Source organism: Chlorocebus sabaeus, chromosome 9, assembly GCF_047675955.1.
Source record: "Chlorocebus sabaeus isolate Y175 chromosome 9, mChlSab1.0.hap1, whole genome shotgun sequence".
Classification (NCBI taxonomy): domain Eukaryota; kingdom Metazoa; phylum Chordata; class Mammalia; order Primates; family Cercopithecidae; genus Chlorocebus; species Chlorocebus sabaeus.
In genome coordinates, this window is record NC_132912.1 from 100,557,589 (window position 1) to 100,845,946 (window position 288,358).

Here is a 288,358-nt window from a genome sequence, read left to right on the forward strand (position 1 = left end):
TTGGGGACACAAACTGCACTTGAAGCCAGCTTGAGTGATTCTTTATTTTTATTTTTTTTGAGATGGAGTCTCCCTCCATCATTCAGGCTGGAGTGCGATGGCGCAATCTCCGCTCACTGCAACCTCCGCCTCCCAGGTTCAAGCGATTCTCCTGCCTCACCCTCCTGAGTAGCTGGGACTACAGGCGTAGTCTGTAGTCTGTAGACCATGCCTGGCTAATTTTTTTTGTATTTTTGGTAGAGATGGGGTTTCACAATGTTGACCAGGCTGGTCTCGAACTCCTGACTTCAGGTGATCTGCTCGCTTCAGCCTCCCATAGTGCTGGGATTACAGGTGTGAGCCACCGTGCCCGGCCCAGCTTGAATGATTCTAAACTGTTAGGAACTTACCCTAGAAATACACAGGTGGGAAACAAGCAAGGGGCACTTCAAAAAGTAAATGGTAAATTGTGGTGCATCCATGCAATGGAATGTTACTCAGTGAGCAAAAGAGATAAGATGCGCCGTCAAGCTATGAAAATGCGTAGTAATAAGGGGAAAAGCCCATCTGAAAAGGCCACATGCTGTGTGGTTCCAACTACAGTGCATGACATTCTGGAAAAGGCAAAACTATGGAGACAGCACAAAGATCAGTGGTTTCCAGGGGCTGGGGGAGGGAGGGATGAATAGGTGGATGGCAGAGGATTTTTAGGACAGTGAAACTATTCTGTGTGGTACTATAGTGATGAGTAATGTCATTACATGGTCAAAATCTGTAGAATGTACAAAGCTTTTGCTGGTCATTAGTGAACTCTAATGTAAACTATGAATTTTCATTAACAACAATGTATCAGTATTGGTTCACCAGTTGTAACACATGTACCACTGTAGTGTAAGATGTCAATATTAAGGGAAACTACCCGTACTCAATTTTTCTATAAACCTAAAACCTCTCTAAAAATGAAGTTTACTAATTAAAAATATATCACAAGCATAGCTAAGTCAGTGTGTGTCTAAGGCTGCCCGAATAACCGAGAGCTTTCTAAATTAACTGTCATGTAGAATATGATGCTTGTGAAAGAATAAATCATGAAAATGTGTTAATTGGAAGTTAACACATATGGAAGCCCAGCAGTATAACCATGGCACTTGTTTAGGACTTAGATCAATGCAGGATTTTTTAGGGAAGGGTATTTTATCACTGATATACCTTAAAGGAATTGCTTGGTGAGGATAGCATGTCGATGGCCCCTTGGTTTGTTTTACTGATGTTTCCAATTCTCTCCCAGCACACTCCCACAGTGCCTGCACCTGGGAGGGTCCCCACTCCCACCGCCCTGCTCTCGGCGCCCCCTGCCAGCAATCCAGGTGTTCTTTCCACAGGCAGTGCATCCCTGGGTGCTGTATCCCATCTCACAGGACCTTGTTAACGGGCAGAAGAGAACTGTTTCTTTCCTCATGTCTTAAAAAAAATTTTTTTTTAAGTAGACTTAATTTTTTTTAGAGCAGTTTTCGTTTCACAGCAACATTGAGAGGAAGGTAGAGAGATTCCCCGTATACTCGCTGCCCTCCCACCGTGCACAGCCTCCCCCACTATCCATATCCCCCACCAGAGTGGCACACGTGTTACAACTGATGAGCTTACACGGGCACACCATCGTCTCCCAAAGTCCATGCTTTTCATGATGGTTTGCTCTTGGTGTTGTACGTTCTATGGGTTTGGATAAATGTCTAATGACGTGTATCCACCATTATAGTATCATACAGAATAGTTTCATTGTCTTAAAAATCCTCTGTGCTCCACCTATTCACCCCTCTCTCTCCACTAACCCCTGACAACACTGATCTTTTTACTGTCTTCACCATTTTTCCTTTTCCAGAATGTCATATAGTACATAGCCTTTTCAGACTGACTTCTTTTACTTAGTAATATGCATTTAAGCTTCCTCCGTGTCTTTTCATGACTTGGTAGCTCATTTTTTTTTTCTTGTTGAATAACATTCCATTGCATGGATTGGCCACAGTTTACTTATCTTCTATGTCTTTTTCTAAGAGCAAGAAAGCATTTCCTAGAAGTCTCCCCAGCTGACTTCCTGTCATGTCTCATCGGACAGAATCAAGTCACATGTTCCTTCCTAAGCCAGTTGCTGGCAAGGGGAAAGACGTTACCATGAGTGACCAAGTATCAGTCCTGGGACAAGGGAGAGTCCAGCTTTCTCTGAAGGTCTGACAACCTAATACATGAAAAACTTCTTGCAGGGACTATTTAGTGAGGATAGAGTCAGGAAATGGCTGCTGGGTGGGTAACCAATAATGTTTGCTTCAGCAATCACTTTTTAAATTTTTTTCAAATTTTTATTTATTTATTTATTTTTTGAGACAGGATCTTATTCTGTTGCCCAGGCTGGAGTGTGGTGGTTTGACATAGCTCACTGCAACCTTGAACTCCTGGGCTCAAGTAATCCCCCTACCTCAGCCTCCCAAATAGCTGGAACTACAGGCACACACCACCACGCCCAGATAATTTATGTATTTACTTTTGTGGAGACAGAGTCTCACTGTGTTGTCCAGGCTGGTCTTAAACTCCTGACCTCAGGCGATCCTCCTGCCTTGGCCTCCCAAAGTGCCATGCTCAGCTTACATCTTTTAAAAAAAAAAATTTAATTTTTCTGCTTATAAAATACATTTTAGAAAATCTGAAAACTACGCAAAGTAAAAGAAACAAAACTCACCTATAATCCGAACTTCTGGTGATTATTATTGTTAGCACCGTGCAGAATCCATCTCTTTCTCAATTTTTTTCTCTATTTACTTGCAGTGACACATAGAATGAGATATTAAGTCAGGACTCTTTCTCTTCCAGTATTGACTGGGGCAAGAAGACAGAGGTACCACATGCAGAAGGAGCTGTGAGCAGCACACTGTGGTTGAGAACTGGGGAGATGGCAAAATGGGGTCAGGAGCTTGAGATTTGGGAGAAATTTGAGAGAATTTCTTTGTAGGAGGCTATGCTATGAGTCCCAGCCCCTTGGTGCCAACCCCTGAGGGAGGGAGGTTGCCCCTCCCCTCAAGCCTGGTAAGATGATCTACGAGGAAACCCCTTAGAGGAACCTGGGATGTGTCTCCTGGAGTTTGGGAGGCTCAAGGATCTTGATATGAACCCAAGGAGTCTAATGTGAAGGGCCTTGGCTTTCAGCCTGAAAAGGTGTAGCAAAGAGAGCAAGTGAAAAAAGACCTGTGTTGGGAGCCAGCTCCTCTTCTATGGATGGTGAAGCTAAGGAGGTGTGCATGTTCTCTGTGGACCAGATGAGGCCATGCATGAGGGAGATGCAGTCTAGAGCTGCTTTAGTTTCATTCCAATGGGACCACCTGGAAGGGTAGTGGGATTCCAGCTGAGGGTCAGGGTGACTAGGCCACTGGAAATCAGACACTCTGGGGAGAAACAGTTAAGTGCACTTGAAACCTTCAGAGGCTCTTAGGATCTCTCTCAGATCTGAATTCTGTTCCCCAGGCTTCCTCAGACCCCTCCTGCAGATACCTCTTCACACTTTCCACATCTGGTTTCCTACCCTGGTCCTTGCATATACTCCTCTCTACTGTGCAAAGTAACAGAGTCCCAATCCTCATGCTCCTTCCTGTGTCTTGCAAAACTCTGCCATCTCAGTCTTCAGCCAGATGCTAATGAGGTCTTCCTCTGCCCAGGCTTTTTCAGGTTGAAAATTAGGAGAGGGATTTGACAAAGAAGAAAAAGTTTAGGCTTTCTCTACCAGGGCTGTGACCATCGTTCTACTTAAGGGCAAAAACACCTCATTATCATCAAAGAACTCACAGGATAGAGTCACTTAAGGAATGCTCTGCCGCATGCTTTTTCTTCTCTCCTGAGACTTCTCTTAAAAGTGTGCCAAGTCTTCTCACTCTGTCTTCTAGGTCTCTTACATTTGCATCTATATTTTTCATCCTTAATCTCTCTGTGCTGCTTTCTGGATAGTTTCTTAAGACCTAACTTCTGATTCACTAATTCTCTTTTTGACTGTATCTAAACTGCTGTTAACCCCATTCTTTGAGATCCTAATTGTTTTTTCAGAGCGAGAATTTCTATTTGGTTCTTTTTTAGACTTGCTATGTCACTTTTTATAGTTACTTATTCCCTGCCAAAATTTGAAAACTTAGACTTAAGAAAAACCCAGACATGTGAGAGAAGACTTTTATTTCTTTGAATACAGTAAGCATAGTTGGTTTTAGTTTCTGCCTGATAATAACCATATTTTATGTACTTTGGGATCTATTTCTGTTGTCCGTTGTTTCTTTTATTCTTAGAAAAATAACTCTACCACCAGCTCAGCGTTACCCAGACTGTGACCAGGCTGTGATCAATTCTAGCTCTGAAAAAAAAATTAGAATCTCAAAGAATGGTGTTAACAGCAGTTTAGATACAGCTGAAAAGAGAATTAGTGAACTAGAAGTTAGGTCTTAAGAAACTATCTGGAATGCAGCACAGAGATTAATGATGAAAAATATAGATGCAAATGTAAGACACATAGAAGATGGAGTGAGAAGACTTATCATACTTTTAAAAGAAGTCTCAGGAGAGAAGAAAAAGCATGTGGCAGAGCATCTCTTAAGTGACTCATCCTATGGGTTCTTTGATGATAATGAGGTGTTTTTGCCCTTAAGTAAGTAGAACACTGGTCATAGCCCTGGTAGAGAAAGTCTACAAAGCAGCTTTGTAGCTGAGCTTAAGCAGCTTTGTAGCTGGGCTTATCTCTTGGGGTGGAGTTTTTGTCATGGAGTTTGGTATAATATCTTGAAGCCTAGGATTCAAAATCCAGAGAGTATTATTATTTGCTTCAGCCAAATGCTTGGGGATGTTATCATTTTGGGACCACCACAATTCAATTTCAAGGCTTGATATTTCCTGATAAGAAACCAGGGTGCAAGTCTGTGTGAAGGCTGGTTCACTTCAGGTTCCCTCCCTGCCTGTTGTTGCACCTATCCTGGGTATATAGTCTCAGTTCTGTGCAGGGCATGGGTTTTCAGCATTCCCACCCTTGACAATCCCTGGGTTTTCACCTCTTTCCCTCCATCCCTGGGAGGGATACCCAGAGCACAGCCCTGCACCAGCAACTGTTTCTCCCAGGCAAGCAAATGCCTTTTGAACAAAAGCCACTTTGTGACTGGGCTTATCTCTCTGGGTTCTTGTTTACTCCCAGATACTAGCCCAGCAGTTTCTCAGGGGTTTGTAATCTTTGGTGTTTTCAAGAAGATATTTTTCTAATTTTTTGGATCACCTTCCTTTCATTGTCCTCAGTGAAAACTGGCCTGCATTACCTTGTTGTAGCAACCAAGAGTTTAAATGAAGAATAAGTGGTAGTGACCTTACTCTTAGACAAATAGCAACCCTGGATTTGTTCTCCAAAGGAGCTTTGGTTGCCTTCCTGGGATTGTTTTCGTCACAAAGTGCCCCCATGTTGACCAAAAGCACATCTCCCTTGGTCACGCAGGATGGGTAGTGCCATCCTCATATAGTTACGTTCTTGGCCCCAATTTTTCTCTTGCAACAAGCAGAAGCAGCAATAGTCAAGGAGTTGGAGATTTGCGTCAGTGCTGGCTTTGCCACTTACTCCTTCCTTATCCTGGAAAAGGGGGTTACTTCCCTTTTAGACCTCTTTTTTAAAAATAGCTTATCTGCAACATGGAATTAAGAACCAGTTCTCCTAAAATAATGTCTGCGAACATCCCCAACATGCTGCTTGACACATTTTGACACTCAGAAAATGTTTGAATAATATTAATCTGAACCAGTTACATGCTGGATCAATTTAGCTGCAAATACCAGAAACTCTCTTTCAACAGAGAGTTTGTTTCTCATTGTCATGTAACTGACATCTGAAGATATGTAGTCCAGGGCTGGGGCAGTGACTCCACTTTATGGGGACTGCTAACGCCAGCCACCTTGCTGCTCCTTCATCCTTAGTGCAGGGCCTTGTGGCCCAAGGCGCTACTCAAGCTGCACCTGCATTTTAGGCGTGGGAGGAGAAGGGCTGGAGAAAGGCACACCTTTCCAGTTAGGGAGGCTTCTCGGCAGTCCAGCAGAATAAACCTCCTTGATCTCATGGACTGGACCTTGTGTACCACTCACATGGAGCTGCAGGGAAGTTGGGAAATGGAACCTCTGAGCTGGGTAGCACTGGGCTGGTTGTGGGGTTCTTTTTCTAAGGAAGACAAGAAAAAGGGAAACTGGAAGGCAACTGGAAGTTTCTGTCACTGTAACTTTGACTGGATCACTTTTCCTCATTGAATTTCATTTCTTCATCTATAACTGGGGAGAAAGCACTGTTGGCAGTGCCTTCTGTGTTGGGTGCTACTGTGTTAGGTGGCACAATTCTTCACTGTGCAGAACTGTCCTCTGCCATGTAGGACATTTAGCACTCCCTGGCCATGTCTGTTAAATGTCAGTAGCATACCTAGGCTCTGTTACCACCACAACAGCCCTGCTCTTCACTACCTGCTTCTAGGGGACAGTGCTGCTCCCTGTTGTGAACCCCTGGGCAACATGGTTCTAAAATCCTCCTAACAGTGGCGTTCTGTGGGGGCCTGTCGTTCTATGATTCTTGGGTCTCAGTAACTTCATCTGTCAAATGGGCAAAGGAAGTAGAGAGGAGGGGAATGCAAATCTGCTTCTTTAGTTCTCCTTGGCTTTAGAGGGAGAAGGGAATCATGCAGCTAGAGTCAGGGTCATAGGTCTCCAAGGTCAGTGGTCGGAGAGGGAGAAAGGACAGAGGGAAGGGAAGGAAGGGGCCAGGACAGAACTTTCTAAGGAATGGGAGAGGTGGAGGCAGGAACCCAGAACACCTAGTCCCAGCAGGGGCCTGCTGCCCCTCCCCAGGCCTTCACTGTGCCCCTGGTGTGAGCATCATCTCCTGAGAAGTTGGCACACTGGCCTTCATCTGTCATGATGCCCTTATTAGTGTCTCCCACGTCCATTGGCGGGACCTCATAAGCGGGGCCTGCCTGACCTTTGGAGCAGCAGATGCTACATCTGGCAGGGCTGATCAAAGAACCCCGGGACCAGGAGGCCTTGGGACTGGGCCGGTGCCCAGGGGCTCTGCCTCCTCTCCTGCAGGCTCTCAGTCTCTGGTCCCTGCTGGGGGTGTGGGAGGCAATTAGGTGGATCACACTGTACTCACCTCAGTGGGTTCTGATGGAGCCAGACGTGTGACTCCCAAGCGCTTTGCTGCCTAGATTCAAAGCTGGTTCTGACACTTATTTAATTGTGTGACTTTGGACAAGTTGCTTAACCTTTCTCTCTTGTTTGTTCCCTCATCTGCAAAATTGAGATAATAATCATTCATATAAATAAGTGGTAGTTGTTGCTATTCTGGGTGGAACTCTGCTGTCTTTGTTCCTGGCCCTGGAGATTCTGGTGCATATGATGCAGCTTAGAGGATTTAAGCAGTTTGCCCCAGGTTCCACAGTTATGGGCAAAGCCCTGCCTACCTCAGAGTGCAAGCTCTCCGTCAACCCATGATACAGAGAGGGGTTCCCCGGGAGGGAAGTGGCAGCCTTGGGGTTTGTTGTTCTACTCAGAGGGGCTGGGATGTGTGGGGGAGTGCAGGGGATGGAGGTGATGGAGGATCTGGGCCACACAGCTCCTGTGCAGAAAGCTTCAGAAGGCTTACCAAGGCTGGACCAACAGGGAGGCTGAGGGCTCTGAGTGTCTTTGGAGAAAGATGGGGTGGGACACAGTGATGAGTGGATCAATAGCGGCCATGCAGCAAGCAGAGTCAAGCTGGGCTCCACTCAGAGTGGACACCTGAGCTCATAGCTGCCTCAGCTGTGCCCGCTGTAGGTCTAGGAGCTCAGAGAGAGCCACGTCTCTGCCATCTGCCCCAGTTCAGACATAGATGCAGATGTAGGCTTGCATGTACTGTTCAATTTTTGTCTCCAGCTATTCCTCAGAATGTGTGCCAGGAGCCCGAGGGAGGAGCTGGCCCAACCCACAGAAATGTTCTTGGAAGCTGCCCAGGCCTTAGGGAGGGGCCCATGTACAGGCTCCCCTGAGCTAGCCAGCAGCACAGGGTCGTGACCTGCCATTGGAGGTTCCACAGAGTGCCATGGAGGTGCTGGGGAATGGAGGGGGCAGGGCTGGGCCCCAGAGGCACACAGCGAGGAGGCACAGAACCACCGCTGGGGACCCTTTCACCCCCATGCAGGGTCCACTGGGTGAGAAGGGGGAGGATGGTGCTGTGGTGGGGAACAGTGAGGCGTTTGGCAGATGAGCTGGATCTAAGGTCAGAAGATCCAAGCACTAGCCCTGGTTTTGGGCATTGAGTATAATATTTAAGCTAATGTCATAATTATGGTGTCATCTTTATAGATGTCAATGAATAATGAGCATTAATTAATATGGGGAACAACTATTTATGTACTGCTCACCATGTGCCAGGCATTGTGCCAAGGGCATCTATGTTATTCTCCCAGAATTTTATGAAGAAGGTGTCGTTTTCAGAGAGGAAACTGCTGTGAAGGCCGGTGACTTGTCAAGGTCCTGCAGCAGGCAAAGGGTGGTGGCTGGGACTGGATCCTGCTGTGTCTCCTCCACGGGACACATGCTGCATCATGGACAAGCATGACACTTGTTAGCTGCGAACCACGCTACCTTTCCCAACTTCCTTTTGCTCATCAGCAAAATAGTTTTAAATACTTTTATCCTGATTATGTCACAGGGAGCAGTTCGAATCAATTGAATGAGGCATGTGACAAGTATTTGTAGGTTCATTTATTATGTAATCAACAATGATTTATGGAGTCCCTGTTTTGTGCTGGCCACTCTTCTAGAGCCCGGTAGGAGAGCAGTGAACAGAACAGGCCAGGTCCCTGCTTTCATAGGACCTAAATTCTAGCGTGGGGGTAGGGAGACATGCAATCAACAATTTATGTATTTGTACATAAAACAATTATGTAATTGTACATAAAAAACAATACGATGTTCTTTCTCATAGTGTTCAGTGCTTAGAATAAAAAAAGAGAGGCCGGATGCGGTGGCTCAAGCCCGTAATCCCAGCACTTTGGGAGGCCGAGGCGGGCAGATCACGAGGTCAAGAGATCGATACCATCCTGGCTAACACGGTGAAACCCCATCTCTACTAAAAATACAAAAAAATTAGCCGGGTGTGGTGGTGGGCGCCTGTAGTCCCAGCTACTCAGGAGGCTGAGGCAGGAGAATGGCGTGAATCCGGGAGGCAGAGCTTGCAGTGAGCCGAGATGGTGCCACTGCACTCCAGCCTGGGGGACAGAGCAAGACTCTGTCTCAAAAAAAAAAAAAAAAAAAAAAAAAAAAAGAGAGAGAGAGAGGGTGATGGGACTCAGTCTGTGTCAGATAGATTGGGAGATAGAGATGATGTGAGGAGGTGACACTTGGAGTTGAAGACCACTGACATAAGGGAGCCAGACACATAAGGTTACTGATGAAGGGATGGGAGGAGGGTCTGACCAGTGGCTGGAGCACAGAAAGTGGAGGGAGGGCGGCACAGGAGGACAGAGTCAGGCAGGGGCCAGGCTGGCAGAGTCTTGTGGGCACTAGCAGGAAGTTTGGATTTTTTTTTTGAGAGTACAGTAGTGTGATCACATCTCACTGCAGCCTCAACTTTGAAGACTCAAGCGATCCTTCCACTTCAGCCTCCCATGTATCTGGAACTACAGGCATGCACCACCATGCCTGCCAGATTTTTTAATTTTTTTTTTTTTTGGTAGAAACAAAGTCTCACTATGTTGTCTAGGCTGGTCTTGAACTCCTAGCTCAAGCAATCCTCCTGCCTCAGCCTCCCAAACTGCTGGGATTACAGGCATGAGCCACTGTGCCCAGCCAAGTTTGGATTTTATTCTCAGGGGAATGGGAGCTGGGTTGTGTAATTTAGAAATAAACGTGTTGCAGAAAACTAAACCAACAGTGTCACAAACAAATGAAGTTTGTTTTTCTCGCTTGAAAAGGAGACTGGAGCTGGGTGACTGTTGGTTGCTGGCTCAGTGGCTTGGGGAGGTTGGGGCTGAGATGTGTGTCATTCCTGGACTTTCCCCTCTGGTTGTGAGTGGCTGCAGCAGCTCCAGGTATCACAGCTATATCCCAGGCAGAGTCTGCTGGCTTCTTCTTAATCAGAACTGCTCTTAGCTTCAAGGGAGGCCGGAAAAGGGAGTCAAGTATAGGAATGAACTTTTCTGGCCCCCAGATGAAGGCAGGCAGGAGAGCTAGGGCTGGAGGTTGGGTGGGGTGAGCCTTGGCCTCAGCTGCACTAGCGCTTCTTGAACTTTCAGGACATAGGATGCATGGGTCTGCGCTTGGCTCCGAGATTCTGTATTTCAGACACGCTCTCAGGGGATGCTTATGGGGCTGGCCTATCACCCAGACTTTGAAGAACATTGGTAAACACCACTGGAGAGTTTTAAGTAAGAAAGTGGTAGGCCGGGTGCGGTGGCTCATGCCTGTAATCCCAGCACTTTGGGAGGCTGAGGCCAGCCGATCACTTGAGGTCGGGAGTTCGAGACCAGACTGGCCATCATGATGAAACCCCATCTCTACTAAAAATACAAAAATTAGCCAGGCATGGTGGCGGGTGCCTGTAATCCCAGCCACTTGGGAGGCTGAGGCAGGAGAATCACTTGAACCTGGGAGGTGGAGGTTGCAGTGAGCCGAGATTGCAATTGCACCACTGCACTCCAGCCTGGGTGATAGAACCAGACTCCTTCTAAAAAAAAACAAAGAAAGAAAAGAAAAGGAAGGACAGTGGTGACTTGAATTGTGTGGCTCTGTGGAGAGTCCAATGTCAGGGACTAGAGGCGACAGCAGGGATCCAGTTAAGGGACCAGAGATCACGATCCCTTGGGTTAGGGTGGTAGCTGGTGCTGGTAGTTGGGTTAAAAATATATTTTTATTTTTAATTTTCAAAATTGTAAAATACACGTAACATAAACTTTATCATTTTCACTGGTTTTCAGTATATACAGTTCTGTGGCATTTAAATACATTCTCAATATTGAACCCCATCACCACTGTCCGGTTCCAGAGCTTTTTCATCACTCCGGACGGAAACTCTGTACGCATTCAGCAGTTAGTTCCCACTCTCTCTCCCCTCAGTCTCTGGCAACCTTTGTTCCACTTCCCTCTCTATGAATTTGACTACTCTAGGTGCCTTATAGAAGCAGAATCACACAATACTTGTCCTTTTGGAACTGGCTTATTTCACTTCACATAATGTCCTCAAGGTTCATCCACAATTATGCTGCTGTAAACATGGGTGTGCAAGGATCTGAGTGAGTCCCGTGGTTGGTTGTGAGAGGTCATTCGGAGTAGAGCCATCAGAACGCCCTGATCGGTGGAAACACAGGCTGGAGCAGCGTGACTCCTGGGTTTCTGGCTTAGTGGCCATGGTGGCTTATGTTAAGTTGGGGAAGAACTTGTAAAGTGCTCTGCAAACAGCAGATAGTATTTTATTCAGAATTGTTTTAAGGAGTTATCAGCCATGAAATTATCCTAATAAAGGCATGAAAACCTCCCTCTATTTATTTATTTATTGAGACAGGGTCTCACTCTGTCACCCAGGCTGGAGTGCAGTGGCATGATCTCGGCTCACTGCAACCTCTGCCTCCGGGGTTCAAGTGATTCTCCCACCTCAGCCTCCTGAGTAGCTGGGACTACAGGTGCATGCTACCATGCTTGGCTAATTTTTGTATTTTTAGTAGAGACAGTTTCACCGTTTTGGCCAAACTGGTCTTGAACTCCTGACGTCATGTGATCCACCGGCCTTGGTCTCGAACTCCTGGCCTCAAGTGATCCACCTGCCTTGGCCTCTCAAAGTGCTGGGATTACAGGCGTGAACCACTGTGCCCAGCGAAAACCTCTCTTTGAAGAGTCATGCACCTGGGGTCTGGGCGTGCAGGTTTCCATACCCCTTCCATAACTGCCTGATTTGAATGAGCAGTTGGCAAACTATGGCCCACAGACCAAATCCGGCTCACCACCTGGTTTTACATGTCCTAGAGCTAAGAATAGTTTTCATATTTTGAAATATAAAATGTGGGGGAAAAAAAGATGATGTAGCCCTTCACCTGGAACAGTTGATCAATTTTGCCTCTTGGCCCCACAGAGCCTAAAACGTTGACTGTCAGGTTCTTTGTAGAAGTTTGCTGACCTCTGACCTATGTTTATTGGTTTGGCTCGGACAGAAGAAGATAGTGTGGCATCTTCTTCTGGAAATAAAACAGAAAACAAAAAACAAAACCCCTCCTCACCACTGCTGACCTACTTCTGTTCTGATGTGCACCTGCTGGTTATAGGAGACAGCAAGCCAGACCACCCACCCTGAGGGCCTCTGTGTTAACAGCCGCAGTCAGCTGAGCCGGTGAAATGGATTCACGCCAGCACAGTGCTGTTTACCGCAGCAAGGGATTTATTTAGCATCTAAATTTTAAAGGGTGCCTGTGTTTCCCAGGAAGCTGTCTGGTTTAGAAAATTGCCCATAATAAATGCATGTTATAAATCCATTATTTTGAACCTAAAGAAAAGTATTCAAGTTTTATAAGAGAAAAGCAGTTTCTCCTCATCCTTGCTAAATACATGTTGTGTAAATAATTACAAACAATGGCTTGAATGGGTGCTCAATTATCAACTTGCCAAAATGCAATCATGATTCTTATTATTCCAATTAATCATGCAAAAATCCACTGGCTGGTTTCTCCCTAGTGAGGCCTCCCCCATTCCTGAATAACCTAAGAATCCATGGTTCTTTTTGTCAGAAGACCTTGGAGAGAGCTGCCCCTTCACTCAGGGTTTTCAGCTGTCGGACCCAGTCTTGGGTGCTCCTGGGCCTCCTCATCTGCTGCTGCAAGGATGCCTTGGCCTGGTAGGCTGTGAGGTTGCCCCATTCTCACGCTCTTAAAGTTCTAGCTCACTTAGCTCCTGAGAAGCTGAGTCCTAAGAGGTAGTGAGCTTCGATCCCAAGCCATGCCCCTTCCCTGGGACTTATAGGCCAAGGATGAGGCCTAGACCCAAGATGTCACCACATCCATCTTTGAGGGTGCTGGGGTTGGGCAGGGCATTCTTCCAGGAAACTTTCTGATCTGCTGGAAATTTGCAAATTTACTCACCTGCTCCTCTGGAATTACTTCCGTGTACCAAGGGAGATTGGGTGTGGTGATCTTTGTCAGGCCATAGGAGGTCCTGGGCAATGAATGTCTACTTGTCTCACCTTTACATAACCAAGAGAGGTTCCCAGGAGTCTTCCTCCAGCTGAGAATATTGGTGGTGCATGGCGTGTTGCTGGTTCACCTAGTTGAAGTGGCCAGGAACCTCTGTCCTGCAAAATTTATACATTCAGCAAGTGGGTTTTTTTGGTTTTGTTTTGTTTTGAGACAGTCTCACTCTGTTGCCCAGGTTGGAGTGCAGTGGCGCGATCTCAGCTCACTGCAACATTCACCTCCCAAGTTCAAGTGATTCTCATGCCTCAGCCTCCTGAGTAGCTGGGACCACAGGCACCTGCCAGCACACCCAGCTAATTTTTGTATTTTTAGAAGAGATGGGGTTTTGCCGTTATGGCCAGGCTGGTCTCAAACTCCTGGCCTCAAGTAATCCGCCCACCTTGGCCTCCCAAAGTGCTGGGATTACAGGTGCAAGCCACTGTTCCCGGCCACATTCAACAAGTGTTTATGCAGCACCTCCTGTGTGCTGGGCGCTGTCCCGGGCAGTAGGGATATGCCAGTGACCAGTGTGCAAAACAAAGATCCCTGCCCTCTGAGGCTATGTGGTGGTGTATAAAGCTCTGTTCTTGAATACATCGTAGTGCTGGGGGACCCAGATTGCTCTGTGTGTGTGTGTGTGTGTGTGTGTGTGTGTGTGTGTGTGTGTGTCCAGGACACTGGAAAGGCTTCCCATAAGAGGAGGCATTTGATAGGGTCTTAAATGCTAAAGTGGGATTCACCAAGGCCCACAGAGGCACCCATGCCTGAAGGTCTGGAATTAGCAGGAGCTGGGCAAATTCAGGCTTGGAAGAGCCATGTGGCAGGAGCCAGGGATGCTCCGGGAGTGCAGTTTGCCCGCAGAATTCCCAGTTTCTTGCAAATAAATCAGCTCCAGGAGGGCCACTCAGGGGAAAGGATGCCTGTAGGGTAGGTTGGGGCCCAACTCTAAGGGGCTTTGAATGCTTTGCAAAAAGGTTTGATTTGTGTATTTGTAGCCTCATCCTCAGGGCCTCCAGCAGTGGACGTCTCTAGGGGGTGGCATCACAAAAACTTCAAGGCGAGTGGCACCCCCTATGGTTGGGTCCTGCCCCCTTCCCAACCACTGGTTCCTGATCTCCCCCGATATGCTCTCCAAGGGCTGGCTCTGTGGGTGCATGTTGGAGAGAAGCACCCTGACTCACTGTCTCATCCCCACCTGTTCTAGAGATCACATTGAATAATTTTCTCCTTCTTAGGTGCTGCGTGCTGCACCTCCTGATTTAGGACCAGAATTCATTAGCACCTGTTTTGGGCACCTCCAAGGGTGGGGACGATTCCCCTGGGTCTGTCTTCTTAGGTCAAAGCGGTTCTTTGTGTTCAGTGTTCCTAACTGTGGGTTCAGCCTCCACATGTGAGTTTCTGAAATAGCAGCAGGTGGGAGTTGAGGGCAGAGGTCCTCAAGGTTTGTCCTTGGACCATGTGAACCTGCATCATCCTGTTGGAAATGCAGATCTCCAGCTCAGATCTGCTGAGTTTGAATCTCTAGGAGGGGGACCTGGAGTCGGTTTTGGAACGTGTTTCCCAAGCGTTTCTTAATGTGTGTCAAAGTTTGAGGACTACTATATATGAGAGCTGTTCCTTAACATTTTGGGAGCTGGGGCTAGGTCTCTTTGACTGGATGCATGCATTTAGCCTTCAGAGATAATGGGATCTGGACTCAGCTGGCCTCTGCCTGACAGTGTCTACATCTCCAGAGTCACTACCTACAAGGCCAGTGTTCACAGTGGAGAAAAGGTGAACCTTTCTTTCTTTCTTTCTTTCTTTCTTTCTTTCTTTCTTTCTTTCTTTCTTTCTTTCTTTCTTTCTTTCTTTCTTTCTTTCTTTCCTTCTCTCTCTCCTTCTCTCTCTCCTTCTCTCTTTCTCTCTTTCTCTCTCTCTCTTTCTCTTTCTTTCTTTCTTTCTTTCTTTCCTTCTTTCTTTCTTTCTTTCTTTCTTTCTTTCTTTCTTTCTTTCTTTCTTTCTTTCTTTCTTTCTTTCTTTCTTTCTCTCTCTCTCTCTCTCTCTCTCTCTCTCTCTCTCTCTTCCTTCTTTCCTTCCTTCCTTCCTTCCTTCCTTTTTGACGGAGTCTGGCTCTGTCACCCAGGCTGGAGTGTAGGGGTGTAATCTTGGCTCACTACAATCTCTGCCTCCTGGGTTCGAGCAATTCTCCTGACTCAGCCTCCTGAGTAGCTGGGATTACAGGTGCATACCATCACGCCTGGCTAATTTTTGTATTTTTAGTAGAGATGGGGTTTCACCATGTTGGCCAGACTGGTCTTGAACTCCTGACCTCAAGCAATCCACCTGCCTCGGCCTCCTAAAGTGCTGGGATTACAGGCATGAGCCACCCACGCCGGGCCGGAATCTTTCTTTTTTTTGAGACAGGATCTCACTCTGTTGCCCAGGCTGGAGTGCAGTGGCACAGTCACAGCTCACTGCAGGCTCAACCTCTGGGTTCAGGTGATCCTCTCACCTTAGCCTCCCATATAGCTGGGACTGCAGTCATGTGCCACTGTCCCTGACTAATTTTTATGTATTTTTTTGTAGACACAGGGTTTCGCCATGTTGCCCAGGCTAGGCTAGTCTCGAACTCCTGGGCTCAAGTGATCTTCCTGCCTTATCCTCTAAAAGTGTTGAGATTACAGGCATGAGCCCCCATGCCTGGCTGAATCTTTCTTGTTTGAAACTAAATCTCCTTCCCTGAGATTTCTACCCTGTGGTTCCGGTTCAGCCCACTGGAGTTAGACAAAGTAAACCCAGTGTGTCTTTCCGACGGCGCTCCTGCAGACATCTGCAGTCGGCTGTCATATCAAGATCCCTGAATTTTTTGACCCGTTTTTATCTATTATGATCTCTAGACACTTTGCTCTCCTGGGCACTCCCTTGAGTGATGACTCTGTGCTATGTGCTTTCTATGTATTCTTATTTAACCCTCCCCACATCCCAGTCAGGCTGGCTTTATTATCCTTATTTTACAGATGACCAAAGGTAGGTCCAAAGAGGTGAAGAGACTTTCCTAAGGTTACATGACTGGTTTGTGGCAGAGCTGGGATTTGAACCTAAGGTCAGCTAGACACCAAAGCCAGAGTGCTGCTATGACCCCCATTTTACAGACAGGGAAACTGAGGCTTAGTGAAGTCAAGGGCCTACCTAAATCACACCACAGCAAGTGATAGAGCTGGGATATGACTCCAGAGCCTATGTTATTTTTTTGGAGATGGGAATCTCACTGTCTCCCAGGTTGGAGTGCAGTGGCATGATCATAGCTCACTGTAACCTAAACTCAACCTCCTGGACTCAAGGGATCCTCCTTCTTCAGCCTCCCAAGTAGCTGGGGCTACGGCTGCATGCCACTATGCCTGGCTAGGTTTTTTTTTTTTTTTTTTTTTTTTTTTTTAATGTTTATAGAGACAGGGTCTTGTTATATTGCCCAGGTTGGTCTTGAATTCCTTGCCTTAAGTTTTCCTCCTGACTTAACCTCCCGAGTCACTGGGATTACAGGTGTGAGCCACTATGCTTGGCAGAGTCTGCATTCTTAATCATGATGCCAAATACCGCCTTCCCACATAGTAATCATGCCTACATCAGGAGCTTCGCTGCTCAACACAGGGGCTGCTAAGCACATAGTTAGCAACCAAAAGAAATATTGGATAATAGGATTATTGATATTATTTTTAGAGAGTGGCACTGTTTCCACCTAATATGACACACACACACACACACACACACACACACACACACACACACAAATATACCTTTCTAATATCAAAGGGAACGTGTTTTTTAACTTGACATACTGTAAGATGACCAAAATTGCTATTGTTTGGGTGCAGAAAGATGTTTCAAAACATCCCTGGGAGTGACTGGTACCATCCAATACCACCAGTAGTTTGTTTGTTTGTTTGTTTTTTAGCTTTTTAAATTACAAAAATAAGTATTTTTGTAGAGACAGGGTTTTGCTATGTTGCCCAAGCTAGTCTTGAACTCTTGAGCTCAAGCAATCCTCTGACCTCAGCCTCCCAAAGTGCTGGGATTACAGGGGTAAGCCACCATGCCAGGCTTACCAGAAGTGTTTGCTGAGCACCTTGCACAGGACCAGATGCAAAAGGCCCCTGAATCAGATCCTATAGCTGTCCATTCACAGTCAAACCGCCTTCCTGTAGACTGAATGAGATTTTGTTCTGGTATCAGGTAACTGTGTTTCATGACCCCTTCTCCAGCTCCAAAGGCCATATATTAATAAACCCATACCATTTGTCTTATCTCTGATTACACATATTTCCAGTCCTCTTGCCAATGGTTGCCTTAGATCTGGGCATGTGATAGGTATTCAGCGGTCTATCAATTGGCCAATGAGACATTAGGAGATGTGTGCATCGGGAGAGCACTGGGAAAATTGTAGTAACTTTTAAGGCAAGGCGTACGAAGGCCTCTCCCTGTCTTTTGGATATTATTGTGTGCGAATGAGATGTTTGTCACTGTCAGAGGCCTCTATGACTGGGTTGGATAAAGCCCAGAGGATGCCAGAGAAGGTGACCCAAAGCCCTGATTTTGTTGTGCCACTGAATTAACATAATCTGGGTGTCTCCTGCCTCCAGGCTTCTTGTATGAGATTATAAGCGTCCTTATTACATAAGCGACTTTCAGTTGGGCATTCTGATACTTGCAGCCAAAAGCATAACCTAAATGCTTATGGTCCCTAAAGAGCTTACAGGGTTCCTGGGGAGATAAGGAACACACTCAGGTATCATTAGGTCACTATATGGCAGCAGGAGGTAACTCAGCACCAACCACACAGTGACAGGCACGACATTAGGAGAGAAGGGTGAGATCTGAGAGAAGGAAGAGGGGAGGTGAAGCGTGGGTGGGCTTGGGATTCAAAATGACTTACAACTTAGGCTTTTTGTTGTTGTTGTTGAGAAGGAGTCTTGCTCTGTGGCCCAGGCTGAAGTGCAGTGGCACCATCTGGGCTCATTACAACCTCTGTCTCCCAGGTTTGAGCGATTCTCCTGTCTCAGCCTCCTGAGTAGCTGGGACTACAAGTGCACGCCACCATACCTGGCTAATTTTTGTATATTTAGTAGAGACGGTGTTTCACCACGTTGGCCAGGTTGGTCTTGAACTCCTGACCTCAAGTGATCCGCTCACCTTGGCCTCCCAAAGTGCTGGGATTACAGGTGTGAGCCACTGCACCTGGCCTAGAGCTTGGGCTTTGAAACCTGCCTCTACTGCTTAATGGCAGTGAAGCCTTGGGAAATGGACTTAACCTCTCTTGGCCTCAGTTTCCTCATCTGTCAAGTAGGGATAATACTAGGGCCTAAATCATGAGGCTTTGTGAGGATTTGAAAAGCCATTGAGCATGGTGCTTGGTACATGGCAAACTCAAATGAAAGCCATTGTGATGATTACTCCGGAGACATGAACCACTGTGAGGACCCTGGCTGCGGCCTCACTCCTGCCATCTGTCTAGAACCAGCTGAAGCACTTTCCTCCTGCTGCAGGTGCAGGCTCAGGTGGGCATGAAGAAACTCTTTAGCAAAGATCTTCCTCCAGGACGCTTCTGTTTCTTCTTACTTGTGCTATACTCTTGTTCTATGTGGTTCTGGACTTTAGGGCTCAGCTCTGACCTGGAACCCAGACTTCAGGCTTCCTGTTGATCCTAAATTGGTCCCCAGAATTGTGTTTTTTTCTAGCCATAAATTTGGGCTCCCTGGTCTTGAAGATCTTGAGCTACCCTTTTTGACCTGCCCCAGTTTGATGCTCTAAGCTTGGCACCTCCTCGCTGATAAGCTGGCTCACAGGTGGTTGTGGATGGGTGCTTCTCCAGCTTCTGCCTGAGAGCATCCCCAGAGACAGAGGTGTGTGAACACCGTTCAAGTCTGCTCCAAGTGAGAAGGGTGTCTAAAGCCTTGTGTCTGATCTTTAATTCATGTGAATTTTGCAGCACTTCCTGACTTGAACAAGTCATTATGATATAAAAAGTTTAAGATAATTTACCATCAGGAAAGAATACAAAGAGTGGCTCCCCTATGCATTAATGCATGGGATGCAGCTGCAGTGAATCTAGCCATTTTTTTGTATTGCACTGAACTGAAAAGAGATCACATTGCCTCGCAGATTAACTTCTCTCCTCTGTCCAAGGTTAGAGTATGTTAAAAACCCAGATCCATGTAACTCTGTGGCTACAAAGGGTAAGAGTTGTTTGTGTGGCAGCTTCAGGTAATCCCCGATGAGAGACATCTGGAATACCATCAGAGCAGTGGGGCCGTGTAGCATGTTCAGGCTTCTGTTGGCAGGCTGGATAGCCTGGGAAATGATGGGAATACTCTCCCTGACCTGGTGAAGCTGCAGAACTCTGTCTCTTTCCGCCCTCCAGGTCTTCAACTGGCTGGCCCCTGCTTCTTAAACCTGGTCTCATTCATGTGACTTGAATCCTGCAGCCTGGATCTGTCTGCCTCTGTCCTCTGAGTCAGATAGGACACAGGCAACAGAAGATCCCATGCACAGTGGCTTAAACCACAGTGATACCGAATTATCCCAGGAGTCTGATCCGGAGCTGATGAGCAGATAGAAGATGTTGAAAGGATTCACGCTCTTTCCATCTCTCTGCTTAGTCATCCTCACTGTGTTTGCTTTTCTTAAGCTTGTTACTGTTTTTTTTTTTTTTTTTTTTTGAGATCGATTTCGCTCTTGTCACCCAGGCTGGAGTGCAATGGTGCGATCTCTGCTCACTGCAACCTCCACCTCCCGGGTTCAAGCGATTCTTCTGCCTCAGCCTCCTGAGTAGCTGGGACCACAGATGTACATCACCTGAGAGCATCCCCAGAGACAGAGGTCTTTTATTATTGAGGTAAAATTTACCACACCCAGCTAATTTTTGTATTTTTAGCAGAGACAGGGTTTTGCCATGTTGGCCAGGCTGGTCTTGAACTCCTGAGCTCAAGTGATCTGCCCGCCTTGGCCTCCCAAAGTGCTGGGATTACAGGCATGAGCCACCGTGCCTGGGCAAGCTTGTCACCTTTTGATGACAAGATGGCTGCCACAGCTTCAGCCATCACGCCCTCACTCAACCACATTCAAGGCAAGAAGGAGGAGAAAGGGACAGTTTCTTCCATTAAATGACTATCTCTTTTATCAAGAAGCAAGAAGCCCTTCAGCTTTGTCTTTGTTTTTCATTGGCTGGAACTGTATCTTGACAGCAAGGGAAAATGGGAAAGCAAGAATTGGGGAAAAGCAAATGAGATTACTGCGTTTGTTTAGCCCAATCCTGATTCATCTTCTGAAGCTGGAAGAAATATCAGAGTCTGTAGCAATAAAGAGAAGGCAGTGTCTTAAGGGTAGGCACTAACAGTGTCCACCAGTCTTTCTAATTTCCCGTGTCACCCTCAACTTCTCAGGCCCACCCCTGGCCTGCCCGAGGAGCCTCAGGAGAATGCCCCCTTCTTTGTCAGACCCTCCTTTGTAGCTATTGAGGCCTTCCTCGTACTTTGTCTTGAAATCTGTCATAGGGGAGATATGTCCTCTTTCGTCAAATCTCATGGAATTGTGTTCTGTGCCAGTCTGTAGGTTACAAATGACTGAGATAGAGACAGCTCTCACCCCGGCACATCTCAAAGACTGCTGTCTCTGCGAACAGAGATTGTTCTGAAGAAAAGGCTGACCATTAGCCCCCCACCACAAAATTATTCCCCAAATAAAGTTTGGGTAAAATGACTATTCCTAGTAATTGGCTATTGTTACAGACAATTCCACGCATTTGCATTGCTTTCGAATGCGGGGTGGCCTAGGAGAGGCATGCTTTTTTCTGCAGGTATAAGGAAGGGCACAGACTTGGGAGCCCAGGTTTGAGTCCTGGCACTGACAGTGTGAGCTGGGGTAAGTCCTTGAACTTCCCTGGGCCTCTGTTGGTGTCCCTCTGAATAGGAGACATGATTGCCGCTTCAGGGAGTGCGTAAGGATGGACTGGGGCTTTAGTGGGAAAAGGCTGGAGGACTCTAAATGTGGTGTTACTTCCTGCCTTCAAGGCTTCTACTGTGAGCAGATTTTCAGTTACGTATTTGCACTTGAACTTTGCCACCTGCTGGCTGGCTCACTTTGTTAGAAATCAGGACCGTGGCTTATTTGGGAGCAAGGTTCTTATATCTCATTGGCCTTTATGTCTCTCTTTAAACTTCCCCAAGGAACTGGCAAGCAGGTCTCCAGCTTCCTGGGTTTGTAGGTATATGTGGGGAACTTTTCTCTTCCTTTTGTCCATTGCTATTTTCTTTTCTTTTATTATTGAGGTAAAATTTACATACAGTAAAGTCCACAATTTTTTTTTTTTTTTTGAGATGGAGTCTCTCTGTCACCCAGGCTGAAGTGCAGTGTCGTGATCTCAGTTCACTGCAACCTCGGCCTCCCAGGTTCAAGCAATTCTCCTGCCTCAGCCTCCCGAGTAGCAGGGATTACAGGCATGCGCCACCATGCCTGGCAAATTTCTGTATTTTAAGTAGAGATGGGATTTCACCATGTTGACCAGGCTGGTCTCAAACTCCTGACCTTAAATGATTCTCCCACCTCGGCTCCCCAAAATGCTGGGATTACAGGCATGAGCCACCATGCCTGGCCAAGTCCACCAATCTTTACATGTGCTGTATAGTCGGTGTAATTTTTCTATATTTGTACATCAGTGCAAGCACGGCTCTAATCAGGATATGGACTGTTTCCACCACTCCAGAGGCTTCGCCATCCCCCCACCCGCTTTCCCCATTAACCCAGCTTGTGCTCACACCACACAGCAGCTGCCGCTGAACTTCACATGGGGCGTTATTATACACCATGGGCTTTACATTGTTCCCTCAGGACCTTCACTTCTTTTTCTGATCATTTTTAAGCAACCTCTCAGCCCTTTTTCTGATGGGCTGGGCTCCTCCCTCCTGGCACATCACTGGTGACAGCCTACTGTCATCTCCTGAGATGGCAGAAGCCTCAGATGTGCCTCCCTTGGCAGGGTGTGTCCTGGGATATTCCTGCGGGCACCCAGACCAGGCCTTTGCTCCCAAGGGTAGCTCTGTGGCTTTGCTGGTTCTTGCATTGCAGGTCTTGGAGGAGCTGGGAATGGACCGGGGGTGGGGTGCCCTGGGCAAAGGTTTCTGAAAAGTGGCCTGACTTCAAGCTGGGGGGCTTTAGAGAGGGAGTGGATAAAGCTACAGACCCAAGAGAGGTCTGCATGATGGGGGGGGGGGTGCTCACAGAACACCCAGTGATGTTAGAAGCGGCCGTTAAGTGTGGGGTGGTGAATTAGGCATTAGCTTGGCCCTCCACTGAGAGTGAGGGGGGACAGGCCCCACCCCTGCTGACAAGGGTGACCTTAGGTGTGGTATGGTGGGAAGTCCCCTTTCCCTACAAAAATATCCCTTTCTCCTGCCTGCCAACACCATGTGTTCACCCACTTGTTCATGTCAGGGGTATTTCCTGGGACCCCGGGGATGCAGGCAGTGTGCTAACACCAACTGTGTGAGGATGCCGTCAGGGCCTCTCATCCCAAGGGCCCACTTCTCAGACAGGCTGCTAACGGGTGGCCCACAGGCCAGATTGGGACCTCGGATGTGCCGGCTTTGGCTTCCATAGTTTAAGAAGCTGGAAATTGCCTATAAAAACTAGATTCCTGGCCGGGCGCGGTGGCTCAAGCCTGTAATCCCAGCACTTTGGGAGGCCGAGACGGGCGGATCACGAGGTCAGGAGATCGAGACCATCCTGGCTAACACGGTGAAACCCCGTCTCTACTAAAAATACAAAAAAAAAAACTAGCTGGGCGAGGTGGCGGGCGCCTGTAGTCCCAGCTACTCCGGAGGCTGAGGCAGGAGAATGGCGTAAACCCGGGAGGCGGAGCTTGCAGTGAGCTGAGATCCGGCCACTGCACTCCAGTCCGGGCTACAGAGCAAGACTCCGTCTCAAAAAAAAAAAAAAAAAAAAAAAAAAACAAAAAAAAACAAAAAAAAAAAAACTAGATTCCTGACTTCTCTTGACAAATCAGGAGATCTGGCAACCCCAGCCTGCTACACAGCAGCAGGTAGGAGTGGGCACAGCACGCCTTCTCCAGTTTGCTACATTCCCTACCATTCCTCGGGCCTCATACCTGCTGGCCTAGGTATGTACATTTCTGCTACTACAGAAATGTAGACATCTCTGCTAATTTGAAAGGATGGGAAGAGTTGGTGAAGGCCTCACAGGGGAGGCAGTGAGGCTTGGTCACCGGTTGGAGGGTGCCTGTCCAAACCTACTCAGGCTCTTCCTTCTCAGGGTGATGCTCCTCGGCAGATGCTCTCTGGAGAGGATGATAGTGTGGGGCAGGGGGAATGGGCGGGAGAGCAAGATGCTGAGATATCATCCCACCAAGGCCCAGGGTAGTGGTTCTCAAAGTATGGACTACCCGGATCAGGATCACCTGGGGGTGCTGGTTCAAAACACAGCCCCACTGCAGCAGAGCCTGGAGGGAAGATCCCCAGGTGACGTCCTGCTCATTCAAGTATGAGAAGAGGAGGCTGGGGCTTAGCGGGCCGTGGGTCTGACACAAACCATGTTTTCTAGGGCAAGACTGGGGACCCAATTCCTCCTTCTAGTCTGCTGATGGAGCCTTGTTTTGGAGACCCTCCTTCTGGGCACAGCTGGGGCCCTCACCAGGCTGAAGGCATGAGAATCATCTTCTCCAGCCTTCCGGCCCCTGCACCTGGAGGAAAGGTCATGCTTGGCTTTGCCAAGTCTTGTCATTTTCCAGAATCTTTGAACTGCCACCCAGGCAGTGGGCCAGCTCTGGGGAATGGGATGGCGGCTGGCCGGCTGGTAAGGGACACCTTGTCTCCTCTTCCCTTTGATGGGTGTGCCTGCCTCTCAGCCAGGTGGCCTGACAGTTGCTGGGCTCTGGCCAGGGGGCTGGAATCATGGCCCTTTGTAGGTAAGGAGGGGCAGGGGTAGGGAGGCACCCTGGGGGTGGCCAGGGCGTGCGTAAGGAGGCACTTATGCTCAGGTTCTTGAAGTGACCCAGTGAGGGAGTGTCTCCTTAAGAACGAGGTTCCTGGGGAGCAAAATATGGGAGGCCCTCATTCTCAGGGTGGTGAAGGGCCCACTCCCCACCCACTGCTGCCAGAGCCTGAGAATGCGGGCTCCCTCAATGTCCCACTCGCCCGCCCTTGTCTGGTCCTGCATCCTGGTTACTGCACTCAAGGAGCTCGAGGGATGTGCTGGGATTGGAGGTGAAGCAGAGGGTGGGACAGGCAGAGCGTTCAGGACCTCTCACACCAGACCACCGCTTCTCAACCCTGGCTGCACACAGGAAGCCCCGGGGAAGCTTTAACATTTCCTGATGCCAGGACCCCATCCCCAGAGATCTGGATCTAATGAATCTGAGGTGCAGCCGGTGTTGGGGTTTTTAAAACTCCCCAGGGGATTCTAGTGTGCAGCGAAGTTTGGAAGTCTCTGACCTGGACGGAGCAGGCAGGGTGTTGTGTGTGGCTTTTCGTCCCGTCTGTTTTAGTTGTGAGCCACAGACCCACAAGCAGGACACAGACTTCTAAGGGTAACGCTGTTTTTTGTTTTTTCTTTGAGATGGTGTCTCACTCATTCCGATTGTACAGTGGCACAGTCTCGGCTCACTGCAACGTCTGTCTCCCAGGTTCAAGTGATTCTCCTGCCTCAGACTCTCGAGTAGCTGGGATTACAGGCACACACCACCATACCTGGCTAATTTTTCTATTTTTAGTAGAGATGGGGTTTTGCCATGTTGGCCAGGCTGGTCTTGAACTCCTGAGCTCAGGTGATCCTCGCCCGCCTTGACCTCCCAAAATGCTGGGATTACAGGAGTGAGCCACCATGCCCGGCCTGGTTAACACTTTTGCTGGTAACACCAATAGCTGTATGCCGTTGTCAACATTCAACAAAGTGAATGGAGTATAAGGAGGATGGAAAGAAGTCTAAGATTCAAGCTCCCAGTCTGTGCCACATGCATTGTGTTTGCCACTTAACGATCAGCCCTGGGAGCTGGAGTCTTGGCTAGGGTAAGGACTTTGCCTGCGCCTCACAGCTGTGGAATAGTAAAGAGCCTTAAATGAAATTGATGTGTGACAAGGTGCTGGTAGGAATGAAAATCCTTCCTGTTGCTTTCGGATTGGTTTTCTAAACAAAGTATTTCCGGGGTCAGCTGGTGGAAGAGAGGGCTTGGGAAAGAACTGGGCCCCGACTCCTCTTTGCCTGCAAGATAGAGGGTGGGGAGGAGCTGAAGGCTATTTTAGGCCTCATCCCCCATCAGATTCTATCAGAATCTGGCCTCAGCCAGCTGCCCCAAGTGATTTTAAGGAAAAAACCTCTCCCTCTGCTTAAAGCCAAATAGGTCCCGGAACCTAAAGTGAGTTGACTAGTGTGATAAAAACGGGGCCTCCTCCTTGCCTCCAAATTAACACACACACACACACACACGTATGAACACATACACACACTCAGAGTTACCACAATTCCACCAATTAGGTGATTAGATTAAGCCAGAAAATACTCATGTGGGGACAAGTGGGGAGACAATCCCATTGTCCCACTGGCTTCCAAAGCAGTAACAATGCTGTGAGCAGCTTTTTGCTGTGGTGACAAAACTCCACTTTCCCCTACTGAGAGTGGTTTCTGCGTTCTCAGTTGGTTCACGAAGGAGCAGTGGGTCAGGGAAGACAGCACCAGGGCTGGTTGGATTCCTGCCTGTTCACTTACAGTCTCCCTCACCTTGGGTGAGGGGATTAGCCTCTGAGTCCTGGTTTCCTCCTATGCATGCTGGGGGCTTCTGCTTCTGGCCAAGACAGGGTAGCAGGGACTGGATTTGCACTCCTGCCTGAAACAATTTTTTAAAACCAGACAGAACATATGAAATAATGGTTTTCAAGACATTAGACATCAGGCTACAAGATTCAGGGGTCCCTAGTTCACACTAGTGAACTCACTTTAGGTTCAGGGACCTATGTGACTTTAAGCAGGGGGAGAGTTAGCAGGTTGTCCCTGCTTACTGCCTGGAGAGTGTTTTCCGGCCACAACCCAGAAAGGGGAACTCGGGCCAGGAGGGGAGAAATGGAAGTAACTTCTGTAAGGTTCTTATACTTGGTGTGAAGTGGCACAACATCACTTGAAGGTAAATTGTGAAAAGGTCAAGATGTGTACTATAAATACTAAAGCAACTGCTAAAATAGCAGAGTTACAGCTGCTAAGCCCACAAAGAAGATAAAATGGAATCATCAAAAATAGTCCAAAAGAAGGCAGAAAAGGGGGAAAAAACAGAACAAATAGAAAACAAATAGCAAAACGATAGACTGAGACCTAGCTATATCAATAATCACATTAAATGTCAATGGTCTGAACACCATTTAGAGATTGTCAGATAAAAGAGCAAGAGTTAATTCCATGCTGCCTACAAGAAACCGACTGTAAATATAAGGAGACAAATATATTCAAAGTACAAAGATGGTTAGCATATACCATGCTAACACTAATCAAAAGAAAGCCGGAATGACTATGTCAATATAAGACAAAGTAGGTTTCAGAACAGACACTACCTGGTAGGTCTATATCTATATATTTATATCAAATCTATGTTTATAATATATGGGACAATGATCCTTGCCTCACTGGGTTTTGGTGAGAACTGAGTGAGGTAATACCTGGCAAATTGCTCCACAGACTATAAAACAGGATACGGGTGTAACTGGGCCTTAATGATTAGAAGCAGGACCATCTGAACGCTTATAAAGAGTCAAGGAGCTGGGTAGCTGGGTTTGAACTGTTGGGTTCTTGAGAGAAAAAAAAGAAATCCCAGATAGCAGCTCTGAGGAGGGCAGCCTAGGGCTGGCTGGAGGAGCCAGGTCCCAGAAATGTCAGTGCCATGGTGCCTCGGCCAGTGCTTCTAAGCCCTGGCAAGTTTACCAGCATCCACTATAGCAAGGGGGCTTCCCTGAGCAGCAGGAGAAGACATGAGACCAGAGCACACCTGAATCCCATAACCCCAGAAGCTTTGGTAATCCTAGCAGATGTTTGACTAAAAAAAAAGTAAGATGTCCAGGAGTTACTATGCCGAGTCTTTTCTGAGCATTTTCTCCTTCGTTGGTCTTATTTGGTTGGGACTGATGCCATCATCTCCATTTGACAGATGGGGATATGGAAGTGAGCATTACAGAGCCATTTGGTCATTGGGCCAGGATTTGGACCCATGCGGTCTAGACCAGAGCCCAAGCCCTAACCACTACCTTAACCACGCACAAGTTGAGGGATGGGGAGGCCTCGGGCAGCCAAGGGGTTACATCTAGATTTGGAAGCAGGGAGAGATAGGGGTAGAGCTAGGGTAAGTTCCTTCACCCTCCAGCCCATGCAGTGCATCCCTGCCCCTCCCTCAGGCTCCCCCTTCCCCATCCCATGCCCCTCACCTGCCCTTCAGGGGCCAGCAGGTGAGGAGTGGGGACCAGCCAGCCGGAAGGAGCTGTCGCTGGGCTGCAGGCCTGGGGCTACGCCAGGTTCCCCTGCCTCTCCTCCTTGGAGTCAGGAGGAGCAATTTTTAAAAAAAGTTTTCATTTTAAAAAATCATAAAGTTTATTGTAAATCCATGCTTACTATAACAATTCAAAGACATTTCTAGCCCTGCCTCCAAGACACACTGAACCTTGGTTTTCTCATCTGAAGAATGGGATAGCAGTTCTGACCTCTCCGGGATATCTGAGGGTTCCTCGGGAGTGTGGTTCCTGGTGCAGGATGGCTGCTTTCCCTCTTCTGTCTGCCTGGCCCAGCCCCTGCCCCTGATCTCCTCTCCCTTCTCCTGCTTGGGGGTATTTCTCTCTCTTGGACTCCCCTGCCTCTCCAAGGCCTTCTGGGAGCCAAGTGGCTCAGCCCTGCCAGTGGGCAGGTTGAAGCTTTTTCCTTCACGACCCTCAAAGGCCAGGTGGTTAGGGGTTGGGGGACATGAAAGCTGAGTGAGACAAAGCTTTTATTTTTATTTTTTTATTTTTAAAAATGTTTCATTGGTCTGTTTTTTTTTTTTTTTTTTTTTGATAAAATTCACATAACATACAAGGAACCATGTTAAAGTGGACAATTCAGTCTGGGTGCAGTGGTCCACGCCTCTAATCCCAGCACTCTGGGAGGCCAAGGTGGGAGGATCACTTGAGTCTAGGAGTTTGAAACCAGCTGGGCAGTGTGGTGAAACCCTGTCTCTACAAAACGTAGAAGAATTAGCTGGGTGTGGTGGTGTGTGCCTGTGGTCCCAGCCACTCGGGAGGCTGAGATGGGAAGATGGCTTGAGCCTGGGAGGCAGAGGTTGCAGTGAGCTGAGATCGCCCCACTGCACTCTGGTCTGGGCAACAGAGTGAGACCCTGTCTCAATCAATCAATCAATTAATAAAATTATACAATTCAGTGGCATTTAGTACATTCCCAATGTTGTACAACCACCGGTTTCAAAACCACTAGTTTCGAAATTTTTCATCACCTCAGAAAAACACCCTATGCCCATTAAGTAATCACTCCTTATTCCCTTCCTCCCCCCAGCCCCTGGCAACCACTCATCTACTTTCTACCTTTATGGATTTACCTATTGTGGTCATTTCATTTCAAAGGAATCATAGACTCTGCGGCCTTTTGTGTCTGGCTCCCTTCCCTTAGCGTAATGTTTTCAGGTTTCATCCATGTTATAGCAAGTGTCAGTACTTTTTAATAGCTGAATAATATTCTTTTGCATGTATATAACACGATTTGTTTATCCATTCAGCTGTTGATGGACACTGAGTTGTTTCTACCTTTCGGTTACTGTGGATAGTGATGTGATGAACATTTGTGAACAAGGGGAGTCCCTGTTTTCAGTTCTTTAGAGCATATACCAAGGCATGGAGTAGCTGGGTCATATGGAAATTCTGTTTAACTTTTGCAGAAACTGCCAAACTGCTCTCTGCAGTGGCTGTGCCTCCTTTTAGTTTTCATATTATATTATTCTAAGTGCAAAGATAAGACAACACCATAGAAAATTTGGAAATTATTCATTGAGCAATTTTTAAAAAAAGTTTTCATTTTAAAAAATCATGAAGTTTATGTAAATCCATGCTTACTATAACAATTCAAAGACATTTCTAGCAGAAAAAAGTCTATCTGCTCTTCCATCACTTTCCCCCTAACTGATAAATGTTGACCCTTTAGTATGTATCCTTCCAGACACTTTCCAGGCATTGATAGAGTTTTGGGTTTTTTCTTTTTACATGAACTTGTCATGCTATCCATATTATCTTGCTTTGAAATCTTTCTATACATTTCCTGTGAATTTCAAGTTGTAAAGACTGTCTCAGAGCCAGGCGGGTGGTCCCTGGAGGAGAGACCCTCAGATCTGTGACTTGTCCTTGCTCTGTTAAAAAAAAGTCTGGAAGTCTGGGCCACGGGTATGGACCAAGTTGTCCTTGAGTCGATGGATAAAGAATGTATTATAATTTTCTTCTTATTACCTGCATATACAAATTCTTTGTAAAATGAGTATGAATTGCTTTTATAATAAGAAAAAAAAGTAGGGAAGAATTGAGGGCCTGCAGGCTTGGTGCCCAGCTTGTACCTTAATTTAGCACTAACTTCATTCCTCCTCGTTGCATAATGAGTTGTTTATATGTTTGCCTCCCTGGAGGGCGGACAGGCTTATTTATCTCCTTGCCCTCCCAACTCCTCCCCTGCTCAGGGCTGAGCCGCATGCCAGGCACACGGCAGGATTGCTGAACAAGCAAGTAGCCCCTGCAGGGTTGTGGTGGAGGCTGCAGAGGAGAGGGTGAGTCCCAAAGACCCCCATGTGCCCTCAGCTCAGGCTCACAAAGCAGAGTGCACAGCCGGGGGAGTCCAGGCCCCCAGGACCAGGCTCCCAGTGGTCACACTGTCTGCAGGGGCACTGGGCCCAGCCTCTGTGGGAAGCTGAGTGTGAGCTCAGGTGCAGTTATTCATGGCAGCCCTGCCCAGGGTACCCATGGCAGGCAGCATCCAGCTGAGGAAGTAATTAGAGCACTGCCAGGAGCAGGAAAAGGGGGCGGGAGGCTTGGAGGCTTGGGCTCCCTTTCCAGAGAGATAGAAATAGCTGGGCTCCTGGTGGAGGCGGAGAGCAGTACACACAGGAATGGAGGTGCGAGCAGCCAGCGCCAGGGGCACGGGGTAGGGGCTGTCTTCTTGGGCTTGTCCGTCATTCCTGTTTGGGAGTGGGAAGGGGAAGGGCCATGTGGTCTGTGGCCCGGAAGGGGGCCTGTCCGAGGCCCTTCCTCTCCTTCCTGGGGCCTCCCCATCTGTCCCCCAAGCCTGGCCTGCCAGGGCTCATGGGGGGCATCACAACAGCCCCACAGCCCTGGCCTCAGCTTCCTGCCTCTAGCTTTCCATGAGAAGCAGGCTATGAAGGGGTGTGGTGGGGTTCCAGAGCTCAGGATCATTCTAGCATTTCCAGGGGATAGTCCGTGGTGGTGCTGGGCAGCTCCGTGCCTGACTCATCTGAAAACACTTTATAAATAACCTGGCAGAGGGACGTGGGCTGTCCACCCCCGTACCTGCCACGCTCTGTGAGCAGGTGGCAGCACTGAGGTCCTGAGGGCTTTTGAGATGTCCAGGGCAGGGTTCTGGTCAGAAGCCAGGCCCAAGGGGGATGCCGGGAGGGAGCACTGTCCACCTCTGGCGAATGGCGCTGCGGGGGTTCTGGGCACCGCGGAGTCCTCCTCGCGCTGTGATGTTGTCAGCGCCACAGCCTTCCATGAGAGCATCAGGGATTTCTGACTGGGCAAACTGAGCCACTATGGACTAAAGTTGCTGGGCAACCTGGGATGAGTCACTTCCCTTCTCTGGAAGCCCTCAGTGGTAAAATGAAAAGGTTAAACTAGGTGAGTACTAAGGTACATTTTTTGTTCTCTTTGGTGGGTACAGGTTGGTGTTCCTAAATTAGATACCACAAATATTTACTGAGCCCTCGTGTCCCTGCACTGTGCTAGGCAGCTCTATGCAATTATTTAATTATTATTATTATTATTTTTTATTAGAGACGGTCTTGCTCTGTTGCCAAGGCTGGAGTGCAGTGGAGAGATCTCAGTTCACTGCAGCCTAAACCTCCCAGGCTCAAGCAATCCTTCCATCTCAGCCCCTGAGTAGCTGGGACTCTAGGCGCACACCACTACAGCTGGCTAATTTAAAAAGTTTTTGTGGAGATGTGGTCTCCTTGTGTTGCCTAGGCTGGTCTCAAACTCCTGGTCTCAAGAAATTCTCCCTCTTCAGCTTCCCAAAGTGTTGGGATTATAGGTGAGAGCCACTGCACCCGGCTTTTTTCTTTTGTTTTTTTCTTGAGACAGAGTCTTGCTCTGTTGCCCAGGCTGAAGTGCAGTGGCATGATCTTGGCTCACTGCAACCTCTGCCTCCTGGGTTCAAGTGATCCTCTTGCCTCAGCCTCCCAGGTAGCTGGCATTACAGTCGCACACCACCACACCTGGCTAATTTATATATATATATATATTTTTAGTAAAAACAGGACTTTGCCATGTTGGCCATCCTGGTCTCAAATTCCTGACCTCAAGTGATTTGCCCACCTCAGCCTCCCAAAGTGCTGGGATTCCAGGCATGAGCCACCACGCCCGGCCTCAAATATTTTTTAATAAGGCTTATCGGCTGCTAGTTAGTTCATTGGGTAGGGGCCCATGCCGCTCAGGCCACATCAGGGTCTCAGGCCAGGGCAGCAGCTGTATGTGTGTCAGTTGTCTGAAGGATTAGGAAGGGAGTGTGGCCACGGCTCAGGCAAAGGCAGAAAACCCCTGACACCAAGAGGGAAGGGCACGGTGGGCTCTGATGCTTGTCCGAATTTCCCTCAGCAGACCCACTCAGCAGATGGGCCCCGGGACTCGCTCAAGGTCCCACAGCTGGAAGTGGTGGGGGTCCTGGGAGGACCTGGGTGTTCTGATTTCAAGCCGGTTTCTTGGGAGGAATTCTCATTGTTTCCATCTTCTCTATTTGGAAATATCTCAAGTAGACATGATGGCACCAGGAGCCAGAGGCCACTGGGCAGGGAAGGCAGGGTCCTGAGTGTTCCTGATCAGGCCTGCTCTGGTCTCAGGCCGGGGAGGACACTGTGTCCTGGTGCTCGGCGGTGTCTGGTGCAGATGGGCGTGTGTGGGTGGGGCCGCAGGAGGCACAGTTACTCCCAAATGGAGCCTGAGTGCTGGACAAGAAGAGTCTCTCCCTTGTCAGGCCTAAGGGGACACCAGGAGCCTCCAGGGCAGGAACAGCATCTGAGAGGCCGGGAGTTGGGGACAGGGCTGCAATAGGGCCTGATTTTGTTCCTGAGGAAGAAGAGACATTTGACTAGTCAGTCACAGAAGGCAGACGAGGACCCCGGACGCAGATTTCAGCGTGGCACAGCCTGTGTGCTCACTGCTGGGGCATTGCCACCTGTGAGGTGGTGGGCTCCCAGTCCCCTGGTGGGTGGCCTTCTGTGAGGGTGTGGAGGAGGGGACTCCCTGAGGGAAGGGCTGCATTAGGCTGGTGGTCCCCAACACGGCAGCACATCAGAATCCCTGGAGGAGTTTGCTTATGGTACAGATCCCCGAGTCACCCCCCGAACCCCCACTGGATGGGGCTCTCCAGGAGTGAGGCCCAGGGACTGAGCTGCGCAACCTCCATGTCAGGCCTCCAGAGGCTGGGGCTCCATTTATCCCAGCCTCCTCTACCCACCCCTGAGATACGCTGTTGAGGTGTCAAGCACAGTGCAGCCGCAGATGTAGTAGCAGTCCATAGACAGAGAACAAACAGCAACCTCAGGAGACCGCGGATTCGGAGCTTAGTCAGTGGACTTGGTGGCTGCACAGAACCTGGACAATGGCTTCCCTGCAGGCCACTCAAGAGACTGATGTCAGGTGTCATGCCTTTGGGGATTAAGATGCTGAAAGTGTTTTGATATCTTTCAAGGGAAACAGAGCTACAGGGCCTTCAACAAACTGCTCTGCTCCTGCGGTCAGTCCAGTTCAATAGTAGTCTCTGGCTAGGTGCGGTGGCTCATGCCTGTAATCCCAACACTTTGGGAGGCCGAAGCTGGAGGATTGCTTGAGGACAGGAGTTCGAGACCAACCTGGCCAACATGGCAAAACCCCTTCTCTACTAAAAATACAAAAATTAGCAGGGTGTGGTCGCGCACACTCATCATCTCAGCTATATGGGTGGCTGAGGCATGAGAACTGCTTGAACCTAAGAGGCAGAGGTTGCAGTGAGCCGAGACTGTGCCACTGCACTCCAGCCTGGGCAACAGAGCGAGACTCCATCTTGAGAAAAAAGAAACAAAAACAGAAAACAAATGTGGTCCCTGATGAGGAGGAGCAGGTGAGCAGGTGCAGTAGGAAGAGTGTGGCCAGGGATAAGTCCAAAGCCTCCTCCTCTCTCGCTGTGTGACTTTGAGCTAGTGTCTCACCCTCTCTGGGCCTCTCATTTGTAAAGTGAGAGAGTTGGACCTTCAAGTCCTCCCTGACCTGGCATGTTACAATACCTTGATTGACCAGGATCTGGGGTGTTTGCCTAGTGGCTGGCATCAAATGTTGTTCTGACCTGTTCCTTGCTGTGGCGTCACCCCTCCTTAGTTACTTGTTTCCCACTGTCTGCTGGAAGTGTAGCTGGCCTGGCCAATCAGGCAGGAAGGCCTGGTAGCAATGGAGGCAAGACAGTTGGTGGGAGGGAAGGAGTGAGCATGTGGTGGAAGGGAAGGAGTGAGCATGTGGACCTGCCAGGCAGTGGGGCTGGCCAGGGGCCGGGTGCCAGGTACCAGGGCAGGGGAAACTGCCAGGAATCTATAGGCCCTGCCTCAGAGAGAGGACTTGGGCCAGAAGTGGGGGCTTCTGGCTTAGTATACAAGCCCTTGAGGGCACATTCAGGGCTAGACATTGCATTTGTACCATTTTCAGATCTCACAAAACTCATGAGTGGATATCACTTGCCTCATTTATAGATAAAGATAGGAAGGCCCACGTTAAATGATTTGCTCATGGCCACACAGCCAGTGAGAGGCAGAACAGGACCTGAACTCAGGTCTGGCTGATTCTAAAGTGCACAGGGCTCCCTCTGCACCACGCACCTCCTCCTCTGTTACAAGCATCATTCTTCTAAAGCGCGATGGCACCCATCAGCCCAAGGCTCTGCGTGTATCTGTCCAAGGACAGGGGTATGTGCACAGAAATGGACATGCATGAAGGAAGTATGATTCAGAATTAAATTGCAACAGAGAAATTTAAAATCACCTAGGCAAACAGAGTGTCAGCAGGATTTGAACCTGAGACCTATCAGGTTGCAAAACTGATTGCTGGGGAAACAGGTTGATAAGTTCCAGCCCCTGACCATGTGCTCACATGGTATGTGGGAGGCCGGCTGCGGGGTAGTTGCCATGCCTCATATTTCTGGGGAGGTGGCCATGAGCTGCTGTGCTGGAGGCAATCAGGGAGGGGTCCCCCAAAGAGGCAGAGCTTGAGTTGTCTCTCAAAAGATGGTTGAAATACACGTGGCAGTTGGATATGGGAGAAAAGAGTTCTAGGCAACTGGAACAGCATGTGAAAAAAATCAGAGGCCTGGAAGAATGTGTGGAGTTGGGGAAACTGGGAGTAGCTCCCTGGGGCGGGAGGCTGGGTGCAGGTGAGAAGGGAGGTGTGGGAGACAAGGCTGGGCAGGGGTGCCAGAGCAGTGGGCCAGATTCTGGAGAGGGTTTATTAGTGTGACCTTCTGACTTTGGCCAAGCCTCAGTTTCCTAGGCTATAAAATGGGAGAAGTAAGGCCCTCTGTCTGTACAGGTTGTTGTGAGATGTAAACTAGATAGTAACAGTGAAGTGGGTGGCAGGGGCAGTAACTGGCTGTTGCTGCTGTAGTTGGTGATGGTGATGGTGATGGGGATAATAATAACTGGGCTTCCCAGTTTCCTTTTATCTATTCTCAACACAGTAGCAAGAGTAGCTCTGTTAAGACATATGGCAGATAATATCCTTCCCTTGCTCATAGGCCTCCAGGGACTCCTCTTTCATGCATGGGAAATGCCACAATCCTTGTGATGGTCTTCAGGCTCTGCCTGACCTAATTCGCCCTTTAGCATACTCCCCAAGTGTTCCCATGCTGCTCCCTTCCTGTCACTCCGCTCTAGCTGCTGGCCTCTTCGCCATGCCTGGAACTTGCCAGATTACTCCTGCCTCAGGGCCTTTGCACTTGCTGCTCCTGAGCCTGGAATACTCCTCCCCAGGTGTCCACACAGCTTGCCCTCCTTCAGGTCTTCAATCACATATCACTTTTTTTTTTTTTCTCAGACAAGGTCCTGTTCTGTCACCCAGGCTGTAGTGCAATGGTGCAATAATGGCTCACTGCAGCCTTAACCTCCTGGGCTCAGCGATCCTCCCGTGTTGGCTTCTTAAGTAGCTGGGACCACAGGTATGTGCCACCATGCCCAGCTAGTCTTTTAAAATTTTTTGTAGACATAGAGTCTCACCATGTTACCTAGGCTGGTTTCAAACTCCTGGGCTCAAGCAATCCTCCTGCCTTGTCCCCCTAAAGTGTTGGGATTACAGGCGTGAGCTACCATGCCCGGCCACGTCACCTCTTTAGTGAGGTCTTTGGTCGTGCTGCCTAAAATTGCAAACTGCCCCCTGGCCCCTGCCAGCACCCCGCCCCCCTCCCCATCTCTTCTCCCTCCTCTATATCCCTTCTAAGTGTTTATTGCCTTCTAGTTTATTATGTATTCGTGTTGTATTGCTTGTTACTCCCTTTAGAACATAATGAGAGAAGGGCCTTTTGCTTGTTTTGTGCCCCGTGGTATCTCCAGCGTCTAGCTCAGAATTGGTGCTCAGCAATATGTTATTATTTTTTATACGCTCTCTGGAGGATAGGTTGGCCAGCGCCCCCCTGCTGGTGTGACTGGGCCATGACCAGGGTCCCTAAGCTCGCTGTGCTTCTTCGGAAAGACGCTTCCTCCATCCCTCCCGTCTCCACGGGAGCCCAGGAGCAGGATTCCTGCTGACAGCCCCTCCCACCCGCAGGCATCCCACTGATGGCAAAATGCAGCCCCTCTGCTGGCTCTGGGCTCCCTCTCTGCCAGAAGCTCAGTGAGCATCCGGGGAGGATGGCTGGCAGCCTGTGTGCCATCTCATTCCGGAGGAATTTCCCCACTTCCCAAAGCGGTCCAGTGCCTGGGGGCCCCGGAGCCTGGGTGGCCTGATTTAGATGCTGGGAGCAGGGCCCCAGCTGCAGTCTTGCCCAGCCAGCCGAAACTCCTTCTGCCAGAGAGGTTTTTTCTCTAAAGGCTCTCTGGCCTTGTGCATTTCTGCCCCAGAGAACTGTTCTTTCTAGATCACTGGGCTGCACCCAAGTGTGGGAGTAAGATACCGCAGTCACTCGGTCACTCTGCTGCACCAAGCTCCTCTTTCTTTAGGCACATCTCCTGGAGCATCTGCAGGTGTCTCTCAGACCCCCTCCCCTCCCAATAGTCCCAGCCTCATCCCCTGTCAAACCTTGTTGGCCCATGTCCCATTTGCTTATTGCCTGGCCTGTTGGAATGACTGACAGTCCGATACCTTCCTCATTTATTGTGTCCCTCTGGGACCTTCAGGAGACAACAGTGCTTTCATTCAGAGAGTGGCAAATGGAATTGCAGGCTGGCGGTGGTGGGATTTTGGAATAGGCTGGCCTCCCATCTCTGGATTCCCACTAGGGAAGTGGAGACTCCCTGGAAAGAGGACAAGATCAGGTATCAGATAGACTGGAGTTGGAATCCTGTCTTTCTTATTTGGATGTGTCCTCTTGGGAAAGTTCCTTGCCCTTCTGTAGAATGGCTGTAGCAGAGGTACCACTCCTCCCAGGAGGGCTGGGGGGACTAAGTGAAATGATGGATATGAGGCCCTTGGCTTGGGGCCTGGCACAGAGTAAGGGTCAACAAATGGGAGTGGTCCTGCTGCACCAGGATGTGGGCCAGGTCTTCTCCCTGCCAGGTGCTGAGCCATCAATGGTACCCAGCTACCCCAGGGCTATCTGAAGCAATGCAGGAGCCAGTGGGTCCCCCGGAACCTGCCCTGGGCATGGGCGAAGGCTCCTCCTCCTGGGATCCAGCATCTCTCTGGCTGTGGCTCTCCATGCAGGACCTGCTCCTCCCACCTTGCTCTTTCTGTCTGGGCAGTCAGGGCTGATGAAGCTGGCCACCCTGGAGCCATAGGGAAGTCTCTGCCTGTTGTGTTTCGTATATCCTCTGACACTCAGTGACTTCTATTTCACAGACCTCTCGAGGATCCTGATTTCCTGCTGTCTTGTGTGTAAAATGACTCAAATGAGGGACAGAAACCCAGACACATGTGAACAGCTGGAACACAGGAGAATTTGCAAATCCCAGGGTGTCAGGCCTGGGAGAACCCTGAGGGTCGTGAGACCCACCTGCTCTGTCAGTGATGGAGAGCCGGAGGTCCAGAGAGGGCCTGTTACCTGTCACAGGTCACACAGCTTGTAAAGGACTGAGCTAGGGTTCAAACCTGGATTTCCTAATTCCCCACCCAGTGCTCTCTCCACTGCACCCCACCAGCCTGAACCGTCAGTGTGCTGGGGACCCCACAGGGAACCCCACTTTCAGTTCCTGTCTCCATGTCTTGACCCGCATCCCCATACTGGATCAGGTAGAAAGTCACAGGGAGCAACTGACAGCGTAGGGATTGGTGAGGATCAGGATGGTCTCTAATTCCAAATGGGCCAGTTATAAGAACTCGCTGACTGCCTCCTCTCCACGCCTCTGTCCGTGCTTTTTCTGTAGTCTGGATTGCTCTCCTCCCAACTCTGCTGGTCAAAATAGCCTTCTCACACCTCCCAGGTACCACCCCTTCCAACTCCCACACCTCCCAGATCCCAGCCCTCCCAGGTCCCATACCTCCCGGCTCCTACCCCTCCCAGGTCCCACCCCTCCTGGATCCCATCCCTCCTGGATCCCACCCCTCCCAGCTCCCACCCCTCCTAGGTCCCACCCCTCCCAGCTCCCCCTCCTCCTAGGTCCTACCCCTCCCGGATCCCACCCCCCCAGCTCCCACCCCTCCCAGATCCCACATCTCCCGAAAAGCTTTGTGCAGAAAAGGAAGGACTGTGCACTGTTCCTTTGTGCCCCATATAGCACTTTGTTTATGCTGCTTTTATCACATAGTTTCTTGTTTTCATTGTTGGCTGAAGGAAATGGCCCTTTCCCGCTTTCATTCTAAGACATTTGGGAGCCAAGTCAGCTTCAGAGGAAGCCAGGAATCACCTGCGTCCCGACCATAGCACTCAGCGGGAGCTTCTCTGCTACTGAGGCTTGGGTGGCCTGGCTTCCTCCCACCCGGCCAAACTGTCATCTTCCCTCAGTTTGTGGGAAGTCAGTCTGTTCATCTCTGAAATACTCTTAACAGGCACTTTTAAACTAGACATTGGGTCCTTCTGTAAACCTGTTCTGGCACAGATGCTTACAAACACTCATCTTTCCAGTAGGGTCCCGAGACCAGATGGCCTGGTGCCCACAGTGTCGCAAAAGGCTGGAGTTTGGTTGGTTTCCCCTGCCTAGAAAATAAAGGAAAGGAAGATGTGGCATCTGCCTAACCAGGCTCTCCTGCTGAGGGTTTCCAGCTCTCAGAAATCTCACATTGTTAAGAACTATCATGTCTGAGCTGGGGCCTGCTATCACCTGCACCTCCCAAGCAGCTCCTGCAGGAAGTTGGACCTCAGAGCCAATCAAAGCCTTGGGATTCCAGGGATCTGCCGGTATCCTCCTCCTGTCATGGCCCAGAGATCCTAGCAAAAGCCAATGATTGGCTCCACGAAGACTTTGTAGTTGACACTTAATGCCTTCTTCCTGTATACCGGGTACTGTGACAAGAGCTTTTATGTTATCACATGTAATCATCCCGATAACCTTAAAGCACAGGTGATATTGTCACCATTTCATAGATGCAGAAATTGAGGCCTTGGGATGTTGAGCCATGTGCCCAAGGTCACACACAGCTAGAAGGCTGCCAGCTGGGACTGGAATCCAGCTCTTGCTGACCAGAAAACCTGTGCAAATGACCATTGCACCACCCTGCCATCAGGTCACCTCTGCCCCCTAACGCCTGATCCCAGCTTTCTAGAATAAGGCCAGTGTACTCGTAGAGTCTCCAGGTTCGGCTTAACGTGGGCTTAAATGCCATCAGGGTGGAACTCCACTCCTTCCATTAGGAAACTGCTGCCCAACCTCAGAGCTTCACCAGGAGAAAATGGTTCCTGCCACTAGGTCTAAAATTCCCAGGGATTCATCTCATACCATTTTGCATAATTATGCCCTCTCATGTCATCCCCAATACTTCCCCTCCCTCAAAGGCCTTCACACCCCTTGGAGCCTTGCATGCAATTATCCTATTCTGCTTAACTTGGCAAAGCCCAGAGTGTGGGTCTTTTCATCTGTTATAATTATTCCATTTCCCTTGTTCCCGCATTGTTTCAGATATTTCATCTCTGAACACCCTCCAACTGCAGGGTACCCTCTGGAACAGTGGTTGCCAAGAGCCCAATGCTGCAGTCAGGAAAGATCTCATTAGGAGCAGATGGAGGGAGGGAACATCCCCACTGGGCAGGGGTTGCCCAAGCTGCCAGTAACAATGCCATCTGGAGGGTCTTACCTCTTCCATCCCTGGGCATCCAGGGCTGCCCAGACACTAGTCTGAAGGCAGAAGGGGCTTACCATTTGCTCTTCTGGGCGCGGAGGGTGTGGATAGACCCCTCTCTGAGCAGGGACATGGGTCTGAGTCTGTCTACATGTCTCTCACTTCAGCCTTCTTTCACTACTCTGGTTCAGCTGTGCATTTATTTAACAACCATTTGTCAAAGACCTGCCGCATGCCAGACCTAGAGCTGGGCGGTGGGGATGCCATGGTAAATAGAGGCATGCAGTCCCTGCCCTCAGGGGACATAGGTTCCAGTACATGGGAAAGACAGTAAGCAAGCAAAGCAGCTGATGCATATGGACAGTTGAGGCACAAGGAGGGCAAGGGGCAGAGTCCAGGGAAGGAGAGTAACAAGGGGTCCCGCTGACGTGCGGGTGGTCAAGAGGGGCCTCTGAGCAGGTGGCACTGAAGCTGAGACCTGAAGATGGGAAGGACCCTGCTAGGGAAAGATGTGGGAGGTCGGTTTCTGAAAGAGGTGACAGGATATACAAAGCCCTGGGCAGGAGAGGCTTGGCTGAATGGAAGGATGGATGGAAGGGCAGTGGGCATGAGCTGAGGCTGGAGGGCTGGCAGCCCAGACTGGGAGGAGGTTATGTATGATTGCAAGTACCTGCCTCTCCCACTCACTTGCTGTGTGGCATGAGCAAGTCACTAACTTAGGTCTTCTCTTTGGTAAAATGGAGAAGGAAGATCAGGCACGGTGGCTCATGCCTATAATCTCAGCAGTTTGGGAGGCTGGGGCAGGAGGATCACTTGAGGCCAGGAGTTTAAAACTAGCCTGAGCAACAGAGCAAGAACCTGTCCCTATGGAAAAAAAAAAATTAGCTGGGCACAGTGTAAGCCTGTAGTCCAAGGTACTCAGGAGGCTGAAGTGGGAGGATCACTTGAGCCTGGGAGTTCCAGAGTGTAGTAAGCTATGATGTGCACTCTAGCCTGGGTGACAGAGTGAGACCCTATCTCTTAAAAAGAAATGGAGATGGTAACTCCCCCTTCCTAAACGTGTCAGGAGGCTTCAATGGGAAGCCAGGATGTTCCAGGCCCAGGGCAAGCCCTGCATGCAGGGAGCAATTCTTTTCTTTTTTTCACCCCTAGTTCCTTAAGGAAAAACATTCTAATGTCTCGGCTCTCTCTCTCCAACCCACTCTTGTCCACCGTCCTTCCCCTCCCAAATGTGAGGTTCTCCCATTCTAAGTGACACCCAGACAGAACTGGCCAGACTTCAGCCATAACGCGTCCAGTTGTCTCAACTCCATGTTGTTTGAGCTCTGCCGGTCCCAGATGGTGACGCAACGGACAGGGCTTCTGCCCCCACAGTGGGCTCGCAGGTGTGCCTTCATCTCACTTGCATTCTCTCTCCTTTTTAATCTTCAAATTGTTTTAATTAGCTATTCAGTGGGTACAAAATAATTTTTCTGGCATCTGTGTGAAGTATAAAGAACGAGAACACAGCGAACACCTGCGTACCCACCGCTCGGTTTAAGGAGAGCATTTCCTTCCTATTTGGACTTACGCGTCTGCGTCTCCCCAAGTTTGCCTACAGCTAATCGCTTTCTTCAATTTTGTGTTTATCTTTTTATTTCTTTTCTTTATAGTTTTGCACTTACGTTTACATACCCAAGTAACATATTGTTTTAGTTTCTGCATGCTTTGGAACTTTATGTAAAGATAAACGCAACCACACTGTATATATCTTTCATTTGCCTTTTTTGTTCAACCTGGTTTTTTTGAGATCCGTGTTATAACTGATTTTTTTGCTCTTGTCCCCCAGGTTGGAGTGCAATGGCTCGATCTTGGCTCACTTGAACCTCCCTGGTTCAAGCAATTCTCCTGCTTCAGCCTCCTGAGTAGCTGGGATTACAGGTGCCCGCCACCATGCCTGGCTAATTTTTGTGTTTTTAGTAGAGATAGGGTTTCACCATGTTGGTCAGCTTGTCTCGAACCCCTGACCTCAAGTCATCTGCCCACCTCAGCCTCCCAAAGTGCTGGGATTACAGGCATGAGCCACTGTGCCTGGTCGGTTACTGTTATATAGTTATTCTATTATGGGAGTAGATCATGATTTAATTATTCATTCTCTGACCTAAGGATTTTTGGAGCTGTTTTCAGGTTTTTTCTTTCACAGTGCTGCTGAGAACATTCCGGTTCGTAACTGGACCCACAGATGCAATGGTGTCGATCTAGGAGTGGAATTGCTGGGTTATGGAGTAAGGCTAAATTGTTTTCCAAAGCGGCTGTACCTGCTGATACTCCCTTTGGCAGTATAGAAGTATTCCTGTTGATCCACAGCCTTCCCAGCCCATGCTTGGTATCTTCTTAAGTTTTGTTGATTTAGAGGGTGGTATCCCATTGTGGTCCCCCTCAATGTTCCAGTGTATTCTTCAAAGCAGCCATTTTTTGTCTTCGCCAAGGTTAAGATTACTCTCTCCTCTTCAGAGTCTGTTTCCAGGCCCACCCTCTACCCTTCTTGACTATGGCAGAAAAGGATGCAGCCTTCCTTCTCTCTCAAGCCTGGGCTCTTTTCTCTCTAACGTAGGAGCCTACTTCTCCCCTTCCTCCCCATCATCTCCAGTGTCCCCATATTTATGATTTCCAGATTTCATAAATGAGTAGTGTGGTAGGTAGTGTTGGTCACATACCCAATCTCTGGCTATTGTCAACCTCTTCTTCCTTGCCTTCCTCTTCCTATAGAGTCTGAAAATGCTGGATAGCTTCCTGGCTGCCCTTGCAACTAGACATGGCCATGGGACTGAGTTCTGGCCAATGCGATATGGGGCATGTTTACTGGGAGGCTTCTGAGAAAGATTTATCTCCCTGAAAAAAGGAAGTAGGTTCTCCCTCCTTCTGCCTGCCATGGATGTTTATACATGAGAACATGATGTTTGGAACTGCAGCAGCCACCTTGCAAGTCTGAGCAGTAAGTCTGAGGATGAGAAGCCAGTATGCTTGGGATGTAGAGAAAGGATGAAAAAGGCCTGGATTCTTAGGGACACTGGGGGGCCAGGGAGCTAATTCTGGAGCTGCCACCCTATAGACTGCTTGTTATGTTAATCAGATGTCTTTATTCTCAAATGATGTTCATAGGATAATCTATTTGCAGCCCCAAAATCCTGACTTTGGCCTTTGTAGCGATTTCTGTCTTGCTTTTTTTGTCATCGTGTTCACTGACTCTTTTTGTACTCCAAATCATGCTCTCTAAAGACTCAGTAATGTAATTCCTGCCAATCCAGTTCATCCTGAACTTTCTATAATACTGACACTGTTCATCCACCTTCTGGAGGCTTTTCCCTCTTGGGCTTCTGTGATGCTCCAGGGTCCGGGGTCTTCAGCTGCTGTCATCTTTTTCTCCTTCTCTCCATGAGTTACTTTTGCTGAACACCTGCTACAGACCAGGAGCTGAACATGGTTCTTTCCAGAGGTCATTTTACTCCCTACAAAACTCCTGTGACTTTGGTATTACAATTTCCACTTCACAGATGTGGAGCCTAAGCTCAGAGATGGTAATTAACTCATCCACAGTGATGGACTTAGTAAGTGACACACAGCTGGGATTTGAACTGAGGTATCTTCAATTTCAATTACACCATCTCGCCCAAGGCTAGACAGCCAGTCTCTTTCTCATAGCTCTTTTTAACACTCTCCTGAGGTCAAATGACAGATTCTTATTGTATTAGGCCATTCTTGCATTGCTATAATAAAATACCTGAGACACAGCCTGGCGCAGTGGCTTGTGCCTGTAGTCTCAGTACTTTGGGAGGCCAAGGAGGGCAGATTGCCTGAGTCCAGTAGTTCAAGACCAGCCTGGGCAATATGGTGAAACCCTATCTCTACCAAAAATACAAAAATTAGACAGGCGTGGTGGCTTGTAACTGTGGTCCCAGCTATTCAGGAGACTGAGGTGGGAGAATCATTTGATCTTGGGAGATTGAGGCTGCAATGAACCATGATAGCACCACTGTACTGTAGCCTGGGTGACAGAGTGAGACCCTGTCTTAAAAAATACCCGAGACTGGGTAATTCATAAAGAAAAGAGGTTTAATTGGCTCACAGTTCTTCAGTCTTTACAGGAAGCGTGGTGCTAGCATCTGCTCGGCTTCTGGTGAAGGCTCAGGGAGCTTTCAACCATGGTGGAAGGCAAAAGGGGAACAGGAATGCCACATGGGGGCCATACACTTTTAGACAGACAGATCTTGCGAGAACTCACTCACTGTTGTGAGGACAGCACCAAAAGGATGATGCCAAACCATTCATGGAAATCCACCCCCACGGTCCAGTCACCTCCCACCAGGCCCCACCTCCAATACTGGAGATTACAGTTCAACATGAGATTTGGGTGGGTACAAATATACAAACGATATCACTCACTGCATCAATTCTAGAGAGGCCTCTCAAGTTTTTCCCACAGTCTTACAGGATCCCTTCAGTCCTGAAAAACCACGAATGCTTCTCCTCTCCCCTTACATCTGCCATGTGTAATTCTCACCTGGTCTGCCTTTGTGGTTTCTGACCACAGCATCTTTCAACCAGGGAGATGGATGGGTCATCCTGCATTCTTTTTTTCACCCCTCCCTTCTCCATCTCATATTCTCAGTCAGAAGCAGCAGCCCTGGGTGACCCCACTGAAAATGTTTCTCACATCTGCCCCTTTGTCGTCACTCCTAGGCCATGCCCCATGCCTCACCACCTCCCCTTCCCCTTCTCATCCATCCCTGAGACTGCTCCCAGATGGGTGGTTCCAATACATTGCTTTCCTGATGCCCTCACATGCTCCCACTGCTTATATGGCCCAGTCCTGGCTTTCATGGCCCTTCATGATCTGGCTCCAGCTTTGGTTCTTGACAGAGTAGTTCAAATCCGCCAGCATGGGCTGCTGTTTCCGGACATACCTTCCCCTTTCTTAACTTCCAGCTGCCTATTCTCCACCCCTATACTGTCTGGCATCTTCCTCCCCTAAGCAGAAAACACCTCATCTTTCAGTACCCACCTCTAGTCCTATGGGTGAGGGGAAGACTTCTGTTACTAGACTGCTGGGATCTCTCCCCCCTCAGCTTTCCCATAACTCTTGCTGTCTCTACAGGTTCCTGGGGCACCTGTCAGATGCTCACTGTGTCATGGTGTCTGAGCCAGATTTCCCACACAAGACCATAAAGTTCTTTACGATTGGAACCATGCCTCTCCCTATCTCAACCTTGGGGAACTGAATGGAGATGTTCCCTTTCCTGTAAGTCAACTCACCTGCCTGTATAAATATTAACTGAGCATTTACTATGTTCCAGGTTCTGTTCTAGGCACTGGGAATGCAGTTGAGGAGACAAAGTTCCTGCCTTTAGGAGTTTATGGTGTAATAGGGAAGACAAACAAATAAACTGTAGAAAGAATGACTTATTATAGGGAAAGTATAGGGTGCTCGTAATAGGGGTGCACATAACCAAGGCCAGAGTGACAGGAAAGGCTTCATCCCAGGGAAGGAAATTGTAAATCGAGACTAGAAGAGGTTTAGCCAGGTGAAGAGGCAGGTGAAGAGCAAGGAATATTCCAGGTAGAGCACAGGTGAAAGCTCAGAAGTGAGAGAGAGCACGGCACATTTGATAGAGTGAAAACCAAAGTCTGCTCTGGCTGTGGCTGGCATGGAGTGTGTGTAGAAGAGAAGTGGTAAGAAGGGCTAGGAGGGGTGGTGGGTGGGGGCCAGATGTGCTGGACCCAGGAGAGAGAGGTGTCCTCGGTATTGTGGCCTTGGTGAGGAGGGATGACACTTTTTTTTTTTTTTTTTTTTTTTTTTTTGAGGTGGAGTCTCACTGTGTCTCCCAGGCTCGAGTGTGGTGGCATGATCTCGGCTCACTGCAGCCTCCACCTCCTGGGTTCAAGTGATTCTCCTGCCTCAGTCTCCTGAGTAGCTGGGACTACACGTGCACACCACCACACCCGGATAATTTTTGTATTTTTTTGTAGAGATGGGGTTTCACCATGTTGACCAACATGGCTGGTTTTACCCCCAGCCTCAAGCAATCTGTCCACCTTGGCCTCCCAAAGTGCTGGGATTATAGGCGTGAGCCACCGCGCCTGGCCCCAGCACTTTTTGGCCAAGGAAGCTTTAGGTCCAGGGGCATATCAGGGGCCCAGCAGGAGGAATAGATGACGTGGAGGCAGGAAATGGTGAAATGGCTACTAGAACTCGGAAGACTATGGAAATGTTCCAATTGCCGGAACTTGCCCTGTGACCTGGGCAATGGTCAGGAATTCCAAAACCTCTAAGGAGTTTACCAGGCAAAGCATGGTAAGATAGAAACCATGAGGGAGGTGTCTAGAAAGCCCTGTATTTGGGAGTGGAATGGTTCAAGAAAGGCTTCCTGGCCCTGATGGACTTCAAGATGCGTCTGCAACGTGGGACTGATAGTGCTGGGCATCGGTGTGGTGAGAAAGGTGTTCTCTCCTTCCTGCCAGAGCCCAGAACAGTACCTGGAACATAGGAGATGCTCAATCTTAGCCTGTGGCTAAGGGCTTCTGGCTCTGGGGACCCTGGTGGCCCAGTTACTCCTGGGACCTCTGGTTCTCCTTTCCAAAGCAGAAACTGACCTTAGGAGAGTGAGGTTGGCAAAGGCCACTTCCTCATCATTCATGTCCTTCCTAGTCTCTACCAAGCTAAGCAAATAGCTACTTTCTTTCCAAGGTAATTGGACCAATTTGTCCAAACATGGAAAGCCAATAAGTGGGTCTGAACTGAAGTCTTTATCTATTATGGCACCACCCCTATTGTCTATAATTTAGTATCATCTGCAAAATAAAATTTTCATTTATACACCCTCCCATAGAACAAATCAGATACAAAATGATAGATTCTAACAGTATCTCCAAGAAGCTCCCTTTCCAGAGAACTCTGCTTTAATTAATTCAACAAATATTTATTGAACCAGGCATTATTCTAGGCATTTGGGATACATCAGTGAACATAGCAAAGATCCTTACCTAAGCTTGTAATTTAGCAGGCAAGACAAACAGAAGACATAATAAGGAAATTATACAGTTTGCTAGAAAAGGTGATGAGTGCTACAGAAAAGGACTAGAAGAGGGACTAAACAGAGAGTTCTCTTTTCCACAAGCCAACCTACCTGAGTGGGAAGGAGGATGGGAAGGACAGGAGGGAAGGAAGAGATAGGACACAACGTCTGTGTTTTACTGCCTGCATAAGACTTTGTCCCTGGTTGGAATTTTAAACTAATTGCATGTATTACTTTGATAAAAATTAAGTTTAAATAGTGACATAACCATATTGGGAGGCGAGGGCATCGGTGTGACCCAAGTTCTCTTCTGTCGCTAAAGAAAACAGGACAAAGTTTCTAAAGTGAATAAATCAAGAGATAGAAGCACAGGTATATAGGTCAGGCACGGTGGCTTACGCCTGTAATCACAGCACTTTGGGATGCTGAGGCAGGAGGATCACTTTAGGTCAGGAGTTCAAGACCAGCCTGGCCAACATGGTGAAACTGTCTCTACTAAAAATACAAAAATTAGCCAGGCATGGTGGCACACACTTGTAATCCCAGCGACTAGGGAGGCTGACGCAGGGAAATCACTTGAACCCAGGAGGCGGAGGTTGCAGTGAGCCGAGATCATACCACTGCACTCCAGCCTGGGTGACAGAGCGAGACTCTATCTTGAAAAAAAAAGTACAGGTAAAAAAAAAAAAAAAAAAAAAAGAGAGAGAGTAAAGATCATTATCAGAAGAATTTAAAACAGAAACCACAAAAACAGTGAAAAGTCATTTCTTCTAAAGGAAAGAAGACAGACTGGGAAGGCTGAGGACAGAGTTGGTGGGGGACTCTTGCCTTTTTAAAATAAGCCTTGCTGTATGTTTGGGGTTTTAAACTCATAGGCATGTGTTACTTTGATGATTAAAAAAAATTCTGCTGAGCACTTGAGGGGGTCCACGATGATGGGAGATAACTTTGGGACTTCTGCAGGGAGTGGAGGGTGGTAGAGCAAGCAAGTTCTGCCTCATTTCATCCAAATCCACTTTCTTCTATTTATTTTATGTATCTGACTTTCATGCGAGCTTTGAACAAAGGGTTCTGCAGCTAAAATTGGTTTGAACTCTATGATCCCTTTTGGCTCTCGTAATTAATGATGCTTTATAAGCACCTGTTACCCTTTGTGCTCATGTCTATTTACTTCCTGAAATAATTTCCTTAATTTAGCCAGAAGCCTTGCAGTCTTCCCCCAGTTGGCTATGGTGTGAAATGATTGGTGAGTTTGCTGCCAGTTTGCTTGGTGTAGAAGTGAGACCGTGCAGTCGGTCATTCCTGATTGCTACTTCAGAGGGCCTCTGGAGCCACTGTTAGAACAAAGGTCCCATGGGCATTCTGTCTGGCCTCCAGCACAGTGGCTATTGTAACAACAGGTAAACATTTTGGCCAATAAGTCCCCAATGTCATCTCAGTATCTGCAGTCTCCCCTGTGCAGCTGTGAATCTGCTTATAGAATCTACTTATAGAACCTTTCCTCCCACTCCACTTCCTGGGGATGGGGAAGGGGAGAGAGAGAGAGAGAGAGAGAGAGAGAGACTGTGAATGAAGTTAGGAAAGGGAGGGAGGGAGGCAACTCCCCTTTAGCTTAGTCACCTCCTAGTGATTCCACTTCCAGACATGTGTCATAGTCGGCCTACTCTTGCTCTTGTTCTATTTTTAGGGCATGTCCACTCCATTCATGTTTCTTGGGCCTCTGGAGTTGTTGCCATTTCTGCCTGGCAGCTGCTTTCTTGAATTTGAGGTTCCAGAGGTTCTGTGTTTCCAGGCACCTTTCATGCACCCTTGCTTTTGCACACTGTTTTTCATCTGGTGTCTGGGGATCTGACACTAATCCTTGAAGGCCACGATCAAATGCCATGTAGTTTGTAAAACCTTTCTGGGCCCCCAACTCTGGAGACTCTGTCTCCACCTTAGCACTTATCACAGACCCTGGCCATCTCTCGATTGCATGTTGGTGTCCTTGGGGGGTTGGAAACATCCCATGGTCATCTCTCTGAGGCATACAGTGGATGTTTAATAACTGCTTGCCGAGTGAAATGAAGTATATTTGCCGATATCTCTTCTATGCTTTAGGAAATCCCACTGGGCCTGCAAGAAATGTCAGTGTGGGAAGATTTCTCTCAAGGCATCACCATAAATCTTTTCCTGTTTTCTTCTTGAAAGACAAGATGTGGAAGAGTCAGGTAACATCTAGAGAAAGCCTCTAATATTTGGATGAATTCTATCTGGGGAGGGGGAATTCTTGCCACCATTTTACAGATCAGAAATCTGAGGCTCAGAGAGATTGAGACTTGCTAATGATTACATAGTAAATAGCAGAGCCAGAGGTTGAAACCTGTATCATCTGACTCCAGGGACGCCGTTTCCTACCACACACTTCCTAGTAGTCTCCGCAATGTGCTGTGAGATGACACCGTTTAAGACTTTCCAGACCACAAGTTCCCCTCAAGCATTCATGCGATTGCTTTCCATCCAGACCCAAGTGCTGAGAATTTCCTTGTCTCCCCTGCTTTTTCTTCATCTTCCTGAGGTTTGCTAGCTCATTCCCTGGCTTCTCTGCAGTCTGCAGAGTTCGTTTTACTCTCATCTCTTTCCAGATATTATGATTTCCAAATCTTTCTGTTGGTTTCTTTTTCCGGCTGTGGTCCTTTATTGGGAGGCTTTCCAATGCAGCCACAGATCGGAGGATGATAACACTGAATTAGTTAGTGGATCTTCTTTGATGTTATTTTGTGGGTGAACTCATTAATTTATGATAAAAAAACATCAAAGAGTTAGGCTCTTGCATAGGACTGGGTTGTCCCAAGGCAGCTGGATAATAATGATTAGTCAGATTAAATCTCAAAGAGCTCTCTGCCTCAAATATAGGGGTTAAAGTCCAGATGACTGCATTTGGGAACATCCCATCCTCTAGCCTCCCATCACAGCCTTGAGTCAGCGCAACATGGAATGCTCCCCACTCTGAATGTGGGTCTCTGTCTATGGCTTCCACTTTGAGGTCACTAAGACTTCAGGTCTGTCCAGATTGTTACAACCCTGAAGGCAATGTAGGGGAAATAGGGTGAGGCTGTGAAAGCCTCTTTCCCATCAGAGCAGCTGGATATTAAAAGGGATCATTTGTCCTTGCGTGAGTGACCTCAAAGCCCTCTGCAGACTCTAGTCCTGTGACGTCAATGGGGAGAACTCTCTCTGGGCTACACAGGGAAGTGCCAGCTCCATGCTTGGCATGGAGCAAGCTTTCTATAGGTACTGGTTGAATGATGGACCAAGTTTTCTAGAGGTAACGGTTGAATGATGTGTGAAAAGCCGTTGGCTAGTAGAAGGGGAGCAGGAGTGGAGCTCAGGTTTTTCTTTATGTGACAAAACCTCCTAACCAGCTCCCATCTGTTTACCGTGCTTCTTTCACCTCTGTGGAAAATTGTGCTCCTCTCCCAAGCCATCATCTCTCTGTTTGCCTTGTGTTCCATTCCCTGCTGGACTGTTAAGGGCTTGCTCCTGCAATTAACCCTCTCTTTTCTGAACTATCAGTGTTTCCCTCTCTACTAGATGATTCCTGTCAGCAGACAAACATGCCCTAATGTCTTCCCTCTTGAAAGGAACCTCCCTTGCTTCCATGTCTCCCTTGGACCCCTATGCTAGTCTTTGCTTCCCTTTGCAGCAGAAAGAATTGTTTACACTCTCAGTGCCTCTCCTTCCTTTCCGCCATGCTAACTCTCAAACCCACTTTAATCAGGATCTTATCCCTGCACCACTAAAACAACTCTTGTCAAGGTCACTGGTGAACCTTCTTGCTGCCAAGTCCAGTGGTCATTTCTCAGTTCTCGTCTTATTCCACCTGCGAGCAGTGTTTAATATGGCAGGCAAGGCTCTCTTTCCAGCCTTCTTTGCTTGGCTTCAGGACACCACTGTCTCTTGGATCTCCTCCTACTTCTCTGGCCCCTCTTCTCAGTCTTTTGTCTCCCAGCCTGTCAGTGACCAAGTGTCCTGAATCAGTTCTTGGACAGCTTTTCTAGTTATGCCTACTCCCTTGATGTCTCTAGTCCCATGGTTTTAAATGCTATCCACATACTGAAGGGTCCTGAAGTTATATCTCCAACTCCTCCTCCTCCCTTATAACTTACTTATAACATGTACATCAAACTTCAAACCTAAGTCAACAAAACACAACCAAAATGCTGTGTACCCCAACCCTTCAGGCCTACTCAGTCCCTAGTCTTCCCCTCTCAGTAGACAACCACTCCTTTCTTCTGATGGCTCAGATCTCAAGACTTAGAATCATCTTTGACTATCTCTTATGTATGTATGAATATATGTATGTATGTATGTATTTATTTTGAGACAAAGTCTTTCTCTGTCCAGGCTGGAGTGCAGTGGCGCAATCTCAGCTTACTGCAGCCTCTGCCTCCTGGGTTCAAGTGATTCTCCTCCCTTAGCCTCCTGAGTAGCTGGGACTACAGGTATGTGCCACCATGCCTGGCTAATTTTTATATTTTTAGTGGAGTCAGGGTTTTGCCATGTTGGTCAGGCTGGTCTTGAACACCTGATCTCAAGTGATCCACCCGCCTTGGCCTCCCAAAGTGCTGAGATTACAGGCATGAGCCACCATGCCCAGCCTGTCTTCTTTATACCACACATCAATCCATCAGAAGATCCTCTCAGCATTACTTTCAAATTATTTCTAGAATCTGGCCACTTCTTCCCACTTCTACTGCTACTACCAAATTCTAAGCTACCACCACATCTTCTAAGCCTGAGCTGCTCTAACAACCTCCTAATTGGTTTTGCAGCTTCTAGTCTTGCCTCCCCTCTGACATCCAGTGGAATCTTTTAAAAACTGCAATTAGATGATGTCACGCCCCTATGCTAAACCTCCTTAGGCTTGCCATCTCACTTTATGAGTAGAATCTAAAGTCTTTATCGGGGCCTACAAGACCCTAGAAGACCTGATTCCTGCTACCTCTCTGAACTCAACTCCCAACTCTCTTCCCCTTGCTCACCTCAGGTCTAGCTACACTGGTCTCTCAGCTATTTTTTGTTATTATTATTATTATTTTTTGGAACTGAGTCTCACACTGTCACCCAGGATGGAGCGCAGTGGTGCAATCTCAGCTCACTGCAACCTCCGCCTACCACGGTCAAGTGGTTTTCCAGCCTCAGCCTCCCAAGTAGCTAGGATTACATGCAACCACCACCACACCTGGCTAATTTTTGTATTTTTAGTAGAGATGGGCTTTTGCCATGTTGTCCAGTCGAATCTTGAACTTCTGTCCTCAAGTGATCCACCTGCCTTGGACTCCCAAATTGCTGGGATTACAGGTGTGAGCCACCGCGCCTGGCCTCCTGCTGTTCTTTGAACATACCAAGCCCAGTGCTGCATCAGAGCCCTTGGATTCTGTCCTCTTTGCCTTGCCACTCTTCTTCCAGGTATCTATATGTCTAGGTCTCTCTCTTCCTTCAGGGCTCTACCCAAATTTCACCTTATCAGAAAAAGTATTTCCTGACTATTCCTTTCTAAAATAAGCCCTCTCTATCACTATCTCCTTACCATGTCTTCTTCCTAGCAGTGATCCCATTTTTCTTCTTAGCAGTGATCACAACTTGCCATATTTTACACATATTTGCTTATGTCATGGATTGTTACCCCCATTACTATATAAGTTCAATAAGGACAGAGGCTTTGTATTTTTAGTCATGACTGTATCCCAAGTTCCTAGAAGAGTGCCTGATACACAGTAGGCGTTCAACAAATAGATGTTGAATGAATAGATTTGTTGAATGGCCTCATCCGGATATCTAGTCATCAGGTTAAGAGAGTGGTTTCCAGAAGGCTGTGTAATTGATGTGATCAAAATCAGGTGGGAGGAACCGTGACATTTACATGGAAGTAATCAGATTATGTGCTCATTTATTACCAGTGACCACTGCAGGATTCATAGACATTCTGTTTGGTCCTTTATGCCAAATCCTATGCCAAACTATAAGGTAGAATGAGACACCTGTCTTTAACTTCTTTAGCATGTCACTTATCCTCTGGGACTCAGTGTTTTCATCTGCAAATTAGACAGCTGGAGATGTAGTCATTGCTCTGCTAGTCTATGGTCTACCAGATGCTGGAGGGAGGCAGCACAGTTAAGAGGATCAACCACACAGGCTCTGGAGCTTGACTGCCCATGTCTGAAACCTGTCCCCATTCCCCACAAGCCCTGTGACTTTGGGCAACTTACTCAGCTCCCTCATTTATAAAGTGGGAATAGTAAAAAGATCACAAGAACACAACTCAGAGTAATTGTGAGGATTACATAAGATCATACATGTAAATTGTGTAGCATATGAACTGGCACATGGTAAGTGCTCACTCAATGTTAGCTATTAAAAATGAAAAGTTCTGGGGGAATTTTTGAGGGGTCATTGCTATTAATGTGTTTTAGAGGTGACAAACTGTTCTAGAATATTAGATGATATGGGAATTTTAAAAGCATGATAATTGGCTGGGTGTGGTGGCTCACACCTGTAATCCTGGCATTTTGGGAGGCCGAGCTGGGCGGATCACCTGAGCTCAGGAGTTGGAGACCAGCCTGGCCAACATGGCGAAACCCCGTCTCTACTAAAAATACAAAAATTAGCTGGGCACGGTGGTGCGTGCAGGCAGTCCCAGTCCCAATTCGGGAGGCTGAAAATCACTTGAACCCAGGAGGCAGAGGTTGCAGTGAGCCGAGATAGTGCCACTGCATTCCAGCCTGGGTGACAGAGCAAGACCCTATCACAATAAAATAAAATAAAATAAAATAAAATAAAATAAAATAAAAAAGCACGAGAATGGTATTGTGCCTAGTTCGGATAATGCTCTTCTTCTTGGGAGATGCGTGGTGAATGGAAGTACTTACAGATAAAACCTCATGATGTCTGTCACCTTCTAATAATCTAGGCAAATATATCTCTGTTTTTATATCTATCAGTAAAGCAAATGTGGCAAAAAGCAATTGTTGGAGCTAGGTAGATGGCATAGTTTATTGTACTATTCTTTCAACTTTTCTGTCTGTTTCAAAATTTCAAAGTAAAAGGTTGGAGAAAAAACAAAAGGCCCTAGAAACAGTCTAGTGAAATCCAACACTCATATCTTACAGACAGAGAACCAAGACAGTTGCTCAAGGTTATACAGCTGGAAAAGCCTGGGCCAGAAATCCAGGTCTCCTGGCTGCCAGGTTCTCCCTGTGTGTGGGCTTCAGACTGTCAGGCAGCAGTGAGCTGCAGAGGAGCACACCCTGCCACCCCTCAGAGAGACTAAGGGGTACTATGGGTGTGTAAAAAGGCACTTGTGTTGGTGTTTCCTTTTTTATGTTTATTTTATTTATTTATTTTGAGACAGAGTTTCACTCTTGTCACCTAGGCTGGAGTGCAATGGTGCGATCTTAGCTCACTGTAACCTCTGCCTCCCGGGTTCAAGCAATTCTCCTGCTTCAGCCTCCTGAGTACCTGGGACTACAGGCATGCGCCACCATGCCCGGCTAATTTTTTAAAAAATTTTTGGTAGAGATGGGGTTTCGCCATGTTGGCCAGGCTGGTCTTGAACTACTGACCTCAGGTGATCCACTCACCTCGGCCTCCGAAAGTGCTGGGATTACAGGCATGAGCCACTGCACCCGGCCTTATTTTTAATTTTTTAAGAGACAGGCTCTTGTTCTATTGCCCAGGTTGGAGTGTAGTCACACAATCATGGCTAGCTGCAGCCTTGAACTCTTGGATTCAAGTGATTCTCCTGCCTCAGCCTTCTGAGTAGCTGGGACCACAGGCACACATCACAACGTCCGGCTAATGTTTTCATTTTTTGTGCAGACAGGGTCTTGCCCAGGCTTGTCTCGAACTCCTGGGCTCAAGCAATCCTCCCACCTCAGCCTCCCAAAGTGTTGGGATTACAGGTGTAAACCACTGCGCCTGGTCTCCTTTTTATTAAACAAATAGCTCATTTAGTTGGAATTTATGATGTCAAAAGTGTGAACTTGGCACCAGAGCCAGACCTGCTATCCTTGAAGAGTGAGCATACCGGTTTGGCACCATCTGCTTGTGATTTTGAGTGGTGGTGGTAGTGGTGGTGCGTGTGTGTAAACTCGGGTTGCAGAGGAGAGAGGGAAGAGTAAAAGGGTGGGGCCCGAGTCCAGGAAGATCAGCAAGGAGAGACTGGCTTCAATTCTGGAGCTCTCTGAAAGAAGTGACCCCAGGTTATGGCTGTGAACGAAATGTGGGCACGTATTTAAAGAAAGGAAATGATTCTCTGCGGTCAGCAGGACCTTTGTCTAGCTAGTGGGGTTCCAGGAAGTGCAAAGGAGAGGGAAAGGAGGGGCCGTCCGTGCAAGCCTGGCTGTGTGTATATGGGGGGAGCACACAGCGAGGAAAAGGGAGAGAAAGAAGAGAAATTATTCTGAAGAGGAAGCCGGGGGCGGGGCGGGGGAGGGGTAGAGCCGGGGCACTGGGGGTGGCTGGAAAGGTAGAGAGGTCGCACCTGGGGGCCTGCGAGAGGCTTCGCAGGCTGAAGCGTCTTGCCCCAGAAAAATCCCTGCCCCACTCTCCTTCAGGCTGGATGTCCCGGGGGCCGCGGCAGCGAGCGCAGAGCTCCGAGGCTCTCACGAGGGGGAGGGCAGAAAGGGGAGGCGGGGCCTCGCGCGGGGCGGGAGCCGAGCCTGTGGCCCGGGCGGGGCTCCTCTCCGGCGGCGCCGGAGTCTGGGGGCCGCGGCTTCCCCCTCCTGGCCCGCGGCGGCTCCTGGCCCCTCCTCCCCCCGCCGTCCCCACCCTCGCCGCCGCCGCCGCCGCCGCCAAAGCTAAACTCGGCCGTTGCCTGCAGGAGCCGCGGCAGCGGGCGATCGGGCCGTGAGGAGCTTCGGGCGCGGCCTCGCCTCCCGGGCCCGGCGCCTGCCTCAGCACCGCGGAGAGCGCCGCGCCCCTTGCCCGGACCCCGCCGCCCGCCGGCCCCCGGCCCACCTGTGCCCGGGCCCGCGGCGCCCGCATCAGCACTGCGGACAGCGCCCCGGGCCCCAGCTCGCCGCCGCCGCCGCCGCCGCCGCCCACCTGCTCCCGGGGTCAGCACCGCGGACAGCCCCCCTCGCCCGGCCTCGCGACAGCCTCCGAGCGCCCCCTCATCATGGCCACCGAGGTAGGGGCGAGCGCCCGACTCGCAGGCAGTGCCCGATTGCCGCAGGACCAAATGCCCTAGGGGCGGGCTGGGCAGAAGGGGGAGGCGGGAGTTGGGGGTGGGATGGGGTGATCCCCCGGGTCAGGTCTGGAGGGAGGAGGTAGGGGCTTAGTGAGGGCTCATCTCCCCCTTGCGTGTCAATCTTCCCCTCGCCCCACCTGAGCCCTTAGCTGTCCGCGACACTTGTTGGCATTAGTGCCAGGGTTGCTTCAGGGCCCCAGGCTGGGCTTTCCCCTTCCCTGGACTTCACAAGTCCTGAAACGGCTTTCCTAGAGGGTTGGAGACGCGTGTGTGCGCGTGTGTGAGGGGAGGGAAGGCGGCTGTCCGCCGTTGCTATGCAGTTGGCTTCTGAACCCTAAAGCTTGGCTAAGGGATGACAGACTTACCTCTACATCCGCATTTCCTTTGCGGGAGGGAGGGGACAAAGACATCCTCAGGCTGAGAACCCAAATGGTTGGTCCCCACTTTTGCACATCACCCTTCTTGAGTTTTTACCCCATTCGAGGTTTTTTTCTTTCTTTCTTTTTTTTTTTTTTCCCAGGGTGTCCAAATTTCCCCTCCATCTGATGGGAGGTTCTGCCTTCTTCAGGGTGCACTGATAGGTGTGTCACCTTCAAGCACTTGAAGGCTGAACCAAGGGGCCTGTTAGCTAAGGGCAGAATCCTGGTGTAATGCTTGAGGTCAGGGATTTCCCCCTCTACCCCTAGGAATTGCCCTTCTTCCCCCTCATTTCAGGACGGAGATTGGGCTGTTTATGATCCCACTTTATACATGGTAAAGGTGATGGATGAAAAACGAGAGGACTGATTTGCTACTCCACACAGCATGTCGGCAGTAGAGCTGAAAGTTTTTGCCTTTGAATTTTTGGAGTGAAACTCAGGACATCAGGGTCTCCCCAGTTCTGATGTTGACTTCCTTTGTGGTGTCTCCCCATTTCCAATCCAGCTGGCATTAGCTAGGGGAGCACAGAGGCCTTTGAATGATTCAATGCAGTGCTTCTGGGCATCCTAGTGAGCAGTGTGACATTAATACCAAGTGTGGCTGTTGTTATTCCACTCAAGTTTCCACCACAGAACAAGGTGTCATTGCTTGGCATTGCTTGGCGTTCTGACAAGGCACAAGGTTACCTAGGAGGAGAGCTTGCCCCTCAGGACTAGGTGTGGGGGCAAGCCCTGGGCAGACCCTGGACGCTTGGTTTCTAGAGTAGAGGAACCCAGAGTACTCACAAAGCACCAAAGACACAGAAGAGGGCAGGAATAATAAAGGGAGAAACCAAGGAGCTGGTTATCTTCCAGATAGGGCTGCCAGACTGCAGCAGAGCTGTGTTGGATGGAAAAGGGGAACTTCAGCTACATGGGCATGGCTGGGCCAGCAGTGTGGGCAGAGAAGGCAGCTGCCTCTGCGATGTGATCTGACAGATTCCAACAGGCCCATCTGTCCCAGGATATCTCCCTCACAGGTCTGCCATGGTCCACAGATTCCAACCAGCAGGCTACATCTCTAGGTTGAGGCGGCGTTTCCAGGAGGCTGCTGTGAGACATGCATGACTCTCCCCTGGGAGGGGCTCTGCTCATAACGCCTCTGAGAATATTGCACTTTCCTGTGTACAAAGCACTATCGCATGCGTGATCTCTTTCAGGCCTCAGAGCAGCCCTGTGAAGTGGGTAAGGATGGTATTATTATGCCCAATTAACAGATGAGACAACTGAGGTTCAGAAGCTTGCCTGGTCCCTGTGAAGGAGCCAAAGAAGGCATCATTATCCCATTTTACAGATGATGCAACTGAAGTGCTGAGACTTATTCAGGAAAATATGGTTAAAAGGTGGCAGGGATGGGATAAGAACTTGAGTCTTCTGCTTCTTTGGCCAGTGCTTTTTTTTTTTTTTCCCTGCATCCAATTAGCCTATTGTGTCACCTGATAGAGAGGAGGGCCCTCCAGGTCTTGATGTGAAGCTTTGATGGAGAGAAAAGGAAGTCATGAAGGGCTGGAGTGTGGCGACTCAGGCCCCTTGCTTGGCCTGGCTGGGTTGGTTTGAGGGCAGAGGGACAGAGGGGCAGAGGAAAATCCAGAAGTGATGGGGAGTTGAGGACAAACGTTCCTCACTTCACAATTTGGCCTTGGGTGGACTCTGATGGCAGAACTGAGGCAGGAAGCCTTAGCTCTGCCAGGGCACAGGACATGCACATATTCTGGGCTGTGGGGTGAGTCATTCTCCTGAGGCTGTTTTTACTATTAGAATTGAGTTGAGATTACCAGGACAAACTTGTTGGGAGAGGGAAAACATTGCTCTCAGTTCCCATGATTATTCTCTTAGGATTCTCAATAGGAAGTCCTCAGCTCTAGGAGAAGCTATATTGAGAGGAGAGAGGGAGAGGAAAGGGGTGGGGAGAGGGACAGAGAGGGAGGGGTGAGGGAGAGGGAAGAGATTCATGGGTGGAAACTGGGTCTTTTCTGTTCCCTAATTTCTGTTTAGGAGTTAGCATTAGGGGAGAGGTGTCTGTGAGGAACTCAGAGGAGGGATGGAGCCTCTTGAGCGATACACTGACCTCATTTGGAAAGCTGCAATGAGTCCATTTTCTGAGTAGCAAACCTCTGCGAATGTGTGTCACTGGGAGCAGGGTCTGCCCTGGGAAACAGTCCGATGACCAAGGACAACTGGGAAGTGCCTGGCTGGGAGGGCTTCTCCAAGTGGTGGGGTTTGGCCTCTAAGAGATTTTAAAATGCATCCAAGTAGCATTATTCAAGCAGGGTGTTTGGAGGTTTGACCTTTGAGGCATGGAATTAATGACCAGTAGACATTGGGTCAGGCTTGAGCACTGGTACAGGCTGAGAAGAAGGGAGGCCTTGTGGCTGGTGTTTTATCCTTAGGCTTGACCTGGCTGTCTGTGACTCACAATCCTCACTCCTCCTTCACACCCCAGCCAGGAAGCAGAGTGCTGGCATCAGCGGAATCTCCTGATTCTTGATGCCTTACATGCATCCTATGGAATGAGATGGTTTTTAATGAGGATGAAGATGGGGCCAGGGGGGCACTCCTGTTGGATTTGGCAGACTGGACAAGGAGCTCATTTGCACTCCAGAGCTTGTTCCTCTGTACCCCAGCTGGTTGACTGTCAGGTGAACAGGAGCCAAATATGTGACCTGTGGTACCCACTCTCCAGGAAGCCTCCCCCCACTTCTCACACTGAAGTTTGAAAATTGGTCCCATGGGTCTTACCACTGATTTTCTTCCTTATGAAATGCCTCTTGGCCGTGTCTTTACTCTGCTGCCAGTGGGCCAGGGATGGCAATAGGAGAGAGGGGCAGGGTTGAGGAAGGTGAGAAGTGGAGAGAGGCTCAGGTCTCTGGGTCAGTTAAGAACCGCCTGGGAGATGCCCAGGGGAGACTCAGAAACTGCAGCCTCAGAGAGAGGTGTGCACATATTTTGAGATCCTCTGGTAGGATTTCAGAGCATCATGGATCTCTGCTGAAAGCCCCACCAGCTTGCTGAAAGCTTAGTAGCTGGCCAGAGGTCTGGAGCCTGGCTTAGCTCTTGCCCAAGGGGCCCCAGTCATGGCATTCTTTATTTAGAGGTCCTAAACTAGCAGCTCTAGAAATGAGTCTGGTCCATGGGTGTGCCTTATTTAGTCTGTTGAGTGCTTATACATTTAAAAAATGTATTGGAAACATTCAAAAATCAGGATATTTGTTGTTAAAAAGATCTAGATTTGTGGCTTCTTTTGAGACACCAGAAGTGCTGGCAACCTGGGTATACATTCCTGTGTGGCAATAGTCATTTGCCTCCTGGAAATGGGGCATCAGTTTTCTAATTAGCCCCAGGCCCCACCTGGCCCACTTATTGCTCAGCCCCTGTGAACATTTGCATTCATAATCCCTGATAAAATCTCTAAAATGTCAGAGTTGAAAGGGGCTTGAGCAATGATGTAGTTTCAGTTTCTTAGTTTCCAGCTGAAGAAATTGAGGTCCAGAGAAGGGAAGACTTTCCCAGGGCCATGTGGCCCAGGGTCAAGTCTCCTGCTCCCAGGTCAGTGGGCCATCTTTCCACCAGGGCTTCCTGGCACTTCACACTCAAGCCACCATGAATGGAGAAAACCAGGAGACCCTGCCTTGCCTTAAATCCTACTCTTCACCAACTTCAGATGGGTCTGCAATATATGTACTCTATGCAGGTCTGGGAGACTAAGGCTCTGCCATATAAAATGTGTCTGATATCCTTTAGCAACTCCTCAAGAGTTGCTCCTTCACAAACACTCTCCAGGGAGAGAAGCAGATCTCTGGTCACCCAGAGGCTGGACAGTAGTCTAAGGCTCAGGATATTGTTGGTACTGAAAAGGGTGTTGACCTATCTTTCTCTGTTTACTTGAGAACTCATGGATCAAAGCCAAGAGGAAATGGGAATTTATTATGTAAGGTAGCACCCCCAAATCTTAATGTATTAATAGCTTAATACAATAGAAGTTTGTATCCTGCTCAGTGAAGTTCCAGGTAAGTGTTCCCGATCAATAGGTATTGATCTTTCCGGCAGTGATTCAGGGACCCAGGCTCTCCCCAACTTGTGGTGTCACTATCTTCAACAGAGGGCTCCACCAGCCTCCATGAAAGGGGAAAGAGCAGGGAGGAGTGTTACATCTTTATAAGTCAAGCCTACACATGGCATTCGTCACTTCCTCTCGCATTCTATTCAGTCATAGGGACCCACCTAACTGCATGGGAGGCTGGGAATTAATATAGCTGTGTGCCTAGGAGGAAGAAGAAATGGCTTTGGTCAATAGCTAGCCAGTCGCTAGAGACACATGCCTTCAGGACAGCACACATATATGTGTGTACACATGTGTGCATTCAGGCACAGATTTAACACAATCCCTATCAAATTAGCAACATCATTTTTCACAGTATTAGAAAAAACAATGCTAAAAAAGAGAAAAACAATGCTAAAGTTCATATGGAACCAAAAGAGAACCTGAATAGCCAAAGCAATCCTATGCAAAGAACAAATCCAGAGGCATCACATTGCCTGACTTCAGATTATACTACAAGGTTATGGTAACGAAAACAGCAGGTTTTATATGGGTCAGAGGAGAGGAAGCTGAGTCCATGTCAGAATGGTTTCTCTCCTTTCTTTCCATTCTCACCACCGCTTTTCTCACCACTCTTTAGTTTTTCCCATGGACTATTAGAAAGAGAATCATCCTTCCAACTGGCCCCTCACCCCAGTCTCGTCCACTTCCCACAAAACTGCTAGAATGAGCCTTCTAGGGGTAGGGGAGTCCACAGATTGACTGACTTTTGTAAGTTGGTTTTACAGGGGCAGAAAAAGGCCATAGCCCTGTTCTTTACTCTTGAAAATACATTATGAAACCTTAACCAGAGCAGACACATTAACAATTAACTTATTTATATTACCAAAGAATTCTTTATTTCTCCAAGTTTTCATAGGTTCCTAGTAGATATCAAGGGGATTTCCTCAAAGAAAACCTTGATTAGAGGAATCAATGAATATAAGCCTAGAGGAGGGCTTAGACATTATTTAATTCAGTCACAATACTTTGAGATTATGTACATTTTGTACATAGAGCAAGGTTCACCTGGATTTAGGAAAGTCACACATAGTGTTTTTGGATTCCCACCTTTTCAGGACCTTGATCTAACAATTAACTGCTCCTTCTACTTTATTGATAACCTTTCCTAGGTATTTATTATTTCCCAAGATTTTTGTTTGTTTTTAAATTTTATTTTATTTTAGATTCAGGGAGTATATGTGCATGTTTGTTTCATGAGTATACTGCATATTGGTGGTGACTGGGCTTCTAGTGTACCCATCTTTCAAATAGTAAACATTGTACCTGATGGGTAATTTTTTTAACCCTCACCTCCTCTCCTCTTTTGGAATCCCCAGTGTCTATTATTTTCATCTTTATATCAATGTATACCCATTGTTTAGCTTAGACTTATAAGTGAGAAGGTGTGTTTTGTGGTATTTGATTTTCTGTTTCTAAGTTAGTTCACTAAGGATAATGGCCTCCAGCTCCATTCATGTTGTGCAAAAGATATAACTTTATTATTTTGCATGGCGTGTAGTATTCCATGGTGTATATATACCACATTTTCTTTATCCAGTCGAGTGTTGATCATCACTCTGAAGTTGGTTCTATGACTTTGCTATTGTGAATAGTGCTGTGATGAACATACGAGTATAGGTGTCTTTTTAACATAGTGATTTATTTTCCTTTGGGAGGATGCCCTGTAGTGGGATTGCTGGGTTGAATGGTAGTTCTCTTTCTAGTTATTTAAGAAATCTTCATACTGTTTTCCATAGAGGTTGAACTAATTTACATTTCCACCAACAGCGTATAAATGTTCCCTGTTCCCTGCATCTATGCCAGCCTCTGTTGTTGTTTTTTTAATAGTAGCCATTCTGATTGGTGTAGCATGATATCTCATTGTGGTTTTAATTTGCATTTCTCTGATGCTTATTTATGTTGATCATTTTCGTGCATTTATTGGCACTATTTATTCTTTTCAGAAATGTCTGTTTATGTCCTTAGCCCAGTTTTTAATGGGTTTTTTCTTTCTTGTTGAGTTGTTTGAGTTCCTCACAGAATCTGGATATTAGTCTTTTGTCAAAGGCATAATTTGCAAATATTTTCTCCCTTTCTGTAGGTTGTCTGTGTACTTTGTTGGTTATTTCTTTTGCTGTGCAGAAGCTTTTTGATTTAATTAAGTCCCATTTGTCTATTTTTGTTTTTATTTCATTTGCTTTTGGGGACTTCATCATACATTATTTGCCTACGCCAATATCCAGAAGAGTTTTTCCTAGATTTTCCACTAGAATTTTTACAGTTTCAGGTCTTAAATTTCAGTCTTTAATCCATCTTTAATTAATTTTTGTATATGGTGAGAAATAGGGGTCCAGTTTATTCTTCTGCACATGGTCAGCCAGTTTTCCCAGCACCATTCTTTGAATAGGGAGTCCTTTCCCCATCCCATTTACAATAGCCACACACACACACACACACACACACACACACACACTTAACCAAGGAAATGAAAGATCTCTATGAGGAGAACTACAAAACACTGATGAAAGAAATCGTAGATAACACAAACATATGCTCAAGGATTGGAAGAATCAACATCGTTAAAATGACCTTGCAGCCCGAAGCAATCTACAGATTTAACACAATCCCTATCAAATTTAGCAACATCATTTTTCACAGGATTGGAAAAAACAATGCTAAAAAAAAGAAAAAACAATGCTAAAGTTTATGTGGAACCAAAAGAGAACCTGAATAGCCAAAGCAATCCTATGCAAAGAACAAATCCAGAGGCATCTCATTGCCTGATGTCAAATTACACTACGAGGCTATATAACCAAAACAGCAGGTTTTGTCTGGGTGACTGGTACAAAAATAGACGTATAGACCAAGGGAACAGAACCCAGAACCCAGAAATAAAGCAACATATCTACAACCAACTGATCTTTAACAAAGTTTTTCCCCAGTGTTTAAGCAAGTTTAAGTATCTTTCATCTCAAATCCTCCCCTTCAGTAGGAACCTTTCCTGCTCCTTGTGATCTGATTCTTGCCTCCTCTACAGTCTCGTCTCCCACTGTTTCTTATCTAATCTGCAAAGTACCTCCAGTCTTGCTGAAATCTGCCTCTAGCAGACCATGTGCTCTGTCTTTGTCACTTTGCACAAGCTTCTCTTTTTTCCTCGGTTGCCTTTTCCTCCCTCTCCACACTCCCTGCCTGCCCCCTACTACTAGTAACCCCTGGCCTTCCTTTATGACTCAACACAGGCTTCAGGAGGCCTTTTCTGAGTGAGCATTTCTGGGTAAGATGTTACTTCTCTGTGGCATTTGTCACTGTCTAATTCATTATATATTTACTTGTCTTCCTCCCTGGAGCTCAGACTCTTTGGCTCAACACCCCCAGAGCTTGGCAGTAGGAGAGACTCAATAAATGAGAGGCGAGTGACTGAATGGATCCAGCTTAATTACATGGGATGAACTGGCTGTTGTTCACTCTGCCTTTGGGGCTTGGTCTCCACGTGGTCTCAATGTTGGTCATATTTCAACCAGTGGGATTCTTGTCTTGAATGTGGGTGACTGAGGCTGGAGAGGTGGAAAAAGTGGCCGTGTTCTGTGGAATTGAGCCCATTCCCCTGAAACACTAGAGTCTGTGTCAATGTCAAGTCCACAGATGTGCACAAGGGACAGAAATCTCCCCTCTCCTTCCTGCCAGGGAAGGCTATTTCTTCCATTTCTGGCCTCAGTCCACTTCATCCACACTATTCTCTGGGGAAGTTTGGGGAACTGTTCATGGGCCCTTTGCTTCCTGTGGTGAGAAGTGCTGGATGTGAAAAGCATCCGGGGTGCTCTCTGGCCGGGGCCACAAAACTCAGCGTGGACCCCAGTCTCTGAGTTCAGGGGTGCATCAGGTGTTCCTCTGTCCCACATGCTACCTGCCCCCAACCCTGTTGTGAATTCCACTTGGCTGGATTGGAGCATCGGGTCTTGTTCAGTGCTGGGTTCCCCAGGCACAGGGTCTCACAAGTGAACGCTTGGTACTTGGTGAATGAATGAAAATATGAAAGGTTCTGCTGTGTGTGTGTGTGTGTGCGTGTATGTGTGTGTGTGGGGGGAGAGAGAGAGAGAGAGAGAATAAGAGAGAGAGACAGACAGAGAGAGAGAGAGAGAGAGGGAGGACTGGATCGGCCACCAGGAAGTCTTTTTCCTTTTGTTAAAATGTGTTGGTTCCAGAACTTCTCATTTTGGCTCAACTTTGGCCCTGCTTTAGGCTTGTTAAAAATTTTCTTAGAGTTGCGGTCTTGCTCTGTCACCCAGGCTGGAGTGCAGTGGTGCAATCACAGCTTACTGCAGCCTTTAACTCCTGGGCTCCAGCAATCCTCCCACCTCAGCCTCCCAAAGTGCTGGGATTACAGGCATGAGCCACTGCACCCAGCCTTGCTTTAGGCTTTTAAAAGGTCTTTCTTGGATAGCTCAGGGCAGCTTCTTGGGTAGACCCCACAGCCCTGCCTCTCTTGGCCTCCTGGAGCACCTGTAGTGTGCCCAGCTTGTCTCTGCATGCTGGGAACTTTCCTGGTGTTAGTGCTGGAAGACCCGCATTCTGGGAAACCCCTGTGTTTGGGATATGCTGAGATGGATGATCACTCTGAGCACCTGCGGCCCGCACGTCTCCTCAGGTCCACAATCTGCAGGAGCTCCGGCGAAGCGCCTCACTGGCCACCAAGGTCTTTATCCAGAGAGACTACAGCGATGGGACCATCTGTCAGTTCCAGACCAAATTCCCCCCAGAGCTGGACAGCCGGGTAAGGATGCCTTTTTCTACACTTGGAACCCAGGGCTGTGATGGAACTGAGGTTCTTATTGGAATGTATTTTTTTCCAGGATCATATGACACATAATATCAGAGGACACATAACCTGTTTGGCCACTTCAAAAGGATGAATTTTAAAAAATCAAAAGGATGATTCTTAATATTGTCTTACTGTCTCCTCATAGAAAGTTAGAGCTGAAGGGATCTCAGGAATTTTCTGGTCTGGCAGCTCTAAAGTTTCAGTTGCCTAAGAATGATGTAGAGAGCTTGTTAAACAAATGGAAATTCCTGAGTCCTACTGGATGATACAGGTGTTGTCCAGTGGTGCTGATTCAGTTGTTGGACTGTGGCTCAGGAGTCTCCATTTATTAGCAGCTGTTCTTAACCTTGGCTGTACATTAGACGTTCCTGGGGAGCTTAAAAAATCCCGATGCTCAGACTGCAGGCCAAACCAACTACATTAGACCCTCTAGGGGTGGGGCTCTGGAATCCGAATAGTTTTAAATCCTAATTTTAAAATGAATTTTAATCATGATTATTTAAACTTTAATATTTGTTTATTTGTACTTTTGTGGGTACCTAGCAGGTGTATATATTTGTGGGGTACATGAGATATTTTGATACAGGCATGCCATGTGTAATAATCACATCAGGGTAAATGGGGTATCCATTACTTCAGACATTTATCTTATGTGTTACAAACAATCCAATTATACTGTTTTAGTTATTTTAAAATGTACAATTAAATTATTATTGATTATAGTCACCCCGTTGTGCTATCAAATACCAGGTCTTTTTTTTTTTTTTTTCTCTTGATGGAAATCCAGGATGGAGTACAGCTCCCTGCAGCCTCTGTCTCCCAGCTCAGGTGATCTTCCTGCCTCGGCCTCCCAGGTAGCTGGGGTGACAGGTTCGTGCCACCACACCTGGCTAATTGTATTTTTAGTAGAGACGGGATTTTGCCATGTTGCCCAGGCTGGTCTCAAACTCCTGGGCTCAAGTGATCCGCCCTCCTCGGCCTTCCAAAGTGCTGGGATTACAGGTGTGAGCCACCATGCCCAGACCAAATGCCAGTTCTTAAACCTTAATTTTTAATGAGGAATTCCCAGGTGAATCAGAATCAAGTTTACACTGGGAGAATTGCTGGTCTTGTTCAGCTGGTCTTCTTCAGAAACAGTGCTGCTTCTCATCCTTGGCTGCACGTTAGAGGCACCTGGGATTTTGATAAAGGAAACTTGCAGGGTGTCAGCTTGGGTAGGGCAGGGCAGTGGTGATCTTTGCTGCTCTGACCTATCCTCCCTCTTCCCAGACCACTGACTCAGAATCTCCTGGCGAGGGGACTTGGGCATCATAGGGTTTAAAGACTGCTCAGATAATTTAAGTGTACAGCTGGAACTGAGAACCGTGAAGCCTTTGTTACTAAAACTGTGGCCTGTGGATCAACAATATCAACATTACCTGGGAGCTTGATAGAAATGCAGAATCTCGGGTCCCTCCCTGGATCACTGAATCTGAATCTGGGTTTTAATCTATTCCTTGGGTTATTCAGATATGCATCAAATTTTGAGAAGCTCCACACTAGTCCATCCCTCTCATCTAGCAGAGGAAACTGAGGGCCAGAAAGAAGTGACTTACGGGAGTTAGTAAGTACCAGATGGGCTTAAGTGCCCTGCCTCTCTGCTTTTTCACAGGACTCTTATTTTCTTGCTGACACAATTGCATCTTTCATGAGTACAGATCAAACTGGATGCCTTTGTGATCACAGTCTTGCAGGAAAAGCTTAGAGACTTAAAGGAAGAACTGCAGGCTGCTTTTCCCTTCTCCCTGCCTCGGGCAAAGGGGAGAGCCGGATGCACCATCCCACAGTCTGCTGGGTGGCATAAAAGGCAGTCAGCCAAGGGCTCTGCCCACAGCCTCTGCCTCTAGACTCAGCTAGTTGGGTGACTCATGGACATCAGACTGCTGTGAGGCATCAGCTGCTGAGTTTTGCTTCTGGTCCTGGAGTGTCCGCAGCTTTCATCCTAGGCTGCCCTAGAGTGGGCCTGGGATTGCAGAAGCCAGAAGGCAGATCCCGACCTTTCATTCAGCAGCCCAGCAGATCTGAATGGGTTTGGGAAGTGGGGGCAGGGATGGTCTGTACTGATAGGACCCCGAGCCAGCTTTTGGAGAGAATGTGGGTCTCTTTCTCATCTTAACATGCTTGTCCTGTAGAGCGGGGTGACCCCAGGCTGGAGCAGCAAGGCTTGTGGCATGGACTAGATGGGCAGGATTTTCATAAGATTTTCTCTCTGAGTTCTCCCCAGGTCTGTGTAGGGGGAACTCCTAAGCTTCTAACTATTCTTGGACAAAACTTTTGTCCTAGAGAGGCAGGGAGGTCCCTAAACTGTGTGATCAGCAGTTCTGGTCCTGCTGCATGAGAGGGGAAGAAGCTACTGTAAAGAACGTGACCGGGAGGCGGAGCTTGCAGTGAGCTGAGATCCCGCCACTATGCTCCAGACTGGGTGACAGACCTTCCCGGCTGTCTGGTGTTACACAGTGAAGAGCACAGACTGGGGTCAGAGCTGTAAACTTGGACAAGTTCTCTTAGCAGTCACTACGTATTTATTGAGCACTTAGCATTCACTAAATATTTATTGAGTATGTATTAGGCTCTAGAGATACAGGAGTAAACTCATGGCATTTATTTTTATTAGATGGTGTAGAAAATAAAAAAGCAAGCAAATACAGTTGACCCTTGCACAACATGGGATTAGGGGTGCCCATCCCCTGCACAGTCAAAAATCTGGATATAACCTTTGGCTTTCTACAAACTTAACTACTAGTAGCCTACTGTTGACTGGGAGCCTTCTGATAACACAAACAGTTTATTAACACACATTTTGCATGTTATGTATATTATACGCTGTATTCTTATAATAAAGTAAGCTAGAGAAAAAATGTTAAGGGAATCATAAGGAGAAGAAAATATATTGACTACTTATTAACTGGAAGTGGATCATCAAAAAGGTCTTCATCCTCATCATCTTCATATTGGGTAGGCTGAGGAAGAGGAGGAAGAGGACAGGTTGATCTTGCTGTCCCAGGGGTGACAGAGGCAGAAGAAAATTCACATATACACGGACCCACACAGTTCAGACCCATGTTGTTCCAGGGCCAACTGTAAATATACCTTGCTCAGGAGATAACAAATACTAGAAGAATAAGGGGAGGATGTTAGGCGGGTTGGGTGTGCTGGGGAGAGGTGAATGATCCTGGGCACAGGGGGAGGCTGTTGAATAAGGTGAGACCCATGGGTGTTAAGGGTGTCATGGCAGCCTGCAGGGGAAAGTGTGGCAACTGAGGAGACAGACACAAAGGGCCTGAGGCAATTTCAAGAAGCAGGTGTACTGAGTGAGGAGGAGAGGAGATGGGCCCAGGGGTAGCAGGGTCGGGCCATGGAGGGCCTAGCGGGCATTGTAAGGACTTCTTGGATTTTACTTGCAGAGAGAAGCTCTGGAAGTTGTGGGAGCTCTTGATCACAGCTGTGACGTAATCTGACTTTAACAGGAAGTTAGGGCAGGAGCAGGGGCAGGGAGGCCGGTGAAGGGGCCAGAGATGGTGGCAGCTGGAACCACAGAGCAGTTTGTGGTCTGTGTGGTCTTAGGCCCACAGAGCAGTCCTCACCTGTAAAATGGGGATGACAGTAGTACTTTTCTGATAGAATTGTTATGAGGGTTAAATGAAAGAGTGCATTTCCTGGCACATAGAAAGTACTTAATACATATTAGCTATTCCTGTTATGGATACGGGCAGGACAGCTTCTCAGGTGTCCAAACACACAGGGCTGTGGTGTTGTGGGTGACCTCTGAGCTAGAAATGCCCCTTCCTGGTCTCACTGAAGCAGTCTCATGCAGTCCCATCCAAACATGGAGAGCCCCTATGAATTTAGTCCTGAGCTCTCTCACAACCAGCAAGATGGGACGTGTCAAAATCACTAGAAAAGTTGTTCTGATCTTCTGCAGAAAACATCTAGGATATCATGGGAGCTTCCTGTTTCCAAGGGAGGACAAGCAGCCATTCTTATTCCCATTTTATAGATGAGGAAACTGAGGCCTAGATGGTTAAGCTGTAAGTTCAAGGTCACGCAGCCCGTTAGTTGATGGCGATGTCTGGACTGGCCCCCCAGTCTCCTGACTCCCAGGCCAGTGCTCTTTCTGCTCTGCCTGCAGCCTCTTTGGTCTTACCTGTGTGCCAGTGTCATCTCCCCCATCTACAAGGCCCCACCATTGTTGCCCCCAGCCCCACCTGTGACTGTGCGCACTCCAGGGAGGCTAACCACAGCCTGGTTCTGTCCCCCTCTCCCTCCAGATCGAGCGGCAGCTCTTTGAAGAGACTGTGAAGACCCTCAACGGCTTTTATGCAGAGGCTGAGAAGATTGGGGGCAGCTCCTATCTTGAGGGCTGCCTGGCCTGCGCCACGGCCTACTTCATCTTCCTCTGCATGGAGACCCACTATGAGAAGGTGGCCCCTCCCGCCCCACCGTGCGTCCCCTCCCTCAGGGCTGCCCTGCGGCACGCTCATCCTTGTCTGGCTCCTCTTTTTGCAGGTTCTCAAGAAGATTTCCCGCTACATCCAGGAGCAGAATGAGAAGATCTTTGCGCCTCGAGGCCTCCTACTCACAGACCCCGTGGAGCGTGGGATGAGGGTTGTATCCTTCCGGGCTGTTCTGTGTGAGGGCACAGGACTACCAACCGGTAGAGATCCCGGTGAGGCTGCCAGGAAACGGGGCCACCTTAGGGGCCTCCACTCAGGTTTTCCCAGGATTCCCCACATCAGTGGTCCTCAGCCCTCCTCCGCCACCATAAGTTATTGGAGGCTTTGTGAGTTTCAGGGTTTGCACTTGTTGGGCTGCAGGTAATCAGTGCTTAGAATATGCCAGCTATCATGTGAAGTGCTTTGAAAATATGAATTCATGTACTTCTCATAACAATCTTACCAGGTGGGTTGCTCTGATCATTCCCAGCAACCTGCTCAGAGTCGTGCAGCTGGTGAATGTGGGAGCCAGGAATTGCGCCCAGGCTCACCCTTAACTGCAAAGACCCCTCCCGGAATATGCAAATCACCACATTCATTTACAGGTCCTCGGTCTCATGCAGTCCTCATGGAATTTCCCGTGGCAGGTCCCATTGCCTTCCTTTCGCAGATGAGAGACGTGAGGTCTAGGATGAGGTGACTCCCCCAAGGTCTCAGTCCTGGTGAGAGGCTGGACAGGGGGTGGGGCGTGGTTCTGCTGACTCCACCTCCACTTGGAATAGTGTGATCTGGGTGTGCACACATCCCTCCCCCCAGGCAGCAACAACATGAGTAGAATTGCTAAAAAATAAAGTTTACTGGAAAACTGAGGAGAAACAGAGTCAAAAAACCACAAACACCCAGAATCACGTGTTGACAAAGCCCAGTGAGAGGCACTTGTTTTTATTGAGCCTTTGCTATGTGCCAGATTTTGTGCTAAGTGCCTTACATACATTTCATCTAATCTCCACACTAACCCCTAGATTCTATTCTTAATCCCCATTTTGCAGATGCGATAATGGATGACTAACAAGTTAAGTGACTGGTGTAAGGTCACATAGCTTTGTGAGTGCCTGAGTCAGGATTTAAACTCAGGACACTAAAGTCCTCATACTTCCTGTGCAGTAACACCAGCTTCCTGGGCACATCTGTGTCCTAAGATATGGTCATTAGACCCACTGGAATGTAAGCTCCATCAGGGCAGCCACCCTGTCTGCTGTGATCACGGCTGTGTGCCCAGCACAGGGCCTGGCCTTACAAGTCTCCCTAACTGTTAGCTAAGTAATGTGCATGGATGGGCTTGGGGAGGGTCTAGCTCCCAGGCCTCTACATCCCTACTGTCTAGGTAGTAGCACAAGCCCACTTTCCCACTCCTTTGCCGGACTCCATCCACTGGTTCATGTCCAACCCCTGCTCAGCAGCTGGGCTCGCAGTTCTCCTTAACCGCCGACCCCAGATTGAGATCTCCATCTACGAGGACCGGTGCAGCAGTGGCAGCTCCAGCAGTGGCAGCAGCAGTGGCAGTGGCAGCAGCAGCGGTGGGGGTGGTGGGGCGGGGGCCCGGTGACTGGCCGAGAGTCCCTGTAGGGAGGTGTATGGCCGGAGTGAGGGCCTCGCAGACCTGCGGCGGCTGCGCTACCAGAGCACCCGCTTCTGAGTCATTCTCTGGGCCCACCCTGCTGCCTGGGGTGGGAGGGAGGGTGATGGGCCTCATATTTCCTGTGGGCCATCAACCTATGACCCCTATCCCTCACCCCCAGCTGGATCAGTCCATTTCCTGACCTGGGGGCTTTCCCTTCCTGATGGGGCTGGTCTGGGCCACACAGAGACAGATCTTCCTAGGAAGGCTGGGGTGGGGAGAACACAACCTAGGCGGCCCCTCTCTTCCACAGCCCCTCTCCCAACCCCACGAGAGGGGCCCAGGTCTGCCACATAGAGGACTCCCACACTGCATGACCCCTCATCCCCAAACCCATGTCCACCAGGACTCTCTCTCTTGGGCCCTGTGTCCTGTGGCTGTCTCCCAGTATCTGCTCCTTCTCATGCCCCTGCAGGGCCCCGGCCTGTCTATGATCCTGCCTCCACCAAATTCAAGGTGTGGGGAGATGAGTGCCGTGGTTGGGAGCTGTTCAGCCCACTCCTGACCTCTTCTAGACCTAGGGCTTTCCTGTCCTGCAGCCAGAGCTGGAGGCCAGCTCGGCCTTGCCAGAAGCATCCAACTTTGAGACTTTGCAGGCTGCCAGGTGCTGGTTGAGGGCCACACAGCCTGGGGCTCTGGGAGGTAATATGGGAGTCTGGAGAAACTTTGCGGAGAGACATAGCCATACGGGGCCCGAATCTCCTGAACTGGAGCCAGTTTCCTGAGATTAGAACCTGTATGTATGCACATGTGAATATATGTGTGAGTGCACATGTGTGTAAGTGCAGTGTGCATAAATGTGTGAGTCTGCGTGTGTTAGCATGCCTGTGTGTGAGCGCATGTGTGTGCACCAGTGCACAAATGTATGAATGTGGGTGCCTTTGTAAGCACACCTGTGTGTGTATGAGTACATGGGCACACATGTGTGCACAAGTGTGCCTTTATATGAGTGTGAGTGCATGCATGTGCATGAGCACGTGTGCACAAGTATGTATGTATGATTGTTCATGTGTATGAGTGTGTGTGTGTATGCAGGTGAGTGCATGTGTATGTGAGTGTGTTTGTGTGTTCCCCTTGGCTGCTAGGCCAATGACTGCTTCTCTGCATCCTGCTGTCTTCACTACCTGAGGGTCCGTGACTTCTTCCCTGCGTGGGTCCAGCCTGGCCCCCTGTAAATAAATGTCCAAAAGCCCCTTGCCCCTCCCCTAGGGCTACCAGGGAATGTACTCTACTGCATACATTCTAGTGGAAGAGACGCTGGGGTTCTAGGAGAGAAGAGCCAAACCTTGGTGGCCTTTGGTGCCCCCTCTCAGCTCCCCATGACAAGACAATGGGGCTACAGACACTGTGTGTTCAGCCTGCCCGGGGGCTGGGGCTCTTTAAGGCTTGGTAGGTGAGGTTTCCGTGGACCTTCAAAGGTGCCAGCAGCCTGCAGGGGAAAGGCAAACTCCCTCCTTGCAAGGAAAGGAGATGTCCAGCCAGTGATGCCTGGCTTCCGAGACCCAGAGGAGCAGGTGGGATGGGAGCAGCCCCTGGGGCTGGTGTCCCAAAGATGAAATGAAGGGGGCTGCCTACCTCAGTTGGCGGGAGGTGCTAGAAGTGGATGTGCAAGACCAGCCACTGCAGGTAGCTCTCTGGAACCAAAGAGAGGCCTGCTTTTATACCAGATCTGGGAGCAGCATGTGGGAAACAAGGGCCTACCCAGAGAGCAGAGAGAGTCCGCCTAGTCCTTGCAGCCTCAGGAAGTCCTGGGCCCACGTGAGTCCTGGTCCAAGGATCCCCCTGGAGAGCTGCAGTTCAGTGGGCTCCACTGCAGCCCCTGGCCACAGCCTATGCCCACCCTGGGCCCCTGTGGGGCTGGGCATTGTGTCCGACCTGTGCATCTCCCATGGGAGGGCTGGGCACAGGCAGTGCCATGTCCTTTTATTTTTTCTTTTTCCAATAAAAGAACTTGCCCAACATGAGGCTCTGTGATGCTTTCTCTGCCCCATGACAATAGAGGGTCTGTTCTATGCCCCAGGACCACATAAGGGGATGCTCGGCTGCCTGAACCGGACCTGACATGGGGAGCAGGATGAGCCCTGTCTTTTTGGAGCTTATAGTCTACTGGGGAGGCAGACACTTCAGCGCCTCTAATCTGGAATCTTGGGGGCACCTGTAGCCTTGGGTGGGGGAACAGGTTGGACTGAAAGCCAGGCCAAAAGTAATCAATGATATCAATAAATGCTCATTTCTTGAGCTCTACCCCTGGGTTGGGTCCTGCTGGGAGCTGGGTCACACGGGTCACTCAGTACTGAAGATGAGAATCACTTCTCATCTGATCACTTCTCGGCCTTTTGGCTGAGATCAGGTGTGGAGAAAGTAGCTGGATGTTGGAACCTAGCAGAGTTGTGTCTTGAATTTTATAATTTATTGAGCACCTACTATGTGCCAGATACTTTACTAAAACCATACGTTAGAGCTGGGAGGGGATTTAAAGATCACTTGAATCCTGTCACAGAGGTCCAGAGAGGGTGGGTGACTTGCCCCAGGCCACACATCTGGTTGCTGATGACAGGGTCCAAGCTTGGAACCCAGGTCTCCTGACTCAGTGCCCACTCTGATACCACAGGGATGGCACCCAGATGGGAAGCTGCCCGAGGCTGCAGGGGACTGGGGTCACACACTCAGGTCTGTTCCCGGAGAGGAGCTCATCAGACTGTGGGGACAATGGCTCCAGCCTCTTGGGTGGGGGCTGGGCAGTCCCCTCTGGGTGGTTCTCATGTTTGTTCTTACTCCCCTTAGGGCAGCTTGGTGCTTGCCTGAGCTGTGCGCAGCCTAGACTCACTCCCTCTGCTGGTACCTGGGCCGTGTGTGGGTTGCCACAAGTGAGGGTGTTCTCTAACATGAGGGCGGGTTCATTCTGTTTTGGGCTAGGAAGTTTGCTCTACCCTGAGGCCAGATTTGAACCCAAGCTCAGCTCTTTGAGAGAGGAGGTCCTGGGAAGGGGTGAAGATTTACTAAATGGGTAAAACCAAATCCAGGTGCTTATCTGACTGACAGGCATTCGACCCTTCCATTTTCAAATGGTAATCATCGTAATAAACAATAGCAGCTGACGTTTATTTAGCACTTCCTGTGTGCCCAGCACTAGGCTAAGATTCTCCATATAATTAGTCATTCGATCCTCACAGCAACCCTCCATGGCATGGATTCTTATTTCCCATTTTACATATGGGGAAACTGAGGCTCATGGAAGTTAAGTAACTGGGAAGTTGCAGATCTTGGCTTCGAATCTAGGCAATCTGACTCCAAACTGCAGGGCAGAAGACAGATCCAGCCTCAGAGACCCTTTAGCAGCTTGAGGGCCTCAGCCATCCTGGGATTAGGATCAGGCAGATTCCCAGGGAATGACTTGGAGCTATGCCTGGGCTTTGAGGCAGGGCTGGCACCTCTACTTCCAGGGCATCACGGGCGTGTGCATGGGCTGTGCTCGCAGGCATGCAGGACCCAGAGGCAGCCTGGTGAAGGGTAGTGGGGGACCTGACTCACTGTGGGCCTGGGGAGGTGTGGTCTCTCTCTGCCGGCTTAGTTACAGGCAGTGGCCTCTCTGCGGTCTGGCTGTAGCTGTGTCCCTGCACCCACCTTGCCAGCCAGGGACAGGCCCTGTCAAGACCCAGGAGCAGCTCCAGCCTCAGCCAAACTGTCCCCCAGGTCCCAAGTGAGGCCCCAGCCACCCAGGCATGCCCCAGGAAGCTCCTGCTGCACACGCTCCTCTCCCTGCGCCAGCACCCTGCTGTCTGGCTTCCTTCCTTTGGCCACAGGCGGGCTGTGTGTGAAACCACAGGGTTTACAGAAGCTCGAGGTGCCACTGAGTGGCAGAATTGTGCACTGCACTCGGGGAACCAAAGGTGGAGGCAGAAAGAACTATGGCTGTTGTGACACGTCCCCCACGGCTGCCCAGCTGGCAGCCACTGCCACTCGCAGAGACTTTTCTGTGGCTTCCAGAGGTGCAGGGCAAAGGTGGAGTCCAGCAACTTTCTCCCTAGGGCCAGCCCCTGGGCTGTCTTCATGGCACCAGTAGCCTGGGAAACTCCACATCCCTCTCCACACCTCTAGAAGGACTCACAATGAGGGGGGACCAGGCAGGAGGCATCACTACCGGGTTTGGGCTTTACTATTCACCCAGGGATAAGGCAAGACAAACACCACTCCACATCAGATCTGAATTTGAGCTCTGGCTTCATGACATTAACACATGAAGACTCTTGGAGCCTCAGTTTCCCCAGTTGTAAAACAGGGAGACTAATACCTCCAGAGTTGTTTAGACTCGAGGTGTTCAGCCTTGGTGGCCATGGGTGTCACCCGGGAGCATGAAAAATGACCAATGCCTGATCCTATCCTCAGAGATTCTGATTTAATTTTTTGGGGGACAGCTTGGGTGTCAGGATTCTAGAGAGTTTCCCTGGTGATTCTAATGTGAAGGTAAGGCTGACAATCCCTGGTTTTGACAGTACCTATAGCCTATAAGCCTTTAATACACCTCTGAAAATGCCTGAGACCTGGATAAGAAGTTTATGGTTCCACAGAAGCAGTCAGACACAAAAATGAGTATGTACCGTGTGACTGCCCTTATAGGAAACTCAAAGACAGGCCAAACTAGCCTTTGATTGGGAGTCAGGATCAAGATTACCCTGGGTGGGGGGTAGCAAATGGATGGGGACCTGGGGGGCATCTGGGAGCTCAGGATGTTCTGTTTCTTGACCAGAGTGCCAGTTACACAGGGGTGCTCACTTCATGAGAATTCACTGAGCTGTACACTTAGGAGCTGCGTTATTTGTCTGTACCAGTGATATATTCCAATAAAATTCACCCAAAAAAGCCTATTGGCTACAAAATAGGAAAAGAAAGGACAGACTTGAAATTAATATTTTGTTAAATATCTGGAAATGTAACACATATGCCAAACAGACAACTGCAACTCTATGTTATGTGTGTGTGTGTGTGTGTGTGTGAGAGAGAATGTAAGACCCCACTGCTCTGTTGAGGGTGGGGCCTCCAAAAGGGAAGGTCCCTGATGCCTAAGAAAATCTGAAAACAGCCCAGGTTCACACCAGGAGTTCTTAACCTCGACCCGACTGCATTCATGTGCATATTATGTGCCGTTATCTGAGGAGAGAATCTACAGCTTTCAGTAGATTTTCAAAAGGGTATGCAGCCCCCTAAAAAGGTTAAGAACAATTGGTTTTGAGGAGTTAGTGAGAAACTGGACGTGAATGTGCTTGGCATGAAAGAGGTGCTTGGTAATGTCGATTTCTTTCTTTCCTTTCAGAGCCCAGCCTTTGGGGGTTTCTGCATGACCCTTCTCGGGAGACTTCTAGGAGGATTTATTCTCCTGGCAGTGCCGAGGGCAGCCTGCACCAAGCTCACAGTTCTTCCTCCAAGAGGATATTCAAAGGGCCTGTCATTTCAGCATCTGCTGGACAGCAAAACTTTGCGTGCAAGATCCTGGAGCTGTGTTGGGTCTTGAATCAGGGACAATGGAGGAAGTGGGAAGGTGTGAAGGGAGTCAGAGGGCTGTGCCAGCTGCCCCTCTTCCCACCTCCAGCAATTCACTTAACTTTCCTGAGTCTCAGCTTTGTCATTATGAGAATACATATATTTATAAATAATCATCTGTTTCTCCAATGTAAGATATTATTGTTATTGCAGAAGTGATACTAGGATCTCATTATACGATGGCCTCATGATATAGATTTATAGCAGGCTTCAGATTCTGGCATAGAATAAACAGATACTTATCCAAGGGTTCACTAACTCCCTAATAAATGCCAGGAACATTCATGTACAGTATTATTCCATTTAATTCTCGAACACTGGGGTGTTGAAATCTCATTTTACAGATGAGGAAACTGACGTTCTAGGTGGTTAGGTAGCTTGACAAGGGCTAGTAAGTGTCAGAGCAAAGACTTGAACCTAAGTCTCTGACTCCAAATCCCACTCTCACTCTGCCACAAGAGTGAGATGTGGGAGATGAGAGCCTCTGTTCTACCTGGATTGACTCATAAAGATAGAAGACAGATTCCAGACCAGAGAGAAACTCGTGGGCAAATGCATCCCCAGAAAAATTAGCTTTGCAGGGGCATGAAGGTGCTAGTTATTTTAGAGTAATTCAAGTTATTGATTTCTGTAATGGAAAAGTGATTGGGAACCAGCTACCACCTGAGAACAGTGCTGAGTGAGTCCCCAAGACGGGGGAAATGTTACACACAAGCTTACACACAGCTTACAAAACCTCAGAGATGGCGAGGGTCCTTTTCCCTGCTGCCTGCAATTAATCAGTACACTCCTCAAGGGCAGGGAGCCTGTCTTACTCACTCCCCCACCCGCACTCTCACCTCTCCCTGTCCTAAGTGCTTGTCACAGGGCCTGGCCCTGGCCAGGTGAATGGAAGATTCTGCCCATCTCAGGCTGGCAGGAAGAGGCGAGCATATACAGATGTGTCATCTGCAGACCCGTGGGGCAATGTGCCACTGAGAAGCAGCTCAGAACCATGCAGACAGGCAGTGGTCACTGAAGGATACAATTCTCCTGCAAGTGGTCACCTTATAACTCAGTTAAAGGGTGGATGAGTGACCCCAGGCCACCCCCTGAGCTGGGCAGCAACTCTCAGTGATGTTGCCCTGGCTGTGACATTGTGACTCTGCTCATGACCTCTACCTATCCTGGGAGAGGAGGGGAGGAAGCGTGTGTCCCACCCCAGTCAGCCCTGCCTGACACTCCCCAAACACCATTTCGTGGTGGGGAAATCCTTCTGGTGCTGAATGCTTTACCTGAGAGATCTGGGCCTCAGGCCCTAGAGAGTGAATTACTGTGAGTGAATCGCTGGCTGGATGGCTGGCTGGCTGGCTAAGTGGATGGATACAGAGAAGATGGGTGTAGAGAGATGACGGATAGATGAGAGATGAGCGAGAGGCCTGCCTGGCTTGAGATGGATGCTCGCAGACCCTGGAGAGGCAGGTGAATGGATGGGTACCGATCGCCCCTGGGGTCCCCAGTGCAGACCTAATATAAGGCTGGAGCTCTTCAAAGGGAAGATGCTGTGTTATCCCAGTCCCCACATGAACTCCACATTTGTAACTCTAAGTGATGGATGTGTCTTGTTGGGAAGAATCCTTATAGGTCTAATATTGCCCCAGCTAATGGCTTATGGATTGTTGTAAAGTCAGGCATTGCTGGAAGTGAAGCCAGGAGGTTAAAGGTCCTGGTACAGATTTTATGACAATATCTGCATCTCATCAGTCAGGCACTGCAGCAAGTACCTTATAGGCTCGATGAAGCCTCACAACAACTCTGTGAGGATTTTATCACTGCCTCCATTTTGTGGATGAAAAAACTGAGGCTCAGAGATGGAAAAACTTCTTAAGGCCACTTCCGAATGCCTGGGTGGAGGGTCTGGCCTTCAAGCCCATTTGATCCCAGAGTTTCAGTGTGAAGGGAAAATTTTAAGGACAGGTGAAAGGGAGAGGGGAGGGCCATAGGATTTGTGCACCGCTTTAAGAAAAAACATGGCATTTTGGCACATGCGAGACACCTTCTGCAGTGGGAAGAGGCGCTGAGACTTTCCAATGACCGGGTGCCCCGATGGCAGCCCCAGGCTTCCTTCTCCCTCTCTTTCCTCTGTGTCAGCCTTCGAGGGCTCTCAACCTTGAGTCTGGGGACCTGAACTGTAGAGAGGGTGTATGTCTGGCTCACTTTCCTTCCTTTGGCCTAAACTTGTCCTTCTGCCATGGTCCCCACAAGCAGTTGGGGAACGAGGATGTGCTTTTCTCCTATTCCAGGGGCTCTACAGCCAGGTCTGGGGTGGAGGGAGGGAAGTTAATCCTTAGATTTGTGGGGAGGGTGCTTTAATGACTCTAGGGGATGAGATCCTTCCTGGCTGCTCTGGGGCTGGCCATGAAGAATGAGAACCAGCTACCAGCTACCTTTAGCGAAATTATTCTGGCCCCAGACTGCTTTCCTGCTGGCAGACAGGCAGAGGGCATGAAGTTCTGGGCGGGACATTCTGGGAACGGGTGATACAGATTCTCCATCTGCTGCACCCTTCTCCTGACCCTGCCTTCCTCCTCACAGCTAAGCAGGCTCGTCTCTGCATTCGGGACCTCCATTCAGGTCTGTATTTAATCCCAGCTGAGTTCTAAGGTCTAAGTGTGGTTCTTCTGTTACTTGGTGGGCACGTATCCTGACTCAGTTTCCATGTCAGCAGAGCAGGAAGGACAAGCCCTGCCTCTCTTATTCTTGAACTTGTTCATATACTTGGGCTTCTGGAACACTTGGAGCTTTCTGGAGAAGGGTGCTGGGAGCAGCCTGGTGCTGAGCTCTTTTGAGGAGCAGCCGGTAGCCCAGGCAGGGAAAGGGACCAAACAGGGTCGCAGATGCCTTGGGAAAGTCACAGCTTCTTTTTGGGCCTTGGTTTCCACGTCTGAAAAGGAGAGGATGGGACTAGATGACTTCTCAGCTGTTCCTGGATTTAAAGCTCTAGGATTCTGTGATTGTTGAGGGCCAAATTCCCAGGCCAGCTCACTAGCTCCCGGTGACCTCCGCTGTGTGTGGCCCGGTTCATGCCATGCCTGCCCAGGTCAATTCACCTTGTTTTATGACTATTCTCTCTGGGAATGGCACCGCATCAGAATTCAGCTGAACATAGCACAGCCCAGGCCCCTGGAAGGCTGGCTCTGTCCCTTATGGTCATTTGCCATCTTTTTCTGGTGAATCTGTCAGTTCCCTGGAGGTGGTCCCATCCTCCCCATCTCTCCCATCGCAGATATCCCGGGTGGCAGCAGGGTGCACCGGGAAGCACAGGAGCTTTGGCACTGAATGGGCCCAGGGTTCCATCCTGAACATGGCTACTTAATAATAATTATATCTCTAATTTGTTGGGGGATTTCTATGTGCCAGGCACCATGTCAAATCTAATATAATAACTTTATGAGGTATTATCCCCATCTTGCAGATGGGAAAACTGAGGTTCAATGACACTTTACCTACTTTAAGTCTTTGCTCAATGCCTCTTTCTCAGGGAGCGCCGCCCTCACCCTGCTATTAAAAATGGCATTCCGCCTCCATCCTGGCCCTCCCAGATGGCCTTGATGTTACTCTTCTCCAGATGATGTTCTCTTCTCCAGATGATGTTACTCTTCTCCAGATGATGTTACTCTTCTCCATGATGATGTTACTCTTCTCCAGATGATGTTCTCTTCTCCAGATGATGTTCTCTTCTCCAGATGATGTTCTCTTCTCCAGATGATGTTACTCTTCTCCAGATGATGTTCTCTTCTCCAGATGATGTTCTCTTCTCCAGATGATGTTCTCTTCTCCAGATGATGTTACTCTTCTCCAGATGATGTTCTCTTCTCCAGATGATGTTCTCTTCTCCAGATGATGTTACTCTTCTCCAGATGATGTTACTCTTCTCCAGCCTTCCATAGCACGTATCATGCTCCAACACGCTACAGACTTTCCTTATTCTGGGTATTGTTTAGTGCCTGCCACGTCTTGCTAGGGTAGAGAGCTTTGTCAGTGTTGTTCACAGATACATATCCCAGGCCACTAGAACAACCCCCAGCACACAGTAAGTGTTCAGTCGCTGTACATCACATGAACAACTGGTTAAATAACTTCCTCAGAGTCAGTTACCTAGAGATTGCACAGCATAAGGCTTAAGAATCCAGGCTTTGGAGCTAGTCATGAGTTTGAATTACAGCTCTTGCCACTTTAGCTAGCTATATGACTTTGCATAATTGACTGTTTCTGAGCCTCAGTTTCTTGGGTAATAAAATAGACTAATAACATTTATATTCTGGGGTGGGTGTGAGGATTCATGGAGACACGGATGTAAAGTTCTTGGCATATGGCAGGCATTGCATAAATGTTAGCTGCTTTCCTGGAGGATGTTTTTCTTCTCTCTTGCGTCTCATTTTCCCTCTGGTGGCCTATTTTTTGACCACTTCACTGTCAACAGTAGTTCCTTAGAGGACAAGTCACCGTGGGAGGGGTTGGCATCATCTGTGGTGTTAACCAGCCCATGTTCTTTTCCTTCCTTCCAGGATGCGCCTGTTACTACGGAGACACAACAGCAACCCCTGGCAGGTTCCTGGCCCCTGCAGCTGGGATTCTGGCCTCAGAGAAGGCTGGCCCTGGGGACAGGGAGGCAGGGAGGGGCTCGGTTTGCCTTCTGGGCTGGAAGTCTGGGTGGAGGTATCAGCCTGGAATCTGTTGGAAGAACTTTGCTGGCTCCCTGCAAAAATGAAGCGCTCATCTTCCTGTCTCCATGGGGCTCTTGCAGTCTGGAGCGGAGTTCCTGCTTGGGCTGAGGTCCAGTGGCACTGGTCTGGGTGTGATGCCCAGACCCTGGGAGGGGGCCATAGCAGCCAGAGTGACACATAATCAAACTCCTGGCCCTCAGAATGGCACCTTCCCAGAGTAGGGTTGGCAACCATGTAGATGCTTGAAGAGGCCTGGTGGATGGTTTACCATTCTGCCTCAGCGAAGGCTGGCCGAGCCCGTCTGGCGAGGGTACTCTCGACATGAGCAAGCACTGCCACCTCTTCTTGTAGACTTGAACGTGACCGTGGGGAGGACTGTTTCAGATCACTGGGCCTCCAGGGGCTCCATTTCCCCCTTCCCAATCCTGCTCTTGATCCTGGGCAGCATGAGTGACTGTGGCTTTTGCTTAAACCAATCACCATCCCAAATGAAGACGGGAGTGGTAGTTGAGAGTGCCAGCAGACAGCCAGACTCCTGGGATCCAATCCTGCCTTCGTCTGTCCGGGCTGTGTGACTCTGCACAAACCATTTAGCTTATCTGTAAACCTGGGATAATTACAGCACCTTCCTCTTGAGATTATTGTGAGGGTTAGACGAGTTGATTATTGTAAAGACTTTCGATTCAACCCAGACACGTCGAGCCCACTAAATGTAAGCTATTATTGCCATTTTAAGGCGTACGTGCCTGTGAAGAGGGAGTTCTTGAGCAGAATAAAAATGGTATTATTCTTATTATTTGGTTTCTCTTGAAAAATGGGGAGTTGTGGCAGCACTGGCCCACCTTCCTGCTGGAGTGAATTGCGGCTGCCTGGTGCAGGCAGGTGGGGCACCAGCTCCTCCATTTGCATAATCCCTTCCAGGTCCATTTCATTACTTGACTGCCCCTAAAGGCATTTGCTATTTTTGTTACAAATTAAAGTGTAGCATAAGCCAACAAAGATGTCAGGAGCCCGGGTGGGGCTAAGGGACAAGGAAAAGACAGACTTATCTGCACAGGAGGGGACGGAACGGTTTGGGGTCCCACGGGTCTCAGAGAAAGGGATTAGAAGAAAGAGGGGAATGGGAATGCTGAGCCTGGGTAGCTTGGGGGTGGCTTTGCACCCACAAATCTGTGCCTGGTATAGTACAGACCAGTAGATGCATTGAATTTGAAGCACCTGCTCAAAAAGCCTGTACTGCTAGCTCAATGAGGAGGCTCTGTTTTTTCTTTTTTTTTTGGCGGTGGGGAGTAGGTAACGTTGAGTGGGTTCACTATCCACCTGTCCTCTGTATCTTTCAGCCTTGTATCTCTTGCAACACAAGCATCTTGGGGGCAGGGGATTTGTCCACCTCATTAGAGGGTCCCTGTCACATTCCTCATGGGAGGAACCTAGTGCTTGTCATACAGGATATTCTCAATAAATGCTTGCTGAATGAATATGTAAAGGAATGAATGCAGAGAGCTTGCTTTCTGGTATAGCAACTTGAGAATTCAGTTCGACTTTTTAGAAAGCCCTTTGGTGTCCCACTTCTATCCCATGCCCTTGGCTCCTCTATATGGCTGGAGGGAAGGCAGTGTAGGGGTGGCAACCACGTTACCTTCACTTACCATTACATACCTAGAGCCTAGCTCAGTACCTGGCACATAATAGGTGCTCAACGAATATTACTTTCACTTACATAATAGGTGCTCAACGAATATTACTTTCACTTGCGCCTAGAGCCTAGCTCAGTACTGGGCACATAGTAGGGGCTCAACAAATATTACTTTCACTTACCATTGTGTGCCTAGAGCCTAGCTCAGTACCTGCACATAGTAGGGGATCAACAAATGTTACTTTCATTTACCACTGTTGCCTTCACTTACCATTGTATGGCTAGAGCCTAGCCAAATATTTGGCACATTGTAGGTGCTCAATCCGTATTTGTTGAACTCATGAATGAATCAAATGGAAGCCTTATCCTGGAGTCTGAGTGCTGTAGTGGTGCTCTTATGAGCTGTGGGAATTTAGAACTCCTCTTTGCAACTCGCTGGACCCCACTCACCCAACACGGTCACATGACACAGACATACCCTGTTATATAAAACTCAATGTAAAGGCATTCATGGTTATCACTTATAAGGCATCATCTGAAGTCTGCTGTCACCCTGAACCCCCAATGTCCTTGGCAGGCTGTCTCTGTAGTTGTCTTGTCCCTTATTTCTTGTGCTGTTGTGTACGGACAGTCAATGGGCACTGTTATCTTGTCATTTACCACTGCATTTGGAACCATTCCTCTGTGGGTTTTGGGTTTTACTTATCTCGCTATCTTAGATACACTTTGTTCATTTTTTAAAAGGCAGCAGCTTCCAGAAGGACTAGGGAATAGTCTGAACAGCGACAGAGCTGCCTGTTACCCCTCTGACAAGATGGTGTGGTGGGAAAGGGCTCCAGCCCTGGCCTGGGGAGCATTGGGCTCCATGACCTTGGGCACAGTGACCTTGAATACTTCAGCTCTCTGAGCCTCATCTCTGGAGCCCTTTCAGATCTTTAATTCTATGTCAATACACAGGAATGGGCTTTCTAGAAGTGGAATGATTTTTAAGTTGGTGTCTGCTTTTCAGGGAAATTGTAGCTGTTTTCATTTAAAAACTTTTCATTTACGCTCCTGTTCTGAGTGTAAAAACAGCACTAGCTACAAGGAATTCATATTTTGTGATTTATTAGGAGTATTACTATGATATCAGAAAATGGCAGGGTTTTTTTTTGTTTATTTGTTAAATACGTTTTTTAAAGGGTTCCTGCATTCTTAAGTGTAATTTTATTATATCCTGGGATGACTTTTTTTCCCCATGAAGAATAGATCTATGTTTTATAACAAGCCTTCACTACCGAGGCTGGTCGTGAGCATATTCTATGGTGTTACATCATTCCCAAAGGGTGTTCTGGCTACAGGAGTGTTCTATTTTCCAAGCAGAATGCAGAGACCAAGCAGCAAGGTTCTTTCTAGAAATCAGAGTAAACTGAGATGAGCCATGCCTATGTCCAGCCAGACATTAAGGAGTCTTAGAAAGGAAAGGCCCTTAGGGATATACCAGCCCAACTCTTTTGTCATCTACATTAGGGAAACTGAGGCCCAGCATGGAGAAGTGACTTCCTGCAGGTAAAAGGCCTAGAGTACATACTCCATTTCTGCCCCTTACTCATCACACATCCTTCACTTGGCCCAAACCCTGGTCCCCCAAATGTGAACAGTGTTGTACACAACCAGCCACTGCTGGCGCCTGAGGGTGATACCTGCTTTGTGTTATGATCTGCTTTCAAAGCATCCCATGGTGGAAGGGCTGCTCCTAATTCAGCATTCCAATCAGTTCTACTTGCCCCAGACCTTTTTTATCACCAGCTTGGCACTAATATCTAGTGGAGAGTTTATTGGCATAATATCTTCATAAAAGAGGCTGGAAGGCTTAGCAAGTTCAAATGATAACATTTTTATCAAGAGTCCCAAAGGACCACCCTTTTCCTTCCCATCACCACCACCAACACCAATAAGGCTTTCTCTAGCACAGGAAGTCAGGGGCAAAAAGCAGAAACAGCACAGGCCAAATCAGCAGGCACATGGTACATTATCAGATCAACCAGCAAGCAACCACCTGGGAGCCATCTTTGTTAAGGGCAAAATAAGGAGCTCACACCACACTGGAGGATACAAGACTATCTTGATTCTTCTGAAGGAGTGAGGGAGGCTGGATGGGGTAATGGGGAGACTTTCCTTTCTGTTTTCTCAGAAAACATGCAAAGAAAGTCTTCACAAACAACTAAGGTTGCGTCAGTATCCCAACCTTCCCTTTTCAAAGATGGCCACCCCTGTTGTCCATTCAGAGGGAGCACGCAGCAGAATCTACTGGGTGTGGAGAGAGAGAGACAGGCAGCAGGAGAGAGATTTAGTTTTCCACAAAGGCTGTTAGTTTTGTTTTGTTTTTTCCTTTATTGATGGGATTTAAAGTGCATATAACTGAAGGCAAAGTCCAAGGCCTAGAGAAAGATATGAGGCCCGAGAGAGAGGCTCAGAGATTCTAAAGGCGGCGGAAGAATACCCACCTAAAAAGGCCACTTGAGCTGCAAAAAGGATGGGACAGGGAGATAGAAAATGGGAAAAAGAGAAAGGGGGTGGGGACGGGGTGGGGGTGGAGGAAGGAGTTTGGGAAGAAGAAATTACCAGTTTAGAAATTCAGCCAAAGATGAGTAGTAGGAGTTAGTTTATATCCCAGCTATAAAAATATAGGCTGACTTCAAGGTAGGAACAGTTGTTTTAGGAAAGGTAAGAAGAATGAGAGCCTCAGGCCAGGACACAGCATCCCCTGGCCCTTCAGGTGATGGTAGAAGTGATGGGGCTTCTCCAAGCCTCTGTCATGGTCTTCCCTGGAGACCCAGTGTGGGTCAAAGGAGACTCTATCCAGCCAGGAGAAGGAAGGGGTTGGGGACCTTGATCTGGGGCCTACCCAGAGCTCCCCAATGGAAGACAACTTCCCTTTGCTACTGGACTATGGCTGGGGCCCCACTCACCCACACAGGCTGTGCCATCCTCGTTGGGCTCATAGCCCCGACTGCACCTCTTGTTGGTCCGGCACCTGTAGCTTCCATAGGTGTTGACACATACGGGCTTGTCTCGAGGGCACACGAATGGGAACTGGATGCATTCATTGGTGTCTGCAAGGCGAGGGGAACTACTCACCATGAAGGTGTGGGGCAGCAAGTCCCAGCCCAGGCTCTGTCTCCCCATACACTGCCTGGCTTTGGGAAAGTGTCTTCCTCGCAGAGCTCCAGTTTCCCTGCTTCAATTCCCTTGCCTGGCTCCTCCTGTACTTGGTCTCTACATGCTGGGGGGCACTCAGGCTTGGTCCTGGGTCCTCTCTTCTATCTACCACAATCGTTCTAGGTGATCTCTTCATGCATGGATGATTCCAAAAGTTCTATCTCCAGTCACAGCCTCTCCCTGTAGCTCCAGACTCACGAATACAATAACCCATGACCTACTTGACAGCTCTGCTTGGATGTCTAAGATGCACCTCGTGCTTAATATGTCCAAAATAGAACTCCAGATTCTACCCTGCCCTTAAACCTCTCTTGCCCTCTGTTCTGTCTTCTCTAGCTCAATCAATGCCCCCATCATCTATCAGTTGCTCAAGGAAAAATCAGAGTGACCCCGATTCCTCCGTATTTCTTGCCCCCTGTGCGATTTCACAGCAGACCCTGTCCACTCTTCCCCACAGTCCACCAGTCCACCTCTCTCTGTCACCTCTTTCTCATTCCTCTGCCACCACCCAATTTCCTGCCATCGTGACCTCTTGCCTGGATTTCTGCCGCTGCCTCCTCACAGAATACCTGTCTTCCCCTCTTCCCTTCAATTCACTCTGCAATTCAGCAGCTGAAGTGAGCCTTTAAAAACAGGAATCACATCATATCACCCTCCAGTTTAGCTTCTAAGGCCCCTAAGAGCAAAATTCAGACTCCCTACAGGGGCCTCATGGACTCTCCATCATCTCCAGGCCATACTGGCCTCCCTCCTTCTCCTTCGACACACGAAGCCTTTGTCTTGCCTCCCGCTTTTCACTCCTGCCTTTCCCTCAGCTCTTTCTGGGCCTGGATCCTTCTCATCCTTCAGGTCTCAGTTCAGAGTCTTTCTCCTGAGGCCCTCCCTGACCACTCTGTCTGGAATAGTCTCCAGGGAGCACCTTGCTCAGAGGGTTCCGAATCATCTTGTCCAGCTGTGTGGTCTATCTCCCTCTGCTAGAACGGATGCCCCTCTTGTGGAGGCTGGGGGTGGGGGTGGCACTTGGCCTACATCCCCAGCTCCCAGCATGACACTGCTGTGTATGAGGCACATAACTGCCTGTTGGGTGATGAAAAGGAAGAGGAGGCTGATCTCAAAGGGTCCTTCCAGCAGGCAGAGAAGACCCTGGAATTTCTATGCACCTGCACTGTGTGTTTGGAGTGGGGCCAGGTGGGGATGTGGAGAGCGTAGGGGAGTCATTTCCTCCTCCAGCCTCCCTTGGCACCACTGCTCCTCCGCCTCCCAATCTGTGCTCCTTTGTCCAGACAGTGCCCCCACCAGAACCCTGTCTCCCCTCTCTGTGACTGCCAAACTCCTCCTCATGCCTCAGGGCCCAGGCTTGGACCTCACTTTCTCTAGGGCACCTTCTAGGACCCTCCCTATGCTGGTTTAGGGCCCCTGCTTTGTAGTCTCCAAGCCCCTGCCCTCCCCCATCTGGGCCCTGATCACACTGTGTGGTTGTCAGCTGTTTACTTGTGTGGCTCTCCATTGGCTTTTAGCTCCTAAGAGTGGTATCTGTCTTGTTTACTCCTGTATCTCAGTAGCAAAGGGCTAATGAGTGGCTGCAGAGTAGACTTGGGAAGAATGCTGGATGAGGGTTCAAGGAAGGAGGGATCCTTGGCCTGATCCCTCATTGCTGGTTACTGGGATGGAAAGTGTTGGGGGTGAAGGTCTCCTGGACACTGAACTTCTAGGCTGCCCCTTCCCATTCCAGGCCTTTGGGGACTTTCAGAAGGTTCTTGGACCCTGAAGGAGCTGCCATCCTGGTAGTGCTGCAGCTACCTGCCTGCCCGAGTACTACACCAGGCTGCAGTCTCCCTTCCACAATGTGACCACACTCCATACGCTATTTTGCCCCAATACTTTGGCAATGCCCACCCTTGCCTGCCAGTCCCCTTGCTTGCTGCTCCACATGGACTTGCTGGCCATGGCATGTGGCTATTCCCCCTGTGCCAGGGTGGTGGTGTGTTTCCTTCCCATGTGCACTTTCTCGGTACTCATGGCAGGGAAACACTGCCAGTTCCCAGAACTGTAGTGATTCAGCCTGTGGGTCATTAATATCACTCCCACCCTGGTGAGTCATGTGGTGGTTGTCTTGGCATCTGGAGTCCCAGGACAAACAACACCCTCCCCTGTCCTCCTTTCTACACCTTGCTTGCACCCTGGACCTTGCCATGAGTCAGGCGGGCATTCCCCAGGGAGATTCTGGCCTCCGCCCCATGCCCTGGTGACTGAAGGCAACTCACCCATGCAATGGCCATTTTCCTGCTGGGAGAATCCTTGGCCGCACTGCAAGGTGGGCAGAAGCAGAGACATGAGTGAGTTGAGAAGGTCCCATCCCAGGTTCCCTCCTAGTCACGGCCACAGAGCAGCTGTCGCCCTAACCACAGTGTGAGGCATGCTCTGGGCCTGTGGGGAGCCCCCTCCCTCGTAAGACCCTTCCTCTGCACTAAGAACAGAAGCCTGGCAGGGAGGCCATGAATGGATACAGTTCAGACTCTTGCTCATTTCCCTGTGCAGGGGATCTATGTGCCCGAGATGGGATGCCTAATAGAACCTGTCCCTCCTGTAGCATAGCCTTGAGGCTGAAGTTGGGTCTGTCAGGGCAAAGAGTAATGAGGGCTGGGAGATGCTTTTTGAAGTGTCTGATCACTGCCCACATGCACTTCTCCAAGAACCTCCCCCTCACATGGGTGGGTGCCTGCAGCCGTGCTTGTGTCCTGTCTCTCTGGCCAGGGCTGATGGGCGGACATCCTAGCAGGAGGGAAGACTCAAGGCTTTGCAGCAAGAATTTGAACAAATGGACTCAAAGACTTGAGAGTTCGGAGCTGGTCCTGCCAGGCTGTGGAGGCTCTACCATGCCCATATGGGGGTCTCAGAGATAGCAGCCTAGGGTGGGGCAGGGGACTCAAAATGTAACACACATGACACAAAATGTCAATCGACCATACTGATGAATGAGGTGGATGGATGGGGATTGTTGGGGAAGAGGGGCCCCTCTCCTCCCAAAGCCAGTGCACTGACAAAGGTCCTTGAGCTCCTATGGCTGAGGCCATAAAGTTGCCAGTTTCCACTCATCCTGAGCTTCCCTGAGTTTTGTGAGTGATCCTCCTTATAAGTCCCCTTTATTTGTGTGAGTTTAGGTGGGTTACTGTTACTCGCCACCAAGTGAACCCCATCAGAGTTGGAATGACACTGCTGACATGGGTCCAGAGCTGCTCCTCAGAGACCCCAGAAGTCCTGCTGCAGGCTCTCAGCACCATCCTAGGGCAACAGGAGGTCTCGTCAGAGACTCGGAAAGAACCAGGAGGGCAGCAGGAGACCTGGGGTCATTTTTTAACTCTACTCACAACTGACTGTGTAGCCTAGGTGGGCCTTGGTGGGTTTCCTCTCTTAACTTCGGTTTTCTTCCTCTGTAAAACTGGTGCAAAAATGCTTGCCCTGCCAATACAGCAGGGATTCTTTGAGGAGCAGAAAAGATGTGGGTGTGATAGTGTTGTGCAAACTACAAATGGAGGGATCAGTATGAGGCCTTCGCTTTGCCAAGAAGATTTCCATCACTCTAGAGGCTGAGTTTGCAGATTCCTGGGAACCCAGCTTCAGCCCATTGGGTTGTGGGTGGTGCCCGCTTTTCTGGCTATGAGGCCCAGATGCCTTTGCCCACCTCCAGTGGGGCTGGGTTCTGAAGTGTGTCCTCATCCCGGGGGTAGGGGATCTCCAGCACCGAGTTCATCTCTCCGCTGGCCACGTTCCGGCTCACCATCTTGCCATCTGGCCACGTCACCTCCACACTGCTGGCTTCATCCTTCCCTGAGGGATGGAAGGAGAGAGCATCAGCAGCAGAGGAGAGCAGGAGGCTCTCAGAGAAAGCATCAGCATCAACGAATTCATCCATTGAATAAAAGCAGGAATTGAGCACTGTTCTAAGTGCTACGGAAATGGTGACCGAGACAGATTTGAGGTCCCTCCTCTCTGGAACAATGCTGTCCAATAGACCTGTCTGTCTGCAAGGACAGACATGTTCTGCATCTGTGCCGTCCAGTACAGTAGCCACTGGTCACAGGTGGCTGTTGAGCACTTGAAGTGGGACTTGTTTGACTGAGGAGGTGAATTTTCAATTTTATTTAACTCTAATTAATTTAAATTTAATAGCCACACATGGCTGGTGGCTGTCATGTTGGATAGTGCAGCTCTCGAACTCACGTTCTAGCAGAGAGGCAAAGCATCAGGAGGCTGTACTGGAGGACACAGTAAGGCCTGTGATAAGCAGGTTGTCTTTGGAGTCTGGGGTTCAAATCTTGGCTCTACCCCTTACCTGGTATGTTGGAAAGAGCATGGCGGGAATTGGGTGGGAGACCTGAGGACAAATCCCAGCTTTGCAGCTAACTGGCTTTGTCATCCCAGGAATGCTTCTTGTATTTCTATTTATTGAGCTCTGCTAAGGGCCAGGCTCTCTCTTGTCACTGGGGATGCCCCTGTTCTCATGGAGTTCCTGCTCCAATTGGGGAGACAAGCAAACAGATGAACAAATAAATCAAGTCAGATATTGACAAAAGTAGGGCAAGTAGGTAAGGAGGAGCTGGGGGCTGCCAGGGCCTTGTCTAGTCAGGCAGTCAGAGACAGCCTCTTAGGGAGGGGGCATTTGCACTGAGCTCCACATAAAAACTTGGAAAAAGAGCTGGGCATAGTGGCTCATGCCTGGAATCCCAGCTACTCAGGAGGATGAGCAGAAGGATCGCCTGAGCCCAGGACTTCAAGGCCAGCCTGGGCAACATAGTGAGACCCTGCTTCTGAAAAAAACAATAAACAACAAAAACAAAAACAAACAACAACTTAGAAAAGATGGAGTGATAAACAGCTGGCAGGTGGAGGACAGGGGAGAAAGACTGTTCTACAAATCTAAGATGCTTACAGAAGATGATGGGAAGCTCAGAGATATTCACAGTGAATCCATTTGCACACACCCCTAAAGCAACGTGCTACATCATTGGTGGAAAGCAGGCTGGAAAGATTTGTCAGATGTTTAGGCACTGTCAAAGCCAGCCCCAGCCCCCCGCATAAGGAAGCAGGCCTGCCACTGTGGCAAGGTCAGGCTAATGGTGATGGATGGGGGTGGGGAGGAGGTGGGGCTGGGCCTCACCTTCCGGGAGAGGCTGCTCTCAGGTCAGCCCCTGGGAAGAAGAGCTGTGCCCAGCACAGACAGGGGGAGTGCACAGCCCACTCTATCACCCATCAGGGCTGAGCAGATGTGGGGACACGGGGTCCTGCAGGGGGCCTCGAAATCAACACACTCCTCCAAACACCATTCCTGGGCTAAATAATATATCACCCACATATATGCACTATTATTTTTCCTAACATATGTAGATAGTGTTAGAAAACAAATTAAACTTAAAATTGCTGTTGAATGTATATTCACTTTTGGTCATTGCTATACACCAATGAATTTTACAACGATAGATACTATAGGGTGGACAGTAGTTGGCAAAATATCTTGATGTATAAAGGGGGTTCCCATATTTTAGAAAAGGGTGTTTGGAGGCCACATGCAGACTTGGAGGAGAATCTCTGCGTAGACTTCCGGTAGAGATCACTGTGGGGCATGGAGGAAGGTAGCCAGGTGCCGGGGGGAGGGCCCATGATGAGGGGGTTCCAGAGGGAGTTATGTCTTGCGAGCCACAACCCCCAGCTTCTAGATCCTTCCCATGTTTGGTCTCCTTTTGCTCTCCCACCCTGGCCTCCAGGGGAGTCTCACTGTAATGTCCCAGCCTTGCTGCTGCCGTGCTGTGAGTCTGTGAGGGCCAGGGCCAGAGCTACACTCTGAAGAGTCCACGGAGAAGCAGCCCCTGCCCTCATGGGCACAGCAGGCAGCAGCAACAGAGACGCTCGGAGACAGAGGCTCGTCCTCACACCCTGAGTTCCTCTCCCACACAGCTCAGTTTCTCTTTCCACAGGGAAATCCTCTCCTTCTGGGTCCAGCCCTACTGTTCTGGGTTTTGCTTTATCAAGCAAGAAATTATTTCTCATCAGTCCCTCAATCTATAAGAATCCCTTCTGCAGAAGAGGGGTGAAAATGGGACTGGGGGGTGCCGACTACAGATTTTCTTTTCTTTCTTTCTTTTTTTTTTTTTTGAGATGGTGTCTCACTCTGTCACCCAGGCTGGAGTGCGGTGGTGGGATCTCAGCTCACTGCCACCTTCCCCTCCCAGGTTTAAGCGATTCCCCTGCCTCAGACTCCTGAGTAGCTGGGATTACAGGCATGTACCACTGCGCCCAGCTAATTTTTGTATTTTTGGTACAGACGGGGTTTCGCCATGTTGGCCAGGCTGGTCTCAAACTCCTGACCTCAAGTGATCCACCCACCTCAGCTTCTTATAGTGTTGGGATTACAGGCATGACCCATCACACCCGGCCAGATTTTTTTTGTTTTTTGTTTTCTAATTTGAAGTAGAATCTTGAGGCGCGAGAGATTTGGCATTTTCAGGGTATGCAGTGGCACATATAAAAGGTAAATATTTACCATTAAAAGAAGGAGACAAAGAACAGCAAATGTTTCTTACCTAAGACTGCAGAACAGCTACATGAATATGTTTTCCAGCCTGACTGAAGGGCCACAAAGGACTCAAAAGAGTCGCGGAATATTCACAGACAGTCACAGATTTGCCTGTGGTACTTGCGGCACTTAGTTTTTTTTGTTTGTTTGTTTTCTGTTTTTATTTTGAGATGGAGTTTTGCTCTTGTTGCCCAGGCTGGAGTGCAGTGGCAGGATCTCAGTTCACCACAACCTCCACCTCCTAGGTTCAAGCAATTCTCCTGCCTCAGCCTTCCCAAGTAGCTGGGATTACAGGCATGCGCCACCACGCCTGGCTAATTTTGTATTTTTAATAGAGACAGGGTTTCTCCATGTTGGTCAGTCTGGTCTTGAACTCCCGACCTCAGGTGATCCACCCGCCTCGGCCTCCCAAAGTGCTGGGATTATAGGTGTGAGCCACTACGCCCAACGGGAGTTAGTTTTGAGTTCTGCTTCAGCAGCTTCCTCCAGACCCAGACGTGGTGCAGGGGGCCTGGGGCTATGAGATAAGCAGGCCTCAGAAAGCACAACCAGCAGGACTCCCTCCTCGGCCGCTGTTTTTTGTTAACTTGGGCATCCTCTCTGGGCCTCAGTTTCTTCATCTATAAGATGGGGGTGCTGGCCGACAGCCTTACCACTCCTGGGAAGCAGAGCCTTTCTACCCTTGGAGCAGGAGTCCTGCCCCGCCGTTAATCATTCACCTCAGCGTCCCTGGCACCATCAGCTCTTGGACATGCGGTCTCCCTACAGTTTCCAAAGGGCTTTCCGGTGTTGGTAACAACAGTGAACGCTGACAACATGCCCCAAGCTGTACCAACTGCTTTATGATGCTAACGCATTAAAACTTCACATCTCCACGAGGAAGGTGCCGGTGTTATCATTTCTGTCTCAGAGACGAGAAGGCGGAGCCATGCAGAGGTGCAGTGAATCGCCCAGTTGCTCAGCAGAGGTCCGACAGATCCCAGAGCCGGCATCTACTGTGCCCCTGTTACACCGCCCACCCTATCCCACGCCCAGCAGCCACCATATACCAAGTTTTGTGCAGGGATTTGGGATTCAACAGAGAATGAGACAGACCCAGGCCCCGTTCTCATGATTCCCATGGGAGCAACGAATACAAGTGATTATATTATAAGCTGGGAAAGTGCCACAACAGCACTGCTACCATGCGGTGAGAGAGGTGGGTCATTTCATTTGGGCATTGCAGGAGGAGTAAGAGTTTGTGAGGCGGAGAAGGCAAGGAAGGAGCATTCCAGGGAAAGGATACAGTGTGGGCAAAGGTACAGCGGCATGAAACAGTAAGTTGTAGCTGAAGATCAGGAAGAAGTTCAGAGCGGGAAAGAGTGTCAGAATGTGCATCAGGTGGGAATGTGTATCAGAGGAGGCCGGGGAGGGGCTTCAGAGCCTTCACACTTACGAGGTGGTTATTTTATCCCCATTCTCCAGATGTCGACATTGAGGCTTGACAAGGTGAAGTGACTTGCAGGTGTCTGAGCTAGGACTGGAAGCCAGTCTCCTGTCCTTAGGTGCAACTCATCCCTCTGCCCAGGCAATCTGCATAACATCTTAAGTCTTCCCGGGGCTGCACGGCCGAGGGGGACTGGCTCTCAGACACCGCACACCAGCAGCCTCGAAGCCGGCCAGTCCTGCCGGGCCTGTGTGTAGGGGAGGGCTGGGCAGAGGAGCGCCCCCCATTAACCAGCAGAGACAAGAGGTCAGGAGCAGCAGTGAGTCACCTCTGGCAGCTTTTAAAGGACAGAGGCCAAGGAGGCAGAGAGAATTGCACTTTTCAGAAGAATTACAAACAAAACAGATGGTGGGAATACAGTTGGTAGAATATTTTTGCACTTTAATAAAGCAATTTTTATGAGGGCCACTGAATTTCCCTTCCCTAAATGAGCATCAGCCGGCGCGGAGAGGCAGCTCTGAGTCACCTGCAAGCAATTAGCTGAAAGGACGGTGGCATGTGTGGGTGGGGCTGGGGCATCGGCAATGCCGGTTGTGGGGGAGGGGGAAGAAGGGAGGGAGAATGGTGGGGGTGGCTGCCTGAGCCGGTGACTCCCAGTGGAGCTGGCGGAGGCAAATAGATGATTGGTGTTGTTTTTATTTTCTGGGTTTGGGAGTGAGCTGCCTCGGCCCGCTACCAGTTGGGAAGTGGAGGGTGGGCATGTGGGGCTCGGGGGTGGGTTCCGAGCAACCAGGTTGGTGGTGGGGGAGCCCTCGACAAGGGCTATAAGCAGAAACACTTATTTTCAGCAGGAGGTGAGGAGCAGTAGGGAAAGGCCAGGGTGGAGAGGGACTGCGGAACTTGGTGGGGGGCTCCACTGAGCAAGGCAGGGTCCACTGAGAAGGGACCCCACAGCAAGATGTCGCTATGAGAGCTCTGCACAACACAGTGGGCCCTCTGGGAACCCCCCATGCGGACACTCATTGCCTGTGGACGGAGGTGGGGAGTACAGGTGAGGGCCTGCGTCCTCGGGGTGTGCTCCAGTGGGAGCAGACACGATGTGCATGGGGCAAGGCTGAGGCTGTCTGGGAGAGGCACATGTGTGCACACTCACATGCACGTCCGTGTACCCACACATGCGCACCGCACCTTGCTGCAAAATCAGGAGGAGGCAGTGCACGACTCATGGAGGCAGGAAGGGGGCAGGCGAGTTGAAGTCTTGTGAGTGCCGGCAGGGGAGCTTCCTGCTGGCCCCTCTCCTCTACTCCTCAGTCATAGGGGACCTCAAGGCAGGCCTTTCTCAGATTCACGTTGTAGACATCCCTACTTCTCACCCCAACTGCTCAGAACTGGAAACAATCTAACTGTCCATCTAGAGGGGACTAGGTAAATAGGTGGTGAGTGGGAGTGCTGCCTCACAGTGAAATACTCCACAGCCCTGAAAGGAAACAAGAGATATGCACAGACTTGGCATGCTGTCCAGGATGTGTACACACACACATGCACACACACACTCACACGTGTATATAACAGGCTCTCACTCTGTTACCCAAGCTGGAGTACAGTGTTGTGATCATAGCTCACTGCAGCCTCAAACTCCTGGCCTTGAGCGATCTTCCTGCCTCATCCTCGTGAGTAGCTGGGACTACAGGCTTGCGCCAGCACACTGGGCTAATTTTTGCAGAGAGGGGGTCTCACCATGTTGCCTAGGCTGGCTGGTCTTGAACTCCTAGCCTCAAGCAATCCTCCCTCCTTGGCTTCCCAAAGCACTAGGATTACAGGTATGAGCCGCTGCACCCGGCCTTGGACATATGGTTAGAGGGGAAAAAAGCAACTAACAGAAACAAGTGGAAAGTATCATTCTTTTGATTTTAAAAATTGCCAAGAAATATGTGTCTGTGTGTTCCTGTGTATATGACACGTAATAAAAGCATATCACAAGCATGACCTGTCCAACCCGGACCACTGTGCTGGAAAACTGCTCCTTGCCCCTTCCCCTCTGCACACCTAATCCATTCCTCTGTTCTGCATTTTCTTTTCTTTTTTTTTTTTGAGATGGAGTTTCGCTCTTGTTGCCTAGGCTGGAGTGCAATGGCACAATCTTGGCTCACCGTAACCTCTGCCTCCTGGGTTCAAGCGATTCTCCTGCCTCAGCCTCCCGAGTAGCTGGGATTACAGGCATGCACCACAATGCCCAGCTAATTTTGTATTTCTAGTAGAGACAGGGTTTCTCCATGTTGGTCAGGCTAGTCTTGAACTCCAGACCTCAGGTGATCTGCCCGCCTTGGCCTCCCAAAGTGCTGGGATTACAGGTGAGAGCCACTGCACTTGGCTGCATTTTCTTTTTTCATAGCCCATTATATCTTCTAATGTTTTATTTATTTACCTATTTACTATGTGTATTATCTATATAAGTTCCTTCTACTGGAACATAGGATGGCTTGTGGCAAGGATCTTCAGTTTTGTGTTTGGCACACAGTAGGTGCTCAGTAAATATGTAGTCACTAAATGAATCAAATGATATTGAGGGAAGGTGAAGGAAGAAACATTTACTTTTTCCTTAATATTCCAAACAGTGGTGAAATGATGAGTAATTTTTCTTCTTTTGAAAATAATTTTCTTATTTTCCTATAATCAATATGCATTGTTCTTACAATGAGAAAAAAAAGTTTTCCAAAACATTCCCATTCTTTGGACTGGATCTTCCCACTTCTGGGCCTCTGGCCAAGCCAGTCCAACCTCTGGAATGCTCTCCGTAGGCCCTCGCCTACCGCTTCTAAGCTCCTACTTTCCTTCTAGACCTAATTCCAGTCCCACTTCCTCTAGGAAGCTGCCCAGAACAAAACTGACTTCTCTAGCCTGCGTCCTCTCATGGCCACAGGGCCAGTGTGGCGGTGTGTCCAGATCTGCCTCTCATGAGAGTCCTGTGTCCATCTGCCTTCCGCCTACTGTCAGCCTGGAGGGCAGGGGGCATTTCTTATCTGCCTCTTTCCCCATGTCTCTGCCTCTCTTGGTCTTCCACAGGCCTATCTCTGTCTTTCTGTCTCCCCCTGTTCTCTCTCTTCCCAGTCCTTCCCTCCATCTGGCCTTCTCCACTGGCGCCCTCGCTCCTGCTCCGTTGCCAGCTCCCCCATCAGTCAGGAAGAGCAGTGCTGAGCTCCACTCATAAGAGATTCAGAGGGGCCTTGGAGCTGCAGGGATGGAACTTCCCGCCTCTCACTGTGTCCCTGGCGGCTGGGTTGGCCATCTGCAGAGGCGCCTCATGACCCAAGGGGCCTATCCCTAGAGCAGCCTGCCTTCCAGTGCCGCTGGGAATGGATCCTGTCAATAGAGAGAGGAGTCTGCTGGGAGGCCCCTTAGAGCATTTTGAGCCAGAGGTCAGACGAAGAACAAATCCCAGGGCTTTGCAAAATAGCAAGGACTGGCACTAGGCGGAGGTCCCAATGAGATGCAGTGTGCATAATACTGAGTGTGGGGAGCAGGTGCCCAGAAGGGACTATTGAGCCCCCTTCTCCCCATCATATGACTTGGCCAGTTAAGAAAGCAATGTTATTCTCCTGGCAGGGCAGATTCTGGCCAGAGAAGGGACCAAGTGAGGTCCCTAATACACCACTTAAAATAGCAGAGGCAGCCCCTGAGATGTGGGGAAGGAGAATTTCAGCCCCCATCCTGCCCTTGGCATTGATTTACAAGGTAAGCCTCAATGTCCTTACTGGCACAATGGAGTAGGGGAGTTGATTTCCAACCAGAAGCCTGGATAAACAGCCACCTATGATACCATGGCGGTCACCTTGCCGCTTGTCTGGCTGCACAAAGCAGCTACTAGAGGTGTTAAGTCACAGTCAGGAACTCAGACCGTGGCGTCGGGAGGTGGGATCCAAATTTAGCTCTCCTTACTCTGTGGAGGTGTGGTTTGGGGCAAGTTACTTGACCTCAGTCTCAGTTTTCTGACCTGTAAAATGTGGGTTATGATACCTGATTCTTCAAGTTGTGAAAATCAAATGACGTGACAGGCAAACCACTCAGCCCAGTGCCTGGCACATACTAATTGCTTGATAAGTGTCGGCTGCTGCTACTTTGCAAGACAGGACTATGTATTTAAAAGGTGTCTTGTGCCTTTAGGGCCAGCTTAGCATATAGCTGCCTTAGGAGTGATAAACACTCCAACCTCAGGCTGACTCATCCAGGGTGAAATAGCCCAAGAAAACGATCATATAACCAGGCCCTGGGTCCCCTAAATATTTATTGCTTCTTTTTCAGACTACACATAAATATTATGTGTTCCCTATAAAAAATGGAGCTCACACACACAACAAAACATATGAAGAAAATAAAAACCACACGCTGAAGGAAGCCTGGGTTTGAATCCCAGTGCTGCCATATAGTATCATGTGACCGCAGGTTTCTTAATTGTTCTGATCTTCAGTTTTCCCATGTGTAACATGGGGATAATATTGCTCATCTCACAAGGTAGTCATGAGGATTAAATGAAGTAATAAGAGTGAAGTGCTTGGCACTGTGTCTGGAATAAGTGAGAGTTACTATATTAATCCAGCCACTCAGACAGAATCACTGTTCTCACTTTTTGCATTTCCTTTCAGTTTTTTTTCTGCACATATGATGTGTGTATAATATTAACATTTGTATTCAGTAATTTGAGACCATAGTGCCTATTCCTTTTATATTAAAATGGTACATCTCATGAGGTGCGAACACCTGGGGAAGGCGTCTGATTTTGAACCTAGGAATGTTTGACTCCAGCACTTTCTGAACCATTGTGTTTCAGTGAAGACACTCTGGGTTCCTCTACTCCTACTGGTGTTTCTCAATGTTTTTTCTGTCATTGTAATCCCCTCACCCTGCCAGAAGACTCTTTAGACTTTTTCCCCAATTACCCCCATACATTTATTTTAAAATGCTGTATTTTAAAATAATTATAGATCCACAGGAAGTTGCAAAGATAGTACAAAAAGCGCCTCTGTGCCCTTCACCCAGTTTCACCCAATGGTTGCAGGTTCCCTACCCAGGGATCCGCCAGAGGCGCCACAAAGATCCCCTCGGGCTGCCCTTGATGATAGTCACACCCACTCCTCTCCCTTCCGACGTCTCTAAGTCCTGCCAACCACCAATCTGTTTTCCGCTGTATAATTTCGTCATTTTGAGAATGTTATGTAAACAAAAATCTACCATACATGACCTTTGCAGATGAGCCTTTTCTCCCCTTTTCTCACTCACTATAGTGCCCCAGTGATCTACTCAGTTTTTGCACGTATCAATAGTTTATTCTTCTCATAGCTGAGTAATATTCCATGGAAGGGCTGTATCACAGTCGCTTGAACTATTAACACCTAGGTTGTTTCTAGTTCCGGGCTATTAATATAAAGATACTATGAACAGATGTAAAGATGTTTGTGTGGATATAAGTTTTTATTAGTCTGAGATAAGTGGCTTAGGATATGATAGCTGGGTCATAGAGTAGCAGTTGTTTGCTTAGGTTTGTTTTGTTTTCTTAAAATAAACTGCCAAAAGATTTTCCAGAGTAACTGTGCCATTTTACATTTTCACCAGGGATGTAGGAGAGATCCAGTTTCTCTGATTTCTAGAAGCTACCTGGATCCTTGCCAGCATTTGGTATTGTCACTATTTTTAATTTTTGTTCTAATAGGTGTGTAGTGATAGTTCCATTAATGCCACCGATATACTGTATATCTGTTTATGTGCTACATGCTTGTTGATGCTTTTTTACTTTTTGAGACAGAGTCTCACTCACTCCAGCCTAGGCTGGAGTACAGTGGTGCAATCACAGCTCACTGCAGCCTCTGCCTCCCAGGGCTCAGGTGATCCTCCCACCTCAGTCTCCCGGGTAGCTGCAACTATAGGCATGTGCCACCACGTCTGGCTATTTTTTTTTTGTACTTTTGGTAGAGATGAGGTTTTGCCATGTTGCCCAGGATGGTCTCGAACTCCTGAGCTCAAGGGATCCACCTGCCTCAGCCTCCCAAAGTATTAGGATTATAGGCATGAGCCACTGTACCTGGCCCCTGATGCTTTTACATATTAAAAAAAAAAAAAGATAGGATTTTGTCATCCCCCTTCTCCTGCCAAGAACCCATTCTCTCCTCTTTGGGGTGACTTCACTCCCATTGAGAATGCATGGTTTCCCAAGCCTTCTGTTCAAGACTGAACCAGCTCCCAAGAGGCTAGGGAAACAGCTGGCTTGGACACATTTGGTGCAGCCCAGCATTTGAACAAGGCTACAGCCTTGAACAAATGGAGGATTAAACACTCTGACCCCAAGGTGAACTAATTCCACGGAGGCACTGGGGTGGGGACTTCTGCAAGTGAGATGCATGAAAATCTAACCAGCACTTCCCACTCGCCTCCTCTTGAGCTCAGGCTCATCTCAGAGCAGGGTTTGTCCCCAGTAGCTGGTGTCCACCATGGCTGTCACAGTAGAGCGGTGCCCAAGGATGCTCGGGCTGTGAGTCCCTGAATCAGTCAGCATCCCGCTGTCCTGACAACAGCTCACCATCCCCCACCGGACCCCTACTCACCCAGGCCAAAGTGTGCCACGGGCTCCATCTCGCACAGGTAGCCTGAGCCACCGTCGATGATCCTCAGGTGGGCCCCGCTCTTCTTGGTGTAGAGCACGACCTTAGCCCCCCTGGCAAAGGCCCCAAACCGGGTGCGTGGCACCACTCGCAGCCAGTTGTTGTTGAAGCCCTGCAGGGAGAGTGAGAGGTAGACACCCGGTGGGCGTCAGCGTGGTGGGTGGGAAGAGCAGGGAGCAAGGGAGGATGGGAGGGGGAGAGGGAGAAGAAGGAGGAAGAGAAGAAAGTGGGCAGAGGAAAAAGAGAGGAAGAGGAAGTCAGGCGAGAAAAACGAATGAGGCAAAGACAGATTGACTGAATGAAGGAGAGGCACTGCAGATAGAGGAGACAAAAGCCGAGGGACTCAGGGCACAGTGTTTGGCAGAGAAACGATAGTGGAAGGCAGAGAGGCAAGGGCTTCTCCCAAGGTGGCCCTTCCTGAGCTTCCTGGTGCTGCTGGGAATTTACCTCCCTCCTCCAGGGCCCAGGGCTTCCATTACCCACCATGCTGGCCAAGCCAGCACCCCGGTGCCTTGCCCTCACCAACCTAAGGTACCCAAGAGCGCACAGGGCTGGGGTCTGTGGCTCCTGAGGTCTGAGCGCACCTGATTGCCCCGGAAGACAGACAGCGGCTGAGCCATGGACTCTCCATGGGACAAGATGAGGTCCAGCATCCCGTCTCCATCGAAGTCGGTCACCACACCCCCTACAAACAATGCAGATTTCACCTCTGGTCGCCATCCAGGAGACCCACAGAGGAGAGATGTTCCCAACCAAGTGCAGTATCCACAGCCCTGGGTGCGGGGTCAGAGAAAGCGCAGCACCGGGGCAGGAAGGCTGGGGCTCGGCACCCATCTCCTATCCTTCCTAATAGCCGACTCATGATAGGACTCATGGGACAGACATTTCCTTCCTTCCCCCGGTCTTTGCATGGAGACAGTGCATGCAAATTACTCACACCACATAGGCTTCTTTCTGGTCTTTCTATTATGGTTTGAATAATACATGCCTGTTATATTTGCATAGATTTTTCTGTCAATTTATCAAGTGTTTGCATATACACAGGCTCCTTTTGGTTGTCATTACAACCCAAAGAGGTGAAGAGGACAGATATAATTATCCCCATTTTTTGAATGTGGAGAACACCCAAAAGGTAAAACCACTTTTCCAAGACCACAAAGTGAGGCAATGTCAGAGCTGGGTTCTGGGACTCCTGGCCCAGGGCTCTGCCTGACAAGCTGAGTGCAAAGAGGGGAGGGGTCAGATGGCAAGATCCTCTGCCTGAGAGCAGAAGGGGCTCACTCCTCTCCTTTCCGTCCCCACCTGGCAAGGTATGGCCAGAGAAGCTCCTGCCCACAGATACACAGATTCTCATTCCCCTGGCCCCATCAGCCTGGGATTGGGGGAGTGGACCATCCTCCCCTCTGTTTCCTGCCTAGCCGTCCCCAGGGTTCCCCCATCTCCATGCTGTCCCCTGCTCTTGAGTCTCAGCCCTCAGTGTGGCAGGGACAGGAGAGACTCTGCCGTGGGACTGGCTGCCCCATCCCTCCCGCCCTCGTCCCAGGGTATGAACAGTGCTAAGGGGGCAGTGCAGGCCAGATCCCCCAGGTGCCCCTCACCTGTGCCCCTGCCCTCAGGCTCCAAGGCGTCCCCAGGATTGAGCTCCTCGATGAGGGGGTCTCCGTGCTCCCTACGGATGACGCTGCAGGAGAGGAGACAGGCTTGCTCTGGTGGGGTCTCAGAGGCCCCTGGACCTGAAGACCCACCTGCTCCACTCTGTCCCCTGCACATCCCTGGGTCCCAATGTGCATGGGCTGCCACCTGGCTGCCCACGGAGTCACTCCCTGCTCCCAGACCCTGCCTACACTCTGCCTGTTCCTTGCTTAGGTTTTAATTTATGTTGGTAAATATTGATTTTTCCTTCTCTAATGGATGAATTATAGGCAGACTGGGGAAGGGCAGTTGATGGATGAAGAAGGGGCAGGGACAGAACTTCCTTCAACCGACCTTCCTTGTCCTTCAAGTGGCCCCTGGGTTTCCTAGTTCTGGATGCTACCCAGGGTTTAACCCCACTCAGTGCCACCTCCTCCATGCCCTCCTGGACCATCCTGCTGGAAGCAATCCCTTCTTTCTTCATGGGCTTTATCACTTTCTGCCTGTGTTACAGCTCTCTATGAATGCATCTGATCTCCCCTGGGAGAATGTGAGCTCTTTGCAGCCTGGGACCTTGCATTATTCATCTTTGCATCTCTTGCAGTATCTAACACAGTGCTCGGCTCTCAGAAAGTTCCAAGCACGTGTCTGCAGGATATAAAGGTGAATTCCAGAGGCAAAGAGAGGAAAGGGGTCCCTTTGGGTTGCAGTGGTTCTGTCTGTTTGGAACTCTGAATTTTGGCATTGTTTCAGAAACGTCTGCTAGGGACGTCCTGCTCTTTCTCTACACTTAGCTGATGATGGCCATGAGCTTTCCTCTAGAATTGTTCTCACTTGGCGTATTCTCATAGCCTTGGGTGCTCTGCCCTAGATGTGTGGGGCAATGATGGGAGGGTAGGGCGTAAGGAAGAATTGGCATCGCACTTCCCACCACATTGCAGGTTGCCTGTGAGAAACACCAGAGGGCTGTGATACAGTCATAGCTTCAGGAGGGGGTTGGGGTCCCCTGAGCTGGAGCCTTTGGTGGCTGGGTGGCAGAGAGAGCTGGCAGATGCCCCATGAGGTGGGCTTGTGTGTTGATGTGCATGGGTGTGATGCCCACAGTCTCTTTGACCATTTGTGTCCTGCAGCCTCTGCCACAGCTGTGCAGAGACGCTTCTTGGTTCAGGTGACAATGCAGTTAAGGAGTCCTAAGGATAACACCCAGCAATTCCACTGCATTTCTGTGTTCTTTGAACACATTCTTAGGCAGCAACTATTGTGTACGGGGCCCTGCATGAAGTACGGTGCACAGTAGAAAGGATGGAGCTCAGAGTCCGTGTTAACAGGAACCACCATTCAGAGGGCTGAAGGCCCAGGGAGAGTGGGACGTGGGGAGTGCAGAGCTGGGAAAGCTCACCCAGATTCGGGCAATTAGGGAAGGTTCCCTAGAGGACGGGTCAGCTAAGCTGAGACCACCATGGCGAGTGAACACATGTCGCTCAAATGAAGAGGGAGAATTGGGGGCTAGAGGGAGTCGGCAGCCTGAGGGTGAGGCTTGGCAGAGCCCAGAACTGAAGGAAGCTTGCTGTGCCTGCTGCTTAGATGTAAACAGGGAAGTAGAAAGTGACGAGGCTGGAGACAGAGCCGGGCTATGTGGGTTGTGTCAAAGAGTTTGGACTTCATCCAAAGGCAATGGGGAGCTTCTAGAGGATCTTCGGTGGGAAAGGGGTGTGGCCAGACTTGCATTTTCTCTGCAGGACTAGAAACAAGGAGAGCAGCTGGAGGAGGTGCAGGAATCTCCATGGGAGACCAGGAGTGGTGTCATGGTGGTGGAGAATTAAGAGCAGATCGGAGACATGGCTACATGCAAAAGGGGGTGACCTTGCACACGGCGGTTGGCCTAGGAGTGTCCCTGTTCATGCATTTTTGCCTCTGTGATTCTTTTTCTTTTTTCCTTCTTTTTTTTTGTGCTGTGATTATTAAGACGGCTCCCTTAAACTCTCATTAAGTGACTCTTTGGGTGATGAGTTCCCTGGATGCTGCAGGTATCATTAAAGGACGTGCAGACTCAAGCACACTGAGGCTTTGTGTCCCCACAGAGTGCCTGGCGTGTTCCTGGAGAGCACCAGGGCCAACGAGCCGACGATGCCTGTTCAGTGACAGGTGAAAAGCCCCTGTGGTGTGGGACAGTTGGGGGTTAAACTTCCAGAGCTGCCAGCTGAGTGCCAGTCCCAGCTGCAGCCCCTCTTGCTCTCCTCTCTGCTGTGTGCTCAGGACCCAGCCATCTGCCACGGGGATTTGGGGCACAGCCACGTACCTGGGAAGTGGCTTCTGCTGCTGCTGCGTGGAAGCAAACACACTAACCCATTGGGCAGCCACGTGGTGACTTGCTCTGTCCACTGACAGCTCTGGGCCAGCCTGCTTATACTCCCTCCCAGCCCTGTCTCCCGGCTGCAGGGGACGCTGGGAGATGTGAAGCAGGCTGGATGGGCAGGAAGACAGGGGAGGTTCCTAGGTTCTAGAGCCACAGACAGAGGCACTAGATTCCTCAGTGCCCAGTCCTCATCCTCCTGGCGAGTGACACTTTATTAGCCAGAGAAGGAAAGCAGTGTCTCTGTTAACTAGCAATTGATCTTCTGCAATTAATCTGAAAGTTGTGAATAAGCTTTTTGCAAGGCACCTAATTAGTAAATCTAGCGCCTTTGGGGGGTGATTACATCCAGTCAGAATTGATGCTTTGTTAATAATTATATTTTAAAACACGTGTAGTCACACTCTTGCCTTTTAGTATAAATAGTTGGACCCTCCCGGGAGATGGGGTAGGGGTCTTGGGGGTCCAAGCAGATGATCTGGCACATGTCCTGGATGCAAGGCCCTGGCCCACCCGCCTTTTCCCACCTGGTCCTGAGACCTCTCGGAATGTTTCAGGCCAGGAACAGGGACATCTCAGGCCACATGCCTGCCCAGGACTCCACCTATCCAGGACTCATGAGGAGACCCTGAGCTCAGTTCCCCAACAGTGGTTCTCAAACTTCAATGTGATGAGAGTCACCTGGTGCCTACTGTACTTGTTAAAATACAGATTCCTGGGCCTCACCCCCTGAGATTCTAAATCAGGAGATGTGGGGCAGGTCCCGGGACTCTGTACTTTAAGCCCTCTGGGTGATTCTGATGCCAATGGTCTCTGGATGTTCCCTTGGAGAAATATTGCCACAGCAAATCCAGCCCTTCCTCCCTAGACACACTGCTCAGAGGCCTGCGCATTCCCTCCATTTCTGAGACCCTTTTCCTTGTCTACCAGGACCCCTTGTCATCCAGAATTTCCCAAAGGATGGTTTGCAGAACACCAATCTCAACAGAAAAATCTGTGAAAGAAGTGCCCTGTGATCAGGCCTATTTGGAATACTCCATCCAACTTTTGGAAAATTAAAATATTCATGGTCAAGTTAAAGGCACTGAGAAGTCCTGCAGTAAATAAACCTGTATTTACTTGGGCCCTGTAGCCCCTTTTCGTGGTAGTGATTGGATCCCGTAGTCCCTTTTCGTGGTAGTGTGGCTTTGTATCTTGTGGCGCTTGGGTTTTGGGCACACTTTGGGCCACATTCCTCTTCCCTTTCCCTGCAATAGCAGAGGCCAGCTCCTTGACCAGGCTACGCCCTGCATTCCCACAGCCTCTTGCCCAGTCCTCGTCCTTCCCTCCTTTCTGTTTCTTCATCAGGGGACCTGCATTGACCTTGGCCTGACCACCTGGCCCTGGGAACCCTCTCCTTCTGATTCTTAAACCTTCTCCCTGACCGTTCCTCCCACCAGCTGTCAAGGGTGAAGGGTCACGAGCCAGGATGGAGCATCTACCGGAAGAGGCGGTTGGCTGAGGAGCTGCGGTAGGCGATGTTGTTGAAGAAGATCTCCAGCTCCTGGTCATTGTCAAAGTCAGCGGTGATGACTGTGCGGACAGGGGAGGGCATGGAGAACTTGGGCGAGGCGATATCCTGGAGGAAACAAAGCTGGGGGTCAGCGGCAGGAGAGTGGGCTCGGGCAGGAGGCCAGCTCTCCTTTATGGAGTGTGGGGGCAATTAAAAATAAGAGGCAGCCCAACCAAACAGCTCCTCTCCTGCCTCCTCAAAAGGACCTGGGGGCTGCCTTTAGGATCACACAGACCTCAGGCTGCTTGTACCAGAAGAAGGAGGGAAGAATAACAGTCGTGATAGACACCAGTGAAGCGCTTAGCCGTTCCCTAGTCTGGATCACACCTGTCCATGCCTCCTGTCCATCCCTCGAGGCAGTACAGACATTAGCGTTCCCATTTGATGGGTGAGGTAATCGAGTCCTGGAGAAGGAGGGGAACTGCGATGTCACAGCTACTGAGTGGGGAGGCCAGGGCTTCTGATTCTGGATGCTGTGCCCTTTCTCCTAGGCATCCTTCCTCCTCCGCGCTGAGTCAGAAGCTGGGTGGGCCCGAAAATCTCTGTGCATCTAAATCCAGGCTCCACCACTGATTAGCTGTGTGATCTTAGGCAAGTTACTAACCCCCTCGGATCTCACCTTCCCCATCAGTAACGTGGGAATAGTAATAGCTGCCTGGGTTGTGAGGATTGCATGTAAAATGCCTGGCACTGAGTGGGCATGGGACAGATCGCTGGCAGCCGGTCCTGCCTTAACTGCCACCCGCCTCAGGGAAGGTGAAAGAGGTTACCTGTAGCTGTGGATTTGGCTGCCTCTACTACCTTATGTTGTTTCTTGGGAGCCTTCTTATTTTTATTTTTTGAGACATTTGCTTTGAGGGGGTTGTGGTATCAGCTACACCTGTCCAGGACTAATGGGGAGACCCCAGGCCCGGGATAGCCCAGCTGGAACTCCAAAGTGCTGGGAGGGTCTTGGGGCACCAGGCGTGTTTTTGTGTGTTTTTGCCTCTGAAACAGAAGGAGAGCTGGGAAGGGCAACCTTCTATTTCTGAGTTTAATATCCTCATAGTAGGTGGGTTTTTCCCTTAAAGACCTTGGGGTCCTGTCCAAGTCCCAAGACCCACATGGAGAGGGCTGAGAAAGGTACAAGTGGTGTCTCTGGGAGTCTCCTCTACCCCAGGCTTGGGTCTGCTCTCAGCCTCCTGCTGCAGGCCCTCTTTGGCGGCCACAGGGATGAGCAGGCTGGGTCAGCAGTCGAGCTGTCTGCTCTGGGGAGGCCAAGGAAGGAGGCTGTCTCCATCAGAGCAGTAATGAGGTTGAATAAGCCTGGCCAGCTGGTCAGGGTGGGTTGAGCCAGGCCTGAAGAGCCAGGGAGCAAAAAGACCTCAGGATCTCTAGCCATTGTGATTCTATTGATCCTATAAAAATGGAAACCTCCCATAGCCCCCTTGGGGTTGCCCTATTCGATGCCCGAGCTTCCGAGATAATATATGTTAAGCTTAGCACAGTTCCTGACACATGGAAGACACTTGATAAATGGGACATTTATTTATCATATTTTATTTAATTATTATTATTGCTCCTGAGAGCTCTGGGGAGGGGCCATCGGCTGAGTTAACAGGGTTCCTCGCCCTCAGCGCACTGGCGTTTGGGGCTGGATAACTATTTGCTGTGGGGCTGCTCTATGCACTGCAGGGTGTTCAGCCCTGTCCCTGGGCTCTGCATACTAGATGCCAGGAGCACTCCCTTCCCCAGCTGTGACAAACCCAAATGTTCCGAGACATTGTCCTGGAGGGAGGGCAGCAAGATCATCCCTGTTGAGAAGCTGAGTGAGAACAAGAGCGGAATAAAGATGGAAATCGTCCAAGATCCCAGCAACAGCCGCCCTGGGTTCAGGGCATGCCTCCCCCCAACTCACAGAGCCTGGGTCTCAAGCCTTAGCAGGGAGGGAGTGGCTGGGCCTGGGCCTCCCCAGGTGGCTGCCTACAGGGAAGGGACTTGGTAGGGGTGGCCTCTTCTTGGTCACACAGAAATTAGGTCCCTGGGGACTTCCCTGGGATCATCAAGCCTCAGGTAAATCCTGGAACTTTCCTGTTTCCTCAGGGGTTTCTGGCAGACCTAGGTACCTGCAGAGCAGTCTTGGCTCCCTGAGATCAGCTTCAACCAGCCCATGCCCTCTGTTGTCCTCCCTGAGAAAGTCCCAAACCTGTGCGCCTCATGTTGGTGGCAGCTCCATCACTGTCACTAACAGCCCTTTTGAAGAATTCTTGGCATTGTTTTATCAACAGCTCAGGGAGGGGCACAGAGAGGGCTCGGAGGCCACCTTGCCTGCCATCTGCTGTTTGTCTTTAGGGGCAGCTGTTGGGAACTCCATGGCTTCAATCTTCCATTCTCTCCACCACTTTGCCCTTGGTCTGAACGTCAGTCTGAAAAGGTCTGAAAAGCTGAGGCTGGGCTTTTGTGGAGTGTGCAGGGGAGGCCATCCTGTATTCCCTGCACACTCCACAAACACTCACCCTGCTCTAGCTTCTGGATCCATTCCAGGAGCCACCGGGAAAAGTGGCCTGGATCCAGATAGTGCAGCCCACCTCCCAGGGCTCCAGCCCCTCTCGGAGGCTGCTCTCCTGCCTCCCTCTGCTGACCTGGCTCTTCCTACTTTTGGCTCCAGAGCTCCTACAGCTGCCCAGCTGTAGTCCCTCATCCCCTGGTGTAACCTTCCTTGTCACACCACCCCCACCCTGGGCCCTGAGAGCCCTGAGCCCTGCTCATGCCAGCCTGCAGCCTGGTGACTGAGTGCAGTAGCAGAATCTCAGCTCACTGCAACCTCCACCTCCTGGGCTCAAGATTCTTGTGCCTCAGCTATTGGAGTAGCTGGGATTATAGGCATGCACCACCACATCTGGCTAATTTTTTGTGTTTTTAGTAGAGACAGGCTTTGGCCATGTTGGCTAGGCTGGTCTTGAACTCCAGGGGTGAGGCCCCTTCTTACCCGAAAGCGGACCTTCCCATGGGCACTCATCTGCAGATAGAGGCGGTGGGGGCCATTCCAGTTGCCATAGACGATGTCCACTTTGCCATCACGGTTGAAGTCAGCCAGGGCGACACCTCGCCCATGCTGGTGGGGGTCGTCCACACCTGGGGAGGAGAGGCAGGAACTCTCAGGGCGGCATCCCCTGTACACTCCACAAACGCCCTGCTCTAGCTCTGTGACAAGCAACTAGGGAGGGTGACTCTCACCTTATTCCCGGGAGGAGATACGGGAGACACAGCTGCAGTCTCAGAAGCTCTCTAGCTCTCTATAGGGGCAGAAGGTGGGACAGTCATGTGGTTCAAAAGAAGACCTGAGACTTGTGTTCAAGCTGTGTTTGCCCAGCATGCATATTATTTTTACCCTGTTTGGGGGCGGCATGAGTTGGGGGAGGGAGACTGGGGGAAATTCTGGAGGAACAAAGGCTCTTCCCAGCCACCCCTAACACTGCCACTGGAAGACATTAAGCTGATCATGCCACTCTTTTGCTTAAGCTGATCACGCCCTCCAATCCTCTTGGGCAAAGTTCTAATTCTTCTAATTCCTGCCTGGGGAGCACAGGGCTCTGCCTGACCATGGTCTTGTCCACCTTATCTGGTCTTGATCTGGTCCCACTCTCCCCATCTTTCCAGCTCCTGGGCCTTTTCTCAAGCTGGTCACTCTACCTGGGATGCTCTCCCTCTAGCTCTAGGTTACCCAGCTCCTGATTATTCTGCTCTCAGCCACAATGTCACCTCCTGCAGGAAGCCCTCCCTGACCACCCATCTGAGACAGCTCATCTTGCCCACCCTGTCAGTCTCCCTGACAGCCTCCTAGTCTTCTCCTCCAACATGCTGATCACAATGTGCAGTTATGTTCCTTTGTGGCTGACTTGTTAGGGTCTGGTTTTCCCACTAGCCCTGACATTCCATGAGGTCAGGACTCTCTTCTCAGTTCACTTGGGTACACGCAACGTCTATCTCAGGGCCTGTGGTTGCCTGATAATTTTCAGTAAATACTTGCTGAATGAGTGCACAGACATAAATAACATGACAGAAGGCAAACCCGGGACGTGGGTGACAGCAGAGGAAATACTACAACCACGACAGAGAAGCCCACAGCATGCTTGGCGAGATCTGGAAAGTGAAGCCTCTGTGCCCAATGCCACCTGCTTATACCATCCACTGAGTGGGTCCTGAGGGAGGACAGAGGGTGGCTTTGCCCAGAGCGATGGCCTGACCTCCTAGCGGCCCACTGGCCAGCGCATAGCTGAGAGACAAGGGTGAATGCGACTCTAAGCTCCCACCCATGTTGACTCTCAGAGGACAAATAGCTGTGGGTCGTCAGGCTCTCTGGGATGGCAGGCCACAGGACAATGTAATAGGCTGTGGGGATCAGAGACCCCAGGACACAGGGAGCTCTTGCCAGAAGGCAGGGTGGGGCCCCCTGAGAACCCTGGAGGCTGAGTGTCCTCCTGGGGGAGGGAAGGAGTTGGGGGGAGGAGTGGAGAGAAGAGGCAGTGAGACCCGGGCTTGAGAAAGAGGGTTTGCAGAGACTAGGGGCAGCCTCCAATCTCTAGGATTAACACTCCATTAATTCTCTGCCAAACTCCCTGGCCCAAATGTCGGTGGCCTTCTGCATTGGCCCATTTCTCTCCTATCTATGAGGCACCTTGACAAGGAGCTGGTTCCCTTTCACAGGAATAATCGGTGCCAGGCTGCATTTCACAGCAGCATCTGTTTGGGTGATGAATGCCCTCTTGACATGTCTTGTTAAACCCCTGCAATCATTCTGACTTTCAATTACGGGCCTAGCACCTTTCCTCTCTCCTCCCGCCTGATACCTTCTCCCACTCCAACTTGTTCGCTCACCTCTGCTTCCATCTCTTTAACACCTTATCAAATCCTCTAGATTTTCTCCACTATCCCCTCCCCTTTGCTTTATGATTTTTCAGCAATGAGAAAATTTGCTGCCAAAGGATAGCACTAGGAGGGGTGAGCCAGGTGGGAGGACAGGCCAGGGGAGCCCAACTTCAGCCTTGCCAGAGAGGGACAAGAGGTAAGGTAAGATTGGGGGCTGAATGGCAAAAAGCTGGGGGTGGGTGTGTGTTCTGGGCCAGTAAGTCCCCACAATGGAGCTCCTGGGCAGAAAGCTGGGGTGGTAGGTACTCGTAAGTCCAAGAATCCAAGAGAACGGACTGGCACACGTGCAGGGATGTGATGTGAACTGCCAGCAAGAGCCAGAGCTTGCAGGACCCTTCATCTACGTGTCTAGATCCCACTCACCACTCCTGCAGGCTAGAACTCTTTCCCATGCCTCCAAGAAGGAGGTGAAATCAAACCTCCCATTCACTGGCAAGGTGGGGGGAAATGGTCAGGGGCACGTGGGATGTAATCATACGTCCAAAAACTTGCAGGGTGTCCACTTTGCCATTCAGCAGAATTTACCGAGTCGGCACTGGATGCCAAGCTTTGTGTCAAGAATGAATAGAACCGTGACCCGGTCCTTGTAAAGCTCACAGACAGACCATGATGGCAATGTGGAGCCTGAGTGAGGTGTGCATGCCAGGGGCAGCAGGAGGAGGAAGGGCCAGTCTCTGCTAGTTGGCACAGGGGAGTCAGGAAAATCTCTGCAGAGGTGATATTTGAGGTGAACGATGAAGGCTAAACAGACATTCTGCAGGTAGAGATGGGGGAGGGCAGTCCAGGCAGAGGCCATGGCAGGTGCAAAGGCCCTGAGGTGGGTGGGGGATGAGTGCAGAGGAAGGAGGAGAAGCAGAGCTGGGGGCCTGGGGCACTATTTTGTGTGGCTTTTATCCTGCTTCTTATTAGAGGAGGATATTTTTGTCTATTTCTGTTTCTAGAATGTCAATGCCTTTTCTGTGTGTGGGGTGGTCTTAGCCTGATTCAAGTGGGCATCCCTGGTTCCCAGTGCCAACCTGATGCTTAGCAGGGGCTCCATGAATGCTCACTGTATTGAACTGAATGTTGAAGATAAATGTGGGAGGGGCCAAGGTGGGGAGAGGCAGCTTGGAGGATAGGTTGATGCTGAGAGACACAAGCAGGACTTGGAGGGTCGTGGGCAATCTCAGATATTGGGCAGGACAATGGGCAGGAGTTTCAGACCCCTTTCCCCAGCAGCAAACACTCCCTGTGGCTGGAGCCATGGGAGCTAGGGAATAGGAAGTGACAAGCAGCGTTTCTCTTGTGTGGTGCAGACGATGACTTGTCCTGCTCTCCCTGCAGCCAGAAGAGACCATGCTGGAGGGGGCAGGGAAGTCTGGAGTCCTCTGTGGTTCTGGGGTGAGGGGTCAGGGCGCACAGGGCATGGCTGTCTCCACTCACCCGCACTGGCTGCAGCGTCCACAAAGGTGCCATCGCCCCGGTTGTGGAAAAGGAAATTAGGCCCATTCTCGTTGTCGCAGAAGATATCTGAGGCACTGCTGCTGAGGATGGGGCCCACGCTGACGCCTCGGCCCCCTAGGAAAAGACATCGACCCACAGTGAGAGGCAGAAGCAAAGCCCCAGGCCCACCTGGAGGACAGGGCTGCCTCTGAGGCCTGGGGGGAACTGCACTGGAGGCTCCTCAGAGGAGCCCGGAGGGAATTCTCCTTCCCGTGCTTTCCTGAGCCTAAATCTGGGCTCACGGTCTCCATGAACCTGCGTGGAAGGTGAGAACACTGATGAAGAGGGAAGGAAGGAGCTTGACAGGACATGGGGACCCCACACAGAGGTCAGCGCCTGCCTTCCCCTTCTAAGAGAAGTGGCTGAACAATCATCTTAAATCCTAAACCCACAATAATCCTAAACCCAGCTCTAAGCATGCCACTTTAGTCAGGTCACAGATCCCCCAACAGCCTCCTGACTCCCACTTTGAGTCATACGTATGCTGGTCAAGACCACTGGGTATGTCCCAGCTTTAAGAACCTGTAGGAACAGGTCCCAGCTGTAGGTACGAGGATGCTTACTTTGCCTTGTTTGACGTTAAACAATTACGTCCATTGATAGTGAAGGAGTTGAACGGAGTATGGAGCATCCATATGACAAACCATTCTGCAGTAAAAAGACTGCATAGATCCATATGGATTGACTTGGAGGAGTGCCTGTGATATATGGTTGAAAGAATCAGCAGTTCACCAAGTAATGGTATTGTGTGATCTTGCTTTTATTTTTTAAAATAGGAAAATACATGCTAGTTCTAGATACACACGTTTGTGCAGGCTTATTCAGTTTGGAGAAAAGCGGGAAAGGCCACACCCCAAGCTGTGAACACTGGCTACCTTCCTTGATGGGGTAGGATTTGGGGAGGGAAAGAGAAACGATAGTTGGCCTTTTTTCTTTGAATGTCTTTGTAGTGTTTGACTTGTTGCAACAAGAACTGCTTCTGTAGTTTGAAAGGAAGAAATCCAATAAAGTATATATGTTTTTTAAAAAGGAAAGAAATCAAGCCAGCTCCACATTGGGCTTTGAAGTCTCTAAGATCAAATTTGAGCTATCTATGTCAAGAAGTCTAGCCTTAATACGTCCTGAACAAACCACCCCCACCCAGTGGGTTTCAAATGAAGGCTCTCTGCTTGCCAGGCCCCACCTGCAGCTCCCAGGAACACAAATCTGCCCTGAGAAAGCCTTCCCTGAGCCACGCCCCCAAACACTGGAAATACTGTGCAGAAAATGGCTTGACCAGGATCAAGACATGGATTCTAGCCCCAGCCTGGCTTCTAACCAGCTCTGTGACCCTGGGAAATTTACGTTACCCTTGAGCCTCAGTTTCCTCATTTGTAAAATGGGGGAGAGTCCGACCTGCCTTTTCTACTTTGGGGTTTTCAGAGGACCAAATGAGGCAAGATACACCTGTCAGAATGACCATTATCAAAAAGATGAAAGATGACATGTGTTGGCAAGGGTGTAGAGAAAAGGGTACCCTTGTATACTGTTGGTGAGAATGTAAATGAGTACAGACATTATAAGAAACAGTATAAGGCTCCTTAAAAATTAAAAATAGAACTACCATATGATCCAGCAATCCCACTACTGGGTATATATATCCAAAGGAAATGAAATCAGTGTGTTGAAGAGATATCTGCACTCCGAGGTTCACTGCAGCATTATTCACAATAGCCAAGTTACGGAATGAAGATATGAAGTGTCCATCAATGGATGAATGAAAAAGAAAACGTGATATATATACGTAATAGTATTACTCAGCTTTAAAGGAGAAAATCCTATCATTTGTGACAACATGGATGAACCTGAAGGACATTATGCTAAGTGAAATAAGCCGGGCACAGAGAAGCAAATACCACATGATCTCACTTATATGTGGAATCTAAAAAAGTTGAACTCATAGAAGCAGAGTAGAATAGTGTTTACTAAGGGCTAGGGGTAGGGGTGTTGGGGAAATGTTGGTCAAAGGATATAACATTTCAGTTTAACGGGAGGAATAAGTTCAAGGGATCCATTGTACAACATGGTGACTTTAGTTAGTAAGAAGGCACTATATACTTGAACTTGCTAAGAGAGTAGATTTTAAGGGTTGCCACCACATTAAAAAAGTATGTGAGGTAATGCATATGTTGATTAGCTCAATCTGGCCATTCCACAGTGTCTACATTATTTCAAAACCTCATGTTGTATGAGGAGCTGTATGAAGGGCTCTGTGGACGCTGCAGCAGCTTGCTGCTCAGAGCCAGGACTGAGAAGCAGTTGCAGGAGTGTCACCTGGGAGCTTGCTGGAATTGCAGAATCTCAGGCCCCCAATGGAATCAGAACCTGCATTCTAACAAGACCCCTGGGTGGTTTATGTGCGCATGAAAGTTTGAAAATACTGCTCTAAAGGGTTGTTTACTATAATAAAAAGAGTTATCAGAGCACTCCAGAGGAACTTGATTTTTAAAAATATAAAGCTCAAGCAGACCTATGTAAAGAAAGGCCAGGCCGCCCTCACCCCCACCCGCCTCTGGATGGGGCAAAGGTTTCCCAAAAGTGACCATGCTTATTTGAGACAGGGGTTCTCTTGGTCTCTAGGTGCCTCCCATCCTCTGAGAGATGCCCCCAGGGGAAATCATGGGCCTTTTTCACCTATGCAAATGGAGCCTGCCCATCAGAGCTGGCATTTGGGGCCAGGGAGATGGGGTGGGGCGATGGCACTGCCACTCTTATTGCGCTCATAGTTAACACATTCTGGGCTGGATGCCTCCCAGATTCCTCCCAGATAATCTCATTAGCTGCCAAAGAGAGCCCAAGCCACATGAAAATGAAGCCACTGAATTCACATTGCTCCTCTGGAATGTCCTCCAAGACACAGCATGCACTCTTCAGGATGGGAGCTATGGAGTGGCATGGGTGGCTGCCAGAGGCCTGTCCTAAAGCTAGCAGGAAAGGATGTGGGGTCACAACCTGGGCACCACCTCTGTCCATTAAAAGAGGTGCCACTAAGTGGTTGCTGGCAGCTGTCCCTGCCCCGGTCTTACCAGCTTCTGTGAGAATCCCTTGGCCCTGCCCGGGCCCCTGGAAATTCCAGGTGGGACTCAGGGACTTGCCTCCACACAGCTCTATCCTTCTTCCTCCGCTTCCACATCCTCCAATTTCCTCTCTGCCTCTGGCTCCCAAGCTGTGACACATTCCCTTCATTTTCTACAAAGCAGGTTATTTCCCTTTTGGACAAATTTCTAAATTTTTCTAATTAACTAATTGGGTTGGGTTGAAGCCTTGTACCATTTGTAACCTGTAATTACTAGAAAATTGCCATGGTAACCACACTACTAATTAGCCACAATTTATTGCCATGGCAACCGGACCATAACAGAGATGTTACCCACACCTCCTTCTCGGCAAGTTGGCTGCATAGTTGGAGAGCAGGTGAGTCGACAGTCAGGAAGCTGGCCTCCTGGGCGCCAGTCCCAGCAGCTTTAACGATGGGGGCCCAACTAGGGGCTGAGGTGGGGCAGCCAGGTACCTGCACCCCTCACTGATGCCACAGGGAGATGACTCCCAGGTCGACAAGCAAATCTTCAAACCAATAGAATCCACCCATCATTATGTAGGCTGCCATGCCTACTCCCTACCAGGCCAATGTCAAAGGCCAATTATTCAGTAAATGTCTTCTACCAGGACTTTCCCCTCCTCTCCTCTCTCCTTTGTCACACCCTCCCTCTCCTCCATCTCTTAAGGTTTAGCACACACCAAATTCGGTCACCCAGGGGGCTGTTAGGAACATCTTTATTTAGCTTTGGAGAATGATGTTCTAACAGGGAATTAACTCCACCTTGCATCAATTAATTCTTTTATAATTTGAGGCCAGCGCATTCTCTTGGGGCTGGAGAGGCAGCACTGGTGGTGGGAGACACCACAGGACCGGGGGTCAGAAAGTCCAAATTTGAGCTGTGTGACCTTGGGCTCATTACTGAACCTTCCTGGGCTTCTGTTTTCTCAGCTAGAACATAAGAGTGGTAATAATAATGGCTCCTTCTCGGGGTTGTCATAAATATTAAGTGAGCTGGTCTTTGGAAGGTGCCTTGGAAAATGTCAGGTGCCACATAGTCATTAGCTGGGACTATTTACCACCTGCTGGGTGAATAATATCCCTTTATTTTTCCCAGCACTTTCAAGCTTCAAAGGCCTCCTTGTTCGGCTGTTGGGGTGTGAGTGCTCCTCCCTGCCCATCCCTGCTGAAGGCTTCTGCTCACTCTGCCCGCCAGGCTGGGTAGGGGGTGGGGTTAGAGGGAAAAATGTCCCTTTGAGGTCTCCATTTCCTCCAGCCACATTCTGGCACCCTGATGATCTGTTTATTGAGCCCAACCCTGATAGGGCAGCCTTGGTTGTCCTCAAGAACCATCCCTCTACCTTTGAGCCCTGGCACGCTGGCAGTGCAGACCAAAGTACAAGTCAGGTGCAGGCAATCCATCTCTCAGACTGCATCTGGGCCAGCCCTCAGGGACTGGGGGGTGAGACAGGGAAAGGGGGGGTGGTGAGGAGAGGGTGTGTGCATGCCGCTGAACTTCTCCAAGCTGTGGATCTGAGGACCCAGGGATGAGGCAGCACACGGATTCACGGTGCTAAGGTAAAGCCTCTCGGTTCCTGCCTGGCCTCTGCGCCTCCCCTCCTGCAGGATCATGGGAAGCATGCTCTCCAGGCCTCAGTTTCCTTCCTGTAAAGTGGGTGGGAATTGAGAAGATCTCCAAGACTGCTACTAGCTTACTTTGCAATGAATGAATCCTCCAGGGTGGACACAGGATAAGCGTGTTGGGGGCCGATCCCCGTGCCCATCTAGCCCTGCACCCTCTGCATCAGCGGAGACTCTGAGGTGAGCCCCCTCTGCCGGGGAACTTGGCCATCTGCTGAATAGAACCTTAACAGAAACATGTTTCTGGTGGATGCCACGATTCACAGGCTGCCAAGAGCATCCAAGATATCGTAAATGAGTAGGGCAGAGATGCTGGAAACGTGGTGCAGGAATGGGCAGAGAGTGTGCGTGTGCGTGTGTGTGTGTGCACATGTTGCAGAATGGGGTGTGAGGATCAAGTACGGGATGGTAACAGGGTCTCTCATCCTAAATTTCCTGAAAAATTATAAGACAAGATAACTGTGTAGGTGCTGGTGTTGCCACTCCCAAGCCTTCTGGGAGCCTTCAGAAGCTGTGCAGGACTTGACCATTCTGTGTGGTGGGCATTAGACAAGGACACACCCACCCTCGTCCTTCCTGCCCTGTGTCTGCAGAATGTTAAGGCAAGGGGTGGGGCAGCAGGACAGGCCCCATCATTTGTTTCCTCTCGACAGAGGAGGGATTTGCAGTGGCAAAGCCTGGGGGTGTAGCCTGGGGGTATAACCTGGAGTGGCTAGCCACAGGCTTGACATTTCTTTAAAATCTCCTGTGTTAGCTGAGAAAAATGCACACAAAAATTACATTTCAATTCTGTAACATATCTGCGTTTGTTTTAAAAGAAACATAATGTTCCCCCTGATACTCATCAAATGCATCTGACACCCCTGGAAAATGGTCTCTGTGTGTCCTGGGCTTTGAGTACCCCAGCAGGCCCATGCTGCACTCCCTGGGGGTCCCGGGCCCTGGCTTGGGAGCCTGTCACTCCAGCCCTGCCTGGTCCTTGGCTGTCAGATCCGGCTTCACTCCCGATGAAAGCCCAGCGCCTGCCTGGGAAGCTAGGAGGCCCCTTGGCCCCCACCCTGTGGCCCCTGGTTGAGTTCGCTGGTGAGGATCTGCCAGAAGGCCTCAGCTGGGCTCTAGGCGTCTCCGTCTCCTTCAATAATGACTTCCTATAAATCAGGTCTGCCCTCCGCTTTGTTCCACACCGCTCCCAGCCAACAGCAAAACTCCCCACCCGACATCATAAATCCACCTTCATTTTCTTTCTGAATTTCTTTTAAGGCTTCTTTAATCACCACCTTGCAGCCTGGACAGATGCTGCCTCAAAGGGTGAGGCTAAAATGCAGAGTTCCTGGGGAGGAGGCAAGGCCTGCGGGAGGCCGGGCAGGTGGGAAGGAGAGCAGAGAGATGAACTCCAGGGGGGATGGGGATGAAGATCCCACTGGCCATGCTCAGGACTGGAGGTTTGGGGGGACATACAGAGAATGTTTCCCAGGCAGGGGCTGGGCCTGTTTCTCTGGTGCACCTCCCTGTGCCTTGCACAGTGCTCCCTATACCCAGGAGATGCCCAGCAGAGGGCCCTGGCATTGCTCTGGCAAAGCCTCAGAGCAGGAGGTATTGGTATTTGCTATACTCTGTAGGCACCATCCGTATGCCAAGCCATGTGCCAGCCATGTCCCATGTGCACCTCCTTTCATTCTCACAACAGTCCCATTTTGAAGGCGAGAAAACTGAGGCTGGGAGAATAGTGTGCCCACTACTGCCTAGGCTGTAATGCACGGGGTAGGCTGAACCTGCACCTGTGGCCTGGCTCCAAATCCTGTCCCCTCACCTGCTAGCTCAATGCCCTCAGAGAAGCTGAGGGGCATGCCCAAGGTCAGTGGGGCCTGGACCGTAGAGGCAGTGCAGGACCCTTGCTTCCCATCTTTCCCTCCTCTGGTTCCATCTGGTTCCATGCCAGGGCCTTGGCCATGGCCAGAGCCCAATTTCCAGGATTCCCAGGCAGGGCAGCTACCGGCACTGTCCTGGCTTCAAGAGGCCTCAAGCAGCTGGGGAAGCTGGGGACCAGGGGATGGGAGAGTGGTCTTCCTGCTGCCCCAGTCTCTCTCCCAATCTCTCGCTCGGCCACCCTCCCGGGGCCCTCGAGTCCCCCGAGAGCCGGCACACTGGCCACTAGATGGCACTGTGACCCAGCAGAGCAGCTGCAGCCACGGGAATGGATAATGTCTAGAGAGGAGGCCTCCCCTCCCCCTCCCGCAGGGCCGAGGGCCGGTGCCTGGGTAGCACCTTTGCCCGGCCTACCCCGGGGTGGCTGGACCTCCCCCGCTGCCTGAACACTCAGCCAGGCAGCTGCTTCAGCCACAACCACCTGGGTGGGGCTGCCTCAAGTCCGGGTGCCAGCCTGGGGCTGTCTTCCGAGTGGGTGTGGGCCTCCCCTCACAGCCCCCTCCGTCTTGCAGGATGGCAGGATTCTCAAGCTGGAGGTCATCGGAAAGGTCAGCGGGCTGTGGCAGTTTAGGCATCAGGAGGAGATGGGCTCTAAGTGCCAGCTCTCTACAAACCTCCTGTGTGACCTTGGGCGAGTCCCTTCTCCCTGGATCTCGCTCTGTTCTTTGTAAAATGGGAGGTTCTTCCAGGTCGTACAGCTGTCTAGCAGGCAGGTGCTGTGTGGCTTGGCTCCAGGGACCTCCCAGCTCCCTGAGTGCACATCTGGACGTGGCCTGCCCCTTCCGCCTGCTTCCCTCCCAGCTTCTCAGGACCCCTGGCACTGGAGTGGTGCTGAGCGCTGGCCACGCGCCCAGAGCCTCAGCCATCAGGCCGGGCTCAGCACGGCGGCCCTTACATTTGGGGTCCATTCCTGGGGCTCGGGGGTGGGGGGAACTCTGGGCTGGTTTTCCAGCCAGATGTCCATATGTCATTAGCTGAGTGACAAGGGGGGCTGCAGGGTAGTGTTGGGGGGCTTGGCGGGCAGGGAAAGGGTGGGCTGGAGAAGGCGGGCCGACAGAATAGTAACATGGCGGGCCAGATAGGTTCTTGTCAGCCAAATGGCTTTTGGAATTCTGCAGAGCTGCTCAAACGTGTCCTCTGGGCACGCCAGCTGCCCCGGCCTCCCTCTGCACCGAAGCTGCTGCTTCTTCCTTGAACTGCCTGTCCTTCTAGCCCAGCCGGCACAGTTGGCTGGTGCTTCCATCCCCACCGTGCTCCTCAGCTGCCTCCTCTGGGTCTCCTCCTTCCCCCTCCTCGGTTCTGTGCCAGCCCAGTCAGCATGAACAATGCCCCCTTCGTGCTGAAACCCAGCTGCAACCTCCAAATTCTTTTATTCTGCGTCTAGCCTGCTCTCCTAGTCTTTACCTCCCTTCCACCTCGTCATTTTCAAGTGCTTCCTCCCCTCAGTGCACCCCCTTCCCTTGCAAGATCAAGGCACTTAATTGCCAAGCCAGCCCAGTGCACAGAACTGGGAACTATTCAGAAAAATTGACTGTACAAATCTAGGCTGAAGTGCCTGCATGTTTATTTCTTTTCCGGGGGAAACATGGTTTATTACTGACACAGCCTTTCCATGGTACCTTCACGCGCGGAGCTCTCAGGCACTTGGATGGGGCTTGAGCTGTGCTAACTATTTTATTGTCTAGTCATTTGTTCCCAGAAACTTTGTCAGACAGGTCAACATTAATCTCCCCCTTTCACCAGGGTGAAAGGTGGTTAGAGAAAGGCATCGTAAACTCAGGAGAGGCAGTGACAACCCTTTCTGGGCAGGACTTTGAGATGATGCCACCACCCAGGTGTCTGGAGGCAGGGGGGTGCCCCAAAGGACCCCTCAACCATCCTTCCAGCCCCAGGATTCAGACTGAGGAAGGCTGTCACTTTGGAAGCCTCTGCTGCACACTTTGGGATGGATATGTCGGGAAGGCTGACCAACAAGAGGATCTGTCTGTCCCAAGTGCAGGTCAGGTGTGAGTGTGGCTTAAGTTCACATGACAAGTTGTTGTGTAAAGCTCTGGCTTCCTGATTTTTGGCACCCAAAACAGGAACTGGATTGCTCTGCCATCAGCAGTCTATTGGCAGATTATCAGAGTTTAGTCAGCAGCCGTGCTGGAATTAGAAAAACAGCCTTGCCTAGAAAGATCTCCCTGTCAGAGACTCTGACAATAGGTCCCCCATCCAGAAAGATGAGGGGGGAGCGTGCCTTCAAAAAAAAGTGCTGGAGAGGTTTTGGAACAAGAACACAATTCTTTGAGCTCAGTTATCCGAGATGGGACCCAGCTGAAGCCTAGGGATTTAGCACTCAATTCCTGGTTGCTTATGTGTAAGTAAATAATTTCATCTGCGATTTGGCAATAAAGAATGCTTTATATCTCGGCTTTTGTGATTTGTCAGTTTTCTCCTACAGAACCTGCTCACCTATCATTGAGGTTACCAGAGGGAGTGGGGCAAGAGGTTCCAGGGAGAGAATGATGTTGTGATGATGTGGTTCTCACATCCATTTTCCAGTAAGCCAGATGTCCCCTCTTGGGTGCCCTGAAACTCATCCCTGCCAGACATCTCACCAACGCTTGGAGAGGCAGTGTGGGAGAGGCCTTCTGTGGGTGGCAGGATGGCATAGAGCCTTTATTTCCCCTCCCCAGGGACATAAGGCCACCCTTTCCTTGTGGTCTCTGATGAATTAGACTCAGCCTTGCAGGGCCCCGGACCCCAACCCCAGCCCCTCCAGCACACCGCCTCCCACATCACTCTGCGTACCTGTATATTTGCTGACCCCAGCCTCAGCAGCCACATCTCTGAGAGCCAGAATGCCCTGGGAGAGGTCACTGGCCTCAGGGTCCATTTCAATGAGGGCATCAGGGCCCACATTACCGTAGGCGTAATTGGCAATGTAGATAGAGTAGCGTCCAGAGCCCTGAGGAAGAAGGGAAGGAAGCGGTGAGCAGGCCCACCTTGGCTCATCCCAGAAACCACCCCCGCCCCACCCCAGGTAGGACCATAGCTCTTTCACAGGGTTGGGTTCTTCTCCCCAGGTCTGTTGCGAATGGCCTTGTAGGCCGTGCATGGCGCACTTCCAGAGGGGCTTTTCACAAAGGCTGCCATGTGAATGACACTCCCGGGAGTCGTACAACAAAGCAGTCTGCTTCTCCTTCCATCCTGTTCCAGAAGAACACATCCCTCCCTCTCCCCCACAACCACCTTTTTATAGACAATTTTCTAATGTGCCTCCCTCCAGCTGAGCTCTCTCCAGCTGCCAGCCAGGGTAGCTGCTCAATAAATATTTGCTGATTGATTGATCTACCAATTCCCATTATTCTCAGTCTCTCTCTCTTCCATTCAATCTCACTCCAGCCAAGATGACAAGCAAATTCCTGAGCCATCTCCCTCCCCCTGTTCCCACCCTGCGCTTCTTCATTCCCCTGTTTTGGTAGCACAAGAGGCACAGATTTGCAGGGGTCCTACTTCCCTCTTCCATTCCCTTATTTCCCCCGTATTACCAGGAAGAAAGATTATATCACTTCCGTCTTTATAACACTGTCTCAAAGATTCGCTTTTCCCTTCGCATCCAGGAGCAGCCTTGGGCACCAGCTCCTCTGTGCAAGAGTCATTCTCTTCACTAGTCCAAAACACCGCTGATGAAAGACTCTTCTCTTCTGCATGTTGTTATAATGGTGCTATTTCTTCAACGGATGACTTCTTCCCAAAAGATCCATATACTTTCTAAATCAGTTTCTGGCTTTTCTCTCATCCTTTTCATCACTTCCCTCCAATTAATTAGACAGTAAATATTTCTTAAGCTCCAACAATGTGCCAAGTGCTGTGTTATAAATGTACTTAAGACAAAATCTCTGACTGTAGGTTGCTTATAGTCTAGTTTGAAAGACAAGCCATAAACCTAAAAGGACCTAAGAGAAACTGTTGAGCTCATGGCAACAAGACTGGTGGTTCCCTTTCCTTGCTTCAATTTCTCATCCATTGGCACCATGAGCACAATTCTTGTTCCACCGAACTGTTCAGCAACTTTATATCTTTGTGGGTTTTTTGGTGTGTGTGTGTTATTTTTTTGTTTGTTTGGGTCTCGCTCTGTTGCCCCAGCTGGAGTGCAGTGGTGTGATCTCGGCTCACTGTGGCCTCCACCTCCCAGGTTCAAGCGATTGTCCTGCTTTAGCCTCCCAAGTAGCTGGGATTACAGGCGTGCACCACCACTCCTGGCTAAGTTTTGTATTTTTTAGTAGAGATGGGGTTTCACCATATTGGTGAGGCTGGTCTTGAACTCCTGACCTCAAGTGAACCACCCCCCTGGGCCTCCCAAAGTGCTGGAATTATAGGTGTAAACCACCGTGCTTGGCCAGTCTTTGAAGGGATCATTTTCTTTGAGGAAGCTGATGAAGAGCCACATGAGTCTGTCTAACTGGTGGGTGAGGCCAAGGAGGGAGCTTAGAGTTTCCTGTTAGAATCTCCTGGGTGACACAGATGTATCAACAATGATACAAGCATATGGCAGAGAGCACGGACAGGATTTCCTGGGTGGCCAGAAGAGGAGCTCCTAACCCAGGGGAAGGGCACCTAACCATGGGAAGTTCCGAAAAGCTTTCCTTAAAGGAGTCTCAGTCAGGTGAATTGGAGGGAAAAGAACCTTCCAAGTAGAGATGAGAAAGAGAAGGATGTATGTAGAGAAACTACAGCAGTTAGTTCAATGTTGCTGGAATATAAAATGCAAGGCAGAGAGTGTCAAGGGGTGAAGCTGGAGAAGGAGGTAAATTTGTTCCCTACAGATTGCTCTGCTCCTTCTCTTTTGGTTATCTGAGTCTTTATGCTGCTACCTAGAAATCTGTGCTTTACAAATCTTGCTACTCAAAGTGGTCCCTACACCAGTGGCATTGGTGACCTCTGGGATCATGTTTGAAGTGTAGACCCTCAGCAAACCCCCCGCCCCCTGTAAGACCTACTGAATCAGAATCTGCATTGTAGCAAGACTGCCATGTGATTCCTGTACAAAACTGAGTTTGAGATACACTGCTTTACAGTACAGCCTATTTTTTTTTTTTTTTAGACAGGGTCTCCCTTTGTCACTCAGGCTCACTGCAGCTTCGACTAGGCTCAAGCAATCCTCCCACTCCAGCTTCATAAGTAGCTGGGACTACAGGTATGCACCACCACACCCAGCTAATTTTTTTGTTTGTTTGTTTGTTGTAGAGACAGAGTCTCCGTATGTTGTTGAGGCTGGTCTTGAACTCCTGGTGTCTCAATCTATCCTCCTGATTTGGAAGCCCAAAGTGCTGGTTAAGGGTTTGAGCCACCACACCTGGTCTAACAAGGTTTCTTGATTAGGGGAGAACTTTGAGAAGTTCTCAGCCATCCGAGGCTGTGCAGAATGACTGGATGAAGAGTGAATGAAGGGGCCAAAGAGGAAAGTGCACCATCACAAACCGTTCCCAACCCTACCAGCTGGCAGCAGTCTCATCAACAAATGAGCAATAAGTTCAGTGGACTGAAATTCACTCTGCCAGAAATTAGGATATTTACAAAATTCAGTTATGCCTAGTTCCTTACTTTGATTTATCAGGGGGATAAACTGACAAACACAGATGTGTTACGGTTGTAGAAGACTGCAGAAAATCACATGTGAACTTGACCACGGTAATTCTGGGAGGGTGAGATGATTCCAAGGGAAGGAAGATGTTTCTGCAGCTTTGGGGCCAATGCAGTGGTTCTCACACTTTAGCCTACATCAGAATCACCTGGGGGGCTTGTTAAAACACAGATTTTTTTTTTTTTTTTAAACATCTGGCCCCATCCCCTGAGTTTCTGACCAACAGGTCTGGGGTGAGCCATGAGAATCTGCATTTCTAACAAGTTCCCAGATGATGCTGACACTGCTGCTCTGGGAACCACACTTTGAGAACTCTGATCCAGGGCCATTAGCCCGGGTCCCAGTCTAGGGCCTGCCCCTAACTGCTAGTCGTCCTTGGGTAAATCCCTGGCTGCCTCCAGGCTGCATCTCCTCAGATGTTAAATGGGGATCATATTCCCCCTGCTTCCTGGCAGGGTTGTTGAGAAGATTAAATGAGACAACGTATGTGAAAAGTCTTTGAAAAGATAAAAATGCTATATAAACATGAGGCATAATCATTATTGATCAGAGGACGTTCTTGTAAGAGATCAGTTTTGAGCTGGATCCAGAAAGGTGGGTGAGTGATGAGGCAGCTGGCGAGAAAGGACAAGCGGATGTTCCGGGTTTGGAGCAGAGAACGAGTGAGGGGTGGAAGAGGAGAGGGGAGAGAACAGCATGTGGTGGAGTAGGGGCGGGGCTGAGGCATTTATGGAGCAAAAGGTCTCATACTTGAGCATGCATCAGAGTCACCTGCAGGGCTAGCTGAACCCCAGATTGCTGGCCCCACCCCTGGAGTTTCTGATTCAGTCTGTCTAGAGGGTGGAGTGGGGCAGGGCCTGAGAATGTGCATTTCTAGCAATGCTGCTGCCGCTGGCCCAGAGGCTACACTGAGAACCACTGACCAGGTGGCTAGATTAAAAGGCCCTCCCCAGATAGGGGCTATGGGGCTAAGGAAGGATGACTAGGGTGAGTGCTGTAATAAAGTTAGAAACTTGTGTCTGCTATCATTTCACCCAGGGGCAGGGCGGCTGAGGGTTAAAAGGCATCTTCATTTTCAGGCAGGCAAGGTTCAATTCCTGGCTTTGCCTGTTGCTTCATGTGTGATCAAGGTCAAGTTGCCTAATTTCTCAAAGCCCGAGTTTCCATATCTGTCAAATGGGATAGTGATGGCATCTACCTTGTTGGTGTCTTATGAGGACTCAGTAGGACGAGGGAGGTAAAGCTTGTAGCACAAGGCGTGGCATGTCCCTAGTGTAAGAGGTGTTGGCTGTTACTGTTGTCCTTGCTCTTGTGTTTTCCTGCGCCGTGCTGCATTACCCTCTCTCAACTTCCAGGCTGCCCTTGGCCTCTCTCCATTCCTCCCCTGGCAGTCCTCAGGCGCCAGGGATGGCCGAGGCGGTGGCTGGACTCAGAGGGCAACCTCCTCTGCTGGCAGATTGACTGTAGGGCTTCTTTCTAGTTCTCTGAGGCCTGGGAGACTGAAGTCAGGGGCTGAGCAGGGTGTGAGCAAGCTTCTGGACTCCTGCCTCCTGTGCTGCCGTGCCAGGCCTTTTTTTTTTTGCATTTCACATAGTGCCTTTGTCCTGTGGTTAAATGCGTGGGTGTGCGGATGACCTTGTTAGGCAGAGTGCATCTCTTTGTGATTAACCTGCACGCCTCTCCCTCCAGTTCTCTGAGAAGTTGCCCACGTTAGCTGAGTGTCAAAAGCCTTGGTCCTGAACGGGTGAGATGGGAAACCAGGAGGAGGCTGGGAAGAGGCCCCTAACCGTGACCAAGTCTGGCACCCCCCAGCTCCACCCCACACTCTGGGGCTGTTCACAGAGCTGCCTCCCCATCCCCTCCCACCAGGCAGGAGTCCAGGTGGCACAGATTCAGGTCAGGCTAAATGTGGCTTCACAGCCCAGCTTGGCTTCTCTTCCCAGCACCAGCTTGTTAAGAAATAAATATTTATACCTGGCACCTGCCTTCTCCCAAGGCCTGGAGGCCCCTGCTGTAAAGATTCACACTGATTCCCCAATCCCCTCGGTGCCATCTCAATTCCAAAGTGAGCCAAGCCTCTTGCCCCCGCCCCCAGAATGGGGGCCATAGACACTCTTGTGGCAGCCGGGCAGCAGCTGGGCCCCTGATTTAGTGATGACTGTTTACAAAGCCAAGGAGGTGGGTGGCAGGGGAGCAGGTGACAGGAGGGATAAATCACCTTTGCAGCAAGCTGCTGGCTCTGGCGAGGCCTGCTGGGACCCAAGCCTGGGTGGGCGGCTGCCCCCTCCTTGGGCAGATGGCTGCAGCGGCTCATGCCCCTTCCCACTCCATCTTTCCTCCCCGTCCAGTTTGGGTGGGGCACCTCTGTGTAGGGTGCACTTACAGGGCATGAAAACGTTGGAGGAGCTATTGATGAACTAAACTACTTGTATATTGAGGCAACCCTCCCCTCACCTACCTAGGAACCTCTCCATTGGGCCTTCATTTACTCCGTAAATACTTACGAAGGGCCCCACAGCTCAGTGCCTGGCACACAGGAGGCACTTAGTAAATGTTAGTTGAGTGAATGAATGCAGGCAGGATTTACAGCTAGAAGAGGTGGATTCATGTCCTAGCCACACCACTCAACTGCTTTGGGCTCCCATGCAAGTCACTGCTCCAAGCTAGGCTTCCATCCCCACAAGTGTCCTGAGGACACAATGATCCCTTGGCTGGCTTCCTCACTGGTTTCTGGGAGGGCTGAATGGGAGACAGGATGTGAAAGGTACAAAACAATGCATTCTGCAAGTCTTAGTTGTTGGTATTTAGCACCCAATCTATCCAAGACACCGTGGGAGCTGCCACTCTGTCAGGGGACGTCTACACAGTGGCTCCTCTCCTAGCTCTCACATGGCTTCTCCCCAGGTCCCCCATGCACCCCTGCACTCACCTTTCTGTCCACACAGGCCACAGAACGTCCGGCAAAGAGGCTGGCCACCCCACGGGCCACGTTGACCTCATCACTCAGAATGTCTTCCCACCGGTTATTGCGGAACTTGAACAACTTGTCGGTGTATGTGGCCACCCCTGGAGAGAGGAGGAAAGGGAGGGCTGGTGGACAGTGGATCAGGGTCTCAGTTCTGATCTCTGGGTATGTCTCATGGCACCTGCCACAAGGTTCTTGGGACCGGAGGAGGATGGGTCATCTGCGGCAAGGAGGACCTCAAGCAGGAGGTCCTCTGTGTTTGGGGAGCACTCAGATGTTTCCAGTTGAGGGAAGAGACTCTGAGTCTCATGAAGATGGCTGGTCCAGACCTCAGGAACTAGGGAAGAAGTGCCACTGCTGCAGTGTGACCGAGATGACTCTCAGCAGCTGGATTTCGTGCCCTGCCCCGTTCTCCTGCAACAGCATCAAGGAGCTCCTGGGACTGGATACCGTAACATCCAAACTCAACCGTAACATCCAAACTCAACCCAAGATGACTCTTTCTCCAGGTGTTGTCCCTACATTCTCTACTGGATCGTAGGACCTACCTGATTTGGGTCTCAGAAGAAATGGTTCTGGTTCATGAGTAGGTCGCAGTCCTCCCTAAGGAAGGGGATGGAAGTTGAGCTCTGACGGGGTGAGAAGTGAGGGGTTGTTCTGCCTGGGGTGTGATGAGTTTGGGCAGCTCTGGGAGCCCCTGGTCCCAGGACTGGGGAGCCTCAGAAGGCAGTGGTTTTCACCTCTTTTGGATTACTGGCCCCTTTGAGAACTGGAGGGAGGTGAAGGACCTTCAGCTCAGGGAGTTGCAGGTTTGCACCACACAATATGCCATACGTCATTTCAGGTCTGTGGCCCTCTGGAGCTCGTTCGTGACTAAGAAGCCTTGTTCTGGGGAAGTGGGAATAACTGCTGGTGGCTGAGGCCGTAAGCCCATTCAAGTGACCACTTGAAAGGCAGAGCTCTCTCCTCCACCATCACCCTTAGTTAATTTCTTGTTAATGCAAGACCCCGAGTGTTCATAGTTTAGGGGGGGCCTCGTTCTATCCCCTGGGCTGGAGAGGAAACACAGGGAGAGGAGAAGCTGAAGGAATCAGGGAAGGTGAGCTTGAGGAAGAGTGGGCTTGGGGACAGAACCCTGAACTTGACTGTCTGGACCAGGGAGAAGGCAGCAGGCTTAGACTGAGGAGAGACAGCATGGCGCAGGGGCACCAAGAGCTCCGGGTGATGGAAATTATCTGGAGCCCCAGCGCTGGTTCTGCTTCGATTCTACCTCTAGGCTCCAGACTTGAGGCATGCTGCCCAGTATCTCTGAGCCTCGGTTTTCCTACTTGGGAGCGGGGATGATAGTAGTTACAGAAAGTTTACTGTGAGGAATAAATGAGATGATGCACACTAAAGGTTTGGGATAGTCCCCCCACCAAAGTGGTAGCCTTTTTTCGACAGAAATGATTTTTCTCATGTTATAGATGAACTACTTTCCAAGGTTCTTTAGAGACATCAGCCCTGCACTGCAGGGGTTCGATGAAAACCAGTGATTCTGTGAGTGGGTGTGTGTGAGGGTGGGAAGTGTGTGAGTGTGAGCATGAGCGAGAGTGAGCATTGTGAGAGTGAATTGTGTGTGTGGATGTGTGAATGAGTGAGAATGTGCAGGAGTAAGAGCCAGCGTGAGTGACAGTAAGAGTGTGTGAGTGGGCTGGGCACGGTGGCTCATGCCAATAATCCCAGTACTGTGGGAGGCCGAGGCGGGCAGATCACTTGAGCCAAGGAGTACTAGACCAGCCAAGCAACATAGCAAGACCCCATCTCTACAAACCACCCCCCAAAAAAATTAGCCAGGTGTGGTGGCACATGCCTGTAGTCCCAGCTACTCAGGAGGCTGAAGCAGGAGGATCACCTGAGCCCAGGAGGTCGAGGCTGCAATGAGCTGCGACTGCGCCACTGCACTCCAGCCTGGGTGACAGAACAATACCCTGTCTCAAAAAAAAAAAAAAAAAAAAAAAAAAAAAGGTAAGAGTTTGTGAAAGCAAAAGCAAGTGTGTGAGAAAAAGAGTGAGCATGAGAATGAGTGTGTAGGTGTGAGAGTGAGACAATGGCTGAGCACGAATGTGTGTCAGCATGAGTGGGTGTGTGAGTGAGGGTGTGTGGTGAGTACACGAGAGTAAGAGTGTGTCAGAGAATAAGAGTGGGCAAGGACGAGTGAGTGTGAGAGAGTGGGCATGAGTGAGTTGAGAATGTGGGTATGAGTAAGAATGAGTGTGGGCATGAGTCAGAGTGAGCATGAGAGTGGGGATGAGTGAGAGTGAGTGTGAGGGGGTGAGAGTGAGTGTAGGGGGTGAGAGTGAGTGTGGGGGGATGAGTGAGAGTGTGAGGGGGTGAGAGTGAGTGTGGGGGGTGGGAGTGAGTGTGGGGGGATGAGTGAGAGTGTGAGGGGGTGAGTGAGCATGAGAGGGGAGTGAGTGTGAGCATGAGAGGGGGGTGGGTGAGGGGGACAGTGAGTGTGAGGGGGCGAGAGTGAGTGTGGGGGGATGAGAGTGAGTGTGGGGGGATGAGTGAGAGTGAGTGTGAGGGGGGTGAGCATGAGGGGGGTGAGTGAGAATGAGCATGAGAGGGGGGTGGGTGAGAGTGAGTGTGAGGGGGGCAAGAGTGAGTGTGGGGGAGTGAGTGTGAGGGGGCAAGAGTGAGTGTGGGGGAGTGAGTGAGAGTGAGTGTGGGGGGGCGAGTGAGCGTGAGAGGGGGGTGAGAGTGTGGGGGGATGAGTGAGAGTGAGTGGGGGGGTGAGTGAGCATGAGAGGGGGTGAGAGTGAGTGTGGGGGGATGAGTGTGAGTGTGGGGGGATGAGTGAGAGTGAGTGTGGGGGTTGAGTGTGAGGGGGGTGGGTGAGAGTGAGTTTGGGGGGTGAGTGTGAGAGGGGGTGTGTGAGTGAGTGTGGGGGTGGGTGTGAGAGGAGGGTGAGAGTGAGTGTGGGGGGTGTGAGGGGGTGAGAGTGAGTGTGGGGGTGAGTGTAAGAGAGGGGTGAGTGAGAGTGAGTTTGGGGGGTGAGTGTGAGAGGGGGTGGGTGAGAGTGAGTGTGGGGGTGAGTGTGAGGGGGGTGAGTGAGAGTGAGTGTGGGGTTGAGTGTGAGGGGGTGGGTGAGAGTGAGTTTGGGGGGTGAGTGTGAGGGGGGTGTGTGAGAGTGAGTGTGGGGGTGGGTGTGAGAGGAGGGTGAGAGTGAGTGTGGGGGGTGTGAGGGGGGGTGAGAGTGAGTGTGGGGGGTGTGAGAGGAGGGTGAGAGTGAGTGTGGGGGGTGTGAGGGGGGGTGAGAGTGAGTGTGGGGGTGAGTGTGAGAGAGGGGTGAGAGTGAGTTTGGGGGGTGAGTGTGAGAGGGGGTGGGTGAGAGTGAGTGTGGGGGTGGGTGTGAGGGGGGTGGAGTGAGTGTGGGGGGTGTGAGGAGGGGTGAGAGTGAGTGTAGGGGGTGTGAGAGGGGGGTGAGTGAGAGCGAATGTGGGGGGTGCATGTGAGGGGGTGAGTGAGAGTGAGTGTGGGGGGTGAGTGTGAGGGGGGTGAGTGAGAGTGAGTGTGGGGGTGAGTGTGAGGGGGTTGAGAGTGAGTGTGAGAGGGGGGTGGGTGATAGTGAGTGTGGGGGGTGAGTGTGAGAGGGGGGTGGGTGAGAGTGAGTGTGGGGGTGAGTGTGAGAGGGGAGTGAGTGAGAGTGAGTGTGGGGGTGAGTGTGAGGGGGGTGAGTGAGAGTGAGTGTGGGGGTGAGTGTGAGAGGGGGGTGAGAGTGAGTGTGGGGGTGAGTGTGAGGGGGTGGGTGAGAGTGAGTGTGGGGGTGAGTGTGAGAGGGGGGTGAGTGAGAGTGAGTGTGGGGGTGAGTGTGAGAGGGGGGTGAGAGTGAGTGTGGGGGTGAGTGTGAGAGGGGGGTGAGTGAGAGTGAGTGTGGGGGTGAGTGTGAGAGGGGAGTGAGTGAGAGTGTGGGGGTGAGTGTGAGAGGGGGTGAGTGTGAGGGGGGGTGAGTGAGAGTGAGTGTGGGGGTGAGTGTGAGAGGGGGGTGGGTGAGAGTGAATGTGGGGGGTGAGTGTGAGAGGGTTGAGAGTGAGTGTGAGAGGGGGGTGAGTGAGAGTGTGAGGGGGGTGAGAGTGAGTGTGGGGGAGTGAGTGTGAGAGGGGGTTGAGAGTGTGAGGGGGTGAGTGTGAGAAGGGGGTGAGTGAGAGTGAGTGTGGGGGTGAGTGTGAGAGGGGGTGAGTGTGAGAGGGGGGTGAGTGAGAGTGTGGGGGAGTGAGTGTGAGAGGGGGTGAGTGTGAGAGGGGGGTGAGTGTGAGAGGGGGGTGAGTGTGAGGGGGGTGAGTGAGAGTGAGTGTGGGGGTGAGTGTGAGAGGGGGGTGAGTGAGAGTGAGTGTGGGGGTGAGTGTGAGAGGGGGTGGGTGAGAGTGAATGTGGGGGTGAGTGTGAGGGGGTTGAGAGTGAGTGTGGGGGGGTGAGTGAGAGTGTGAGAGGGGGTGAGAGTGAGTGTGGGGGAGTGAGTGTGAGAGGGGGTGAGTGTGAGAGGGGGTGAGTGTGAGAGGGGGGTGAGTGAGAGTGAGTGTGGGGGTGAGTGTGAGAGGGGGGTGAGTGAGAGTGAGTGTGGGGGTGAGTGTGAGGGGGGTGGGTGAGAGTGAATGTGGGGGGTGAGTGTGAGGGGGTTGAGAGTGAGTGTGGGGGGGGGTGAGTGAGAGTGTGAGAGGGGGGTGAGAGTGAGTGTGGGGGAGTGAGTGTGAGAGGGGGTTGAGAGTGTGAGGGGGTGAGTGTGAGAGGGGGTTGAGAGTGTGAGGGGGTGAGTGTGAGAGGGGAGTGAGTGAGAGTGTGAGGGGGGTGAGTGAGTGAGTGTGGGGAGGTGAGTGTGAGGGGGTTGAGAGTGAGTGTGAGAGGGGAGTGAGTGAGAGTGAGTGTGGGGAGGGTGAGTGTGAGAGGGGGTGAGTGAGAGTGAGAGGGGGTGAGTGAGAGTGAGTGTGAGAGGGGTGAGTGAGAGTGAGGATGAGTGTGGGTATGAGTGAGAGTGTGAGCATAGGGTGTGTGAGAACAGGCAAGTGTGTGTGTGGAAGTGAGCAGATGAGCGTGAGTACTTGTGGGAGTATGCATAGGTGAGGGGAGTGTGTAAGTGACCCTCGACCCCTCAGGTGGCTCCACCCAGGAGAGAACAAAAGGTTTGGTCTCTGAGGGGTCCTCATGCTGCGACCCCCTGAGACCACAGGACCCACAGGAGCAGAAGCATCATCTGTGGGGTCTGGAGTTGGCCCCCAGGGTCCTCACCCGACAGCAGGGAACCGGCACCCTCTCTCCTGCCTTCTCAGCAGAGAAGCCTGACCCAGGGAGGAGGAAAAGTCCCTTCCACTGAGTGGAGGCAGACCCAGGAGGCCTGCAGCGGTTGCAGGTGGAGGCTTCAGCACAGGCCCATTTCTGTGGAGCCCAGAAGGGACCTGCACAGAGCTGCTGTGGCCTGGATGCACATGGGGGAAACTGGGTTGTGGATTACCCGGACAAAACCACAGGGCCCCGACCCCGTAGACCGGAGTCGCCTTCCACATCTGAGGCTTGTTAGCTGTGAGGCCCGAGGTCTTGGTTTCTTCATCTAAAAGTTGTGGATAACAGCTCTGCCTCCCTCCCAGCATCGTTGTGGGAATTACATGAGAAACGCACATGGAGAGAGTTCGGGGGCAGCTCTGAGACCCCAGGTCCACAGCCCCTCCTCAAAATTCCTGGGAGTCAAATGTGTTCAGGAATTTACATATTTTTCCTTCAGATTTTGGAAAGGTAACACAGTGCACACACCGTTTATTACATAACACCCCCAGCAGGGATGGAGGCAGCACCCTGTAATTAAACACATTAATATTTCTGCAGTGAATTATATGAATATTCACCCTAAGTGGGATAAATAAAGCCTATAAATAGCTCAGATTAGCCCAGGACAGGTTTTGCTATCAATTGAATTTCCCACAAAACTTAAAAAATGGACTTGAAGTGTTCAGAGGGTTCTGGATTTCAGGGCTCTCGAGGAGGGACTTGGACTTAGGCCACCATCATCATGGCTGTCCCGGAGGCAGTGGCAGGCTTGCTATTGCTTCCAGGTGCCTGGGAGCCTCTGTGGATAGCCCCTGCAGGCTTCCAGGTCTCCAGCCCTCACCATCAGCAAGCAGCCCTTGCCCATCTCTGCCCAACCAGGGCCCCTTTAGATGCTGTACCTCCAGCTAGCATCATCCCTGAGATGCCTGGGTCACACTCCACTGAAGCCTGGGCCGGCATGGAGTCAGGGAGAAAATGGGTGTGGCAGCTGGGGTTCTGCAGAGCTCTGATGGACACCTCTGGATTCAGTGAGAGAAATTTCTTAAGCTCCCAAGTTCCCGCCTTAGCTATCTAGAGGAGAAACTAGGTCTAGGGTGACTCTGTCCCCCTCTGTTTGACTTCTCACCTCCAGTTCCTCCTGTCCACCTCAGGCAGCATTTCCCAAAGTGTGCTTTGTGGGACTCTGGTCTCTATGAGGAGCCTGGAGAAAGGACTCTGTGATCATGTGAGCTTGGGAAAGACAGCACACTCACCCACCTCTTGGAGATTCCCCCGGACATTGATCTATTAGAACGTTAAGAAGTCCTGCAATGAATTACCTGTTTAATTTTATTTAACCCAGCCTTTCCCAAATGTTCCTTGGAACCCCTTTTTGTAGACCACCTCATAGCGCCCTGTGTAACTGGTGCTGTCCTTAGCAAGTTGCTGTCCTAAGGTGCTGATGTCTGGTCAGGCTCAGAGCTTTTCAGCCGGAGGTGTTAGGGTGCCTGTGCTGTTGGCCTCTCCCACTCTTCAGCCTCCTGGCTCCTGAGCTCAACAGGGATGCCCAGAAGAATAAACTAATTAAGGTAAAATGTGCAACAGCCATGCAGAGCCTTGTAGATCATAAATGGGAACGGCAAAATCAATGGCAGCCCTTCTGCAGGCAGAGGCCCGGAGGCCTGGGTGACAGGAGAGATGGGAGCCCGTGATTTAGGAAGAGCAAACGCTCTGGCAGCTGCAACCTGGGTAATTAGGTGTGTCAGGAAGACAGATAAACAGCGAGCTGTGCGGGTCGATGGCACAGGCAATAAACACCCAGCACTGGCCCCTGGCCCATGTCAGCATGCAGTCCTGCCTTCTGGCTCCTTGTAGCTGCACAAGAACTGCACTCTGCCCTGGGGTCCATCATAAGAGGGTGGGGGCAGCTGTTCGGGAAGAGGTGAGGTGAGGAAGAGGAGCAGGAGAGAGGTATTCTCTTGAGTCCCCTGGGGAAAGACACTGAGAAGGTAGAGGCCTGGGAGAAACAGGAGGGCATCTGGGGCAGGGCAGGGGGCCCTGGAGTCACAGCCCCCATGAGAGGCAAGTCTGGGCATTCCCATTTCCACCCCGATTCTGGCATCTTGGCATTAAAGGAGCCTTGAAGTTCTCAGAGTCCAGTAGAACCACCACTTGCTGCCAGGAGGCCAGAGGGAGGGGTCTGTGGGTGAGGCTCAGGTGCCCACCATGCCCTGCAGGGGACCAGGTGCTACACCAGATGCCGTGGGAGGCCAGGGGAAGTATGCCTTTGTCCCTGACTAGGGGCTTTTAGAGTCCATCCACAACACCAGGGACAGGTAAAGGACATACCAGGAGACAGCCATGAAATGAATGATACTGCTATGTCTATAGCACTTGCCAGGTGCCAGGAAATTCACATATATTCACTCATTAACCCTCACCGCAAACCTCAAGGTGGGTACTATTTTCATGATCCCTTTACACATGAAGTGCCTGGGGCATGAGAGAGAAGGGGACTTTCCTAAGATTCCACAGCTGGCAGAGCCCAGCAGGGCAGAATTGCACAGTATGTCAGGAGATGCCTTGATATCAGGATGGAAGAGGTCGCTGTGATCAGGGAGGGCTTCATAAGGGAAGAGGCACCTGTACTGAGACTGGAAGGGTCACAGTAACAACAGCACTGCACTCTACAGTTTAGGCAGGATGGCAAGAAAAAGGCACAGAGGGGACATTGAGTTTGCCCGGGGAGGGGGGTTTGTGCAGGTGGAGGAGGAGAAGCATGGCAGGGTGGCGGAGACCCAGGAATTCCAGCACTGAGGGCAAAAGGGCCATTGGTGGCTTCTGATATGGGGAAAGTCAGGGGAAGACAGTGTTTCTGGAAGATTAAGTTGGCAGGGGAGTGAAGGGTGAATGCGCTAGTGAGGGAGAAAATGCAGCGAGTGGCCACTTTTGTAGGCGCTCAGGCTTGATCAGGATGCGGAGGAAGCACCAGTGCAGGAGGGGTTGGCTGAGTGTGGCCGGCGGAGTGAGGGAGCTGTCCAAAATGTGGAAACAGTGACCCAAGCAGGGACGCTGAGCTCGCTGGCGGTGAGCAGGAGCCTGGCTTCAGACAGGTTGCATTTAAAGTGACCACAGGGTGGCCAAGAGGTCACTGGCTATGAGGCATGACTCCTTACAGAGTAGTGAGTCTGGAGCTAGGGAGAAGGGAAAGGCCAGGCCATAAACAGGGCCACTTGAGTCCTGGGGAGAAACCACATTTGGGACAGAGAAGGAGGCATCAGAAGACTAGAAAAGGGGAATAAGAGGGCACCTGGAGCCACTGGGAGCATGAGGTTGTGTCATAAAGGATTCTCCCTAAGGATCACTGGATTGGAATGCCTCCTCCCCAGGGGGCTTTCCCCCCCGGGAGATGGTCTGTCTCATGGTCTGGTATTGGTGGTAGAGAGAAGGGTGGGCAGGTTTTTGTGGCAAGGCAGAGGCCTCAGCCTCCAACCTCATTCATCAGGCAAACAGCAGGGCTGGGGAGATAGCCAGCAACATCCCTCCCTCTAGGTGGATCTTGGGCAACTCATGAACTTGTGTTTTTCTGTTCTGTAAAATGGAATGAGAATGGCCACCTATTCATCAGGTTGTTGTGAGGGTTAAATTAGATAATGTACATAAAGTGCTGAGAACAATACCTGGCACATGGTAAGTTAAATAAATAGTAACAACACCATCACCATCACCACCATCATCCAGGAAATCACAGCACATGACCACAGCAGATCCTCAACTCAGGAGGCAACTGTGATGTTAAGTATAAAAGGCTTTATAAGACTTAGTCAATGGAAAACCAGCAAGACAGTGATGGCTCCAGGGGAAGAAAGAACTCATTCAGTCAAAGGACATTTTCAAAGAGGAGCCCAGGCTGTGCTGGGTCCCTGATGTAAATGCTGACCCCAGCCTTCCTTCCCCCATCCCAAGGTGAAGAGGGAAACCCGATCAGCTCCCGCCAGGCACTTTGCCCACATCAGCTCCTTCAGTACTCTCCGCAGCAGTGCCAGGAAGGTGGAGTCTTCATTTCACAGAGAGAAACTGGGGCTCAGAGGGTTAGGTCATTTGCCTAAGGTTGCACAGCTGTTGTGAGGTGGTCTGTCTGTTGCAGAGCCCCCTCTCATGTTAATAAAGAGCTGGGTCACTCATGGGAGGCAGTCCCAGCTCCCAAGGGTCCTTGTTAGGACCATGGGAATGGCCTCTGGGGTCCCATGTTCCGTATTGTGCTGCTTTGGCCCTTGCTGGGAGAGCTGCAAATCAGGACTTTGCATCCAAGTAAAATCTGGCTGGGGGATCAGGAGACCCTAGAATCCATTTTAGGACCTAGAGAATCCTAGGAAAAGAGGGTGGAGCCATAGGGCCATACATCTCAGACTCTGCTGGGTTCAGGAAGCTCCTGGAGATTAAATTCAGATTCTGGTTTCGGAGGTCTGGGGTGGGGCCTAAGAGTCTGCATTTTTAAGAACGCCCAGCTGACTGCCATGCTTATGGCCCATGCGTCACACTTGGAGTAGTGAGGTGCAGAATATCTGGGTACAGTTGGAACTGGGACTAGGTGGAGGAGCTGCCCGACCAGGGGTGCTTCTCTCAAGATCAGTCAGCTCCTCTGCTGTGAAGGCAGAAGAGGCTGGAAGTACCACCCATCCAAACACCCTTCTCTTTAGCGAGGTGACTGACGCTCCTTCTCCCCTCTAAGAAGTTACAAGAGCCTCTGCTGAAGGCCTCTTTAAGTATGACACAGAGCCCCCCCCCCCAAAAAGTGATAAATCCAAGTCCATAAAAATGAAAATGTTCCACATTACAACATCCAGCAAGAGCAAAGACAAAAGAAAAAAAAGACAAACAAGGGAAAAGCATCTTCAACTTGTTCTATAGACAAAGGGCTAATTCCCTAATTTATAAAGAGCTGTTACAACTCAATAAGGAAAAGACCAATAATCAATACAAAAATAGGCAGAGGCTATGAGCAGACAAGAGATCCAAATATATGAAAATCTTCTCAATCTCCTTCATTTTAACAAAAATGAAAATTAAAACTGTATTTAGATATCATTTTTTCCCCGTCAGATTAGCTAATACTGTAAAAATAGATGAAATATTGTGTTGAGAGTGTTGGAAAGTGCTTGCTTGCATATTTGGTTGATGGGAACGTCCTGAGCAGTGGCCCTAGGAAGGACAATTTGGCAGTGGCTATGAAAACTACACATGTATATTCATTTGAGGCAGTAATTCTATTTCTATGAACTCACAAACATGCCTGCAATTGTGGGAAATGGCATGTGGTACAAACTTATTCATTTGGTAGCATGCTGTGTAAGGGCGAAAGGCAAAACCTGACTGCAAGTAATCTTTCATCAATAGAAGACCAATTAAATTAATGGCACAGTGGAGTACTATACAACCATAAAAAGAATGAGAAAGCTGTCTGTGTACTGCCATGAAATCAAATCCAAACTGCATTGTTAAATGAAAAGAGCAAAGAGTGGAACCATGAGTTGGGCATGCTGTTTGTGTAGGAAGGAGGGAGACACATAAATTATTTGAGCAGTACCCCACACATAGCAGATCTTCAATCATCATTTTGTGGAACTGAATGCATGAAAATCCTGTAGTGGTGGGGCTCACAGTTCACACTGACCCATCTGCTACCCATGCTTCTGTTCGTTACCCCAGGCCAGCCCATGTGGGTGGGAGTGTTCAGGGCTATTCAGTGAAGCAGCAGGGGTGAGCTAGTGTGTGACCCCCCAGGGGATGGGCTCTGACCAGGAGCTGCAGAACATCCTAGGTTCCTGGATGTGGAGGTGAGGTGTCGGCACCTGCCTCTTGTCCCCCTGCGTCCTACACATTCTCCTACCTGGTTTCACTGAGTAGTGTTGCCTGAGATGCTACTCAGTGGCTTGTATTTTTCCAGGCTGGTGAAGCCATAAGCTGGTTTCCTGGCCCAGGCCGTACTGGGATGGTGGTCAGTCTTCCTCCTTCTCCTTTCCCTTGCCCACTTGCCAATTCTCAGCTCTTGACCCAGGCCCACTGGGCCCCTCATCTGCATGGTGTTATACTGCGGTCCTTTCCTCTTTGCTCCCACGGTCTCTCCTTCCCACAAGCCAGGAGAAAGGCCTGTGGACCTCTGCCCGTGACACTTTGAGAGGCTCTGGCTTTCTTCAGAGCCACAGGACTAGAACAGCTATTGTGTGGAGTATTTATTAAGTCCTGGGCACTGTAATAAGTGCTTTCATTCACTATCTCAGGTGTTCATTCCAAAATATGTATTTAATGCTTACTAAGTGACAGGCACTCCTTTGGATCTGGAGTATAGCAGTGAACAAGGCACTCCCATGGAACTAAGACCCTAGTAGGAGAGATGGACAACAAACAAAAAATTGCTTATTTTCAGATAGTGGTGGTCAGTACTGTGAAGGAAAATAAAGCCAGTTAAGGGCACAGCGGGTAATGGGGTTGCAATTTTAGATAACGGGCTCAGGAAAGATCTCACTGGAGGAGGGGCCTGAATGAAGGAGTGAGCCTGGAGAACAGCAGTGGGAAAAGCATTTCAGGTAGAGGGAACAGCAAGTACGAAGGCCTCAGGTGGGAAGGCAGTGAGTAAGAGGAAGAATGGAGGAAAGAAGGTCAGAAAGGCAACCCGGGTCACATAGGAGGGGTGCTGTAGGCGATGGGAAGGGCTTTGGATATAGTCTATGGAGCCACTGGCGGGAATTGAGCTTAAGATGTTGGCGTGATTTTAGACGAGGGAGTTGAGGCTGAGAGAGGTCAAGTAACCTGTCCAAGGTCACACAGTAAATAAGGGGCAGACCCCAGGTTTGTACAAAATGACTCCTCCAGGATGTTTTTGGAATGCAGGGTGCTCGCCCTCTTCCAGGAACTCCAATGCTACCATCCCAAAGGCTGGCCAAGGGAGGAGAGAGGGACCATGCTTCCACAGGTTGCTCCAACACCCTGGCACATGCCATGGGCACAGCCAAATGCCATGGGCATGCCTGGGCTGGTTGGGGGCTCCTGGAGAGTGGGCAGGGTGGCAATGGCTGAGTGCCATGCCAGCTGGGCCCGAGGAAGTGCTGACACGGCACAATGTCCCTGCTCCACACCCCGCCCACTGTCGCTGAATCAATGGGATCACTCAACTGAAAAATTAACTCAAACCCACAGACATCCCTGAAACCCATAGAAGGTGGCCAGCACTGAGGCTGCTGGGCACTGTTGCCTTGCCCCCACCCCGGGGGCCGGCTCCGGCCTCTCCCAGTGCACACTTATGGCCTCGATCTCAAGAGCCCAGGGCCTTTCTGGCGCCTCCACTGTGCCTGCCTTTCTTGACTTCCCTCAGTTGGCAAACCCTCTCTCAGGCCCAACAGCTCACGCCTGCCTGTTCTTCCTGGGATTTATTTATCAAATTTTAACTTAGCTCTTAGGATGTGTAATGTCTGACTGGGGCCGAAGGGGGCCACAACATGAACGATACAAGGTTTTGCCTTCAAGGAGCTTAGAATACAGGCAGGGGATTGGGAAAGGGGACTCAGATACTCAGAGTAACACAAGGCTGTGTTGAGGATAGAGTGTAAACTTCATGAGGACAGGATTTTTGTGTTTTATTCACTGAAGCATCCTCAGTCCCTAGAATAGTAAGTGCTCAGTAAATATTTGTCCAATGGATGAACACGTTAATAAATGAGTAGGATTGTTGTGAGGCTGAGCATGAAACTAGCATGTTCTGAGGTAGTGGCCTTCCATCTTGGTGTATGGGGAATTGCCTGGAGGTCTTTACCATCTGGTGACTGCATCCCACTCCTAGAGGTTCTGATGGGATTGACTGGAGTGCCGCTTAGCTGGGATTGTTGAAAGCTCCCCAGGTGACCCTAATGTGCAGCCTGGGCAGGGAACCAGGGCTCTGGGATTCACAATGCAGCACTCTAAGAGCGTGGGAGGGGCTGCTGCTTCAGAGACACCTGGTGGCTGCCACAGCAGGTGCTCTGTGCTTGGTGAATAGGGGATGGTTTGTCCCCTTCCTCTGGCATCTGCTTGCTGAGCCCACACTTCCACAGTTCTCCTTGCTCCAGCTTCCCAGCCTCTGGGAGACTTCCTGGGGACTCACCCCTTCTGCAGGCATTCCTTGACACTGCTCCCTTTCTGACCTTGTCCCACATTAAAGAGCTGATCTGCCCATCAATTAATTGTGTCCTAATCCAATCTTGGCTTGGCTGGAGAGAGGGCAGTAAATCCAGCTGCATAATCATGCCCTGATATTTGTGTAGGGATAATTACTATCTCTCAGGCCTCACTTGGTGGCAAGATGAGATGAAAACCCATAAAACACCACTCAGGGCTGTGGCTCATTGTTTCTTGGCTGCATGAGGCTGGCTGCCAGCCAGACAGCACTGCCTGCCCCTGCCCCTGGCATGAACCCTAACCTCTTCCCCTCCCATTCATGCAACTGCAGGACTCAACATTGGGGCAGTCTAGGGGCTGGATCCTGGCTTGGGCTCAACAACCAATAACGGTAATGTCGTGGCTCAGGAAAAAGCCAGTGTATATGTGTCAGGGTGGGGAGTGGAGCACAAGGAAGGTGGTCCTCATAGCCAGGCAGTTACCGGCCTCCAGGAGGTTAGGAGGTCCAGGATGATGACTGCTCAAGTCTGAACCACAGAGCTTCATCCAAAGCAGACCCGAAAGAGGGCTGCCTTCTGGAGGAGCCCACTGCATATTCAGCCTGGCCCCACAGGGACACAGGGCCCTACATCCCTCACAGTGTCCCTCATCTCGGGACACTGTGGCCTGGGACTTCCACAGAGATGTTACAGCCCCACAGGCGTGGGCTGAGATCCTGAGGTCTGAGCCTGAGAAAATGCAAGCATCAGGAGTGGGAAACAACCTTGATCTGCTGCCACAAGGGCACAGCCCCCAAATCCTGAGACACTGAGCAAGCACTGCAAGCTAGGCTCTCCAAGAGGCAGTGAGGACACAGGGTTGAGGAAAGCCGTAGAGCATCTTGATTAAGAGGATGGATCTGGAGTCAGACTCCTGGGTTTGAATCCTGGGACTTACAAGCTGCGTGGCCTTGGGCAAGTCAGGTAACCTCTTTGTGCCTCAGTTTCCTCAATTGTACAGTGGCATTTACCAGTACCTGCTAATCGAGGTGTGTGAGGCCTAAATGAGATAATTAATGTAAATGCTTATATCAGGGTCTGACACACAATAGGTGCTACTTAAGTATTAACTGTTATTATTGTCACTGTCATTTAGCCTTCTGGGCATCAATTTCCCTCATCCATTCCTTAGCACGCAGGACCTTGTTACTGAAAGAGTGGTCCCTGACCCAGAGGCATCGTCATCATAGCCTGGAAATGGGTCAGAAGTGCAGGGTCTCAGCCCCACCCAGACCTGCTGAATCAGTCTGCATTTGCACAAGACCTCTAGGGGATTCGGATGCACACTTCAGTTCGAGAAGCTCCTGCAAGAAAAGGCTCCATGAACTCAAGGTCTCTCTTCTATACAGTTGTATCCTCAGCACCTCTAGGCTGGCATAGTGTAGGTGCTTGGCAAGAATTTGGGGAGAGGGGTGAGGAGGACTCACATTAGGAGGTGGTGGTGGGGATACTCAGTCTGAGGGAGAGCCTCGGTCTCTGCTCACCCTGTCCATCTCCAGGCCCACAGTTCAGGAGATGAGACCTACAGGCTCAGACGCAAGAGAAGAAGTCATTCTGGGACCCAGAGAGGTCCTGCGGCAGCAGGGGGCAGTGCCTAGGGGGACGATGACAGTTGCCTGAGGAAGGGCCAGGGTTCCCACGGCCCTCCCCAAGTTGGTGCTGGGAGGGAGAAGATGGGAAGCAGGAAAAGACCTGAGCCCTAGCCCTTACCTGAGAAGGCGTTATTGGTGTTGAGGAAGTAGATCTCCTCCCGGCCATCGCCGTCGATGTCGCAGGCTGTGACCCCGATGGCGTTCCCCTGCCTGTCCCGCAGCGCGTAGTAGGGTGAGCTGCGCTCGTCGACTGCGATGTTCACCAGCCGCTTCTGGGCCCGGTCGTACTTCAGAACCAGGTTGGGGCCATTGTACCTGGAGGAGGAATGGGGAGGGGATGCTGGAGAGGAGCCGCTGGGCCCACTCAGTCCCATCCGACCAGTACAATGGGTTGGGAGTCCTCCCAGACACGCTATGAGGCAAGTCAGCCCCAGAGTGTTCCTAGGGAACCCGGCCAGCCTTGCCTCACGGAGCCCTGAGTGTTGGATGAGTGTCCCTCAATCAGATTCGGGCTCGGGTGCAGTGAAAGTCAGCAGGGGCCATGTGGGACACCATATAAGCAGCTGGGTGGTGGAGGGAAGTGGGAGCCACGGACAGACCCTTCCCACAGGCTCCACTGAGGAAAACAAAGAAGTTCTTGACGCTCATCTCGCCCATTTCAATGCAAAAGGCACTTTCACATTTATCATCTCATTAATTTAAATTTAACAATCAAGAGAGGTAGGCATGTATTAGTAACCCGTTTTATGGATGAGGCAACCGATGAGGTTTATCAGGGAAACTAAGGCTCAGAGAGGCTGAATGCCCTTCCAAGGTAACACAGCCTAGGAAGTGTCAGGTGCTGGGAGTTGAACCAAGGCCCTTTCTACTATCCGGAGTCCCGAGTCTCTGTGTGAATGAGCCCTGGAGGAGCAGGACGCTTTGTTGTTGAGGTTTAAACAACTCTCCTGACAAAGTCACCGCATTTCAACAGAGGGATGAAATTAGCCTCTCAGTTGGGAGAACACGAACATGTCTAAAGTTATTAGACAGACCTGCTGGATCTTTTTCTGAGAACTCAAGACAAAAGGTTAAAAGGCATCACTACTTATCTCTCCTCCGTCTCACTCTCCTGCGCCTGCAACTCCCTCCTTGCTGCACTGAAGCCCAGGCACGTTCTTGCCTCAGGGACTTTGCACTTGCTGTTCTCTGCCTAGGATGCTGTTCCTCCAGACATCCACACCGCTGGCTCCCGCCTTCATCTCCCTTAAACCTTTGCCCCCCCTGTTCCTTCTCAGTGAGGCTTTGCCTGCACACGCTCCAAAAATTAGCAACCACCCCCACCACTGCACCACCACCCTGTTCTCTATCTCTCACTAATGCTCTTCCCAGAGCTCTGACCAACAGCTGACAATTCCATATTCTCATTTACCTCTTCCTTCTCTATCTGGTCCCATTAGAATGTCAGCTCCATGAAGGCAGAACTTCTTGTCTGTTTTGTTCCCCAGTGCCTAGAACCATGCCTAGCATTCAACAGGTGCTCAATAAATATTTATTGGCTAATTGAATGAATGAAAGCTCAGAGCTCATGTCTGAATCATAAAAACTCAGGTGTCCCATGGTCGATTTCTTTGCATCACCCTCCCATATGGAGAAAACCAGGGACCTGCAGGGAAGTCAGCGTGCCCAAGGTCACACCCCAGGCAGCACAGAAATGAATGTCTGAGGCCTCTTCCTGCCCGCTGGGAGCACCAGCTTGCCAGGTTCTCCCAAAGAATGGAACAGACCTCATCCACAGGGTCCCCCACCTCTTCCTATGTTTCAGCCTGAATGTGCACATTCAGAGGGAAATGCAGATACTGGCTCCGGAGGGCCTCCAGCTGGGAACACCTTGTTCCAGGAAGAGCTCTCCAAGGTCTTCGAGATAAATCACTTCGAGAGAAATCACTTCTTTCTTTCCTGAAACAAATCCAGTCTGGCCTGCTGCACCATCCCAAGATGCAGAAGCCAGCGAGGTTTAGGGGATGCTGAGCAGCTGGCTGGGCACCTTCTGGCCCCCATAGGGTGTGAAAGGAGAGACAGAGCTCCTGGGGGCTGAGTTAGCGCCCGGTGATGGGAGGTTGCGCCTTAGACACCTTGACGAAGAGCGTCTGAGGGCTGCATGTCCAGGGCGTGGCATGACCTATGGAGATGTGTCTAGCCAAGGGCCAGAGGAGACAGGCACTTGGGTTCCAGAACTGTCAGCAGCTGGCTCCAGTGCTCGGGGACAGGAAGTGCCTGTGAGGGCTGAACACGAATCTTGCAAGCCTTGGGGTCTTCTGCTTTTCCATGACTACTGCACCTTGTAAGATGGCTGTATTTGTGGAGTGCCTGGCCTTGTTAAAAGCACCCTCACATGCATGGTCTCCCTTGAGCCTCACACCGTCTCAGAAGGAAGGTAGGCAAAGCATTTTTCCAGAAAAGGAAACTAAAGTGAGGTCCAAGGTTACACAACTTGTTAGTGGCAGCGCTGGGCCTCTGTGTCTTCAGGGTCCAAACCCCAAGTCCTTTCCGTACTGCCTATGATGCCAGCACTCTCAGGCTTGTTCATTTTTCCCCCTGGCTGCCTCCCACAAAGTAGTGCCCCTGAGAAATGCCTGAGAACTTCACGGAGATGTAGCTGGTGAAGATTACTGTAGTCTTACATTTCAATAGCACTTTACACTTTACAAAGCACTTTCTCATCCTTGGGCTCATTTACTTCTTAAAGCTCCTAGCTCTGCCAGAGATGGTGGCCTTGGGCTGGTCAGTTCTCTCTAGGCTCTGCATTTCTCTTCTGTGAAATGCAAGAGTTGGACAAAATCTGAGGGTCATGATATGTGTGGTAAAAGGCAGCCCCGGGGGCCTGCTGCTCCATTCAACTAGAGCATCTGTGTGTTAATGCATTTTGTTTTATGCATCACATTCCACAACACATTGTTTGAACAAGGGATTCCAGAGCTGGAGTTTAAAAGCCCCTGGACTCTGTGGGTCCGTGAGTCTCACTAACCTTATGAGATGATCAGAGCAGGTGCTCCCTGTCCCAGGCTGTGGCTTGGCTGAGAAGCCACCACAGAAACCCAGCACTGACACCCTTCCTCTGCACCCCTGCCCCTTGGGTCTCCTAGAATGTCTTCACCACCCCCTGAAGCCAGCTCCCAGTGAGAGGTGAGGGATCATGGCCTCCTCACATATTGGAGTCCAGTCCTTCTGCCCTGAATCTGGAGTAACTGGGGTACACACAAGGTCCCTGCACCATGGTAGTAACCCCGGAAAGGCAGTTGGTCCTGGCTCTCTCTTTAAAGAGTTTTGGGCACCAGTTCCAGCGGTGAGGTTGCTAGGCTGGGTCAAATTCTTTGATCTGTTACAGAGTGAGCACACGCCACAAAGCCTTCCCTAAACCTATGTGGTAGCTTGGGATGCATCCTGACACTCTGCCCCTCATCTCCCCCAGCCCCCACTGCCTCCCAGGACTACGGATACAAAGCCAGACCAACAGCTCCTAGGTTGGGTTCTTGGCACCCCATGGTGCAAGGCCAGGGTAGTGCCTGGAGTTGCCACTCCCTCCTTTCACCCAGGCTGCTCTCTGCTGAGTCTGCTGGACCAACACTCAGAGCCTCTCACAATCCCCCAAGAAAACCAGGACAACCAGCCTTCTTCCCTCCCCCACTTCTTGAGACTGACGCTCCTGTTTGCTTCCTCACCATCCCCTGAGTGTGCTCTGCCCTTTCCAGCTCCTGTGGTTTTGCTCAGCTGCAGCGGTCCCCTCCCACAGGGAATGCTCTCCCCACCTTCTCAGCCTCCCACGAAGCCTGTCCTGACTGCCCCTGCTGGATGTGACCTTCTCTTCTCTGGAAACCCACAGCAGTTTGCTCCTTGCTTATTCCTGTGCGGCCAGAATTGTTTGTGTTCCAACATCACTTTCCTCATTAAAACGTGCTTCTTGAGCTCAGGAAGCATGTGGAGTGGATGCATCTCTGCATTTGCTGTGCCTGGAGCAATGCTTGGCACAGAGCAGGTGCTTAACAAATGTCTATTTGATGCAAGAACGAGTGAATCAGTGGGTGAATGAATGAATGAATAAAAATAATCATGGGTAGCATTAGCAGAGCAGCCACTGTGTGCCGAGAGTTATGCTAAGTGCTTTGTACCCACTGTCTCATTCCATCCTCACAACGAGGAGGACATGGGTCTTATTAACACCCCATTTCACAGACGTGGAGACTGAGGTTCAGAGGTTAGATGACTTGCCCACTGTCACTCTGCTGGCAGTCCCCACGCTGACGAGCCTGAGAAGCTGGGTGTGAGCTATGTGGGCTTACACACTTTCTCTGACACCTGTCAGAGACTTTTGGGCACTTTTATAAATTCTGAAGACTTCGAAGCTCAGTTAAATGGAGCCAGGAAGTGGGGCAAAGTCCCATGTTTTGAAGCAGCTATGGCTTCCCAAGCGATGGGCCAGCAGGCCGGGGTGATGGGCTCAGTGGAACTGTAAAGTCTGCTTGAGAGACGCCATCAAAGGCACAACCGACCCGTGCTGTGAGAACCATCCCATTTTGGTGCCAGTTCACTGGGACAGCACCACTGTGGGGAGAGCAGGGTCCTGGGGTTTGCCGAGAGCAGCCTGGGGGTGGGGTTCTGGCCCTGCCACCTCCTGGCTCTGACCCCAAGCTTGTCCCTCGATTCTTCTAAGCTTTGGCTTCTGCATCTGGAAAGGGGGCTGCTGCATACCTCGCAGGATGGCTGTGAGGATGAGGTGCCAGAGTGTGTGTGACAACACTTTGTAAACTGTGAGGAGTTACACAATCAGAAGTTCTTATCATTATTTAGAAAAACAACAAACCTGGGGCACAATCTCTCACTCTCCAGTGATCATGTTGATATTTCCAAACACACTCCAGCATTTCTTGTCCCCAAATATCCCACCCTCGGTAGCTCATCCTCTGCAGGCATATTTCTTTATTCCCATATAAAACCAAACTTCTCTCTCTACTTTCCCGCTGCCTATTTGCCCCACCCCCATCCACCTTCCTACCCCAATTCTGACACAGCTTTTCCTGCTACTGTCATGGGTGGCACCCCACCCACATCTCGGGGTGCCCTCTTCTGTCCTCATGACCCTCGGCCTCTCAGCTGTATCTGGCACAGTTGTTGCTCTCTCTGCCTTTTCCCCACCGCTGTCTTCTGAAAGCACTCTCCCCTCTAGGCCGAGGAGGCCATCCTCCTCTGTTTCCTGCTCTCTCTCTGGCTTCCTCTCCTTTCCCCACCATAATTCCTTCTTCCTCTCCCTTCCCTTTTAATGTTGGAGTCCCCAGGCCAGGTCCTGGGCCTTCTCTTCTTTCTCTCCCCTTTCACTAGGGGATAACGTTATTCCCCTGACTGACAATTCCAAATTTATACCTCCAACCCAAATCCGCAGTCCCAGGTCAAATGCATATCTCTGACTGGCTACCTGACATCATCCTTTGGACGTCCACTGCTACCTCCAATAGAACATGTTCAAAGTGGACCACTCCACCCCTCCCTCCCACAAAGGAACACCCAAGTACTAAGGCCAGGAACCTGCTGTCAACCTTGGCCCTCCCTCCCCTTTGTCTTCGCCTTTCATTAATAGGCCCATCCTGTCGTTTCTACTTCCAAAAATGTTTCACAAATCCTTTCTCTTCTTTCCTGCCCCACTGCCACCATCTCTGGGCAGACAACCTTCTCTGTTTCCTCACTTGACCCTCCCCTAATTTAATTCCCCTACACTGTAGCCAGGGTCATCTTTTTTACTGCATAAATCAGATCATAGCTAAAACCCTTTGGTGGCTTCCCATTGTATGGGAATGAAACCCAGACCTGTGATCACTCCTGGCCTCACAGTCCGCATGGTCTGCTCCCCTACCTCATTGGCTTCCTTCCGCCACAGGGTCTCCTTTCAGCTCCTTGAATTCTGGCAGGTGCTTCCCAACCCAGCGCTCTCTTGCAGAATTGCTCCTGCCACCCAGAACACTCCTTCTCATCCTTCGGCTTCCTCTTCAGAGGCTCCTCAGAGAGATCTCCCTCACTGGTATTCTTATCACTGCATTCAACACTTATTCCTGTTTCTTCACTTATTTATTGCCTGTCTCTTCCAGTAAACTATAAGCTTCCTGAGGTCAAAGACTGTGTCTGTTTTGTTCACTCCTGTCTCCCCATCATCCAGTCCATAGTGAGCACTCAATAAACCACCGCAGAGCGAATGGAAGAGACGAAGCCCATGGAAGGTACAAAGAGCTGAACAAAAGTTTGACTGGGCTGCCAATCTCTTATTTGGTCTTTGACTCTACACTTTCATCAGTTCCCAAAATATTAATATATGTACAAACATAGTCATGAAAAAGAGCTTTCAGCACCAAGAATTGGTGTCCTGGGTAAGGGGGAGAGAAAACAACAAATGCTGTAGTTATGAAGGATCAACTTCTTTTCTGCTTAGAATCATTGATCTATGTGAAAAAAATCACTTAGGGAGTCACATAAGGGGAAGCCAGATAGAAGGATGTGAGCACCTACTGTATACCAGCTACTGTGCTAAGTAATTTACATATGACATTCCATTTTATATACATAGAAACATTTTTTAGATTTGAAAGATACAGAAAATATGCTATCTATTTGAAAATTAACAGAGAAATTGTTTTCATTAATTTTTTTCCATTAAAAAGTGAAAAAAAAGGCTGGGCATGGTAGCTCATGCCTGTAATCCCAGCACTTTAGGAGGCTGAGGTGGGAGGATCCCTTGAGCCCAGGAGGTTGAGACCAGCCTGGGCAACATAGTGACACCTATCTCTACAAAAAAATAAAATAAAAAATTTAGCTGGGTGTGGTGGTGCATTCCTGTAGTCCCAGTTACTCAGGAGGCTGAGGTGGGAGGACTGCTTGAGCACAGGAAGTCGAGACTGTGGTGAGCTGTGATCATGCCACTGCACTCCAGCCTGGGCAACAGAGCAAGATGCTGCCTTAAAAAAAAAAAAAGTGAAAAGAATATATCTATTCAGTAGTATAGTCAAGATAGAGAGTCAGGGCAGAAAGAAGAGATAAATGTACGAATACACAAAGAGTGCAAGACCGAGACCAGAGACACATGGAATATACAAAAATGGAAATGAGGAAATACACAAAAAGGGAAAATTAAGCTGATAAGCAGAGATAAAATGATATCAGAGCATACCTAAAACCTTTTAAGTAAACATAGATACAGAGATAAAGACACCTACCCATATAAAGGGAGCCCCATGAAAAAGGGCATCTGCAGATCTACAAAGAAAAATGGAGAGAGCCCTAGAAAGTCTCAAAGTCACAGACACATCAACAGGACTCTGAGATATGATCACAGAGAAATAATGCCATCTTGTGGCCATTTGGGGCATTTCCTCTAAACGTTTTTAAAGATGTGTTGCATTTTCACAACTATGGGCACAAAGGAGTATTTTATTGTTGGTCACTTTGATATTCTCATTTTATAGATACACAAAGTTTCTGAGAAAAGTGACTTTCTAAAGTCAAACAGCTAGTCATTAGATAAAATAAATGGAAAGACAAACTTATCCCTTAGTCTAAAGCAGGGATCAGCAAACTATGGCCTGTGGGCCAAATCTGGCCTGCTCCCATTTTTGTAAATGCGGTTTTATTGGAACACAGACATACTCATTCACTTATGTATTATCTACGGCTGCTTTTGCTAAATATTGAATGTGATTAATTGCAATACAGATTGTATGGCCAAAAGCTGAAAATACTTTCCATTTGGCCCTTTACCGAAAAAGATTGCCAACCCCTGGTCTCCAGGATTGTCAGCCTTATATTATGAGTTTATTATAAGTTTTAAATGATCATTATAATAACTTAACAAAAAATTAGAATAAGGTTTAGTAAAAATTAATTTGGGTTCAGTACTTGGGAATACATAGTTTCCTGAAGCAAGTATTTCAGGGAGAGTGAAGGTTAAATGTAGGAAAGATTTTAGGTCTTAGGATGGCAACTGTAAGGCAAGATAACCTTTGGGGGAAAAAGAAACTGAGAAGAGTTGCTTAAGGGCCAGGTACAGTGGCTCACACCTGTACTTCCAGCACTTTGGGAAGCCAAGGTAGGTGGATCACCTGAGGTCAGGAATTCAAGACCAGCCTGGCCAACATGGTGAAACCCCATCTCTACTAAAAGAAAATACAAAAATTATCTGGGCGAGGTGGTGCACACCCTGTAATCCCAGCTACTTAGGAGGCTGAGGCAGAAGAATCACTTGAACCCATGAGTTAGAGGTTGCAGTAAGCCAAGATCACTCCATTGCTCCCCAGCTTGGGTAACAAGAGTGAAACTCCATCTAAAAAATAATAATAAAAGAGTTGCTTAAGATGATAATAGTGTTCTCTAAATAGGGATTTAATCCAAGGCTAAGAAATGAGCAAAAGCATTTGTGCTCTAAGTGAGGGGGTAGAAAGGATGTGGTGGGTGATCTCTAAAAATGGCTACCATCATTTCCTTTCTTCTCTGTATGCATGTGTTACTCCACTCATCAAGACGTGGAGTCTTTTTCTCCTCCCCCTAAATTTGGGCTGGCTTTGTGATTTGCCTTGATTGGCAGAATATGGTGGAAGTGATGTTGGAGCAGTTCTGAGCCTAGCCTATAAGGGACCTAGCAGCTTCCACTTAGTCTCTGGAGGAAGCCAGGTACCAGATACAAAATTTGGCTACCTTGAGACCACCATGCACTGAAATCAAAGCTAGCCCCATGGAGAGGCCATGTGAAAGAGCACCAAGGCATCTGATTTGTGAGCAAGGACTTCTCAAACCTTCTAGCCTAGCTCATCGACAGCTGAATGCAGCTATGTGAGTGACACCAGCTAATGTCACATGGAGCAGAAGAACCACCCAGATGAGCCCTTTCCAAATTCCTGATTGACAGAGTTGTGAAAAATAATAAATTGTTTTTAAGCCCCTAAGTTTTTGGAAAAGAAAGTAGATAATGATGACCTATCATCTCAGACCTAAGGAGAGGAAAAATTTATCCCTGGCAAGTAGGAAAAAGGATTATTCCTAAATCAGTGGAATTCTCTAGGATGGCTATTTGAATTCACAGTAGACAGGTCTCCCCAAGGGAGGCCTGGACTGGTTGTGTTGGTACTTGGATCTCAGGATATGGGAAGGACTGTGCAGAGCCTGAGAGTGGAAGGGTAATAAGAATACAGGGATCCCAGAAACTCCTGTTTTTCTACTCCTCCTTCTCTTTCTTCTTTCCTTTCTAACCATATCTAAATGTTTCCCATTTTGAATGCACACTCTTGAGAATAGATAATTTCTCTGGAAATGTGTGTAATGCTCTTTTTTTGTTCCTTTTTACACATTTATTCTTTGAAAGCCATTTAAGTTAAATAGGACCAGAAAACATATGGGAAGACATTCAAACAGGAGATTCACAGATTGTATCCTGGAATAGGATATATCCAGAGGCCAAATATTAGTTTAAAGGAATGGAGACTTTGGTAATGGGAAGGTTCTGGGAATGATGAGAAATCTGGGGCAGGGTTCCACTAGGGAATAAATTGGGTAAGGTTGGAAAAATAACAATAACAAAATCAGATTTGATCCTGATTTAGGAGCTGACCAGAGTGGAGAAGACTCCACAAATAGAGTGCTCTACTGAAGAAGGTAACTTTAAGAAAAAAGAGAAAAATCTTTTGTCCTAAGAGGTGGATGGTTTTTCAAGGAAGGGGTGGTTGGCACCAAAAGGTCAGAATAATCTGCTGTGATGAGTGTCTGTGTTCTGTAAAAACTCCACTCAGACTGATTGATTTATGCCTTGTTCTTAAAAAGATCTGTGCTCAGCATGTGCTCGATGTCCTTGGAATTTCTTATATTTTCATGAGCATAGAAGCACCCAGAAGGCAGGGACTATCCTATGCAGATCTATTCCCCATCATGCCTAGGCCAGTGCCAGGAAAGAGCAAGTGCTCAGTCATGTTTGCTGATGATGACGAAAACCATAACTCCATTCCTCAACGCATGTTTCTAGGAAAAGAGGAAGACAGCGAGTCAGGAATTCCCATAAACTGTCAAAGAAGGGATTCAGGTGACAGACGGAGGCTATGTTAATCAGGATTCTTTGGTTGCAAGTTAACTAACTGAGAAATGTATTGGCTTAGATGTCCGAACGCAGGAACAGCAAGAGTGCAGCTAGGCTTCCGGATGACTGGAACCAGGATGTGGTGAGCACTTCCTTTTCCTTCTTTCTTATTCTTTTCTCTGTCTATGGGCCTCATTCTCTCACACGATCCTCCTTCCCAAGACTTCAACTATCGCAGCAATCCCAGACTCACATCTCAGCTTTAGGACCAGAAGGGAAAGTGTGTTCTCTCTTCAGTTTGCATGTAAAAAACCCCAGAAAAGAGCACCGATTGGCTCAAAGTGGGTCACCTGTTCATCCCCAAAGGCAGGAGCTGGGAGCCTGTGGTTGGCAGCTTTCAACTAGTAGCAAGGCCAGTGAAAGCGGCGTCTTGGCATCTACCTATACAGATGCAGGAAGAGAAGTGCCAGAAAGGATAAGGATGTGGTTCTAGATGAGAGTGACTCATCTGGGTCTGCACATTCTGGAGACAAACCTATCAGGGCTTCCTGATGGAAGACAACAAACGCTTCCCTGGGACCAGCAAGTTACCGTGTCCTCTAGACACATCTCAAGGGCCCACTATTGCCCTCCAGAAGCCCCAGAAAGAGGTAAACGCAGAAAGTGGAACAATGTTTGAGTCACTAGGTCCTAGAAATGATCTGATTCTTGACTTCCTGCCTGATCCTCAAGCCCTGTGTTCCAAGCCGCAAAGCTGGACTCCAGAGAAGCAGGAGGACACTAAGAGTTGGCAGCGATGAGATCAGCAAGTGGATCCCAGAGTCTGGCCAGAGTTCACCCACTTGCTGTGGATTCAGGCAAATCACTAACTGCTTGGTCACAAAACACTTTAAATATCTATTCAAACTTTCTTTCCTTCATGCTATAACTACTCAGAAGCTTCTAGCTAAAAAGCTATTGGTCTTTGTCGCTCTTTCAGTTGAGGAGGTAGGCCAATTTAGGGACAGAATAGTGGGGGCAAGGAGCCAATGGATGCTTCACTCTTCTTTAAGAGTAAAAAGATAAGTCAGCCGTTGACTTCATTCCACCCTTCTGGGATCCTATTTCTAGGCAGGCACACCGCGAGGTACTGTGATGGACGCACATGGCATATGATGTAATTCTCTGCTCAGAGTCTCCAGCCTAGTGTAGCAAATAAAGAGTGGTCCTAATCCCAAACTTTCAGAGGAAAGAGGGCCAAAAGTTATAGGGGTAAAAGTTTTAATAAAAGTTTGTTTGATCCGGAACTTGAAAGATATATAGGATTTTAGTAAGAGACATACGGGTCAGGCATTTATGAAATAAATGGTGTGAACAAGGAACAGGAAAATATGTTTAGGGAATAGGGGGTAGACTAGCTGGACAACATAGAAGTGTGTGTTGGACAGGAGTGAAAAATAGTGAAAAGCAAATTGGAAAAGTACACGTTCCGTGAAAGGGCTGTATATGCAAAGCATTCCCCAAATGTTAAAGGAGCTGAGAAATAAAAAAATGAAGTAGACAGATCCAGTTTGTTGGTAAAGGGTCTTTAATTGGGGGAACTTAAAGACAGAAGTGTGGTCTTGGTGTACTGGGCAACTAAGATTGTGGAAGATGTGGCATGAAACTAAGGTTTTATATTTTCTGGGCCAGGTATGGTGGCTCATGCCTGTAATCTCAACACTTTGGGAAGCCAAGTTGGGAGGATCGCTTGAGACCAGGAGTTTGAAATCAGCCTGGGCAACATAGTGAGACTTCATCTCTAAAAATAAATAAATAAAATAATAATTAAGAAATAAATGAAGATTATATTTGCTAGGAAATAGGGGCTACTGAAGGATTCCGTGCAGGGATTCCGTGTACTGTTATGTCAAACACTGTTTCGGAGAGTATTGTCTGGTATGTATGAAGGACTGGCCACAGAAGAAAATTGAAATGATAGTGCAGAATAATGGCAATTGGATTCCATGGCATTCCCTGAATTATTGCAAAAAACTCTTCTGAGCTAATGTGATTAGGTTTCTGTTCCTTATAATAAGTAAATGACTCTTAAGACAAAGTAGTGTCAAAAAGCACAGAAATCAAGAAGGCAAGGGTTAAAATAAGAGGGGTAGCCAACAGTGTCAGATGCTTTTAAGGGTCAAAAAGGCAAAGGAGTGGAAAAAGCAAGTGTATTTGGCAATTTGGAAGCCACTGATGACTTTCAAGAAAGCTGTTTCCTTAGAGAGGAGAGGAGAGGAGAGGAGAGCTAGACTGAGGGTGCATGGGAGTGGATGGGGCCACAGTGTGGATGGGTCATTGAGGACAAAATGTGCTCAGAAAGTCCTAAGATATGTGTTGGGGAACATGTGGTTAAGCAAGGGTTTCACCAAGCTCTGGGGCCTGTGCATGTTTGTGAGCAAGAGGAAAAGACCTAGGAGAGGCAGTTGATGCTGCGGGCATCTAGGCAGGGTGTGCACTAGGTCAGGAGAACAGAGTGTCATGTACCAGACGACAGGTTCGTCCTGGAATTAAGAGGAAAGGAAGCCAGAATGGGCAAGAAGAGAGGATGAGGTGGAAGAGAGCAACTAGACAGTAATACCCTGTATTAGTCCATTCTCACGCTGCTATAAAGAACTGCCCGCGACTGGGTAATTTACAAAGGAAAGAGGTTTAATTGAAGTTCCACATGGCTGGGGAGGCCTCAGGAAACTTACAATCATGGGGGAAGGGGAAACAAACACTTCCTTCTTCACATGGCATCAGGAGAGACAAGTGCCGAATACAGGGGAAAAGCCCCTTCTAAAACTATCAGATCTCGTGAGAACTCATTCGCTATCATAAAGACAGCATGGGGGTAACTACCCCCAACATGATTCAATTCCCTTCCACAACACGTGGAGATTATGGGAACTGCAATTCAAGATAAGATTTGGGTGGGGACACAGCCAAACCATATCACACCCAGAGAGCTTGTTGAAGGAGAAGCTAGATTAGCAAGTGAGAGATTTACACATGACCACTTGCCATGGTAAACAGGGCCTGCAGGATCAGCCACCTCAGAGGGGGAAGTCAGGCCAACTCAAGGAATGTAAGCTGCTGCGAACAGGTGCTGGGACCCTGGTCCCACAGAGAAGAGAGACCCTGCACCAGGAGGGGAGCAATCTGTGCAGAGAGTCCTGGGCAGAGCCAGGCAGCCAAATTGGACAAGAGGGCACAGACAGAGGTGGAACACAGGCAGGGCTGCCTTCCCCCAACCCTAGGGAGTGGCTTGGTAAAGGTGGTAGAAGCTTCTGCTCTCCAGAATGAGGTGAGTTCTGTGGGGGTAGCACAGAGTGGTGGAGAGAGCCCTGGACTTGAAGTCAGACATAAAGGCTGAAAGGCAGCATCGCTCCATGGTGAGGCACTCAGCTGGGCAGTCACACCGTCTGAGGGCAGATTCCTGCTCTGCAACTCTCTAGCTGTGTGGGTGCTCCTGGACAAGCCACCTAACCTGTCCAAGCCTCAGTTTCCTCATGTGTAAAGTGAGGATGCCGAGATCAGCTCCCAGGCCATAGGGCTGTGCAGAGGATTAGCATAATATCTATAAAGTAGTGAATACAGGGCTTGGCACAGAGCAAATGCTCAGTAAACACTGGTTAATATGTCTGTATTTTTCTCCTTATATACTCAGTGTCTGATACATAATGGGAGCTCGAAAAATATTTTTGAAAGAATGAATTATTATTATTACCTGTGTAGCCTTGAGCACAGAAGACTCTGAGCTCCATGGAGTTCTGGATTATATTTTATTCTTCCAGCCCTTAACACAATGTTTGATGAAGGAACCTGCATATATTCACTAAGATTCAGTTTCCTCATCTATAAAGTGGGGCTAACAATATTTGTCCTACCCCAAGGTCAAACGAGATAATATATGTAAACCATGACACAGCTGTTGGTTTTGCATGTATGCATACACACACACACACACACACATGCACACACACAGAGAGAGAGAGAGACAGAGAGAGAGAGTATATGGCTATTATCTGTAGCAGAGGCAGCTGCCTGGGTCCCGGGGAGCCCTAGGTCTTCTACCCAATTTGACAGGAGCTGAATGATAGGCCCATTGAGCTGCAGAAATGCCCCATTAAAGGAGAAGACGGGAATTTGTTGAGGATCTGGTCAGCTGGCAGCTGTGTGATTTTCTCCAGCAGGGAGGACGTCTGGGGCTGAGCACAGGACTAGAGATGTGCAGGAGGCTGCTGTAAGCAAGTGTGGCCTGAAGTCTGGGTTAGACAGGCAAACAGACACAGGTCACTAGACACAGGTCATGGGCCCTGCCAGGGCAGAGAGCAGATAGGACTTGCCTAGTGAAGGGCAGGGTTGTCATATAAAGATAGACCAGATGAGCTCTTGCTGGTCACCGCTCATGGGGGAATGGATGAGAAAACAGAAAGGCCATTTTCAGATAAGAAAAGGCCTATTCTGCTAGCCCAGGGCTCTGTCCAATCAGACAGAAAGGTAGGCCTGGAATTAAGAGGAAAAGAAGTCAAGATGGGCAAGAAGATAGGACAAGGTGGAAGACAGTGACTAGACAGTGACACCCAGAGACCTTGGCCTTCTCATAGGTACGTAAGTGGTGAGGTTCTCAGCTGAGAGAAGGGTGTGAAGTCACGGCTTGAGGAAGGAGAAGTTGGAACAGCAACTGAGAAGCTGGCTGGGGGGCCAGGTGATTCTGCCCAGGTGACTGCCTCCTCTTCATGATAGTGAAATTCCCCCACAATGACTATCTGCTTGGAATTTTTAATATAAGTCACTGAGTGCCCTGTATCTGTCAAGACAAATGGGCCATGTAGTGTTGGACCCTTTGCTCACCTGCATCTCCACCTCCTCTGTCCATATCTTGTGCATATACTGTTCTGCCTACTGGATCTATTCCCTACTGTGGGTATCCCATCCCAATGGCAAAATCAAGACAACAAAATCCTTCTAGTTGTCTCTTTCCTGCTGCAGCTAGTGGGGGTAGGATGGGCTATGTCTTGAGAAATAATGGTTGGAGGAAGCAGCAAAAGCCTTCTAGTTGCTATGGAGTGTTAACTGATGAGTTAAACTCTTCATTTTGATTTGAAGAAAATAGTTCTAGAAGAGATTCTTGCTTTAAAAAATATATAAAGCTGCCATGTACTAAAAGCAGTCATTCAGAGGGGTCTTTGTTGCAGGCTGCCTTGAATTTCCTTAGCCAAGCATTGACACTGATCAGAATCTGGATGTTGGAGCAAATGTGCCTTAAAGTTTAGGGATAGAAAATGTGTGTTAAGTACTAATGAGAAAGTACCAAATTGTACCTAGACATTTATTTCTTTGAAGTGCTTGCTATATAAAAATTACCTACCTGACTGCCAGTTAAGATAAACAGTGATTTTAATTACAAATGAAAGGTACATGACTACAATCTAAGATATTAGGTAAGCACACATTTTATGGTTTGATGCATCCATCTAGAACAAAGCCCCTGCTAGAGCTGTACCTCCCACCTGCAGGAAAAGAATAGCAAAAGTAGATTCTTGCTACTCAAAGTGTGGAGTGGGGACTGGTGGTGCCAGCATTATTGGGGAGCATGTCAAAAAGTGTGAAATTTTGGGCCCCACCCTAGATCTCTGAATCAGAATCTGCATTTTAAAAAGGTGCCCGGGGATTCACACGCACATTAATGTTTCAGAAGGGCTGGCCTGGATCAGCCCGACTCAAAAAATAGCCTGTAGACCACCTACAATGAAAACATCCAGAGAGCTTGTTAAAAATTGCAAATTCTATGCTGGGCTTGGTGGCCCACACCTATAATTCTAGGACTTTGGGAGGCTGAGGCGAGTGGATTACTTGAGGCCAGGAGTTTGAGACCAGCCTGGTCAATATGGCGAAACCCCGTCTCTACTGAAAATATAAAAATTAGCAAGGCGTGGTGGTTGGCGCCTGTAATCCCAGTTACTCAGGAGGATGAGGCAGAAGAATCGCTTGAACCTGGGAGGTGGAGGTTGCAGTGAGCCAAGATCATGCCATTGCACTCAACCTGGGAGAAAAGAGTGAAATTCCATCTCAAAAATAAAAAATGCAAATTTTAGAGCACTATCCAGACCTACTGATTAGAATTGCTAGAAGTGGAGTCCAGGAATCAGCATTCCAAACAAACCCCCAGGTGGTTTTTATGTTCATCAAAATGTGAGACCCATCCTTGGTCCTTCCAATCTCATCAGGATCCATTAAGGACCAGTTGACACATGGTGCTTTGAGTCTAGTACAGAAAAGACTTGGATAAATCTTGTTTCTGCCATTTAGGAGTTTATAATATCACTACAGTTGAACAGGTAGAGAACAAGTTATGGTGTGAATACCTAGAAGGACTATATTATTGATTAATTCACAATTCACAATGCATTTGATTCTCCCTTCCACACCTGTGAATATACGTCCTCCCTGAGGATGGAGAGTAACCAACATGCTGCCTCCATCCTTCCCAGTTCTGGAGCTGAGTAGATTCCCACTCCCAGGAACCATTCATTCTCTTAAGCCCATGCCTCTGCCACTCTAGTATCCTGCTCAGGGCAGACAGGAAGCCAGCGATTTTATTTCATTAGCTTTTTCCTATAAGCCTTCCCCCTTCCTCCTTGCACCTGCCACCCCTTCCAAGGACCAGTCGGCCCATCCCTCTGCAGCTCTGCCCAAGTTCAGCTCCCAAGACACAGGTCAGAAAGGGGTCAGATCAAGCCTAGGCATCTGCAAGCGATCAGTCCTTTGGGATGGCACTACCTTTCTTCTTTTCCTTTTGATATGTGCATTTGGTTCCTTCAGAAAGAGAGTGGCATGCACCATCACACTCTCTTTTAGAGATAAGAGAAACCAGCCAGCATCTTTTGAAATTCAGTGTACGACAAGCAGAAATGCAACAAGGTGTGATAGCAGCCCGGCCAGAGGTCTCTGTTGATTCGTAGCCTTGATAAATGGCCAGGAGGCCAGCAGGCTCTCAACGGAGGTCCCTTAGAGGAACAGTGTCTGTGTTGGTCTAACCCATCCTGACCTTGGAACTCAAAACACAGAACTAAAGAGGGACAAAGTGTTTCTTCCATCCTCATGGCGTCGTCGTCTGCGTCTGTAGTTGCATAGCACATTGATGGCTTAATCCTCTCAGCAATCCAGTAGGGTCATTATTTATTTCCCCCACCTTTCAATGAGAAACTAAAGCCCGAGGTCAGTCATATGCCCAAGTCACACCACTGGAAAATGTAGGGCGGGGCTTTGAACTCGGTTCCCTGATTCCAAATTCTAGTTTCTTTTTACCCAACCATAATGTGTTATTTTCGTCCTATTCATGAGCTAACGTATTATTTCAACTAGACCAGGGATTCCTTTTGGCAAAGCTTGCTCTAAATTATACCAGTGAGTGCAGAACTAGCATGTGATACCCCCTCGGCAGGTGTGATGGCCAAAAAGAAGAGTTACTGCTTCTTTACTTTATGACTCTGGCAAATTCTCGGGAGGTGTAGCTGAAAAATCAATGCCAGATGGCTGTCGTGGAGAAGTCTCTACAGTCGAGCTGCCGTGGCGTCGCCCTGGGAGGAACATCTTTGCAGCTGAGGAGCGTGGCAAGTCTCTGCGGAACTCCAGACCACACAAGCCTCCTGGTCTCTCTGTGGCAGCACATTCCTACTAATTTGGTTCAGCTCCACTTTACTGGAGAAGGCTAATATTGAAGCAAAATGAGGGAAGAGGATATGCAGCAAGAATAGTATCTAGGAGGCATGATTGCTCATCTTGAGAGGGCCCCCCAGACCTGGATGTAGATGGTGATAAAGTGGGACAGTGACAGCACAAATAAACCTCCTGTCCTCAACGTCATTAGACTCCACAGATAAATGCAGACCTGTTGTCAGAAATGCCAGTATGAGCATTACTGACTCGACATTGTGATTACTGGAGCTGGGGTTCAGGAGGAAAGAGGAAGCCTGAGTAGTGACCCAGATTCTGCCCTTCGAAGGGTCTTGAAAGAGCAGAGAGGATTCCTGGCAGATCCCGCTTACCTACGTGCAGGAATGAGGAGGGCACCATGAACGCATTCTTCCAAGGACTCTGACACATGCCCTAGGCCTTCATCTTTGTGTGAAATAATTGCCATATATAGTGCGTGAGCTGGGGCCATGTTGGGGCAATGACCCGGGTATTAGTCTCCTAGGGCCGCCATAACAAAGTGCCGCAAATGCTGGCTCAAACAGAAACCTATCCTGTCACAGTTCTGGAGGCTAGAAGTCTGAAATCAAGGTATTAACAAGGTCACACTCTCTTCAGAGGCTCAGAGAGAAGACGTTCCTTGCCTTTTCTACAATCTGGGGGCTGCAGGCATTGCTTGGCTTATGGCTGCATTGCTTCAAGATAAAGTCTTCTCAGGATCTTGACCTTCATCATGTCGTTTGCCATAAAAGGTACTGTTCACAGGTTCCAAGGATTAGGACATGGACATAGCTCTTTGGGGGACCACCATTCAACCACTACATCCTCTCTGGGTTGACACCTATATTCCCATAAAACCTAACAGTTAGGATAATAATAATAGCAGCTAGGGAGTGTACTAGATGCTTCATATGCAACTCACTTAATCTTCCCAACAACTCTGCAAGGACAATGTTTGTATTTTCTTTCACAAAGAGAACACAAAAGCTCTGAAGTCTACCCTCCTTCAGATTCACCAGAGGTTTTGGGTCTGTGTCCTGTGGAGTCCAAGGGTTTCTCAGAGAGTCCTCAAGAACCCTGAGTGAAAGAGAGGGAGAAAGAGATGGGCTCTGGGCCCCTAAACCCCTTCAGTCCAGTCGTTCCACTTGGATTTGATTTCTGTGTTAGGATACTGCATAAGATTTTCTTTTTGTTTCAAAGGGTTACACTGAGAAAATAAAGTCTTAAAACCACCCCTCTACGCCGCACTGCTTAGCAATGCTTGGGCAGGAGCCCAGGTTAAGAAGCCCCGTCTCTAGAGTAAGACACACCTGGCCCCAAACCTCTTCTCTATTCTTTCCTTGTTCTGTGTCCTTGGGCAAGTTAACCTAACCTGAGTATCACGCTTCTCATCTGTGTAACAGAAATAATAATAGTAACTATATAAAAAGGTTCTTGTGAGAATCGAATGAGATAATGCACCTATGCTTAAAAAGTGCTCAAGAATGAATAACTATCATTTTCACTCCCATCTTCATTGTCTTGTGCATGCCTCTACTGACCAGTTCTCTTATATTCAATCTGGGATGTCATGAAAATTAAAGTGTTTATCCAGAACAGGCAACTCCGGCTGTGTTTCTCTCGCTAGACCTTCCAGAGGAGATAGCTGGTAGCCCCAGGGTGATGACATGCTCTTCTTGGCTCATATAGGAGGACACTGTTATCCACACTGTGCCCAAAGGATCTACATCATATGCATGGGTGCACGGTGAGGAATTCAAGGTGTAGTCATTGCCTCAGACAGGAGTCCCAAAGAGGCCATGATGACTAAACTTGCAAAGGTTGAACCCCACAGGGAGCTGTGGGTCTTTCTTGATATCTTTGATAATCACACAGATTTACTTATTGATATCTGTGGGCTTCTACATGACCTTGTAATAAGCAACTGATGCTTCAGTGGCCAAGCACAACTCACCATAAAGGCCATGTAAGAAGAAAAGGGAACCACACCCACTTCTGTTAAAGGCCTATGATTACAGTTACTTCCAGATTGGATGAAACATGTGACTTCCAGGAGGCAAGTTGACTGACACCAAGTTCTTCCATATATTCCAAAACAGCTGCTTAAAGCACAGGTTCTGATAGAATTTTAGAATGCATCCTAATGTCAGCTTAGCACGTATTGACTGCTTACTGCCTGCCAGGCACGGGGCTAAGCACTTTATATGCATGTTCTCATGTTCTCCCAAATGAACCTGTTATCCCTTTTTACAGATGAGGCGTAAGAGCTCAAGTGACTTCCCGAAGGTCACTGAGTTATAAAGTGACAGTGCACGGTTCAGACTGGGATTTGCATGAGCCCCTGGCGGCTGTGCTCTCAATCCGGCACATGATTATACTCTAGGGTCAGTGTTCTTGAGGAAGAATTTGCACTGCCTGCTGTTGGGCATCTTTATTTTGGAAAGGATCTTATCCTTCTCATTAAAAATAAACTGTATATGCAGTAACAGTGATGATTTAGCAAAGTAAAACAAAACAGAGAACCCACCACTAGCACCCACAAAATACAAACAAATGAACAAAAAATATCTTTGGGCTGATCCTCTTTTAAATCACTGAAATCTACAACTGTAGGTTCTCAAAAGGAACAAACACTAACACAGACCCAGACAGTTTCCCTCAAGGCACAGCACTTTGCTGGGGTCACAAAAATGATCTCAGAGGTGTCAGGGGCAGGGAGAACTCTCTGGAAAGTACACACTGAGAAGCAGGGCACTTTTTTTTTTTTTTTTTTTTTTTAAATTGAGACAGAGTCTGTCTCTGTCAGCCAGGCTGGAGTACAGTGGTGTGATCTCGGCACCCTGCAACCTCAGCCTCCTGGGCTCAAGTGATCCTCCCACCTCAGCCTCCCAGGTATTTGGGACTTCAGTCACATGCCACCACATCTGGCTAATATTTGTATTTTTTTTTTTTTTTTTGGGAAGAGATAGGGTCTCACTGTATTGCCCAGGCTGCTCTTGAGTTCCTGGGCTCAGTGATCCTTCCACCTTGGCCTGCCAAAGTGTTGGGATTATAGGTGTGAACCACTGTGCCCAGCCGGGGCACTTATGTTGAGAGAAGAGGGCCTCTCTTTGGGGAGGAGAGGGCAATGCTTTAAAAAAACATTGGAACAAGGATGTGTCTGGCATTGGCAGTCTCTCTGGAGGGGGTAATGGTAGACTTCTTAGAATAAGGAGGGAGAGGTAACAGAATTGAGGTGCAGAGGTGGGCAGTGGAGAAAGGGAATGAGTGATGATAAAAGCCATGTACTTTTATTGTGGCCCGGAGGAGGTGGGCCGGGGACAGCACCAACAACATCAGCAACATCAGTGACAGGAGCAGTCCAAGCTGATGTTTATTGAGGGCTTACTATGAGCCATGTGCACTGTAGCTGAATGATCTCATTCAATCCTCATGCTCTGTAAGGCAAGGCACGGCCCATTATGATCTCCATTTTACTGATGAGAAAACCAAGGCTCAGCAAGGTTAGGGAATTTGCCTGCGGCTGCACAGCTGGAAAGTAGCAGAGCCCAATTCAAACCCAGCCCCATAGGATCCTAGAGCTCACATTCTTAACACAGTTTTCTTCTTGCCTTTCACCTGGCTGTTCCCTGCCTTCAGTCTTCTGAAAGTAGACACGTTTGTGATGCAGTGTATCAAAAATGCAGGGACTGTCCTCTGGCATTGTCTGTGTATCATACTGGAATGCAATGGACCCTCCACCCCTAGGAGGCTAGGATTAAAGTGCATGAAATATCAAAGACACACTGAATGGGGAGTTGGCGAAGGAGATGGTGGGTGAGGGGCTTGGAAACAGAAAACGGCAGTGACAATCTTTAACACATATCATAACTTATGTGACGTGGCTTTGAATTTGGGGGAGTTCCTCCTTCAACCAATACCAGCAGGGCTGCACAGGGGAAAGTCTCTTCCTTCTTTCTTTTAAAGCTTCCTCTAGCCTTTGCCAGGGTCTTGTAAGCAGGATACCCCACATCTCGTTTGCTGGCTCTAGGTCTCTTCTTTGGCCTCTCGAACCTGATGCCTTCTCTACTGAGGTTAATAGGGGTTTGGTACAACATTGTTTCCCAATAGAGTCACACAGGGTAAAAGGGTAGTCCCACTGAGTAACCTCCTGGCTCCCTCAGCCCCAGGGCTCCTTAGGTGAAGGAATCAGTCTAAAAACAGCACTGGGCATTCTGTGCATTCTCAGGCTGGGGGAGAGGGAGGGTGCATCACATGCCAATTGGCAAAAGAAAGGGACAATATCATCTCTCTCAAAGATACCTCAGTGCATTTAATGGAGAAGCAGTGGAGAACGTTAGAAATTAGTCACCCTTTGAAGAAAGTGGCCTTCTCTCACTGCCCTGATCCATACCCTACGCTTGTAGGGTATAAATCTACTTGTAGAGCTAGTGAATCTCCTTGGGTTTTTGTTTTTTAACCAACAGACTTTATTTTTTAGAGCAGGAAGGACAGATATTTCCCACATACCTCCCCCATCATTGACATCCCCTACCAGAGTGGTTAATTTGTTATAATGATGACCCCACATTGACACATCATTGAGTCCATAGAGAATATTAGGGTTCACTATTGGTTTTGTTCTTTTTAGGGGTTTTGGAGCATACCCTTTCTTCCTTGACAGGAAAAGGAAGGGGTGACTGGCTGGTGGCCACCCAGCAGGGTTATAATGGCCACAGCCAATATTAGTCCTTAACCCCTGATTAGCGCACATACAACGCCTTCTTTGCCAGAAAATACAATCACTTGCTCTCCCAGGGGCCGAAGAGAATCCACCAGGATGAAACTGATGGGGATAAATTTCACAGGTCATAAAAAATAAGGTCCACTCTCTATCCCTGCTGCTTTAAAGCCATCTGCTTGGTGGTTTATTCTCATCCCAGAAGACAATGAGACAGACAAGACATGGGCACTCTGGAAATCTGAGTGCTACCCGTTCAGGTGTTGGGCCTGCAGGAGCAGCGAGTGTAAAAGAGCTCCTGGCCATTATGAGACTCTGTGGGACAAGCCAGTCTTTGGAGTTAGACCTGGTTCAAGTAACAGGTCTGTGAGTTACCAGTAATAGGTAAATGATATGATAAGTATCACATACTCATGTGGGTCACGGGTCCCCATGACCGCCCCCCTAGACACAGTGATCCATTGGGAGGACACGCAAGTCTGCATAGAATCATACTCCTGGCCGAGATTATTAAAGTAAAAAATAGCAAGAAAAATAAGCGAAGGGAAAAGGCATGTGGGGTGAAGTCTGAAGGTCACCAGGCACAAGCTTCCAAGAGTCTGCCGCAGGGTAAACATATCTGATAGCAACAACTTAAGCACAACTTAGAATCACCGTGTGACACATGCACCTGAATGTGTGTCCCAAGCTAGGGAATCTGTGAGGGCCCAACTGGAAAATTCATTTCTTGTCTACAAGGAATATCTGAGCCCCTGGCTCATCCCATGGAACATGGGCTGTACAGGGGTTTGAGGCCCTGAGTTTTGGGTTGGATGAAGGTGGCCAGGTGGAGGCTGTTAAGGGGAGGGTGTTAAGTAAAAGTGCTATATAAAGTGCATGCTGTTTGCAAGGTGTGCGGTTTTACTGCCTGGCCCCCCGCCACCGGGCCATGTGGTTATACTGTTCAGCTCACCACCACTGGACCATAGGTAAGGCGGACATGTGGTCCAGCCCACTGCCACTGGACTCTCTCCTCTGTATGTAAGCCCCTAATAAAACCCCACATTTCATTTGCTGGCTCTAGATCTCTTCTTCAGCTTCTTGAACCTGGTGCCTTCCCTACTGAGGTTAATAGGGGTTTGGCACAAAATCCTTCCCTAATAGTCACACAGACAGCATTTAATTCCCCCAGCAACGAGTTGTGACAACATGTGTGAAATGTTGTCTACCAGGAAGGCTCATTAGAGACTCAGTGCCCAGGGTTTTTACTGGGGACTGGCCCCATAGGCACACTCTGCCTAGCATATACTAAAATTACTGTCTCCCAGAAGGAAAACAGGTGTTCAGAATGAACCACATTGTATGGATAAACAGTTTAGCTACAGTGAGCCCCTGGCATCAGTTCTGGGGATGGTAGGAATGCTCCCAAAGTTCCCAGACATCAGCCAAAGGGCAACCTTGCAAGCAGGTCTTTCTGGGGATAGCGGTCCCAGCCCCGGGGATAGCAGTTCCAGCCCTGCTATAACTGTTTTTTGCACAGCCTTTCTTTGTTTGGCAATAGTATTAATAGATTAATAGTATTAATAGATACTCAATAAATTGTAGCACCTCTTGTCGGCAGCATCACATATTTGTATCTTTTCTCTACAGCAAGGAGAGACCATCATATAAACACCAGCCCCCTCCAAGTCAAACTGGAAACCTCCTTGGAAAAAAAAGCCTCCATACATACATATGCATGTGTGTATATATAGCACATGTTTCCATGATGGCCTCTCTGTACACACACGTGTGTATCTATGATAAATTAACTGCTTACATAATAAATCTTTTCCTCTCCAAATGTTGAATCATTATTCTTCCATCTCTGGTCTTGGTTTGCCTTTTACAATTCTGATTAGCATGCCCTCCTAGTCTTTAGCTGAGTGATTAATAAAAAAGGGTTCAACAGGGCAGGATCCTGGACAGAGCCTTTCTTCCAGCTCTAGAATCCACCTTTGGGGCATAATTCTGGCTAAGAGAATGATCATCTGGCTTATGGGTCAACATATTCGATGTAAAATGTATAGGGAGACTGTTAACTGCTTCGCTAAAACAAAAATAAACTATGTCCACAGCATCCTGCCAATTTACCAGCCAAATGCCTCCTTGCAAGGAAACAAGGGTAGTGTGTACAGATTATTCTTAGGCAGCCAGTGTTAGCTCCTGATTCCCGCACTATGTCCTAAAAACGTATAAGCCATTTGTTTGAACTCACTCTTCCTTAATTTTCAGATCCACTCTTTTTTTCTTCATGTTTGAAATATAATTTGACTGTTCTCTTCCCTGGTTGCTCCATTTTCCAGGACCATTGTGTCATTATGTGCAACCGGTCTTGTAATTTTTTTTTTTAAATTTTAGCAATACTAGCCTGAGAATGGTCTTGTAATTTTATCTCAGATGGCCATGTGTGAGCTTCACACGCCTTAGGCTGGAGTTCCCTTAGTAGGTTATTGGTTACACCTGCTTGAAGACCCCACCCCCAACCCTATGGAGAAGATGAAAGTCAACAGAAGTTGTAACTTCTATCTTCTTTCTCTCACTTAGCAACATGATATTCCACCCCCAAACGACCTAGCTATCCTCTTTCTCATCCTTTGTTACTTCCAAGAAGTATAACAACACTGCACCCTGGGACATCATTACTTAGCGGGGAAAATGTCATGAAAAGCTCATCAAAATTACAGAGGGTTCATTATCCTATTCTGTCTATTTTGTATATGTTTAAAACTTTTTAACATAATTTTTTTTCAAAAATCAACCAAAATATGTGAGCTATATTAGAAAACACAAATTATGAGTCTGGATCTTGGGTCAGAGTGAAAGGAGGGGAGAGACTCACCATGTGAACAGGGAGGGGACCGAGCAAGACATAGGATCTTGGAGAAATTAACTTTTATAGGGCCTTATAACCCTAAGCCCCAGGCTCACATACACTGTTTCCTAGTTCTTCCTCCTCTTAGGGTGGTGATGGCTAAGGAAGATAATTCCGGACTCAATTTAAGCAAAGACTTCTAATGTTCTATGCATTGACTGGATGCAGTGACTCGTGCCTATAAAACCCCAGCAGTCTGGGAGGCCAAGGTGGGAGGATTGCTTGCAGCTAGGAGTTCAAGACCAATGCTCCATGCATTGATCTTACTTCTTCCTCTAGGATAAGCACCTACTTCAGGCTAGCATCTAATTTTAAAAGTAACTGGTGAGTTTCTATGTGTACTTGGTGCTTGTGTCTCCTTTATGTCTGCTGTCTTTTTTAGAGGTGTCTTTTTTAGAACACAGATCCCAGAAGACAGTTTCCATGTCTTTAACTTCTTCAGAAAGCCGTGGAACATCACTGTGCTCAGGAGCCCAGCAAATCCCTGTTCTCAGATGTGCAGCCTCTGTGCTTGCGGTTTTCCTTCTTTATCCAGTGCCTGTCTGTGCATAGGTCTCGGGTCACGAGGGTTGGGGCTGTCTGCCAGTTTCTAAGTCAACACTCCAGGCAGAAAAAAGGGAGGTAGAAGGTGAGCAGATCTGAAGCAGCCTTCCTGAATAAGACTTACAGGGATGAGATCACAGCCAACTACCTCGAAGTTTCTGATCCACAGAAAACAGGACACTCTGCCGTCAGTAAGAAACACCCAGAACCATTTTTCAAAACCAGCAGCTGTAAAGGAATTAACACAGATCACCATCTAGTGCGCACGCAGCCTTATTCCTCCCTTGAAGAGCTTCACAGTCATTATTAAAGAACACATTTCAGAACATAATATTATTAGGCTATTGATTGTTGTTTGTTTCGATGTTTAATTCAGTAACAACTCGAGTTGTGGAGAGCTTTAAATGAAACAGATGCTCTGAATACCGGCAGAAACATTCCAATTTTCCACTGGGTTTCACAAGGAGCTTTGGCAATGCTGTGGGGACCAGGGCGACTGGTGCCATGAGGTTCTTATAGGTGGGGAATCCAGGGGCCGCTGCTCAGCAAGGCTCTGCGGTCTCTCGGTACAGAAAATAGAAAAGGCGGAGAGTTCCACATGAATCCAAACAACATCCGCTCTCTCTGTCACCACGCATTAAATGATCCAGGACTGAAATTCAATACACACCCCAGGCACTCTTGCAGAACGGTACCTGTGCATCTTGGTGGCATCAACATCCCAGGAGGAAAAGAATAGCAAAAGAAAAAAAAAAACCTTCTTCTCTGAACATCCATGGAGATAAAAGAGACTGCACTGAGAAACCCAGTCCTAGCTGGGATGATGAGACTAAAGGTTCCAAAAGTACAGCCAGGCCACACGACAGCAGCTCCTCCTCTCCCCCATAGATGGTTGGCTAGCAGGACCCGAAAGGTGTGTCCAAAATCTAGGCACAAGCAAAGCACGAGGCCAGACTTAGACGCAGCCTGGCCCCAGTGTCCTTGGGTCCTTTGTTGTCATTTCCTGCCCAGTGCACCCCTAAAACCTTTCTTAGAACGGCATCCCCACCCTCCCTGCTTGGTGCTTGTGTCATCTTTGTTTTGATGCCCTCTTCTTTTTCCTGGACTGGTAGCTCTCAAAGTGTGGTCTCTGACCAGGAGGACCGGCATCTCCTGGGGGCTTGTTAAAAATGTACATTTCTTGGGCCTCACGCCAGACTTCTAGAGTCAGAAACCCTGAGGATGAGGCCCAGCCATCCCTGTTTTCGACAAGTTCTCCAGGTGATTCTGATGCACTCTCAATTTTGAGAACCGCTGGTTTGGACTGTTGCAACAGTCTGTGATGGTCTTTTGCCTCCAGAGCCAACCTTCTCAAACACAAACCTCACCAGCTTCAGGCACAGCCTAGCACATTGTAGGTGTACATAAATGCTTATTGACTGACTAAATGAAATACGACCTCTGCTTTTAAAACTCTGAGGGTTACTCACAGCCTATAAAAAATTAAAGTAGAAATTCCTCAGTAAGGTAGAATAATGTTTATTTGATTGTTATTGCTTGTTAGTACTATTTTTATTTGTAGCCATCATTTTATTAGCAGTATCTACATTGCTGCAGGTGCTTTGGTAAACACTATGTATTGATATTTATTTACTTTTTAAACATTTCAGCCCTGAGAGGTAGATGTAGGTAGTTGCCTTTTACAGAAGAAGAAATCGAGGCTCAGAGAGGTTGTGTAACTTGTATAAGGACACATAGGTAGCAAGCAATGAGCTGGAGTTCAAACCCAGGTTTGTCTGTCTCCAGGACTCATGCCTTAAATGTACGTCCTTTCAAAATCAGATTTTGATGTGCTTTCTACACTCGCCCCAACTACCACGCTGTCTCAGGGCTCCACGGTTTGGCTTGTGCTGTCCCCTCTTTCCAGCACATCCTTTCCTCCTCCTACCTGGCAATCAGAGAACCACCTGAAACTGCTCTGATCCTCACACAAGACAGAATGAACTACTTGCTAATTATACCAATGAGCCCGTGCATTTTGCTGAGTGGCTTGTGGGGGCCTAAAAGCCCTAAGATGAGTATTTCCTGAAGTGTGGTCCTCAGATCAGCTACATCAGAATCACATGGTGGGGGGGAGCATGTGAGGAATGAGAGCCTAAGCACCCCCTCCTCCATGGTTATTCTGCACAGTAATGTTTGAGGACCACTGCCCTGCAGTGTGAGTTTGTCTTACTCATGTGGGTCCCCTGCAGCAAATGCAGAGGGGTTGCTGCTTGATAGGCCATCAGAGAATGAATGAATGAGCGCTTTTCTCTTAAAAAGATTGAGGTGGGGTGGGGTATCCCATAAAACACTCACGGGAGAAAAGCCACAGCAGAAACAGCCTTCCCAGATGTGGCACCAGCTGTTGGCTCGTAAGAAACAAGCTTGAGTGTGAAAAGAGGACACATGTTCTGAGGCGCAAAAACTTGACTTATTGACTTTGGCAAGGCTTGTCGACCACACAGTGCTGATAATGTTATTAATGCTGAATGTATTCACCTGACCTTATCAGGCCGTATAAAGGGCACAGGTGTCTAATTAAGTTCAGACGTCAGCACCTCTAACTTCTTTCTCGATAGCCGCTGAGCCCATCATTTACCCTGATGTTCCTGAAATGATCAGTCTTTAAAACCAAAGGAAGATGGTCATTAGCATATGTAAGGCGCTTGTCATGATTTGTGGTAAGGCTAATCTGGTGTCCCAAGAAGGAGGGCATTTCATTCTATTTGGCATGACACCAGCCCAGGGGGTAGGAGACCCGGCCTTATCACCGCATCACACTTGCAACTGGGCTGTGCTCTCTATCTCCTTCTATTCAACATGTGCACAGATGAATTGGAAGGTGACATTGATGGGCTGGCTGATCAAATGAGTGCATGACATAAAATTGGGAGAGGAAGCCAGAGTGCTAGGTGTCAGAGCTGGGATCCAAAAGAGACCTATAGTCAGGAGTGATTGACCACAGGCTAGTGGAAGGTCCTCTTCTTGGACTGTCTCTACCCTCAGAACAAATTTTAAAATAATAGCAGATAATAGCAAACATTTGTATAGAACTCACTGTGTGCCAACTCAGCCCAAGTACCTTTACACACATTAATTCGCTTAATCTCCAGCATCCTATGAGGTAGGTTCTATTAGTATCCTCATTTTAAAGATGAGGAAACTGAGGCAAAAGCAGTTAAGTAACTTGTTCAGGGGACTGTAAACATAATTGGATTGAGCCTCCTTTTTCAGTTCCACCCACGAAATCTCCCCCCGCTTTTTTTTTTGTAGCTGCCAGGTATACTTGAATACTCCCAGTGCTGGAACACTTACTACCACCAGAGGCAACCCTTCGCTTTTTCTTTCTTTCTTCTTTTTTGGTAAGCTCTTACTTTGTGGAAAGTTATTCTCTATACTGATTGTAATGGAGTTGTTGTTGTTTCTCAAAAAAAACCTGGATAGTTGAGTTAGAGATACTCATGTGAGGTGACTGCCCCCCAAAGTAAAGTCATTTTAGCCTTTATGGGCTATATTAATAGAGACATATGCCATGAACTGAAGGAGGTGACAGGCTTGCTTTTCCCTGGGCTGTGTAGCCATACTCAGAGTGTCATGTTCAATTCTGGGCACCTCAATGAACTTGGGCAGATAGTTGTCAAACTGAGCTGTGCCTGAAGAAGAGTGGTCTAGTCAGTGAGAAAAGCTGAAAGCAGGACTCAGAGGTTCTGATGAAGGTGGAGATACCTGACTTGGAAATGAGATGATAGATGGGGCAGGGGAGAGGTGAGTGTGATGGCTGCCACTTGGGAGCGGCCTGGAGGGACACAAGGCTGGCCTGTTCTACGTCATTTCTGAGTTGACTCAGGCCAAGGATAGAGCCAAGGCCAGTACATAGGTAGGGAAAGCTGATTTTCTTTCTTTTTTGAGACAGTCTCACTCCATCACCCAGGCTGGAGTGCAGTGGCATGATCTCAGCTCACTGCAACCTCCACCTCCCGGGTTTAAGCAATTCTCATGCCTCAGCCTCCTGAATAGCCACTATACGTGGCTAATTACAGGCATGCACCACTCCACTACACCCAGCTAATTTTTGTATTTTTGGTACAGACCAGGTTTCACCATGTTGGCCAGGCTGGTCTCGAACTCCTGGCCTCAGGTGGTCCACCCCCTTCGGCTTCCCAAAGTGCTGGGATTAGAGCCACTGTGTCCAGCCTGATTTTCTTTTTCAAGTGCACATTTTAGTTTAGGGTAGTCTTAAGTTTACAGAAAAGTTGCAAGGGTAGTATAGGGAGTTCCCACAAACGCCCTGCCCAGTTTCCCCTATCATTAACATCCTACATTGGTATGTTACATGGGTCACAATTACTGAACCAGTAACAATGTATTGATTATTTACTAATGTCCATACTTCATTCAGATTTCTTTAGTTTTCCCCTAATGTCCCTTTTCTGTTCCAGGATCCCACCTAGGATACCACATTACATTTAATTGTCATATCTCTTTAGCTCTTCTTGGCCATGACAGTTTCTCACTTTCCTTGGTCTTGATGACCTGGACAGCTTTGAGGGGTACTAGTCAGGTATTTTTGCAGAACGTCCCTCAGCGGGATTTGTCTGATGTTTTTCTCAGGGTTAGCCTGGGGTTAGTGGGTTTTTGGGAGGAAGACCACAAAGGCACCTTGTCATTTTCATCACATTGTAACCAGGGCACACTCTCAACATGACTTGTCCCTGCTGATATTGACCTTGATCACCTGGTTGAGGCTGTGTTTGCTGTATTCCTCCATTGTAAAGTTATACCCCCCTACATCCTACACACTTCAGAAAGAAGTCACTATGCAGCACCTACGCAGGCGTAGGGAGTTATGCTTCAGCTCCTCCGGGGCGGTGTATTAACATCAATTATTTGGAATTCTTCTATCTGGGAGGTTTGTTTATTCTCCTTCACTTGTTTATTTATACAATCATTTATTTATATCAGCATAGTTTCATTGATATTTATTTATATTTTAGGTTACAATCCAATACAACTTTATTTATGTTGTTGCTCAAATTGCTGCAGCATTAGCCATTGGGAGCTCTTTCAGTTAACTCCTTTGTCTCTTTCATACACCCCATCATGGTGGCTTTTCAAGCACCTCCTTACCATCTGCACCACCAGATGCTCCAGGCTCATCTTGTATATTTCTTGTCCCATTCCTAGAATCAGCCATTTCTCCAAGGAGCCTTGGTTCCTTTTGTTGGAGAATGGTATTAGAAACCAAGATCTGGGGGCTAGGTGTGCTTGTTGATACTGGAGTGTCAGTTGCGTCTAGGACCTCTGAGATGACAGATCAAGGAAATATATGTGTGTATACTAACCCATGTATAGACATTTATCTATAAATATTTCTATATGTAACCATCTGTATCTATATTATGTTCACACTGTCTCCAACTCTAATCCATTACCACATGAATCATCCTATCTTAGGGGAGACTGATTTTTAAACAACATTAAAAAAAAATTCTGCAAAGCTGGAGCTGGTTGCTTTTGGAAGTAGTGAGTGCTCCATCACTGAGTGTATTCAAGCAGATTGGGAAGAAATAAAGAAAGGAGAGATCTGATGGGTACAACTGGAAAAGTTCCATTTAACTATACTCAAGGTCCCTTCCAGCCCAGTGGTTGTTGAAACAGAAGTGCCACATAAGGAAAGGTACATCCAAGGTACACATGGCTTCCCGGGGGCATTCTTTTTCTTCTGTCTTTCAGAAGTCTGAGATCTGGGCAAGAAGAAAGAGCTGGCATTTAGACAAGTAAAGGATACACCATTCAACAGGTAGGAAATTTATGGGATTTGCAATCCAAAGAAGAGAAAACAGGCTTAAAATATAAATGAAGCTCAAAAAGGTTTTAAATTCACAGATGACAGAGCCAGAATGGATTATGAAAGGGGAACAATGCTGGCTTGTGGGAAGGACACTTGCCAGGGTGTTGACATCTGAGGAAGTAATTCTGCTGCTCCCTTAAGGTCCTGGGTGTGCACAGAGGAGCAATTCTTTCTTTTTTTCTTTCTTCCTTTTCTTTTCTTTTCTTTTTTTTTTTTGAGACAGAGTCTCGCTCTGTCACTTAGGCTGGAGTGCAGTGGTGCTATCTTGGCTCACTGCAACCTCTGCCTCCTGGGTTCAAGCGATTCTCCTGCCTCAGTCACCCAAGTAGCTGGGACTTCAGGCACGTGCCATCACGCCCAGCTAATTTTTTTTGTATTTTTAGTAGACATGGGGTTTCACCGTGTTAGCCAGGATGGTCTCGATCTCCTAACCTCGTGATCCGCCCACACAGCTTGCAATTTTTTATATTTTACTACAGCAGCCCAGTCGGGGTAAATAGGGGAGGCCAGAGTCTGAGAAGGTAATAAGGAATTGACCGTCCTGAACACACAGCAAGGCTGAGTTCCCCAGGAAGGCAGTGCTGCCCCAGTTTTAGGACATGTTAGAAATAGGATGGCCACCCTACTGCAGGAGAAATGATCTTTCTCAACCAGCAGCTCTTCCTTCTTCCTGAAGCCTTGTCTGAAAAGATCATGAATCACCTCTTGCGGAAGGAATAGAGATGATAGGACAAAGAGAGAATTCCTACACTAGCGGGTGCTCACTAAAAATGCAGACCGTGGGTCCTATCCCCAAAGATTTTGAGCCAGTACATCTGGAGATGAGCTCAGAGATTTATTTTTAAAATCATATCTCTAGGTGATGCTGATACTGGAATTTCTCAGTCACATTTGGAGCTCTGCTGGTGGTCTTAATACCAGAGTTTGCCCAGGACACTCCCGGTTGGTTTGCTTTCCTTTCCCCCCATGTCAAAAGTGCCTTCATTTGGGTGACAAATTATATGGTCATTCCCTTCTTAACACTGATATGTCTCCAAGCAGCAGCAGAAGTCACATGTTGATAGGCATCTTTTTTGGCCAACGATGCCTATACCATCCCAGCTCCAATCTGAGAGTGTATCCATCCTTGAAAGTGAGGCTTCTCAATTGGGGAGGAGGAGGATCTAGAATCTCCTGGGGTCAGGGACTTGGGAGCCAGGGAAGAATAGATTGGCAAAGCTCCCAGGTGTTTGGATGCTCCGTCCCCTCCCAGCCCCTTGACAATCACTACTGTAAAGAAGGAGCCAGCCGGTGGGGACAGGGCTGCCACTCTAGCCCGAGCCTTCCTTTGGGCCCCTTGCCTTTCCTTTCTCTTTCTCTTCCTCTTCCTCTCTTTCTCCCAAGTCTGCATTTTCCCCTGTCAGTATCAAAGGGCTGCCAATGTGCTTTGCCTGTTGATGATGACTCTTGAGATTAAAGACTTAGCTGATCTTTGGTCAACTGTAACCATGGAAATCTGAGACATTAACCATTGCCTGCTGGGGACCTCAGATAGGAAGCTCTCATACTCCCTCCACGCTCAGGAGAGATGAGATAGACCATGGATGACCCCACAGAGTCATTGGTCAGAAACACAGATCTGATCATGTCTTATGTCCCCACCCAGATCCACTCCCAGCTTGGTAACCCTAAAAATGCCAAAACCACAGCAAAGGGTGCAAATCTGCTGATGCTGGAGGCAGCAGGCTTAGTCAGTGGGTATCTCCTCTTGCATCAATTTTTCACTCCTTGGTGACCTCACACAGTGTCAGGGCTTTAAATACCATCTACCTGCTGACAACTCTCAAATTTATATCTCCACCCCAGACCTCTTCCCTGAACTCCAGACTCACATATCCAACTGCCTACTCGACATTGCTCTTGAATGTTTAATAGACATTTCAAACTTAACTTGTCAAAAACTGAGCTCCCAGTAGCCCTTCTAGACCTACTCCTGCTGTCTTTCCTTTCCCAACTTCTGGCTTCCAGGTGCTCAGGCCAAAAGCTCCAAGTCTAACTGGATTCCTCTCCCATCCCATACCCAATTCCTACTGGCAAATCCTACTGGCTCTACCTTACAATATATTAATACACAGAATGTGTTATTTCTCACACCTCTGCTAATCTCTGGTTTAAGCCCATTATCCTTCATTTGGATTACTGCAAGAACTTCCCGACAGCTCTCAGCTTCCCCTTTCCTTCCTTCAGTCTCTTCTCAACATGAAAATCAGAGCATCCTTTTAAAGTGCAAGTCGCATCATGTCACCCCTTGGCTCAAAATCCTTCTCCTAACGGCTTTCTTCTCACTCAGAGAAAGAAGTTGGACTCTGAGCAACCCGCCCTCAGGGCCAGCGTGGTCTGCTGCTCTGGCTACACTCGGTTCTTATTTGTCACTCCTCTCTGCTTCCTCACTCTGCTCCAGCAGAGAAGGCTCCCGTGTTCCTGCCTTGGGCCAGCTCTCCCCAACTAACCACAGGGCTCCCTCCCTCAGGTTGCCTCAAACTCCTCAGAGAGGCCTTCCCTGACACCCACCCCTGACACTTCTACCTCCCTTTCCCACTTTAACTTTTCTCCTTAGTACTTATGCCATGTAACGTATTGATATCTTGTGTAACATCTTTCTCCCTCTCTAGGAGGTAAACCGCATGAGGGCAGGGATTTCTGTCTGATGGTTCGCAGCAGTCTCTCCAATGCCTAGACAGTGCCTGACACAGACGGGAGGTGCTACAAGAATGTCGGTGACTGTTTAAATGAATCATTCATCTATAACAAGTGCCTATAGAGTAATAAGTAAAACACATCTTTAATAAGAAAATGATCAGAGTACATAAAAAGACAATTTACAAAGAGGAAACACACCCCAGCTAATGAAGGTTTTCTTTTAAAGTTTATTAGGAATGATCAAAGAAGTGTGTGTTAAAACAATGACATGCTATATCGCTAGTATCAAAGTAACAAAGATAAACCAAATAATAATATCCAATGCTGACAAGCACACTTATACTCTGATAGAGGTAGTAAAAATTTGTAAAAAGGAAAGCAATTTCACAATATGTATTAAGAGTCTAACATATTTTTCATACCTTCTGATTGACGACTAGGAATCTATTCTAGAGAGCCCAAAATTCAGATAAAAGCTTATGCACACCAATGGATGAATGCATAAACAAAATGTGGTATATCCACACAATGGAATATTATTCAGCCTTAAATAGGAAGGAAATTCTGACACGTGCTACAAGGAATAAACCTTGAGGACATTATGCTAAATGAAATAAGTGAACCACAGAAAGGCAAACACTGTATGATTCCACTTATAAGAAATAGGTAGAGTAGTCAAATTCATAGAGACAGGAAGTTGAATGGTGGCTGCCAGGGGCTGGCGGGAGGAGAGAATGGGGAGTGAGTGTTTATTTAATAGGTTCAGAGTTTCAGTTTGGAAAGATGAAAAGAGATCTGTGGATGGATGGTGATGATGGCTGCACAACAACGTGGATGCACGTAATGCCATTGAACTGTACTCTTAAAGATGGTTAAGAAAGGGAATTCTATGTTATGCATAACTTACCAGAATTTTGTTTTTTTTTTTTAAAGCTACAAGATTGAACACAGAGCTGCAGCTAAGTTCACCAACGGTTTATTTATATACCTTGGAGAGGTGGGAAGTTTGATGCATGTTTTTTGAAGATAAGTCTTATTACATCATATCAATGTTTGGCTTGAAGTGTACATTTATCTGTTTTGAGAGCCCCCAGCGACACTGAGGTTTCAGTAACCAGAGTGACTAGCAACCCTGCCCTAAGAGGAAATGCAGGGGAGCTGGACGTGGTGTGTCCAGCATGCCTTTCATGGGATACTTCTTTTACCTGGAGAACAGCCAAATGCCTAGCTGTCTAACCTGAGAGCAGGGTCCCTCGCCCAGGAAACTTGTTTCTACTGGCAGACATCCTTGTGGCTCTCGTCTGACTCGACTGTCGTGCTGACACTGGGAGACTGACCAGGTGCCCAGAGAAAACCCAGCCTGGGGCAGCCCCTGGTTCTTCAGATGGAAGGTACAATACACCACCAGAACAAGAAACAAGTTCAAAGACCTTTTACTTCCAGACCCTGAGCAAAGAGAGCACCATGAGTCAGGAGGGCAGTCCTCTGTTTCTAGGCCACAGGAGGCAGGAATAAAGAGTCAGACAGAGAGAGAGAGTGCACGTCACAACTAGCAGCGTATGTTATAATGGAACAGGGTGTGGGTCACTTCAAGTTCACAGGCAAATGCCTGAATGGTCCATTACAAGCAGCTGCAGGAAAGCAGGGAGCCCGGCCTGCCAGGCAGGAGACATGACTCTATGTTCCCATGCCCTCTGGGTGTGGTGTAGGACTGGAAACTGGGCTCTGCTTCTGTTATGAGAAAGTTAAACCTGTACTTGAAATGGATGCCAAGGCAACATAAAGTCATCAGAATCTGCTACATTATCTCTGAATAAAATGTTAAAAACAAAAAAATTAAACAGGTTAGGCAAAGCGTTTTTCACTAAGATACTATATATAGTAGTAAAAAAAGAAATCAGTGTAGTACCTATTAATAGGGAAATGGTTGCATAAATTATAGAATATCCATGTAATGAAATATTATGCAGCCATAAAAATTGCTTTTGTAAATGCTTTTATAACTTGGAGAATTATTGTGGCATAATCCTGAGTCAAGAAGCAAGACACAAAGTTTGAAATACGATGAGAACTCAAGTTCAAAAAACAACGTAGCCATATTTCATCAATTCCAAGACCTTGATGGAAATACAAGGATTGTTTTTTCACATTTTAACCTCTCTGAAATGGAATGTGTCTCACTCCCTCTGATAAGAAGCACTGTGTCAAGTGTAATTGTGCATTTGTAGAGGCACAGAAAGTAGTGATGTGCTCCCAAATAATGGTGTCTTAGATGTAATGAAACAGGGCCTGGAAAGAAGACTAAAGGAAGGAATATGCCAAAATGTCAACTAATTGTGTGTGTGTATTTCTTTCTAATTTTCCATATATTTTTAAGACATTTCTATAATTAGCTTGTATTACTTTTAGAATCAGAAAAAAAGTAAGTTAAAAATATCTCATCTTGGCTGTTCATTGCCTGACAGGACAAAGCACAAACTCCCCAGCCCCCGTGCCTCTGAAGCCGGCTTCACTGTTCGGCCTTGTCTCCCTCCCACCCTCATTCACACACCAACAAATTACTCCTGGGCCTCCATGCCATCATCTCTGTGGAAATGCTCTTTCTCCTGCCTGAAATGTCCCCCATCCCTGGCTCCCTTTTCTGCCTAGTGATTTCCTACTTATGTTTCAACAGCCCATCTCAAAACTGGACTCTTCTGTGGGGACTTCCTGTTTACTTCCTATCCCAAAAGGAGCAGAGCAGCCTCTGCATTTCCAAAGCACTTGTTGCCTGACCTCGAAACTTCCTCCCCTTCCCCACTGAAACTTTTCTCCTAGAGCCCCACCACCACCAACCTGCTGATTTCTAATTCTAGGGAACGCTTCCCAGTCCTTATGTTCTCTGAGTTTTCTGAGGCATCTGATGGGCACCACTTCCTCCTCCTGAACCCCTTTTGGCCTGCTGCTGCTGCAGTGACAACTTTTCTAGAATATTCTCCTCCACCTAACTCCTTCCTTACCATTGTCACTGACCCTTCTTTTTAGACAGTCACTGAAATGCCTTTTTTCTTTGGTTCCATGTTTCTTACTTCGAAGTCAGGGATCTGTGGATAGGCCCTAGGGGTTCACGAACCTCCCAAAACTGTTTGCAGAATTCTGTGATTATAATAATATGCACACCGCCTGGGGAGACAGCCATCACATTCTTTGTCTCATAAAATATCCCATACAAAAAAAAAAAAAAAAAAAAGTTAAAAATGAAAATGACTGCCCTACACATTCTCTGGTGACCTCATCTACTTTTGATTTTAAGATAAAATACCACTTATATTTTTATCTCCCCTCAAAGAACTTCTAAAGGATGGGCGCTGCATGCTGTGTTGTGTGCGGGAGATATTTTTGCATGGGGAGGAGGCGTTTTCTCTTAAGTCACAACTCAGCCTGTTCTGCCTACACACATTAGGAGGAAGAGAAGACGGCTGGGAGACGCCCAGGAAGCGCCTGTCGGTGTGTAGTAGGGAGGACTGGGTACAGGGAAGCTGCCATGAAACCAGCAGGCTCCCCCCTGCTGCGTAACAGGCGGACTCACTCTGTTGTACATTTCGTCTCATCTCAACACCGAAGTCTGCGGTTCACGTGCACTCAGGCACCTCCGGCTACCGCTCAAGCAGCAAGGTCACCTGCTTACAACTTAGGAAAAAATCAGAGACAACACGGCTTAGAGTATCTGAATAGATTTGCGCATCCAGGACTGGCAAGTCAGCCTCTTTCAACGCTTCCCAATATCCTCAAAAATAAAGAAAAAAAATACCAATCTAGAGAAGGAGAAGTCGCTTTGGTGGAAATTGTTTTCTCCTCCGACTCTCCAGGGTTGTTTAACGCCTTGAAGATATCAAACGGATTTCATCTCTGCTCCCCGGGTCCCCTCTGCGCCCCAGTCCTGCTTCCCCTCTGCCCCTCCGCTCGGGGTCACCCCTGCCTCTGCTGGGAGCCCAGAGAAGCTGGACTCGGGGAGCCAGGACAGGCTCGGATCCTAAGGCCAGCATTTATGCTCCCCGTTCAGAGACAGGAAAAAAGACCCCTTTCTTCTGCTTGATATATTTAGTAACGACCTTAAAGAGTCTGCGAGGCTGAATGAATTGGTGCATCTCGCTGCATTGGAAGCAGCTGCCGCGGCGCAGACAGAGGAGGGAGAGACGGAGGGGAAGGGGAGGCGGGCGGAGGGAGACGCTGGGGAGAAGGGAGCCGGAGGTTGGGGGAGGAGGAGGAGGAGGAGACCAGAGAACGTGGAGCCCGCGGGAGGAGGCCGGGGCCCGGGCAGGGACCGGCCCGGATCGAATCCCGGGAGGCAGTGGAGGGCCGGCCCGGGAAGAGCGGCGGAGGGGCCGGAGCCTACCGTTAAATCTGGCTAAATGGCAGCATTTAAGGGCCCTGCGAAGAAATCCAATTTGCGCACGAGGATCGTCTACAAATTTATATGTCGGCATTTAACACAAAATGCTCTTTGCCCAATCCCAGGGCGCAGAGGGACCCGGTGCCCGGCTGACTGACGCTGCTGCCCGCAGCCCCCTCACGGAGCACGGGTGCGGAAGGCGCCAGCGCCGGGTCCTGACCCGCCTCCCGGCTGGAAGGTTCAAAAGACTTCAGACCTCCGGGGTCCTGTGCACAGAGATGCTGGCTGCATGGGGCGTGAAGGGGCGGGATGGGGAGCCCGCAGACCTCGCTTTCTTCCTCTTCTTCAAGGGAGAAGTAGCTGGAAGGCTCAACATCTCTTGGTATCCAAGAGCAGAAAGAGGAGTACCCTGTCTGCACTTTGGCCCAGGTCTGAATGGAGTCACCATTTCCTCAAGGACGTGGGGCACCATTTCTGTTACAACTGGCAGCCAGTCTTCTGCATAGTTCTAGATGGACCCTCCCTGTGAATGACAAAAAGGCGCCCCTTCCTCCAGGCCTGCGCAGCCTCACACGGGGGTAGGGCTGGGGGAGCCGAGGGAAGGCTGGGCTTCCAGCCCCCAGCTCCTACACAGAGGCCCCTGTCTAAATGCTCCTCCGCCCTCTGTGCCAAGAGCCTCTCCACCTGCCAGAGAAGCTAGGCACACTCGGTGAGCGTGCTCCTGGGCCCTTAGTGAGGAGCTGGCTCCCGGCTGCCCCTTGAGGTCATGAAGCCTTGGAAGAGAGGAACCGTCTCCCTGGTGTGTGGCCCCTTCGCCGAACCACATCTTACATCTTAGGGCCCCTATAGAGACTACTGACATGGAGTCCCAAAACCCAGAGGAAGAGAGACAGCTTAGCTGCCCTCTGAGGACCGGAAAGACACTCCAGGGTCAGGGAGCTGCGTGCCTGGAGAGCCTGTTCTCGGCCATCTAGAGCTCAGAAAGGCAGGCTGCGGCAGCTACTCTCATCCAGACCTTCACTGATTATAGGTGGCTCCAAAGCCCATAGTGAAGAATAAACAAACATCTTCAGTAGGTCCTCCGCGCTTATTCCACTTCTAACAAAGCTTAACAGAGTTGATTAGTGATTTTAAAGTGAGGATAATAAGAAAGAAAACCAAATATCATCATGTAGAAGCAAAAGTGTTTCACAGTTAACAGCATGGGCACTGGCTCCAGGCTGCCTGGGTTCAAATCCCAGCTCCCCATAGAGTAGTATTTGGCCTGAGGCAGGTTTCCTGATCTTGCTAGTCTTCACCTGTCTCACCTATAAAGTGGGAATCACATGCATCAAACCACAGGGGGTTAAAGAGATGATCAGATGAGCTAACACATACGAAGCACTTGGAATAGCGTGGGATACATGGAAAGACCTTACTACTTTGCAGCAGTTTTTAGTTTTACTAAAAATGCTCATCTCTCAGTTGAAATTCTATCTATTCATGGGCAAACCAGATCCATCGCCACTGCTTCCACAAAATTGTTCCAGACTTCTCCAGTTAGAATTTATCCTTTCCCACCCCACTCTGATCTAGCCTCTAATCCAGAATTCATCACATTCTATTTTTCGTACTAGTTATTTGTGGATGTGTCTACAGGTTCAACTGTAATAGGTTACAATCTTCTTGATTACAGGACTGCACTTTATATATCTTTGTTTCTCCTTGAGTGATTGGCAAAGTTCCTTCATACAGCTCGGTAAGTGTTTGTTGAATTGAACAAAATGTAGACAAATATAGGCTAGCTCAGTCATTTTTGTTCATTTTGGCCCAGGGATCATCTCGTCCAAAGGTGTGAAGTACGTATTCCCTTAGAGCCTCCGAGTCTTTGCTGGACCTTCAAGATGTCACAGGAAAAATGGGAGTATTTGCTAAGCATTTCTATGCAGTTGGTATTCATGTGCTATTTACTGCCAAATTAGTATTGGGCTTGCTTGGAATTTATGGGTAAGTTCTGAACAGCTGGACCAGGTGGGCCCCTGACACATAAGAGGGCCCAGGGTAATTGATAAAGGGGCCTCCACTCAGGCGTCTTTTGTGACAGGTTCTATAAGTCCTTTGGCAAGCTGCTCATCATGACAGGAGCTGAATTGTGATGTCTGGAATACTATGGCCAGGGAGGACAGCGGCAGCTCCAGGAACACTGTCTGGCACGTGAGCAAGACAGGAGCAAGGCTCAGGAGCTATAATTGCATCTCAGCAGGTTCTTTTTAGGACCAGCTCTGCTCACCCAATGGGGCAAGGCACTGTGAAAGGTCCCCCAAATGAAGTCTTGTCAGTTTTCCCCCTCTCTGGTAACAGTGGCTACTGCAATGATATTCCTGCTGTTAAAAAGAAAGCCAGCTGTTTACAGTCTATGCTGATTTTTTTTTTTTTTCTGGGATAATCACAATAGCAACTCACTAGGGTACCAACTCAAATTTGAGACTGGGAGAACCCTGGGGAGGGATGTCAGCTCTGAGACCCAGACAGGAACAAGATCTGGTTAGCAAGGAATTATATGCCATTCTTGGAAACATAACTGAGAAACGTTGGCTTTATGGAGTTGGTTTTTGCTATCAAAACTGAAACCTGAAATAACTCAACAAGTTCCCTATTGGAATTGATGAGTACCTCACGAGTGTAAATCAGAGTGGCAGGGAACCAATATGCTGTGATCATCAGTATGTACGGCCTGAGCTGAGGCTGTGCCTAAGACAAAGCAGGGATTCACACCAGCTGCTGTTCCTGAGGGGGAGGGGAGGCCTCTACCACCTCTTCCTGAGGTTTTATATCAGTATCTGAAAGAACTTCAGCCTCTGATCCTGGACTGCTGGGTGGGGTGCCAGAAGGTCAACTCCAACAGAGTCCACCTGATCAAATCGCAGAAATAATCACCAGACCCTCACTCCCTAATTCTGACCAAACGGCCATGGTTGGCACCCATGATGACCTAAGACTTTGCTATGCAAAGTGTGGCCCATGGGCCAGCAGGAGTGACATCACCTGGGAGGCTGTCACCAATTCAGTATCTCAGGCTCCACTCCCAGACCTAGCCAATGAGAATCTGCATTTTAACAAGGTCTCTGGTGACTTGTGTACTCAGGAGTGCTTCAGAAGCACGGCTTTGAGCTCCATTTTTTACCAGCCCTGTCACCTTGGTAGTGTTCCTTTACTCCCTCTCCACCTCAGTTTGTCTCATATAAAAAATGGGAATAAATCCCCCTTTCCTCTTATATCTTACATAGTGCATCATTACTCCAATGAGATGACAGATGTAAAGAACTTTCTAGTGCTAGGAAATGCAAGTGGCTGCTGTGCACATATCAACCCTTGCTTACTTTCTGTTATTCCCATGCACCAAGCTCGCTCCTGCCCTAGGAATTTCTGTACAAGCTGCTGGCTCCCATGCCACTGGAGTTGATGGCTTCTCAAGGTTTGCAACATTCTTGACATAGGGACTCTTCTCCTAGGTCCTTGAGGGCTGCCTCCTTTTGTCATTCAAGTCTCAGCTTTAATGTCCTCCCTTCAGAAGGGCCTTTCTGCTCCTCCCAGTCCAAAGCTACACTCTCTGTCACTCACTCTGATTTGCTGTCTTCCTATCGCTTACCCTCTCTGAAATGATCTTGCTTATTTGTTGTCTGTTTGGTGGTTCCTTACAAGAGCTCCATGGAGGCAAGAATCTGGGTTGACTTGTCTGCTGTTCTTCTTCCAGCCACTAGAACACAGCTTGGCATTTAGCAGGCATCACATGCATCTTGCCCAATGATTTGATAAATTCACACTGCTGTCTGGAAGTGTGTGTGATGACCCATGACTGAGCAAGGAGATGGGGGCAGGGCTGGTCCTTGACTCTGTGTGGATGTGCCTCAGTGGTGTCCCCTGCAAATGTTATGATAAGAGGGTCTAAGACCCAACTGGAAGCTCCCCCAGAGAAGTTCTTGCTCCAAAGCACTATTTTGCACTGGCCAGAAAGCAAGGCGGGGCTCATACTTATGCTTATGTGGTTTGTGAGTTCCATGATAGCCAAACTGCTAAAGCATGGTCCTTGAAGGGTGATCTCCTGACAAGCAGCGTTAGCCCCACTCTGTACATGCTCAGTTAGACTCTGTGTGGATAGGGTCCTGCAATCTGTTCCAACAAACCCTCCGTGTGATTTGGATATACCTCACCTGAACCACCATGGGGAAGGAACAAGAGAATCCTCATCTTTGCCCAAGCTCTGGTCTATGCAGCACCTTAAGGGCGTCAGGCTTTGGTATCCCATAAGGAGCTGGAGAGTGAATGGAAGCAAGGACTGTGATGACACACGTTGCTGGTCATTTTGCTTTTCTTCTTTCAGCCCTTACATGAGTCCCCTGATTGCTGGGCTGGAAGTGGGAGACAGTTGGTGGGCACTGAGTGATTTTTCTTTTACCAGTGTTTTTTTAGAGTAAGTCAGGCTGATTTAATTTTAATCAGTGAGGCAGCAGAGCGGTGGCTCTCAGCCCTGGCTGCACTTTAGAATCACCTGGAGTGCTTTAAGATACTACTGAAGCTTGGGTCCCACCCCAGTCCGATTAAATCCAAATGTCTCTGGGGTGGAGCTTGTCACCAGTATTTTTTTTTTTTTTTGAAGGGTCCCCAGATGATTCTAACCTGCAGCAGAGAAGCCCTGCAGTATTGTCAAACACCATCTCTCCCAAGCTTGCCTGATGATAAAAATCACCAGGGACACTTGGTAAAACTACCAATTCCCAGGTTCTTCCCCAGACCACCCAGTCAGAGAAGCTCCAAGGGCCTGGGGGCTGTCTCTTTAACAAACGCCCGGGGTCACTCTTTTAACCAAGCTTGGGACGCACTGGTCCAACGGCCTGTGTAAGCTCTGGGACTGAATTCTAGCTCTGCAGTTTAAAGCAACCCAAGGAAAGTTTCTTAAATCTTTGTTTGCTCATTCATAAAATGGAGAAAACAATCATATCAATTTCAAAGGATTGCTGAGGATTAAATTAGAAGATTCATGTAAAGTGCTCAGGGCAATGCCAGGCACACAGTCGGTGCTCAATGACTGTTACTTGGCACACCCACCCTCATATAAGGTGGGTTCTGAGAAGCTGTTTTTAATAATGCACTTGCTTTTATTTTAGTTTTGGGCAAATTTTTGACATGGTCCATTGCAATCAGGGACATGCTTACAATTTGCTTCTAAGCCTCCAAAACCTCTAATACTATATTCTACACTCCAAGAGTCCCATACCTACCAACTGTAGGGTGGGTTTTAATTCACCATCAGTAGTGCCTGTGAGGAAGTCCTGGGATCCACTTCCACAAAACATCACACTTGGGTGCTTGGGACTAATGAGGGGATAGTGTCATAGAAGCAAACCAGGTTGAAGTTGAAGACATTCGATCATGTAGTTCAACCTCCTCATGCCAAGCTCAGAGGTAGAGGAAGAAGGCTTTTAATTTCCAGCACACTGACATGAACTTAGACATGGGGCACCTATGCACCAGAGCGGAGGCTCAGAGAAGTCTGGCACAAATAAGAGATGGAAAAATGACCCCACGGATGTGTCTAGTATTCCCCGAATATTTAAAAGCATAGATTTAAGTGCCACACACATGCACAAAGTCGGCACTGGCTCCTTTGCTATTTCTGGATGGAGAGCGGCTGAATAAGAATGAATCCATTGCTGAACTCTGGAAAGCACATTTCAGAAACCTTCTCAGTTAAGACAATTATTGAGGAACATGTTTCCAACTCCACCCTACAATATCAGACAGAAGAATCTGCAGAATCCCTGTGATTCTTGACAAGGTGCAGGAAATCATCAAACAGCTGAAAAAATAAGGCACCTGGAGCCAGTGGAATTTCTGCTAAAATTTTCCCAATTAGGTGAAGAGAAACACATAATTGTTCTCCTTGTTCTCATCCTGATGACCTGAAATGCTGAAAAAAAAATTATTGGGTGACCCTATGGATGCTATAAGTATGATCATTAGAAGTCTTTCTTGATTATAAGAAAAAGTGTGCACATTTTACAAAAATTAGAAACAAACAGAAAGATGTAAGGAAGAAAATAAAAATAACCTGTAAATCAACCACCTAGGATAGCGTTTAATACTTTGGTGTATTTCCTTCTTATCCCTTTCCTGTGAATATTTAAATGTTTTGTGAAGTTGGGATTGTATTGTATCAAGTTTTATATTATGCTTCTTTCCCTTAGTTATGATATCATAAATATTTCTCCATGTCCTTAAATATTACTTGAAAATAATTTTTAATGACCCCAAAATATCTCATCACATTGGTGTTCTATAATTTACTTAACCATTTTGTTATTAACAGATATTAACGTTGCTTCTGGTTTTTTGCTGTTACAAACATGCACAACAAATAATCTTACACATAAATTTCTGATCATCTATTTCTGATTATTTTCCTAGGACAAAGTTATAGAAGTAGAATTATAGAGTCAAAAGGGCTGTATATTTTTTAGGCTCTTTGTACCTTTTGCAAATTTCTTCCTAAATTTTCAAACTCCCACTAACAGTTTATGAAAATGTCCATCTCATCACACCTTTGCCAACATTGAGTAGTATAAGCTACCTAATTTTTTGCTAGTTTTGTTAATTAAAACCAGAGTCTGATTTTATGCCACATCTTGAAAATTCTTAGTTGAAGTCATGTATTGTTTTTGTGTCTATTGGCCATCTGCATCTCCTCTTTTGTGAATTACTGCTTATGATTATTTTAAGAATTCATATACAAAGTGAAACTGCACCTACCACATTACAGGAAATCCCTGCACATGAGCTGTCCATTCCAGCATCTTACTGTGGCTTTAAGTCATGTACCCCTAGCCTCATAAATGGCTACTTTCTCCTCTTGCCAGTGGCAAGAAAAATTTAGAAACCATAATCCTATTCTTTCATACCTTATCTGATTTCATAAAAGCTTCTGACTCACCAAATGATATCTACTGTTAGAATATGTTCATCAATACAAATGTCCACCAAAATCTGTCAAGATAGAGTTATTTTCTCTATGGTGCGATCTAGGCAGGAATCTTTGATAATATTAACACTTTCTGACCCTTCAAGGTCAACACAAAGTCAAACAAGGTTGGGTTTCAGTTTAACACTCCTTGACATTTCTTTTTCTGTGGAAGTTATGTCCCTAACCATCTTCCAGCATGAAGTTAAATCAGTCGGTGGACAGTAAATCTCTGCTGACTCTGAGGGAGAAGTAAAACCCACTCTGATCTAATCAAATCTAATCATCAAGCTCAAAAATGCTGCTGCTGCTGCTTTAATTTCAGTAACAGATCTTCACACAACTGTCAACATCATTACCAAAACACATCAGAAAATTGGATGAAAGTGCAACACGTAGACAATCATAATCCCCCATCATCAATCTCTTGCGGTCCCCAGTTGACAATTCAGATTAGGGGGTGAGTCTCTAGGGGACATATTTTGTAAATCAACATCACAAAAGAGTAATATTAACCCCAGAAGCACCACAATTGTGTGAATTCAGGTACTGGCCAACTGAAAAACAGAAATTGAAGGAGCATCACAACATTTGAACAAAGTTTGTGGTCTAGCCTGTTATGGATGACCTGACACAGACCACTAAGAGTTGAAGAAAGTGGGAAAGTTGTTGCCTATGGAAAGATTTTCAAAAACACAGAGTAAAAAAACAAACAACTTTTTAATTTTTTAAAACAAACAACTTTTGACGAGCAAAAGCCAACAGCATTGAGTGATGGTCAGTTGCTAGCAATTCTGCTGGGTAAACGATGTGAACCTTCAATTCTAGACTCTCAAAATGACTCTGATATGCTAACGTGGTGACTGAGTGTTCTCAGAAGAATGGCAAAACAATATTTTAGAGAATAAGCACCCAACAAATATGAAACATGCCAAAGGACAGTGGTGATGCCCGCTACAGGGAGGGAGCCCACCTTTGGAGAAAGCCCACCAGTAGACTCTCCTCAGTTACCAGGGAAGCCATAGAGAGAATTATGGAATGCCCTGGAATGCCCTTAGAAGTCACCCCCCTCACCCATAAATACTTAGCGAGCACCTACACTGGGCCAAGCAGTGTGCTTACATTCAAGAAGACAGGTTTAGAGAGGTTAAATAATCTGTCCAAGGTCAGACAGATAGTTAAAGCCAAGACATCTACTGAAAAACTAGCATTTCAATTTTTTATGACAAGAGATAGAAAAAGAATGTTTGACAGAAATGAGTTACAGAACAAATAAATAATCCAAGACTGTCTTAGAGCCTGCCAAAAGTAGAGATTCTCCTCTCCCTTCCCTCATTGGGCTGTGCTCTTTTGATCACAAAGAGATAGAAATTTCAAGACACCAAGAGACAGAAATCAATTCTGAGAGCTCCATTCTTCTTTTGTTTCTCTATCAAAAGACACATCAAGAACTACCACATTTCTTCTTTCCCATGCCTGAAAGTGGAATTCTTCTACTGTTGAAATGGTCCAGGACCCCAGGCTTGGCGATAGTATAGTGGTAGAAGACAGAAGATTCATCTGTTCCTCTGGCCTATGTGTGTGGGTGTGGCCAGGTGATAAGTATCAACATATCAAGATGGGGGTGAAGTAGTGTGTGTTCCACCCACTCTCGTGTTTCCCTTTGGGGCCTGTAGTGTCGTCCAAAAATATGTAAGCACATAACACACAGCATACACACTTTTTTTATTTTGGGAAACCTAATGGCAAATATTTTTCTAATCTAAAAGAAAGTTAAGCAGCAAGGAAACATGATGCGTATACAAGGGGCTTTAACCAGGGATTTGCTGATGGACATTACATGTTCTCTTATTTTAGATTTGCAACTCATCCTTGGGCAGAGGACACACATCTTGCTTAAGAGCAAGAGACAATAGCCACTGCTTCTTAAACCTCATCAGCTTCCCATGTGAAGGCGAAAATCCCTACATGGCTATATCTGAGGGGTGGGGAAGAGTCTCAGACTGCATGTAGAGAATTTTCCAAAGGCTCTTAAAACACTCTAGCTCTCAGGCTTGGAAATGTGTCTCCAGCATGGAGTGTGACTTCTAGATAATGAGATGGGCTACTTAGTAAATACATTGGAATCTGTCCGTCCAAATGAGTGTCCCTTTCCCTTCTGAGCAGTCATCAGAGATGCCAGATATTTATCCCAAGGTTGCTGCCATTGTTCCAGACTCTTTGGGGCCTCTCTCGAGAATTTTCTTCAAATCGATGCCACATTATTTGGAATAAGCACAATGGCAGCAGATCCCCATCCTGCGGAGCTGAATTTTATTTTTGGAAACAGTCGAGAGGCTTTTTGGCATTTGTAGCCAACCTCAGTGAATAACCAGCTGATTGAGCTGGTAATGTTTTGGGTCCAAATTGAAGCATGGTTACAGGGTCTGGTGTTCTTGCATGGCATGGAAACAAAGCTCCCAAGGTCATCTCAAATGCAAAACTCCTGCACTCTTTGAGAGTTGGCAGCACCACTGAACCAGGTACATGACCTTCCAGACCCCTCTGTGAAGAGAACTTGTTTGGACACGTGAAGCTCAGTGGGATTCTTTGATTGTAAGCAACAGAAACTGAGTCTGTCTGATTTATGTGAAAAGGAAATTGACTGGCAGGGCTATGGGGGAGCTCGCTAGTTCAAAGGGAAGGCTGAAGGACCAGGCTAGGAACAGGCAGCTCAAGGAGGAGCCAGAAACTTCTGACAGCCGAGCTCAGGTGCTGCAGTGAAAATAACTAAATTTCAAACAATTCTTCAATCCTTGCATTGCTGTGCCCCAAAATGAAAGACTCAGGGGAGACTGTAATTGGATGCATGTCAGACTTGTGCCCAACTTGTGGCTCTATCCCTTAGCCAGAACCTCCAGGGATCGTTTTGGCTTGTGTAGAGTAAAGGGCAGTATTCCTTGATTACCGTTTCTCTGAAACTGCCCACAAAAGGGGAGAAGCAATTACCTACTAGGAAAGAAAGGAAGACAGAGTAGATGCTAGGCACCAAAAAACGACAAATATGAACCACAGCTAAGCCCTGTTATTCTTCTTCCTACTGCTGTATAATATTATGTATAAGAAGTTTTGCTCTATTTGTCAACATTTTTCTCATGTTGTAAATTACATTGGCCTCATTAGCCATCACCAGTTCCTTGAGCTGATGGAATCTTTCTCTTTTATCTCATAGCTCCTAAAAAATACACCAGTCTATGGCCTGCTCCATCTTCTCCAGACAGAACTAGACTCCGCTCCTTTCCCTCAGATCACTGATAAGGCCAGGGAGCCAGCTTCGTTCTTCTCCTTGTCCTAATGAAGAGAGCAGGTGATCTTCCTGCTTGCGAAATGCCTGCCACAGCCACCTCTGGCAGCCACATGGAGGCCAACTGTGCATCTGTCACTGTGGATGAGCTGGGGCATGCATGAGAACAGCCTTTGGTCATCCCAGAGGTGCGCTTGCCTCTGCAAAGTGCCAAGGCCTCCTGTGTAGTCCAATTGTGCTTGCTCCCAAGAAAACCAGCCATGGCCTATGCAGAGAAGAATCACCCTCCAACCCCTGCACACAGAGGGAAAGCCATATACATGCATCCAGACCATTAGTAACACGTAAGTCAGGTCCTGAGGCAGTAGCTGGCCCACCCATCCCAGCCCGTTGTGCACTGAAATAAGAGATCACTTTGTGAACTGCCAAGAGCTCTGGGGAACCCACTTGACCTCAATGTCCCTGGCCAGCAAGGGACAGAAGGCCACAACCTCCCTATTGAGGATCTTTGAGAAGTTATTCCAAGCCAGAGCACCAATGGGGGCCACAATAGCTGCAACAGCCTCTAAAATGCTGTTTGTGGCGGTTCTGAGAGCAATAAAAGCTGCAATGTGTGGGAAAAGGGCTGGGCTCTGGGAAGGAGGAAGGGTAAAGGGAAAATGAGGCTGTGTCTCAGTTGGCCCAGGACTGGGAGGGAGGCTGCTTGGGGATGAAATGCACCAAGGGCAGAGACTGGGCTCCCAAGCAGCCTGCCACCACACGGGGGAGAGGAGAGCTGTAGCATTTGAACCCAAGACCCTTGCAAGCACCCCCAGGGGGTCCTCTAAGCCTCAATTCCCTAGCCTGTGAAACCAGGGGAGACCTTCCTTTAGTGGTTTGATGTATCAGAGACAACACATGCAAACCGTCCAGCCTGGGGCCCATGGGGCACTCAATGAAGGGCAGCCCTTCCTTCATGAGATGCCAATGTTATCTAGAGCAGTACTTTCCAACGTTAAGATGTCATGGTACAGTGAACTTTCAAAAACAAACTCGAGAGCACTCATGTAGGATTGCCAGTGTTTTATTTTGCCAACTGAGAACAATACAAAAAACAAAGCAAAACCCCCATCATCTATGATATAACCTTAAAGATACTTTTTAACACCAGAAAAACAAGAATTATAAAATCTCAGAATTGAAAAATTAGTCCTTTAAATAATTTTAGTGTATGAAAATATTATTAGTACATTATTCTTATTTAGTTAATTTTGCTACAAAGTGACAACAATTTCATTCAGACTGGCCCTGCCCTGCTTTGGGAACCAGGGGCAGGAAGGAAAAGTCTGGGCCTTGGTGCTAAATAGGCCACAGTCACCTCCCGACTCTGCCCCTTACTAACTGGGTTACCTTCAGCGAGACATCTGCCCTCCTGCTCTCACTTTTCTCTTTTATAAATCAGAAACAGTAGCACCTCCATCATAAATGAGATTATGTGTAAAGGGCAAAGCACAGAGTTGGTACACTGTAGGTGCTCATTAAATACTAATGCCAGAGTGTCCTGATGTTTGAGAGAAGGCTGGGTCACTTCCAGATTCTGAGACTCTCAGTATATTAAGAAATGAAGGAATGCCAAAACAGAGTTGCCAAAATCATTCACATCATTTAAAAATATCACGAGAAAAAATATTTGAAATACATGCACACACAAATATAATGGTTGTATATACAGCCTTATGAATCTCACATTTGAGAGAGTAAGGCTGGAGCCCAGTAGCCCCTTCGTCCCCAGAGACAGGCCCTGGTTGGCTCCTTTATAAGCCATGGCTCTCATGGATGACACTCTCTGAGACACTGACTTTACTCATCTGTTTTCCTTTGTTCTTTTCCCGACTGGGGTTCATGTGGAACATTTCTCTAGGCCTCCCTTCCTTTAGTTCATAATTCTGAGCATGCAAATTTTCTTGGAAATCTAGCTGGTGTCTTCTTTGCATCACTGGATCTCAATAGGTTTCAAAAGGACTAAAATTGAGGGTTAGAAGGAAAGATAAATGGGTGCTGCAGTGGATGATTTAACCAGGGGATTCCAGGGCAACCAAGGAAGGGAAAGGGGTCCGTGCTGGAGAAGGCAGGCCAACAGCAGGCTGCAGGATTTTCCCTGTGAGCAGCGTTCATGTGCACGAGTGTGCATCATCTACATGCACTTACTTTCCTACAGAAATTCAAATGTCCTGTTTCTTTGTTTATTGCTGTCTCTCCTATTGGAATGTCAGCTCCATAACAGCAGGGACCATGTACCTCTTGGCCATCCCTGTGTCTCTAGTGCTAAATATACATAGGTGCTCAATAAGTGTTTGCTGAACGAGTGACTATGTCATGATGATGTGTCTGCTCAGCACTCTTCCTTCTTGGATCTAGGAACAGACTCCCTTTGCATTTGAAGATCAATCCTACCCCCTTTCCCAACCACACAATTTCCCTGAAACACAGGGATGGGCATGTGGTTACCCAGAATTCTTTTCTTGTAATTGAAACTTTCTCTCTGGTGGTCAGGCTGGGAAGATATGTGCCAGGATTGACAGCAGTTTTGGTGCTAGACTTACAGAGAAAGATGCTCTGAAATAACTAAGTGGACAGGCCAAGGCACAGACATGGGGATGAGAGGCAGGGACACAGAGAACGATCCTGGCCACATTTGGTCTCTGGCTCCTGTCTGTCCTGACAGCCCCTGCTGTCCCTTTGCTGCTTTCTCAAGACTCAGTTAATCTGGTCTTAACTTTGAGTTCTGTGTGTGTCCCAGTATGCCTCCTCTAGATCCTCTTTTTTTTTGGGTGGGGAGGGGTGGGTAGCAAACAGTTTCTTCTATTGCTATCAAAAGAGTTCTGATGAATCCAGTTCATTAAAGATGAAGATTACCCAAAAAGTAGCACTCAGATATTTGCGGATGGGTAAGACTCTGAAAGATCTCATGGGTAGACACAAGGTGGGACAGTGAGAAATGATGATGGTGGCTGGACGTGGTGGCTCACACCTGTAATCCCAGCACTTTGGGAGGCCAAGGTAGGCAGATCACTTGAGGTCAGGATTTTGAGACCAGCCTGGCCAACAGGGAGACTCTGTCTCTACGAAAAATATAAAAATTAGCTTGGTGTGGCAGCAAGCGTCTGTAGTCCCAACTACTCAGGAGGCTGAGGAAGGAGAATCGCTCTAACCTGGGAGGCAGAGGTTGCAGTGAGCCGAGATTGCGCCATTGCACTCCAGCCTGGGTGACAGAGAGAAACTCTGTCTCTAAAACAAACAAACAAACAAACAAACAAAAAAGAAATTATGATGGTGGTGCTGGCTAATATCTGAGTACTATCTACATGTCAGACATAGGACCAAGCATTTTGTGTGCATTATTTTAACTACTGTGAGCATCAGTTTCATGTGTCAATTTGAGTAGGCCACAAGTGCCCAGATTAAACATTGTTTCTGGTGCTTCTGAGAAGGTATTTCCCGAGGAGATCAGTGTTTCAATCTGCAGACTCAGTAAAGTAGATTGCCCTCTCCCATGTGAAGGAGCATCATGCAATCTGTTGAGGGCCTGAGTAGAAAAACATGCAGAGGAAGGAGGAATTTGCCCCTCATCCCCTGCCTCACTGCAGAGCTGGGGCATCCCTTCTCATCTTCTCCTGCCCTGGAACTGGGATTTACATCATTGGCTCCCCTGGTTCTTAGGCCTTCAGACTCAGACTGAATCACACTCCAGGCTTTTCTGAGCCTTTCGCTTGCAGACGGCAGATCATGGGACTTCTCAGCCTCCATAATCACATGCCAATTCCTCATAATAAATAAATCAATCTCTCTCTCCCCACCCAATGCACACACAGTGTCATACGTAATAATAACTAAGATACATTCTGAGAGATGTGTTGTTAGGTGATTTTGTCTTTATGCAAACATCATAGCTTGTACTTACACAAACCTAGTCTTGCCTACTACACAAACTGCCTACTACACACCTAGGCTAGATGGTATAGCCTATTGATCCTAGGCTACAAACCTGCACAGCATATTGCTGTACTCAATACTGCAGGCAATTATCACACAATGGTAAGTATTTGTGTATCTAAATATAAAAAAGGCACAATAAAGACACAATTTTATTATCTTATGGGACCACCATTGTACATGTGGTTCACCTTTGGCCAAAATGTTGTTACGCGTTGCATGCTATAACTCCTATTGGTTCTTTTCTCTTATTGGAGAACTTTAATACCACCACTACCATAGTGCTATGAAGTAGGCTATTAGCTATTATTGTCTCTACTTTATAGAGAAAACCAAAACTCAAAGAGGCTAGGTAACTCGTTTTAAGGTCCCACAGCTAGGAAGAGAAGGAGCTAGAGTTTAATCACAGATTTGTGTAACCACAGATTGCGTGAGCACATAATTTCTCTCCTACATCTTGTATACAGTTCTTCTCTCTGTTCTTTTCTCACTCCTCTGTTCTCTCATTCTTTCTCCATATCTTGTCTGAAATCTCTCATTCTCTCTTCTTTCAATGACCCTTCTCCGGCTCCTTTTAATCCCATTTTTATGACAGTACATAGCATATATTTTAAGACTATGGTTTTGAACTCTTTTCAGGTGTGAAGATACCTTTTAATGTTAAAGAATCTCCATATAATGGTAGCTGTACTAGCATCTATTGATAAAATGCCCATGCACAGATGGATCCTCAGATGCTGTGTAATAACTCTGTGACCTCTAGGTTGGCATTCCCTACTTTAAAATATATGGGAGAATCCAGATAATCATCCCTCTTACTCCTACCTGCTTGGCTTGTTGCAATATAGAAAAAGCTTATAAATGCTACTATAGAGCTCATTTTTGCTCACCCTGTGCCTTAAGGCTACCAATTTCTTCTGAAACGTGGTTTTTTTGTCCTCCCTTTAATATGTTTAATTATTTAAGAAGGCATGAACTGTGATACTTACATTTTATATATCACCTCTTGATTATCCAGGGGCTGATTAATTCATGGATTGCCCAAGTCAAGTCCTTCTCCTTTCTAACCCCATTTTGTTTTATCATTCCATTTCCTATTAGCGTCTTTTAGCAAGCACGGACAGTGGGGATGAGAAATGATTCTGGTTGCAAATTATGAATTCTGATAAAAGATTTCGTTGGAGGAAGTTGAAGTTATTTCCCAAAGTAAGAATTTCTTTAATCCATCAGGCATATTGACTCTCTTTCTGAGCTCTGTGAAGGCAGGTGTTGCTCTCATTCACTACTAACCTCCAGGGCTCAGCAAGGTGCCTTGCACATGGTAGCTTAATAAAAGAATGAGTGGAATGAACGAATAAGAGCTGACGAATATAATGGGGAAAATAAACTTTCTCCTAGGTGAGACATTGATTTATAGGAAACTAAGTAAAATACAAGATAACTTATTTTACGTTGCATGTCTGCAGACAACACAGTATTCAACAATGTTTAAAGGGCTGCTTTAAAAATTACCAACAAAAGATATATAGTTCTAATTAAAAAACAAAAAATATGGCTGGTCATGATGGCTTATGCCTGTAATCCCAGCACTTTGGGAGACTGAGGTGGGAAGATCGCTTGAGGCCAGGGGTTTGAGACCAACCTTGGCAACATGTGAGAACCCATCTCTACCAAAACAAAAAATTATCTTGGTGTTGTGGCATGCACTCCCAGCTCAGGAGGCTGAGGTGGGAGGATTGCTTGAGCCCAGGAGTTTGAGATGAGCAGCCTGGGCAACATAGTGATACCCTATCTCTAGAAATAATTCAAAAACAAAACTGAGCCAGGTGTGGTGGCACACACCTGTAGTGTCAGCTACTTGGGATAGTGAGGAGAAAGAATCACTTAAGCCCAGGAATCAGAGGCTGAAGCGAACTATGAATGCACCACTGCACTCAAGCCTGGGTGACAGAGGAGAACCTGTCTTTAAAAAATAATAAATAAATAAATAAATAAATAAGTAAGTAAAATAAAAACAAAAAAAGTTACACAGTGTCATTTTATGCCCTTGATAAAAGGAGGGATAGAGAGACACATTTCTAAGACAAGGATTGGTCCAGGCAAACTCCTCCTGTTATATTAGGCATTAAAGAAACATATTCAGACTCAACACACTAACTATTGAGCACTTAGTATGTGTCAGGTGCTGTGCTAAGCAATTTACATGACTTATCTCATTTGTCTTCACCACAACAGTAGGAAGTACTATTATTTGACAGGCATCAGCAAGTTACCAGTGTTCTCTGAAAATTTCTTTAGCTCTCCACCTTTTTGAACCAAGAATGAGTCTTGGTTGTCTTCTTTTTACTTCCTGGTTTTTAAATTAAAGATTTATTTTCCTATGAAATGTTAGGCATGTTTGAAGGATTGATTTAGATTTTAGATATACCCTTGGAAACTTTGAGATATCTGTTATTTCACTATCTCTTGCTTTTTGACATTAATACATTGTCTAGAAAAAACTTTTATAATGAGACTTACCATACTTTTAAAAATCTTCCTAAGCAAAATGTTTTGCATGTGGGGATGCAGACAGGGAAGAAGGCCAGGCAGCATCTCTGAGCCTGTTCCATGGCTCTGGTGCTGTCCAGGAATCAGGTGCTGAAATGGCTTAACCAAGGCCTTGTCAGGCCAGCCGGATGGAGCAATAGCTGATGGGAGTTGGGGGAGTGCTGCCTCGACTATAGCCTGGTGCAGCTGCTTCCCAGAATAGGGAAGCAACTTTAAAAGATCCTGATGGAGCTAGAATTACAGCCCATCTTATTTGGAGGGGGTTGAGGGAAATAGCTAGCTATCTTCCTCCTACTCCTTCCATACTTTGCTTTAGCTTGGAAGGAAGGATATGGACAACAGGTTACTGATGGAAAAATGTATGTTCAAAAAATAAGCCTAATTATGGAAAACCGTATGGAAGTTCCTCAAAAAATTAAAAATAGAACTACCATATGATCCAGCAATCCCACTACTGGGTATATATCCAAAGGAAATGAAATCAGTATGTTGAAGAGGTATCTGCATTCCCATGTTCATTGCAACATTATTCACAACAGCTCAGATAAGGAATCAACCTAAGTGTGAATCAATGGATGAACAGATAAAGAAAATGTGATAATACATAATAAAGTATTATTCGGCCTTAAAGAAGAAGAAAATCCTGTCATTTGTGACAACATGGGTGAACCTGGAAGACATTATGCTAAGTGAAATAAGCCAGGCACAGAAAAACAAATACCACATAATCTCACCTACATGTAGAATCTAAAAAAGTTGAACTCGTGGAAGTGGAGAGTGGAATGATGGTTATCAGGGGCTAGGAGTGAGGAAGGGAGATATTGGTTAAAGGATACAAAAATTTCAGTTAGATGGGAAGAATGAGTTCAACAGATCTATTGTATAACATGGTGACTATAGTTAGTAACAATGTATTGTATTCTCAAAAATCACTAAGAGAGTAGATTTTAAATGTTCTCATCACAAAAAAGTGAGGTAATGCATATCTTAATTAGCTCGATTTAGACATTCCACAGTGTATACATATTTTATAACATGATTTGTACATGATAAATATATACAACTTTTATCTGCCAATTAAAACAAAAGCCAGGTTGACATTAGTACAACTGGTTACTGGTGCATTTTGAGAATTTCACTGCCTTTCCTGTCTTGGTGTTAGATGGGAATGGAGAAGAACCAGGACTGGAGGCTCAATGATACTGTCAGTCCCTTGGGACTATTCAGCAAACAAAAAATTATTGCAGTTTAATGAAAGGGAAATTAATGTAAGGACCTTGGCTTTAAAAAAGATCAAACCCATAGAGAAGTTTTTCATCATAGAAAAGTTCCACAGAGGGGAAAACCTTATGATTACAACCTCATATGAAATGCAGTGTTTATAAGAAGCTAGAATATTCACTGGAGACATGAACTTGATGAGTGTGCTGAACATGGAATGAGTGTCTTTGCTGTAGCACATATGACATTCTGCTCTGTTATTTCCATATGTGCCTTATCTCACTTATGACTAAGATAGCTTGAAGGAGGGGATCATATTCTTGTATCTTCCAAAGCACTGAGCACACGACTATGCACATGGTAGGTAGGCTTGTAGAATTTGCTTATTGAATTGATTGATGTTGCTCTCAAGACGAAGGTCCTTAAATCAGTCACTTCTGAGTATAGCTAATATTTATTATTTTCATTAATCCTGTTATCTAAAATCCTCCATCCACCCATAAGACCCCTGCCTGTTTCATCTGAACACTATGTGATAGGCACTATAGGTGCATGGATGAAAAAGATAAAGTTCCTGCCTTTAGAAGTCTGCAATCTAATGTGAGAGGAGAAATTTTAAAAAGAATTATTGATCAAAATGTGTATGTAGAATTTTTACTCTTTTTTTTTGATACAGAGTTTTGCTCTTGTCCCCCAAGCTGGAGTGCAATGGTGCCATCTTGGCTCACTGCAACCTCCACCTCCTGGGTTCAAGCAATTTTCCTGCCTCAGCCTCCCAAGTAGATGGGATTACAGGCATGCACCACCATGCCCAGCTAATTTTTGTATTTTTAGTAGACATGGGGTTTCACCGTGTTGGCCAGGCTGGTCTTGAACTCCTAACCTCAAGTGATCTGCCCACCTAGGCCTCCCAAATTGCTAGGATTATAGGCGTGAGCCACCGTGCCTGGCCTAGAATGTTTACTATTTAATTACATAACATTGGGATATATTTTTGGTTTGAGTTTTATTTTAAATCAGATTCAGATAGCAAAAACTCCTTCACAAACCTAGGTTAACATGGATCACAGATTGCCAACTGTTTTTATGTATTCTTAAGAATTTTCCCAAAGCATCTCCTTTGGGGCTAGGGATGGTTACTCTCTGGTTTGCAACTCAGCACCGGATAGGGTGCTCACTCTGGTCTACAAAGGGGCGTCTCTTGTCTGACTTAAAAGCCATAAGTTTTGGTATAAGATGAGGAAAGTAACTGTAGAGAAAAGGAGGGAGAGGACATACTAGAGGCATATGCCAGGGTGTTCCCAGAACTATAGAAGAGCTTCAGGGGATGCATAGATCTGTGGACCTCAGGGACAGGCCCCCGGGATTCTATCCTTTTTTCTCTGGATGTCATCGGCATTCTCTCAGGTTCCTCCATGAGATGGGGGACAGAACAGGTGGTAGTTGTGATATACCTTTTCAACTCATGATTCAACAGCAAAGGGAGAACTTTCCTTCAAGATAGAAAATTTCAGATCAAGATACTGATTAGATACTGCACTAATCCCTAGTGGCCAAAGGGCTGCTTTGAGTGGCAGCCCCACAGGATCTTGTGATTGGAACAGTTCTCCCGAGGAGGAGTATTCTTCTCAGAAGAAATCAAGGTCCTGTGGAGGCCCAAGGAGCAGATCTGGCCACCTTATCCTGTGTGAGGAGCTCTGGAATGCATTGCTGCTCCCAAGCAGGGAGAATCTCCTTCCACTGCCCACTCATGGACAGCATACAGAATGACTGCAACAGCGGGGCACATCAAAGGATACTGTGTAGTTGTCCAAGACCTCATATGGCTATAGGCATTTTATAAACAACATGAGAAGATGGCTGCTGAGGGGGAAGGAATCTTTTCTGATGTGCACAGTTCATGTTTCTTTGCTTGGCATAGCCAAACACCAGTGGATGGTATCATCTGTGCTGTAAATAGATTCTGATCTTGAACTCGCATGATCTTCTAGAGAGGCACAGTCCAAGGACCACTGTCTGGCCTGGCTTTTCTTGAGTACATGGGGCTTCCTGCACATGCTTCTCTCCTCCAAAACACACACACACACACACACACACACACACACACACACACCCCTCCTCATCTGTCTTATACTCAAGTCTTCCATGCTATAGAGCTCTTTGTATTTTGCAAGAAGTGAGTTCAAGCATCTCTGAAAAGCTAAGGGGAAGGACCTTTTAAATTATACTTCCTTTAGTTACACAAACCCTCCAATGACTTCTTGGTGACAGAAAGAACACAAACTTTGGATTTCCTAAGTCTATTTTTTTGTTTCCAATGATATGCAGACCTCTGAAGGACCCTACCACTACAGAACAAGTAGATCCCCAATGAACTATATTTTTAGTGTATTACTGGGTTCACAAACTTAAGGAAAATCTCCAAGAACCATCCCACCCCACAGAAAAGTGAGAGCTGAAATTAGACCTGGCAGCAATGAATGGTAAATACATTGAAATGAAGGACTGTGAGCATCATAAAGAATGTTACTAATCCTTGAATTGGTGGCAAGATAGGGTTACAGAATCCTACATTAAGCCAGGACCCTTGGAGAGAGCTAGGGTATTCTCAGGTCAGTAGGACCCCTTGGCCCTCAGTAGAGGTGGATACAAATCCTCTCTGGTAAAAAGTGTTTTCAGGCCAGGCACGGTGGCTCACGTCTGTAATCTCAGGATTTTGGGGGGCTGAGGCGGGTGGATCATGAGGTCAGGAGATCGAGACCATCCTAGCTAACATGGTGAAACTCTGTCTCTACTAAAAATACAAAAAATTAGCCAGGCGTGATGGCATGTCCCTGTAGTCCCAGCTATTTGGGATGCTGAGGCAGGAGAATTGCTTGAATCCGGGAGGTGGAGGTTGCAGTGAGCTGAGATCGTGCCACTGCACTCCAGCCTGGGCAACAGAGTGAGACTCTGTCTCAAAAAAAAAAAAAAAAGTGTTTTCAATTTAGGCCCACAGAACTCCTACATTTTAAGATCAAGCAAATATAATAAGGAAGTAAGCCACCAGAAGTTAGTGGTAATGAAAACAACTAAGAACACATTTAACACCCAAGGACTGCAGATATTAGAACTGTCAAATACAGATTATAACTATGCATGCAATGTTTAAAGAATGAAATGATGAACTCACAAAAGTGAATAAGCAGTAAGACATTTTCAGAAATTATCAGGGAGATTTGAAAAAAAAATATAAAACTCCTAAAAATAAAAAACAGTTTTGAAATGAAAACTCAGCAGTTTAGATACAATTGAAGAAATAATTAGTGAACTGGAAGATGTAACTGGGAAATTATCCAGAATGCAGCAGCACAGAGAGACAGAAGATGAAATAATGTGAGAACAGTTAAGAGACTTGGAGGCTACAATGAGAAAATCTCACATAGTCTGAGTAGAGTCCCAAAAGGAGAGAGTAAAGAGAATGGAGTAACGACTTTTGCTTTTTTTTGAGACAGGGTCTTGCTCTGCCACAGTAGGCTGGAGTGCAGTGGCGTGATCTCGGCTCAATGCCACCTCGATTTCCCAGGTTCAAGAGATCTTCCCACATCAGTCTCCTGAAACGCTGGGACTACAGGTGCACACCACTACACCAGCTAATTTATCTTGTATTTTTAGTAGAGATGAGGTTTCTCCATGTTGTGCAGTCTGGTTTCAAACTCCGGGGCTGAACTGATCTGCTTGTCTCCATCTCCCAAACTGCTGGGATTACAGGCCTGAGCCACTGTTCCTGGCCAAGGAAAGACTTAAAAAGATGATGGCTGAGAAATACTCAGAATGATGACAGACATGACTCCTCCAATTTGGGAAGCACAGACCAGGTTTTTTTTTGTTTTTGTTTTTGTTTTTTGTTTTATTTTAAAAAAAAGAGATCCATATACATGATAGTAAAACTGCCAAACTGAATGATGAAAGAGAGAGACAAGAGATAGATCTACAAAGGAATGGCATTAGTAATAATGGGCATCAGAAAAGAAACAATGGCAACCATTACACCATGAAATAATAGCCATCAACTTGAAATTGTGAATACAGAAAAAGGTTCTTTCAAGAATGAAGATACAGTAAAGATATTTTTAGATTAAACAAAAACTGAGTTTATCAGGATGGGGCATTCAGCAAAGTAACATCTTTGGAATTAAAATGATCCCAGAAGGTCTTTCTGAGATGCAAGAAGGAAAAATGAGCAAATAAAATGGTAAAAAAAAAAAAAAGGTAAAACCATTGTCTTTATACAATAACAACAACAACTATTATTATTAATTATTGTTATTATAACTGGCAGGGCTAACAAAGGGCAAAGACTAAAATACTAAGAGTAGGGGTTCAGAGTTAACATGTCCTGAAGTCCTTATATTGTTATAGAAGGGGCTTAAGATAATTTCAGAGTTCGTTAAGTTAAAATGTATATAAAGTTTCAAAGTAAACCTCTAAAAAAACAAAAGTAGAGGTATAAATCCCAAATCAATAGGGGTAAAAAAAAAAAAAAAGGGATTTAGAAAACAAGAACCATCTGATGATGGCAGCGACAGGCCATCTGGAGTGGCCACTGCCATCACGCCGGCTGCAGCAGGGAGGTGCAGCTGCAGACCCAGGCCTCCCACTCCAGGAAGAAGGCAGGAGCCCTGTCTTCCCAGGCACAGTTGCAGCCGCCCAAACCCGGGGCTGCCGACCCAGGCCTCCCACTCCAGGAACAAGGCAGAAGCCCCACCATCCTGGGCACAGCTGCAGCGGTCCAAACCCCAGCTGCAGACCTAGGCATCCTTGTGCTCTTGGGGGCCTGGGAAGTCCCCCTTGCCCTCACAGGCTCAGAAGTGCCTGCCCCTGAGACCTGGCTTCTCCCTGCTGTTGGTGCCTGCTCTAATCTCAGAGCAAAGTTAGGGCAAGCCTGGGCACTGTTGTGGCCCAGCCAGGTGTGCACAGGCTCAGGGCAGTGCTGACATGCCAGCCCCCTGTTACCTCTTCCCCCTCTGGACTTTGGGTGCCAATGAGCATAGAAGGGAAGTCAAAGGGGTGCTGAGGGCAGCTCAGCGCTGGCCTGCAAATGCCCCTTGGCACCTACAACTTGCATGCCATGAATGGCAGCAGGAGGCAGACAGGTTTCTGAGAAGAAGGGGGCAGGTCCACAGTTAGTCCCTACCTTCAGGCCAGGGAGGGCCTGACGGCTGGGTTTGGGCTGCCAGCACCATGGACAGGAGTGGGAACTTATGGTGCCTTTTCTTGGCCCACCTATGGCTGTCCATGGACCAATTGGGGTGCACTTTCTCCTCTCTGAGGCCCATAAAAGCCCTAGGCTCAGCCAGAGCTGGGCATATGTCAGGACAACCAGCTGCAGAGAGGAGCTACCCACTCCAGGGCCCCCTCACTGCTGAGAGCTGCAGAGATGACTGATGCCTGCCTGCAGAGAGAAATCACCCACTCTAGGGCCTCCTCCCTGCTGAGAGCTGCACAGATGATGGAATGACCAGCTGCAGAGAGGAGCTACCCTCTCTGCTAGGAGCTGAATACTCGACAGGACACCCTGGCTACAGAAAGGAGTTGCCCCATGGGAGACTGAGCTGTTCTATCACTCAGTGAAGCTCCTCTTAGTCTGGCTCACCATTCACTTGTCTGACTACCTCATTCTTCCTGGTCACAGGACAAGAACTTGGGACCTGCAGAATGGCAAGGCTGAAAGAGCAGTAACGCAAAGAAGGCTGAAACATGTCCCTTGTTCTCTATGTTGTGGGAAGAGAGAAGGAGAGAAGAGCTGTGACCCTTCAGAGAGCTCAGATCTAGGATCTCCTTGAGTCAGGGCTGTGACTCCCTCTTTGAGACCCTGCAGTTCCCGGCGTCTCCAAGCTTCTAGGTGCCACCATGTTCCCCAGTGCCAGACAGAGAAGCTACCTGCACCCAGTCCAGCCATAGCCTTGCAGAGAGCAGGCACCCATGCCAGCACCTGGAGCTACCCGCCCTGTGGTAACAGCCAGCGTGTCTGACTGCACAGTGGCTGGGCCCTGCACTGGCTCACACACCCCTTGCCAGTCCACGTCTGACTTGTAGTCTCCCTTGGAGGTGTGGGATCCAGGCTGGTGGTGTGAGCTGAGCACAGCCTGCCAGGGCGAGTGGGCGGAGCGAGCCCATCAGGCCCAAGCAAAACTTGGGCAAAGGTGCCACCAGCCACAGGTGTCTGGCTAGAAGAGTGACACCCTAGAGATCCTGAAACTCTGCCACCTTCAATAAAAAAGACTTTCAACCAATCAAATTTTTAAAAAGCAAGAAAGGAAGAGAAAATCATTGAAAACACGGAAATTGAGAAAACAAAATAACAGAAACAAGTTTAAACATATTGATGTTCCCATTATATGGAAGTGGACTAAACTAATTGGCAAAGGGACGTAGACATGGTCAAACATTTGGAGAAACTTAAGCTATACATAGGCTGCATACCAGAAACACACATAAAACATAAGGACTTTGAAAAGTTCAAAGTTAAAGTATGGTAAAGATAAACCTGGCAAATACTAACCAAAAGAAAGCTGGAATAGATATCATGTTATCAGACCAAATGTGTATTTAGGGATGGATGAGGTCACTTCTTGACAAGGGGTCCATTCACCAGGAAAATACAATTGGTAAAGTTGCACCTAATAAATTAGCCTCTACATGTATAAAACAAAAATTGACAGAATTACTGAGAGAAATGAACCGCCATAGTAGGATATTACAAAGCAAGCCCCTCAGTTATTAATAGGCCAAGCAGAAAAAAATGTAGTAAAGATTGTCATTTGAATAACACGATTAACAAGCTTAATTTAATGGGCATAAATAGAATATTATTCTACTTTTTACCATCTCTGCGAACGCAAGCAGGTCTCTGGACCTCAGGTTCCTCATCTGCAAAGCAGGGACGACACTATTTACAGTGTTTTCGTCAAATCTAAAGTGTCATTGGCAATAAGACTTACCATGATATTACATATCTCTAGGCAAAGAAGAACTCTGCCAGTAAACGCAGGCTGCCAATTCTAAGTCCCATCTCAATTTTAGAGATATTAAAATGTAAAAAAAAAAATTGTGACTTAGGATCAATTAAATGCTGCATCTCATATGAACTGCTTGATGGTTAAAATGATGGTTAAAATGAGATGTCAGTAAAATACCAGACACGTGCTTTTCCTTCTCTCTATGCCTCCATAACTGTAGGCTGCAAGCAGGTGAAGGTAAACTAGGGAAGAGCATGGTACAAATCTGAAGTGGGAATGTTCGTTTTTAGCTTCCACACATCCTTTTGTGTTCTAGATACCCGCACCTCGAAAATAACCTCAAAAGTTTCCTTAGAGGGAAAATTAAGTCAGAATCACAGCAAAATGATAAGACCACCTGCTCACCAGGTCAGTAGGACTGGAGAAGAGAAGGGATGTGTGAAGTAAAACACAGGATGGGGAAGCTGGCGTCAGATCCGCCCCCTAGAGCAGCAGTGATGCTGAGTGGGAGCTGCGTATATTCCAAAGAGCAGAGCAAGAATGAGGAAGGCCCGGGGTGCAAGGCCAGGGAGGGTCAGCCTCAGCTCTCTCCTGCCCTAGGCCTAGGCCTCTGCAGCCTGCAGTGGGGCCCATGGGACTAAGAAGGTCCTTCAGCCAGCCCACCGCTTAAAAAAATGGGGAGAAGACAGACTTCAAGGAAAGCGATTGGAGACACGGCATACGTCTACTTTCTAAATGGATGAAAAATTCAGACTACTAAATGTAGCTTTGCCGTTTTCAGCAGAGGCATTTTTAGCGTTTTAATTATATCACTATTTTTGAATGGCTTTTTATATAAATACTCTTCACTACTTTGTGAAAATCAGGTTTTTTTGTTAAAAGCCTTTTTAAAAAAATAAATTTAAAAACAAATGAACAAAAACAAATAAGCCTAAAACTATCTTTGACCTAGAGAAGCCTCTGTCCCCTTGGTAAACAGATCTACAGGCTGCCTGTCCTTCCATGGCCATCGAAATGCCACCTCCAGACCTCTGTGATTCCCAGCTGGAAGTGCCCTCGACCCCTCTGACCTCCAGGAATGCCTGCATCTCTCTGGTGGCACTGGTCACTTATGACCTCATCCAATTTGGGTGTGTTTATCCCACCAAAGACAGTGAGATCTTTAAAAGCTCTGAATTCCCTCTCTCCACCTCCAGCCACTCATAGCACTAGGTGTCAAACAGTGAGTTGCCGAGTGAATTAATTCGGATAGTCACCGAGGAACAAAGTATGCTTTTAGGAATTCTTTACAAAACTCACATGGTTTTTTCTTTTCTTTTCTTCTTTTTTTTGAGATGGACTCTTGCTCTGTTGCCCAGGCTGGAGTGCAGTGGCACAATCTCGGCTCACTGCAACCTCCGCCTCCTGGGTTCACACCATTCTCCTGCCTCAGGCTCCAGAGTAGCTGGGACTATAAGCGCCCGCCACCATGCCCGGCTAATTTTTTGTATTCTTTAGTAGAGACAGGGTTTCACTGTGTTAGCCAGGATGGCCTCGATCTCCTGACCTCGAAATCCGCCCGCCTCGGCCTCCTAAAGTGCTGGGATTACAGGCGTAAGCCACTGCGACCGACCTTCTTTTTTTGTTTGTTTGTTTTGAGACAGAGTCTCTCTCTGTCGCCCAGGCTGGAGTGCGGAGGTGCAATCTCGGCTCACTGCAAGCTTGGCCTCCTGGGTTCACGCCATTCCCCTGCCTCAGCTTCCAGAGTAGCTGAGACTACAGGTGCCTGTCACCACACCTGGCTAATTTGTTTTTTTGTATTTTTTGTATTTTTAGGAGAGATGGGGTTTTACCATGTTAGCCAGGATGGTCTCGATCTCCTGACCTTGTGATCCACCTGCCTTGGCCTCCCAAAGTGCTGGGATTATGGGTGTGAGCCACCGCGCCCGGCCCAAAACTCACATGTCTCTATGACAGGGATTGACATTGATTAAAATGAATACATTTGTTGGTAGCATATTTTGTTTATTGTTGTGAAATTATACAATAGCACAGTTAAAATTCTCTGAAGTAATGGCCATCACCTCTCTGAAAAATGACACCAAGCATTCAACCTTTTATCTCGTGTTTTAGTTTTCTATGGCTGCTTTGAAAAATTACAATGAACTTAATGGCTTACAACAATACACATGGGTTATCTTACAGTTCTGTACATTAGAAGTCCAGCATTGGTCCTGCTGGGCTAAAATCAAGATTGGCAGGGCTGCGTTTTCTTCTGGAGGCTCGAGGGATAAATCTGTTTCCTTGCCTTTTCCAACTTCTGGAGGCCGCCCACATTCCTCGGCTCTTGGCCTCTCCCTCCATCTTCAAAGCCAGAATAGTGGGTTGAATCCTTTTCACACAGAATCACTCTGACTTCCCCTTCTGCCTCCCTTTTCCCCACTTTTAAAGACCTTTGATTACATTGGGCCTACTCAGATAATCCAGAATATTCTCCCCATTCCAAGGTCTTTAACTTAATCACTTCTGTGAAGTCCACTTTGCCAGGTAAGATAACATATTGGTGGGTTCTGGGGATTAGGATGTGGCATTTGGGGAGGCCGTTATTCTGTCTACCACGCCAACTGGCTCAGTTGCTCTGTGTGTGTGTGTGTGTGTGCACGTGTGTGTGTGTGTCTGGGGTAATTACATAGGGGCCTCAGACCTTTGAGCTGATCAGGAGAGTATGTAATTTGGGGTGAGGGGGTGGAAGTGGAATTCTGCCCATTGCTCCTGGCTGCCCAGGACTGGGGAGAAGGAGGTATGGATGCGGCAGTGAGACAGCTCTGGCAAACCTGCCAGGCACTGCTGAGTAACCTTTTTAGAAAAGTTTTAAGAATGGGCTAAAAAAAGCCCTGGCTCCTGCTCCAATTCATATGTATTAGCATTTAATTAGTATTTAATTTAATTGGTATTTATTAGTGTTCAGAATCAGGGGCAGTCCATCCAAAACCACAGCAGAAGAGCTGGCACACTGCAATCATTCTTCCATGATACCAACAACAATGAAATCTCAGGGTTAAGGGTGACCCATTTAAGAAATATATTTTTGCAGAAGAGGCTTTAGAGGAGGCCCTTTCAGCAGTTTGAATCAGAAAGTACTGAAGTTCCTCAATCCAGTTTTAACAGCAGCAGCTTCCTTTGCAGATGTAGAAGAGGCCCTCTTTTCCTTCTTGGGATTGTTAAATCTACATTGACAAAGTTCAGACCCTGGAACATATTTGGCTCTACACACAGTAGGTGCTTGAACAGCTGTTGAGCTGAATAATCCAAAGCCTTTTATTTCTAGGCTATGAGTAAATACAAAAGGATTAGATTGGAAGCAATTTGGTGATATCTAATAAAACTTAAAATGAACATATCCCTGACCCTGCGGTTCTACTTCTTGGTATCCATCCTAAAGAAATATTTGCATATGTGTGTAAGGATGTACATGCAGTGTAGTGGAATTTGCAATGGTCACAGATTAGAAACAGCTTAAACGTCACTTGAGGAATGGCAAAATGAATACAGTACATCCATACTAAGCAACTTTTTAAAAAGCTACATCTATATGTTTGAATATATTATACAGTGAAAAAAAGCAAGTTTTGGAACAATATGTATCAGTGTGATTTCTCCATAAATTATGTATTTTATAATATATATACATAGTAGAAATGTACACAACATAGACTCTTTCTCCCTATGTCTCTGTCTCTCACACACTCTCTCCATATACATGACATAGAAATTTCTAGAAGCATAAACAGCAGACCGAAAAAGTTGTTATTCTGGGAGGGGGCTGGGATGGTCTTGAAGGAGTGTGGATTGGTAAAAATGGATTTTTACCTTCACCTAGGTTGTGTGTTTTTTTTTGGCAACAAAATGTGCTTAAGTGTAATTAAAAGTAATACATATATATATATATATATATTTTTTTTTTTCTTTTTTTTGGAGATGGAGTTTTGCTCTTGTCATCCAGGCTGAGGTGCAATGGCATGATCTTGGCTCACTGCAATCTCCGCCTCCCAAGTTCAAGCAATTCTCCTGCCTCAGGCTCCCAAGTAGATGGGATTATAGGCACGTGCCACCACGTCTGGCTAATTTTTGTATTTTTAGTAGAGACGGAGTTTCACCATGTTGGCCAGGCTGGTGTCAAACTCCTGACCTCAGGTGATCTGCCTGCCTCAGCCTCCCAAAGTGGTGGGATTACAGGCGTAAGCCACCGTGCCTGGCCAAAAGTAAAATATATTTTAAGTAAAAAAAAAGAAACAGAATGAAATAATTTAACACTTTAAGATAATATCAAAACTCATTATCTAATCTATTAAAATGTTATACAAAACAACAATTAAGACTGAAAGTTCAAAAATATTTATACTGATTTTGTTAAAAGCATATGTGAATGTGTGCATATATGTATATATTTCAATATGTCTCTAATTATATTTATATACATACTACATCTACCTATTATTTACCATATCTATCTACAAATACTATATATATCTATATACTACATGTATGTATATATACTTATAATAAAATGCATAAATGCTGCTTTGGTTAAATCATGGATAAATGTGTCTTTTTAAAAATCATTGTTCTTATTATTTATAATGGCAAATTTATCTCCTATATGATTGTGATTAATTTGGTAATTGAATACAATTTGCCTTTTAAATAATTAAATTAACTTTAGTAAATTAAAAAGTTTCCTGACATAGTTGCAAAATTAAGAAAAACCTAAAACACTGCTTTACAGTATGTAGCATCCCTTTAAATGAAACCCTTCCAAGTGTGAAGAATGTGTTACGGTTTTATCAAATGAATAATCTTTGGGTAGAAAAATGGATCTAAATCATGATTTAAACTTTACAACCACTACAATCTTTCCATTTGAGCAAACTCCTGTTGGAAACTGAGATGGTAGGGGTGTTATCTCAGACCTCTGGGGATATCCCAGGAAACAAAAGCTGCTCTAAAGGAATTGTACAAGATTGACACCAACAGGAATTCCTTTCCAGACTCTGTGAGACTGTAGATTGGGTGTTTAGTTCCACTGAGAAAAGGAGAAGCCACTGGGCTTTCTATTTACTGGAAAACTAGTCCTGAAGATCCTCAATGGTCTGTGCGTGCGTGGAAGTTGCCAGAGGTGATCAAATCTTCCCCTCACCCTGCAGGGAGCAGACTGCAATCATACACCTGCCGGTTAACAGATAAGCCCTCCATATGCGGAGGCACTCGCCCAGATGTGCAGAGGATCCGAGCCGGCCCAGTCCCTCCTCCCCCATCCCCGCAGAACAAAGGGCGGTCATTTCCTGCTCCTCCCAGAGTCAGAGACATGCACACGCCTTCCATCACAATTAACTCAAGAATCTGAAACACAACACAAACCGACCCGCAACACGCTCAAAATCAATGCTGTCAATACCCAGAACGAGGACACCGAAAAAGCAACACAAAACAAACCTATTCAAAGAGTAAATACTCAGAGCAACAGGGCTCCAGTCAGACATACTACAAGGTCAACACATTCAAGACAAGTTCAAGTACGGAGTGCTTTATAAACAGAAGAGCTGGCTGTTCTACCAGGGGTGGCAAAAGTAAATGCTTTCAGGGGCCAGGTAGTGGAAAGGTCTATAAGGTAATAGAGGGTGAACCTGTTATGAACTGGACCGTAGGTATCCCTGATAAAGGCTACAAATGCAATATTTCAAAATTTCAACTCCTGCTACATGATTCTTACACAGAGAGGTGACAATCAGACAGATAATAAAACAGAATTAAATATAGGTTTAGGGTGGATGAAATCTAGGGGTCAAAATCAGAAATGTTGCCAAAAAGTCCACATGGGATGAAAGGCAGGGCAGTGATCCTAGCTTTCATTGTTTGAAAAGATAGTGATCATTTGGTTTATATCTTCAAAGGCAATAGCAAAACAAAAGCTAAAAGAAATAGCTTATTAAGCTCTAATATGAGGGATTCATATTAGTCAAATTGGTTCTTGACATAAGTAACTATCGAGCTGGATTACAATAGGATTGCCACGTTCCCTCAGATGGCTCAAAGTAAATGGAGCCTCTGAATACTATAGGTGTGGCCTTATTGTAAGGCAAGGGGTGGACAAAATGACCTCCCAAGACCCTGATTTAAATATGTCTGTATAGTCCATTTTTGGTTATCCAGCCCCAAAAAGGAGACAGTGACAAATCATCCTAAGCTGAAGATAATAAAAAGTTATATTTGCCTTTGGAATGTATTTTGGTACTCAAATTAGAATGTGTCTTTCTGATGCTCTGAGAATTCACAATGCTTCACAACAGCCACAAAGAAAGCCTGACCTGGAGCTGGGAGACTGCCCAATTTTGCCATCCTGTCTTCTGTGTAACTCTTGTTCTTTGCTGGGGGTGAGCAATAAATATCATCTTTCAGAATAACATCCAGCAGCCCAAGCTTTCTCAGACAGAGGCTGCCTGGGCTCAACCCTGCCCTAGAAGAGACAGGGCTCTCTCTAAATGGCTGACTCCACATCAAGACCCAGGACGGTCTAGTTCTTGTTTCCAGAGGATGACTCCAAAGTCCTACAGGACCCATATAAACAGCAAGCTACACAAGGTTGAGACTTCTAAACCTTGCCGTCAGTGCAAATGATGATCTAGCTTCCCTGCCACAGAGGACACAAAGGCACATTTCTTGAAAGAGAAAGCGAAAAAGACTTCATTGAAGAGGAAGATGAAATGAATGTCCAACACTTGGAAAGAAAGAAAGAAACTGAAGGCTCAGGAGGTGCAGAAGCAATCCCCTGCACATCAAAGGACTGGCGGGATAAAGACCTGCACACAGAGCCCACATTTACACACAGGCTCAGGGAATTGACCTCAGCGAGTGGGCCCATGGGGGCACATATCACTTCGTTTGACCTGGAAAGGACAGGCAAACTGAAAATCCTGCTACCAAACAGCTCTGCTTCTTCCCAAATAGACCCAGGCCAGCACCAGCCCTGGGGCCAAGACCTTCTCTGCTAGTTCTGTTCTTCGCAGCTGAAAGATGAATCATGAGGAGAGCAATGCAACCTGTGCCTACTATTTCAGCATGCCTTTGAGAGAGATGCTGTGGAAAGGGGAAAACGATAGCAAAAATAATGAAGTATGCTGTAAGAGGTTCTTTGCATCCTCCTTTAGGAGGTGTGCTCGGCCCTTTGCACCCTTTCTTTCCTTCCATCTGGAACCATGGGAAAAGAGTGCAACAGAGCAGGGGGGACCCAATGGGTCTCCTGAAACAGCCAGGGGAGAAGGAGGGAAAGCCAGACCATAAGAAGCAGCGTTGGCTGCTCAGTGTAGTGGCAGGGGCTGGGAGAGGGGTGCAAGGTACTGAAATCAGAGACAGCTTCCCAGTGGAGACAGGGAGAGGCTTTCCATGCTCTGGGATCTGGCTAGCTCCTTCCAGATGTCCAGGTCTCAGAAGGAGAAGAAAATAGGGTGAAGACACTTTCTGTTCATATCTCAGGTCTTACTTTTTTCCATATTAACTTGTGGGAATACAAGAATATACCATCTTCCAAGATGAAAGGAGGGCATAATAGTTGCAACTTGGGGGGCGAGGAGGAGGAGAGAAGGACGGTTGTCCTGCTTTTCTCTGTCCTTTTTCAGTCCCCAGGGTCTATCAGGGGAGGCCAGGGTCGCCAAGTAGGAGGCAGGGCAACCATCCAAACAGAACGTCTCAGAGATGCATCAAAGTCCTCTAACCAGAGATTCTGGCAGAGTGGCACACGGCTCTGGGAGTCAGGTTGGGCATGGACTTAGTGAGGAGGGTGTCTCCCTGATTCAGAGAGCAACTGGACAGTCACAGAACTAGACACAGGCAAGGCTGATTGACTGCAAATCTGCTCAGGTCACCCAAGGTAAAAAGAGTCATTACAATGATTCCATTTCTCCTTCTCTGTCATATTCAGCTCTTTAGTTTTTTCCTTCTAAAAGCCCAGAACTGTACTGTTCAATTCAAAAGTGACTATTTTTAATTAAAATAAAAGAAAATTTAAAAATTCAGTTCATTGGTCATACTAGCTACCATTTCACATACTCAGTAGCTACATGTGGCTGGTGGATTCCATACTGGACAGCATCAACACAGAACATTTACATCATCACAGAAAGTGCTTCTGGACAGCACACCAATCTAGATCTAGAAGGCCTAGAATTGAGTAACTCTACTCTTTGCAGGGTAGAAGAAATGAACAGACAAAATAAAAACTGTACTTTACAAAGAATCTTTTCTATACATCTCACCACTAACCCTCATGACTACCCTGTAGATTTTAATATGCCCATTTTATTTAGATGAGGAAAGTGGGTCTGTGTAAAGTAAATTGCATAAGGTTTATAAATACTGGGTTGGCTACGGTTAGAATTAAAACCAGGTCTTCCAATTCCAAGGTCAAAGCTTTCTACTGTTACATGCAATTGCTGCAAATAATGTTACCCACCAGTTACTTTAGTGCTACCAAAAAAGCTCGGGCCTCCCAGAATGAGGTCGACAGGCCCCTGTAGTGTTTTTATTGATTGACTGATTTTTGAAGTGATAACGAAACTTTGTACAGTGCTGTTTGGCAGCTGTAGAGTTAGGAAGCCTTGGGGTTCAGATCCCGACTCATCTACTTACTATTTACTTAGCAGAGAGCAAGCTGCTTACTGTCTCTGAATCCCACCTTCCTTTTCTCTCAATGGGGATGACAATACATTTACTTCATAGTGCTGTTGGGGATGAAATAAAATGAGGGATGTGAAATGAGATGATGCATAGTGCCTGGCACATATTAGTGCTCGATGCACAACCTTTTTTTTTTTAGATGGAGTCTTGCTCTGTCGCCCAGGCTGGAGTGCAGTGGTGCCGTCTTGGCTCACTGCAACCTCTGCCTCCTGGGTTCAAGCAATTCTTGTGCCTCAGTCACCTGAATAGCTGGGAGTACAGGCGTGTGTCACCATGCCCAGCTAATTTTTGTATTTTTAGTAGAGACGGGATTTCACCATGTTGGCCAGGCTGGTCTTGAACTCCTGACCTCAAGTGATTCACTCATCTCGGCCTCCTAAAGCATTGAGATTACAGGCGTGAGCCACTGCACCCTCAGTGCACAGTAATTATCAATGGTGATTGGCAGAAATTTACAATGCACTGTCACATGCAATAGCCTATGAAGGCTTCAAGACAACAAGCCATTACAGTTATTCCCCTTTTTACAGAGGATATCTCTGAATCTCAGTGAGTAAGAGACTGAAGGTCATACAACTAGAACGTTTACATCTTAGGGCATGAACTCAGGCTATTCGGATTCCTAGTCTTATGCTTTTTTTGCAACCCAATGTTGGTTTTCAGGAGAGAAGGGAGCCGTGGGCACCAAGGCATGTTCAGCAGAGGTTTAGCTGTCCCTCTTAATTTCCATCTTCCCCCCTCTTCGAAATGGTTAATTAATGTTTTCTTAGTCTTACGTAAAGTGCTGTGCAAAGGCAGCTTTGAGCATCCCCTTCTACCATAATTGTCACCCTTAAGGCCTTCCTATACAGAGATTCTACAGCCCCACTGGTAAAGAAGTAATACCTGCATAATCAAGTAGGCTTAAATATGAAGAGAAGAGAGTGACTTAAAGCAGAGCATTCCAGTTTTCTCCCTGAAAAGCCTGTGGATCAAACACCCTTCTTCCAAACTTCCTTCCATCCTGACTCACTGCAGTAGCAAAAGGCGAGGCCACAGCATCCCAGAACCCCAGCTGAGCCCAGCAGACGACCACAGACCTATGAGAACGTATGTTGTTGCAAGTCACTGGGATTTGGAGTTGTCACACAGCCTTATTACAGCAAAAGCTGAGGGTGGGAGGCACTTACCCTGCCACGACGATCTCAAAGTCCCCATCATGGTCCACATCAGTAACTGCCACACCATAGTTGAGCTGGGTGGGATTACTGTCATAGTCAGGGGGCAGAACTGAGTTGGTGACTGCAGTGAACATGGGTTCAGCCCGCTGGGACCCCTCAGTGATAGGCAGAAACCAGAGCAGCAGCAGGAACATCCTGGACATCTGAAACCAAAAGTGACAAACGTTACTGAAAGAACCTGTAACCAAAGCAACCCCAGAACATTAAAGTCCTGGGTACACCCAGAGTGCCTTTCTCTCCTATTCATGGAGAGCTTGGCAGTGCCTAGGCTGCTGCTTTTCCACAAACCCTGCCCTACCCTGCCCATCCTCCTTGAAACTGCAACCTCCTTGAAATGGTGTAATTTACTTATTATTACACTTATTATTTATTGTGTGCCTCCCTCTGCTAGAGTGTAAGCTCCACTTGGGCAAGGATCTCTGTTTTATTCACTGATATGCAGCAAGCCAAGGGTAGTTCACATAATAGGCACTTCTTTCCTTCATTTATTTCATATTTGTGGAAGGAAGGAAATGAGGGAGGAAGGGAGGGAGATGGGGAGGGAAAGGTATAAATACAAAGGCATTTCCCACACTCTGGGAGAAAGACTGGGAGAATGAAGAACATAACAGCTCTCAAACAATGCAGAGTTTGGGCGAGACCCTCATGAGTATCCAGATCTAGAACAATAGTAGATGCAATGAAAGACTGTTCTTCTGTGGTACATACTCCAGAGGTAGCCAGGGGGAATATGCGACCTGGCAGGTTCCTCAAGCCAAGATCCCTCCCTAGGGCAGCTGGCCATCACCTCCAGACCAAGAAGCAGTCAGTTAGGGAAGGCGTTCCAGCAGGATCTGGCGGGTAGCACATCATTCACTTGGAGAAATTAAACCACTGCGTGCGTGTTTCATTATAAATTAATTATGTATAATGCATTGTATAATTCATTATTATATCTCTAACATAACTCGGGGTGTTGCCAAGTAGCCTGGTGCCATGGGAGCCAGTGGCACACACCCAGGAGACAGATGAAAATGGCCAAGGAGGTGGAGGGACTCCACCTCCCTTGAGTGAAAGCAAGGGAGACACTTGGAACGCTGTAGATGGCACCACCCTGAGACTCTCCCCGCAGGCCTAGAATCAGCACTCATGGAATGTTTTAAAGGCTCTGCTGGAAGGAGGCCCACAAAGGCTGCATGGGTCCAGTCCCAGCAGGCAAAGCGGTACTTTCCTGCCTTCAGAAGGTAGCAGACCTATTCTAGATGGAACCTTTCCTGCTGGCTTGTCAGTGCATCTGGCAGCCAAGAGCAAGGCTAAGTGAGGCTGATGTCTTAATGAAGGGAAGAGCAAGGAAGATCTGAAGACTGTCTCCCCATATGGAGACAGATGCTCCTGCCAGCAAATGAGCTTGCTGTTCAAGGACCCAGAGACCAAAATGAAGGGCCTGGGCACTGCCTTCAGAGTCAGACGTGATTCAGGAGCCTCTTGAATGCTTTGCTGGAGAGGCTGGGGAGTGACACAGGGGCAAGCCTCCAATTGCAGGGCAAAAACTGGGAAGGAGGTTCTTGTAGTGTGTTCAAAGGGCACATGTGGGGTGTGGCACTACCAAACTGCGGTCATTCCAAATTACAGAGATGTCTGAACGAGACAGCATCTTCTGCTTGGTTTTCTAATCACTAAAGACAAATGCATCATGAATCACTACAAGAGCTTTGCAACTTGGCAGGAACTTTGATTGGATAAAGGAAATTCATAATTGGATTAATGAGCAGCTGGGTGGGGATGGGGGAGGAAATGAGAAACTAAAGAGTATTTAATAACCAGTGTCGACATGCCGAAATGTAGCATGGATCTGAAGGTCATTGGACTTTTCAAGGGATGACCTCTATTGTAGTGAATGGCAAAGGAGTTTCAATTTGAGGGCCAAATCCAATTGATTGGCAGTGGCTGGAAAGAGTGCTGTGATCAGCTTACAACATCAGCAATGGGCATGGAAGAGAAAAGTGGCATCTGATATGTGTTTTAGAAGCTAGTTAGTTCCTCCCAGGCACCACACCTGCAATTTGGGTCATGGCCACCAGTGAGGCTGGTCCCATTCGGGTAATATGAGCCTAAAAGTTCTAATCATTAGAACCTTTCTAATGAAGGCCCTAACAGTCAAGAACCATGATCTAGCCTCTTTAGTTTTACTTTTTCTTTTAATGAAAAGGAGAGATATGAAAGAAGTAGCTGCTCTGTGTTATCCGTTTCCAGATAAATAACTTAAAGCAAGATGAGAAAGAAATAATGCACCCATTGGCTGACCTCTGTTTTGCCTGGGTGACCTTAAACAAGTCACAACCTCTTTGGGTCTCAGTTTTCTTCTCCAAAATGAAGGTTTGGACTTCTCTAAAGGTCCTTTCTGGCTCTAAAATTCTATGATGAATTAAAGGATTTTTTTTTTAGATGCAGACCTTCAGCAGTTTTTTCCCTCCTGAGTTGCTTCTATAAACTTCAGACTAACCAATGTGGTTTTCCTTTCTGAGGATATGAAACATATTTTGAACAAGACAAGCTTTTCAGCAGGATTCTACAGTAGTTGCCTCACGAGGGCCAAGGCCAGAGAGGAGCAAGCCATCATGTGGATCCTGAACTCACCCAGCGTGAGTAGAGCAGTGGTTGGCCTCCCCCTGAGACCAGGGAGAGAGTGGGGCAGGGAGAATAAGTTCTTTACATTTCATTCCTCTGCCACGCCAAACGCACCCAATGCACCCACCGGGCTGCTCAGTACCAGTTTGAAAGTCAGGGATAAGCAGTGGGCTGTCTTGATGGTGTATTTTTTGGGCAATGGTTATGGTGAGGAAGCTTAGAAGACGGCCTGTAAATATAATATTTACCCTCTTTTTAGGGGGTTCAGATAAAGTAAATCATTTAAATGCTCTTCTCTACCCTGGCTGCTCAGAGCAGTCGGCAGACCAGCGCATCAGCGTCATTTAGGAGCTTGTTGGAAATGCAGAATCTTGGATCCCACTCCAGACTTAATAAATCAGAATCTGCATTTTAACAAGATTTCAGATGATTCCAATGCATGTTAACATTTGAGAAACACTGCTCAATCTTGGCTGTGCATTGGAATCATCTGGGGAGCTTTAAAAAAATTCTCATGCCTGACAATAGTTTCTTGGATAAGACAGCAAAAGCACAGGCAACAAAAGAAAAAATAGCTAAAACAGACTGCATCAAAATTACAAACTTTTGTACATCCAAGGACACTATCAAAAGAGTGAAAAGGGAACTCACAGAATGGGAGAAAATATTTGCAAATCATATATGTAAGAAGGTATTAATATCCAGAATATATAAAGAACTACAACTCAACAACAAAAAAACTAAACAACCTGACTCACAACAAAGGACTTGAATAGACATTTCTCCAAAGATATACAAATGCTCAATAAGTACATGAAACATCACTAATCATTAGGGATATGCAAATCAAAACCACAATGAGATACCATTTCACACCCATTAGAATGGCTATAATAAAAAACAAAAACAGAAAATAAGTGTTGGTGAGGATGTAGAGAAATTGGAATCCTTGTGCACTGCTGGTGGAAATGTAAAATAATGCAGCTGCTGTGGAAAACAGTATGGCAATTCCTCAAAAAATTCCAATTAGAATTGTCATATGATCTAGCAATTCCACTTGGGCGTATACACGAAAGAACTGCAAAAAGAGACATGAACAGATATTTGTACACCCATGTTCATAGAAGTATTATTCACAATAGCCAAAAGGCAGAAGCAACCCAAGTGTCCGTCAACAGTTGAATGGATAAACAAAATGTGACCTATGCATACAATGAATATTGTTCAGCTTTAAACATGGAGGAATTGCTTTTATATAAGAAGAAAGAAAAAATAAAAAATAAGTAAAAGGAAAGAAATTCTGACACATAGTACAAGGTGGGTAAATCTTGAAGACATTATGCTAAGTGAAATAGGCCAGTCGCAAAAGGACAAATACTGTATGTTCCACTTCTACAAGGTGTCCAGAGTAGTCAGACGCATAGAGGCAGAAAGCAAAATGGTGGTTGCCAGGGGGTGGGTACAGGGCAAATGGGAGTGTTTAGTGGATTATGGAGTTTTTTTTTGGGAAGATGAAGAAGTTCTGAAGATAGATGGTGGTCATGGTTGTACAACAATGTTAATATGCATAACATCACTAAAGTATATACTTAAATACGGTTAAAATGGCAAATTTTATGTTCTGTGTATTGCATCACAATAAAAAAATACGAATGCTTGGGTCTCATCTCAAGATATTCTGACTTAACTGGCACAGGACGTGTAGTAAGGGCACCAAATTTTTGTTGCTGTTAATATATAATCATGGGATATCAGATTTTTAAAAGCTCCCACATGATTCTAATATGTTGCAAAATTTGATGAGCACTGTTCTATATCAGTGCTTCTCAAACTTTAATGTGTGTGTGAATCACCTGGTGGTCTTGTTAAAATGCAGATTCTGATTCAATAATTCTACAGTGGAGTCCAAGATTCTATATTTCTAACAAGCTCTCAGGTGGTGGTGATGATGTCTGTCCATACACTACACATCGAATAGCAAGGCTCCATACTGTAGCTCCCAGAGTCCTGAAACCAGGCTATATATTACAGTGAAGGTACAAGATTGGTTTAAGAACATTCTCCTCTGCCTCTGGATCTAAGGAGCTGAAATCAATCCTAGGTTACGCAATCTCCAGAGCTGCCCAGGCTCAGTTTATCTTTACACACTCATAGAGCTGGCTGTCTTCAGCTCAAGATCAAAGTACCACAACTGACAAGGAGCGACAAAGAGGGATTCTGACTCTAATTTTTATGAAGAGGTGAGAAGGGGAAAGGGTTGATGCTGGAGAGAGGGTCAGGTCAAGGAGATGAAGGATAGCTCCCATCAAAGGGCAGAGCCTAGGAAGAAGGGATTCTGGGCAGGAATTTGCAGGCCAAGATAGAAACATATGCCCTTGTGTTCCCAGAAACCATCATAGTGCCTGATACCTAGCAGGTTCTCTGTTAATATGTGTTAAGTAAGCATGGGAATGAGTATGCCCAATTGATAACATGAATCAACAGAAACTGCTTGCAATTTATCATAGTTGTTTAAAAACTGTTCTTCCTCTAAAGAAATGCTCCTCAAAAGGCAGTGTGCTTACCAATCACTTGAGGGTCATGTTGAAAATACAGATTCGGATTCGGTAGGTGTGGGGTGGCCCCTGAGAGCCTGCATTCCCAGGAAGCTGTCAGGTGATATGAGACTCTAGGCCAGCGGCTCTGAACCCTAGGTGCCCAACAGAACCACCTGGGGTGGAGGTGTTTAGAAATATGCCACCACCCAGGTCCCTTACCCAGCTTCTGATTGAACTGGTCTGAGGTGGGAGTTTGAGTGCTGTGTATTTTTAGAAGCTGCCCAGATCATATTAATGGACAGTCTGGGTTGAGAACCACTGCCCCAGCTTCGTGGTCCCCAGATGGGAAGCTGCAATCTGATTTGAAGTGAGAAATGTTTCTGCTACCAAAATTCATCATCGGCTAGTTGAAGTCTATAAAGAAAATCTATTTATCTAGGGGAGTGTCAGAGGAGGAGGGGAGATATAGAGTTTTGGGGGAAAAGCAGAGCAGGATGACACTGCCTGAAGCAGAAGAGCAGCTGGCACCTGGAGTGACCTCACATTTTGTGTGGCTGACTCAGGGAGCCTCTTGTTACACCACTGTGAACATCTGAATCCTTGGGGAGAACAGGTAGAAAGATTAAAAATAGAATGAAAAAGTAGTTTGAACCGAACTGTTTTGTGTTTTTGCATGCTTGGGTATCAAGCACCTACTATGTGTTAGAGCACTGGGAGTAGCACTCCCCGGCAGGTGTAGCACTAGAGAAGTACATAGCACACGCTACTCCATGCAGAAATGCGGAAGGTCCTAGGAGTGAAAAGATGAATAAAACCCAGCCTTTGCCTTCCTTGAAGGAGCTCTCCCAATAGTCAGTGGAGCAGCCATGTGATCTTAGGTGTAACACCCCGTGTAAGGGCAATGGGAGGCTATCTAGGTAAAGCAGCCCAGACGAGGCAAGGCTAAATATCAAAGACAGAGGGGCACAGGGCCAGAGTGCAGGGTGCCTCGGTAAGGGATGTGAGCTTCTGCAGGGGAGGTGTGTGGAGGGGGAAAAGAAGGGACTTCATAAAGGCCAGAGATGGGAAAACTTGTGTTTCAAGCTGTGAGAAGAATTGCTTTTTAATAATAATTTATTTTCTGTTTTTTGAGACAAGGTCTCACTGTCAACCAGGCTGGAGTGCAGTAGCACGATCATAGCTCACTGCAGTCTCAAACTCCTGGGCTCAAGCAATTGTCTCACCTCAGCCTCTCAAGTAGCCTAGGACTCCAGTTGGGTACTAACACTCCTGGTTATTTTTTTTTTTTTTTAGGGGGGAAGATGGGGTCTTGCTATTGTTGCCCAGGCTGATCTCAAACTTCCTGGGCTCAAGCAATTCTCCCACACTGGCCTTCCAAAGTGCTGAGATTACAGGCGTGAGCCATCATACCTGGCAATAATTTCTTAAAAATGCTCTATAAGCAAACTTTTTGAACAATTCCCAGCAAGGTGAAGAGACAGAGAGATAAAGAGAGAGGTCGGGCATGGTGGCTCATGCCTGGAATCCCAGCACTTTGGGAGGCTGAGGCAGGCGGATTGCTTGAGGTCAGGAGTTCAAGAGCAGCCTGGCCAACATGGTGAAACCCTATCTCTACTAAAAATACAACAAAATTAGCTGGGTGTGGTAAGGGGCACTGCCTGTAATCCCAGCTACTCAGGAGGCTGAGGCAGGAGAATCACTTGAACCCAGGAGGTGGAGGTTGCAGCAGTGAGCCAAGATCGTGCCACTGTACTCCAGTCTGGGTAACAGAGCAAGACGCTGTCTCAAAAAAAAAAAAAACAAAAACAAAAAAAAAAAACAAAAACAAAAAACAAAAAACAAGAGTGAGACCAACGTTTGGAATTAGCAACCTGGCTTTGGATCTCAACCCTACCACAGCCTAGCTCATGACCTCGGACCTGTTCCTCGATCTTGTTGGTCTTTGGTGTCCTCATCTGTACCATGGAGATCATATGACCGGCCACGGTTTCAAGGGTTAAGTCAGTGACAAGGAAGGCCTCTCCAGGGCCAGGCAGGTGGCAGCCAACTTGCATGCTCCCCTTCTTTGACGCAGAGAGCTGAAAGGTGAGATAGTCTTTAGACATTTTGTGGGTTCCATGTAGCCAAACTCAGTTTTCTGTGGCCTCAGGACTTTCCTGAATTGGGCCTGGAAACCGGTAACCAAGCAACCTGGATTCTCTGAGGTGGGGTCAGGCAGCTGTGGGGAGAGGCCTCCAGGGCAATTTTCGGGGCAAGCAGTTCTTTCGCAACTATGGAAAGAGCCAAGGTCACACCCCAAGCTCTCACGAAAACAAGATGCCTAAATGTTTCCGACATTGGGAACAAGCAGAGAAAACACAGCCTTTCAGACACTTGTAGGAGGGCTGAGACATGAAGGAGAGAGGCAGCCATGGGAACACTCTGCCTGGCACAGACTGGGCCACCAACTCCACAAAGACACCCACAAAAGAGCTCCTGGCACTCAAGCAACACTGGAGAAGAGCTAACAGGAGCTGCCCTGGGTCTTCACCTGTGACAACACTTCTTGCAGACCTTCGATGACCCTGGCATTGTGCTAGGTGCTAGGGTCACAGCAAGAAAACTGCTCACCATTTGCAGTACAGGGTGAGGGGTGATGCGGAGGAGGGAGCTCAGAGACATCTAAGTTAGCTAGTAGGTGGAGCTGGGGAGCGCTTCCTAGAGGGAGGGGTTGTAGCTGGACTCTGAGGATGCCATGAAGTTAGGTGGGCAAGAAGAGGCAGGAGGAGGAGCAGAAAGGAAAGAAAAACAGAGAGAACTGACTCTCCAAAGGTCAGGAGGACCCAGCCTTCACCCAATCTGTCCTTCCCTATCTACAGACCCCACCACCTGGCTTATAAGCTGGGAGGCAGCACCCATTTTGCCACACTGCGTGTTTCCAGTCAAAGGCCCTTCCATTAGACTAGAGCAGTGGTTCTCCACTACGGCGATTTTGCTGCTCTCTGGCCCCAGGGACATTTGGCAATATCTGGGGTCACTTTTGGTTGTCACAGCCAGGGAAGAGGTGCTACTAGAATCTAGTGGGTAGAGGCACGGAATTCTGCTGATCATCTACAATGCACAGCACAGCCCCCACAATTATTCAGCCCAAAACGTCAACAGTGCTGAGATGGAGAAACCTTAGCTAGAGTGACATCCTGGGCCTCCCTCTTTACTCTGCTCCCTTCTCCCAAGGGAGGGAGTTTGAAAGAACTGGCCAGTTTGAAAGAACTGGGATTGAAGAGCCCTCTCTGGCCCTGCCTCCCTGCAGGGGCCACTCTGCCGTGTGTGGAGCTTGGCCAGGCAGGCTCCACCCTGCCCCCACCCACAGGGAAGCCTGCAGTGGGCAGGGCTAAGGTGTCAGCAAGCCCCAGGGACCCCACACAGGAGCCTGGCTTGCCAGGCAGTTGCCTCTGGAATAAAGGTGGCATTTCCATCTCCACCTGCCTGAGCCCCACCTCCCTTGTCCTTTCTCTTAGTTGGCCCTGAATCTGAGTTGGGGAGTGGGACGCTATTCACTGGGCCCCTTCAAACCCCAACACTGTCACTCAGGCTGGAAATCTGGCACCATCTCTGCTGCCTCTTCATTGTTCACACCCACTGGATCCCCGAGTCAATTCTGCTTCACAAATCTCTCTCAAAGCTGCTCAGTCTTTCCACCCCTCCTGTGGGGGATCTGCCCCTTTCTCCCTCACCTGAACAATAGCAATACCTACTAACTGCTTCTGCCTCTCCTCTCCCCTCCTCCCATTTCCACACGCTGTCAGAGCTCCCTTCCTAAATCTCAGAATGGGTCGTGTGGATCTTCATATGGACTCTGGACACCAGGCACACAGAGAGGCACGTAATTGCAATTTTGCATAGCAAGTACTATACGAAGAATGGATAGTTAACAATAATAATACATATCTACCGCTGACCATGTGCCAGACACTACTCTAACCCTTCACATGAGTGACCCACTTAATCTGCATAGTAACCCTGTGAGAGAAGAACTATGACTGTCCCTATTTTACAGATAAGAAAACTAAGGCACAGAGAGGGTAAGTAACTTGCCCAAGGTCACACACCTAGTACCTGGTGGACCCAGGATGTGCGTCCAAGCAAATGAGCTCCAGAATTCTTCAACACCATACTGAATAGTTTCTCTCATGATATCAAACTTGTCTTAACCAAGTGAGATGGGAGCACAATGAAAGCAGCAACCATCTCTGCCTGGGGAACCTGGGGAAGGCCTAAGAGAGGCAATGCCAAGCAGGCCAGAGGAACAAGATGGAGAGAGTGTTCCAGGCTGAGAGGAGCAGGTGCATGGGAGATGCGCAGGTTTGTGTAGTGCAGTGAGGCTCTGCAGGGCAGACTCAGGGCAGGGGCAGGACACCTGGTGGGAAGGAGTGCAGCAAAGGAGGCTGGAAAAGATCTTGGAAGCCTCGTGAGTGACACAGGCCCAGTGGGCCAGGGAATGCTGTGGCTGGAGTGGTGTGTTAGAAGGATTTCTCTGTCCATACAGTGTGGAGAAGGTCATGAGAAAGCTGGGCTGGAAGCAAAGAAGCCAGTTAGGTGGCAAATACTGTGGCCCAAGTGAGCGAGAACACTAGAGGCCACCATTCACTCATTCATTCATTCATTCACTCACTCATTCATTGAGTCATTCATTCACTCATTCATTCATTCATTCATTCGTTATTTCTTGTGCACCTACTCTACGTCAGGTACTGCTCTGGGCACTAGGAAAACAGCTGAGAACAAGATGAAGTTTTTGGTAATGTATGGCATTAGTATACATTCTAATGCTTCTATTTCTCTACCCTGTCCCCCACCCTTGTCCTCTGTATTGCCAGTCTAAGAGACAAACTCCAGATCTCTGCAACTCCCTACCCCACAGAAGGTGCCATATTTCATGCATTTTCCCCAGCACGAAGAAAGTGTAAGAATTCTTCTTCTTCCCCTCTACCTGGAGACAGTTCTAGACACTGCCTGCAGCAGCACTCATAGACGAGAGACTTGGGCTTGCTCCAGAAAAAGGCAGACAAAACCTCAGGGGACCCAGTTGAGGAAGTGCCACAGAAGCCAGTGGGCTAATGAAATGGTGTTTCTGAAAGTGAGAGGACAAATGGAATCTCCCAGCCTTATGCAGAAGTCACAGCAGGTTCTTAATAGGTACTATTAACTGCTCAGACTTCCCGTTCTGTAAAATGGGAAATAATGTTTATCGGGTTGTTGTGAGAATGAAATGAGATGAATGTGTGTTAAGTGCTGAGCGTAATGCCTGGCAGAGAGAAAGTCCACACGTGGTAGGTAACAGTACCAATAATCACACTATTACTACTAATGATAAATGTTTGTGGGATGCATGAATGCGTCTCAGGTGACAGAGTCCAGGCCTGCTTGGTGCTCCCCTTCCAGGAGTAGTTGCCAGATGTTGAATGGAATGCTCTGGACTGTAAGACTTTGAGGAATAGGTTTGCTTCTGTAACTAATTTGTCTAGGGGACCCTGATGGAGTTCTTCGCCTCCTTAAATACTGCTTCCTAAGCACAGAACCCCTTAGCATGCTATGCTATACACACTAATTCTTCTAACATTGAGAAGATGCCTATGGGCCAGGTTAGAAATGATGAAAAAGACATAGTTCCCGACCTCAAGGAGCTTACAGTCTATCAGGGGTGAGACACACTTCAGTGGGATAAGCTCAGAGTAGAAACAGGTACAAAGTAGGCCGGGCACGGTGGCTCATGCCTGTAATCCCAGCACTTTGGGAGGCTGAGTCAGACAGATCACCTGAGGTCGGGAGTTTGAGACCAGCCTGACCAACATGGAGAAATCCCAACTCTACTAAAAATACAAAATTAGCAAGGCGTGGTGGTGCGCACCTGTAATCCCAGCTACTTGGGAAGCTGAGGCAGGGGAATCGCTTGAGCCTGGGAGGAAGAGGGTATAGTGAGCCGAGACCATGCCATTGCACTCCAGCCTGGGCAACAAGAGCAAAACTCCATTTAAAAAAAAAAAAAGAAAGAAAAAAGAAAAGAAAAAAGAAAAAAAGAAACAGGCACAAAGCCTAGACATAGGCCATAGGAGGGTGGGATTAACTAGGGAGGTGGTGGGAAGGGCAGCCAGAAAAGACTCCCTGAAGACGGTGAATTGGATTCTAGATGGTGGAGACCTATGGATCAACGACATGCATGTGAGACAGCTTGGTACATGCTGTGGATGCATTTGTTGCTGCTGGAGTGCAATGTCTGGGATATGGGGTGGAGGGAGAGAGAAGAGGGGACAGTGGGGACAAGGGTGGAGATGCAGTCTTGTGTGGGGCAGCAGCTGGGACCTGGAGAGCCTGCCATGCCACGGTAAGGAGCCTGGAGTCACAACATGTGGGAAGTTTTGAAGTCGGGCAGAGACAGGATCAGACTTGCATTTTTGAAAGGGCGTTTTAGACTTCAAGCAGCAGTGTGCAGGATGGATAGACCGTGTTTCTGAAGAGTGAGTGAGAGTATCACAGAGAGGATCTGAACATCCTGGGGCACGGGTCGGGTGGGGCACTGGATGACCTCCAAAATCATTTTCCAGGCCTAATCGTTTATAGGTCAAGTTTTCCCTAAATAATTTAAAATGCATTCATGGACCTTGCTATTTAAAAGCATCCTCCCAGATATCCTTTTGTGATTTACTTCCTAGTTTGTCTCCAGTGGAAGTCCAAATTTCCATGTAGTCTATCAGCTTCAAGCAAAGTAAACCTGCACTGAGCTTCCCGCAGCAGCCAGGTGGGAAGGGGGCAGGAAGGAGAGGGAGAACAGCAAAGGGAGGTAAAGAGGAAGAGAAACAGCCTTGCTCCAGGCTCAGAGCCAGCCACCATCTCATGGAGTGGGTCTTGTCTGGAGTCCTCAAGTGCTGCTTGATTAGGGGACCTTTGGAGGTTTACATAGTCCTCATGCCGGCTCTGGGAAGGAGCTAGATGGAAGGCGGGTTTGGAGATCCAATCGAATACCAAGGGTCACCCCTGCCCCAGAATGGCCACCAACATTCACTTACTCATTTGTGCACCCACCGAGCACCTACTGAACCCCTCCACATGCCAAGTGCCATGCTACGCATGGAATTTGTGGCTGAGAACAAATGACGGTGTCTCCCTCATACTGTTTACAAGGCAGCATTTCTCCTTGAGGACTCTTATTTCCCCACCTGAAAAAGCCTCTTTGGATATACACAGCTTCTCAGATGAGAGGTGCATGATGATGATTTCTAAGAAAGAGCCTGTTCTTAGAGACTAGAGTGAAAGGGAATGTGCCACCCCTTAGAGGAAGAGACTGCCAGTGATGGAAATAGCCTGCCACCCAGCTCCTCTGATTACAGTGACGGACCTCCAGAGGCTAAGGGACCTGTTTCAGGACAAGTAGAAGATTCATGGCAGGAATCTACACAGTGACGCTCCCATGTGGGAAGGGAGGGATGTCACCTCAGTCCTCTCAGGGGAGCCTCAAGTGACTTCCTACCTCCGATCCTGAGCACAAGGAGGACAAGACCAGGGTCAGACCTCATGTGAAAAACACCAACTAAGGCTGTTCCCACCAATCCTACAAGAGTTCCTCTGCCCTTCTGGGAGGGGAACTCCAGCTCCCAGGCCTGTTCCCCTTCCTAAGAGCTGTGTTAAAATTTGTACAACATGATGCTTCCTTTAAGACAGGTCTATATCAATAGAGGTCGGGAATGCCAAAGCAGGAATCTCCACCGAGGTGGCTGCTCCCTAGGTAGGTGAAGGTTGATGTAAGGAAAGAAAGCAGTCCCTGCAGTCCCTCCTCAGGTCACCGGGACACTCCCAGAGCTCAGCAGTGATTCCCATGACCTTGTCACTGTACTTGTTGGGTGCAAACAAAGATAAGAGTAACTGGAAACAACAGAGAGGGTCATTTTACACTCTCTGCACTCTCAATTCTTCTGTAGCTAATTAAAGTAATATGTCAAAATGTCCCTTGGAAGAGCTGTTTAAGAATATGTCTGTTAAGTAAACAAGGCTTCACTAATTAATGACACGCCTTCCCATCCCTCACTGAAGTTCCTTATAGAACTTCTGGGCCAGGAGGGTTGAGCAGGAAAGGATGGAGGAGTAGTCGCCATCTCCTTTTCTCAGAGGGAGAGGGGACATATCCAGCCTCTTGTCATTTGTGGAGCTATCAGTTTCTCCTCCGGATGTTGATCAGATTTCCTGGGCTGGAACCAACTTACAGGGCCAGGGTACTGGAATTTTTCCAAGAAGTAAACGCTTTGCTTCTTACGAAGTCAACATGATTTCTTTCAAGGAAAATTTTTATTTTTTTAAGTGCCTAGGGTTTTTGAAGGGCAAATCTTTGGACCTTTCTCTAAAGAGAATGATTATTTTTTATATATATATATATTTTTTTTGCTAAGATCACCTCCCCACCACACACACACACACACACACACACACACACACACTCTCTCTCTCTCTCTCTCTCTCTTACAGAGGCATGAGGGTGGGAGAATGATTTGTTCAATATTACACAAAGAGTCAGTGGCATAGCCAGAAATACAACTTTCCAAACTCCCAATTCTTAATAATAGAAATATTAATATAGTCTCTATAATTTTCTGTTTATTTTTGTTTTCACAGCTCAGATTTAATTTTCACAACAACTCTGGGGAAATCTGGGTAAAACGGTCTCAGGAGAGAGCAGATCTGAATTCCAGACCAGCTCTGCCACTTGCTTGCAGTGTGATCCTGGCTGGTTCCCTCTCCTCTCTGGATCTCAGTGCTGTCAGCTGTGAAATGGGGGAATTGGAGGAGAATACTTCCAAAATCCCTCCCACCTCTAATGTGCTGTGATTCTGTACTGTGATGCTCCAGTCCTGGGTTTCTCAATCTTGGTGTCAATGACATTTGGGGCCAGATAATTCCTTGTCATGAGGCGTGTTCTGTGCACTGTATGATGTTCAGCAGCATCCCTGGCCTCTACCTAGTGGATACTAGTAGCACCCCATTCCCCAGTTGTAACAAGAAAAAACGTCTACAGACGTTGCCAAATATCTGGGAGGGGGAACAAAATAACCCCTGTAGTCACCTTCAAGGACTTTGATAAGGTCAAAATCATGAGTGGTTCACTGGAAAAAAGGTCTTCCTCTCCCTTCCTTTTCCCCAACCCTTTCACACCTTTCTGCACACTTTTCAAAGACAACCTCTCAGTCCTTTGCTACCTCTCATTTCTTAAATGCCCTAAGTGGTCCAGGGTGTGTTTGGTGTGATAATGAACCAATTGATTTCATACTTTCTCCTAAGGAAAGTTCACAGGTTTATGTCCCCTAAGCAACCAGCCAGGCTCTCCAGAAATCCCTAGCAGAACCCAGGCTGGCCTGGAAGCCTGTATCTGCAGCCTGCAGGAGGCTCGGTGAGCATGAATTTGTCAGCACTCTTAAATCACTGGGCTCTGAGGAAGGCTTCTCCCAGCAGAAAGATCCTTCCTTAGGAATCAATAGCTCAGGGCCCTCCATCACATTCAGAATTACCCTGGGACCTGTAAAATTTCTTTTTCCCAAGCATGGCAGAACCCCAAAGTGAAAACCCTGAGGTGGGGGAAGGAAAGAGGCAAGGAGGGAGCCCTGCGAAGAAGGCCTTGCCCATCAGCCCAGATGTTGCTGTGAGCAGAGGCTGATGTGCAAACCTGGGCACTCAGGCTCACTCTCTGGGAAAAAGAAGACTCCGGGGGTTCCCAGTGATTCAGCAATAATATCGCCTTCCAATTGAATATCTCTTTACCTCTAACCAAGGGCAGAGAAATACTAAAGACTGTCTCCCTCCAGCTTCGCTCCCCTACCCTCATCACACGATTGTCAGCCTCATCATTTAGCAGAGAAGGAAACTGAGGCTTGCAGAGGTTAAGTGGTTTGTTTAAGGTCTCTAAGCCAGCAAGCACAGACCAGATTCTAAGCCTGTGTCCTTACCATTACAATGAGAGGGGAACGGGTCAGTCATCCGGTGGGGCTCATAAAAGCCCCACTGGACAACTTCCTGTTTCTCTTAGTCTAATGCCACTTCTCAAGCTCTCTACCCACTCCCGCATTCAAACAAAAGTCCAGAGAGTTTATACTATAACCACAATTTATGTAAGTATATTCCTCTGGTCTTATCCAGAACTAGAGCAAGTCTTGAGAATGCAGGCTCATTTCACCAGGTAAAGCTAGGAGCTGGTGAGATCTCAAGCACAGCCTCTTAAGACTCCAGTTTAAAGAGAGGGGCTTTTGCTCTCAGGTAGTCCATGTGATCCTGCCACCTCCCTCCTCCCGCTGAAGATGAAGCCCAACTTCATCTTCTGTGAGCATGAGGGAGAGGAGGGGACTCAAGCATCTTCCCTGGCAACAAGCATCCCTTTCGTGAGCCTTAGGGAGAGAAGAGGATTCCGCCTCTCAGAATTCTGGCTTGGCAGCAGTGGGTTTCTTATGAGGGTAGGCCGCCAAGTCTGCTGAGGCTCCAAGGAGAACCAGGAGGAAGTCCATTCAGTGTGCAAAGAAGCCAGGTGGGGAGACAAGAACAAAGGGGGCAGCCCACACGCCACTCAGCAAACCTCTTTCCCAGAGCCCAGCTCAGATGTCAACAGCAGGCTCTCGGAACAGAAGAAAGGGCAATGGAAATGGTAGTATCTTGCAGGTCACCCAAGAAGCCCAAACATAAGGATTTTGCAAAAATAGAATGTCCTAGCACTCTGACCTTGAGCTAGGAACAGCAAGGGTGGGGGAAATAGGCAAATACTCTTTGGAAACTCTCCAATCCATCTAGAATGAATGTGGGAGGTCTCACCAGCAATGGTGTGACTGCAAGACAGAGAAACCCCACGCCAGCATTCCTTGGTGCTCCAGACCTGGGTTCCAAGACCACAGTGGGGGACTCAGCATTTCTGACTCCAAATGCACAGACAGAAACCTGGACTTGCATGGCTTTTGCTTAAAACACCACTTGGAATAACGAGACGAGATTGTAGAGGGAGGGAAAGAATAATTAGGACTTTCTATACCTGTGTATGTCCATGACAAGAACTGTATTTTCTCCTCACCTTTTCACTCTGAAAAACAGATTCAAAGAGAATCTCCCCAACTGTATGGGATGTATTCATTTACCAAAGCCTGGTCAGTCAATAACTATGAGTGACTACTGTACAGAGAAAGTATGTCCATCTTTGTAGTGAAGAGGAAGCAGGCCACTGGAGTGGAAACAGCTCTGAATCGAGCACTGGGAATCTTAGGACCCGGTTCCATGTCTTCCACCAAATAGTCATGTGACCTTGGCTTTATCCAGCTTCAGTTTTCTCATCTGTGAATTAAATGCATGTGAGCGTTGGGATGGGATGGGGTTGGATGAGATGCTCTCCAAGTCTCCTTGCTTCTGGCTCTCATGTTCTGGAACTCCATGAACCCTTAAAGAGTTCAAGTAACACAGCGGCTCCAAGCACAAAGGAATGATCCCCGAGAGAGGGTGGGACTGTGTACCAGCTCTGTCTCCTTGGAACGTTGTGCTTGCACCTGCCCCATTGCACCTGAGGTCACAGGACCACCTGAAGTCCAGGAAGCATGTGGTAGAAGGATTCCAATTACGATCGTGGTGGTTGAAGGCTGTAGGCTGAGCTGCCTTAAAGCATTAAGTTGCTACAGCCAGTGAAGGGCAAGAAGTGAGAAAGTCAGTGGTCCTGAGCTAGGTACCTTTGGCGCCCCCTACTGGACACCAAGGAGTCTGCTCCACCTTTATGCTTCTACCGCCTCAGCATCGGAAGCAAGGGAGCGTTTGAGCATGGGAGGCTGTCAAAAGCTGTTTAATAGGACTGCCTTCCTGGTTGGTGGTATTCTTTCTAAAAGAGTCTATTTCACTCCCTAGAATTACACAGGCAATTGGTCCACACATTCACAGGGGCACCCCTGTGCAGCCATAGGACGTCTTAACCAAACATCAAGGTGCCAAGGAATAAACACCAGGATTCAGAATACCAGGTGCTGCCCAGATGGAGAAGGGAAGAAAGAGCAACAAGCAGGTATTTCGCTGCACAAATCTCCAGTGGAGAGAAGGTCTTGGGAAATGCAGCAGAAGAATGTTGACTGCAGGCAGACAACGATGGAGCTGGGGGTTGGGATATGGATTGATAGCCCCCATAAAATATCTCCAGGCTGAAGCAGGTACCCTAGGAGTTTGAACATCCACCCACATTCAGGGGTGGGATAAGGTGGAGGATTCAGCCCCAAATGAGCAGCCACAGAGCAGGTTTCCCCGACTCCCCACACACAGTTTTCACCTTCTCCAGAGTCCATTAGTACCCACCAGAAAGTGGAATGTTCTAATTTTGGTCCTCTGTGTCATCATCAAGACCCTCAACTCTCTTCATTACCTCTTAAATTGACTTTAGGACCTACTGCCAGAAGGATGTTCTTAACCAAGTCAGAGAGAGAGAGAGAGAGAGAGAGAGAGAGAGAGAGAGAGAGAGAGAGAGACAACATTTTCTCAAGAACCATGCTGGAACAGCCACCATGTTCCCACTTTTCCAGTCTCCACCTCTCCCCCATGGCTGAGGGTGAGGTACTGTGTGACTCTCTCAATGAGCTCTAATTCAGTCTTGGACATCTCCAGCCCCAAGTCATCTGGGTTCCAAATTTCTGTCAATCGCTTATCTCTTCCCACATGAGTTCTCCCCTGACTCAAGACAACACTATAGAACTGTCCCCTGTCCTGGAACCCTCTTCCCTTCTTTTCCACCTGGCTTCACGTGGAAAGTCCTGCACCCATCCGAGAAGATATCTCAAGTACGACTCAAGAATGTGTCCTGTCAGGAGAACTGAAGCATCTCCTAGATGTGCAGAAGCCACACTAGGTGCACCCACCACCATCACCAGCAGCAGCGGCAGCAGCAGCAGCAATATTCATTAGTCATTCCCGGAGAAAGCCCCCCTAGGCTCTCAACCCTAGGAGAATTTCCCCGCCACTCTGGGAGGCTTCCATCCAGGCTGGTATGACTTTGGATTCTTGAGTTGCTTTCTGCAGAAGCGGGACTAACCAGGGCTCCCAACTACTGTACTGCAAAGAAGCGCGCTGCATTGCTGGGCATGCCCCCAAGCCCGGCCTGGCTGCCCCATCAAAGCCTCCAAGTGCCCCTACGGGGTCGAGGAGGACTCACAGTTTCCCTGGAATGCCTGAAGCTGGCTTGCCTGAGGCAGCCTGAAGGGAAGACCACACCTCGTCCAGCATAAGGCGGCTAGCAGCTACGCCGCGCGCGGGGCTGGCTCCCGGAGCTCTCTGCCACCCAGCGCTGTGCCCGGGAACTGGGCTTCCCAGGGGAGGAAGAGTCCAGCCCCCGGGGCTCTTCCCCAGCCTAGAAGCGTAGGCACTTGACCGAGGCCAGTGGCTTCCCCGGCCCGGATCTCATCCTGGCTGACTGGGAGACTCTCCCGATACCCTGGCACGTCCCTCCTCACCCGCTCCGCCCCCTCCCGGCCCCGGAGGCCCCCTCCCCTGACAGCTGACCTCCAGCTCGCCCCCAACACCTTCTCTGTCAGCTGCGGGCTCTTGCCCCCACACCTCGGCTCTCACCTCTCTGCCACCTCCAACCCGGCCCCCGCCTCGCCCCCCAGCCCGCAGGGGAGGCTCCGCGCGCCAATCGAGTCCAGCGCCTCCCAGCAAGTTAGGAGCGAAGCTGCCGCCTTCGCGATCCCCGTCTTCTCCGGTTCCCGGGCGGCGTCCCCGCCATCCTCGCGGGCGGATCGGGGGGGCGCGCAGAGCTGGAGAAACTTTCCCTGCCTGCGGGTGGGGGGCACCGGTGCGGGTACTTACGCCGGGGTCAGCGCTCGGAGCCATCCTCCCGCTCTCGGCCCCGCCGCCTGGGGGCGTGGGAAGCGGGCGCTCGCTGCCGCCTCTGCCGCCGGCGCCGCCGCCTGCTAGCTCCCAGCCCCGGTCCCGGGCTGGCCTCGAGCCTCCCGCCCCAACGCCGCGCGCTCGCTTTATACAACTCCACTCGAGCGCGCCCGGGCTTATGTAAAGGCTGGCGGAGGCCCGCAGCCAATGGCGCGGCAGCTGGAGCCGGGGGCCCGGGTTGGGGGGCGCCCGTGCGGCCAATCGCGGCCCAGGGAGCCCGGGGAGCCGGGCGAGGGGAGGGAGCGCCTCCCCGCGCTGATTTAGGAGCCGGGATTGCGGTGGCAGCAGCCGGCAGCCAGGCTGGCCCGGCGCGGCGCGGCGGGCACTGGGGTGGGCGGCGGCGCAGGCGGCGGCAAGGGCGGGCGCCCCCCCGCGCCCCGCCACTGCGTCGCGTAACCTTCAGGAGGCAGCGGGGCCTGGCGAGGAGGGGAGAGGGCGCCTGGCTGGGCACTGGGGGCCCCGGGCGGGAGGGAAGCGGGGGTCCCTGGGGAGGCCGCACAGGGAAGGAATGCGAAGGGGGAGGGGAAAGCGGCGAGCCCCAGGACCTCGCGGCCACGCTTGCGCTCAGGACCAAGGGTGGCGGCGAGAGCGGCGTCGCTGCCTTCCCGTTTCTCCCCCAGGATAGCGATCTGGCGTCGCCGGGCCAGGCCATAGCGGCCGCGCGAGCCGCGCTGATGGCGAGATTTCGACTTCGGATCTAGCGCGGAGCCGATCTTTATCCAGCCTGGGGACGTGTCCAAGCACCTCCCGGGGACTGCTGAGTATGGAGAGCAGGGCTCCGCGACGGACCCCGCAGGCGGGGAGCGGGCGAGCGCAGCTCCGAGATCAGGCGCGCAGAGGCCCAGGCGGCTGCCGGCAGTGCCGCTTCCACCCCACCCCCTGTCCCCACGGGCAGTGCCCCCACCCCGTCCCACCTAGTCCCCACCCTAGCAGTGGCCGGGTCGGGCCTGGCCCTCCTGCTCCTGCTGCCCGCGTCCTACTAGCTCCTACTCCCTCACCGCTTTGATCACAGGTACTGGTCCCCTCTCTTCGCCCCTAACCCGCTGCCGTGTGGGGGATAGCTTCTGCCTCTCTGGACCAGGGGAATGGGGGTGCTAAGCCCCAGAAAAACACACTTGATCAGCAATACTCAAAATACCCCTGTCCAGGCAGGAAACTGGCCTTGGTGGGTCACACTCTGAAGGCAAATCCTTTATTTTACGCCTAGAATAGAGCCTGGCACATAGTAGGCACTCAGTGTTTACTGAATGAATTCGGAGTTTCCATTAGTGAGGTCTTTGGGTTTCTGAAAGCTGGGCAAAGGGCTACAGAAGAGAAAGACTTGGGAATCCACCATCGGAGAGGGAAGGAGCTAGGACTGTTTTCCCATCTGTTGACGCTTTTGTGACCATCACCCACTAGTCTGGCTTCTGGGCCCTTGACTCTTAAAATGATTTAAATGTGTTCTTTTATAGAGGGCCAGTCAGCCAGTCCCTGGCCCCTGTTATCCCTGGATTTTGAGCAGAACTACTAGGACCTACTCTGGGCTCTGTTTTCAGGTCTCTGTGATCCTCCTCTGAAAAGAAAGAGCTAGGCATAGACAAACTTTCTGGCTTTTTGAACCCCCATCAAGCCTTTAAGGGTTGTGGGCGCCTTTGAAAATCTGGCAAAAATTACTAAATCATTTTTGCAGAAAAATATACAAACACACACATTTACACACACACACACATTTACACACACACACACACACACACACCCTTGAGTATACTTTCAGGATCATTAGGAACCCTGAGTCTCTTAGGGCTCTGTCCAATGTCAACCTGTTTCTTCAGGGGTCTAGGACAGTAGTTTATAATCACTCTCCTTTTGGGGATCACAGACCCTTTAGAACCTTTCAAGAATCTCATAAATGTTATGGATCTGTTTCTTATAAAAATGCTTACTCACATACAGACATGTTGACATGCAACTCTAGGAGAGTTCATGGATCATTAAAACTTAATCTAGGGCCCTGATTAAGAACCTTCATCTATTGGCAAATAGACTCTGCTCCAAGGCTGTATCTGATCCCCAGCTCTCTGCATAAGGAGTCCAGTTGGTCCTGCACCCTGCTGGAGAATTGTACCTTGTTCTGAGGCCATCTGAGTCATCCGGCCAAGGCTCTGGCACCTGAGAGGCTATCTCCACACTTTCTCTGCATCTTGGTCCCTGCCACCCTCTTAATGTGGAAATAAGTTGCAGGTTGTCATATTCTGTCTGATCTATGAGCATTCCTTAGCCAGAAACTCCAACTCAGGGAGACAGCAAGTGACTGGTAATTAACCAGTTTCACTCAATCCCAAGCATCTGAGCACACCTTTCTTGGTTTTTGTTCTCACCTCTCTCTCCGCTGGCAAAGCTGTGCATAGCAGCCCCAGCTGTAGCGCCTCACCTCACCCAGACCTGACAGATTTAGTAACCAGCATGGTAATTATCAGCATTAGCTAACCAGATGTGAATAGATGCTCTGTGCAAAATAACTCTATAATAATCTCACACTTTCCTGCAGCTAGCCAGGTAAGGTTACAACAGACCAAAGATGCTAGGGAAGGACAGAAAAATGCAGGAAATGATGGAGATGTTCCAGCCAGGAAGTGCTCCAGGGAATACAATCTGGCTTCAGCACTTGAACTTGTGAGGGTTGAGCCCAGTGGGCCAGGAAGTTCTGGCTGGAAAATTTCTCATTTCTCTGATGTCCTCTATGTCCATTTGCTCAGTTCATGTCAGTGTCTGTTCAGAGCTCCAGCCCTGCCACCCTCCCTATCCCATGGTAGACCTCTTGTCCTCCCACATTGCCCAGACACACCCAGCTTTCTTGAGGCACATGCACACAGTTATAAGACTGAACTGTGCCTCTCCGGACCAAATTCGCATAATGAAGCCCCAACCCCTAATGTGACTGCATTTGGAGATAAGGCCTTTAAAGGGACAGTTAAGGCAAAATGAGGTCATAAGGGTGGACCCTAATTCAATAGGACTAGTGTCCTCATAAGAAGAGAAAGAGACACCAGAGATCTCCCATTTCTCTCTGTATGTCCTCAGGAGAAAGCCTGCGTAAGTAACAGAAGGAGGCCATCTGCAAGCCAGGAGCAGGGCCTCTGAAGAAACAAGACCTGCCAGCACCTTGATCTGGGACTTCCAGGCTCCAGAACTGTGAGAACATTAACTTCTGTGGTTAAGCTCCACATCTGTGGTATTGGCTGTGGCAGCCTGAGCTGACTAATAAACACATTTTCAGCACATCCTTACCCCAAGAATCTTGTTCAGGCTCCGGTCCTTTGATCCCAGTGAAGTTGTTTTTCTTCAGAGTGTTCCCCCACAAACTTCTTCATTCTTATCTAGGAAACATGCTTAAAGTGTTTTCTCGTCTGTTCATACCCGAACCAAGACTTCCCTCCTGCACCACCTTCCAAAACTGCCCTGGCCAGCAGTTTTCAGCTCTCCTGCAGGTCTACACCATCTTATCACCTGTATGCACATTTGCTTTTTTCTCTGATTGTTTCACTCAGTGATACTTGGCCTCCCTATCAGAATATGAGCCCCTTGAAGTCCAGAGTTTGTACCTTACAGTTGACTACCTCACAGAGCCCAGTATGAAACTGGGCACAGAGTGAACACACAGTAGATATTTGCTGAGTTATTCCAATTAAACTTATTTACTTAAAAACATTATTAAAGCTATACAGTACTTCATTTTCTAAAAACTCAAGACGTATTGTGTGTGTTAGTCATCATCAACATCACTGGAGCAGGAGTTCTCAGGAGCTAGTTTTCTCCTAAAGTCTAGGCTCAGAGAGGTTGGACTTTACACAGGTTGCTAACAGTCACACAAGTCAAGGACAGGACAAAAACTGTAGGAAACACTGAAGACAAACTCCAGCCCCCACATCCTTTCATTGACAAATGACTTTGTTAATTCTCTCTCTACATTAGAAGATTTGCAATTCTTGATTTCCTTGTGGCCCTCACTGATCCACTTTGCTATCTTCTCACATGAGAAGTCAAGACCTCAGATCTTAGAGATTCTTCTGCACTAAGAGTTCTGTCACAGGAGAACAGAGAGGCTGGTATGGTTCCTCAGAGATTTATCTGAAGCCCTTGAAGCCAGAGGCATTAAATTCAGAAAGGTACCATACATTTCGAAATATCCTCAGTGAAACCTTGATCAGCATATTGAAATCAGACACATTAATATTTCTGCAGCAAAATACATGAAGTTTACACTAAGCAGGTGTGAGGATAAAGTAACTTCACATCAGTTTAGGTCAGATTTTGCTGCCAGATGAGTTTTGGCATCAAACTTGCAAAACAAAAATCCTTCTGACTTACAGAGATTTGAGGGTTTGGAATTGTAGAAAAGGGATTGTGTATTTTAGCCTTGATTGTCCCAAAATAAATGAATCTTTTTGTTAGGGGGTGGAAAAACAGCAATAGTTGAAAATGGGAAACCACAAACTGTGAAAGAAATGAGGAGCTAAAGGGAGTGTGAGGAAATAACCCCTTCTCAGACCAAGTCGTATGGAAGGGTTGTCCCTTTTTTCCAAGGAGTACACATTTATCACATGGCTGATGAGTTTCAGATGCACTTGTGTTAACAGTGGCTTGTAAGTGGCAGATGTACAGGATGGACTTTCAAGGCGGGGGTAGGTTAGGGGTAATGTTGGACAGGAATTCTTTTTTTTTTTAGAGGGAGTCTTGCTCTGTCGCCCAGACTGGAGTGCAGTGGCCCCATCTCAGCTCACTGCAAGCTCCGCCTCCCAGGTTTACGCCGTTCTCCTGCCTCAGCCTCCCGAGTAGCTGGGACTACAGGCGCCCGCCACCTCGCCAAGCTTTTTTTTTTTTTTTTTTTTTTTTTTGTATTTTTTAGTAGAGACAGAGTTTAACTGTGTTAGCCAGGATGGTCTCTATCTCCTGACCTCGTGATCTGCCCATCTCGGTCTCCCAAAGTGCTGGGATTACAGGCTTGAGCCACGGTGCCCAGCAGGAACTCTTTTAGAGAAGTAACAAACCTTGGGGGATGGTTCAGTCAGGGCCAGAGCCATCACAGATGCAGAACAGAGTCTTCCAGATGGCCAGAGAGTTAGTTCAGAAGACCTTGAGCTGCAAGCGCATGCTGCAGGGAAGCTCTTCCAGGCAGACAGCAGCCCCAGGAAAGGGATGCTGGAGGAAGGAGGACACCATGGAATCTTGGGAAGTCTGTTTAGAAAGTTTAGAGGCTGTGGGGCGGGGGAAGCCTGGGGGTAATGATGCAAGCAGGTGTCTGCTCATCATGTTAACCTGTGCCAAAATAGCCTGGGTTCCAGGAACTCACCTGCCTATGTGTCCAGTGAGCTATGGGGTTTTCCCATACTCTCGTGGGAGTGGCTCTGCAATCTGAGGGGCTGGTTAAGAATGTGATATAGGGAGGGAGATGGGAAAAGGGAAGCCATGGTGGGCCCTGGACCACACAGCTCTCTACCCCTGCTTGAGATGCTCAGCCAGCAGTCTTTATGATAAAGGGGCTCCCTGGAGTCCAAGTCAACAGCAAGGAAGCTTCATCTTGGATCTTCATCATCGTTGCTGACCTTGGTCCTGCTCTGCCTTTCTTCTCAGGTCCTAGTACCACACTGTTACCTTTTCCTTCTGACAGAGCTCCTGCTGGTACCCCCAGCTCCAGTCACTGGGTCTCCATCCCACTCTCACCCCCTGGTGCCCTACTCCATGACCCAGGACCTCAGGGCCTAGGATTCTGGGGTCTGGATACTTTTCTTTCTTCTCTGAGGTTGAGTCTTTACCACCTGCTGCTCCACATTCCAGGCGTCAACTGTCCTCTTGAGCCTCTGCCAACTGTCTCATGCCAGGTTCCTTTAACATGCCCCCAACCTGGCCTCACATTTGTCTCCAGCTGCCAGGACCTCCCCAGACCCTGGCCCTGCCTTGGTGGGCAGGTCCTGTTGCAGGTTCCAGCCCTTCCAGGTCTGGCATATCCAGCTGCCAACCCATCCAGGTTTCTGACAAACATGAGCTTATAGTCATGGTTTAAAAAAGAAAAGAAAAGAAAAGAAAAAAACCCTGTCAGCAGTTGGGTGGTGGTAGCACACACTTACTAGCAGCAAATGCCAGCGAGCTCCTGAGCTAGGAGTGCCCTTGTCAGTTTCCATCCTAAGAGAAGAGAGAGAAATGGGTGAAAAGTGAACAGAAGAGGAAGGGGAACAGGAAGGAGTAAATAAAAGGAGGGAAAGAATCAGGAGAAGAGAGAAAGGGAAGGGAGGATGTTGGGAGAGGAAGCAAAGTGGGGCAGGAAGAGTGTCTGTAGCTGTACCCTGTTTTCAATGTGTAAGCTGAGCATGGAGAGCTTGTCATCCACAGAGTCAGACATTGACACAAAAGAAGATGGAAAAGGTAATTGAGCCTGTGTGTACGTGCATGTGTGAGGAGGGGGAGAGAGAGAGAGAGACACAGGAAAAAGAGAAAGAGAAGAGTAAGGAAATGGGCCATCCAGGAAGTAGAAGATAGAAGTGGAGGGCTAACAAGCTGGACAAAAATCGATGGCATCTGGAGAAAGGAATCCATGTTTGAAATTTGTAAGGGCCATCATTTCTGATTACTCTTCTAATGTCATTAACCAGGGTTTGTGGAAGACCCTCTGCCCCGACCACCTATCTCTGCACCTCTTGCTTGGTTCTCTGATTTGTTACAAAGCCCTATCCTCATCCTGACCCAAATTCCATTATAGATAGGATGGATCTCTCATGGGTTCAGCTTGAGGGTATGGAGGTATGTTATGACCTGCCACATGCAAGGGTAAAATGAGGATAATAAAACCTCTTGACGGGGATTTCATAAGAAATACGTGAGATAATGTACGCAAAACCCTTAGTAGAATACCTGGCACATAGTGAGCATTCCATAAATGACAGCTATCATCCTTCTTCCTTTCTTTTTCCTCAGTCTCTGTACCCAACTGTCACCTCCTTCTGCCTGTCATTCCTGTGAAATGCCACTCACTTTCATCCCTTTCTCTTCCTCCAAGCCCTTTAGCCCATCACATGTGCATTTCTCCTATTGCAGACATGTAGAGCCCCTGACTTCATATTCGCCCCACTCCAATCTATGATAATCCCTTAATTGTGTAGCACTTTATAGAATAAAAAAAAATCCTCATTAACGTCTATGAGATAGACGCATAAATGAAGGCTCAGAGAGGTATAGTGGCTTGCCCAGTGCAGCACAGAGAATAAAAGGCAGAGCTGGGGCCAGGCGCGGTGGCTCACGCCTGTAATTCCAGCACTTTTGGAGGCCAAGGCTGGTGGATCACCTGAGGTCAGGAGTTTGAGACCAGCCTGGCCAACATGGCAAAACTCTGTCTCTACTAAAACTACAAAAATTAGTTGAGCCTGGTGGCAGGCGCCTGTAATCCCAGCTACTTGGGAGGCTGAGGCAGGAGAATCGCTTGAACCCAGGAGGTGGAGGTTGCAGTGAGCTGAGATTGCACCACTGCACTCCAGCTGGGGCGACGGAGAGAGACTCCATCTAAACAAACAAACAAACAAACAAAAAAAGAGCTGTGATGCAAATGCAAGTCTCTTGGGCCAAAATCAGTGCATTCTCCACTATCCACAGAGTTGAGTCAGTAAGTGATTCTTTTATGATGCTATTATTGAGGGTAGAGACCTGGTTTTACATTTCCCATAAACCTCTTCAAGGTCTGACCCACGAGAGGCCCTTAGTCAGTGTCAGTTATTTACTTCCAGGCACCCAAAAGAGCTCAGGGCTACCCTTGGCTTTAGCCCTACCTCCATGGTAAAGAGTACTCTCTGCTTCAGTGTTGCTCCGTTCACACCCCAGAGGCAGGATCCCAGCCTGGACCAAGGCTCTCACACACAGTAGATGAGGGCTGAGCAGACCTGAAGCCAATATTCCATCCTTTGGTGAGGCAGGGAGAATATCGTGAGGAATTAGGCTTGTTTAAGTATAGCTCAAACCAGCAGAGAATAAAAGCAACTCCATGCTCATTGCAACAGAAAGGAATTGAGATTTCATGAAAAGAAGGGCTTTTTCTGCGTGAGAGTTGTGAGATGTTAGAACGAGATTCCTGCAGAGGTTGTAGAAACTGCTCCCCTGGAGGTCTTTAAGAGCTGGAGCGCTATGCGCTTTCCAGCGGGATGCGGGGCTGAAGGCTGTGTGTGCAGGCGAGGGCACAGGCAGCTGGAGGAGGGCTCAGGATGCAGCAGGCCTGACCTGACACCTCCGCCGCGGGAGGCAGGTAGGAACTCAAAGGCAAGGCGGGGCAGGGCTGGGAGAAGAGAGCAGGCCCCAGGGAGGCAGGAGGTCAGAGGGGCAGACAGCACGAAGAGTCAAGAGTCGCAACAGGCTGTCGAGTTCGGTTCCTGGTGGAGAGCCCCGCAGGCTGTTTGTTCTCCGGCATGTGCAACTGCTGCCTGCTGGCGGGGCTGTGGGTGAGGCAGCATGGAAGTAAGGGGTGGGAAAAGGTGCATTTTGGACCCTGGCATTGATTGGACCCAAATGGACAAAAGCCAATTATTTTTCTCTGAGTAAAGCAAGGTACGGAGGCTGGCCATCAAAATATTAAACATACTTCGCTTCTTGGTCTTTTGGCTAAGATCAAGTGTAAAATATTAATCACAAATAACTAAATCTGAAGGGAAGTCTTACACAATGCTTGTTAAACAAGTATGCTGGAAGTATTCTGGGAACACAAAATACCCCAGATAAAAGTGCCACATCTTCCTCCTTCCTGGAAGATCCACTTTTACTAGAAGACCCACTTTGCCAGGGGTGGGGAGAAAGAGGAAGAGTGGTAGGTAATTTAACTGGTAAGAAATAAAAATATCTGGCTGGGCGTGGTGGATCACACCTGTAATCCCAGCACTTTGGGAGGTCAAGGTGGGCGGATCACCTCAGGTCAGGAGTTCAAGACCAACCTGGCCAACATGGTGAAACCCCGTCTCTACTGAAAATACAAAAAAGTAGCCAGGCATGGTGGCGCATGCCTGTAGTCCCAGCTATTTGGGAGGCTGAGGCAGGAGAATTGCTTGAACCCAGGAAGTGGAGGTTACAGTGAGCTGAGATCCTGCCACCGCACTCCAGCCTGGGTGACAGAGTGGGATTCCAACTCAAAAAAAAAAAAAAAAGGAAAAGAAATAAAAATACCTAATTATGATTTGAATAAATCTGCATATATCATGGAGCTGAATGCAAAACTGTGTGAGCATAATTTAAACAAAGCATGAGCCTTGAAAAGACCTTCCAGGCTTCCTGTTGGGTAAGATTCTCAGACTCCCCCAATCGTGTGGGGATACGTGTAACCTTTTCTTTTGCGTTTAGAGTAGTAAAAAGTTTTAACAGTGCTGCTTTAGTATTTACAAAGCATTGTTTCACACCACATCTTATTGGGATATTCAACAAGCATTTAAGCACTTTCTGTGTGCCAGGCGCTGTGCTCTTAATGACAAAGAAGCGGGTATTTGTATTTCCCCTATTGCGGAGAAGAGGAACTAGAAAGACAGGGTGACTCCCATCACCTCCCGAAGTTCTCATGGGGCAAAGCAGAGCTAGGAATGTGGGTGTCTTTCTTGGCATGCTGTGCCTTTCTGTCATGCTTGCTGCCCTTTCCATGTCTCTGCAATTCCTCCTACACCCATTCCTGCCATTAAGCAATTACACAGCACTCACCGCCACGTGCCATCCTCCTGAGAGATTTCCAGGCAGGAGGGGCAGGTCACAGGCAAATGGGAAACCCAGGAAACCAGCTGGTGCCTGTGCCTTTTCTCCTTCTGCCTGTGATTATGACATGGTCTACACGCATTTACAGGTAAGGGTGTTAGCACAGAGTAACTAACATCCTCAGGTCACAGGCAGAGCATCCAATTCTGTGGCTGGGCTGGTGGAGTCACAGCTCAGCGCAGAGCCCTAGGTTATCTGGGATGTGATCAGTGCACTGGATAGCCCAAGATGGATTGCTCAACAACAGGCATTTGTCCTGGGCTTGTTAGGTGTAGGCTCTGTGTTAGGCTGGTGGGAGAACAAAGATAAACACAACCTCTGCCTTCAAGGAGCTTACCATACAGCAGGAAATTGGTGCCCAAGTTGTGCTGAAAGAGATAAGGAATAGGGCCAGGCACAGTGGCTCATGACTGCAATCCCAGCATGGTATTGCTGTGAGGCCCAGATGAGGTACTGCATGTGGAATGGCTGGAGAATACCTGTCTAGAGTATGCTTGAGTGACAGTCCCAGCTTTGCCACTTACTTACTTTGAGAGGAAGAGGTGGGAGGATCGCTTGAGCCCAGGAGTTTGAGACTAGCCTGGGCAACATAGGAAGACCCCCATCTCTACACACACACACACACAAAATTATCCGGGGTTAGTGGTGCATGCCTGTGGTCCCAGCTACTTGAGAGGTTGAGGTGGGAGGATTGCTTGAGCCCAGGAGGTCCAGGCTGTAGTGAGCCATGATCATGCCGCTGCACTCTAGCCTGGGCAATAGAGTGAGATCCTGTTTCAAAAAGAGAGGGGGTGGGAAGGGAGGGAGGGGGAGAGAGACACACACACACACAGAGAGAAGGAATAGAAATGGGCTGGAGAGATGTGGCTACCAGGTGATGTCCCTTCTTCCCACATTCTGTGAGCTCCCTTTCCAAGGCACTGTGGGGGCAGGAGACATTTCCTTGGTTAGTGTGCACCTTCACTCCCCATCTGCAAGTGGAACTCCTCCTTCTCTGGTTATTCATAGTTGTCTCATCTTCATCCTTAGTCAAACATTCACCTTCTTTCTCTGCAGCTTCCCAACAGCCACCTCAACCAAAGCCAGGGCAGCCTGTGGTCATAGCCGATCCACCTAATGGCACTTTACAGATGATGGCAGCACACACTGAGACTGTACGTCCATGTGCTCAGAACTGTTCAACTGCTTAACTGTTTTAATCATCCTAACAAGCCTGTAATTCTGTTCTTATGCCCATTTTATAGGTGAAAAAGCTGGGGGTAAGTAAACAGCAAGTAAGTGGCAAAGCTGGGACTGTCACTCAAGCACACTCTAGACAGGTATTCTCCAGCCATTCTGCATGCAGTGCCTCCTCTGGGCCTCACAGCAATACTGTGTGTAAGCGGATGGGGAAATCTAGACCAGAAGGCTCAAATGTATTACTACCAAGCTCAATTGATCTACAGGCAAAGTGGACACGGGAACCTAGGTCTGCCTCTTAGCTAGTGTTCTTTCCATTACATTTTTGTTGTTGAAACCAGAAAATATTCCCTGTATGTTTCCAGTGGCCCTAAACCCACCTAGTCTTTGGAGGATTTGTTTTTGCATTTTCCTATTGGGTGAAAACAAGCTCAAAACAGTCTTGACCACGCTTAAGCCAGAAAAGCTTGAAAGACCGCCACCTGGTGGCTTTCTCGGTGGTGGCGACTGAAATTGACCCTGACCTGCGATCATTGGTCTTGGGGGTCAGTGGTGAGTCTGAAGAGTAGAGCTTGGAGCTTATGGCCACTGACTATGTGCCAGGTGCTCTGCTAAGTACTTTAAAGGGCTCCCTCTCATTTATTCTTTGCATTAACCAAGGGAGGTTGGTCCTATTCTGATTGGCCCCATTTCAAAGATGAGGAAACTGAGGCTCAGAGGCGAAGTAACCAGTTCAAGGTCACACTGTTAATAAATCTTTATTTTTAAATTTTTATTTCTATTTTTTTTGAGATGGAATCTCTCTCTGTCGCCCAGGCTGGAATGCAGTGGCAAGATCTTGGCTCACTGCTACCTCTGCCTCCCAGGTTCAAGTGATTTTTGTCCCTCAGCTTCCTGAGTAGCTGGGATTACATGCATGTGCCACCACACCTGGCTAATTTTTGTGTTTTTAGTAGAGAGAGGGTTTCACCATGTTGGCCAGGCTGGTCTTGAACTCTTGACCTCAAGTGATCTGCCTGTCTTGGCCTCCCAAAGTGCTGGGATTATAGGTGTGAGCCACTGCACCCAGCCTATAACTCTTGAGACTGGGCTTCAAATCCAGATTTCTCTGACTCTGGGTCTTGCTTCTACTTAACTACTCCTTATCCTACCCAACCCCACCTCCCCCACAGCCTTACTCCATCAGGCCATGGCCCATCCCCCAGCCCTGCTCACTGAGCCACAGCCACTCCAACCATCCCTCTCTTCTTTAGGCTCTGTCTCACACAAGGAGAATGTTCCAGGTACAGGGCACAACAAGTGCTCTTCTTTGCACTTCTTTGCACGTCTGGAACATTCTCCCGGGTTTGCCTGTGGCTGGTTACTCGTCCTACAGATCTCAGCTCATATGGGTCACTTCCTCAAAGATGCCATTCCACCCATCCATCCAAGTTGTCCCTGCCCAAGCCCAGTTCCTCACTACCCTATTACCTAACTGCATGTCCTTCTGAGGGCTTAGCATTCTCTGACGGTATCTTATTTGTTTGCTTGTCTGCATTCCCCACTGGGAATGTCAGCTCCATGCTGCGTCTCAGTGCCTACCCTAGTGCTTGCCGTAAATGTGTACTGGATGAATGATCAGAAGGAAGGTGACAGGAGAGAAAAGGTCCTAGGACTGGTATTTTATCCATCTACTAACAACTCAGGGGCCTTCTCATTCCTCCCATGGTTGGTATCATCCTAGACTCCTTCTTTTTTGGACCCCACCTCTTTGTATCCAGGACCAGAGGTGAACTGAGGCCAGAGCTAGGAATATAGATGTTACAAATATAAGATGGCTTGCATTTCTGGTCCTTGGTATTTGATATAGTTGAAGAGTCTGGGTTTTTTTTGGTAGTGGTGGTTGTTAATTCTTGTAATTAGCTTGTATCTTATAGATATTGCTCTTGGCCATTTAAAAAGAGGTTTAATTGGTCATTCAGGCCTGGAACCTATTCTGTTTTCCAACTTTATTACTTCCTCCACCACATTCAGAACCTGGCAAGGTAGATTAGCATCTCAGGATTATAAACTGCCTGTTCTCACTCACCCACACTTGGATGTGCTCCAGAAAACAGACACTGGCTTATGAATTTGAATTTAGAATCCTGCACTTGTAAGGAGAAGCTCAGACCCAGGCACAATATTTAAGATCTGCCGAAAACAAGAGCAGAGTACAAATGCTTACAGAGATGAGTTCCTAGCCAAAGATATGAGGGGCCTCAGAAAGGAAAAACCATGGTAGCTAATGGTCATTAAAGCTTAGTTGATGTAATTTCAGAGAATGAGGACAGCCACAATCCCAGTTAAATAACACTAGGAGATTTTAGCTCTGAGCTGACAGTGCCACGACTATGATGTAGTGGCAGAGTGGTACCAGGGTGACCAGCAGATGAGGAACTGGAAAACCTGGCCTCTCATCTGGACTGCCACTATTCCACTGTATGTCCTTACTTAATCTGGAAAGATAAAACTGAGCTGGATGATCTTTCATATTCCCTGCAGTTCTGATGGTCTAGCCCTTTATTTGGGGGTAGAAGCAGGAGGAAGGTCTGGGGGAAAGGAGGTTAATGTTTATCGAGTTCCTTCTCTCAGTCAGGCACTGAACTGAGCACAGTGGCATCACATCTTCACAGCAACCCTGCTAGCATAGTCTCTATTTTGCCTATGAGGAAAGAAAAAAAGGAGGCTAAGTGACATGTCTAAAGTCACATAGCTAGACCATGACACTCAAGCCAGCATACTTTCTACTTTGCCACAAGGCATCTGGCCACTTAAAAACCATCTCTACCTGCTGCTCCGGAATATCTGATTCCTAGAAGTAGCACTCACCTTCTATGGAGCATGACTCTGATCCACACAGTGACTGGGAAAGAGAGATGTCAGCTGGGTTGTCAGATTTCCTGGTTTATTTCAACATCATCTTCTGGCTCCCAATTAGGCAGCTCAGGGGTGAAAGCTGCCCTTGATGTAAGTAATGAGCAGTAGAACTCACGTTATAGGCTGACCCCACAGGACACTGAATGATTCTGTAATTACACCATCCAGTATTCACTGAGGGTCATGCATGTGCGTACACTAACAACAGCAATAGCAACAGCAGCAGCGGCAGCAAAAACAGTAGCAACAACAGTAGTGACAACAGCAACAGTAGTGGCAACAACAGCAGCAAAATAGCAGCAGCAACAACAGTAGAAACAACAGTAGCGGCAACAACAGCAGCAAAACAGCAGCAACAGCAACAACAGTAGCAACAACAGCAACAACAGTAGTGGCAACAACAGCAGCAAAACAGCAACAGCAGCAGCAACAACAACAGCAGCAACAGCAGCAGCAACAATAACAGCAACAGCAGCAACAACACCAGCAACAGCAGCAGCAATAGCAGCAACAACAGCAACAGCAGCAACAACAGCAACAGCAGCAGCAGCAGCAACAACAGCAGCAATAGCAGCAACAGCAACAGCAACAATAATAGCAACAGCAGTAGCGGCAATAACAGCAGCAGAACAGCAACAGCAGCAGCAGCAACAGCAGCAGCAACAGCAGCAACAGCAACAATCAACGACCTTTCTGAGGGCTCATTCTGCACTGGGCACAGTAAGATACTTACAAGCATATCACTTATGACGGGTGTAAGATGACTCTCCCTATTTTCTGCTTGAGGATATTGGGTCTCAATCCCGGACAGATGAAACAAGTACACCAATGGCTGAACTGCCAGGATCAACATGCTTCCGCTTCTATATGGCAGAGAAGGTGTTAACTCGCTAGGTAAATCGAGGGGTTATATTTTCTGAATTAGAAATCGGGGCACATGGTCTGATACACTGGCTGGTGATCAGCAGGATCTCTAAAAACCCCAGGGGCAATTGCAATCAGTATGCGTCTCAGCATAGCTATCTGCCTCTTTGTGCCTCCTCTTCTGCTCCACATCCACCACATCACTTTCTGGCCGCCCAAAGCCCTCCCACAAAGGCTCATCACTCTGGCCCCCCTCCCAGAGTATCTCATGCTCAAAAACTGTGACCTCTAATCTACAACCAAATTTACCATTCTCAGATTAAACAATTCCCAACCTATTCTGGTGGAGGAAACCCTAACAGCTGATTGGTGTAATTCATACTAAGGTGTGAGTGACTGACAAGCTGTCTATCACGAGCAAGTGTCTGTCGTTTTAAAGAGAAGCTAGTTTCTCCACCAGACAGCTCTCTCTAATAGGATCCTAGCTGCCTGGCAGACCAGGCTTCATGGGGGCAGTCTCATGGGGAAAGGTGGAGAGAGAGAGAGAGACCAGCCTCTCCAATGGGCTGATTTTCAAAGGGAAGTGTCTTATCCCCTCTTTCTAGTCTCTGATCAGAATGCAGTGGCACAGGGAGAGTGCTTGTAAACCCTACAGCCCCTCTCCTATTGGCATCGTCTCACCTTTCGAGACCCTCTCTTCAGTGAGAAACCATTTTAATAAGGCTGTAATTTCGTTACAGAATTTTGTAATTAAATATCTTTAAAAGAAACGAGGCTGCAGGTCCCTATCTCCTAATTTATCATAGACTTAATTCCCCAAGTTACAGGGTTTAATCAAGAATGTATCCCTATTATAACTTCATGCAGTTTCCTGGCCTTAGAGATAGGAAGTGCTCTGAATTTATCATGAGGGTGCTCTCTGTTCCTGGGATGTTATTGTTTACCAAATAAGTGGTGGCTTCTTAGTCAGAAATAGCAGATCCGTCCTCACCCCTGCCCTCACGCTAGTCCTCTGGGCCTGTCTCACCCTCCGAGGTAAATCCATCCATCAGCTCTTCAGAGGGTGTCACGGTTCAGAGCTGAAAGCTTCATTTAAGGAGCAAACGTGCTCCCCCTGCTGGATGAGGGCAGCCAATACATGGGTGTGCTGCAAAATCACAAACCTGGTTTTTGGGCTCCCTCCAAACCACAGGTATGAGCTCCTACAAAGTGCTGGGTACAGTACTAACGGATATCAGGATGAGAAGGGCCAGGCAGCTGTCCTCAAAGAGCACAGAGTCTGCTAGGAGAGACAAAACTGTGCATATATATTATACATAATCCACAAAATCATGTGTTAACTTCTATTTACTTAATTGTGAGATTGCAGAGAGAAGAGAAACTACTTCGGTCCACAGAGATAAGGGAGGCTCCATAGTGAATATAGCACTTTACCTGCATCCTGAAAAAGTAGTCAGATTTCAGAAAGTGATGATAGTGGGATCAGACAACGTAGAGCGTTGGGGTAAAGAGAACTGAAGAATCACGTACTTTAAATGCCTCCTTTTATGAGTGAGGAAAGGGAGCTTAGAGAGGCCAAACATCCTACGTGCAAGTGATGGAATAGAGAGTGGAATGTATCTCTTCTCATTCCAACTCTGGGCTCACCAAGAATTCCAGGCTGAGGGCAGATGAAAGGCAGTGGGTGGGAAAGTGCCGGATATGTCCGGGAAATGGTGAAAGGGGTCAGAGTCGCCACAAGAAATTCAATCGCTTTTACTGAGGAAGTGAAATAGTCTGGTTAATTTAGTTTCCTAATTAGATGGAAGTTCTGCAGAAAGTCTGCTTTGTTAGAAATGTTTTTAAATTTTAAAAAACTTCCTAAAATGTTTTATTCTGCTTTCCTGCCTTAGCAAGCAAAATGAAGGCCGCGGTTAGGCCATTGATAAGTCTGGATCTTGCAATTATTTTAGCTGCAGAGAACATGCAAATTTACAGATAGAGACCCTTGAAGGGGTTTTAAAAATCTTTAATGGCAACCTATTTGCCTGCTATTTGTCTATCGCCAACCACAGTATACAGATTTATTTATCAGTGTGGGATAGTTAAATCAAGAAATCTGATTAAATGAGGGCCCTGGCTCACGTTGCTCTGGGTAATTGAGGTTTTGCCTGGTTATTAGAGTGGTCCCTGCTGAGCCCCCGCATATCTTTGCCCTCGCTCTTTGCAGGGCTGCACAGGCATTGGGGCTTCAGCAAGGAGCCTTGTTGAATTCCTGGGCTTGCTTTGAAAAGGAGCAGGCAGAACATTCACTGATGATACTGGCTGGCTCATGGACAAGTTCTTCCCACCGGGACCCCTGCCCACAGAAAAGTGTGAATAGTGGCCTTATCTAAATGAGAACCTCAAGAGATTTGACTTCAGCCTGGATGTGGTAGCCGGCTGCCCCAGATTACCACTTTCTGATATTCACACCCTGTACAGGCGCCTCCTACATGACACCAGGGTCGGTTTGTATAGCTAATAAAATAGGTGATAGCATGTCACTCCCTGGGTCAAGTTACAAAAACTCATTGCAGCTTTCATCCTGGCAGTTTTCTCTCTCAGATCACTTGCTCTTGGGGGAGGTAGCTGCCATGTCATGAGCATCACTATGGAGAGGCCCAAGTGGCAAGGAGCTGAGGCCAACAGCCTACAGTCATGTGAGTGAGCCTGGAGGCCTGGGCTCCAGCCCCAGTTTAGCCTTTAGATGACTGCAGTCCTGGCTGACATCTTGACTGCAACTTCATGAGAGAGACTGAGCCAGAACTACGCAGCTAAGCCACTCTCAGATTCACAACCCTCAGAAATTGTATGAGATGATAAATATGTGTTGTTTTAAGCAGCCGAATTTAGGCTAATTTGTTATGCAACAATAGGAAACTAATGCACTAGCTAGAGACCTCCCTGGCATGGGGAGCCTTGGGCACTGCTCTTTCTCATCACTCTATCTAAGCGGCCAGAGGTCGTCTTGACATCCCAGAATCTTAAATCTAGAAGAGGCCCTGGAGTTTAGCTAGTCCAGTTCCCTCAGTTCACGGTGGAAAAAGAGAGGCCAGAGGATAAGAGGCTTTGTGTGTAGCCAAGATGAAAATAAAAGTCAGATCTCCTGATGTGGGGTTCTGCCGTTCCTCCTCTATTTCCATTCCCCACACTTAGTTGGCTTCCCAATTCATCATTTTTATGATCTGAGACAGCGTCTTGCTCTGTCACCCAGGCTGGAGTGCAGTGGCATGATCACAGCTCACTGCAGCCTCGGCCTCCCTGGGCTCAGGTGATCCTCCCATTTCAGCCTCCTGAGTAGCTGGGACTACAGGCATGCACCACGATGCCCAGTTATTTATTTATTTTTTGTACTTTTTGTAGAGAGGGAGCTTCACCATGTTGCCCGGTCTGGTCTCAAACTCCCAGACTCAAGTGATCTGCCCACCTTGGCCTCCCAAAATGGTAGGATTATAGGCATGAGGCCCCTGCCCTAATTATTATTTTATTCATCAAATATTTATAGAGTTCCTACTATGCGCTATGTCCTGTGTGAGGCCCTGGGTCATTGCAGAGGCTCTCGGCACATGTGGGACTATGGTCAAAAGTTATCATTAGAATGAAATATATTTATTATAATGTATATATGCTGAATAAATGAATGAGTCAGGAGACACCACGTGCTAGCTCTGACTCTAACACTGATGCCTTGGGTATCCTTTGCCATTCTCTGTAAACGAAGCTTCCAGGCTGATATGTAATGCAAAGACTTAGATTAAGACATAGAATCTTCAAATTTTAGAACTAGAAAAGACTTTGGCAGGCAAGTGATGTGAAACTTTAGTGGGAAAGTGATCTCTTTGAAAATCAAATGAGATATAGACTCCTTTATCTAAATACACAAAACACTATGCATACAAATGCTGGGGATTCCTAGAATATTGGAAGCCTATTTGTGGACTTCCTAGCAATCCATATGCCAAGAACCTCACATCTGGGCTAACCTCCCATTATTTTGGGTGAGAAATCTGAGACTCAGAGGAGGGAAGAGAAGTCTTACATCTCACAGCAAGTCAGTAGCAAAGTCCATGCCTGAGATCTGGTCCCGTGCTCTCCTGCCACAGACCCCTGACTTACAGGAAGCACATGGAATATGAGGAAACCAGTGTTGGCTCCCGGGAACACAGAACTTCAGGATGTCACCTGCTGATATTTATTTTGTGTGAATATCTCTCAGGGACAGACAGAGTGGTTCAGACAGCCAACTCTGTCTCCAGTGCGAGGCTATATGGCACCTCTGGATGCTTCCTAAAATTGGGCAGTTGGAACTCTCCGGAGATGGACTGGCAGAGCTGGTGAGTCAAGGGTGGAGGGAAGCGGGAAGCAGAGGAGAGTCTGGTGGTCTGGGTACTCAACAGCGAGGCCTCAAGGACAGTCGGCTTCCCTCTGTCCACTGGCTGGTCCCTGGAGTTCAGGGGGCTTTTCTGCCATGGGGTAGTGGTGCACGGTAAGGCAGAGCCTGGTCTCTGGCTATCATGGAAAGAACTAACTTAGCATAGCGCCTGAGAGCAGGGGCACTGGTGCCTCACTGCCAAGGTTTAGAGTCATGTTGTTCTACTTCCTGGCTGTGCCACCTTGGGCCTCTAGCTAACCTCTCTTCCTGATCTGTAAAGTGGGGTCTGTGACGCCATTGCACTATAAGCTTGTGAGAATTACATGAGTTCGTTTTTGCAAAATGCATAGAACAGAGCCTGATGTATAATACATGCCATACAAATGTATGACAGTTCAGGGAATAAAATCCATACTTCTTCAGGCGTTAGTTTTCCTCTGCTGGATTCTTCAGAACAGGCCACTACACTTGAAAACAATGTTACATTAAAAAAAATCAACTTTATCAAATTATAAAGTATATACAATCATATGTAATAATATGTACCTGTTGTAATTGTACATTCAGACAAATTGGTTTTGGTAAATGTATGTATTTGTGTAACAACCACTGCAATCAGGATACAGAATGTTTTCATCACCCCCCAAGCTTATTTCCTGTCCCTTATCCCAGTCAATCCACCTTTATCCTTAGCTCCAGGTGATCATGACATTTGCCACCAAAGGTTACGGTGGCACATCTCTATCGATGTGCATTTGCTGGGCTGCCAAAATATATGGATGTCTCCCAATATACGTATTCAGTTGTTATATAATATATATTATATATGCCCTGCTATCAGTGTGTATCATACTCACTAGGAAAGCTTACTTCATGGTTTTTTTTTCAGATAAAAATAAATACAAGAAAATTATTAAGCAAATGGTTAAGATGAGAACCGTTGGTGGACTGGTGTAAAGGGAATACGAGAGTTCTTTTGTACAGTTCTTGAAAGTTTTCTGTAAGATTAACATTGTACCAAAATGAAAACTTACAGCAAATTGACCTAAGCAGTAGCCAGTAGAGCTATTGTTGGGCACTTTGCACACTGTCCTTTCTCAGAACTCCCTGGGAAGTTTCTGAACCCTGCCGAAGCCCGGGCCTCGCCCCAGCTCACAAGAATCAGAAGCTTCAGTGGTGGAGCTTTGGGCATCCACTTGGCTCACAGTGAGGGAGCCAGGGCTCCTCAGGGCCATGGGCCTTGGCGGGAGAGGACTCCCTTCATCTGGCTGAGTCCACACTGGCCTTCAGAGGAAAATCGGCCAGGCTTGAGTTTGGCTAGAGAAGAACTGGCTCAAGTCATGGGGCAGATGTATTTGTGAACATGCTTTGTATCTGTAAAGCATTGTATATGTCTAAGGGCAAAAGCATCCCACTCTGGAAATGAGGTAGCTTAAAAGTGAATAAACGCATACACAGAATAGATGTAGAATATAAAGCGTCGGCTAATTATTAGATCACCTCCACTGCTGCAATTACTACTACTACTAACTGGCCATCCTGGTTTGCCTGGAACTGTCCTGATTTTAACACTGAAAGCCTTGCATTCCAGGAAAACCCTCCATTCCAGATAAACTGGGATGGCTGGTCACCCCAGAGCCTGTTAATACCCTTTCAATTACCATGATCACTTTGACTACCACTGTATTAGTCAGCTCAGGCTGCCATTAAAAATACCATCGACTGGAGGGTCTAAACATCAGAAATTCATTTTCCCACAGTTCTGGAGACTGGGAAACTCAAGATCAAGGTTCTGGCTGATTCAGTTCCTAGTGGGGGCTCTCTTCCTTGTTGTAGATGGTGGCCTTCTTGCTGTGCCCTGACATGGCCTTTCCTCTTGCTCACAAAGGATAAAAGGACCCCTGGTGTCCCCTCCTCTAATAAGGCGGATCAGGGCCTCAGCCTTATGACCTCATTTAACTATAGCTCCTTCTGTAAAGGGCTTCTCTCCAGTCACATTGGGGGTTAGGGCTTCAACATGTGAATTTTGGGGGAGACACATTCAGTCCACAACCACCACCACCCTCTCTGCCCACCACCATTACAACCATAACTGTGTAGCCAGTCTCTGGGGCTCTCTGCTTGGCTGCACCTGCCCCTCTTGGGATAGCAACCACCTTCACGAGCATTCCCTGCCTTTGCTCTCTTATCCTCTTCCTTGAGCTCTTAGAATGTTGCTGCTCCCTGGGAATGTTGTATGTCTTTGAACATGCCTTCTCCAGGCTGCTTGCCTGGCCAAAGGAAAGCCAGGTACCTGGTATGACCAAGGAAAAGCCAGGCTTTCAAAGAAGCTGGATCTGCCTGTCCAGAAAAGGAATCCCCTAGAACCCTCTCTTACAGCTTCTCCCCCTGAAGTTACTCCCCCATCTACCCCTTCTCCTGGATTTGCCACAACAATGTCCATCTCAGCAGTGGGCAGCCCACTGGCTGCATGGGTGTGGGGGGCTCCTGAAGGTTAATGAGGTTCAGGCTGCTGGTCCTCATGGAGGTCACTGTCACCCCCAGTTATGTCCTGGAGCCCTGTGCTGGCCTCTTCCTGTCGCCACGACATCATTAGAAATGTTAATTATTAATTATCACTAAAAGCCCTTTTTGCTGCATTGCTGTTCTCAATTGCTCTCACTATCTCTCTTTCTCCCTTTTTCTTTCTGTAACTGGATCCTGGTTCCTGGGTCTTCTGTTTTTCTTTGGGTCCTTTTCTCTGCTTGCCTCTTACCTGCAGGCTGGGGAGCTGGGGTGTCCTGGGGCAAGGAGCAGCCAGGGATACGCACCTGGACACATCCTTTTGCAGAGTCATTCTGACCAGAGCACCCATTTCCTTCTTTCAAAGCACTGAGGACTCAAGGGCATAGAAACTGTGCAGAATCTGGGTAAGAACTGGGTTCTAACGTTCTGAAGTATTTTTGGTGAAATCCAAATAACCCTCATTCTTTCCACTCTCTCTCTATTTTCAGCTCAGGTGCTAAGACCCATTTTTATTGGCAGACAAGGAGAGCCACCCAAAGAGATGTCATTTGAAGGCATCCTGGAAGGGTCCGCCTACCAAAAATGTTCTCCTCATCCTGTTATGGTGTCATACTTCCACCTTAGGGAGGAGGCTTGTGGAGGGGAAGAGCGCTGGAAGAGTCAGGTGGTGACTCAAGACCCAGAGTTGTCGCTATTTTCTGTGAGACCTTAGGTCACTTCTTTTCATCTCAGACTACATAGTTCAGTGAAATAAATGATCTGGGGGTCGGGAGACCTGGGTTTGAATCCCTGCTCTGCCACACCGACTGTGCAGACTTGGACAAGTTAGACAACCTCTCTGAGCCTCATCACTTAAAATATGGCAATAATCTTTCCCTCTTTGGGATATTGGATAATTTAATGAGATCATATCTCTGGCTCCAAGCATGATACATTGTAGGTGCTTAATAAATGTTCATATCTTATCCATAAAAAAGAGATGAAAACTCCTGCCCTTTGTATGTAACAGAGCTGAGGGGGTTGAATTTCTGAACAATTGCTATGTGCCAGCCACTATTTTAAATACTTTATACATATTAACTCATTTAACTCCCATAACAACTTTACGATGGAGACATTATTATTATCATTACTATTTATGAAGGAGGAGAATCAGATAAAGAAAAGTTAAATAACATAACTGAGGCCATGGGCTAGTAAGTAGGAAAGGTAGGACATTTTTAGGGTCTTTTAGGGTCCAGAACTGTCTTGTCCAATAATGTGGTTCCTTCCCAGATATGGTTATTGAGCCCTTGAAATGTGGCTGAATTGGGATATGCTTTAAGTGCAAATTATACATCCAGTTTCAAAGACTTATTTCAAAAAGAAAGAGAGAATGTAAAATAGCTCAGTAATAACTTTTATATTGACTGCATGTTAAATAGGTAATATTTTGGATATGTAGTGAGTTAGATAAAATATATTATTAAAATTAACTTCACCTGTTTCTTTGTCTGATTTTTTAGCATGGCTACTAGAAAATTAAAAATGACAGGTGGCTTGCATTATCCTTTCTTTGGGCCACAAGGCCCAGAGCCCCCGCTCATAGCTACCTACTACACTGTGGCCAGCAGTGAGGATGTGTAGATACTGAAGTGCTAGGTTATATGAGAGTAAAGTCACCACCAGCTCCTAAATGGTGGTTCTTGGGGTTTTGTCAATATCAGGGGTTCTCTTCCTAAAGTGTAGACACCTCTGAGAGAATGATATTCCAGGCCATCTCTAGACCAGTCTAGGAAGAGCTTCACAAAGACTGTCTTTGACCTTGAGTCTTTACTCACCTTCCTGTTGCCCAAACTTGGAAGAGGCAGTGAAAGGAAAGAGAGTTTGTCCAAGACACATTTTTGCTTCTCAGTTCTGACCCTAGGTAGGATAAGGGCTCACATTTAGTAGAACCAACATCCCAACCAGCTGCTCAGAGATCCCCACAGTGGGAGAGGGAGGCAAGCTCTCAGCCTGGGACTGGCTTTCCTCGGGATAGCGCGATCTGCTCTGCCCGAGGGTTCTCTGGTAGATTCTTGTGTGAGTGCCTTCAATAACAGGGAGCTCAATGCCCCTGTCTGCCCCACCGCTGGACAGTTCTACTTTTTAGAAAACTCTTCCTTTTATTGAGCCACCCTTTATAGAATGCTTAGATTCTAAAAATAACTCTGAGTTGTATTTTCTGGAACCATGCTTTTTCAAAATTCTAGAAAAAAATGGCAAGGAAACTCTGAGTTGTATTTTCTGGAACCATGCTTTTTCAAAATTCTAGAAAAAAATGGCAAGGAGCTTAGTACTCCCTAAGAGCTGCTGAATTAAAATTTCCTGGAGTGAAAGTCTAGGAATTTGCATGTTTCCCTCTCTCAGTCTGTTTCTCTCTCTCTCTCTCTCTCTCTCTCTCTCTCTCTCACACACACACACACACACACACACACACACACACAAGCAGGGGCTCTCAGTCTTGGTGTCACAGTGCCTAATACTGTTATCAGTTGTGACATGTGCTGCCAGTAATTTTTTCTAAAAATAAAGTGACTAAATTTTAAAATTATTTATCTCTTAAATTAACTTGCACAGACTCAGGATTATTCCTCTAGTAGTATTGCTTTTACTCACTTGCCTTCTGGGACACCTTCTTGATTAGAAGAGAAGGGTGTGGTGTTACTGCCATGATGAGCACTGTGCTTACCCACACCTTATCTCTGCCTAGGGATGTCAGCAATCAAGGAGGGATGGATGGGTCAGCAATTTACTAATATTGAGGCTGACTTTGTAACCAGCAATGTGCTAAGAACTTTATGTATATTATTTCATGTAACTCTCCCACTAATCCTTGGAGGGGGAACCAATATTGGCTTCATTTTCCAAGGAAGGAAACTGAGAAGAGAGGTTAGGTAACTTGCTTAACCCAGCTGGGAAACAAACAAACGAAACAGAATAATACCCTGATAGGTAAGTAGATCTGTCTATCTTGTTAGACCTTAGTTGTTCCATGACAATTAGAGATGGCTGGGAGATTTATATAATCCTTGTCCAGGGACCTTGATAAGGGAATGCTGCCATCTCTCCCTAAGAGGACTCCAGGGACATAAAATGGGACCAAGGTGAGGAAAAGGAACACATTATAATTCTGGGGACCCAGTGCAGGGTGCTGGGGAGCTGTCCTGGACCCCTTGGGGAACTCTTACTTCAATGAGGACAGCCTAGAATCAAGGCCAGCTGAAAAGGGCTGCTCTGCTGACGTCCATGCCAAAGTGTCTAGCCAATGATTGGCTTTTAACATTTCAGTGTGAGGAAAGGCCACACTTACCAGCAAGAAGTAGATGAAAGCACCAAAGACCAAGAGAATGCTATATGTGTGCTGTGTGGATTTACTTATCCCCACTCCAGTCAGGCTCTGCCCTTCCTAGGATGCCAGAGGGGGTGGCAGGCAGAGAAGCTGTGACATTTTCTCAGCCACCAGGTCCCTGCTGGAGACCACCAAGTCTCCACAACTAATGTGACTTTGTTGTGACAATGACACATTACTGTAAGTTCTTTACTTTCCTGCAAGTATGCTGTGGCAGGGGGTGTCTAAAATCAGGGGTCTGTCATGGGAATGTGTTGACTACGTGAACATTATCTGTCACATGGATTCCAGTGCATAAATGTGGTTGGGAATGGCTGGTCTAGAGGAATCCTCTGAGGAAGTCCACTCTAGTTCCCACACAACAGCCCTTCACATGTTTGCAGAAGCACTCATATTCCCCTGAATTGCGTCCTCCTGGACCCAAGTTTCCCAGCCCCCTCACACTTTCTATGGGCATGGCTTTCAGCTCCTGCATCATCTGGCTGCCATTCTCAGAACATGCTCCAATTTCTCAATATCCTTCTTATCCTATAATGCCCAGGGTTGAGCACGATGTTCCAGACAGGACTAACCAGTTCTGAGCACACCGAGGCCATGCTGCAGTCTAGACCAGAGACATTTGCTTCCCTTAATTGTGGGCCAAGATTGTGCACGCTTTATGTATCATGTATCAACCACATAACACAGTTAGACCAAGCTGAGCTAGTGGCCAACTTACAGAATAACAAACAAATAGGTCATTTTCACATGGACTGCTGCCAAACCAGGCCTACCCCATCCGGTACTTGTGCAATTAATTTTTAACCTAAATGTAAGTCTTTGCATTTCTCTTTGTTTCATTCCATCATGTTGGTTTCAGCCCTGTGTTCCTTCCTGTTGAGGTCATTTCTTATTTCCATTCTGTCATCTGTAGTGGTAACTATACTTCCCAGCTTCGCGTCGGCTGCAGACTTGATTAGAACACCTTGTACGTCGTCTTCTGAGTCACAGGTAACAATGCCAATGAGGTCAGCACCAAGGACAGAGCTCGATGGCATGCCCCTACAAACCTCTTTTGGGTTGACACAGAAAAACTAATCAACATGCTTTGACTGTGGTGCTCATCCAGCTATGACTCCACTTCCTGTCCTCTGACCCAATTCTCATTTCCCCATCATGTTCTCAAGGGCACCAGGTAAAGCATTTGTCAAATGCCATGCTGGAATCAAGATACATTGGGTCCATATCACTGCTTTGATCTTCTGCATGAATGAATTGCTGCTGACATGCAATGGGCAAAATATTTACCTGGCTGGTGGGGGGGGGGGGGTGGAACGGAGAAAAAAAATAAATGTGTAAATGACTGAGAAGATAGGGATTCACTATGAAAATAGAGAGAAATTCATTTAAAGTTGAAGGATTGGTACATAAACCTGTCCTAGAAAGTATCATTTTACTTCCCCAAATATGCACATTGTTTTCTTATAATAGCCTATCATGTGTTGTGATTATTGCATACATTTTTATCTCCCCCATGAACCTTTAAATCTTTTCTGTTTTTTCTTAAGCCGGCTCTATATCTCTTATTACCAAACGTTTTTAAAAATACCATCCTTAAGTCAAAGACTGCATCTTAATAATTGAATAAGAATATATGAAAAGTACCCAGTCCAGGGCTTGGACCAATGTAGGAGTCTAAAAAGTATTAGTTTCCTTTGTGTGCTCACAGCATTGCTCAGGGCCTTATACTCAGCACGTGCTCAGTAAATGGGTGACTGGATGCACACGTGCTTGAAGGACTGCAGTGGGTGTGGACATCTCATATCTCCTTGGCATTCAGACTGAAATAGTAAAGGCATGGGAATGATTACATGAGGAGACCTGGTACATGGATTTATAGTTGAACTGGGTTCAATCGGTTTATGTCTGATTCATGTGAACCAAACCAACTTCACAAGAGGTCAATTGTCAAACCAGAATACGACATATTAATTTGCTCTGAGAACGATTGTCTGACCGTAACTCAAGGGGAGATAGCGCACATCTGGCTGGAGGATGTAGATCAATTGAATAGGTGTTGGGAGAGGGACAGGGGATCCCAGAGAGGGCAAGAGCAGGATCAGAGATGAGCCCAAAGAACATTTGATAGAGAGGCCAGGGCTCCAAATGAAATAAAGTTCTGTTGGTCTTAGGTCCAAGAAGTGGGCATGGGATCGAAGTGGGAGACAATCCAAGAAAGCAGGTGCCAAGTAAGTGCTAGAAAAAGCAAGGAGTGAAAGTGCGCATGCTCTGAGATGGACCAGGACTTTTATTGCAAACGTGGTTGATATGCCCAGATCTTGCTCTTATTGGGGCCAGCTGCATGCGGCCTGGGGTGGTTTGGCTAGGTGGGAAGACCTGGATCTGGGTAGGCTGTTATGACAGTTAGATGCATCTAAATACACATTTCCCCCGCTCATGTGTTGGAGAAATGCCGACACATTTGCATTATTCAAGTTCTCCTTTTAAACAGAATCCTTTCCTTTGTTAACTGATCAGCCTGTTATTACAAAAATACTTTTTTTATATTCCAAGCCAGGATGGGCTTTGCACTAAGGCAGTCCTGGGTTCAAATCTCAGGTCTGACACTTGTGACTGTTTGATCTTGGGGAAGTTACTTAGCTTTTCCAAGCCTTAATTTCCCCACCTGCAGACTGGAAGTAATAATTTCTACCTCATGGTACTGCCAGGAAATTAGATTTAACATATCTAAAATGCTTGGCAGGTAGTTGTCATAAACTGTAGCCATCATTATTAACTGTATGACTTTGGACAAAAGTCACTTAACTCCTCTGAGCCTCATTTCATCATGAACAGAATGGCTATAAGAATTGTGAGGATATGGGATGCAAAACATTTTGCAAAGTATGAAGTACTCAATAAACATAAAAAATTATTATTACTTACAAGTTGCTTAGATAGCGTAGGAAAGTCTCGCTATTTTATATACCCACCAAGCCCAAAGATGTGCCCTGAGTCAGAGATCCAGGGACAGCCTTCACGGAGCTCTGTGATGCTTTCAAACTGTTTGCAAAGTACTGTGAATATTCACACACAACATGTTCTCCTGGTGAGATAATTTATAACTTTAATTCTATTTTCAAAGCGGTCCATCTTCCCTAAAAGGTCAAGAAACATGACCCTGGGATAATGAAAATATAGGAAAGCTATAGTTTTCCAATATTATTGTTAAATCTGGGTATGGGAAGTCCCTCAGAATGAATAGTCAGTACTGTGACCATCTGGGACAATTCCACATCTGGGTTCATTTCCCTTGGATCTTTCTCTAGCATGCAGGAATTCAAGACCCTGTTGGTCTGCTTGTTTCTGAAGCACTGTACATGAGCCTGAACTAGCTATTCATTCACTGTTAATAGTTCTGCCCATTTGCAAAGGCCTTTCATGCCATTCCCGAGTAATTGCAAATGAGCCTGTGAGTTCATTTAGAATTATGATCCTTACTTTGTCAACAGTGAAAAGGGTTCAGCAATACTTGGGACAGTGGCCAGCAGAGTTTATGTGCAGAGCAGAATTAGCACGTGGGCAGTCAGGACAAGGGCTGGAGGATCTGAATTAGAGACCACGTTCTTTTCCCCCTACCCAACCCCCAGCCATGTGATTAATAGAACAGGCTAATTCGAGGACTCTTGTTTGCCACTGCAGGGTATTGGCGAGGAGACTGGGGGCAGTTAGGGGTCCCTTGTCAGATGATAGTATCTGATCCTGGTCACCTCACTTCTTCACTCACCCCTGAGGATAATGAAGTGAAGAATGGTCCAGCAGCAGATGATGCCATTATCTCTTCCCCATCTTCACTTCTCCACGAAGCAGTCACACGTGGATTACTCCCCATGCTTAAGGAGCCTTGGGGAGGAGGCTTAGAGCAGCTTCACTCTAGGCACTGGGACAAGCTCCCTCTCTTGCTGTCTTATCCTTCGTTTGATGTGGGGTGGCCTTGTATCCCATAGGAGCATCATGTTCTTACACCTGAGTTTGGATGTTAAGAAGAATAGATGGTTTCCTTTTGTACAAAGAGGGAGTATTCCTGCACAGTCCAGCATACTGGGATATAAGTTCAAACCCCAGCTAGTCATGGCAGTTATAGCTAACATTTATATAGTAATGTAGCATGGTGCCAAGTGTTTTGCCAGCATTAAATGCATTTAATTCTCCCAAACAACCTATCAAATAAATACTATTAAAACTCCTTCCTAAGAGAGAAGAGAATTGAGGCATGAGAAGAGGAAGCAAACAACTTGCCCAAGGTCACACAGTGAGTACTGGTAGTGTCAGGATTCAAACCCAGTTGGTTCAGTAAGTCCACAGGCTTAATCACTACACACATTGCCTCTCTAAGAGGAAATCACCATTTCCTTGGCCCTGCCACATTTCTGCACATATCTATGCCAGGGTCTTGCTAGGAAGGGAGGTTCCTGGGCCAAGGCAGAATTTATGTATTGCTAGTTTGAATGGTAAATGTGGCCCGTTTCCTCATTTGTAAAGCAAGGAATATTCACATGCTACTTTCTTACAGAATTATTATTTTATTATTATTTTTTTATTATACTTTGAGTTCTAGGGTACATGTGCATAATGTGCAGGTTTGTTACATATGTATACTTGTGCCATGTTGGTGTGCTGCACCCATCAACTCGTCATTTACATCAGGTATAACTCCCAATGCAATCCCTCCCCCCTCTCCCCTCCCCATGATAGGCCCCGGTGTGTGATGTTCCCCTTCCTGAGTCCAAGTGATCTCATTGTTCAGTTCCCGCCTATGAGTGAGAACATGCAGTGTTTGGTTTTCTGTTCTTGTGATAGTTTGCTAAGAATGATGGTTTCCAGCTGCATCCATGTCCCTACAAAGGACACAAACTTATCCTTTTTTATGGCTGCATAGTATTCCATGGTGTATATGTGCCACATTTTCTTAATCCAGTCTCTTACAGAATTATTGTGTAGATCAAATGAGCTCTTGGGTGTGAAGGACTTGTAAACACTGACTATTGCCCAATACGAGGCATCACCATTATTATTACTGGTTGAGCAGCTCTAAGAGTCTCAGCTGCTTGGGGTAATATACAGCCTGACTCTGCTAGAGCTGTGATTAGAGACCTCTTCACCTGCTTTTCCAAGGCCCAGATCCCCTTCATTCCTAGTTTTTCCTGAGAATAATCAAGAGAAGGGGCCGGGAATGGTGACTCACACCTGTAATCCCAGCAGATTGGGAGGCTGAGGTGGGTGGATCATGAGGTCAGGAGTTTGAGACCAGCCTGGCCAACGTGGTGAAACCTCATCTCTACTAAAAATACAAAAATTAGCCAGCACGGTGGTGCGTGCCTGTAATACCAGCTAATCCGGAGGCTGAGGCAGGGGAATCACTTGAACCTGGGAGGTGGAGGTTGCAGTGAGCCAAGATTGCACTACTGCACTCCAGCCTGGGTGACAGAGCAAAACTCGGTCTCCAAAGAATAAAAAGAAGAGTCAAGAGAAGGCATTTTGTCTTCCAGCCCAGAACATGACCCAAATCCCAGGAGTAAAAGATGTGCCAAGACACTGAGCTGTTTTGCCAACACATTTGCCCAGGTGCCCTGGACAGCTCCTAACAAAGTCAATCAATCATTGCCGGCCTCTACTAGCCATTTGCTGCCATTTCCCCATCTCTATTTTCACTTGCCCTCTACCCCATCCTGTCACACAGTCGAAGTGTCTGTCATAAATGGATGTAGCACTGCACTTATGAGAAGTCCAAACTCCAGGTCCTGGGACACAGGGTACAAGAAAAAGGAGTGAAGAAGAAAGAAAATTGTTAGCCCTCTGATGTCGTGTTTCTGATAGTCCCTTTCTGCCCGCCTCCCACTCTTTGGAGTGACAGGTTCAACTGAGCATCTGCTTATTTGGCCAACAGCTCTAATGGAAGCACAAAAGAAAGCTCTGGCACTTGAGGAGGCCCAGCTTCCGCCAGGCATTTCACTCACTGAGGTGTGAGGCTTCCAGAGGGAGAAGGGGCTCCTAGTTGGTTGGGTTTTAAAAGATGGAGAGGGGAAGTAGTTTCAGTGAAGAAGGGGTGTGGAGAAGAGGAAACTCATGGTGGGGCAGTAGTTCTAGGAGTTGGGTGAGCAGGGATTGGAAAAGGCCATGTTGAGATCGCTGGACTCACTGTTTGCTAGCTGGGGTTCCAAGCTGCAGAGAGATGTGGGATATCCCGGCAGCAGAAAGAGGACTGATGGGAGCCTGCCTGGATTGAAAGATAGATCTGGAAGTGGGGCTATACTGGGTGGGTAGTCTGTGAGTTTCCCATTTTACAGATGGGAAAACTGAGACCCAAGTAAGTAAAATGGCTTGGCCAGGGTCACATGGGTAGCGGCAGAGCTAAAACTAGAACTTGATTTCAAGTCAGGCTTGGAATAACTAGGAATTTGGATGCTTATTGATTGTGTGGCCTTGGACAGCTTCCTTAACGCTCAGAGTCTCAATTTCCCGCGTAAGTATATTGGAGATGATAATATTTACCCTGTAGGGCTGTTTTGAGGACTGAATGAGCACTGGGTGATGCTCCATCTGTGTCCTTTCCACTACGTTCATCAGTCTTCCAGGCTGGGCAGCCTTACCATGCAAGGGATCCAGAAACTCAAAATATTCATAATCTGGGTTGTTTTGAGGGTGGATTTTGTTAAGCATTTGGGTAGCAGAGCCTATGCAGTGAACAGAGAACACAGATGGGTCAGAGAAGCAGGAAAGGAATATGGACCTTTCTCCATTGCTAGTGCACTTTGCTCTCCCATTTTAGTGTCTCCTTCTCCCTGTCTTGATGACTTTCCTTCCCGCATTTTCTCCCATGACCACTCTTACTTAGCCATAAATAAAAGTACATTCACCGTGACTTTCTGTTTTTAATGAATAATATACTATAGCCTCTGATCTGAATTTTAAAATTACCCACCCCCTTCATCAATTTATTCAATACTCATTCATTCAACAAGTATTTTTTGAGCATCTGCTACGTGCCAGTCATTGTGCCAGGAGTTGGGGATATAGCAGTGAGCAGAGCAGTCTAAATTTCCTGCCCATGTGGAACTTATCCTCTAGTGGGAGAATTACCCGCCTTCACCCACATCCCTCACTGAATATATTTAGTTTCTATTTGTATTGCTTTCTTCCTTGGCTGGTGTGTGTGTGTATGTGTGTGTGCATGCACGCATGTGTGTATCAGTGGTCCTCCACATAGAATCATCCCTACCATGGCTCAACTCTATTGTCTGGTGTAGTAAGACTTGGTTGACACTCAAAAGAAAGCAGAATAAGTGGCAAAGCCAATGACTCTCCTCCCCAGGTCCCAGACCGACCATGCTGTTTTCCAGGACTTGATCATTTCAGTTTGGATAAAGAGCAGTGGCAGTCAGCTGTCTATGTGGCCCTCTCCTCTGTCGTTCTTTGGAGTCACTGGGGGCAGGGCCGTGTGTGCTCTCTGGGGAATAGAGTTGGGTATACAGTAGGGGCTCAAAAAGATTTGTTGAATAAATATGTATAAATGGATAAACTGACAATCAGAGCCTCTTGGTACTGTTTGGGTGAGGGCAGGACCAGGCAGTCTAGCGGTGTCTGGCCATGGCAGGGCTTATGCTAGAGCAGATCTAATCCTGAGCCCTCACATGAGGGGACAAAGCATGGCCCTTTTCTTCTTACTGGGTCTCTTCCTCCCAGAAGCCTATTTGTTAGCCTCCTCTGCAGCTGCTGGGAGTGTCTGTGAGTGAGGGAAGGTCCTGCTAAACCCAGAAATGCTTTCTCAAGAGCAAGGACAGACCAGAGAAAGGAAGACTGGCTGTTGCTTGCACAGTAAGTGCCTATAATCTGCTCAGGGAGGTGAACCTGGGGCCTTATCCCTCTGAGCAAGAGATTAAAGGTCTGAACTTGTGATTGCTGCTCGGCTGGAGATCTCTGCCATACACCAACAGGGAGCCCCGAGAGCACAGCTGCCGCTGGAGGAAGTCAGCGTGGAGACCGCCAGTGGCAGGCTGTTGAAAACAAATGGGGCAAAGAAACGATTCCGATGCTATCGATTGGAGCTGATGTTTGCAGAACAGCCGGAAATGACTTACTTGACTTCAAAACCAATAGGGAAACTGAAGTCAATGAGCCTAGGACAGACCTTGCTAAGCCCTGCAAAGGGTTTCCATGTCCCCTGCCCTTCTTCCCTCCCTCCCAGAAACACCAATTACACATTAGCCCAGCCATCTCAACACCATTGAAACCCTGGTCTGGAGGATGGGATAGGTACTCCCAGCCGCCTCTGCTCCTCCCTCCCCACTCCTTACCTTGGATGGCCTCCAGCGTTAATGGCTTCCTCAGCCTCCCACCGGGCTGGCTGCTGCTGCCACCACCATCTGATCTCAATTCCCCCTTGCAGCTGTCATCAAGGCCTCCACTGTGTGTCAGGAAGTGGATGAACGCCTTCACCCCCTTAGGTTAGTGGAGACACACTGGAGCTTTTGTTGTTGTTGTCGCTTACTTAAAAGGAACTCCACTAGTAAATTACAAAAACAAATCAGGAAAACAAAGTATAAAACCCTAGAAATTGATGCATAGAGCAGGGATTCTTCTATCTGAGATAACTCAAGATTAGCTCAGTGAGCAGGGCCTACTAGAAACCCAGGCTCTGTATAAGCCTTGTGAAATGATTATTTAGCAATAAAAAGGAAGACAAATTTTTAAAAAAGTAGCCCAGGCTCTTAATTTTCTCTCTCTCTCTCTCTCTCTTTCTCTCTCCCTTTCTCTCTCTCTTTCTTTTTCTTTCTCTCATTCCTTCCTTCCTCTCTTTCTTTCTTTCTTTTCTTTCTTTCTTTCTCTCCTTCCTTCCTTCTTTCCTCCCTCTTTCTTCCTTTCCTTCCTTCCTTCCTTCTTTCCTCCCTCTCTTTCCTTCCTTCCTTTCTTTCTCCCTCCCTCCCTCCTTCCCTCCCTCTTTCTTTTTCTCTTTCTCTCTTCATCTCTTTCTTTCTTTCTTTTCTTTCTTTCTCTCTCTTTCTTTCTCTTTCTTTCTCTTTTTCTTTCTTTCTCTCTCCTTCCTCTTTCTTTCTTTCTCTTTCTTTCTTTTTCTTTATTTCTTTCCTTCCTTCCTTCTTTCCTTCCTCTTTCCTTCTTTCCTTCCTTCCTTCCTTCCTTCCTTCCTTCCTTCCTTCCTCCCTCTCTTTCTTCCTTTCTTTCTCTCTCTCTCTTTCTTTCTTCTTCCTTCCTTCCTTTCTCCCTCCCTCCCTCCCTCCCTCCCTCTTTCTTTCTTTCTTTCTTTCTTTCTTTCTTTCTTTCTTTCTTTCTTTCTTTCTTTCTTTCTTTCTTTCTTTCTTTCTTTCTTTTCTTTCTATCTTTCTTTCTTTCTTTCTCTTTCTTTCTTTCTTTCTTTCTTTCTTTCTTTCTTTCTTTCTTTCTCTCTCTCTCTCTCTCTTTATCTTTCTCTCTCTCTCTTTCTCTCTTTCTTTCGCCTCCACTCTGTGTTAGCCTGGATCTACCAAGAAGCAGATGCCAAGATTGGATTAAAGGAGCATGGATTTTACTAGGGGAAATACCTATGAGAGAGAAAATGGGGAGGGAACTATGAAAGGCTGGAAGAAGCAAGGCAAGTCCAATTTGGAGTGAAGAAGAGGAAGAAAACAGGTCCAGTAGGGGCATGCTTGGCCGCCTTGCAGTCTGAGGAAGGCTCAGCAAGGCGATTGTAGAGTCCTCAAGCCAAAGTTGGCTATCAGAGGAGTCCGATGTCTCCAAGGAAGGGGCCTGCTTTCGTATCCCTGTTGTGCTTAGTCTTCTGCGAGGAACAGAACCTAGGAAGTATGGCTTCGGCGAAAACTAGGTGATGGATTTCAGAGTCCAGCACTGAGAGTCTTGGTCAGTTCTGCTCCCTGCAGTTGGAGGTCTGCCAGGCACATTCTTATGGCCACCATAACCCTGTCTGCATTGGGAAGACTGAAACCAATCCACAGATGGATTCTACCCTTTGTCAATGGACTCTGACTCTTTATCTGGTCTTCTTCTAGATAGCCACATGACTTACTTCCACCATCCCCTTTTCCACAAAGTCTCCCCTGGCTACTCCTATAATCCCAGCACTTTGGGAGGCCAGGGTGGGCAGATCACACAGGGTCAGGAGTTCGAGACCAGCCTGGCCAACATAGTGAAATTCTCTCTCTACTAAAAATACAAAAAAAATTAGCCAGGTGTGGTCATGCATGCCTGTAATCCCAGCTACTCGGGAGGCTGAGGCATGAGAATCACTTGAACCTGGGAGGCAGAGGTTGCAGTGAGCGGAGATCACGCAACTGCATTCCAGCATGGGTGATAGAACAAGACTCCATCTCAAAAAAAAGAAAAAGAAAAAACAAAACAAAACAACTATGGCTTTCTGTCCAATGAAATATCCATGCCTCCTTCCCTGTGTATATTTGCCCCAGCTCTTATCACTATCTAACCTACCATATGTTTTTATTTATTGTGTTTATTGTCTCTCTTTCCTACTAAGGTAGCATTCCATGGGAGCAGGGATTTTTGTCTATCCTGGTCAATGTTGTATTCCCAAAGTCAAACAGTGCCTGGCACCTAATAGCTATTTGTTGAATGAATAAAGAATGACTCTTGTTCAGGGTCATCTTTGGGCTCAGAGTCTCCAGCAGCTGTGTGGACCTCAGGAAAAGGGCTCCCTTCTTTAGAGCTTGAGAAATTCACACCCCCTTCCAGGAGCTATAGAGTAGGTGCTATGGTGCAAGGATTAATAGCATAGGATTTGGCATTAGACAGACTCAAGTACTGGTTCCAGATCCATCACTTACAAGTTGTGTGACCTTAAGCGAAGCACTTAACCTCTCTGTGCCAGGGCTCCCTCATCGGTGAAATGAGGACAAAAAATCTACCACTCAGAATGGTTTTAAGGTTGAGAGGCTTCTGATTACCCCAAGTAAGCCTTATTGAAGACTTTTCCTTACTTAAGAGTCAGTACTCACTAATTGTTTATCGACAAACAATTTTTTCAATTGAGACAGAACTTCAGCTCTGCCTACTTCCCCGGGTCCTCTGGGGCTTCTCCTATGCTTCCTCAGTACCAGTCATTCCCCCTGCCCAAATAGCAGTAAGGTTTTGGAATTCCTTAACTCTAGGTCTCCATCATAATGATAACTATCATTTTTCTGTGGGATAATTGCTTTGCATACACGGTTATACAACTTAAATAATTAGAGCTGTATGATGATGGGGACTGTGTATCTGGTCCTCTGCTATGCCCCCAGGGTCTGATGCTAAGTAGGTACTCGGTCAACATTGTGAAGTCATCACAGCCAACTGGAAGGTTGGTATCATTCCTATTTTACAGATGTGGAGACTGAGACTTGCCCACAGTCACAGATTAAATAAGTGGTAGAGCCAAGACTGAAACCCAGACCTGTCTGATCCCCAAACCTGAGAATTTTCTATTCTAGGAAGCTTCCTGAGGAAGGTGGCTCTTTCCCATTATCCTCACGCAAAAGGAGAGCCCAGGTGCAGGCACAAACTCATGGTGGTCTCAGGACTCATCTGGTCCCCTGGTTATAGAAAGTATAAGGGTATTCAGATTCAGTGGTGGGGGAGGGAGTATGGCTTCACAAACATTGTGCCTTTAGCCCATTGACTTTTATTGCCAGTACGTTCTTTTCCAGATTGGGTGAATCATCCTTGGCTGGCAGGTAGACCTCTCTTAATTTTTTTTAGCTGCTCCTGAATTCTTGACAATGTTGAGTCATTGCTTGGCAGGGCATTGCCAATGTTGTGGCAATTGGGACAATTGGTGTAAGCCAAATGGCTTAGTTTTCTAACCTGTAGGTTTTCTTTAAACACAGCACAGAGTTTAACTCTGTTCTAGGGAGTGTTTGAAAGAGAAGTGGCAGTTCTTTAATCCTTGCAGAATGCTTTCAAAATCTCAAGGGTGGGTGGAGGTAGGTGGAAGACAGAGGGGGTATATTTGTAAACTGCAAAGAATGTCTTTTAACAATCCAAGCTGGGCTGTTTGTGCTTGAAATAAGACTCAGGCATGCACACAAATACACAAACACCCTGTGATGAAAAACCTCAGTCTTTATTGTACAAACAGCTGTGTTTGCCTTTAAATGATGCAATTAAAATAATGTTAAGGATAAGTAGCGTGTGGCCTTAGCTAGGGTCCTATTTGAGAATCATAAGAAGAGCTGCTGATGGGGCATGGCTTTTGAGAGGTACCTCAAAGGCTGTTCTTTTTCAAAAACCTCCCACCCTAATTCTGCTCTGGGGGCTGTGACTTTTCACCATTGGTCACTAGTAGAAGATATAACATTGGGCCTTTTATCGGGGGTACACATAGGGGATGAGTAAGTGGTAGCATATTAATGCACTCGTGCACAATGATACTCAGTTATTTTAGTTGTCAAGTTAGCCAGCTGATGCCCTGGGAAAGCTTGGGGAATACAGGTGATAAGCTACGGTTTGGTTGTGGAGAGATGTCTTGTTGTTTTTGTCCACCCAGCATATGTTTTCTTTTTTTGAGACAGAGTTTCACTCTTGTTGCCCAGGCTGGAGTGCAATGGCACAATCTCACCTCACTGCAACTTCTGCCTCCCGGGTTCAAGCAATTCTCTTGCCTCAGCCTCCTGAGTAGCTGGGATTATAGGCAACCACCACCACGCCAGGCTAATTTTTTATATTTTTAGTAGAGAAGGGGTTTCACCATATTGGCCAGGGTGGTCTCGAACTCATGACCTTAGGTGATCCGCCCACCTCATCTTCCCAAAGTGCTGGGATTACAAGCTTGAACCACTGCGCCAGGCAGCATATTTTTTTCTAGACATAGGATCCTGATTTTAATTTGGGGAACCGTCCCTCCTCTAAGCTTAGTCCATGGAGTTTCAGTGGGCATGTGACCCAGGCTTAGCCAATCAGAGCTCTGCATTCTCTTGGGCACTGTAATTGGATCAAGAATAGGCATGTTACCTGATTCAAGCCAATAGGAGGCCTTATCTAGAATTGTGCTGATGCTATTGGGACAGAGCTGTATTCCTGCAGGTTGCTAAGCTGGTGGAATGTAAGGCTGGAACACCTGGGTCGGAGTGAAGGACATAATGGAGCAAGAGTCTGCCTGAGAGTAAAGCCAAGGCAGAGAAAAGGGGACTGGAAAGAGGAGAGGGACACGGTCCCCAGGACATTAGAAGCCCTGGATCTTGTCATGCCTAAAATCATTTACTTTTCAACTTTTAAGTTATATGATATAATGAACTAATAACTCCATCTCTCTTAACATCCTCTCTTTTCTTTTTTACCTAAACTTGTCACCTGAAACTGAATCTTGATTGATATATTTTACTTGTTTGTTGCTTTCTCTCTCCCACCAGATTGTAAGCTTCCTAAAAGCAGATATTTTTGTCTTATTCGTCTGTATATGCTTAGTATCTAGCATAGTAGAACTTCAGTACTGAACTGCAGCAGCCAAAGAGAAAAGATGCCAAGAGTGTTCACTTTAAGCAAGCTGGTCTTGAACAACAAGATGGCCTATTCTGCTTCCCTAATGCAGAGGCAAACTGAAGAGATATGCATCTTTTCAGAGCCATTGTGCAAAGGGCTTGAGGGGAAAAGATCAGGATGAACTATATGGAAGAGAGTGGTGCTTGATCCAGGGAAAGAGATCCACAGTGATTATCAACAAAGAGTGGGTGAGTGCTGATATTAGTACCCGGAGATCAGATGCAGAACTAAATGAGCGTTGGAAAACCAGAAAAAGCAAGAATGCATGCCCAGAGGTCAAAACTAGCAAATGGGAGGTAACTGGATGGATTTCGGAGACAGAAGTTATTATCTTCAGCTTGGCATTTGATAGAGAGGTCAAGCCCATTCAAAGGGAGATGTCTTAGTTCATTTTATGTTGCTATGACAGAATATCACAGACTAGGCAATTTAAAAAGAACAGAAATTTATTTGGCTCATAGGTTTGGATGCTAGGAAGTCCAAGAGCATGTCATTGGCATCTGGTGAGAGCCTTCTTGCTGTGTCATCCCATGGCAGAAGACAAGAGGGCATGAGAGAGTAGAGAGAAGTGCTTTTGTGACGAACCCACTCTCACAATAACTCATCCACTCCTGAAATGACAAGAGGCAGAGTCCTTATGACCTAACCACTTTTTATTAGGTTCCATCTCCCAACAGAGGGGATTTCCTGACACATGAACTTTAGGACACACATGAAACCATAACAGGGGGAAAGACAAGATGAGGAGGGATAAAAATTTGGGGTGCCTTCCCAGGAGGCTGGACTCAGAAGGTGTAACAGAGACAACATTCCCCATTTTCATCATTTTTCTAAAATCTTTAAATTTAGTGAGAAAAGTTGTTGGTACCCTTCTTCCAACTCTGCCTTTTATGGAGGTGAATTAACTTGGTGCGAGAGATGAGTAGTGGGCTTTATAAGCATATCAGTATGCCCTGGATTATCCCATAATTATACATGACCTCATGGAGCAGCTCTGCCCGGATACCCTGTCTTCCAAAGTAAATCCAACTGTTTGAGTCATTGAGTCATTCCCATATACTGACCAGAAGAGACCACATTCCATTTCAAACAAGCTCAGGACACCTAGTATTTAAAAACTTATGAGCCAGGAGCCACTTCTTCTTCTATCGTTAAATTTATTGAATCTGTTCTCTAGTGTCTATATCTGGATATCTGGATGCCGTGCTCCTGTATAAAGGAAGGAGAAGGATGTCTCCATGGCTGAAATAAGTTGAACATTTAATAAGCCTGAGCCTTAAGTATTGCTGGGGGTGATGGAACAGGAATCAGCAATCAATAGTTGCTCTTTTTAGGGTTCCTAACTGCATCCCATAGGAAACTTGTTTAGTCTCCTTCCTTTTCCAACTTATGACTCCCCCCAGTCCTCACTCTGGCACCAATCAGGAGATTCATGGGAAAAGGTGAGTCAGCATAGCTTTTGCTCCCTACATGACTGAGTGAGAGAGTTTAATTGATAAGCCAGGAGATTTGGATCTAATCCTAGCTCTTTAAGACTTTCATTCCTTGCCCTTGGGAGTCATCCTCTCTAAACTTCAGTGGTTTGTTGATTCTATAACTCTGGGAATTGATGATAAAGCAATCCCCTCCCGTGTGTGTGTGTGTGTGTGTGTGTGTGTGTGTGTGTGTGTAATGAAGTATTGTCCAGGGCTTGGAAGGCTGAGCACTTGGCCTCAGTGTCTGGGTCTTGCCCTGTGAGATGTCTACAATCTCTTTGGGCTGACCCCCGCTTTCTATACATGTCCTCTCAGCCATACCTCCCAATAGATGCCTGGATTTTTTAGTTGGGAAATCTAAAACTGGCAAACTTTAGAGGAGACCAAAATGTTGTGCCACCAGAGACCAACAGGGATTTCAATAAATGAAACTTTAGCATTTAAAAGGTTCAAGTCCAATTCCCTCAGAAAAGTTACTGAAAATAAAGATTATTCACTTAACCACCCAAAGATAGCATTTACGAAAAAGGCACTTTGCAGAGAAATCAATCTTAATGCTGCCTTTCATGATTCCAAATCCCTATGTGCTGTTAAGAAGTGGCCCTTAACATTTCCTTGGGTCTCTGTTCACCAGGACCCTCCCCAGATAGACCTGTTTTTGCCTTGGGGCTTTCTCTTCTTTTTTCTAATAAAGTTATGAGAAAACTAGAGGATTGGCAGTGGGACAGCCACCCTGTGATGCGCACTGATATCAAGAAGGGTTCTTGTCATTTGGTTCCCATCTGGAAGTCATTACAAGGAAAGGAAAGGTAGTGATAGAAAGTCACAAGCTTCGGCTCAAATCCTTAACTTTGGGATTTTCTGACAAAACTCTTATGCTGAGAATGGTCTTTTAGAGTCCTTTGCTCACCAATCATGCACAAGTGTCTGAGTTTCCAAGGGAAAAATAAGCAAAACCTTCATGCTGCCTTTGGATTAATTTTTTGTAGCTTAGAAGTTGGTACAATATCAAGTGATTTAAGTGAAGGATGACATTCTTTTCTCACCTTAGATCAGTTTTGTTTTTCTCATGACAACCTGAAAATAGATATCTGTATTATCTCTGTTTTATAGATGAGGAAACATAGGCTTAGAGAAGTAAAAGAATTCATTCAAGTTCACATAGAGAGTCAGTGGTAGAGTCAGGATTTAGACCCACATATTTCTGTTTTCAAAACTCATGTTCTTTATCCCAGAACTGGCATTTGGCATGTATTGCTATACATCCTGTGTAACTTGCTACTTTGAATTTAGATCTTTGTATTTTCTGCAGATCTTGGCATGTAGAAAAAGCTCAATAAATGCCTCTTAATTAGTTCATTAGTGGTAAGGGTTTTTTCTTAATTTGATTCCTATGATTTTATTATTTATTTCCAACTAGTAGCATTTTAGCCTTCCTGAGTATAAATTGTTAAAGATCTAGGATGGCCTTTGTTGACAAGTATCATTTTAAATTCTGGGTTCCAAATGAGGAATTAATAGATAGATGTCAGAGAAGGAGTTGAACTAGAGCTCCTGCCTCTTGATCTAATTAGGGAGTTGATGATGACTTTGTTTATAGACTATATGGATCATTCATTTCATTTCCCAGGGCATTCAGCTAAGCTTCTTCATTACTACTACCACCACAACCATCATCATCATCACCACCAGTATATAGGTACAGAGATCTTTATGCTTGCAAGATACGTTTCTGGATTCTGGAATAGATATAAAGCAGTACAATATAGTTCCTATCTTTGAAGAGTTTTCAATCCAATTGGGAAAGCAGGGAAGGCTTCAGTGTGGAAGTTTAGCCTGGGTTTTCAAAGTACAGTTGTTTGGAAGAGAAGAGGAGTTTTGTTAGAACTTATAATATTCCAGATGGAGGGAACAATGTAAGCAAAGGCAGAGAGATGTGGAAGTACATGTTTTAAGAAAATCCATATTTAAAGATGTGTAAGCTCTAGAATGGAGGGTATTTAAAAGTTGCAATCCATGTGTAATACATTTTATGTGGTGTGAGGTAGGGATATGACTTTATACTTTCTCCCCTCAGCACCATTTAATGAATTGTCAATCGTTTTCCAACTAATTAAAAATAAGACCTTTTTCATACACCAAACCCCTTAAAGACTTGGGTCTGTTTCTGAATTCTGTTTCTGTTTCATTGACCTCTTTGTATCTGAGCCAATACCACATTATTTAAATTCATAGAGTTTTGTAATATGTCTTGACACCTGGTAGGACAAGACCCTCTCTTTGTTCTTTTTCAAAATAGTTATGGCTATTCTTGTACATTGATTTCTCCATATGAATTTTAGAGATTGCTAATCAAATTCCCTGAAAAATCACAGGGGGCATGAAAGGAATGCCGTGAGGCATAGAGGAGTGTAATGGACCATGAGGCTGGTAAAGTAGTTTGAAGGTCAAATGATGGAGACTTCGATTGTCCAGCCAAGACATGCAGAGCCCACAGCACTTCTGGGTATTTCTAAAGGAGCTGAGATAAGTGTTGGCATCCAGGCCCCTCCCTTAAGAAACTTGTCTGTAATGCCTTGCACGTAGACTGGTACAGACTGGCCAGAACACCCATGTCTCCAGAGCTCTGCATGGCGGGCTGAAGAGAGATCTCCACCTGTCAGAGGAGCAAAGAAAAACTTGTCCACCTTGCCTATTCAGAATGCAGAAGTGACCTGATTCTAGTCGGGTGCAGTGGCTCACGCCTGCAATCCTAGCACTTTGGGAGGCTGAGGCGGGTAGATCACCTGAGGTCAGGAGTTTGAGACCAGCCTGGCCAACATGGTGAAACCCCGTCTCTACTAAAAATACAAAAATTGACCAGGTGTGATGGCATGCACCTGTAGTCCCAGCTACTCAGGAGGCTGAGACAGGAGAATTTCTTGAACACCTGGGGGTGGAGGTTGCAGTGAGCTGAGATGGTGTCACTGCACTCTAGCCTGGGCAACAGAGTGAGATTCCATTTCAAAAAATAAATAAATAAATAAATAAAATTTAAAAAAGTAACCTGATTCTGAAGTCCCAAGGCAGTTCCTTTCTCTGCCTTGGTCTTTTGACTGCCTATGCTTTCCCTGGCCACCATCTGTCACAGTTACAGATGACTGGACAAAGATAAGGAGAGAGAGTCAGCTGCCCATTGTGTCTTCCTTGAGGACTAATGTCAGCCTTGGATCAGAAATCACAGGGAGCAACCCTGGCCTTTGGGTTTTGTGGGGAGCATGTGAGCCCCTTGAACAAGTCTCCAGGGAGAGGCTGCCCTCTCATCCACCCCATTGCACTAGCTACAAGACAGAGGCATGAGAGCTGGAAAATGCCTCTCCTCTGCTTGCCTCTCTGGTTTCTCTCTTCTTCTTTTTTGTGTGTGTGTTTCTCTTCATTCAACAAGTATTAAATGAACACTTGCTATGTGTCACATGCCGAGTAAACAATGTGAGCAAAACAGGCTTAGCTTCTGTCCTCATGGAGTTTACTGTCTGGAGGAGGAGACAGCCAACCATAAGTTAACTAACAAACATACACATACTTCCCGTCTTCTCCAAGCACAGCTCTCCTTCAGGAAGCCTTTGCCAAAAATGGACGGAGGAATGTGGGCTGACATATTTATTAAAAAGAGAGGGCTCTAGGCATACCTGGGGGTGCTTGAGTGAAGAATTATGGGTGGTTTCTATGGGTAGGAGGCAGTCTTGAAAATATGACTTGGATTCCCATTTGTTTAATCCCGCCAGGTAATTCCTGTCTCCCTTTCTGAGGGTCAGATAAAAGTCCCATGTCTGAATAACATCCCTCACTGGATGACATGAACTATAGGAGGATGGACGTGTTATTCTGTTCTAAGCAAGGAGGAGGAGAATGGTGAATACATTCTATATCCAAAGATGATGGGAAGGAGGACAGAATATTCTGGCAGGAGAATCCTGACTTATCAGAGGCAATCTGTAAAATGTCCTCCCCGGAGGGGTACCTGGAGCTGGTGACTACGATGTGATGTGTATGATTGAAATTCTGAGCCAGTTCTGCAGCCAGATGAATCTGAGAGACCAGGAGAGCAAGGAATATATGAAAAGGAGAAATGGGTGGTGGCACGACCTTGAACCCAGCCACAGGCCATCTCAGGAGAAGATGGAGGAGCAGGAGCATGTAGATCCGTGGAAGAGGTGCAGGGGGCTCTGGATGAGAGGGAAAATCAGGAAGGACTTTTATCCACCCTCAGAACTCCAAGGACAGAAATTTAATACTGAATATAGGCACATGGGATTTGTTAAAAAACAAATAGGAGTGTGGGGGATAGGGAGAAATTTGTTAAAGGATACACAGTTACAGCTAGATAGGAGAAATATGTTCTAGTGTTCCATACTACTATAGAATGACTATAGTTAGCAATAATATATTATATAGTTTTGAATAGTTAGAAGGAGAATTTTGAAGGTTCCCAATACAAAGCAATCATAACTGTTTGAGATGACAGATATGCTAATTTCCCTGAACTGATGATGACATATTATATATAGTGAAATCTCACTACATACCCTGTGAATAAAATGCAATTATTATTTGTTGATTAAAAATAAAAAATGAAAATAAGATAAAGTGAAAAATAACAAACTAGAGCTATGGCTTTCAGAAAGGCACAAGGCATCAGTTTCTGCATCTATATACAAATATATTGTGGGGAAGGTGGAATGAGGTGCTGAGTGTGGTATTTAATTATTTATAATGGTTTTCCCACCTTTAATATCATGTGTTTCTGTTTCCATGGGGTGGTCACTATGTACCTAGAAATGTGCTAGGATCTTTAATTTTAGTTTTACTTTTGGAAATCTATAGACTCTGAGGACAATAGATATACTCTTAGCATAAAGTTGCATAAAGTTTTGTTGATGAAAAAATAAATGAGTGAGGAATAAATAAAACATATGAAAAGAGCCTACTTCTAGGTTAGAGCAATCAGAAAATACTTTTGAAGTAGTTTTTTTTTTTTAAGTCTGCTAGACAATCCATATTTAAGTTGAAATTCTGACCGTACTCTCCAGTTCCAGAGAGTGCTGTGGACAGCTCAGTGGTGCTGAAGGTAGAGCTGTAATGAGGTGAATGCAATGTAGTTTCCAATTCAGTGTCCGTCAATTCACTCATCCCACAAACATTCTCCGAGGGCCCATTACATGCAGGCAGCATCTAGATATAATAGGGAAGAAGCAGTCTTTGAGTATTTTAAAGTTGAATATAACCTTAGAGGAAATGACCAGAAACTACTACAACACAGGTTTCCAAGAAAAACAGGAGAGGAAACACAAAAGAAAGACTATTTAAGTTTAAAACGTTGTATTTAGAAAGATTAGGAAAATCATAATAGATACAATGTATTGAGTTCCTACTATAAACCAGACTCTGTACATACATTATTTCTAAATAGCTCCAAAAGATAGGGACACAGAGAGAGTATGAGTTTAGAATCACATGGCTTGTAAGTAGTGGAACAGGATTAAGACCATGCCTGTGTTCCTTCAAAGTCCGGATTCTTCCTATATCATTATGATTCCCCCCTTAGGGGACTATGGGAGAAAGAAACATACTAGTCTGTACAGTTTGCTTGTGGAGCTTATAGAGAGAACAGTCAGCTCCTTTGCTCCTTTTCCTCCTGAGTGTCTTCTTACCGTCTTGGCCTTGGGATGGCATTAGCTTGGGGTGAGAGGGAGTGAAGAGACTCCAGAGCTATTTGAAATGTGTGAGGTGCATTAGTCAGAGATCTTTCAGTAAGATAATAGTTTCCTCAACTCAAATAAGCCTAATAAATGAAAGTCTATTGGTTCATAAGACTAAGAAATCTGGGTGTAGATCTAGCTTCAGAGATGCTGAATTTGTGTATGTGTGTGTGGGGAGGGGGTGTTATTATATGCTGTCATCATAACTCTGTCCCTTTCTCCAGTCCTTGTTCTCCACTTTGCTTTTCTGAAGATCAGCTTCCATCATGGGAGACAAGGTGGCTGCCTTGAGACCCAGAATCCCACCATCCCTGATTTGCAGCACAAACAGAAAGGTACCATCTCCCTTCCAATTTCCATTCATCAGTCACAGCAGAGATTCTGAGTGACTCTGCCTAGGTCCAGTGCATGTGCTCTGATTGATCAGCCTCAGTGGCATGGCCTCACCTGAGGAGAGAAAAGAGCATACAGGGAACAAGAATGAGAGCTCTGACCACATCCCCAAAGTGAGGGAGGAGCTCCCTAAAGAACCAGAAGGAAGACAATGGGGAATCCAGCTGGACAAACAAAAGTAAATACCCTGGCCCCCTGTGTAGAAATGCAGAGCTCCAGCCAGTTAGGTCAGGGGATCCCTGGATGGCTTTTATTTGCGGAGAGGGAAGTGCGGAGGCTGTGAGAAGCAGCTTGTGGGAAAGGTGAGTGGCCCTGTTCAGTGAACTTTTGGGGACAGAAGCAGTTCTGGTCCCTGGTTTTACCTGCAGAGTTCACCTCTATAAGCATATCCACAAAAGCAACAACCTCTCTGTTCTCTGCAGTTTAGTACAGACTGTCTGACCGTCTTCTCAGAGCTTCATAACAATTGGTAAGGAGCAGGCAAGGGTTACTTCTCTATTTTACAGATAAAGACACTGAGGCTCTGAGATGCTAAGTGACCTGCCCAAGGTCACGGAGTTGGGTAAGTTGCACAGCTATGACTATCAATCCACTCTCCAGCACACTGAATTAATTAAAGTCCTATTAAAAAAACTCCAACATGAATAAGATTGGAAAAGTGAGAAAGGGAGAAGTCTCATTGGCCAGACAAAAAGCTGCAGAGGGAACAGATGTGCCAGTTGGAAAGGCAAAAACAGGAAGCTTGGCCAGGTTGCCCAAGAAGAGAACAAAGAAATAGCCAGAATTTATAGGCATGAGAAGAGAAAAATCAAAGAAAGAAATGAGATGCAACCTGCAAAACACATAAAAGGAAATGGAAAAACATTCTTTAAAATACACTGGGAACAAGAGAAAGATAAGGGGGAATGTTTCTTCCTAATAGATGATGAGGGAAAGCTGATAATGGATGACAACAGAAATGCATAGGTTTTTAATGCTCTATTACTCTGGTAGCTGGAACAAACTGCATACAGACTAGAAGGCAAGGAAAACAACTAGAGAGCAGAGGGTGAAGGCACGGCACCTACAAGGAACAAAAGGTCTGGGGTCACATTTAGGGTCTGGAGGGACCCTAGATGTCATCTGGCCCCATGCTCACTTTACAGACAATGAGAGTGAATATCAGTGATGGGGGGTGGGGGCGGGGTGAGCCGACCAAGGTCACTCAGTATTGGCAGAGCTGGGACTAGACCCTAGGCTTCTGGCTCTCAGTGCAGTGTGTCTTTCTGGCACACATGGAAGATGGGGAGAAGGGGAGAAACAGTGATGGATAAACTGAGGTGTAAAATCCAGTGTGAGTACACAAATAACCTTGGCTGAAGCCAGGGTAAAAGGCAGGACTTAGGGAGGGTTGGAGATTCAAGGTTAAGAGGAATCTGCCTTGACATCAGGGTTTGAGTCTTGCTGTGGCTTTGGCCTCCATTACTCTATCAGTCTGATTTTCCAGGGTCTTAGAGTCTCAGACTCCCTCAGATCCCAGAGTCTTTGGATCATATAGAGTATGGTCTAGCACTTGAATTCTTCGTGTCTTGCATTGTATCTTACATTAGATTTCTATCGCCACAATAATGCTGTCTAACAAACTGCCCCAATGCTCAGAGGCTTAAACCAATACTCATTTATTTAGCTTGCTGTGGGTCAGTTATTGAGACTGAACTCAGCTAGGAGGGTTTCCTATAATGGCTGGAGTATTTCACATTCATGGGGAGGTTGGCTTGCTATTGGCTGATCTAGAAAGCCTTTACTGGATGGCTTGGATGACTGGAATAAATGAGATGACTCAGTCCCTTACCAAGGGTCCAGCAGGCTAGACCAGGCATATTCTCATGGTATGGCAGCAGGGCATGAAAAACAAGCTCAACTGTGCAAGGAATGGAAACATACCAGCACTTTTCAAGTTTCCGCTTGCAAACATGTTTGCTAACATGTCATAGCCAAAGCAAATAACATTGCCAAGTCTAGAATCAGAGTGGGCAGAACAACCAAATTATAGGATAAAGGACATAATTCAGTGAAACCATTAACTGGAGCCATGAGCTCAATGAGTCTACCACTGCACCTCTCTTCCCAGGGTCTTCAGTTCTGGTGTCTTGCTCTACTTTCCACCATCTTGGTCTTCCTGAGTGAACTGCTTCTCCGGCCCTCAACCATCATGCTTTGAGTGCTCTCTGCTGCTTAGGGTCCATCCAGGCTGGGTTTGCCTTTCCAAGGACACTCCCAGAAGCAGTACCCTCTAAAACCCTTGAGCTGGGAACTCCTAAACCCATGAGCATTGATCAATTGCCATTCACTTCCAAGTCCTCTCTGTCCATGGGTGTATGTCAAGGAGAAACCAGGTAGGATGTCCTCTGCAGCCTCTATCCTGTGTCCATACTACCTGACTCTGTCCTCTGAAAGGGTGTTATGGGCTGAACTGTGTCTGCCTGCCCCACCCTACCAATTCATATGTTGAAATCCTAAGCACCAGTACCTCATAATATGACTGTCTTTGGAGCAGTGTTTTTAAAGAGATAATAAAGTTAAAATGAGGTAAGTAGGGTGAACCCTAATCCAGTTAAATTGGTGTCCTTATGAGAAGAAGAAGTTTGGAAACAGACAAGTACAGAGCGAAGACCATGTGAAGACACTGGGAGGAGATGGCCATCTGCAAGCTGAAGAAAGAGGCCTCAGGAGAGACCAGCTCTTCCAACACCTTGGCCACAGGCTTCTGACCTCCAGGACTGTGAGAAAATAGATTTCTGTTGATGCTTTGTTATGACAGCCCTAGAAAACAAATACTGAGGGGTAGGCCTAGTGTTGGATACTCCACTAAAGACACCAGGATGCTTGGAGATAGTCTTCCCTTCAGCCCAGAGCTCCAGACCCTGAGGTAGGAAAGAATGCAGGTAGACACCAATCTGTGTGAATCCACCTCCTGGTTTCCATTCTGAAGGCTGAGTACACCCTGACCTTCCTTCTTGATGCATCCCTGGACAGAGCTTACTAAGCGTGGGGTAGATCCTGACCCTTGACCCCTGCTTCCCCAGACAAGGCTAAGGTTCTGTCAGTTCTGAGTCCTCTACCCTCTACTGCCTGGCCCTGCACCCCCTTCTATGCCTCCCTTTTCATCCCCATCAGGCCAGTTCAAGTAGTTCCACATTTCCCAGCGGGGAATTCTCTTGCCAGGAGATGAGATCTGGGTTTTCATGAATTCAGGATGTCAAAGCCCGTTCTTTACTTCCCATCACCCTCAATAATGTATACTATTCAGTCATTTTTCAGAAAAAAATTAACGTCCATGTAATTTGAGAAAGAAGGGAAAGTATGTTTCAGTACCAGGAAATGAATAAGAACCCATTTTAAGTTCTGAGGCAGGAGATTAGCCTGTCAAAAGAAGCATCTGTTGGATGTTGAAGCATAGTTTAGATTGCAAAAGGATGGGCTGGTGGCTGGGAGATGAGCCAGGCAGGCACTGTGCTGGCAGGTGGAAAGAGCACTGGACCAGGAGTCAGAAGCCCCAGCCATGAACCTGCTCTGTCAATTGAGCCCTGTGCATATTGAGTATGATGCTGTGTGCCACTTTGCCAAATGCTGGGGATAGAATTGCATATGGCTGATAAGGACACTGCCCTCGTGGGGTGTCCACTGTCTCTGGGTGACACAGTTCACTCAAGCCTCAGTTTCCCCATCTTTAAAGTGCAAAGTTTGGGCTATGATTTCTTCTAATGTCATTTCTTCCTCTAGCATTCCATAGGGGCTGTCTCTTGGGTATGGAGTAAGAAGAACCTAGATCATAACAGTGCAACATTAAACATGGAAAGGAAGGGATGAATCCAGAAACATCCTCAAGAAGGAACTGATTGACCAGCTATGGGGAAGGAGTGAATTAGAAGCAGCAAAAATGCCTGAGGTTTTTAACCTGAAGGTGTCATTGATAAGGAAAAGGAAATTAGGAAAGCAAAAAAGATGAATGCTAGAACAAATTCTTTCTTAGTAATTATACAAGAAGGTGGGTCAAAGCTATGTTTTTCTCCAAAGAAGGAAAAATAAACTATATGAATTAAAAGGTGTGTGTTCGTGTGTCTGTGTAGAGTTTGGGGCGGGAGATGCTCACTGACTATATATGCATATGGATGAAAAAGATCCAGAGGTCCTAGTAGAAGATAAATTGACTCCACACCAGAAATGAGTACTGCTGGGAGAAGACACTGGTAATATGGAGGTACAATGAACAGTGGGAATTGCACATACAGGGCCGTTCTCCACGTGCCCCGGAGGGTGCAGGGCTGGAGAGGAAAATTGCCAGGTCATTTTTCCATCCCTGAGGGATTGTGAACCTGAAATGCTGTCCTTCTCCACACACACAGTTTTTCATCTTCTAAAGGAGCCGAGTGCAGGGTAACCTAGCCAAACCATAAGTGCCCACCATTTAGTCAACTTGATAAACACTATTTTAGTTCCCTCCGTGTTCCAGTCAATAGGCTAGGTGCCAAAGATGCAGAGATGAATAGGAGAGGGTCTCTGTTCATAAAATTAGAGTAGGCGTGGGGAGGCAGACATACAACTGACTCATGCAGGAAGCCTGTGACATAAAACAGTGTTAACACATCATGCTGGTGAGTAATTCTGATGGCCAGGCTCTCTGAGGGCCTCAGGGAGGAGGTGATGTTTAAGCTGGGCCCTATGGGCAATCTGTATTGAAAGAGGTAAGCAAAATGTAGGGGCTTACAGAAGTATCATCTACAGGCTTTGGCAGGAGGAGAATGGCAGAGGGTGGTATAAGGCTTGGAGAATGTTACAGGCCAAGGACGTAATTAAATTTGAAGGTGGCTTGGGTGGGGAGGCTTGTTGGGAGGGATCTTCTAGCACAACTCTGGGTGTCCAAGTGCTCACATAGGACAGAAACTCTGATTTAATTCAAAACTAAGCGGTGCCACATCCAGAGGACAGGAGAAGCTACTCTTGGTGATGGTGGGGAGTGGGTGTCAGCCCTAGGAAGAGGCAAGGGAAGAGGCAGTTACAAGCAGCAGGCGGGCGTGGGAGGCTTTGGACAGCGCAGCTGTTTGAGAAGGTGAAGCAGGCCAACACCACAAAGGCATGGAAGGCTCCAGAGCCTGAGGGACAGCGTGCTGATGAGCTGCTTGGGCAGTGAAGCAAGGAAAGGAGCTGGGATGGCAGCTGAAAAGACACATGGGGTCAGAGGAGGGAGGCAGTAAGCGGCCCAGGAGTTCTTAGCTCCTACCTATGCTGCCCTGCCTGGGGCCTGGGGCTGGCGGTGAGGGGGCCGTGGGGCTTGCCAGAATCTGCACAGCTGGGTTGTGGGACAGCTGTAGGCCTCTGAGCAACACAGGGGCTGAGCAGACTATAACACATACAGCCAAGCTGCAGCAGTGAGGCTGGCCAGATGCAGCTTGCCTACCTGGCAGGTACTGACCAGGTGCAGAGCCCAGACCTCGCGCTGCTCCCACTGGCTGCCTCCCTGAGTGACTGACTTCCTTTTCCTGCCCTACTCCCTTCCTCTTCCCTCTCATTCTCCCTATTACCTTTCCTTCCATTCAACAACATTTTCTTAGGCACTGATTATATTGGTACTAGGCTTTCTTTTGCACAGAGGCTTAGAGATCTATTAAAGAGGAAAATCTCAGACCCAGTTCCAGTCACACTTAGCCTGTCAGAGTCTTTGCAAGCCCCTGCTTGCCCCACAGAGGCTGAGCAGGATGAATCTTGCCGCTGCTCTCGTCCTATGCCCAGTCCTCTCATGGATGGCCTCCCAAAGGGGATTTGAGCGGGGGAGGG

The 288,358-nt window shown here is 47.7% G+C and overlaps 1 protein-coding gene and 1 pseudogene across 3 annotated transcripts; one reads left to right on the forward strand and one right to left on the reverse strand.

Moving 5' to 3' along the window:
* Nucleotides 1-70,881: 70,881 nt before the first annotated feature.
* On the reverse strand, nt 70,882-236,565 carry CRTAC1 (cartilage acidic protein 1). Of its 3 annotated transcripts, XM_073019241.1 has the most exons (16): nt 236,384-236,565; nt 217,362-217,555; nt 143,723-143,919; nt 128,511-128,647; nt 122,746-122,902; nt 113,250-113,384; nt 109,888-110,033; nt 106,849-106,985; nt 102,981-103,063; nt 101,967-102,067; nt 101,326-101,494; nt 90,418-90,563; nt 89,000-89,042; nt 86,486-86,629; nt 86,021-86,038; nt 70,882-71,596 (listed from the first exon to the last, which is right to left on the reverse strand). In XM_073019241.1, exons 1-16 carry the CDS (start codon nt 236,405-236,407, stop codon nt 71,430-71,432), a joined length of 1,998 nt encoding a protein of 665 aa, XP_072875342.1. In that variant the 5' UTR covers nt 236,408-236,565; the 3' UTR covers nt 70,882-71,429. The 3 variants fall into 3 exon arrangements, with proteins under 3 accessions (XP_072875342.1, XP_007961962.2, XP_007961965.2); XM_007963771.3 differs by lacking the exon at nt 86,021-86,038 and having other exon boundaries at nt 236,384-236,560; XM_007963774.3 differs by lacking the exon at nt 70,882-71,596 and having other exon boundaries at nt 85,146-86,038.
* On the forward strand, nt 71,582-78,727 carry LOC119627958 (uncharacterized; annotated as a pseudogene).
* Nucleotides 236,566-288,358: the final 51,793 nt, after the last annotated feature.

Coding starts and splice junctions, on each gene's coding strand:
- CRTAC1 (XM_073019241.1), bottom strand. CDS start 236,407: ATGGCTCCGAGCGCTGACCCCGGC. Junction 101,495..101,966: donor CTGTCTTCCGGGGCAATCAG/GTGCGCTCAGAC, acceptor CTCTCCCTGCAG/GGCTTCAACAACAACTGGCT. Junction 90,564..101,325: donor CGTGGCACACTTTGGCCTGG/GTGAGTAGGGGT, acceptor TCCATCCCTCAG/GGAAGGATGAAGCCAGCAGT.